This window comes from Pleurodeles waltl, chromosome 3_2 (genome assembly GCF_031143425.1).
Source record: "Pleurodeles waltl isolate 20211129_DDA chromosome 3_2, aPleWal1.hap1.20221129, whole genome shotgun sequence".
NCBI lineage: Eukaryota > Metazoa > Chordata > Amphibia > Caudata > Salamandridae > Pleurodeles > Pleurodeles waltl.
Genome location: NC_090441.1, coordinates 50,690,891 through 50,918,470, shown reverse-complemented (window position 1 = coordinate 50,918,470; position 227,580 = coordinate 50,690,891). Strand labels below are relative to the sequence as shown.

At 45.3% G+C, this 227,580-nt stretch overlaps 1 protein-coding gene across 1 annotated transcript; it reads right to left on the bottom strand.

The window, feature by feature from the left end:
• Nucleotides 1-74,418: 74,418 nt before the first annotated feature.
• GAS2L2 (growth arrest specific 2 like 2) lies at nt 74,419-222,706 on the bottom strand. The gene is made up of 6 exons (XM_069226739.1): nt 221,639-222,706; nt 136,362-136,600; nt 131,529-131,636; nt 127,878-127,974; nt 90,455-90,722; nt 74,419-77,373 (listed from the first exon to the last, which is right to left on the bottom strand). The coding sequence occupies exons 1-6, from the start codon at nt 221,994-221,996 to the stop codon at nt 75,408-75,410; spliced, it is 3,036 nt and encodes a 1,011-aa protein (XP_069082840.1). The 5' UTR covers nt 221,997-222,706; the 3' UTR covers nt 74,419-75,407.
• Nucleotides 222,707-227,580: the final 4,874 nt, after the last annotated feature.

Genomic DNA, 227,580 nt, shown 5'->3' with positions numbered 1-227,580 from the left:
ATACTAGAACTCGTCCCACTGCACACCTAATACCATTACCCCCGTGACTTTTGTGATGAGAAACCTATCTCAATATGTGACTTTGCGTGACATGATAAATAGTTGAAGCATTGGATTACACAGAAGGCCACCATTATACAAACTAGTAGTCCATAACAGCCAACAAAATAACCTAAAAGATATCATGTGGTAGAGATTAACAAGGAAGGTGACATATTTTATTAAGTAAAGAAGACAAATAAGAAAAATCAATGACATTAAGATAGTCATGACACCCGCGTGCATGTCCTCACACGAGATAAATGAAAAACGAGAGAAAATGCGTCCCAAGTAATCAAAAAAGAGAGGTGAAAGAAATCATAACGTTGCCAGCTACCCGAGTGCCAAAAGTAATGCAGTGCTGTAAGAAATAACCTAAAGATTCACAAGGCATACCTTCCATAATAGTTGAAGGGACTTGAATCCCCATAACAATCGACCTATATCTAGGTATCTAAAATAAAAATGATAACCCAAATTAAGCCCTACTTAGTATCATATCTAACATGCAAATGTCAACATTACGAAGAATAATCTCTAAAACATGCAACCAAAAGCCTACATACCCCGTATTGTGCCGTTCCAAATTTATGCCGTACTGCTCAATCTGTTATGTGTAAAGCACACTGAAAATAAGTACATAAAGAACTACAGTTAATCCAGCACCAAACTAAACGTTCTGCTAGATGCTATTTACAATAACATAACCCAGCCCACTCGCTCACCTATAATTCAAAAATATTGGAAAACCGCGTTCCTATCCTCCCGCGGCGCTCCGGTATACAATAAGAAGACGAGCACCGGCACCCGGGGAGACCATTATTTATAGCGTCCTCCCAGATGCTCCGATGCTCAAAAGTGAAAGAGGACTGAAGCCCCCAGCGCGGGCGCCATCTTAGAAGTATAAAGAATGTAAAACTTAACGAATACTCACGACTGTGACCAATCATGGGCTACAGCATCATTGCAGAGTCAATAACCACGTCGTAGAAAGACTACAATTACTACCTTAAAACCCCTCGGGGTATCAATCTAAAAGGAAACCGTAACAGAACATATTTGAAATACCATGATCACACAGCATAAATGCCTGCCAATAATTATGGGCGCCATATTGAAAGTATAACAAATCGACACATAATATGGTTGAAAAAGTGAGTGCCTGGACCAAGACAAAATATTGACAAAGCATAATATTTGAGTCATAAAAGGGACGACAGGGGGAGGAAGAAAAGGGAAAATTAGTACACTATGAGGTAGCTAAAAGGAGGATATTTCACCCATGTGTCATGACTATCATTAAATCCTACATAACAATAAATCTCAATCTACGTGTAATACTAATAGTTGAAATTTACAGTCAGCAAAACACACAATATGTACATATGAAATATCGAAGGAATTAATAATCTATCCACTTCTAGTCAATGTCTGTAGGCAAATCCCATATATCACAGTCATAGTAAACATTTGGTATATATGATTCCCCTATTCATAGAATCTGTCCAAAACATTTAGTCAATGACCCTTTGATAATCATTCAATGATCACCTCCGTAAACCTATAATGTATCATGGTAACTGAATAATGTAGATGTCACATTAATCCCCTAGGTAGTATTCCATTTCAAAGTTTGTGTTGAGACCCTCCTCAACCGCTCTAAGTTTTAGGATCCAATAGCACTCACGTTTCCTAAGGGCCAGCTCTCTATTCCCTCCTCTGGGATCCTTAGTTACATGGTCAAATCCGAAAAATTCAAGCCCTCGTGTCTGACCTTGTTTGGAACAATGTCTCATGTGACTCACTATGGGGTATCGATCATCATCTTGTCTTAGGGCCCTAAAGTGTTCACTCGCTCTTATCCTGAGTGACCTAATGGTGCTGCCTACATAGTAAAGACTGCATTTACAGGTGATCATGTAAATGACAAAATTACTGTCACATGTGATGTTATGTCTGATATCAAACTGGTCGCCAGTAGAACTCGTAAACGTTGAAATGCCTGATTTAGCCCATCTGCACATACCGCAGTGTCAACATTTGTAAAAACCTTTATTACGACTCGTAAGCCAATTATCCTGTTGGTGTCTAGTGCGATAGCTGGGGCACAACATGTTCTTGAGGGTCCTACCTCTACGAAATGTAAAGACCGGGGTGTCAGGGATCACTTCCTTAAGAGTAGGATCTGCTGTTAGTACATGCCAGTGTTTATTCATACATTTACGCAGTAGTGCAGCTGTTCTCGTGTAATTCACTATGCAACGGATATTATTGTCTACTGGTCTAGATTTCTGATTTAAAGTGTCAGTCCTTTTCAAGCGCATTACCCTACCATGTGTTTTGTCAATGACATGAGGAGGATAACCTTGTGATTTAAATCTAGTTCCCATGTCCTCTATGCATCGTACAAAGTCCATCTCTAGACTGCAGTTCCTTCTCGCCCGTACCATTTTGCCATATGGTATCAAGTTTATCTGATGTATTGGATATGCACTCCGCGCATGTAGAATGGAATTACATGCCGTGCTTTTTCTATAAAGACGGCTCTCCACTTTATTGTCATGGATAAAAAGTTCCACATCTAAAATTGCAATGCTGGTCGTGCTGTGTTCAGAGGTGAATCGAATATTAAAATCATTAGTGTTCAAATAGGTTATGAAATCATTAAGTTTCTGTGTGTCACGCATCCAGATCATTAGATAATCATCTATGTATCTGCCCCAAAAAAGTATATCAGTGTTCCATGTGTTTCCCTCCTTGCTCCAAATAACATTCTGTTCAAAGAATCCCATAAAGAGGTTAGCATAGGCTGGTGAGAATCTGGATCCCATGGCCACGCCCTGTTTCTGGTGGTACCAATCATTCTTGAATAAAAAAACATTGTTATTCAAAATTAACTTCACCATTTTCAGTGACATGTCAGTATGACCATACAGACTCGCTGGTCTCCTATGAAGGAAATGACGCAAGGCTATCATTCCCAACTCATGATTGATACTCGTATAGAGGGAAGTAACATCCAATGTCACTAACGTCATCCCTGATTCCCAAGTAATGTCTGCCAATATACTTAATATGTGCTTGGTGTCCTTAATATAGGAAGGCAGATTAACCACAAATGGCTGTAAAAAGATATCCACATATTCCGAAAGTCTCTCTGTGGGGCCACCCATACCTGAGACAATAGGCCTACCCGGTGGAGAAATAGGGTTTTTGTGTATTTTTGGTAATATATAAATGCAGGGGTTTCTAGGCCTGAGGACACGAAGGTACATGTACTCATCCTCTCTTAATAATGATTGATCCAAGCATTCCTGCAAAAATTTGTTGATCCTATTTGCAAGTGCAGGAATAGGGTCAACAAAAATCTTCTCATAGCATGTGGCATCATCAAGTTGTCTATAAATCTCTTGTTCGTAGTCTGGGGTATTCATGATCACGATATTGCCACATTAATCAGCCTCCCTGATCATTGTCTGTCTGTGTTTGCAATTGCTTTAAATTAGTACGCTCCTCATAGCTCAAATTGTGATACCTAATGTATTGCTGAGTACTTTTCTTAGACTCTAATACATTCAAGTCACGGCAGACTAATTTAAAGAATGTATCAATGCAATTACCACTAACGAGGGTAGGTGTCCACCTCGATTTAGTCCTTAAGCCACTATACAGTGTATCTGATGGAACATCAAGGTCTGCTAGAATCTGAGATATAGTAGTGGGATCTTGCTCGCAGTCTGTGATCGACAATAAGGTAGCTGTATCATAAATATCCTTAATGGACAGAGAGTGGTAATCCTTACTGCTGTCAGAGAGGATATTGATTTCCCTATTATCAGTATGATGAGCAAAATGCTTTTTCAGTTTTAAGCGTCTGATAAATTTAAAGAAATCAATCTTTGTCTTTTGAAAATCACCGAAATCACCTGGACAGAATCCAAGACCTCTGCTTAGTAATGTAAAGTCCTTAGTTGTAAGTTCCATACTAGAAAGGTTGATAATGTTAATCGAACCATTGCTAATATTACCTATTTCTCCTTGTTCCATGACCTGGTCTTCATTCCCTTTCTTCCCTCTGTGTATTCCTCCTCTCCTGCCCCTCCTTGTTTTCCGGGGTCTACCTTGCGTCGATTTGTTTCCCATTGTCCCTGTCTTATCCTTTGGACCTCCGCTAAAAAAGGAGTACCCTGTTGTGTTGTGACATCCTGTCTGGATATGTTAGATATCCCACTCATTTCACTATTACTAGTCGAAACGCTATTTAAAGAGGATGAGGAACCAACAACCTGGGTTTGTACATGCCTACTCCTTTTAACTAGATGATCATATTTATGAGAAAATGTGAATATCCTGCCGTTCTTGTAGTCTAATTCATCACGTCTGAGCTTACGCGTTTTTCTTTGTGTGATATCATTCTGATGTTGGTCAATAATCTCATTTAGGATCTTATAGTTCTTAGCAGTTTAATCTTCTAAAATCATACTCTTAATTTCTGTCTCTAAAGCAGATATTTCCGTTTGTAATCTAGTAACTTTTCTCTCTGAATTTTCTATCAGGAAATTCATTAGTCTTAACGAACTTGAAATTAGTTCTTGTTCCCAGCTATCCAATAAATCCGGATCCAGTTCATCAAAAGTAGGGAAAATATGCGATCTTAGTAGCAAAGGGTTTTTCCCATTCTGTGTCAATGGGAAAATATGTTCGTACATATGGCCCTTAGTCCCCTAGGTATCCTGTTCAATTTCACATATTGTTTTAACGTGGCTCCATCCCACCACTTGGAGACCGCCTGTTTTTTCAATTTCTCCAATCTAAAGAATTTATCTCGTAATCTAGGACTGTATCTACCCCATGCTCTACTGCAGTCAGCCTGAATCTGTCCAGCATGACCAGATAGCCATAGATGGCTCTTTAATGCTTTAAGACACGATATTGCAATTTATTGTTTAAAAATTAATAACTCCAGTTCTGCTTTTCGGAGGTTTGTCATTTTGGTCTTGTTTCATGCATTAAATGAAGCTCTATTCTAATTTGGTGTGGGATCTTTTTTGTGTGGTGTGCTACACTGTTTTACTGTTTGCAAACGTACTTTATACATTGCCTCTAAGTCAAGCCTGGCTTCTCTATGTCAAGCTACAAGGTGGTTGAGCACAGGTTAATTTGGGGTTTGCTTGTGCCTTACCCTGACTAGGATTATGGTTGCTGCTTGACCAGGACTCACCCATTCAATCAATAACCCAATGTCGAAATAACAACTGGTAAAATAACTAAGCACTCCAGTGAAGAAGTGTTTCAGAGACATAGGCAGTAATTTTGAACACAGCAGGATTTCCTGCTGTGTTCAGGCTGGCGGTCTTTTCATCGACCGCCAGCCTCCTGGAAAACCTGCCGGCCATATAATGTTTTCCCCGGCCGCAACATTGAGGGCGGCTCCATGAGGAGCCGCCGCCAATGTTGGTCTGCGGCGGGTGCAGCAGCACCCGTCGCGCATATCACTGCCCGTAAATCGGGCAGTGACATGCGCGACGGGGGCCCCTGCACTGCCCATGCAAAATGCATGGCCAGTGCAGGGGCACCCCCTCCGCCAGCCTTTTCCTAGCGGGATATCCCTCAGGAAAAGGCTGGCAGCATATGAAACATTATCCGCAGGGTAGCGCAGCTACCCTGGCGGATGGTGTTTCATCCCACCGCCAGGCTGCCTGGCGGCGGGTGACGGCTGCCGCTGGTGGCCGTCAACCATTTCATTATGTGGCGGTTCGGCCCGCCATGTTCATAATGACCGCCATAATGGATCTGAATCTGCATTTGTAGTTTTATTTTTAAACCATTTACCTTTTGACTGGATTAATGGATAGTGAGCCAGGAATATGTTCATTGGAATCTCCATCAAACATAGGGCCTATGCCAAACCAGGAGCCACTAAGGGCTGGCATAAGGAATCTGGAACAAGGTCTGCAAAACCACGGTGGGCTTATGCAGTGGTAAATCTTCTGCTACGTTGAACCTTGTGGAATATCCATTGGTGAGATTTAGGACAAAGGCAAATTAGGTGTTCTCTCTGACCATATACTCCTATCTGGGGCATCACTGGCAGTAGTACAAGGATGAGAAAGATATCCGAGAAGAGAAGGAAGAGGAGGCAGGTCATCTGCCTTGAGGTTTTTGTCCTGGACTTTCTCTTGGAAGGAAATGCTTCTGATTCTTAAGGGAAAACCTTGGTTATGATACTTCTTGCCTGGGCTTACCTTTGAATGACTTCATGTGTAGTGTTCCTTCACATGTTTCTACCTCTGGGGTCATCCCACCCATTTACCCCATGTGTCTTTTACCTTTTGTGAGACTTGTCATCTCTTTTTCTAGTAGAGGAGAAGTTGGAGCAGGTATAGGCAACTGTAAAAGAGTTACTGGAAGAAAAGAAGCCTCTGTTAAGGTTGTCGTGCTTTCAGGGTGAATGGGCCCTCTGGTTATTGCAGAAGCTGGTAATCATCTTCTGGTGTGAGTGAAAGTCCTAGACTGAGGGTTCTGACAGGCCTGGAGAAGAGCATATGGCCCTAATTACCTTTCAGGAATAGACACACTATGTCAGGTTATTACCCCTTAATGCCAAAATTGTACAAAGAAACCTCAGTGGAATACTAGGGTTCTTGACGTCAAGATGAATCTCAAAGCTGAATTAAGCCATTATGTAGAATGAGAAAGCTCTAACATGGTAGACCCAAAAGGCACTTAATTCACCTTTCCATGTTTTACTATATTACAGACTCCTTGCTTATCACTCAGCGCCTATAAGAATCTTCAGACAATGTGTGCCTTTCTGAACCTGGAAGGCAAACAACACGCGTTTTGTTTGATCATCAGTCTATCATGCATCTAAACCAAGTTATTGTGAAAACATCCAGAGAAACCAAAAAGTTTAGTTTTCAGTCAAGAAAACCCTGAAACAAAAGCTGCCCTGGGGATGCCACAAGAGGAAAGAGTACAAAACTGCCTGACTGGTCTTCTACATCATTTGGGAAATTGTGGCTTCAACAATTTTTAAATATGCAGTGCCAAATGTATACTCCAGTCTCCCTTAAAGGCTATATTTTCCCTTTACATTTTCAGGTTTAAAAATTGTAAATACTCCAGTGTTTTCAATCAAATGTTCCTAATGGCTGGTTTTATTAATTGTCTGCATTGTTGCAAAATAAAACGAATATAAAATGCTGCATCATAAAAACGTTTTTCTTGATTTTTACTGCATTCATTTAATAAATCAATTGTAAGAAGTAGTCTAGGTATCTCACACTGCTGCTGAGATATTCTACTACTTATGGATATCGGATAGAATCCAGTGAAGGAGAACTGGCTGTGTTTGAATGGCGCCAAGAGCGAGGTCCCTTTTTGGCTTCCATTGACCAAGCATCAGTTCCATTCCACTTGGCACTTCTCAAAGATTCACAACCTGAAAGTCATCTTTTATTTAAATTTGTCATACATCGAAGATTGCTTGGGTGTTCAACTTCACCAAAATTACTTGTATCATCTTTGTGTCTGTTTAAATATCCTGCAGCGTCTGCTTTAAAGGATTGCTTTTGTCCTTAAAGTGGATATTTCCAGAATTGACTATTATGGCAAAATGTATGGAGACTCTCCTGCTAAGACACTATCTAAAATAGAAAGTAAAAACGGATGCCTCTTGTTGCGACGGGAATATCCCACTGCATGGCAAAAGACCTTCTCATGAGTGATCCAGCAGGTATTTTGACTTTTTTCAGCCTCAGCACACATACAGTTCTGCTCTTTTGGTTCAATCCTAAGCCAGAAATTGACAGAGAGGCCCATAGTGTGGCTTTGAGGTCATGACGTGACTCCAAATTTGTAAACTAGGGTGGCCATGAGAATACCATCCATGTTCTTTGCCCTCGACAGTGATGGGGTGGCCGCGTACCATGTTTTAGTTATTAGTAGTTAAAGAGGTATTTTTATCTGATCAAGAATTGGTCTGCGTTGCCTACGGGCTCGCTCAACTAAAGTTCTACGCATATGTTGTTGGGATGGGAATGTCCCCTACCTTGTGTACAGTTGAAACCATGCCCAACTGCGAGCATCAGATATCCCAGTTTTTAGATTTTTGGCCCAGGCTAATACTAACCATGCATATGCGTGAAAGCCTAGGCCTGTCATTGTTCTGGAAATGGTCTTTGGTCTGTCCTGGATGTAGAAAAGCACACCAAGCAAGCTCTCAGTAGTGACAGAGACTGCTGTCCTTGTCATAGGTTTAAATCTGTGGCACAGTGTTGGCATCATATTGTGTTATGTAGAAAGGCTAGTGTAATCAGGCTGTTATAATCTGCTATGCTTGCAATGCATTTTGTGCACACCTCCATTGTTCTCTGCTCGACCAGTGTGTGATGTTTGGAATGTTGGTGAGTGACTGCAGGAGTGTGACTGAGTGGGCTAAACAGAGAGGATGCTGCACCCTGGTGGAGTTTCCTTATTAAGTAACTTGTAACTTATCCTGTAACCTTTTAAATAATTCTACAACGTCTATTCTACATGAACTTGGTACTTGACTCCTACTTACCAAGAAGGAATCTTTGAATACAGCACTAGTGATGATCTGGAAATGAACCTACATGTAAGGAAACTCATGAAACAAAAAAGTGAAGGAACATTGAATACACAGTGTTGGACTTTTTTGCTTATGCAGGGTCATCCCCAATCTTTTTGCCTCCTGCCTCCTATTTTTTCTGACCTGTTGCTGTTGGCTTTTGAACTCTGAGCACTTTACCACTGCTAACCAGTGCTAAAGTGCTTATGCTCTCTGTGTAAATTGTAAGGTTAATTGGTTTATCCATGATTGGCATATTTGATTTACTGGTATGTCCCTAGTAAAATGCTCTAGAGGTGCCAGGGCCCGTAAATCAAATGCTACTAGTGGGCCTTCAGCACTGGTTGTGCCACCCACATAAGTAGCTCTGTAATTATGTCTCAGACCTGCCATTGCAGTGTCTGTGTGTGCAGTTTTAACTGTAAATTCGACTTGGCAAGTGTACCCACTTGCCAGGCCTAAACCTTCCCTTTTCTTACATGTAAGACACCCCTAAGGTAGGCCCTAGGTAGCCCCAAGCGCAGGGTGCAGTGTATGGTTAAGGTAGGACATATAGTAATGGGTTTTATATGTCCTGACATTGGTCGATTCACTGTTGCAAGGCCTGTCCCTCTCATAGGTTAACATGGGGGATACCTTTAAATCTGATTAAAGTGTAGATTCCCTTTGGGAGCGGATGGACATGTGGAGTTTGGGGTCTCTGAGCTCACAATTTAAAAATACATCTTTTAGTAAAGTTGATTTTGAGATTGTGTGTTTGAAAATGCCACTTTTAGAAAGTGGGCATTTTCTTGCTTATACCATTTCTGTGCCTGCTTGTGGATTCCCTGTCTGGGTCAGTTTTACAGTTGGGCTGGTTGCACCTCACACTAGACAGTGACACAAAGGGAGCTGGGGTGTAGCCTGCATATCCTGATGAGGCTAGGAGGGAAGGGAGGAGTGGTCACTTACACCTGAAAGGGCTGTGCCTGTCCTCACACAGTGCAGTCTCCAACCCCCTGGTGAGTGTCTCTGGCCTGGCCTGGGCAAGGCAGGATTTCACATTCAAGAGAGACTTTGCTTTGAAGTAGACCTACTTCAAATGAGAAATAGGGTATAAGAAGGGCACCCAAAACCACAGACTTTAGCTCACTTCTGGACATCAAGAGGAACCTCTGCCTGGAGAAGAACTGAGGAGAAGTGCTGCCCTGCCTGTGGCTGCTTTGTGGAGCTATCCTGCAGTTGCTGCTTCTGCCTGTGCAAGGGGACAAAGACTGGACTTTGTGGTATATTCCTGCTTTAGAAGGATTCTCCAAGGGCTTGGACTGAGCTTGCCCCCTGTTCTGAAGTCTCGGGGCCATCAAAGACTTCCCTTACCAGCACCTGGACTCTGTGCTGAGACTTCTGTTCTCACAAGTGGTGCCCTATGCAGTCCCTGGGCCCTTGAAAGGAAAAGCTGGTGAAAACTCAAGGAAACCGACTTTGGATGACTCTGGAACAACGCCGCTGCTGAATCCGGTGACGCTGCCTGCACCCGACTCCGTGATGTTCGCTGGAACGCGACGACCTTCGCAGGCCTGACACTGCTGCAGCCCCGCCGAAGTCCGCAACTCTGTGGAAGTCGCCGCACCACGCCGTGAGAGACGCTGCTCAAAGTACGCAGATTGAACATTTCGCACAGACGCCACGATCCCTGACTTCGCGCATCAGCTTGTTTCCATTCTTCACCAAGGTACTGTACCTGGGGGTCTACGTGACTCCGTGGCCGGCGCCGGTGGTGTCAGATTGTTGGGAACGACTCCGTCACGACGCCGTGTTAACACCTCATCGAAGCATTTTGTGTTTCTAAGCGCTATTTTTGGATTTATCTTTAAAAATTCATAACTTGACTTGTGTATGGTGGATTTTTGTTGTTTTGGTCTTGTTTTGTTTAAATAAATATTTCCTATTTTTCTAAACCTGTGTTGTGTCATTTTGTAGTGTTGTCATTAAGTTACTGTGTGTGTTGGTACAAATACTTTACACCTAGCACTCTGAAGTTAAGCCTACTGCTCTGCCAAGCTACCAAGAGGGTAAGCAGGGGTTAGCTGACTGTGATTCTCTTTTACCCTGACTAGAGTGAGGGTCCTTGCTTGAACAGGGGGTAACCTGACTGTCAACCAAAGACCCCATTTCTAACACACAGGAGCAGAAAAGAGATGCAGGAAGAGGAAATGTAGATGCCCTGAACCCCCACCAGTGTCTTTCCCATCGGACAGCCTGCAGACTGAGAGGGTGGGCTATTTAACTGTACACAGATGAACAACAACGCTGTCAAGCAGTCACTGTTTTTGAGCCAGGCCTTCTGTGCCAGGAACTGTGTCAGCTGCAGATTTAATTGGCTTGATGTTAAAAAGACTACGAATACCAAAGAAGTGGCCTGCTGAACTTTGCATTGCAAAATACAGAGTTGATCTAATCTGTGGAGCAGGGTGGTTTGCAGTCAGCATTTCTGGTGGTGAGTGAACTGGCAGCAAGTATAACAGAGAAGGCCAGTGCATGTCACCTAATTTGGGAGGCTGACTTGTGCAGTGTGTTGTTGTTAGTGCTAAGTGCTCACAATTAATATACTGTGAGCCCAGCATGCAAGTGACTTAACGTACCAATATCTGGAGGTGCGGACCGTTGCCTATATCATTACAAGCGTTGCCTTGGAAAGGTGGTTGCCCACACGTACACGAAGAAAGAACGTTGACCCCGTGCTCAGCTAGTAAGGGAGATTTACCTCATGCTGTCATAGAGGAGGTGTGAGTACTTGCATATTAACTGTAATCCTTCCGTCATCTGTGGATTCCAAGCGGGTGCTCCTTGGCGCGAGGGAACAGAATCCTGAGCGTGCCTACATTGTGATCAGCTTTGCCTGGGAACACGTCAGAGCAATGCACTATGTAACGACTATAGACTAGACCACATTTTAACTGCAAGTCAATGCGATGCAGGGACCATTGGCATCAGCATCATAATTTTTGGAAACGTGCAGAGTTGTTATTTGAAGCCAAAACGCACTGCAGGAGCAATCTAACTGCACCAGTAGCTATGCCACTGGGACCTAGATTGTCAGAGTGGGGAGGGCAGTAGAGTGCATAGATGTGCATCTTGAAGCATATTGGACCTGCACCCGTACATCAGTCATCTGAAACATTTCTGTGATTCGTGTGGTATTATGTTTTAGAATAAAGTGCTTTTATTTTCTAAAACAGAAGCATTGGGCTGAACTTTATGGCGCTGCTGGGTGCGTTGTTGAGTTCCAAGCCTTCCGTAGATCCTACCCCACTAACTTCCCTGAGAAACCTGTGACTATTTTCCATTACTTCCCATGAGTCAAATGCTGAACCGGTTGCACCTGGCCCAGTAGGACAGACTCTGGGGCAGCAGATAAAAACGACCTCAGGCCTTGTGGCTGTGGCCTAGTAATTCCTGCTGCCCCAGGGCCTCCAAAACTGGATCAGACACTTGCCATGACCAGACCCTGTTGTGACACCACTGTGTGCATATCTAGTGAATGTTCAGGTGTGCTGTATGGACTCCATATTGTTTGCAAATTTGTATGCAAGCTGTTACCATTGGGATCCATTTTGGATTGCGCCTGGTCTAAAATGGCAAGAGAAAGGTTGTAAAACAGCCTCTGACAGTGGAGGTGCATTGCTTGCTTTCCTGAGGAAACTCTAGACACAGCAGTGTGAAAGAATTGAGACAGAAAGTCTGTCTGATTGTTTTAGCAAGGGATTGCTGATTAGTCCTTCTTGAGCACTGCCATTTGGTTTTTGATGGCTGAATGAGGTTGAGTCAGCAGAGGCAGTTGCTAGTAGAAGAGAGGTATCTGGAGCGAAACGGGGTCCTTTGTTTTCCTTTGAGTATCCCATCCTGGAAGGCAGGTGAAAATCAGATGCAGTGCTTTACAGCTATCCTGCCCATGTTGTGGATAACCCTGCTTGTAATCAGCATTGTCTTTGCCTGCGGCGAGGAGCCATCACTTTACACAAAGAACCTGTCCGCATTGCAGAGGAAAAGTGGACTATGACAAGAAATAAGGCCAAGTTATTTCTAAACCTAAACAGTCTACTTTATGAAAATACTTTACAAAACTGTGCCACAGACATTTCCACTTTGGTCAAATTCAAGATGCTTCACTGCCAGAGGAGCGCCTGGTTTCTGCAAACTATTTTGGAAGAAGCTGTGACCAGTGACCCTGGGTGCTGCCTGTCTACTTAGAAGGGATGCTTTCCCCACAGGAGTCTGCCTGCCCATGAAAGAGAACCCAGCTGCTGAGCCTTGTGTGATGCACGGCCCAGAGGGAATAGAAGAAACATGGGAGAGTGTCAAGAAGACTGGCAAAGTGCCAAGGGTCCCCAACCTTCCTTCTTGACTGTTGATTCAGGTACAACTAAGGAAAGGTTGAGTGTTGATTCAACTTGCCAGTGTTAACCGCAAAGTAAAGACTACCTGATTCAGAGGCTGCAGCAGAGAAACATGCAGTGGTTTTGTGATGACCTTCATTGCACTGCAGCAATTCACCAGCAGCCTGAACCTATAAAGGAGGACCACTAGAGGAGACTACTGGAGGAGCCTGCAGAGCTGCTGCCCTGCCAGCAGGATGATAGTGGTATGAAGGAGGCAGGGATGCGTGAATGGACCCCGATCAGGTCCTAATGTGCCCTGTCCATTGGCACACCCATGCTTAGTAATCCTGACTGAACACCACCACATCAAGTAATGTCATATGCCTGAGAGACATATACTGGGAACTTTTAGTTAATAGAGTCTGGTGGGTCAGTTTATCGAGCATTGCTATCCCTGCACAAGAACAGTATAGTCATTTGCTACGGACTGACCTAAAAGTTACATAGAGCCTGATTCAGAGTTCTGCAGATAGGTTACTCATTCACCAACGCGATGGAGATCCAGTCTGCTGTACTACAAGTGCCATAGGATATAATTAATTAGTTATACGCCAAACGGGATATCCATCACTGTTTGTGACGGATTAACCCCATCCGCCAAACTCTAGATAAGCTTTTCTGTTGTCCAAGCACAGAAAGATTTCTTCCTCCAGGGGCCATTCTCTGCATTTCCTCGGTATCCTTTCTGACCTTAGGGGTGGTTAGATCTCCGACAAGGACTTTCCAGCACTCATCCACTAAAGGATTTGTTGTGGCTGCACTACTTTGTCACTTTGAGAGTTGATGCCATCTTGTTTCTTGAAACTAGAGGCATTATACTGCAGTAGTCTTCTAAAAGAACATTTTGTGTTGGGGGACTTGGTGAGGGATTTCTAGAGTTTTCATGGTACTCTGTAAAGTTAGTGGCTCAAGTGGTGCAGGCTGCATAATTCTGCCCTGTAAGGGAAAGTAGTTTCTGTTTGGAATCGGACAGTCTCTGTAATGTATGTCAGTGATTTGCTGCCACATAGTTTGGCAAATCTCTCCATGCGGCTACTTTTGTCAGTTGCTTGAAACAGCCTTCGGTTACCCTCAATACTGTATAAAAAACATTTGTAAATAAGCCAAGAAAATGACAGGGTGAAGTAAGAAGAGCTGGAAGAAAAACGAAGATGTGTCTGACATTCCACTGTATACAGCACAATATAGAAATCACTGCGACCCAATGGTAATTACTTACTGAACATTCTATACCATTGTTTTTTAGGATGCCTGTGCTAAGTACCCAATTGTCCTGAAGACAAATAAGGTGAATCTTTCAGAGATGCATCAGTTGTGGAATTCTTTGGTGCCCCTTGCAAAACGGTAGAGTATCAACAAAGGAAGTTTACCAAGAAAGCAACTTTATGTAACTAGATGCCATTGATTCAAAAGACTTGAAATTTAGATAAGGAAGTACGCAGTATTGGTTCCTCCTCAGCCTGGGAACATGCACAAGAACACCCCACACACAGAGCTCGTAGTTAACGTCTTTATTCATCAGCGTACAACATTCACCCGACTCAATATCTCAACCATTAAAGACCCCACCTTAACACCTCCCAGATTGATTGCGTAATCCCTACATTAAGTCTTCCCCGGGCTGCGGGGTCCTAGTGCTCACATTCTTAAAACACTACACCTCCCCACTTGTTAAACAAAAAGGCATAATAAACATGAACAATTAGCAGCATTACATTGTCTCAGTCAGCTGTCTGGGCGCTCGCACAGTTCAACCAGACTGCATGATATGAAGTAGTTGAGCTGTATCCGGGGTGGACCCCAAGGGTACAGGGTCTGATTAGGGCTTTCAGGTGGAACAGCGTCCTCTGGGCTTGCAGGGACCGATGCTCAGCAACACAGATGCTTGAAATGTAACAAGTCCCTTGTGATGGCTTTGGGGGGATGGTACGCTGGTAATGAGTATCCCTTGGGCTTCACAGCTTTCAAAGGTTCAACATCAAATGGAGGATCTGTCTTTCGCTTCAGTTTTTGTTTGACAAGAACCCAGTCACCCTTGTCGAACACGATTTCCTAAGTCCAACAACATTGATCAGCATATGTCTTCATCTGACATATCCGACCAGTGTCAGTAACACGAACCTTGCCATCGTTCAGGGTTCACTCAGGGGTCTATTGTGGTCATTTGGTTCTAATAGTTCTCCCGAACATTAGTGACGGGACTCTCAGCAGTGGTAGAGTAAGGAGTCAAGGGATAGGCACGGAGGGCTTGATGTAAAGCCTGACTTAGCTCAATTTCCTCCAGCGATGCACATTGAATCACTTGTTTCAGGGTCCCCATATACACCATTGGTTTGAGGGCACATGGTGTACTTTTCTGATGCTTGATATTTAGTTTAGTTAGAAACTCTTTAAACTCCTTGCTGTTGAACGGTGGAGTATTGTAAGACTTGAGAGTATTTGGTATGCCCCACACAGCAAATATGTTGTTTAGCCGCTGATGACATGTCCTCCACCAGAAGAAACAGGAATGCTCGTCAATGACCAATATAAGAGGGTGCTCATTTACTAGGTGCCCAAAGAAGTCTACAGCTATTATTTTTCCATGCGTGTGCAGGAAGATAGGACATGGTTAGTGGATGCTGAGCCACTCTAGGAGACAGGAAATTGCATAAATGACACACCTTTAACTCCCTCTCAACCTTCTCGTCCAAACAAGAAAACCACACTCAAGGCCTTCATGGTGGCTACAGTGCCACAATGTCTTTCATGAGCATGTTTAATGATTTGCTGTCTCAGACTCTAAGGTATGACAATCCGGGATCCTCTTAGTACAATACCTTCTTTAGTGTCTGACTGCTCATCTTGGACATTTCGATATTTTTTAAATTCAACATGTTACTTAGAGGTCAAACGCTCTCTCTCCATGATTGTGTTGAAATGATTCTTTTAAGGGCAAGCATGTCTTTGTAGCAGCGATAATCTGTTGGATGGACAGAGCCGCAGGTGTGATAGACTTTACAATTAAGTTCATGTATTCCTTAGCAGTTTTTGATGTTGGGGTGTCCTGGTGTAGGGGTACTCCTGAGAAATAATCTCCAGGGTTTTGATTCTTGCCTGGCTTGTGCTCAATTGTATAGTCGTACTCTTGCAACCCCCACCATCCAATAGGAGGACACATTTCGGTTTTCCGAAAATGGTGAGCAGCGCCTGGTGATCCGTGGGGATTATGAAATGCTTTCCATTGAAACACATGAAAATGTTCACAGGCCAGTACCACAACTAGACTTTCAATTTTCTGGCTGGGAAAAGGCATGTTCTGTGTCAGACAAGCTTTGACTGGCATATGCCACAATGTGTCTCCAATCATTTGGACGTCCATTATCCTGAGCAAGGATTGTCCCAGCCTCACCGGGCTCGCATCAACAGTGATCTCAGTATGCAGTTTAGGATCAAAGTAAGCCATCTCAGTCATATTTCTAATCACTTTTTATACTTTTGAAGCTGTGGTCACATTGAGCAGACCATCGGAACTGGACATTTAGGGGGTCATTCTGACCCTGACGGGCGGCGGAGGCCGCCCGCCAGAGTTCCCCCACCAAAATACCGCTCCGCGGTCGAAAGACCGCTGAGGGTATTTTGGGATTTGCCCTGGGCTGGCGGGCGACCGCCAAAAGGCCGCCCGCCAGCCCAGAGCAAATCATCCTTCCCACGAGGACGCCGGCTCAGAATTGAGCCAGCGGAGTGGGAAGGTGCGACGGGTGCAGTGGCACCCGTCGCGTATTTCAGTGTCTGCATAGCAGACACTGAAATACTAAGTGGGGCCCTCTTACGGGGGCCCCTGCAGTGCCCATGCCATTGGCATGGGCACTGCAGGGGCCCCCAGGGGCCCCGCGGCACCCCCTACCGCCATCCTGTTCCTGGCGGGAGACCCGCCAGGAACAGGATGGCGGTAGGGGGTGTCAGAATCCCCATGGCGGCGGAGCGCGCTCCGCCGCCATGGAGGATTCACATGGGCAGCGGAAAACCGGCGGGAGACCGCCGGTTTTCCGCATCTGACCGCGGCCGAACCGCCGCGGTCAGAATGCCCTGCGGGGCACCGCCGGCCTGTCGGCGGTGCTCCCGCCGACCCTGGCCCCGGCGGTCTCTGACCGCCGGGGTCAGAATCACCCCCTTAGTTTTGTCAGGTCTTGCACAATGGTGCTCACTATGGCAAAGCCGCGAATGTACCTTGAACAATAGCTGGCCATGCCCACAAAGGACTGTACCATGGTTACATCTTGTGGAGGAATGGTAGCTGATAGTGCTTGCACTTTATCAGAATCAGGAGTTATCCCTTCATCAGAAAATATGTGCCCAGAGAACTTCAGATTTGTTTTGTGGAATTCACACTTTTTGGCATTAATGTGAGGCCTGCATCTGTAAATAACTGACACACTTGTTTGACAGCCTTATCATGCTCCTTCCATGTTGTGCCAAATACCAGTATATCATCAGTGTAATTGAAGCCATGTGTAACAGGCTGAATAATTCTACGCAAAACACCTTGAGATACTTCTGTAGCAGATGGCACTCCAAAGCGCAGTCTTTAGTATATGAGCAAACCAACATGAGTCCAAAAAGTGATAATGTACCTGGAGTTTTCTTCCACTTCGAGATGATGGTATACCTTATTCAGGTCAAGACGGGAGAAGAATTTGGCTCCATTGAACTGAATAATCATATCAGCATTGTGAGGACCAGGATGTCTTTCTCTCTCGTTTGCTTAGCGCATATCCATACAGATGCGCACTGCACCTCCGCTGTCCTTTTTTGGCACTACCACAATGGCCATTACAAGTAGTGTGGGACCCGTAGATCGCTCAATGTCAGGTTTCAGCAAGGCTTCTAGTTTCTTGTCGACTGCTTCATGTAAATTAAATGCTACTCGGCTGTGTCGCTGTGCAACAGGTCGGATGTCTTCATTAAGGGGAAGTTGCAACTTCATTGTTTTAAGCTTTGCTAGGCCATGAAACAGTGATGGGAACTGACTCACAATTTCAGATGGTGTATTTAGGTTGTAATTTATAGATATCAGTCCCATGTCAACAGCAATTGCAAAATTAAGTGGATGTACTAGAGGGAGTATCTTAAAATCTTAAAGAACGTTGATTGGGGCCTGAACAGCCTTCCCATACCGCAAGGTCACTGTGAATGATCCTTGACTCTGCAACCTTTTGGAAGCAGCCCATGTGTACACCTTCTTATTTGATGCTTTGAGTAACGGTACAGGTGACAAACTTAAATTGTTCGACAGGCATGATGTTGATTGATTGCACCACTATCGATTACAAAGGTTATGGGACAACCTTGACTTTTAGTTTGATTTTGGGGCAACGTCATATGAGTTTTTTTTGCTTTTTCAACTCACTTGTTATTATCATTTGTTAGTCTTCTTAGCAAGCGGCAAGGCCCACTTGTGCATGTTGCTCCCTTTTATCTGTGATCATTGCATATTCACCGTCATAATTGCATAATCACCGTCTTCACTGTCGCGTAGCTCGATGGTGACATCGATGAGCTCTTGCAGGTGGAATTTGATGACGATCAGCTTCGTTTAGTTTCCAACTGTCGCAGCTGAGGTTGCTTTTTTTGTCTTTGTAGGTGTGGCAAGAATACTACTGGAACCTTCTGGTGTCCATTTTCTCATCTCGCCGTGACACAATTAGTTTCTCTTTTGCTTTGCAAATCATTATGAAGTAATTCTTCTTTTATCACCCTTCACACATTTGTCCAATGGCTGGACAATTATTTCCATGTGGAAATGAAAATCCACATCTGAGACGCAGTCTATTGTTCTGTGAAGAGCATGATAAGGCTGTCAAACAAGTGTGTCGACTTACGGGCTTCTGCTCGGTGTTTGAGTTTACTCATCATGATCAGTGCTGAGTCACCTCCTGTAGTTCCCGCCTCCAGGTCGGCGGCTTACTGATCTCTTTGCCTGAAGGATGGTGCAAAATTGTGGCACAACACCATATTCTGTTAGCATGGACAGCAAGTTTTGGTGGGCTTTTCCAATGATGCTCCCTTGATAGGCCTTCAACGTCTTCACTAGGCCTCGTACAGGCTGGAGTGGAGATTGCACTCCACAATTAGCAACTGCAGGCTTCTTTGCTCAAGCTTTAGGTGCATGTGGCACGCACAAGCAGTTTGATGTTTCCTTGCAAACTCTCAGGGGGAGCAGTTCTGTTTCTTCAAGGCACGTATCGCCTACTCGTCGCCAGTTGTTGCGTCCTTCCCAGCCTAGGGGATACCCAAGAAGACGCCACACACGGAGCACGTAGTTAACATATTTATTTACCAATGTAAAACATTCAACTGACTTCTCAATATATCATAACTATTAAAGACCACACCTTAACACCTCTCCGATTCATTGCGTAATCCCTTCATTGAGTCTGCCCTGGGCTGTGGGGTCCTAGTGCTCACAGTCCTAGAAGTCAAAGAAGTGTTGGCCCTACTCATCTTAAAGGCCATACCATAGATCGTCTTAGACCATGAGTGTTATTTTATTAGATTTTCTGTATGGTCATCCAATCCAGCAGTCATAACTCAAAGGGAGATTATGAACAGCCAAATTTGAGCCAGAGCTGATACAAACACATATTGACTTACCCTTCAGGTTGATGCTATAACCACTGATTCAGTTTGTGATAACTGCTCAGCATACCAAAGCTTTGTGACGAAAGCTGCAGAAATATGTACACCTACAAAGGCCTTGATTATTTAGAGTAGGAACCCTGCTGCTTTGATTAATGAACAAATTGTGAAAGCAACAACATCTGTAAAACAGGCTGAGTGCCTTAGGTTGTATGGCAATTCGTCTCTACTACAGTATAATAACAATAGATGGAGTTATACATTATTTAGCCAAAAAGGAAGCAATTGCTTCACTCTTAACAAAATCACTACTGCTCATAATCTGCAAACACTGGTGCTGTAGAATAACCAATAACTTACCTACAACTCTTCTATTCTGCCTGCTTTGGACGTTTCTCAGGACTTGTGAAACACTCTTAGTGACCACACTGTAGAAAATAACAGATATTAGACCAGAGCTGGAACACGTTACCTATCCCACGTTCAGTAATGATGCAGACTCTTCTACAAGTAAACTGTCTTAGTTTACTATTTTTCTACTGAAGACTGCCACCAGGTAAACTTAAAGCCCATAGGGCCCCTGTCCAATATTTATTCCCAGACAAAGCATCAAGACAGAGATGCGAAAGAGAGACCTCATGGGAGTGAACAGTAATCGTGTGGCAAAGTGTACCATGGAATCTATCAGCAACCCAGCCAAGATGATGGTATGCTATCAAAGACAAAAAGTATGTCATTACATCAGACTCTGTCAAAGCCTTCCAGGAGACAATACCCATACTGATTACTGGATGATTATATTGTGAAGTGCTAAGGCTGTTCTGCCTGCAGAATTGTTTGAGAGGTTTGCATGGGGTGAGTGGATTCTGGCCCAAGAGACATCCACAGGGCGGTGTATTTTGCTGGAAGAATCTGCAATTTAGTTACTATTGCAATGTCCATCTCTTATTTCCATGGTTTATATCTTTGCTTTACTCTTTCCTACTTTTTTGTTCCGAATATGCTGGCTGTGTTTAAATGTGGAGCATAAGCAGTGTATAGTTTAACACCTAAATTCGTGATCAGTGAAGTGTTCTTTTCTTACAGAAATGGGATTTGAAGGAGAATGGGATATTGCATGTGTGAGCCTTGTTCCTTCGAGTTATAGCTCTCTTTGGAATGAACAATAACAATAAACTGGTTTAAATTCATATCATGAAGGGGCATGGCCAGTGAGACGATGGAGTAAACTTGAGCTCACAAAGTCCTACTCCACGCTGTGAATAAAAGCAACCACTTGGCCTGCAAAAGAGGTGAAAAGCTGTGGTGGCCCTTCAGACTCTTTGGTCGGACCCTCAATTGAGAATTCTTCTAGGACACTGATAAGAGGAAGAGTGTGTACTGGGTTGGGCCAGGTATCGCGGGCACATTTGTTGAAATTACAAAGGGCATATGTTACTCGAATCACAGAATAGCCTGTGCATGAATAGGTGCAGGACCTATCCCCTGAAGAAGGACAAGCCTAATATAAATACTCTTATCATAGTTCGTCTCAATATATGAGGACTAAACTCCCATCAAAAAAGATTAGCTGTGTTAAAGTTGCTATGGCTGACAGAGGCTGATCGATGTATGCTTGTTAAAGTATGCCCAGCTCCTGAAGAGAGATCAGCATAGTTAGAAAACTAAGGACCTCATTTATGAGGCCCTAGCCGCACAGTGCCCCACAGGAGCATAATTTTTTTTTAATGCTCCAGTGGCGCGATGTGCCAGCCCATATTTACAAGGCTACACAAAGCCACCTTGCGTGGCTTTTCGTGGCCTTGTAAATATGGACCTCTTTCACGCATAACACTGCATGAAAAGGGCGTTCCATGGGTGTTGCTTGCGGTCTTCCCACGCAACACCCATGGAACCCAAAGGAATCTGACGCATTCTCAGATTTACTAGTCTGGCAATGGGCAAGATGCTTATGCCACCTCCGAGTGACACAACGGGGAAAAATTTCTTTATTTTTCACAGTTTTTTCCTCTTTTTGTGTGTGCTGCATTCTGCAGGACACATATAAAGAGGAAAACACCTCTTCTGGTTGTTTTTGTGCAGGAAGGTGTCCCTTCCTGCACAAAAACAATCATCCCCATAACGCAGGCATCCTTGCTCCATAGTGCAAGGGTGTCTGCATTGGTGCTAGGCAGCAGTTTGTGCACAAGTGCTGGGGAGAGGACAGAAATGTGCCATATCCTCTAGATACAGATTCATTTCTTCCCTTTCTCGGTGGCGCAGGGCGGAGCCACAGGCCTCATAAATGAAGCCCTGAGTTATTTCCAAGTGCGCATATCTGTACTTGGGGGCAGGTCGAGTGGGGGTCACCATTTTGAATCTGGCTGTGGCTGACAGGAGGATAGAACACTAGCTGACTACAGCAACCACCGGCAGACATTTGCCTTCATTGGACAAGTTCACCGGTTGCTGTAAAAAGGGGCGTGCAGGAAGAGGTGGGGGGGGGGAGTCAATTGTTGAGTAGACTCAAGTGACGGGTTTGAAGGCACCTGCTGTCTCCGCAGCTTTTGGGGCCAGGGCCAGAGGAGATTACTCTCTGGCCTAGGGTGCCTGTCGGCGAGAAAGTCAAAGACAGCAGAAAGACACACCGCTGTCCCACATGGCTGAACTCACCCTCAGCCATCAGGAATGAGCAAGCGAACAATGGCGGACTGGTGGTGAGGCCTACCATCTCCAACCTATATAAGCGACCACTGAATACAGGGACATTGTCTGGAACGGACCCAGAAACAATTCAGAGGTGGTGGATCACTCTGGACTCTGGAGGGGGGTACTGGCAGATCTGCTGTAAATACTTGTGCATCATTTGGAGCGAAATGCAGTAAATTTTAAATGTATTTATATAGCACTTATGACCCCTGCTGAAGCACTTTTTCGACAAGTAGCAAACTGCTCTGAAACCCAAGATTAGGCTAGTACATTTTGTTTTATTTGTTTTTTTCTTGTGCATTAGTGTTAGGTTTGTGCTGTTGGTTTCATGTACAGTATTTATTAGAGTTTGGAGTAAGGATAGATTACTAGTAGTGGATTTGAAAAGGGGAAGTTTAGATTGACATAACACATCATTTTTGGGTAAGTGCAACATTTCGGCGACTGAACGGTGTTAGTCTTATGATCGTAATCAGATCTTTTGTGGATTATTGAACCATTCAAGTATCACTTCTGAATGAGATATTTAAAGGATAAGCAAATATTTAATATTCAAGGTATGTCAATATGTTAAGGGCTATTCTCCCGGGGTCTATATTTAACCTTGGTCCCACTGATTGAGGTGGGTTATAAAGTTAATATGATTTATATTGTCTTTTCAGCGTTTTGTACTTAAATACTGGACCCAGGTTTGCTGATTGACATTGGGTGTGCCAGTGATTCTTTATTTGTATACAAATTTGATCTGCGTTGAGGTAACATTCTGCATTCCCTCTTTTTCCTCAGTCCAAACATCTATCGCTATTTCCGTCCTCGAGCTCTGGGCTTTTTGATTTTGTCCCCAAAGGGGACTTGTAATTAATCTTATGTAACATAGGAACTTTCTCTTCAAACTCTTGGTGCCATTCGAAATTCTGTCTATGTCTTCATTTTTTTCTTCATTTCTTCTCAAAATCTTTTCTTATATCTCAATACATGGTGTGTTTCGGGTGTCGGTGGTTGTTATGTTTAGTTTTTCACTTTCACAGTGGTGTTGTAATTAGGAGTGTACACAATGGTTAAATAACCATTATGTTTCCTTGAGAATATTGATCTTAAATTGTTTTTGGTAATAAAGAGGTTTTTACATTTTTTTCTGATTATAATCTAGCAAGTGGGTTATATAAGTTTTAATGTTTTGCTTTTATCAGCCTTCAAGGGTCCCCAGGGAGGGACGAAACACATGTCGACTGAATTCTCCAGTTGATCAAGATCATCAATGAATTTGGAAATTTGTCTTTATTGTTGAGAATTTTGTTTTTTTGATGTACATATTAACAATTATAAGTAAAGGATCACTTTCTGTGTACAAGATTTGAACTTTTCTTAACCTTAACAATCATGACAATGATGTATATCATTCTTTAGTTGAATTTGCATAACTGATTCAGAAAAAGTTTTTGGGATCTCAATCCACTAATTATGAGTTCTCTGCTCCATTTTCTGATAATACAGGGAGTGCAGAATTATTAGGCAAATGAGTATTTTGGCTACATCATCCTCTTTATGCATGTTGTCTTACTCCAAGCTGTATAGGCTCGAAAGCCTACTACCAATTAAGCATATTAGGTGATGTGCATCTCTGTAATGAGAAGGGGTGTGGTCTAATGACATCAACACCCTGTATCAGGTGTGCATAATTATTAGGCAACTTCCTTTCCTTTGGCAAAATGGGTCAAAAGAAGGACTTGACAGGCTCAGAAAAGTCAAAAATAGTGAGATATCTTGCAGAGGGATGCAGCACTCTTAAAATTGCAAAGCTTCTGAAGCGTGATCATCGAACAATCAAGCGTTTCATTCAAAATAGTCAACAGGGTCGCAAGAAGCGTGTGGAAAAACCAAGGCGCAAAATAACTGCCCATGAACTGAGAAAAGTCAAGCGTGCAGCTGCCACGATGCCACTTGCCACCAGTTTGGCCATATTTCAGAGCTGCAACATCACTGGAGTGCCCAAAAGCACAAGGTGTGCAATACTCAGAGACATGGCCAAGGTAAGAAAGGCTGAAAGACGACCACCACTGAACAAGACACACAAGCTGAAACGTCAAGACTGGGCCAATAAATATCTCAAGACTGATTTTTATAAGGTTTTATGGACTGATGAAATGAGAGTGAGTCTTGATGGGCCAGATGGATGGGCCCGTGGCTGGATTGGTAAAGGGCAGAGAGCTCCAGTCCGACTCAGACGCCAGCAAGGTGGAGGTGGAGTACTGGTTTGGGCTGGTATCATCAAAGATGAGCTTGTGGGGCCTTTTCGGGTTGAGGATGGAGTCAAGCTCAACTCCCAGTCCTACTGCCAGTTCCTGGAAGACACCTTCTTCAAGCAGTGGTACAGGAAGAAGTCTGCATCCTTCAAGAAAAACATGATTTTCATGCAGGACAATGCTCCATCACACGCGTCCAAGTACTCCACAGAGTGGCTGGCAAGAAAGGGTATAAAAGAAGGAAATCTAATGACATGGCCTCCTTGTTCACCTGATCTGAACCCCATTGAGAACCTGTGGTCCATCATCAAATGTGAGATTTACAAGGAGGGAAAACAGTACACCTCTCTGAACAGTGTCTGGGAGGCTGTGGTTGCTGCTGCACGCAATGTTGATGGTGAACAGATCAAAACACTGACAGAATCCATGGATGGCAGGCTTTTGAGTGTCCTTGCAAAGAAAGGTGGCTATATTGGTCACTGATTTGTTTTTGTTTTGTTTTTGAATGTCAGAAATGTATATTTGTGAATGTTGAGATGTTATATTGGTTTCACTGGTAATAATAAATAATTGAAATGGGTATATATATTTTTTTTGTTAAGTTGCCTAATAATTATGCACAGTAATAGTCACCTGCACACACAGATATCCCCCTAACATAGCAAAAACTAAAAACAAACTTAAAACTACTTCCAAAAATATTCAGCTTTGATATTAATGAGTTTTTTGGGTTCATTGAGAACATGGTTGTTGTTCAATAATAAAATTAATCCTCAAAAATACAACTTGCCTAATAATTCTGCACTCCCTGTATAGTCTTGGTAGGGTTTTCTCTGATCAAAACATACACATCTTGGCAACATGTGTGTTGTAGTGTGTGAGCACCAATGAATATGAAATTGTTCAAACTAAAAGATGTGCAACAACTGTGCCATTGTTACCTGACTCTCCAAGTTCAAGTTTAGATTGAGGATATAATGATAAGAATGGATTTGAAAAGGGGGAAGTAGTAGGTTTTTTGTAAGTAGTGGTAGTGTGTGCTTGGTTGGCATTGCTAAAAAGAAGGGGTAAACGTTTGAGAAGGATGTTGGGAGTTCATAGCAGTCAGAAAAGTTTAGGATGTGAGAGGGAGGAGGGATGTGAATGAAAAAATAGATTTTTTTTAAATAACAAAATATAAATAATTTTTACATATGTCTACACATGATGCTTGGTAAAGATACATTTGTTTGATTAAACCTCGCTATATGAATATCCATATGTACATTGAAGAACAGTATTTACGTGGATCTTGCTCTTAAACAAGAGGACGCTCTAGATGGTTCACAGCGAAACAATGTAAGAGTGAGGGGCTAGGCTACCTAGAGGGACAGAAGGAGAGGATGCCAAAGCCTGTGTGCAATAGCTGTTATATTTCAGTTGAAATTGTCTGAAAGATCCCCTTATAAAAATAGGCAGAACCCACAGGATAGCAACCATGGGTGCTCGGACAGTGTCCCCTGTGGACCTCATTACACGCATTCACCTCTATGCTGGGAAAGAGGAAATAATGGAAATTATGAGCAATCAATTTGAATACCTGGCTAATAAGTTCTAATTGTATAACGGCATGGTGTCCAGTACAACACAAAACAACGGTGGGAATTCATAGAGATCACTGAATACCTATGTAAGAATAATGTTCCATATCAATGTGGGCCACACTTTTTGACTAATATTTACATGTAACTCCGAGAACTACATGCTCAAATCTACTAAAGAGATACTACAAATTCCTGAAGATAAAAACTCTCAGCAGCATACAGCAACAATTTCAAATAAAAGAAGACCCAGGAGAACCTGGTAGGTGGTCAGATTCAGAGGACAAAATGTGCCCCTGACACCATGAAAAACAGAGAAAGTTAAACAAGAGGCGATCAAAGAAGCGAGCAGACTCCAAATGCGCTCCAACACTAAACCAACCAGGGGAGTCAAAGACTATAAGCACTGGAGATGTCCTCTCTGATGACAATGATTGATTCCACAGTTTAAGTGACAAAAGGTTTGGGACTGGTAAATATGACCGATGCTGAAAACAAGAAGAAAAGCTGATATAATATTTCTAGTTTTTTATTGCTAGAGGGACATGTTATTTTACCATTAATGTTTACTATGTTTGCATTTCAAGAGGAATACATTGGGAGAATGGGACGGGTTGGACCCAGCATCTGAGGCACATTTGTTGAAATTATACAGGGCATTTGCCACTCAAATCACAGAATAGCATGTGCATGAATAGGTGCGGGCCTATCCTCTTAACCCCTCGAGTGCCCTGGACGTAACTGGTACGTCCTGGGCAGCACTGCTCGGGAGGACCGTAACTGTTACGTCCAGACAGGGGCCCTCGGGGGAAGCGCTAGTGCTCCCCCTGGGGGCCTCGCACCCCCTCCACTGGGCAGGGATTGAAGGGGAATCGCTTCCCCTTCCACCCCACCCCCATGGCGTCTGATGACCTCATCAGAGGCCTACCCTTCCGCGGATCGGAGGAGAAATGCAAAAGCATTTCTCCTCCGATCACGTGGAGGGGCCGAGAGAGGCATCAAAGGAAAGGCCTTTCCTTTCCTTTGATGTCGCTCTCTGCATTTCTGCTGCCCGATCGTGATGCGATCGGGCAGCAGAAATGCCCACTAGACACCAGGGAGTTTTTTTGTTGTTGTTACTGAATAAGGGGGGAGTGTCCCCTTGGGCAAGGGCCGCTCCCAAGGGGGGCAATTTATTTATAGGCCATTTCTGCACCCGGGGTGGGGGCAGAACCCGATAGACACCAGGGCTAATTCTTTTTTTTGTTTCTTTTTTTTTCATATATATGTGGGGAGCGACCCCTTACGCAAAGGTCGCTCCCTTGGGGGAAAATTTACTTTTAGGCCATTTCTGCCTGGGGGCCGCACGGCCTATTTTTATTAGGCCCATCGGGGGGAGAAACCACTAGACACCAGGGAGTTTTGTTTTTTATTTATATTTATACATAAGGGGAGCCGCCCCTTGGACAAGGGCCGCTCCCCAGGGGGGCAAAATATTTTTAGGGCTTTTCTGGCCCCCTCCCCGGGGTAGATCGGCCTATTATAATTAGCCCGATCTGCCCCCAGGGAGGGCAGAAACCCCTAGACATCAGGGATTTATTTTTTTAATGTTTACTTTATTTTTATATATATGGGGAGCGACACCTCAGGCAAGGGTCGCTTCCCTGGGGGGCAAATTGTATTTAGGCCACTTATGCCCCCCTTGGGGGCAGATCAGCCTATTTTTATTGGGCCCAAACCATTAGACACCAGGGATTGTTTTTGTCAGTTTCAAGTGAGGGGAGCGACCCCTTAGGCAAGGGTCACTCCCCTGGGGGGGGGGGGAAATTTGTTGTAGGCCATTTCTGCACCCCTTGGGGGCAGATCAGCCTATTTTGATTAGGCCGATCTGCCCCCAAGGGGGGCAGAAACCACTAGGCCCCAGGGATTTCTTTTTTTGCACCAATTTCAAGCAAGGGGAGCGACCCCTTAGGCAATGTTCGCTCCCCTGGGGGGGGAATTTATTTTAGACCATTTCTGCTCCCCTTGGGTGCAGATCGGCCTATTTCTATTAGGCTGACCTGCCCCCAGGGGGGGGGGGGGCAGAAACCACTTAGGCACCAGGATCTGGTGTGTGTGTATGTGTGTGTTTTGTTCGGCGCAGCCCCTTGGTCAAGGGTCGCACCCCATGGGGGCACATTACTGTTGGCCATATCTGCCCCCTTTGGGGGCAGATCGGACTATTTTTGGAAGGCCCATCTGCCCGAAAGCCCACCTGAGACCAGGGAAGATTTTTTTTTCAAAATATGAGGTTGTGGCCATACCCCCACCCCAAATAAATGGGGCCAAAGTTGTTCTGCCCACCAGTGGGCAGATGGGGCAATTACCCCCGATCCACACCCCTGAGAGGGCAGAAAGTCTACTAGATGCCAGGGAATTTTTTTAAAATGAAAAATAGTGTGTTGTTGGCTACCAACCAGTATGGGCCTCGTTATGCCCCACCCCAACTGAAGGGGGTAACAGTCTTTCAGCTCCCCCCCTGCACACTAAAACATCTTATCCCACGGCAAGAAAGAGGACATTTGATTATTTTGGGTTTTGGTTTTACATTTGGGCCATGAGAGCTTGGCTAACTCTCAAAATTGTCCCACTTGGAATGGTGAGGGCTGCACTTTTTAGACTTTGGGACGCTGCCATGTAGAAGAATCCACAAGACTTAGACACATCTGAAAACTAAACATCTGGGTGATTCCAGGGTGGTGTGCTTCACATGCACGCTGCACCATTTTCTTATCCACAATGCCCTGCAACCCTCCAACTTTGCTGGAAATCACACATTTTTCACATGTTTGTGATGGAAACTTCCTTAATCTGCAGGAATCCACAAAATTCCTACCACCCAGCATTGTCTCATCTATACTGATAAAAATTCTGCAGCACTTGTCTGCCTAAAAATGTTTTTTTTTCCAAACTGCCCTTTTGGACCAGCTTTGGTTCCCCCTCAATTTTGACATGTTTTTGGCTCTTCCCTGTCAAAGGCATTTGGCCCACCTACACAAGTGAGATCATTTTTACCGGGAGACTGAGAGGAACGTTGGGTGGTAGGAAAATTGTCCCGATGCGGTGATCCCACACAGAAATGTGGGGGAAACATGATTTTGTTTAGCTAAATTTGAGGTTTGCTGAGGATTTTGGGTAAGAAACCTTTGGGGGATCCACGCAAGTCATACCTCCCTGGATTCCCTTGGGTGTCTGGTTTTCAGAAATGTTTGGGTTTGGTAGGTTTCCCTATGTGACTGCTGAGCCCAAGACCAAAAACGCAGGTCCCCACCCCCGCAAAAACAGGTAGTTTTGTATTTGATCATTTTGATGTGTCCACATAGTGTTATTGGGCATTTCCTTTTGCAGGCACTAGGCCTACCACCCACAAGTGAGGTACCATTTTTATCAGGAGACTTTGGGAAACGCTGAGTGGAAGGAAATTTGTGGCTCCTCTCAGATTCCAGAACTTTCTGTCACCGAAATATGAGGAAAAAGTGTTTTTTTGGCCACAATTTGAGGTTTGCAAAGTATTCTGGGTGACAGAACCTGGTGAGGGCCCCACAAGTCACCCCATCCTGGATTTCCCTAGGTGTCTAGTTTTCAAGAATGCACAAGTTTCGTAGGTTTCCCTAGATGCTGGCTGAGCTAGAGGCCAAAATCTACAGCTTGGCACTTTGAAAAATACAGCTCTGTTTTCTTTGGGAAAATGTGATGTGTCCACATAGTGTTTTGGGGCATTTCCTTTCGCGAGCACTAGGCCTACCCACACAAGTGAGGTACCATTTTTATTGGGAGATTTAGGGGAACACTGGGTGGAAGGAAATTTGTGGCTCCTCTCAGATTCCAGAACTTCCTGTCACCGAAATGGGAGGAAAAAGTTTTTTTGGGCCAGATTTTGAGGTTTGCAAAGGATTCTGGGTAACAGAACCTGGTGAGAGCCCCACAAGTAACCCGATCCTGGATTCCCCTAGGTGTCTAGTTTTCAAGAATACACAGGTTTGGTAGGTTTCCCTAGGTGCCGGCTGAGCTAGAGGCCAAAATCCACAGCTTGGCACTTTGCAAAAAACAGCGCTGTTTTCTTTGCGAAAATTTGATGTGTCCAAGTTGTGTTTTGGGGCATTTCCTGTCACGAGCATTAGGCCAACCCACACAAGTGAGGTACCATTTTTATCGGGAGGCTTGGGGAACACTGGGTGGAAGGAAATTTGTAGCTCCTCTCAGATTCCAGAACTTTCTGTCACCGAAATGTGAGTAAGAAGTATTTTTTGGGTCAAATTTTTAGGTTTGCAAATGATAATGGGTAACAGAACCTGGTGAGAGCCCCACACGTCACCCCATCTTGGGAGACTTTGGGGAACACAGAATAGCAGAAAAAGTGTTATTGCCTGTTGTGTTTCTCTACATTTTTCCTTCCAAATGTAAGACAGTGTGTAAAAAAGACGTCTATTTGAGAAATGCCCTGTAATTCACCTGCTAGTGTGGGGACCCCAGAATTCAGAGATGTGCAAATAACCACTGCTTCTCAACACCTTATCTTGTGCCCATTTTGGAAATACAAAGATTTTCTTGATAACTATTTTTCACTCTTTATATTTCACCAAATGAATTGCTGTATACCCGGTATAGCATGAAAACCCATTGCAAGGTGCAGCTCATTTATTGGCTCTGGGTACCTAAGGTTCTTGATGAACCTACAAGCCCTACATATCCCTACAACCAGAAGAGTTCAGCAGATGTAATGGTATATTGCTTTAAAAAAATCACAGGAAAAAGTTACAGAGTAAAACATGGAGAAAAATGGTTGTTTTTTTTCATCTCAATTTCAATATCTTTTTATTTCAGCTGTTATTTTCTGTAGGAAAACCTTGTAGGATATACACAAATTACCCCTTGCTGCAAAAACTGTGCTCCATATAACAGATAGCATCCAGAGGAAGGGTGAGAACTATATTTTTTGTCATTAGATGCAGAAAAGGCATTCAACAATGTTGACTGGGCCTGGATGCAGAGTAGGCTTTGGTGGCCACTTTTTGAACTGGTCTGTGCTGGGATATAAATCTCCCAAAGCAGATGTACATGTCGATGAAATTGTGTAAGAATCTTGTAACATTGAGAGAGGTGGGATGCAGGGCTGCAGGCTTTCACACTGGAGCCTTTAGCCAATTCTACTGAAAAGCAGACTGAAATATAGGAAACTGTTGGAAGACAGAATGAATTTAAGATGGTGTTTGCAGACGACATTATGGTGATAGTGTGTAATCCAATGTGTTCAATAGGTCCCTTAGTGGAGGAATTGGCTACATACCGACAACTAAGTGGATTAAAAATTGATATAGATAAATCAGAGGTGCTCCTTCTGTAGCCGCCACCCACCCTCAAATTACCTGCAGAAACTCCTAAATATTCTCCTGATTACATTAGCGGTGACAGTCATTACATATTTGGAGATCAAATTAAGCAAATCCACTGGCCAAGGGATAAAGATAAATTATTCTGCTGGTGTTAGAGAAATAAATACCAGTCTGATGAGATGGAGACTACAATATTTCTTGTGGATGGCCAGAGCAGCTATCATCAAGATGAACACTGAACCACGTATTTTAGATCTCTTCCGAACTCCCTATCAGATTACTGGAAGAGACCATTTTCCAACAACAATCACTAATCAACAACTATATTTAGGCACACGCATAACATACAAATTTGCACACAAGGCAGGCTTAGCTATACCACATATACAAACATATCACTATGCTGCATTGAAATATTTAGTAAACTGGGAAAAGTGGGGACTGATGAGCAGTGGTGCACAATAGATAATTTAATAGCTACAGTGCTGCACTTGAGAAAATCCTTGGATGTGACGGAAACATATAAGTGGTGAGACAATTGATGTGTGATTATAGTTCTTTCTTTACTAATGGGCAAATTAAACAGAGAAACTCAAAAGCCAATATCAGCTCCCAGAAACGAACACTATGGGTACCTACAAGTCTGACATTGGGTTCTCTAACCTGGTATGAAGAACAGGGCATCTAAACCACTAACGAATTTTGAGAAGTGGCTTAAAAACACCCAACATAATAAACACACAATATCAGCCAACAGTGTATGGAAATCCATGTCATAGGTCGGACACCTGTGCAGAAGAGATGGGAAAGTGTTAGAACCCTGTCTGATTAAATAAAATGGAGAATGTTCTATAATAGAGTACAAATTTCGCCTAGGAGCTTCCACATAAGAGAAACACAGTGTAACATTGGTACATCACGCCTCAGACGATAGCGTAATAGGAAAAAATTGAAAATGTTCAAGGGGATGTGGGGTTCCAGGCACATTAACACATCTGTTGTGGCATTGTCCCAACTTAGAGAGATACTTGAAGGGTGTCTAAAAGAGTTAAAGGTGGCAATTGACTTAACCACTGAGGGACATGGGAGCGGTGCTGCTGGGATATCCAATACTAGGCAAGAGTTTGCGTGAATCTATTACAGGCAAGCAACTCACCATAGCCTTATCAGGGACAATACAGGCTATATTACTGAAGTGGAGAATGGAGTCCTGACAGTTAAGGGAGAAGAATGTTGCTTATATTTGCTAAGGAGAAACAAAAGACATATATAGATTGGACACCGTATTACTATCTTGTCCAAGAAATATTGAGAATTTAGAGAACCTAAGAGTCCTTCAAGTTAACCACGACTCTTATTCGATGGTTGCTATGAGTGAACACTCATTCCACCATACACAGGACGAGCACCCATAAAGATCTCAACTTGTTAATAGAAGACACCACAGCAAAACAATTTGGAGGACAGATTAAATCACATGTATGAGGAAGATAACTGAAATCTGATTAATAGAGATACTAAACAGTGGTCGGGGGAAAACACTAAGAGAAGTTATTTTGTATATGATAAAAAGGAAACATAGCACTTCATCAGCCAGTGGTTGTAGAAGTAAACATCTGTACTAAAATGTTCATAAAAATGTGTGAAATTAAAAAAAACTCATATCCTTTCTCTTTGTGCAGAATCGGGTGGTATAGATTTATTGGCCAAGGCTCTATCACTAAGTGGCGGAGTGCCCCTGCGTTCAACCCTCTCCTCTCACTTTTATAACCTGTAAGTTGACCCTTTTGGCCAATCTCGTACTCTGCATGGGAGTTACTTTGTACATATACACCCATGATATTTTGCTAACTCTGCATCTGGAGAAGCTATTTCATTTAGTGTACAATTTAAATAAGGTAGGAGTGGATGGAAAGTAATTTGCTCAATAGTGGCAAAACTTTAGTAATAAACAGCAGGGCGGATCTGTGTTTGGACTTTTAGTGGCCATCAGAGATAGTACCATCCGAGTACCAGAAGACTGTACAGAGCATGAATGTCAAAACCTCCCTCCCTATACAGATCGTAGCTCAGATATCCAATAGCTGCTATATGAGGAACTTGAAGAAAAGCATGCCATTTCTAAACAATTGTAAACGATGGGCTGTATTTGCAATTGTAGGATGTAGGTTGGATTGTGGATTGTGCCAACTCTCTCTGCCTGTGCCTTTCTGAATTTCTGTTAACTCAGATCCAAATCCAAATCCTTCAGAATCAGGCAGCAAGTTTCGAAACACTCTCATGCACGTCGTCTTGTGCATTCATTATACTGGCTACACACTAAAACACATTGTTTTCGAAATACATTATTTTGTTTATGAGGCTATCTATGGTGAGACATCGTTCTTCAAGCACAAACTTCTCTCTCCATTTCAGCCTTGTAGACCCTTGCATTCTTCCTCCACCAACATACTCTCTAAGCTTAGATTCCCTAAACCTGGGATGGATGGTTGCACCTTTTCAATTTTCTCAGCTAAAATCTGAAATGTTCTTCCTGATAAGGGGAGATTCATTGCTTGTCTGAGTAAGTTCAGATATCTCCTTAAAACATAGCTCTGTCCTAAGGCTTATCAGTAGGCCGTGTACATTTTTGTTGCTAATCTTATCAGATGGACTGTTGACAGTTTCTAGTGCAGTGAATTCCCTTGTGTACGAGCACTTTATGTGTTGATATAATCCAAAAACTGCCCAAGCAGAAAACACTTATTTAGATTTGGTGTAAATAAGTCTGTAATCAGCATAGATGAATTCACACTGAGCCTGGCCTCGGAATTCTTCATACAGAGAGCCTGTATATTTATCTGGTGGTCCTCCACAGCGTTTCATTCTGTTGCATCTTGTGGCTGGAGGAAGGCTGTTCCAAAACATGCAGAGGACAAATCTGTGTATTTTTCAATGTCAACGGGGATGCTATCACGGGTGGTAAAAGGAGGCGAATAGTAGACCGAATGAGCGATCCTTGCAATGTTTGTGAACTCATCATAGAAACTCATCAACAAGAGCATTGTCACCAAGGACGTAGTTGTTTGATCAAGCGCTCTGTCAGTATGATGGGTGGCACGGATATTCTCTTCATTTTCGACAGATAGTGGCTTATTCGTCAGAAATGTAATTGACTAGAAATTCATTGACAAAGGTAATCTGCAGAGGAGATTGTGATGCGGTTTAAATTTATAAGAGATATGTCTTTAATTTCTGCACTGGGCTCGTATTTGATAGCACTTTAGGCTCCAGTGCTGAAGTCTGAGTCCTAGAGGTAGCAGCATAGCATTTAGAAGCCAACTTCTGTCGAAGACGATTTTAGTAGTTTTTTCCTCAGATGACTGAGATTCCAAATGCTTCTTTTTCATGATGCGTTTAAATGGACCAGTAAACGCGGGCCCTTCTCCCAGTAATATTACCTGTAGTGTAAACACTGCTTGAGGTTTTCAGTGGAAAATATTTTACATATGTCACAGTTTTGTAGTGCATGGTAAGAGTGCAGACAATACCATCTTTGCTCATCTAGTCTGGCAGAGTTTGAGAGGAAATTTAATTTGATGGCATCTTATAATTCTACAAGGTAGATGTAGGCACAGGTTTCCATGGAAGCAGCCTCTGAGAGACAAGAAAGGATAACAAATTACCCTCACTTCAGCTTGGGGTGGGAGTGGTAATCTCATGAGCATAGACAAATCCCATGGAGTTGAAAGACCACTATGTAATGTCTTCTTGGAATTCTTATCTGAATATTTCTTCTGAGCAAGCAGGAGAATTCCCCTTTAACTAGGTGTGCAGTAGCAAATGTGAAGTTTTGAATCCTCAGGGACAAGTCAAGTTCAAAGTCTGTCCATTTCATTGGATGGATTTTTGGGTCTTACAATGAGGTGAAAAGACTGCACTATTTGCAATGTAAAACTGAATGTTTCTATATGTATATGCAATTTAACATTTACAACCTAGGATTCCCAGTATGATGATTAGAAATATTTCAGCCTTTTGACTCAATGAAAAATTCTATACTGGGGAATACTGCTTTTGCTCAGACATTTTGAGGCTTTGCTGTGTTTTATTTTCAAACTGTTGCCAATCCCTGATCAGGGTGCCTTAGCGAAGGTGGGGCTACACTGCTCCAACTGTGGTGCTTAAGGTAGTTTGCCACTGGTGTCCATCCTACTATGGCGGCGTAAACAGAGCCAAGTACACCCCCTTCTGTACTTAACTCTCAGGTTAATGAAAGTGAGCAGTCACAGGCTGGCCATAGTGGCAGTGAGGGTGTGGAGAAGCTCAGAACAGGAACAGGAACTTCATTGTCCAGCCCAGTGCTTATCTTTTAGGGGGAAAAAGTACTTTGAATCACACTGTGGTACTAAACACTACAACATTCAATTTAAGGTACAAGTCAGTGACACTGGTGACTCCATCCCTTTGTACGGTCACACTCACTGATTCCCCCCACAGAGGCAGCCATTGGTGAGCCATCTTTATCCCACAGCCAATGCAGCCCCAAGAAAAACAATGTGGACAATGCAACCCTGATCAGGGCAGTATTGTGGTCTGTCAGCTGCAGCCCTGTTAAAGACAAACGTGTTTACAAAGAGCAGTTCCCACCAGGAACTGGATATGAGAGATCAGGGGAAGGTGCGTTGCTCTTGGCTCACTCAGCAGCCCCTTTTCTCTGGATGACGTACAGCCCTGGGCGCACACTGTGGCTCTCATCTGGACGGTCTCTCCTCCTGCAGGGCCAGTCAGACACCTTCCCTCTCTCCAAATGCGGACAGGCTTTTAGTCACTTAGGCAGACTTTCAGCTCCTCCAGCAGAAAGGGGAGACTTCCGGTCATTTCCCTTCACTCCTGGGTGACTGGCTGTATGTCACACACCAGCCCTGGATGCACAGCAGCCCTTCAAGTACTCTGCGAAGCACTCCTTTGCTTGGTTTTAAAGTGCTCAGAACTAGAACATAGTAGGGTGATTTGGGTCCCAATTGTTACACACTTTCTAGACAAAGAATGTGGATCCACTGTCTCAAACTTCAGAACCGGTTTGGGGTGGTTCTCTTTTCAAGTTTCCGTCTGCAGACAGAGTCTTTGTGTAGAGTGATGCTTCTCACAGCAGGTAGCACAGGAGCTGTCTCCGCATTGGAGCACCCATAACACAGACACAAGAAGTGTGAGGTTTCTGCATTTGGCGGTCATCAACCCAACTGAAGCAATAACCAGAGATAGACAAAAGGTAGGCCACACCTACAAAACACCTCACCTTAACAACAGAAACTGCAGCCTCACCCAATACCCCTATATTCAATCAAATGGTAATGCCCAGGAAGAACTAATCAGTGTCCACTTGCTAACAAAAGTCCTCATGAAATTCCTAAAGGTAGCTCGTTCTCAATCCTTCTCACTTCAATGTCTGGATCTCTATGCTCCAGCCCCAGGAATGCAGGCAGTACACTTCCACTGTCAGCACTCAGTCTCACTACATGCATATCACTACTACCATACATGTGCTAAAGAGTGCACAAAATCAACAAATATACAGGATGCCAGCACAAGGTTCTGGGCATACTCTAGAGTGGCGGATAGGCTCCACTTTTCGTGACACATGTGAAGAAGTCTGATCACATTATTTATTTTCAGAACAAGGTATTTTACCACCAGTGCTTTAAATGTTATACCCAGGACAGGGACTGTAGTCCTCTGCCCACTATGATGGTACTCTTGGAGTGTCCCTCCCAAGGCTGCCAAGTTTTCGGTTCGCTTATGTGTGCCATGTCTGTGTTTGAGATGTGCTTATGTGGGACATTATGAATGATAGTTATCACTTCCATCCACTAAATGTTCTTCGACACACCCTTCATTTGTCTTTCAGTAGAAGATGCAACTCATACCCCTACGCCTCTTAAAGTTGCTCCCAACAATACTGTACTAGTCCTGTTGAGACTCTACAGTACCAAGCCCCAAGATCCTCCAGCAAAACCCAGAAGCATAAATGCAAAGTGCATTGATAGAGATAGGCTTCCTGTGTTCTGTTCAGCCCACTGTACACACCACAGCTCATGAAACATACTACATGCATGTAACCCCAGCCAATATAAGCATCAGTGACAGCAGGCTGCTATATTCTTAATAGACACATGGACTTAGACAGTACACGCATAAATGGTCCCATGCTGTAATGTGCATGCATGGACCCACACAATACATGCATTAATTTACTCCGGCTGTAGTACACATTTACAGTGGTACACAGATTGGCATGATGGGCAAGAAACCTGCTGCCTTCTCACTCTCCCAGTTCCTAGTCAATGAGCTTGCTCAACAATGCAGTAGAGGTGTTGTAGTGTCATCTACCAAGTGACGATCATCTCAGGGAGGTGCATGTTCTCAGGGTAATGCACGTCTCAGGTAGCGCCTCTACCACTGTTCTTCCCTGAGCCCCACGGCGCATGGGGTCCGTTGTGGTGCAGCGCATTCCCTCTGACCCTACTCTGTTTCATGCCTGCTATATCCCTCTACGTTACCCCCTGATCATACCTCTACGCATCACTTTGGCCTTAATTCACTACTTTTCTGACCCCTCATGCAGCCTGGCACTCTGTCACAACTCCACTCTTCTATTGTTTTGCCTTCAATGTGTACCCCCCCCCATTATACCTCTCCCCTCCCCTTGCATCTTTCCTTAATATCATAAAGGCCTCTCACACTGTTCCTTCCCACCCCCGCTCTCTATTACTGTCGTCTCAACCTGCTCCCAGTACCTCCTTGTTCAGCTCATCAGTGTCCTCTGCTTGACCCCCAACCTCATTACGCCACGCCTCTTCACTGCTTATACTCACCCCCTGGTCCTTTTATCTCACTCTGCTCATAGCTGTCATTCTGCACCTACTCTGGCCCAATTTCTTAAACTGCATTCACTCTCTCCACACCTTGGCTTTTTGATGATGTTCCTGCTCTCCCCCCATCGCCCTCTACCCCTGTCCGGTCACACCATTTTGGTGCCACACCTCTCTATTGTGTTCGGTATTATTTCTCCCACTCTCCTCATACCCTATCAAACTGCCTGACGTCACACTGTGCCCCACCACATCACTCTGCCTCTCGCTGTGCCCTACTGCCTCTCTCCACGCCTCCCCTCATGTTGGTGTAGTAATGCAGACACCGCACTGAAATCTGCGCGTCTGACCCTTGCAGAGCCGCCCTCCAGGTGACTGACGGGTCCAGGTCTCTGCACGCGCTAAGATCAGCATGATGCCCGGCCAAACTAAGCCAGGATATCAGCTATTCACAGAGACGGACATTACGGGCACATCCATATATCATTCACGGGGCATTCCTGTCCCAGAAAATAAATATTGATGAAGTTGTGTTTTTTTAAATCCTACTAAATGTTGCGTGCTAAATCATTGTATGGGCGCTGTGAACCCCTCTTTGATGGTATTTGTTGAGCATTGTAAATAATACACCAAACCTATTCTATGCGCCTCCCTCCTAATAGTGTTTTCTTAAGAACCTCTTAACTTTATTCATTTAAGCACACCTAGTACAAAATGGGTATTAGTGTATAAAATACAAACATAATACAGTCTTTGTTTAACGATTGCACTAAACTCTATAAAATGACATTATCATAATTGAGACTAATGTACTGACAAATAAAAAAATTAATAGAGATGCACACAAACAAACTTCCGGTGTGTTCTATACATCGCGCCATCATAGCCTGTAGATTTAACCCTATTACACTTACCACTGCTCATACTTAATTACTTTCAAGGTGAAGAGAGATAACTTCCATTAAGTAAATGGCAGACTACATGAATCCCAGCAAAGCTGAACTCAGCTTTTCATCCTTCAGAAGCTGCCAAAATGGGCACCGTTAGGTAATAGTAACATCTATAATTTACAGCACCATGAAACATCAAAAACATGGAGGCAAAGACTAAATCAAGGCATATGTATTCTAGATATTTAGGGATATTGGTTCTTGGGGTGGGTTTTGAGACGTTTCATCTCTGGAAAGTGATGGCCATATTAATGATTACTAGATGAATAAAGCAACAACAGGTGGCCATTTTAAGCATTTAGCCGCGCTCACAGGTTGCTTAAAAGCTGCCACAGTGCCATGGGATGGGACTAGAGGTGAGCCCAAGGGGCTGCTTGCTGGTCTCTCCTCACACAGAATAGCACAAGCACTAAAGAGAAGTAGGCAGAGCATCTGCAAATGCACTTGTCTCATGGCTAACTCAGCTGCTCAGTACATAGTGGGAGCAGTGCTTAATTTGTAAATAAAAACGTGCCGGTGCCCAAAGCCTTCCTCTTAAGCACGCGGCTGCTGCAATTAAATGTATGAGCACGGAATCCTGAGGCGGCGTAATCCTGAAGCCATCTTCCCACGACCGGCAGTGTCGTCAGCGTGCACCAAACCACCGCTGGTGCCGATAATAGCGTGCCCGCCTGGGTGTGGGTGAGAGTCATTGATGATCTTTTCCTAATTTGGCAAGGGGATGAGAATCAGGCACGCATGTTCATCAATGATCTTAATATGAATGAGTTGAATCTCACCCTTACTAGTCACATAAGTGCTTAGAAATTTGTATTTTTGGATGTGGAAGTTGAAGTTATTGAAGGAGTAAGTACTACAAAAGTGCGCAGGAAAGTGAAGGCATGTAACAACACCTTGCATGCCACTAGTTGCCATCCTGAAAAAAAGTATCCCCTATGGGGAGTATATAAGAGCAAGACACATTTGTAATACTGATAGTAAGTTCAAGACCATTATCACTGATATGAACCATAGGTTCAGACAGAGAGGTTACAGCAAGGCGATTTTGGATACAGCTTGCCAGAGGGCACAGAGGCTCACTCACGAAGAGGTGTTGTTTAAAAAAAAAAAAAAAACTCAGCTTAAACAAGATTGTAATGTGGTGAGATATATAACGTATACCAAAGATTATCAACAAGTACGGAAAATCATGTCCAAGCACTGGCACTTATTAACTAGTGACGCAGTGATAGCAGGAACAAAAAACACTTATCACTTACAGGAAAGCCAGATCACCAAGGGACAGGTTGGTGTTAGATGAGAACAGAAGTGACAGCAGGACATGGTTGAAACCCTTCCGGGGTTTTACAAGTGCAGTAAATGTAAGACGTGCAAATTTGGTGTAAATATTACTTCAATTTCCACACCACTTGGGCAAGAACTTAAAATTATGAAGCACTTGACATGTAAAAGTGAATTTACAGTATCCATGTTAAAATGTGGCTGTGACAAGGTCTATATTGGAAGTACAATATTGCCAGCACCTAAAATATTTTTACAACATTTGAGAGCAATAAGGAACAAGGACAACAGCTATCCACTGGCTAGGCATTTCTGGAAAACACATGATGATAATACTGATTCATTGCAATTTTTGGTAATTGATATGATCCCCAAGAATTTGAGGGGGGTGAAATAGAGAGAAACTTCTCCGTAGACTAGAGGCCAGATACATTTTGAAATTAGATGCACAGGAACCTAATGGTTTGACTGTAGACTCTGAATTGCATGTATTTATTTAGGCTTACGCTCCTCACACAGGGAGCCTAGGTTAGAAAAGTAAAGGGATTTTAACTGTGGAATTTGTTTTGTGTATTTTTTAGGATCTATGGATGTGTTATGCCTGAGTTTAAAATAAAGGATTACATTCTGCCATGCTGTGAGTGCCGTATTTCCATATGGAGCAGTTGTCTTCACAACAAACACCCTGTCCTGTAACACCCGGCCACTTCCACCCGAGCAGAAAATATGTTTGGTAGTTTGTTTCTGTTACCAATAAGGAATTCGTACTCCCAGATGCACTTTGCAAAATGGCTGTGACGAAGACCTGTTAGTTGTAACGGGCTGCCAAATAAAATTTCCTTTTAAAGTGCATCTGGGAGTGCAAATTCCTTTTTGGTATTAGAAACAAACTACCAAATATATATATATATATATATACATATATATATATATATATACATATATATATAGATTTAGAAATTTCCATACAAATTGCGGCCTGGAGGTGACACGTAAGGGACTACAAGAAGTGCCTCCTTTTTCACCCCTTCTTCAATTGCTGACCCCCCCTCCTCCGGACGCCAGGCACCCTTACCCGCTTTACAAGGGAGAAGTCCCAGGACCACACCAAAACGCCACCAAGTTGAGGGTCACAAGAGGAGACAATAACAAAACGGAACAGTAAATTGAAATAGACCCTGCAACACCGTGTTCCTCCAAATACCCCCGGAACTATCGAATAAACTCACAAACTAAGATATACCACAAAGGGAACCAAACTAGACCCCTAGAGATCTCCCATCAGGCCCTACAATAGGGCAGAATGAAATTGACAGACCACTACAACACTAGAGAGGCTAGAACCATACCCATCATCATGGGCAAAGATAAAGCGACCAAACAAACAACGGCGCAAACCCGGATGGACCAATTTACCACAGGTACAGTGGGATCACGGTCGGAAGATCTAACCACAAATGGCGGTAACAACCCACAAACAATGTCCAGCGACCTGGCGGTGATCCTACAGGCGATTCAGGCCTCCCAGACAGCAGTCGAATCAAAAATAGGGGAGGTGGGAGTGGATGTCGTCCTGATCCGGCAAGATCTCCGCAATGCAGTATCCCGAATCACAGAGGCCGAGTCCAGAATCTCCACGGCAGAAGATGAAATAACAACTCTAAAAACCCAAATTTCAATGCTGACCAAACGCACCTCAGATCTACACAGGAGGGCTGAAGATGCCGAAAATAGATCTCGTCGTAACAATCTTCGTCAGTTGGGTCTTCCCGAGACCACTGCAGAATCATCGTTGGATACGTTCCTAGAGGAGTGGTTCAGGTCCTGGCTGCCGGCGGAGCACCTCACGCCATGGTTCACAATCGAATGAGCCCATAGATCGCTGCGCGCGAGGCCTCCAGCCTGGCTCCCCACCCAGACCAGTAATAATCCGCCTCTTCAATTTCAAGGACAGAGACCTGGTTCTGAGAGAAGCTCGCTCCAAGGGAAGCCTCCTATGCAATGGAACAAAAGTACTCCTTTTCCCGGACTACACACTGGAAGTACAGCAACAACGCCGCTTGTTCATGGAAGTGAAACAAAAACTTAGATCAATGGACATCCAGTATCGTTTCTTGTTCCCAGCAAGACTCCGGGTGATCTATAATAACAAAACGTACTTCTTTGAGCAGCCGGCCACGGCGTGGACCTGGCTAACTAAAGAAATCCCGCTGGACATGCATGGCGCAGGACCATGGCCAGCGCTTAAGACAATGCCGGCTCACCCAGGGGGACAACAACCGATGCGCAGTCAGCGCACACGCTCTCGGAAACGAAGAGGAAGACACAGATCCGGCTCCGACTCCCCTACGGGGACCCATTGATCGGAACCCGGACACCCACATTCGAAAGAGAATCCCAGAGCCACCCTGACAGGCCTAAAGCCACAAGACATAACTGGGGTCCAGTTGGAGACACAAGATGACTCTGACCTGTCCCGTAGTCCAATTCTGTGACTGCATGGGTGGTACTCATTCTGAGAAAGACTCAAGATAATGAACTCAGGAACAAAGCGTTGTCTAACGTGAACAGACGTCGAATATTATACACTTATGCATGATCCGATACTATGGAGGGGTCCACCGCCACCAATACCACAGCCTCATCACTCGAAAGCCACCTCACCAGTTTTAGAAGTGAGGGGTTATGTATATGGGCGACAGATGCTTCTGGGGGGAAGTATGGAGTTGGGGGACAAAGGGGTTTCGGCCTCGTTCTAAAGGCCAATGTTAGAATTTGTATGCAAAGGCAAGGTTCATATTTCCTTTAAATCAAGACACAGGACAGGATGCTTAAGGATTTGACAGATATGATAAGAGTCTGGGGACCGGCAACGGGAAGATTGAGAGATAAGTCCCTCAGAGTCACACAAGTTAGTAGCTAAAGGCTGGCTCAACAACCACACACCCCCCATGAATCAAGTGCAAATTATGTTATGGAACATCAACGGGCTCCTAGACAAAATTAAACGTATCGCAGTATTCACCTTTATACATAGACACCATCCAGAAATACTTATGCTGCAGGAAACCCACCTTCTGGGGGACAAATGCCCATTCCTGACTCGTAGCGGATTTGATAGAGTGTACCATGCGGGATACACACGTGGATCGCGAGGAGTAGCCATTTTACTACATCGTACTTTCCCTATGACAGATATTCAAGTACGGAGAGACCAACAGGGGCGGTTTGTAGCCATTACTGGTAAAGTAGAAGGGATGATATTTAACATAATAAGTATCTATGCCCCACCCTCCCTAGTTTGTTCAACCCTCCAGGCACTCACAAAACTTCTTTCTGACTTACCCCCTGGACACACTATACTGGGTGGCGACTTCAACGCAACCCCGGACCCGACCTTAGACGTAGATGGCCCAATTACCACATCTAGACATACACTTGCAACCAAAATTAAGGGGTGGTTATCTGCCACAGGATTATGTGACGCATGGCGGATTTGGCATCCGAGGCAGAGACAATTCACCCACACCTCAGCAGCCCATGGCTCCCAATCCAGAATAGACCTGATGCTTCTTCCGAGCACAGACTGTACAACCCTCTCGCACATCGAGATTCTTGCCAGAGGAATCTCTGACCATGCCCCTCTCCGGCTCATACTAGGCCCGGCCGCCCCCGGCGTCGCCCCATGTGGCGGCTAAACGCATGGTACCTTCAAGATGAACACTTTAAAGAACAAGTACGCCAGGCACAAGCAGAATACTTCCACCTAAACAAAGGTTCGGTAACCTCGGAGGGCACTCTATGGGCGGCAGGGAAGGCGGTACTACGAGGTATGGCCAAAAATCTGATACGTAATCAGGAACGTGCCAAAACGCTACATATCTCACAGTTAGAGCTCCGAGCAATAAACCTCGAAAGAGACAATATAATAAACCCAAGCGAGAAACTGACGCAACAACTCCTCTTAATCCGTGAGGAGATAAGGGGCCAATCCCAGGAAGCCACAAAACTTCTATGGAGGGCCAGCACTGGAAGGATATATGGCTGGGGGACAAGACTGGTTGGTCTCCCGTGATCAGGCCTCCAGGATCATCCCTGAAATTTATGACGGGGGTGGGGCCCTGGTTACGGGTCACACCGAAATTGCGAATGCTTTCGCCAACTACTATCATACACTGTACCAAGCATCTACACAAATAGACTTACTTCAAACATGTCAACTACTCGATGAGATCCCCCTCCCACAGTTACCTACGGTAGAGGCACAGCTTTTAGAGGAACCCATTAGAGAGGAAGAAATTGGGACGGCGATCCCGACATTAAACACTGACAAGACGCCTGGTCCCGATGGTTTCCCCCCAGAATATTATTAGGCGTTTAAGGAGGACTTGACCCCACGTCTCCTACACCTTTTTGCAGAAATAGGAGAGGGTGGATCCTTTCCTCCTGAACTAGACACAGCCATGATCGTGGTGCCCCCCAAAACCCAGCCTCCTTCACCCCACTGCACGGATTACAGACCACTATCATTGATTAACACAGAAATTAAACTTTTCGCCTCTATCCTTGCCACTCGCATTAAAAAGGTCCTGCCGCAGCTAATCTATCCTGACCAATGTGGGTTTATGGCAACCCGCAGCACACAACACTGTATCCGCCGGTTACATGTAGCCTTGGCGGAGAGGCGCCGGTTGCCCCGAAGCCTGGCCCTCCTGCTCATGACTTTGAAAAGGCCTTTGATTCGGTGGACTGGGGATTCCTCCTACTGGTGCTCCGACGGGCGGGAATAGGAAAACAATTTTGCCACCTAATTAAAGCACTATACACTAACCCTACTGCCTGTGTACAGGTCAATGGGACCATATCCCACAGGTTCGACATCCGTAGAGGTAATCGACAGGGATGTCCCTTATCCCCTCTATTGTTTACCCTGGCCATTGAGCCTCTAGCCCAGATGATTAGAACAGACCCAGTATACCGAGGATGGAAATGGGGTCCATCTCACGAAGACAGGATAGCCCTATACGCAGATGACATTCTGCTATATATGGAGGAACCCAGTATAACTGGTCCAAGGAGCCTTTGCCTCCTAAAGATATATGAATTAATCTCAGGTCTCAGGATGAACTCCACCAAATCAATCCTGATCCCGCTAGCAAACACACGTGATTGCTTCGATTGGCAGAGTACCATACCCATACGCAAACTAAGTTTCAGATACCTAGGGATTTGGGTAACTCTTCTGCCTGAATTAACATGGGCCAATAATCTATCCCCACTGCTAACCAAAATCAAAACGGACATGCAGAGATGGCAAAACCTCCCCTTGAATGTGATGGGGTGGGTGGCCCTATACAAAATGATGATCTTGCCAAGACTCCTATACATATTCCAAAATGTTCCCATCCCCATTCCCCACTCTTGGTTCAAAAATCTTGAAAGCATCACTGGAAGATTTCTATGGAGAGGCAATAGACATCGAGTAGCGGTACAATATTGCCGGAGAGGAATGTACGACGGAGGTCTGGGTGTGTCAGACCCCTATCTAGATTACCTGGCTACCCAATTGATAGTGGTTCATGACTGGTTTAATGGGGGATGGGATGACCCGGCGTATAAGACAGAACTGACGCTCCTGGGGTTTCCGCAGGTTCCAGACATTCTGTACGGAGTATCACTCCCTCGTGACATGGAGGAAACAACCAAAGTGGTCTTCCTGGCTTGGCGAGCTGCGCGACACCACACTCACTGGAATACCGTTATAACCCTCCAGACTCCGCTATGGAGAGGGAAATGGATGTATGCCTCGGCCACGCTGGAGGGATTTGCAACATGGGACCTAATAGGCATTTCCCTAGTTGGAGACATATGGAAAGGGAGGCCCATGAAATCATTCCAAGACCTACAAATAGAATTTCAACTAAACCAGACACAGTTCTTTAGATATCTTCAACTAAGACACGCACTGCGAACCCACCTGCCCACTACAGGCCCCATACCGGACTTTAACCCACTGGAAGCCAAAATACTCATGGGAAAGATGGAGGGGAAAGGCATTTCCCAACTTTACAAAACTTTAATCAACAACACTCCTGATAACTTGGCCATTTTTAGGACTAGGTGGGAATCATGGGTCGGACTCCTAGAGGAAACGGAATGGAGGGAAGCCTTGATGGCACCCAAGGTATTGGCAATCTCGGCAGGGTTCCGCATGATACAATTCTACTATTTATATGGGGCCTATTTAACACCATCCAAACTACATAAAATGGGAGCCCGCCCGTCCGCCAAATGCCCTAGATGCCCGTATAAACCAGCAGATTTCTTTCACATGGTATGGATCTGTCAAAAACTACAAAAACACTGGGGAGGGGTGATCCGAGATATAGGAAGGGCTCTGGGTCAAGAAATACAAAAATCAGCTTAGCTAATCCTACTGGGGGTAATGGAAGAAATTGGAGGAACACATGCTAAACGAGCACTGACAGCAACAGCATTGTTGGTCGCTAAGAGAGACATTGCCGCAGCATGGACGTCAGCGGAAGGCCCGTTGATCCAGAAATGGAGAAAGGGGGTGGACTGGTGTGCCAGTCAGGAGAAACTGGTATTTGAATCTAGAGGGTGCCCACACAAATTCAAAAAGATATGGGGACAATGGCTAGAATCAATGACATAAACTAGATACGTAACAAGACACATAGGGGGTTATTCCAACTTTGGAGGAGGTGTTAATCAGTCCCAAAAGTGACGGAGATACCACCAGCCGTATTACGAGTTCCATAGGATATAATGGACTCATAATACGGCTGGTGGTATGTCCGTCACTTTACCGCCACTTTTGGGACGGATTAACACCTCCTCCAAAGTTGGAATAACCCCCATAATGTTTTACAGTAACACTGTGGGGGCAAGATCTGCAAAAAATACCACAACCCACTATTGCTGATGGCTAACAATTATATCATAGTAATGATAAGATGTACAAATTCCATGCGTCCTTGTCTTGTACTTGAACCTGTATTTCCTTTTGTTTTCTGTATATGTTCGAAAAACAATACAAATTTGTTTATAAAAAACATGACTCCTCAGTGCCTCCAGCAATACGAACAACTCTCCACTCAACAATATATACCATACAATGGACAACTCTGTGCTTAAATTCCAGATAGACTCCACACTATCTGATGTCCTTCCTTTGGCTGGCCACACAGCTGATATGTACTTCATGACCTCCTGCGATGTATCATCTTCTCTAACCAATTGTACCCATTCCTCATGTGATATACGCCCTTCAGGAAGCACACACATATTTTCTCACAAGCCATTCCCACTCACCATCACCACCTTCTTCATGGGTATTCACTGGCAACCTTGACAAACAGCCACCACATTTTTCCTGCTGGGAAAATACTCCATCTTATAGGAAAACTAAAGCATTCTTAGAACCCAGCTGAAGCTTGTTGGGTGTCCTTACTGGTGAAAACGTCCACCAAAGGACGATAGACAGTGCAAATCACAAAGTCAGTCCCTCACACAAACTGTCTCAAATGATTCACACCCCACCAACATGCCAAAGCCCCACTCTCACTCTACACCCCTCAGTGGTCTTGAAGTGTAAGCAATGGTAGCTTCCTTACCATCCCTGAGTTTCAGCAACACCGCACTCATTTCACACCACTCGCATCTGTGCACACAATGCTCTTATCCTACGTATCAAAAGGTTTAGGAGCTGAGCAGATGCTATATCCTTCTTTAATTGCACAAATTATTTTTCACATTCTGTACAGCACTCAAACGTTTTCGTCATTAATTTGCGCATAACTTGTTTTGTCTGCCAACATATGAATTAATTGTGAATAATATTCTGCCAGTCCTAAAGATGATCTCAACTGATCCTTACTTTGTGGGGATGTAGCATCCACAATGGCTTTTACTAGCTTCAGTTTTGGTCACACCCCATTTTCATCCAGCCAGTGCCTGAGATACTCAACACCCCTCACACCAATTCTACACCTCTCCAATTTGATTGTCAACCCACTTTCTTGCAAAAGACTTAACATTACGTATAAAACTTCATCATGTTCCTCTTCACTCTCAATAAAAGCAAAATATCATCTTGGAAATATGTCACATAATTTTGCTCTCTGAACAGTTGGTGCATTGTCCCCTGAATACAGCTGAAACTGAGGCCAACCCGGATGACATACATCTGAACCTTTAGGCCCCTTCAGGGGTGATGAAAGAAGTTAGATGTCTAGACTCAGGATGCAAAGCAATTTGATGATATGCTGACAACAAATCTAAAGTTAAAAAAATGTATCTCCTTTGATCGTCATTAGCATATCACTTATGTTGGGCAGTGGATGTCTGTCATCCCAAATAGCTTTGTAAAGATCACGCAGATCCACACACAACCGTTAATCCCCATTAGACTTTTTGACAGCACCATTGGAGCTGACGACTCAGAAGCCTCGATTTCTTTGATGATATTCTCCTCATTTAGTTTCTGCAGTTCCCTCTGCAAAGGCTCCTTCATGACTAAAGGCACACTGCATAGTTTGGGCACCTTGGGACAAATTCCTTCCTTCAACACAATCCTGTGCACAAACCCTTTGAGCAAACCCAAATCATCTGTAAACACATTTAGCAATTTATCCTGCCAAACATTATTGCACAGCACATGTACATTAGATGATGCTCTGAATACCTCATAGGGATGATTGGGGTCTAATTTTATTAGCAGATCTCTTTGCTGTGGCCATTCCAGCAAACATGATCCATCCTTGGCGATGCATATTTTAGAATTATTTTTAACACCTTGGAATTCCAAGGAACCCTCAAAATACCCTACAAACTCAATTGATGTGTTTTATTTGGCCACTAGTTTAATATCAGGATCACTCAATTTATGACAAGAGAAATTTATCAAGGTACTATTCGCCTATTAATGTGTATTGAGCTCTCAGATCTGCCATCACTTGCACCTCTACTCCATCAATCATGATTGTACAAAAAGGGTGATCTTTATCCATGCAGACCCCAACTTCACTGATTTGTTTAAAAAAAAAGAAAGATCCTCAGCAGGACCCTCTGCATTACTTTCACCAACCACATTGACAGACTCCCTTAACCTTAAAAATGTCCACTCTTCCCTTTACAGACCCTAGGAAAGTGTCAGTTAATTTTACAGCTTCTACATAATTGACCGATGGCAGGACAACTGGGAACAGTGGCCATGCACGCCTTAAACCCAGATTTATCACAAGAGAAACTCATCTCATTCACAAGACAGTTTTTCTGTACAGAAACTGACGTTTCCTTTTTACCAGAAAACATTTTATACTAGTCCTGTTGCACAAAATCTACTCTTCCTAAATTGCTAATGCCATTTCTTTTAGTCTTTCATCAGTATATTCTGCCCTTTTTGCAAAGTCTGTAGCTTTTTCCCAAATAAATATTTTCCATGTTTAAAAGTGTTTCCTGCCTGTGTTTGTCCCACATTTTTAGTGCAAGCTGATCACATAACATTTTATATACAAAACCTTTATATTTGGAGGTGGATGCCGACAGCCGCAGTGCGCAATAAAATTGTCTGTCTATAGATTCTCCAGGTAGGTGAGCTCTTTTTAAGGATTTGAATCTTTCCACCACCTCATTCCTTTTTTTACCTTAGTTCAAATCCAACTTTTTCATCTATATTTTATAATTATAATTCTCTGACTCTCTGGCAAAAACAGACGATGTTTAAAAACTGGACGTCCTTCAGCCCCTAAACAATGCTTCAGCAAGGCCAGCTTGTGGAAAGCAGTAAATATATCTCCCCCTTCCAGTCGTCCCACGCTGTGATGGTCTTTCTAGGAGCATTTAGAAAAAGTACTGGCAACATCAGACCTTCCATGACCAGGTTGTATAAGTATAAATGTTTCATAACTGAGGATATTAATGCCTCCAGTGTGTTTTCCTTATTATTGCATATGAATAACAAAACAGCCAAGATAAGATTGCTCCAAAAATAGCTGCTTCCCTGCGACACTGCCTTTTCTTACTGATATTTTAAACTTATGAGTAACAAATGAATCAAGTTTTTTTTAAAGTTCAGATTTCAATTTCAACCTCAATGGGACTAGGCAGCAGCCTTTCTGCCTATGCAGTGTAGTCATCAGGGCGTTTGCTGCGTTGCTAGGCAACGCTTCTCAGCCAACACCTCCTGCTGCACATGATGTGTCATGTGACTTCCAGGCATCAGTTCGGGAGCCACGTTGCTGAATTAACTGTGCCCACATGTGCACACCCAAACTTTATACTTGCCAACACAATGTTTCTTCAGGTTGCATGGAGTCCTCACCGTTACTTCACTCTGCATCCAGGAGTACAGCAGCGCAACTAGTGCAGTGACAACAGCAGCAATGCATTCCTTCGCATAGGCAACACTGTTCAATTGTGGGACGGCTCCCAGCTTCAAACAGATGCTGTCTTCTTTGCTTCCTGCTTGTCACCAGTGAAATGATCCCCATGAATGGTGGGTGAAAATAAGTTTATTCACAGATTATGTTGCATCGAACAAAGAGTGAGCTGTCAGCCCAACGGTCTTCAATATCTCCCCACCATGAGCCTTAGAATCCCCACAACATTCCCTGAGAGATGTTGCATAGGCTTCTCTAAAAACAAAATGCAACACCTTTGTTTCAGCTTTGGTTCAACAAGTATGTCTTGAGCTAATTCATGGCTAGTACGTGCCTTTGTTCTCTTAAAATCTACAATAGCGAGATGCTACTCATTTTATCCTGCTCACTCTAAGTTCTCATTCAGGAGAGGGGGCAGTATCAATGAGACACACAGGCGTAGTGGACGATTACAAAGCACAGCATCTGAACAAAGTTTTGGTTTTGCTCTTTGAAAACAGGGATGCCAGAGTAATTCCAAGCTAGATGTGGGTGAGCCACTAAAAGCTTGACCCTGAAGTCTGGCTCTAACTCAGCTTGAGGTCCTGTTGGAACCTCGAGCCCATGAGACAAGCTTTCATGTGGCTTCTGCCTGCCACACTGTCTCTACCCAGGATTTGGAGTTACAGTCGTAGGTGCAAGCTTTAGAATTAGAGAACCAGGTTTATGTCTCGGCATCGGCTCACCATCCTGTGATTCCAGGCAAATCACTTAATTTTCCTGTGCCTATTAAAAACTGAGGCCCATATTTATACTGTTTGACGCAAAACTGTGCAAACGCAGTTTTGCGTCAAAAAGTATAGTGCCGGCTAGTGGCATTCCAGAGAGCCATCAGGTAGTCAAATTTATGGAATCTCGCAAGCCGGCGCAAAGGGCGGGCTAGCGTCTGGGAAAATGACAGCTGGGTGGGAGTGGCGGTATGAGGGAAGGGGATTTTGCACCAAAAAATGACGTTAGGCTTGATAGAGGCAAAAAAGTGCCTTTAACCAGCCTAGCGTCATTTCCTGATGCACAACCATCCATACAACATGACTCCTGTCTTATAAAAGACAGGAGTCATGCCCACCAACCCAATGGCTAGCACAGGGGACAAGAGTCCCCTGGGCATGGCCATTGCACCCAGTCCCATGTAGGGGGGGGCCCATTTCAGGGTCCCCAATGGCACTTTAAAAAACTTTTTTAAATACTTACCTTTACTTACCCTACTTACCTGGGATGGGGTCCCCCATCCTGTGGTGTCCCTCTGGTGTGGGAGGGGGTGTTCCTGGGCCTTGGGGTGGGCACCTGTGGGCTCTTTCCAGGGTGTTTGACCATGGAAATGGGTCCACAGGTCCCCTGACGCCTGCTCTGACCCAGGCGTTAAATAATGGCGCTATGTAGGCTTAGCGGCATTATTTAGGCCCGCCTTCCCCTGTGCACCTTTTTTGCACGGGAGGATAAATAAGGCTCTAGGGGTTTCGAGTCATTTTTTGGACAGGGAACGCCTACCTTGCATCTCATTGACACAAGGTGATTTCCAGCATCAAAAATTGACCTTAACTCCAATATTTTTAAAAATATAAATATGGTGTTAAGTTTGCGCTGATTTAGTGTAAAAAATGATGCTAATTCAGTGCAAAGAAAGTATAAATATGCCCCTGAATATGATCTTGTGTAATGTAACTGATGCTCATTCTAAGTGCTCCAATACCGTCGGGTTGAGTTCGCGCTACATAAAAAAAGTTGAAAAATGCACAAAGAGGTAAAAAGAAAGTGCTACTATCAAAAAGAAAAGACCAATAGATACCCATTTAATGGCTGATTTAACCAAAAAAAACTGGAAAAATTGTGGCTCCCTCACCTAAATTGTGTGATCGTAGGCAAATATTTTAAAACTCCTTTTTCGTCATTATTAAGTATGAAGGTGCTCTTCAAAAGTGATTTCAGAATACCAGTTGTTCAAAAACCTATTGTGTTTGATTTAATAGACCATAATGTTGCTGTATAATAATTTGGGCCACATACAGGACAACTGTCTTGCCTCTTAGTTCACTGATGGTTCATGTTTAGAAACTGTCACTTTTAATACGTATTTCTCAGTGCAGTGCCACATAATGTGACGTATTAAAGTCAAAGCTTCCATGTGTTAAAGCAATACTTTTTTGAAGCTTGAAGAGGCCTTATCATATTTAACATGTTTGTTGTATGATTTACATGGCAAACATTTTCAGTAACTCGTGTACGGGCCCTAGAGCCAAGCCAGACCCTTGGCTCGGCTCTCCCTGTTAATTTCTTGGCTTAAGGGTTTGTTCAATAAGCATCTTTCCTTATATGTTAATTCAGGCACAGTGAAACACACAAAGAAGCCCTTGGTGTTTTCAGACTCTCGTTTTCTGTCGATCACAAAAGTGCCCCTTAAGTTGAGACGCCTTTTTGAGACAGTGCCAGCTTTATAAGGGACGGTTACCCCATCTCCTGCTTCTCATCTTGCTGATCTACTAATGAATGAATCAGGGACTGAGAACTTGTGACTTTCAAAAGGAGTTACTCACAAATGCATCACCAAAGATCTCGTACTTGCTATTTTGGTGCATGTCTGTAAAAACGTGTGTCCGAGCTTCTGAAGTTCTGGGAACGTCAAGAGACACTCTGATCAGACAATTTCAGAGACCTCCTCATAAGACTTTAGCCATACACCTGCATGTGATGGACTATGTTCACCATGAATGAAAGGACCCAGGTCACACTAGTCTTCCTTACTTTATGACCCATCTGTACCAAATAGGACAGGGGTTCCCAAACTGTGGTCCGCGGACCCCCAGGTGTCCGTGACACATTCCAAGGGGGTCCGCAGGTCCTGGCCGGCAGGAAGGCACTTCTTCAGCTGGAGCCTCTGGCTGCGTGTTTTTATAGTTACTTCATTTGTGCTGCAGTTTGAAAAGCACAGCAAAGTTCCATGTACATCTAGCAGCTTTCAGGGAAAAATAAAAGCATCAAGATAACTCTGATGATTAAAGTACCTGCTGGAGAGAGATGGGAGTTTGGCCTAGTGGCAGTTTTGACTCATTCTAAGGTAGTGCAGATGGTTAAAATGCCTGCTGCAATGAAAGTGTATCATGCAAAGAACAGTGGGTTACTGCCTTTGTCTCAGAGATGATTTTGTTGCTGTCCAGTTCATAAGTTACAATCGTAATCTAGCACAGTAAGCTATGAACTGCAATCAAGAGCTGCATGCAACCTGCATGGCATAAATTAGAAAGATATGTTTTTCCTCAGTCTTTCATTATCCTTATACTACTAAAGTCACTGTGTTATGTTCTGAATCCTGGGTTTGTGCTTCTCCAGACTAAGCACTCTTAGAAAATGCCTACCAGTATGGATGATATGTGAAACCTACACCTTGTAGTCCCCTGTAACGTTCTTTAACACCCTACACAGGTATGAGAGGTGCTATAAAACAAATGAATTACATGTGACAGAGAGGCTATGGAGAGATGAGAGGCCCTTATGGTTTTAACTCCTTTCCCCACCACATATTTATGTGAAAAAGCTTTCTCAGATTTTATGTACCTAAAAAATAAAAACAGAAATCGCTTGAGAAATATAGAATCTTACCTGAGAATACAGCTTTCCTAAATAAAACTACACATAGAAACGTTAGTTGCTGAGATGCAGCGCCAACCTTCCCATTAAAATGTTTCTATTTTTAAATATTATTTCAATATAAAATAATTATATCTTTAGTCATTTGAGTATTTGTTTGGTGTGTACTTGTTTGTGTATTTTTTGTGATTTACTGTTTTAATGTTTGAAATTTAAATCATACAAATTGCTTGGGGGTCCCCGGCTTCCAGTAGTGATTCAGTGGGGGTCCTCAAGAGTCAAAATGTTGGGAACTACTGAAATAGTTGTGCTCTGTCTTTCATCTGTCATCTACGTGACACACACCGCTTGCTCTTTGCTCTTCAAATTCAAAGCCTTGTTTGAATCAGTGGAAGAAGGAGACGAATGTCCAGCTCTCTTGGAAGGAAAAGAGTGTCAAACTGAATTTATATCAGAGGTTTCTTTTGTTGTTGCCCGTGCCTCTGCATTGGCTGGATGAGCATTGGTGGCAGCTTCACATGACTTCTGTCTATAGGAGCCCTTCATATGCCTTCTTGATGGTTTTTAGGGTCGAGCGCAAATCGCTCTGTCCCTGGTTTAATCTCTCTGTGGGCTTTTAACAACGCCCACTACACACCCATCAGTTTGGTTGGGTTGTGGGCTTGCCTTTTAAAATTCTCTTCATTTAATTAGTGAAAGGCATGCATACGTCATGCCTTTTCCGGTGCTTAGCCCGCCTCAAGCACATCGACCAGCTACTGAAAGCATGCAAGGCTCCATGTTTTCGGTATGGTTTCTGGACTACTTTTTCTTTTTATTTCGTAGGCAGCGCGATCTCGCTGGGCAGTAGTCAAGCACTTTGCATGACATCGACCCTTTTACATGGATATTTGCACTTTTGCCGGTTACATGGATAATTGCACTTTTGCCGATAAGTTTCCCTGCGAGCAATCTTCTGTTTCCTTTTGTGTGTGTTTGCTTTGTGCTCATGGCTGCTGTCGGATCGCTTACGTAAAACTGTTCTACTTTTTCATTTTTAGTTTATGTGGCAAGAAAAGTCCGGTTACTTATGTGAAACTGTTTCACTTTTCATTTTCAGTTTATGTGGCAAAACAGATCCGGTTAGGAGTTAACAACGCTAAACTCGAGGAAATGTGAGATCCATTGCATTGAAAATGCTTGTTTTAATTAAAGACAAATCTAGAGGAGAAACTGAATAGGCTTTTAAAGAAAAGAAACCTTCTTCCTCTTCTTTCAGTCAATAGCAGCAGTCTTCATATGTTACATCGGGGTTATTTCATGAGCTGTCTAGAAAGCCTTCCCAAACCAAATGGCAGGAGAACCAATTTTCTGTGTGTTACCTTCAGAGCAGAAATAAAATTCACCTTGGAATCAGTAATGCTGAGACTGGTGCTGACTATCTAGTAGGAGGGCACTCTACGTCTTTATGAATGGGTGGAAGAAATCTACTTTAGGCGCCTTTCATTTCTAGATATTCAGAAGAGGTTACAAGATTAATAAATTCTCTTCTACTCTCATCCAGGGGACTTCTTGGCCAAAACCCACATCAAAGAGATTAGCATTCTTTTACGTTCTTCAATTCCTGTTGCCAAAGAAGGCTGTGGTTCGAGTTCCTGTCCTATAAATGGGATAGTAGCATATTCCATGTTTTTTCTTGAAGGGCTACAGGATTGTGTTAGATTTGAAGGCAGTTAATCGTTGGGTGAAATACATTTCCTTCAAAAGGGAGGCTCTACAGATGATTATCTCTCTAATAATGTCAATTAATTTTATGATAACATTGGTTTAGATGGGTGTCTTCTTCTGTCTCTCAATAGCACCTTGCTATCAGAAATTTATGAGGGTTCCATATGGTCTAGTGAAAAGCATTAGCCGCCTTACATAGAATGCAATAGTTTTTACCTATGTTTTCTCCATCTCTTCAATTGCTCAGACAGTTACTCTGGCTCTGTTGATTTACCTTGGCAGATCTTGTTTTCTCCAGCAGCCAGATGAATAAATACATTTAGGGCCGCACGTAATGGCCAGAAAGTTACTACAATTGATGTGGCCTACTCTCTGACTTAGGTGCCCCCTCCAGAAGGTACTCAAGACTAATTTCTGTATAATTCACTCCAATCTATCCAAAATGTATGTGTTCATCTTCTTTTTTCTCTTACTTTGTACTCAGCATCCCAACACTTGTCTCAAATCTTTTGGGTACCCTTCTATTTTCATTGTAAATTTAGTTTACTGTGTATCAATCAATCAATCAGGAATTTGTAAAGTGCACTACTCACCCGGCGCTGATGGGGGGTGTTGCTACTGCTCGAACAGCCAGGTCTTGAGAAGTTTCCTGAAGGTGTTCCACGTTTTGGCGACGAGGTGCAAGAATGATCTACCACCGGTTGTAGTTCTGTGGACGTGTGGGACGTTTGCGAGGGCAAGGTCGGCAGAGTGGAGATGTAGGATTGGGGTGTAGAAGGAGAGCCGTCTGTTGAGGTATTCTGGTCTGGTGTTGTGCAGTGGTTTGTGAGCGTGGTGAGGAGTTTGAATGTGATTCTCTTGGTGACTGCGAGCCAGTGCAGGTTTCTCAGGTGGTCTGTGATGTGGCAGTGGTGGGGGATGTCCAGAATGAGGCGTACAAAGGCGTTATGGATGTGTTGCAGCCTCTTCTGGAGTTTGGTTGTGGTTCCTGCGTAGAGGGCATTGTCGTAGTCCAGTTTGCTGTTTACGAGGGCTTGGGTGACTGTTCTTCTGGTTTCGGTGGATATCCATTTGTAGATCTTTCAGAGCATGCAGGGGTGTTGAAGAGGAGGAGATGGCGTTGACTTGCTGGGTCATGGATAATGAGGAGTCCAAGATGAATCCTAGGTTGCGTACGTGGTCGGTGGGTGTCGGAGCGGCTCCGAGAGTGGCAGGCCACCAGGAGTCATCCCATGCAGAGGGGGTGGAGCCAAAGATGAGGACTTCCGTCTTATCGGAATTGAGTTTGAGGCAGCTGCTCTTCATCCATTCGGCGATGGCTTTCATTCCTTCATGGAGGTAGATCTTGGTGGAGTCCTGGAGGGGGAGAGGATCAACTGGGTGTCGTCAGTGTATGAGATTATGTTGAGGTTGTGGGATCGGGCGATGTTAGCGAGCGGGGCCATGTAGACGTTGAAGAGGGTCGGGCCGAGGGACGAACCTGGGGGAGACCGCAGATAATTTTGGTGGCCTCCAAGCAGAATGGGGGAGGCGGACTCTCTGGGTCCAGCAAGTGAGAGTGGAGGTGACCCAGTCAAGGGCTCTGTTGCGGATTCCTGCATTGCTGAGGCGTGAGCGTAAGGTGTGGTGGCAGACGGTGTCGAGCGTGGCTGAGAGGTCCAGGAGGATGAGGTCCGCAGTTTCGCTGTTGTCCAGTATGGTTCTGATGTCGTCGGTGGCAGCGATGAGGGCAGTTTCAGTACTGTGGTTGCTGCGGAATCCGGATTGGGAAGGGTCCAGGGAGCAGTTCTCCTCAAGGAAGCGGGTTAGTTGTCTGTTGACAGCCTTCTTGATGACTTTTGCCAGGAAGGGGAGCAGGGAGATAGGCCAGAAGTTCTTGAGGTCCTTTGGGTCTGCCATGGGTTTTTTGAGGAGGGCGTTGATCTCGGCATGTTTCAATCTCTCCAGGAAGGTGGCGGACTCAATGGCGCTGTTGATGATCTTCCGTAGCTGGGGTGCGATGACAGAGCTTGCTTTGTTGAGGATGTGGTGAGGGCAGGGGTCAGATGTAGCTGGAGTGAATAGTGTTCATGATTTCGATGATGTTGTTGTCGTTGACGGGGGTCCAGGGGAACAGGAGGTTGGTCAGAGGTGAATCTGTGGTGTTGGTGGTTGCTGGGGGGGTCTGGGTCCTGAAGCTGTTGTGGATGTCTGTAATCTTGCGGTGGAAGTAGTAGGCTAGGGAGTCGCAGAAGTCTTGGGATGGCAGGATGTCATTAGCGTTGGAGCTGGGATTGGAGAGTTCCTCCACGACGTTGAAGAGCTCCTTGTGGCTGTGTGCGTTGTTGTTGATTCGGTCTTTGAATGCGGTTCTCTTGGCGGCTCGTGTGAGTTGGTGGTGTCTGCGGGTGGCGTTTTTGAAGGCTTGTTCAGAGTCTGATCTTGGCGCCACCTTCTTTCAAATCTTCGGCAGGTTTGCTTGGACTCGTGGAGGTCGGCAGTAAACCAGGAGGCCTTTTTGTCGGTGCGTCTGTTGGAGGGATTCCTGATTGGGGCGAGAGTATTGGCACAGGTGTCGACCTATTGCCTGAAGTTGCAGGCAGCTGCATCAGTGTTGGTGGTGTCAATGGATGGGTTCCATTGGAATTTGGTGATGTGGCTGAAGGAGACGTAATTGCTGGCGTAGAAAATAGGGTTGAGTGTGTGTCCTGCGGAGTGGGTCGGTGTCGTGACAAGCTGTTTAAGGCCGAGGTTGGAGAGGTTGTCGAGCAGGTTGGCGGTGTTGTTGTCGTTTGTGTTCTTGAGGTGGAAGTTTAAGTCCCCGAGGAGTATGTAGTCAGTGGATGCGAGAGCGTGCATTCTGATGACTTCGGTGATGGAGTTGCTGAACTGCTGTCGGGGCCTTGGGGCCTGTAGATGAGGGTCGCTCGGAGGGTGGTGTTTGGGTCCGTGTGGATCTGGAAGTGCAGGTGTTTGGCGGTGCTGAGGGTGTCTTCGGCGCTGGTCGTGATCCTGAGGGAGTTCTTGTGGGCGATAGCTATGCCTCCTGCTGGTTTGTTGGAGCGATCCCTGCGGGTGATCTTGTAGCCGTCCAAGATGGCTATGGCGATGTCAGGCGCTGAGGAGGGGTTCATCCAGGTGTCGGCCAGGAAGGCGACGTCTGGGACGGCTGAGTTGAGTAGATTCCATAGCTCTACTGCGTCCTTGTGTACGGAGCGGGTGTTGAGGAGGATACATCTGAGATGGTTGCATCCTGCCTTGGTGGGTGTGTCGTTGGCGTGGAGGTTGGTGAAGGTGCAGTTCTGGCAGGAGAAGGGTCCGTGGGTGGTCTGCGGGGAGGCTTGAAGGCAGGCAGTAGAGCAGAAGGTGTTGAGGGCGTGGAGGGAGGCGTCGTCGTAGTGAAGACATGCATGGCGGCGGTGAGGGTGACGGGAGTCAGAGGTTCTGATGCTGGGCGCAGTCCAGGCGTAGACTGGCACAGACGGGCTCGCCTTTGGCGCACCTTTGGCGCATGACTGCCATTAAGTAGAGAGGTGGGGAGAGGAGAGGACAGCTGGGGGGAGGGAGCGGGGGGGGCGAAAAACGGTGCGAAAAAGGGGGAGAGCCATTGGGGCAGCAGCAGCGGGAGAGAGAGAGGCGGGTGGAGAGCGAAAGTGAGAGAGAGAGAGCGGAGTTAGAGAAAAACGAGGAAGAGAGTAGGGAAGCAAAAGGAGCACAAAGGGACAGAAGAGCAGAGAGCAAAGCAGAAAAAGGAGGAGAAAAGGGGGAGAGAGGCAGAAAGTAGCCTAGTAGGAAAGCAGAGGTCTCGCACTAGACACCAGGGATGAGGCGCAAGCAGAAGCCTGTGGGTGGAGGAGGGCCTCGAACTCCTGACAGGGGTCAGGGGACAGAGGTCAGGAGTTCAGAGGAGCCAGGGAAAGGGCTCTACTTGCAAGGTGGAGCCACGGGAGGCAGAGCAGTGCACTGACCATTGTGTTTAAATGTTAGCAGTTTGTAGCTCCCCCTTATTCATGTTCTTCCCCTCTGGCGTTATGTTGAGCCCACATGTGCTAACTAACTGCACATCGTACTCCTCGTGCTTTTTCTTGGTTTGTTCTTTACAATATCTACCGCCTTTGTTATGGACTGAATTTCCTTTGTTGGTGAGATCTGCTCACAGTCAGCAGTGCATAATTTTCAAATGTCACTGCATTGTGTTTAAAGGTCTCGAGGGTGGTGGCCCTATGGTGTTAAGAAATGAGCTAAAAAAATACCCCCGGGGAGGTGCTTTCGGTCAGCCTCCGCCAACCCTTTGTGTATTCCAAAAATAAGGAAATCTAGATATGGAGGCCCAAATATGGAACCAGCTTCCTGGCTCCATCAGATCTCTGACAGTTTTCTTGCATTTTAGAAAGCTTTGAAAATTAGGCTGTTTCCGCTGTAATGATTTCTTCATCCTAAAGCTGCAGCTCTTTTACTCTCCTCTTAATTCTGTCTTGTGATCAGTGCCGGATTACCAAATAGGCAAAGTAGGCACCGGCCTATGGGCCCCACTCCTTTAAGGGGCCTGCGACAATGAATCAATATAATATTGATATCAGCATGAAATAAAATTACAATTTAGCTTCCTTAAATTGTTTCCAAAAGATAGAAAAAATTAATCAACTCAAAGAAACAAAAACTTTACATTAAAGACTCTGTAGAGAAAATACTGTATTAATGTACTGTACCCATGAACAACTTAAAAGAACATAAGCCATAATAATCAGATTCACATAACAGTTTGTCTTTTAAAAGTCTTTCTGTCAGCTGTCAGTTTATAAAAAAAAATGCCATTGCAAACTTGTACTTGTAATGTTTAGCTTTGTGTAGTAAAAGTGGTTTATTAAAATTGTTAGTTGTTAAGTTAAAAACGTTTTAAGAGATAATTTGGGAGGGGGGCCCCAAAATGTTAACTGCCTAGGGGCCTGCACAGGGTTTGATCTGTGTTCTTCGGTTATGTTCTTTCTTCACCTCCTCCTCTCTCTCTCTCTGCTGTTTGTGTGGGGCACCACCAGCACCAGGATACCAGCATTGGTCACAGACCACTTTATAAATGTTTAAATACATAAATAAAATCTACTTGGGTGCCAAGGACGTAACAGTTACGTCCTTGGCTGTACCGCACGGGTGCCGAGGACATAACCATTGAGTTCTGGACCCGGCCCATGAGGGGAGCGCTAGCACTCTCCCTATGGGCCTCCCACCCACCTCCCCTGGGCAGAGATGGAAGTGGAATCGCTTCCCCTTCTATCCCTGACACCCCCTCCCCACCCATTTAATGACGTCCGCGTGCGATCGCGCGTTGACATCATTAGAGGCCGCCATAGTGCTGGAAGCAAATGGCTGGTGAGTTTCTCCTGCAGCCTGGGGGGGGAATTTTCTGTAAAAGAGGCATCTGATGTCTCAATCAGCATTTCTGCTGCCCGATCGCACCACGATCGGGCAGCAGGAATGCCCACTAGACACCAGGGATTTGTTATTAGTCAGTTTTATTTGGTTGGGAGCGGCCCCTTGGGCAAGGGTCACTCCCCTTTGGCAAACAATATGTTTTATGCCATTTCTGCCCCTCTTGCGGGCAGATTGGTCTATTATTTTTAGGCCGATCTGCCCCGAAAGGGGGCAGAAGCCACGGTGATGCCAGGGATTGTTTACTTTTGTTTTTTTGTTTGGGGGGTGGCCCCTTGGGCAAGGGATTCCCCCAAGGTGGGCACTCAACTGTTGGCCATTTCTGCCTCCCTTGGGGGGCAGAATGGCCTATTTATTTTTTAGGCCCATCTGCCCCCAAGAGGGGCAGAAGCCACAAAGACACCTGGGATTATTTTGTTTTATTTTTTTTGTGTGGGGACTGCCTTGTGGGCAAGGGTTGCCCCCCCAAAGGGGGCACTTGACTGTTGGCCATTTCTGCCCCCCTGGGAGGCGGATCAGCCTATTATTTTCAGGCCACTCTGCCCCAAGGGGGACAGAACCACTAAGGCACCTGGGATTTTTTTAGTTTGTTTTTTTGTGTGGGGGTGGCCCCATGGGCAAGGGTCGGCCCCCAAAGGGGGCACACAACTGTTAGCCATTTCTGTCCCCCTTGGGGGCAGATCGGTCTATTTTTTTAGGTCTATCAGCCCCCCTTTGTTTTTTTGTGTGGGGGGCAGCCCCTTGGGCAAGGGTCATACCCCCCCAAAGGGGGGCAGAAATCACTAGACACCAGGGAAATTTTCTAAATGTTTGGTGGCGGGGGGTGTTTGTCAACTGGCAAAGTATTTGCTTTTGCTTCCTTTGCTGTGACTCCTTGCGGTTTTGGCAGGGGTTGACCTGCAGTTGCATATTTTAGGTAATAAAAAACGATTTACCTGAAATGAGTATTTTTGCCATGCATGAATGACATTTTTGTAAGTGGTTTACTAAACGCAGGATTGTGTGTGAAATTGTCCTTTGATTTGTGCACAATGATATTTGTGTTGTTTTATGTCTAATTTTCTTTTCTTTTTTCTTTCTATATCATTGATGATTGCTGTGTCTGTGCAGAGTAGTTGCTGGTGAGTCTGGCTTTTTCAGGCAAGTGAGTGGTATAGTTTTTGAGTACATAACACTTTGTGATAAATCCACACTTTGTTTATTACTTATTTTAGACAGTGCTGGTGGTTGTTGGCGCATTTGTCAAGTTACTTTTCTTAGAAAGAATCATGGCTAGCGGCAAGGTGACCGCTCAGCAGGTTGTTGGTATGCATTTTGAGTCGTCTTCTGGCCATGATTATGAGACTGACTCTGCATCTGATGCAGAGGAGGAAGTGCAAGATTCTGCCAGCGAATTTTCTGTCCGGGAGGAATCTTCTGATGAGGAAGCCACTCTCAGTGCGGATGAAGGGCCTGTTTTAGAGGAGGACACTGATATGCCAATAGTGCAGCAGCCTGGGGCTGAAAGGTTTCCCGTTGGAAGACCTGAACTCTGGGTTGTGCCAAACATGGAGCAGCCACAGTTGCCTGCCATTACTGGTCTCCTGGGGTGTAGAGTCAATACGAAAACTTTTTGCCTATGAATTTCTTTCAGTTGTTTATGGACGATGTATTTTTGGAAGAGATTGTTGAGCAGACTATGCTGAGCTGTATTTGAGGGACAGAGCTGCCAGACTTAGGCCACACTCTAGAGCTACCCAGTGGATTCCCACAAATCTGGAAGAGATAAAAAAAGTTCTTGTGTTTGACTTTTTTGATGGGGTTGATAAGGAAGCCGTCACTGGCTTCTTATTGGTCTACTAGTCCCTTGATGGCAACAGCTATATTTCCTGCAACCATGACTCATAATCGGTATGTGCTTCTTCTTCAGATGCTGCATTTTGTTCACAATGCTTTAGCCGTGCCACGAGATCACCCTGATCCTGACCGTCTTTTTAAGATTAGGCCTGTCCTCGATCATTTTGTAGATCGGTTTTCAGAGGTCTATGTTCCAGGGAAAGAAATATCTGTAGATGAGTCTTTGGTCCTGTTCAAGGGCTGTTTGGTTTTTATGCAGTACATTCCTAGCAAGAGGGCACAGTATGGAATTAAGATGTATATGCTGTCTGAAAGTAGTACAGGATATGTTTATAATTTCCGGGTCTACACTGGTAGGGATTCCAGTATTGACCCCCCTGGTTGTCCGCCCAGTTTTGGAGTTAGTGAGAAAATTGTGTGGTAACTTGGTAGACGACTTTTTAGCAAGGGTCACCATTAGTACCTAGATAACTTCTACACTGCAGTGCAATTGTTCAGGGAATTTTTTAGAGTGGGCACTGTTGCTTGTGGCACAATCCGCTGTAACTGGAAAGGCTATCCAAGTGATCTTGTGTGTAAAAACCTTGAGAAGGACAGTGCAGTGCCTTGTGTAATGATGAGCTGCTAGCTGTGAAATTTGCAGACAGGAGGGATGTCTACATGCTGACTACCATCCATGATGAGCGTACTTCTCCTGTGACTGTTTGGGGTCAGGTTGCCAAAGTGCGCAAATCTGCGTACATTTTGGACTACAATAAGCACATGGGTGAAGTTGATAGAGTAGATCAGAGGTTGGAACCTTACACTGCTGTCTGAAAGTCTTACGTTTATATAAAAAGTTAGCTATACATTTGTTCCATTTAGCAACTTTTAATGTTTTTTTTTGTGTTCAAGGATTGTTCCCCTGTGTCAAGGATGAAATTTGTTAAATTTCAGGAGTCAGTGATAGAGAGCTTTGTTGTGGTGGATCATGCAAGAGTTCCTAGAGTAGCAGTGGTGGAGGATGTGGCTAGATTGAAAGATTGCCACTTTCCTGATCAGATTCCTCCCACTCCCAAAAAAGACTTTCCAGCTAAGAAATGTAGAGTCTGTGCCCGAAGAGGTATCTGGAGGGAGACTCATATGTACTGCCCAGATTGACCTTCTAAGCCTGGGCTTTGTGTGGCTGGCTGTTTTCAGAAGTTACCACACCCAAAAGAATTAGTGGTAACTACCAGGAGTGTGAACTGCCTGTTCTATATTGTTTTTTATTTTTTTGTTTCACGGTTGGCATTACTCCCATGTATTTACGTAGAGCTTTTGTGTTTGTAGTTTTGTACTTATAATTAGTTCGTGTTTTCTTTTTTGTTGAAGAAAAAAAAGTGATGGCGGTGTGCGTGGAATGACGTTTGCCTGGTGGTGTAAATAGTGACACGCCACTCTACAGACTTCGTCAGCTTGTGTGGTTGCTGTGTCAAGCATGTGGGCAGATGGAAGTGATGGTACCTTAAATGGCGCTGTCTTTTGATGCGAGTTTTGTAATGTGCTGGGCCCGTACCTGGCAGCGTGAATGGTATTGTGAATGTCATGTATGAAAGGTGTGTGAATGGACTGTAAAGCGGTTGGTGCCTTGTCGTAACTCCATGCAAACCTCTAAATTTACTTGAAAAAGCATATTTTCCTCACTTTTCTTTGTAGGATCACAAGTTTCCTACCACCCAATGTTCCCCTCAATCTGCTGATAAAAATGATACCTTACTTGTGTGGGTGGCCCAGGTGCCTGCAACAGGAAAGGGCCAAAAATCTGTAGAGATTGAGGGGAAATCACAGTGAGTTGATAAGCACAATTCTTTTTAAATACATTTTTAGGCTGACTCTGCTTTGGGGACCCACACAAGTGATGTATCATTTTGAGGGGAATGCAAGGTGGTAGGAAATTTGTGCCAGCGCGGTGATCCTACAAGTGAAAAAAAGTGAGGAAAATAGGCTTTTTCAAGTAAATGTTGAGGTTTGCATGGAGTCTGGGTTAGAAAATGTTGGGAGATCCATGCAAGCCACACCTCCCTGGAATCCACCGGGTGTCTAGTTCAAAATGTCTAGGTTTGGTAGGTTTTTTTCTAGATGCCTGCCGCACCCTGGGCCAAAAACGAAGGTGCCCCCCCCTTTGCAAAAACAGGTTGTTTTGTAATAGATCATTTTGATGTGTCCACATTGTTTTTTGGGGAATTTACTGTTGTGGATAGAAGGAAGTTTGTGGCTCCCCTCAGATTCCAGAACTTTGCAGCACCGAAATGTGAGGAAAAAGTGTTTTTTGACACATTTTGAGGTTTGCAAATTATTTCTGGGTAATAGAACTGGTGAGAGACCCACAAGTCACACTATTCTGAAATCCCCTAGATGTCTAGTTTTCAGAAATGTCCAAGTTTGCTAGGTTTTCCTAGGTGCCGGATGAGCTAGAGGCCAAAATCCAACGCTAGGCACTTCCCAAAAAACAGGTCAGTTTTTATAAGAAAGGTTTGATGTGTCCATGTTGTGTTTTAGGGCCTTCCCTTGTTGCGGACACTAGGCCCACCCACACATGTGAGGTACTATTTTTATCAGGTGATGTGGGGAAATGCTTGGTAGAAGGAAGTTTGTGGGTCCCCTCAGATTCCATAACTTTGCAGCACCGAAATGTGAGGAAAATGTGTTGTTTTTGCCAAATTTGAGGCTTGCAAAGGATTCTGGGTAACAGAAGCTGGTGAGAATGCCACAAGCCTCCCCATTCTGGATTGCCCTAGTTGTTTAGTTGTGCTAAACGCCTGGGTTCGGTAGGTTTCCTGAAGTGCCGGTTGAGCTAGAGGCCAGAATCCACAGCTAGGCAAAACAAGTCTGATTTCAATGTAAAACTGTGATGTGTCCATGTTGCGTTTTGGGGCGTTTCCTGTCGGGGGTACTACGCCTATCCACACAAGTGAGGTACCATTTTTATCAGGAGACTTGGGGGAACATAGAATAGAAAAACAAGTGTTATTGCCCCTTGTCTTTCTCTACATTTTTTCCTTTCAAATGTTAGACAGTGTGTAAGAAAGAAGTCTATATGAGAACTGCCCTATCATTCACATGCTTGTATGGGGACCCCGTAATTCAGAGATGTGCAAATAACCACTGCTTTTTCAACACCTTATCTTGTGCCCATTTTGGAAATACAAAGGTTTCCTTGAAACCTATTTTTCACTCTTTATATTTTACCAAATGAATTACTGTATACCCGATATATACAATGAAAACCCATTGCACAATGCAGCTCATTAATGGGTTCTGGGTACCTAGGGTTTTTGATGAATCTACAAGCCCTATATATCCTCACAACCAGAAGAGTCCAGGAGACGTAACAGTATATTGCTCTCAAAATTCTGCCATCGCTGGAAAAAGTTATAGAAAAAAACGGGGACAGAAATGGCTCTTTTTTTCACCTCAATTTCAATATTTTTTTAATTTTAGCTGTTACTTTCTGTTGGAAAACCTTGAAGGATCTACACAAATACCCCTTGCTGAATTCAGAATTTTTCAGAAATGTTTACCTGTCCCGGATCCAGCATTGGTTTCACACCCATTTCTGTCACTAACTGGAAGGAGACTAAAAGCACAAAAAATAGTAAAAATGGGGTATGTCCAAATAAAATGCCTAAATTGTGTTGGAAAATGTGGTTTTCTGATTCAAGTCTGCCTGTTCCTGAAAGCTGGGAAGATGGTGATTTTAGCACCACAAACCCTTTGTTGAGGCCATTTTCAGGGAAAAACCACATGTTTTCTTCTGCAGCCCTTTTTCCCTTTTTTTCTGAAAAAAAACCCCGAAATTTTAGCTGTATTTTTGCTAATTTCTTGGTCTCCTCCAGGGGAACCCACACCGTCCGGGTTCCTTTACAATCCCTAGAATGTTGGTAAAAAGGACGCAAATTTGGCGTGGATAGCTTATGTAGACAAAAAGTTATGAGGGCCTAAGCGCGAACTACCCCAAATAGCCAAAAAAAGGCTCAGCAGGGAGAAGGCCTGGCAGCAAAGGGGTTAATAAATTGTTAACGAAGCTTATTTTGTCATTTGATTACTGGGATTGATCTCTGGCTGCTGCTAAATTTTGTATTTTACATTGTTTTGTACAAGACATTTGGTGATTATACAGCGTTTTGGACGAAAGTGGTATAATAAAATAATTTATTTTATGGATCTGAATTGGAATGTTATGTGTCACTGAGTGACAAAATTAAATTGCGTAAATAGACAGTATCATGCATTATTGATAGTTACTTCTGCGCTGTAATCATGGTCATTGTTATGTAGCACCTGTGGGATTATTTTTTTGCACCTGATGAACAGCCCAACTGTTGGACCTGGCTTTTTGACAGGGACATCCCCAAACTTTTTGCCTCCTTCCTCCTATTTTTTCTGACCTGTTGTTGTTGGCTTTTGACCTCTGGGCACTTTACCACTGCTAACCAGTGCTAAAGTGCATATGCTCTCTGGGTAAATTGTACTACTGATTGGTTTATCCATGATTGACTATTTAATTTACTTGTAAGTCCCTGGTAGAGTGCACTACATGTGCCTAGGGCCCCTTAACCCTGTCTCAGGCCTCCCATTGCAAGGCCTGTGTGTGCAGTTTCACTGCCACTTCGACTTGGCATTTAAAAGTACTTGCCAAGCCTAGAACTCCCCTTTTACTACATATAAGTCATCCCTAATGTGTGCCCTAGGTAACCCCTAGAGCAGGGTGCTGTGTAGGTAAAAGGCAGGACATGTACCTGTGTAGTTATATGTCCTGGTAGTGTGAAACTCCTAAATTCGTTTTTACACTACTGTGAGGCCTGCTCCTTTCATAGCCTAACATTGGGGCTGCCCTCATACACTGTTGAAGTGGCAGCTGCTGATCTGAAAGGAGCAGGAAGGTCATATTTAGTATGGCCAGAATGGTAATACAAAATCCTGCTGACTGGTGAAGTCGGATTTAATATTACTATTCTAGAAATGCCACTTTTAGAAAGTGAGCATTTCTTTGCACTAAAATCTTGTTGTGCCCTTCAATCCACGTCTGGCTAGGTTTAGTTGACAGCTCCTTGTGCATTCACTCAGACACACCCCAAACACAGGGTACTCAGCCTCACTTGCATACATCTGCATTTTGAATGGGTCTTCCTGGGCTGGGAGGGTGGAGGGCCTGCCCTCACACAAAGGACTGCCACACCCCCTACTGGGACTCTGGCAGACAGGATTGAGCTGAAAGGGAATTTGGTGCATTTCTTAGAGACTCTTTGAAGTCACCCCCACTTCAAAGGCACAACTTAGTATAAAACAGGGCCTCTGCCCTACCTCATCAGACACTTGCTGGAGAAGAAACCTGAACCAGAAACTACATCCTGCCAAGAAGAACTGCCTGGCTGCTCAAAGGACTCACCTGTCTGCTTTTCTACAAAGGACTGCTGCCTTGCTGTTGGCCTGCTGCCTTGCTGAACTCTTGCCTGGCTGTAAAAGTGCTCTCCAAGGGCTTGGATAGAGCTTGCCTCCTGTTCCCTGAAGTCTCAGGACCAAAAAGACTTCACTCTTCCTCTTGGACGGTCCGTGCGCCGAACTTTTCGACGCACAGCTTGTTCCGCGGCAAGAAAAACGCCGCACACCGACGCTGATCAACGCGACGCCTTCGGGACGACCGAAGCTTTGACGCACGGCCTCGCAAGGACAACGCCGCCCGACTTCCCGGGAGAAATCGACGCGACGCCTGCCGTGAGATCAAAACTTTGACGCACGGCCTCGCAAGGACAACGCCGCCCGACTCCGCAGGAGAAATCGACGCGACGCCTGCCGTGAGATCAAAACTTTGACGCACGGGCTCGCAAGGACAACGCCGCCCGACTCCGCAGGAGAAATCGACGCGACGCCTGCCGTGAGATCAAAACTTTGACGCACGGGCTCGCAAGGACAACGCCGCCCGACTCCGCAGGAGAAATCGGCGCGACGCCTGCCGTGAGATCAAAACTTTGACGCACGGCCTCGCAAGGACAATGCCGCCCGACTCCGCAGGAGAAATCGACACGACGCCTGCCGTGAGATCGAAACTTCGACGCGCAGCCCCGCAGAACGACGCGCAGCCGGAAAACAAGCAGGAAAATCCACGCACAGACCCGGGACATCTGGTAATCCCCGCGACCCACAGAAAGAGACTGTCCGCGCGCCGGAAAACGACGCCCGACTTCCCCACGTGGAAAATAACGACGCAAGTCCGTGTGTGCGGGGGAGAAATCGACGCACACACCCTTTTTCCACGCACCTCTTCCTTTGTGGCCCTCTGAGGAGATTTTCCACCAGAAACCAGGTACTTTGTGTTTGAAAGAGACTCTGTTTACTTTCCAAAGACTTAAGACACTTTATATCACTTTTCAGTGATATCTTTACAAATTCATATTGCAACTTTGATCGTTTTGACCTGAAGATACCCAGATAAATATTATATATTTTTCTAAATACTGTGTGGTGTATTTTTGTGGTGTTATGCTATGGTGTTGTATGATTTATTGCACAAATGCTTTACACATTGCCTTCTAAGTTAAGCCTGACTGCTCGTGCCAAGCTACCGGAGGGTGAGCACAGGCTGATTTTGGATTGTGTGTGACTTACTCTGACTAGAGTGAGGGTTCTTGCTTGGACAGAGGGCAACCTAACTGCCAACCAACAACCCCATTTCTAACATATTAAAGGGCAATAAATGATATACAATATTATCTGGAATCTTGAAGAGGTAATTTTCTGGTAGATGATTTGCTTTCTAATGCTTCTGAAACAGTCCCATGCCGCCCTCACAGATTACATGAATTAACTGATGAAGGCTGGGGATCATACAAATTGTTGGGACCTGTCTTCCATTCTCGCTCCTGGAATGTTTTGAAATTCTTGGCCAAAGTTAGGCCCTGATTTAAGAGGGCCTAGTGCCACTTTAGTGCCACCTGAGCGTCTTTTTTATGCTAAGGTGGCCTTTTTCCCGTGCCACATTTACAAAGTGGCGCAATGCATGCATTGCACCACTTTGTAACACTTGGCGCTACATTATGCCTTTTCCAGGCATAATGTATGCAAAGGGGAATTCCCCCGATCAGGGGGCCAAAAAAAAGGCGCAAAGAATTCTAAGAAAATTTATTTGAGTCATTTATTTCAACGCTTTTAACACCTGGTCAGAGCAGGCGTTAAAATGGGGCACACCACTGTTTACAATGGGCCCCTATGTATTGTTCAGGGTTAGCACCAACATTTTGGCGCTAACCCTGAACAGTACATCAATAGCGTCAGAAATTCTGGCGCTATTGACCCCCACCCTGCACCATATTTTAAATACGGCGCACACATGGTGGCGGTAGGGGGGCGCAACGGGGCACTTTCCATAAATCTGGAACCTAGTGCTTGGAGGCAACTGAAAATCCTTCAAATTCTGGAGAAAACTCCAATATACAAATTGAATTTGCTCCACCTTTGGGATAGCATTGTGTAGGAAATTCAGCTAGTGGAGTCTACTCTTCATTTAGAATTTCCTTCAGAAATTGGACGATTGTCATGTCCCTCCAAACTCTGAGTTCTTTTGTCATGTGCACTTTTGGTGGGGAGATGCTCTGTAGGTCCTTTGTCGTTCCTAAAAATGTAAATGGGGCACATCCCCAAAGTTCCATCTTCAAGATCATGGTGGGTCAAGTTTGAAGCAAAAGCACACCCCAAAATGTCAGCCTACAAGCAAGTCCATGACATGACAACTCCATGGCAACTAGGAGGGTAGCGGAGATATTGTTAGAATTCTAAGATTAGAGACGGAACAGGTTGTAATAAACACATCAAATAATTTACTTTTGAGAACAATAAATGAACAGAATCAGTACATGGGAATACACAATTACATCTCAAATGATACTATGAAAAGAGTAATGCACAACGCCATAACATGCATCATATAAATAGAAGCTGTACAATGTTGGGCCATACACTTTTTTACAGGAACTCAGTGCCAACATGATGCCCGGGCTTTCCATGTGTGCCCTGCTCTGCCGCTCCTACACCTGAACAGGTTCGTGGACTGTTTGAAGTCACCTATCCCAGACCATGATGTGGTCTGGGGCGGTCATGTTATTATGTTACAGAGGATTATGAAACAACCATTGGCAAAGCTAAAAGGTCTGCCTAACATTTTGCGTCCTGACGTAATCATTAAGGAAAAGGCTGAGACTGTGGAAAAAAAGCAAACAAACATTGTTTCCTGTATAGAGTTCATCCAGGTGGTACTAAACGTAATAATATCTGATGAGCCAGTGTACTTGCGAGATGTTAAATAGTCCCTCATGAAGTACAACGCATTAGAAGCGGGTTACAAGGCGTGCACTGCATTGGGAGCAGGGCGGTGCTCCCAGCAAACAAGAGCCCGTGGTAAGAGAGTAAACTCTAGGGTTACACTGGGTCAGGAGACGACTGTGCCGTCAGAGTACAGCTAACACAAAAGACTCAAGTGGAAGCTTTAATGTTGTTTTAAACCTGAACACGAGGGGCCACATTATATAGATTTTGCAATGGTGCAGAACAACTGGCATCTTTTCTGTTTGTGTAAATAGGAATGTGGCAAACAGATTTTACTCTAAAGAGCTGTACTATTTGTACCGTATTTTCTGCTTGTGGAATAAGGAACGGGACAAACAGATTTTGCTTCAGTCCATCTTATAATAGGGTTTTTCTACCGGGGCAAAAATGAATGCCACAGGGTGTGAAACAATATGCAATACTGCTATTGTTTATAATGGTTTTAAAATACGTAAAATACATTTTAACAAATACATCTCCATCCGTGAATAATATTTTAAATTAAATAGAGTAATTTGATTGTGCACTATTTGTGCAACTTGTGTAATAGAGATAATGACGATTTTGGCTGAAATATAGGTCCTGACCTTCTCGCACATTTAAAAAGCAGAAATTGATGTTTTTCTGATTCTTATTCTGCACACACAGCAAATAAGGGGACTTAGTGACAAAGGATTTGCATGGGTGTTTTCGTGCCACGATGCAAGGTAAAGTGATGCAAAGCGCTGCAACAATTTACCTAGAGGTATAAAAGCCTCAGTTTTGCCCCGCCGTTGGCCACGCAACCCTATTAAATAACCTCCATAGTCTAAGGCCAGTCTTTGTCTTGGTGGAAATGTTGTTTGCTTCATTTACTCTTACATAAAGGGTGTGTGCGCCATGTGTTTTTTCTGGCACCTTTGCAAAGTTTCTACAATACAGGAACAAAATTCCGCTTTTTTTATTAGAAATGCCTGGTGTTGAACTGAAAGTAAGAAAACAGGAAGACAGAGCACATAGCAAACCTGGACATCACGTTCTCGCAGCACTATCTTTCATCAGACTGTAGAATTGCAGCCAATTATTCTAGACCCCTTCATATTGTCATTTAAAGGAACCATCGAGTGAATGATGCCTGTGTCTCTCAACGCAGAGCTGACATTAAACAACGCAGCATCTAGAATACCTGCTGTTGCAGGGCTGTGCAAAGGGAGCTGTTTTTGTGTACTCCAAATGTCCCTTTAAGCGACTTCTTCTATTTGTATGTAACCTGCATGGCATTTTAATCACATCTGCGTATTGGTCATGATACAACAGCTCATCCCCGCTCCCACACTCCAAAAAGGAAAAAAAAAAAAAAAACGTCAGGTAATTGATGGCTTGGCACAGGTGGATTTTTCACCGTGTTACATTTTTCTTTCAGTTTCGTTTTATGCACGTTCCATTGCACCTGAAACAAACATTGTACTTGCCATAGACATGAAGAAAGGCGCGCCTGGCGTTAGTTACCACTTGAGAGCATGGCTCGTTCTCACATTGGTTTATTATCATGTCACCATTACCATTCCTCGTTGCCTTGCACTTCACGCTACTTAGGAGTGCCTGGTCGAGCAGCAGTGGCACTGAAAACGCGCTCGTGGCGATAGGAACATATGCCCCTTCCTATGGTATAGCCAAATGGTGCAGGAAGGATCTAGCAGAGGTCGAGAAAGGGGGCTGTTACCGTATGGCTTCTAGCAGCTTAGCCCGACTGTCTCGAGCATAAAACATGATATTAAAGGAAGGATAAGGATACCCGGTGATAAAAGGTGGTCTTGCAAAAGGACAGCGAACTTGGGTAGATACAGTCAAGAGAAGTGTGAATCTAACAAATCAAAATGCCTGTTTATAGGAACATCTAAGTTAATGGGTCTGCTGCTACGTCATCATCTGTTTAAAGGGATTTGTAGGAGAATTTTATGGAAGGAATTATGGAAGCTAGACCTGTTTGAGTTCCCAGATCTTTCTGGAAAATAAGTCAGAGGTCTGAAAAAGATGTCATGCCTGAATTCAGATAAGTCACTATATCTTGACAGCAGCACAATTTAAATGGAAGACACTTTGGGGGTCATTCCAACTTCGGCGGGCGGCGGAGGCCGCCCGCCAAAGTTCCCCCGCCAGAAGACCGCATCGCGGTCAAATGACCGCGGCGGTCATTCTGACTTTCCCGCTGGGCGGGCGGGCGACCGCCAAAAGGCCGCCCGCCCAGCAGGAAAGACCCAGCAACGATGAAGCCGGCTCCGAATGGAGCCGGTGGAGTTGCTGGGGTGCGACGGGTGCAGTGGCACCCGTCGCGATTTTCAGTGTCTGCTAAGCAGACACTAAAAATCATTATGGGGCCCTGTTAGGGGGCCCCTGCACTGCCCATGCCAGTGGCATGGGCAGTGCAGGGGCCCCCAGGGGCCCCACGACACCCGTTCCCGCCATCCTGTTCCTGGCGGTAAGAACCGCCAGGAACAGGATGGCGGGAAGGGGGTCGGAATCCCCATGCGCCGCCATGGAGGATTCCTATGGCCAGGGGAAAACCGGCGGAAAACTGCCGGTTTCCCTTTTCTGACCGCGGCTTTACCGCCGCGGTCAGAATTGGCCAGGAAGCACCGCCAGCCTGTTGGCGGTGCTTCCGCTGTCGTTGGCCCTGGCGGTCCATGACCGCCAGGGTCAGAATGACCCCCTTTGTCTTGAGCCCGAACCTTTGAAGAGATTGATGAGGCCAATGAGTTTTTGCATAACTACAGCCAAGAACCATCACAGCCACATTTGGCTCAACCATCAAAACATAATTTACCTGTAGAAAGAATTACATATTCTACAGGTAAACTGACTATCTTTGCACTGGAGGCTAGCCAGTGAGCAGAGACTCTGCAAAAAAGCCTTTTCACCCACTGTGGCTAGCAAGAAGCAATAATGCCTGTGTATTACGAAGTGCTTGTTATGGAAGATCTCTTGCAACAGTCATACTTAGATCAAACAGCCAAGCTTTTTGTAGGTGAGGCAGAACTTCAGTTTCATGTTATTAGAAATGCTATGTAGCTAGCTTATCTCTCCATCTCTTTGATTTGCTTTCAGTGATAGACAGATAAATTAAGACTGCTAGGATATACTGTGGCCTCTCAGCATAGGAAACTGCTGGTACCTTTAAGACGGAAGAACATGCTATGAGGTGTGTCTAGTTGTGTCTTATGTTTCTATTACTGTCATATAAGGGTTTTGTGAATTTGTAGTTGTCATGCTTTCCCTGAGAATGCTGTACGTTAAAATATACTAAAGTGAAATAGGTTGAAACAGGATTGGCCCTGCCTGTCAATGCATAAGACCTGTGGGTGGCATGTTTGTGGGAGGTGTGTATACATGTCAGCAAACCAAGCTGAAGGATGTGCTTGGGCCGAGTGACCTCTAGCTCCATGGGGCCTCCTCTTTCACAGAGATTCATTTGTATCCTCCAATTGCAGAACAACTCCTGCCATTCACACCCATGATTCCTCATCTTCTTCTGTCCTTTCAGGTTGGCTTCGTCCTTGTTCACTTTTACTTTCAGAAGTCTTGGACTGGGGCGAGTTGCTGTGATCAGACATCCAGGCTTCATCATCAGAACCAAGGTTTTCTGTGGTTTGTGCTGTATTTCTCACTAAAGAAGATCTTTGAGAATCCTGAGACTGCCTACTTGAAGCTTGGCAGGGCAGAGTTGTCTTTATGTCTTTGGCACTATCTGCAGTAGTTTCCTGCCTGTACTTGACTGGGGTTGGGATTTTTGATGGCTGCTTTTCTGGCCTATTATCCCGCCGTGGGCGAATTTTAGGGCGCAGCTTTAGCTTATAGATAGATGGCACTCTCTCTGGCTTCTTTAAGGACCTTCTAGGCTTTGTTCCTTGAACAGGTGTATATTTGTCTAAATCATCAGCCTGTGGGACAGAAGTTGTTGAAGACCCTTGGTCATCGCATGTTGCCTGAGGACTTTGCGTAATTCTTTTGAACTCCTTGGACACTCTACGAGTTCGCTGAGAAGGCACCCTCCTTAGCTTTAATCCTTTGGTTTCAATGGTGGCTGTTTTCCTCCTTGTATAAGGTTGTTCTGTTTGTAAACGCTCTGTTTCTCCCTGTGTTCCATTTGAGATGGGTAAGCTTGATTCTGTAAGGAAATCTCCTTCGACTTTCTGTGGAATTTTGGCAATCCAGTTCTCCACATCCACTCTGTTGAGCTTTTTCTGACCTTTAGATAGTTCTGAGATCACATTGTCATAGTTTACATGTGGTTGCCATTTTGTGTTAATATATACTCCACTTCGGGGCACTACAACACCTTCTCCTCCAATCTTTAGCGTGCTTGGAAAGGAAGACACAGAGGACAGTGTGCTGAAGTCGTGAACTGCTGTGTCACTCGAAATACTGCAATCCGGGGTAAAGTCACAAAGCCTGTTCAGTGACTGATTGTTCTCATCTGAGTCTTCTTTCAGCTCCTTAATGTTGGATAAAATCTCATCCTCCAGGCTCCTGTAGAGTTGCTGTTCTTCCTCCTGGTTAATGGGTAATGGTGTGTATGCTTGCTCTCTTTCCACATCATCTGAAAGATCTTTATTGTTTGTGTTATTTCTCTCCATAGATTCATCTTCCCACACTGTATCACACCGCCCAGTGCCTCCACCGATCTCTAGGTGAGGTCGACTCACCCTCTTTGTTTTTGTGTTCAGACTGCGGTCTTCGATGTGATCCTGAATACTGCTCCCAACACTGCGTGTTCTTAACATTTGATGAGGTGGAGATTTGGTAGTATCGCCAAAAAGGACTGATCCGCCATTTTTTAACTGGGACTCTCCCTTTGCACCTATTCTCGGAGTGGGGGGTCTGATGGACATAGAGTTTTCTGGAAGTTGATTCTTGAGACTGGGATCCTTTTTTGATGAACTGGTTATTGATTTTGTTGGAGAAGGAGACTGTAATGACATAGGCCTGCAAGAAACTACGGCAGCACTGGCTGATTGAGAATTCAAGGTCTGCTCTTTTCCTTTAGCCTGCTGTCTGGTAGCTTGTTGTAGATGTTTAGTGGGGCTCAAAGGGCGTGTTCTTCCAGCAGAATCTCTGATGTTTTGCTCTTGAACTGTGGACTGTTTTTGAGCACCTCTGAGTGACAGTGGGGTGGCGTCTTTTGACGTGTTGGGCTGGGGCAGGGTCTGTGCATGGCGGTTGCCCTTTACAGAGGACTCATTCTGGCTAGTTACTTTGGTCCTCGCAGCCTTTCTCCCGAATTGTTTCTGTGAAATGACTTCTGATGCCCTACTGTAATCCTCCTCGCTTTCAGTGAGCTGGGACGCCAGTGATGACGTAGAGCTGCTGAAATGATCTCGCCCTGAACGGGGGGAAGTAATCTGCTTGGCTTTAACTCTCTCTTCTGGAAAGGATTTTCTGTGAGAAGGAGTACCTGGGCGCTGCGGTAATCTGCAAAAGAGGGAAACAAAAAACATAATAACATTACACTCTTCTTGACTGAGACACATAGAAGAAGCGAGCAGCTCTTTGTAAGAATGTGGTCTTGACAAACATTAATCATGGAGGGTCTTGCTTATAAACCCGAAAAGCAAATGTTTATTCTGGATGAGTTTCTCTTACATTTAGAGCAGATTTCTGAATTTTCTTTTTACTTCCGGGAAGTACTCCTGGGAATCTACAACTGTTTCCGGGAATTTCCCTTCTCCATATTTACTCATGCAGGATTTCCACATCAGAAAATCCTGCATGAGAAGGTGTGGGGAACATTCCTACCCCATTTACACAACAAGAGATGATTTTGTATGTTGGGTGTTAATCTCCTTTGTTGGGTGGAAAACCTATTAGCAATATTTGAGTATATTCACAAAGTTGCACCTTTGTGTGTATTTAAACTTTTTGTAGTACCAGCCCCTCTGCCCTATCCCTGCTCTTCCATTTCTAAACCTGCCATGATGGTATTTTTTTCTGACTTCTAAATGCAATATCCAGCATTCTCCCCCACTAACCAGCATGCTGTTCAGGCATGACGCAATGAGGATTTAGTCTTAATACATTTGCTAACAGATTTCGCAACCCTATATTGTGTTTTGTGTGGTCGAATTATATGCTCTGAGCAATTGTTTGCTGAAAGTTTAATTGCATAAAAGCTTCTTGCTCCTAGGAGGCCCAAACAGTCTGTCACACAGAATTAACTTAGTTTTAGGGATGATTGTATCACCCTTGGTAGCATGATTGAGCAGCACAGGTTTCTCAGAGAAAGTGCCTATGATATGGGTACAACAACTGAGCAGATGACTATACACATAAAAAGCTTAAAGGATCAAAGAAAGGAAAAAAGAAGAACAATGTGTTATTTTAAGTCAAGTAATCGAGTCTCACATTATTAAAAATTGTGAATACTACACAAAGGGGATGTAGTAGAAGCATTAAGAAGTGGTAAGGCTGAGTAGAATGGCGGTAAGTCTTAGGAAAATTGAAGAAAGAAGCTAGTTTGTGGTTGTACAGGCTCTGACTTGAAGCAACTCCAAAGGCAATGAAGCTCTGGCAAGGTGTTTTTGAATGAGATTCAACCCACAGCGGGTCAGCTAATCAAGATGTGATCTAACCCAGCTAGGGTGCTTAAGGTATTGGGCTACAGATAGTGCTATGTAGGTACCTATGGTTGCCGTTGTTCAATGCTCGTTTGGGAAGCTTGGCTTGGGTTTGAATGTTGACTCAACACTAAGAATCAACATTAAAATGCAAGAATTTTTAATTAATTTTTTATTCAGTGTTTCATAAATCTTCAGTGGTATTCCTTGCTGTTGCTGGAATCGATCCCCTTTGTCGCTGTGCTGATCGCCTCCAAGTGCCCCCGACGAACATGACACAGTCGTCCTTCTATTTGACATGATGGTCCTTGTGGTGCCCTCTCGGCTGTTCCTGGGAGTTGCTCCTCGACCCATCTTTCCCCTAGAAAATGGCCCAGAGTTTAGCTGGGTAGAGTAACATGTACTTCACACATGCATAGCTTGCAGTTTCGCTTCACCTGTTTGAATGATTTAAATTGCTACTGTACCAATCTGGTATAGTCTGGGACAATTTGAATTTTCTGGGAGCCAGGGAGTAAGTACCCCTTCCCTGCCTCTGACTGTGTGTTGAATTAGGCCCCTGTTCCTATGGTTCATAAATCGAGCTATGATTGCCCTGGGTGTCGCTTCCAGCGGAGACTTATGATGTGTCCGCTTGAAATCCAACAAAGTACAAATTGTTGTGCATGGAACGACCTTTGGCGTCTTCTGCCCCGGCTGTTAGTTCAATTGATGTACCTTTTAGTTTCTGGCCTATCTGGCGGACCTCCTGAATCAACCCCTCCAGTGTGGCTATGCGGCCCTCTGCATCCGTTACTTGGCTGGTTGTCTCACACAGATCCTTCCGAAGCAGGGGCCACATCGGTCCCACCTCCCGAATTGTAGTTTCCAAAGCTCTCCACCAGGACTTTATGGCCCGAAGGATGGCATCTGTCCTGAGATGGGCCGACCCTTCACTCCCTTCTTCTCCTGGCTCTGTGGCTCACCCAGGTGCCGCCATCATGGTGGGTAGCTTCAGCGGTTTAGAGAATGTACCCATTTGTCTTTGTTTGGGAGGAATCTTGTCATGTGCCATCACTTTCTGACCGCCAGACTTCCATTGCTATTCCCTCAGGGTAAGCAGCATGACCACCCTGTCTTTCATCCGGGGCTTCTCATCGGGTTGCATAGGAAGTTACTGGTGTTGCCGGTGAGATGTTAGGGGAACACCCTTGATCTCTCTGTAAAGCCACCACTGAAGGGGCTGGAGGGCTGTTGTCACTGTTCCTGTTTGCCAGTCCCAGCAGCATCCAGGGCCGCACACCTTTGTGGGCCAGGCCATTCCAGTCTTCTCTCTTTTTAGGGTCCCTGGGGCCAGCTCAGTACACTTAATGGGCCTCTACCCTACACGGCCCTAGTGACCGTCAGTCCCCGCGGGATCGCCCGGCTGCGGCTTCTTTCGCTCCGATTACTCTCTTAGGCCGCCTGTGCGCCCTCAGCCAAGGGACTCCACCCCTCTCCCCGGGCCTGGACCTCTCCTCGCGCCCGGGCCTTCCCCGCCCCGACCTCTTCTCTCCTCAGGCCCAGGGCAGCTGCAGGGCCCCCAGGAGGCCGCTGCTCAATGGGACCGCAGCAGGCACTGGGGGAGCAATCCCGCCTCTCTGCTATCATCTATGATGGTCTTTTTTTATGTTTACAAGAGTTTCGCTGCCTTTAAATACCGGCCCGATTTACAGTCTTGGAGTACATCGCTAAAAAGTTGGATTGCTTTATCCGTTGGAGGAATGCCATCTGGGATGAAAGCTGGATGGGAAACTAATGTAACTTCAGTTTTCCACAGCTGATCGTGAACCCTAAGGTGCGGCTGAGAAGTGTTTAATCTGAGGTGAGTTGCAGGTGAGAAGGAGCGCAGTCGTGACTGCCTCACGCATCTTTGTGAGTCGTTCAACATAGAATGATGCAGATCCCGGGGTTATAGTAACTCTTCCAATGGTGAGTACCGAAGATCCTGAAGTTGCTACGTCTGTTTTGCGTTTGCCATGAATCAAACTTCATGTTTTGCTACGTGCACTATATACGACCCGCTTTGTTATGACATCTGCTATCTGCGTTGGTTTTTTTTCTTCTTTGATGTAGTGGCCTGAGTCCAGGCGCTTTGCGACCAAGATTAGTTATCATAAAACCGCAAATAAAATCAAAGTAGCTCGAGGCTGGGAGGGCTGCAGATTAAAAAGCCCGAATTCCTTGTAAGAAAACACAATTGGGTGGAACAGGCTTCTTTTGTGTCCTGTATTTTTAGGAAAGCTTGCATGGAAGAAATGTTCTACTTATCGCTCTGGACCTGCCCTGAAGTGGGAGGGCAGCAAGAAAAGGTTAGTAGACCGGACTGTGAAGGAAAGAAGTAAATACTCTGACCTAACCAGAGCCTTTACCCCTCCACTCCTCTCAGGCGGGTGGATGGCAGCGCTGGTATCCGTGTTATGCCGTTCCTGCCACTATATAATCAGGAATTTGGCTCCCACAAAATAAGTTTGTTCTTTTCTTTTTTTGTCACTGAGGGGGCCTTGCGAGGTTTCCATGGAAACGCGGCCTGGATGTGTGCTTGCACAAAGGACCCTGTCAGCTGGAGTGGGCACCGAGCAATTGGTGTGAAGCAATTTATAGATTGCTTGGGCCTGGCGTATTCATTTCTTGCCTTCAGAATTACTGCTCAGCTCCCGCCCACAGGGAGGGAAAGAGACAGGAGGTACCAGCGAGCAGTGGGGGAGAGATGTGCGGATGTCAGAGGAGCTCATTGTGAGGGGCGCGTCAGGAAGGCAGTAAACAGAGGATCGAGTTGCGTGATGTCACTTTTAGTCACTAGTCATGAGTCCCACAGGACTATAGAAACTGTAAATATCACCAGGGAAAATACCATTATCTCAAAGTAGCGGTATACAGCTTAATTTCAAGTGCTCCCGCCCCACCGCCCCCCTCCCCGCGTGAATGAATGATAATGACTCGGGCGAGGACGAGTGACGTAGAGGTCACGGCTCTCTGCCTGCAACCATGTAACCACATTCATGTGATAAATGAAACAACAGAAATACAAAAATCTCCCCGCTATCTGTAAGGGAATTGGGGTCGGTTTGGGGGTCGACTCACCCTCACCGCTCAGTTTCTTTCTTCAAAGAACTCTACCGATGGTCAGGTCGGGAGGGGAGCTTGGGATGTAACTAAAAAAATAGGTCTCGGTGTACTAGACCCCAGGTCAGAACTACTAGGAACCATTAAAGAACAGCTGGCCGCTTGAGTTAGTGGTAGGAGTTTGACTTTTTTCTGTTCCTCTGTCTCCCTCGCTGCGGCCTTGACATCATCTGTGGAAAAAACCCGCACCAGTGATCCATCCGCCACGTGGAGCACGGCAGGCTCGCCACCGGGAGCGCGGCACTCATCTGACTGCTTGCAGCAGGTAAGGCCAACTTAACCCAGTGACTTAAGGTTATCATCGACTGACTGATTTGTAAATAACAAAAAGAGAGGAAAACATTCATCTCATACCTGAGTCAAATAAATCAAAGGGGTTCACCATAGTAAAGCAATTTAAACTAACATTTCACCTGAAATTTGGATTTTCTCAAATGAGGCAAAATACACCCTGGGGTAAAAACTTTAGACCTGGCCTCAGAACAAGTCACCCGAAAGAACACTTTCAGAATGGCTCAGGAGGGCAGAGATTGCCCAAAGTCATTGCTCCAGTCCATTCCAAACCTCAAACTCACATATGCTCCTTTAACCATATGTTCTACTCCTAGGCCAATGACTTCCAAATCGAAGTTAAGATGGACAATACCCCAGCAACCTTCCTATAACCTCAATGATGGGAATTCACAGTTGGGTGCAAGATAACGGGCTGAGCACAATGCTAACCTACAATACTGCCCTTTCTTTGGCTGCATCTCTTGTCCACTGTCCCACTCATGTCACTCCATCAAATAACTGGGCATCTCTCTTGACTACGAACTTGATCTAATTCTCCAAGTCAACTTTGTAATTAGCGCCTGCTTCCTTAAATCAGGATGCTCAGGTGAATTCTTCCCTTTTAATGTTGCCTCATTCTTTCTGATAGAGACTTCTAGCCACATATTCCTCACCCTCTGAATATTCGCCAGGCGTCAGACTGGATCCAGAAACATTTCAGCCATACCTCTGTGCGTCTGTAGGTGGCATGGGTGGCTCTGCACTGATGCCACTCTGCTTTGGAAATGACCTGCATAGCCTACAAAAATGCCACTCCTGCACGCGGATGTCAGTTCCCTTCTTTCCGTGCCACCAGATGCAGATCCAGAGCTCCCTCTCATCTTTGAGACTCCTATTATGTCAACAGATTTTAAACCCATTGTGCAAGGGAAATGTCACTACCCAAAATGACAGGTTGTTAACCTCGTAGGGAGAGTTTCAAGCTTATGTCTGTGACAGACCGTCATCAGGTGCTTGTGGGGCCTCCGGTCGAGTCATGATTCTAAGGCCTGCAGTGATTGCACGTCAATGACCCCGGAGGCCAAACAAGATTACGAGGCAAAACTCTATATCGTCAAGCATCAGAAGACTCTGTGATGGGACCGCTCCAAATCAAAAGTTGGATGTTGTTCCAGATCTGGAAGACGCAGGAGTCTTTCCAGAGGTCGGTCATCATCTCGATTAAAGTCGTCGGGTGAGCTGAAGAAAAGACAAGAGAAATCTAAGACGGACTCTGCCCCTTCCCACCACTCTCACTCTCCCAAGACTGCACAAGGGTGATGCCATAATTCTCAATCTCGCTCCTGAAGTTGATCAGTGTCGAGGCCTATCCTGCAACTTTTTCCAGCTGAACCAGAGTTTCTGGGGCCATCCGCCTCCCCAAAACAGATCGAGGAGTTCCACTAGACTGTACTCCGACTCTTCAAATCCTTGCCAGCTCCCTCTGGCATGCTTCCAGTCACCATGGAGCTGACAGGCCCTCCATCTGGAATACTGTCAGTGTGTTCCCCCTCAGTGCCGGTTGGACCCTCCGAGCCCAGTACAGGGCTGTCTTCAGCTCCAGTTCCAACTCCATCTTCGGTGCCACGGCTCACGCTAGTTCCCAAAACTTTGACTCTGATGGCAACGCCACTGATGCCAGAAGACGTGGTACCTATTGTACTCTGCAACTGAGTTGGTGCCGGTTCAACCTCGACTGAGGCCACGTCTGACCATTGTTGAGGCACCGCTTCCTCGACCCGAGCCTTCACAAGGGAGAACACATATTCTGCATTTCCTCTTTGGACAAATAGTAAGATGCATGTGATTAGACTGGCGAGCCATACCACAAAGAGGATTGGTACGACATGTTACAAGTGGCTAGAGGCCTTATTACCTACACAGAGTCAGGCCTACTCTCACCCCTGGGCCTGCCACTGGCGAGAGAGCTTCCTATGGCATGGTAAAGCCTAGGGCTGCCACAGCCCTTGACCTCCAGCTCCCCAACTTGTAAGTCAACACCAATGTTCTTACAGAAGTCTTTCGGCTGGAGCGAATATCCACTGAACTCATTTTATAATTTAATGAGGTCCTTATGGATACTTTGTTGGGGGCATGACCTAAACCTTGCTCTAGGCCCACATTCAACCTCCAGATTGCACGCCCTGCTCCAAGCAACCCTCAGTTACCTCAGCACTCCTCTCCTGAAAGCTTGGTGGTGTAGGTGTCTGTAAGCAAGACAAACTCCAACACATTTCCAAGTCTAAATGGGTGGAGACGTTTGGAAAGAAAGTCTTCTTGTCCACCAGCTTGGCGATTTGTTCTCTAAATGATAGCTGCTTCCGGGGTGCTATTTCCATGCCTTTTGGGATTTGGTGGCTCAAGTCCTTCTAGGTGTTCCTGAAGATCTCCCATCTCCCCTCGCCCAAGCTATGCAGGAGGGTCGTGATGTGGCCAAATTCACAATCCGTTGTGGCTATGACACCACCAATTCCATGGGGTGGGTCACTGGCACCAGTGTTACCATTTGCTGTCATGCTTGGCCAATTTTTCAAGCAATGTCCAGTTGTCTTTAATGAACATGCTGGTTGACTGGAGTGGCCTGTTTCTGAACAAGGTGGACTCCACTCTTGAGCAGTTCAAGGAGAGCAGGATTATGGCTTGCACCCTGGGCTTGGCTGCTCTACATCATCAGCCCTACTGCTCCTTTTGTGGTTTCGGCAGGGGTGCCCCAAACTGGCACCAGTCCAACCTCCACAAGGCACCCAGCAGTTTTTCAGTAGAGGCTATAGTGCCCACAGCCCCATGATCTAGGTCAACGGGCCATCCAGTCCATTACTCCCCCTGCAGCCCCTACTGCCAAACCTATTTAGTATGCCGTTAGCAGAGCATGCCATCCATTAGGAGGGAGGATCTGACGATTCTTGCCAAGTTAGTAGGCCATATAATCAGACAGGTGGGACCTGATATTTGTTCAGCAGGGACTGCCCTACCTTTCATTCTCCATCGCGACTGATGGAGTACTGTTTGTCTATTTTGCGGCTGGAAATGCAAGGCCTTTTGGCCAAAGGGGTCATTGAGTGGGTGCCTATGTCAGAAGGAGGGTGTGGTTGTTATTCCCGCTACTTTGTGGGACCCAAGAAAGATGGAGGCCTTCATCCTGTTTCATACCTGTGCCCTCACCATGGTTTCTTTTGGAAGGAGAAATTCAAAACGGTCTTGTACCATCCATACATGACTATGATAATTGCATTTACATAGGCCTTTTACATTTATTATCTGCAGACAACACAGAGTACAGAATGCAGAAGTCCACCTCCTCCTGTGGTTAAAAAGGTCAGCCCACTTATCTGCCTCCTCTTCTCTGCACTGGTTGCCTGTATCAAGAATGATTAAGTATAAATTCCTCTGTACTTCCTATTGGGACTTCTACCACCAAGACCCTCTTTCATGGCAAATTTGTTCATCCGCTATAATCCTACTACAATACAACATCGCTAAGGTCCTCCGTTTCTTCCACACTTCCTCAAATTTTGAGCAGGCAACCGGGCCTTCATCACACAAGCACTGACTCTGTCGGACCTTCTGCCTTTTTAGTTGTGGAAGACTCTAGATCACTTATACTTTCACAGGTTTCTCTTGGCTCCAGCTGTATTGTATATCTACCTCCAGCAGCCATTACCTATTCACTTATCAATAATATTTATTTTCCTTCTCATCTTGGATCGGCATCAAGAGACTTCCTTGTTGGTATACCTTGTACTTAAAAATGTTAGTGTTGACCATTACCTGTTTGTACCGCTATGCTGATGAAACTATCATGAAACTGAAAGTGTTATTTACCCATACCTCTAGTAAGAATTCTTTCAAGGGATCAAAAGGTGGAGTCAGAAGAGCTAAAGGAAAGTCACACTTTAAAGCATGCAAGGTACCAAGGCTTTGAATCTCTGATGTGACCTGCCAAAAAATGGACTGTTGCACATTAAAGGAGAAAGTAATGTCTAAGAAGCGTACCACTTGAAGAAGAACAAGAGTTTTCAAGAGTTCACCATGATTTAACCCCCAGCTGTTGGTACTTCCACATTGGCATGGGCACCAAGGTCCAGATATACTAACGCATTTTCTTGTAGCAAAACCCGTAATTCAGTAAATAACAGTGTTTGCAACAAGAAAATGGGTTCTTTGAATTAACTAAACCCTCTTAGCCAATTGGTAACATGTTACCAAATTGCTAAATGGGCTTAGTAAATCTTAAGGAATCGCTCTATAGATGGGGCGTGTTTAGGGCGTCCCATCCAAATAGTGATTCCTTATGGAATGTATTAATGATTGGCGGCCAAAATGCAGTCGAAAATCATTAATATTTTACTGACTCCTCAAAGGAGGTGGTAACTGGTTCGCAAACTGGAATAGATCACCAGGGGACTCGTTCCCTGTTGGGAATGGTCCAAAACATGTTTGTAGGTAGTGGTGCATGGGGCCAAAGTCTATTCTTAAAAAATAGTTTTACAAACTTTTTTCTTTTTTTTTAAATGCATCGCGTTTTTCCTCTAAGGAAAACAGGGATGCGTTTAAAAAACAAAAAATACTGCTTTATTGAAAAATTATTACAGAGATGGTGGTCTGTGCATCGTAGTGGGACCCAGTTTGCAACCTACCTCATTAATATTCATCAGGTAGGTCCAATTGGGACCCCCTGTGATTCAGTATTTTGTGAACTGACCGATTAGTACATAGTACAAATACTGCTGGATTCGCTGAAAGTCCAATGCAAATTGCAATCACTTTGTACCTACACCTGGCCCTTAGAATCAAATCACTCCCATTGAAGAAAGTGACAACTATATGCTGACAATGACTGGTGAATGCAAACCACCATAGCAGTAGAATAATCCAGTATAAATCATACTTGTGTGGTGAGCATCACTTCAGGATTTTGATACATCAGAAGATAAAACCTTGGAATGTCCCTTCATTTGAAGTTATTCTTCCCATCATTCAGTGATGTACCTGCTGACCTGGAGGACAGTCCTGATGTGAGGGTTTTCAGGAGACTGTTTTGGATTATTTCACACACAACTCGGGCACAGCTTCAGAATGCCTTGTGGAATGGGAGTCCTTCAAGGTGGTCATCCGGGGACACTGCATGGGGGCATCAGTGTAGGTTAATCGGGAACTTGACCAGAAACACCTGAGTGTCCTCAGATGTAAAAGTGCTCTTGAGGATGTAGACTTCTGCCACATGACCTAGCAAAGTCTCATTCAACTCTGTGCCACTGTGGCCCAGAACACTTGCACATTAGCACATGACCAGGTCATGTGGCAGAAGTCTGCTTCCTCAAGAGCCCAGTGGGGGCAGTGCATGGGGGTCCCTTCGTGGACTGCAGTCAATTTCTTCGGGTAGGATAAGTCCACAGTAGTCCAGGACACGTGTCCAAAACTGTATGATCCGGTGTGGTTCACTTCCGGATGTGGTGTTGCTAGTATTGGTGATGACAAGCTGAGCTGATGAAGCTGGGCTCGGATGATCGTGTGCGTTCAGTGCAGCCCAGACACGGGGCTTCTTTGGATGCCCACTAGCAGCGAAGGCAAAACAGTGTCCAGTGCTGAGATGTCAATGGGCCCTGAGGCTCACTGTGGTTCCCGGACTTCTCCTTGGACCTCCCATCTCTCTATCCCTGGCCGGTGGGCCTCAAAGCTGCGTGCTGTGCTGCCAGGTACAGGAAGTCATGGTGCTAGGTCTGCTTCCGATCCACCACCAAGGATGCAGGTGCTCTGCGAGCAGACGTACTGTGCCATGTGCCGGGTGGAGCTGCACATGGTAAGAGAGCGACATGAGTGGGCAGAGGCAGCTGTCAAAACGGCATTCTAGGGGAGATGGGCGCGGGTGGAATACCCTACCACCTTGAAAGACCAAACTTACATCAATGCGCTATACTTCACTATACCAGTAAAGATAATCTTAGTGTTTATTATGCATTTGTATAGAAGTTTATATCTCAATTCGCAGTATGACACAGTGTCCATTCTCCCAGTCACAGCTTGACCTTTAACTCGCCAGTGTGACATATCTTACATTCTCCAAGCGTGCCATATGTCATCCTGTTGATCACACAGCCTTCACTCTATCAGTCCCAGTGTGACAGAGCAGCGTTCCTTCAAAATGACTATTTTCAGTCTGACAAATCGACTTTCGCTGATTGTGCCGCTTCCGGTAAAAGTTCAGACTTTCCACAGCTGACTTTGTTAACAATTTGCTATTATCAGCAAGTCACTCCACAGTGCGAAAGATGGGTCCTTCTCCAGACCTTACAGCCAATATTCTTTCTGATTTTCAGTTATCAGTGAGGAGTCGGTCTTGGAATCTGTCCATAAATGTTTCCTGAGTCAATGTTTCCTGAATCAGACTGCATGACCCATTGTGTAGCAATTGTATAGGTCTTCAATCCCTTGCGGCACAGCACCCAGGATAATGTCCTGCATGGTTAAACACTTATAAGGTCCCAAAGGCGAGACCTACTGGCTATGCCAATGATTGTTGTTCTTGATCTTGCTGTTCTCTTGTTCCTACTATACACTGCCTACATGATGGCCGCCCCACCGTATTCCCCTGCAAACAGTGTACTGACAGGAGAGGTGGGGTAAGCACGATGTTCTCCCTGATGTCAGCAAGACTATGTTACTGAGGGTGGTATTCTAGACTTGGAGATGCCACTTTCGTTCGAGACATGATGACAACATCTAAGGCATTGTAATGTACTGTCTATGTTTGCATGTGTTTTTGGGAATGCTAATAAAAAATAATGTAAGAAATCATTCAGTTGTGCACACTCCTGTACCTTTTATCTTCAGGTCAGATTTATTTTGTTCAATAGAAAATGTATTAGTCATGTTGTGTTAGTGGTCGTACATTGTCTTTTTTCTGCACACATGTCTCCTACCAACCTGCACAATCCATATAGGCTGTCCACTTGGCACAATCCACATAGGTTGTCCACCATGATGTGGCATGGCCCTGCGTTGTGTTTCTATTTCTGTGTCCCACACTACCTCACCCCTCATCATCTGCCACTGCTAATCTATACCCTCTGAAGAGAGGGTTTCAGCCCATTAGTGAACACTATGGCTGGTATGATGCATTTGTAGTCGTAGTTTTTTTGGGGGGTACTCCTTTGTCCTCATTTTCCTTCACCTCCAGCCTTCATGCTCCTCACACCATCTTATTACCTGTCCTTCATGCCTGTCTCATTACACACTTCAAGGCAGTAAATCAGGCTGGCAGTTTCTGGGTTTGTGGGCTCCTCTGTTGCTGCATATTTTATCTCCCTCCGGACAATAGTCAGATGCTGTTGATAATGATTTTTATCTCCTATGTTTTCTCCCACAGTCTGTGTTCCTCAGTTGTCTCTTTTTATTCTTCCATTTCTATGATTGACCAATGTCTCTTTTCATTATTCTCAATCTCGTTCCACCACTCTTCTCTATTATTAGTCTCTATTATTTCTTTCACTTCCTGCGTCCTCCGCTGCTTCTTTTCACCATTCCCCTTTTGATTCTCTTTTCATTCTTCCCTCTTCCCTCATTTCTATTTTTATTTTTCTCCTTCTCTCTCTTTGTAATGAGTTCTCACACCCATGAAGCATGACACTAGAAGAAGGTTTGGTTATGCAAACTTTCTCAGCAGAAGCCTCGCCTTTTTTCCTTTTTGCATTGATCACTTTGAGCAAAAGTGTCCTGAAATCCTGTCCTTGGCTTTTCAACGTATTTACTCCACAGGTAAGACCACGGCCACTTGTCCTCTAGGCACGTCCCTAGGAGACAGCACATGGTCACTGGTCCACAGACGTGAAATTTGAGTGGTTCTTTAACAAAATCCCCGGTGCATTACTTTGTCAACTTCAGCGGAACCACTGAGGATACAAAGAGTGTGCCCCATGAAGTGTGACTCTTGCTAACGACTGAGACTGTACCCCAAGATCTGGGACTGATAATACCTGGTTGAGACCACACCGAGTTATTGAAGCTGGACTTGCTCCCCTCCGGTGCCCCTCTGTCCCCTGCGACCCTTCCCCAGTGTGATCCCTAAAGGTGTATTCTGTTTGCTGTGTGCTCCCGTGCCCTCCAGCCCATGCCCTCCTTGATGTCCAGTGCCAGCAGCTTCAGCATCTGGCAGACCTCTGCTTTTGAACCAAACACTCTGCAGCAAGCGAAGCATGTGTAAAAAACACAAAATAAACCTAACGTGATGATATAATGATGCACCACGCATTCGCACCTTGCTAGTCTTGATAGCAACATGAAGGCCCCACTCATTTCTATGTCTCTGGTCTAACTGACTTTTAATCAAAGTGATTTGTTGTGAGGAGTTGGACAATACAGTGGCGACTGGGAGTGTGCCAGGCTGACGAGTTGTAGAACAGCGTATTGGGCATCAGCGGATACCACCCTGACGGTGACCTATTATGGACAATGAACATAGAGCGGCTCCCCTTTGGATTTGTTACCTGAGTGTCACACCTCTCTTGAGGTCAGATGATTCCGGGGTGTTCCAGGAGGCTGGAGTCCTCTCACCTCCATCCACGGAGGAGGAGGTCTGGCTCCTAGCACTGGGCATGCCAGGGGTGTAAGTCCTCCAGTCTACTGCCGGCAGCGGGCTCTGGGATCTGCTCACAATCAGTGACGTCTGGTGCTTGGGAGTCAAGCCTGATCGGATCTCATGAACTGGCGCCGTCTGCTTCTGGGAACCTCCCGCTTTCACAGCCTGCTTGTGAGCTAGGAGGCAAAAAACAGCGAGGTGTCACCCACAGGATTCACGTTCCATCAGCGACAGTCACATTATTAAGCATTTATCCTGCTGCCTTATTACTTATTGCTAAGAGCTGCTGTCTAATGTACCACCTCGCAGAGGACATCCTGCAAGCATTAACACATGCTCAGCAACACAACACGTGGCTTATAGTTGACTTCTATATAACTCTCGATGTCTAAGTGAATCTTAAGCACGTATTGCATTATATTATATAATATTGGGCCTGAGTGTATGTTAATGCTCACAAGGGGCGGTGGCTCAGCAGACTAGGGCATCATCACCAGGGTATGTGTTGACCTCGTGACCACATGCTGAAATCCAGGCAAGCCCACTCAGTCTTTCATCCTACCGAGGCTGGCAAAAAGAGTTACAATATACATATGGTATTGAGTCCAGAGTGGTGAACCTTAGCTTTACAAATCCACATGATATTTTATTATAATCACTGTTCAATAACGCGTATATAGAAGTGTTGGTACTTATAAAGTGAGACATACGTAGGGACCAACAAAGCACTGTACATAGTAGGACACGTGGACAAGATCAGTGTAAACGATTACAAATGAATAGTGCAAAATCAAAGATTCGATGATAAAGGGAACAGAGATGAAAGGAAAGACAACAGGGAGGAAAGATCACAGGATGAAAAAGGGACAAAAAACAAGACTTAAGAGAAAATAACCAAAGTATAACAGCAGAAATATAATCAAGCTCTGTATGCTGCAAGCTACAATGGGACCGCGATATCACAGGAGTCTGAAGTATCCACTGCAGTGTTCTATGCAGAATCTCCAGCCCAGTGGAATTGGCTTTTGTGTGGGAGTTCAGTGGGTTATGAAACTTACTGCAGGGATATGTTGGCCTGCAGGGCACAGGTTCTAGTCCCAATGAGAATGCTGCGGGTACGTGCACCTGGTGTAGATATCTATGTATATCAGTCAGGCCAGAAACTGTGAAAGCTCTTTGGGTTAATGCATGTTCGACACAGGCTCTAACCACAGTGCGATGTATCAGCGGGTTAAAGTACCTTCTGCTGAGATCTTTCTGTAACCAGTATGCCACGGATTACAATCCTAGAGGGATAACTCATTTCTAACAGTGAGAGCTCTGCATCAACGAAGTCCTGCTATTTAAAAATTGAAACAAGACATTGAAATTTACTCCTAAAACGCATCAATTTTGGAGCAAAGGCTAGCTCAAACTTCGACCACCATAAAACCCTGCTTCTACTCCATACCAGGTCTGCACCTGAATTTGTTGGTTTATCTTACACTAGAGACACTTTCCTTTAAATGTGTTGGTCGTGAAGCAGCATGTTCTGACAGATAGACCTGCACAGTCGCTCTGCTTCCTATCCGATAGGAAAAACTCACCTGTGCGTGTCACTTACAAAAACATAAAATGATGGTTAGAATTAATCTCTGCCACTGGAATACCTCAGGATGCATTCCTGAAGTTACAGACTCCATATTTTAATGTGTGTTCGGGGTTTAGTGGTTTGTGGTCTGTTGGTTCTCGACTGCCATATAGGCAAAGCTGAAAGTGTCTGCACCCCTAGTGAATGACGGTGTCTTCTTCCTCAATTTACGAATATCTTTGTCCAGTGGACATGAGTGCCTCACTTACACAGGGTATTGGAGCTCATTCTCCACGTTTTCTTTTAAAGATGAACACCACCATATTCTGTATGGCTGGCATCTAGGCCGCATTTCTGTGGTGGTATTATTGTGTTTGAGTGAGATATCTTTTACGGAAAGTGCACCTTTAGTTGGATTAAAAGCTTGTTGGTACATACTCATCAACTGCCAGGCTGATGCCAATTTTGGGGAGAGATCTAAGGTAAAGATTGGCTTACAGTATGTAACAATGCCCAGTACACTGTGTACTTCAGACCGAAGGATGATGGCGCAACAGAATCAATATCTTGTACTTCAGATGTATCTGGTGGTACCAGCCCCACTTTCCGCCACCTCCCCCGCCGAGAAGTGGTAACCAAAATGTCTATGTTGGGATTACAAAATGTAAACTTTTTTGTTTAATGGGAGGTTATGGACTTGGAGTTCTGCAGGATAGGCTTGAGACATGATTTGTTTTCCTTGATGGTCTACCGTGTATCAGAATATCATTGTCTAATTTGTTGAACCCACTCAGCCCTAAAAGGATCTCAGTGACGCAGTTCTGGAAAACCTCAGCAGCACTGGAAATGCTAAAGTTCAGTCTGTAATAGGTTTGAATTACAACACGTGTCAAAAAGGTGATGATGTATCTCGACTCGGGCTTAAGGAGCAGTTGATGATATCACGATTGATAAAGAGTCCCAGTCATGGTCCATGCTTGAGGACAACGAGGCTTCAGTGACTTCAAAAACCAGGCCAATAAATGTAGGTGTTAGTGGTATTCAAATTTGGTATTGGTGTTAGAAAGACGCGTGTCCATGCAGATGCAGTGCTCGTCGGTTGCTTTGGTTTTTAGAGCACTACAAGCAGAAAGCCATGGGGTAGGGCCTTCAACTTTCCTGATGGTACCAGATTAACCTAGCCAATGACTAATGTGTGCTGTGCAGTCACACCAATTTGTCCATCAGACACCCTAAATCTTTGAAAAGTGTAAGAATGTTACTTATTTGACAGATACTGACATTCAGGGAAAATTGGATGAGGGGACCTTTCTCAGTGGTGTGACAGCTAATTAGAGTATCTGATCTAGACTTCATACAAAGACTTTGATATTGATGATCTGACCTTAGTGTACAGCTTATGTAAAAAAACAGACTGCAGAATGTTAGGGATGCGGTTTTCCCATATGTGATGAAGGGAACTGTGTTTAAATTGAGGGTTGATGGTGGCTCAAGCAAGAGGCATGGTGATTTCTGCATTGTGTTGATGGATGTCCCTGTTAATAAGAGAGGTTACAGGCTGGTCACAGATTTACACCTGACATCTAGGCTGGCTCCTTCGATACAGTGCCATGTGTGTGCACGATATGCACAGCACTATCTTTCAATACTTAATCCCCTTTCATGTGTCTGATTCTGGCAATGGGCATTTTGGGAGTAATTTCCTGAAACTTTTGAGTTAGAGCAATAGTTTGTGATGGCAGGGGCGTAGCTAGCAATAGTGCAGCAGGTGTAGTAGCACCAAGGTCTAGGAGTGAAAGGGGCCCACTTGTATGCACTTAATTACAGATTTTTACTAGAGTGGCAACCTAAAGCACTTTAACTCCTTCGACTTGTTTCAGGCAATTCTCTTTGTACAAATATATCATGAAGACACAAACATTAATATTTTTCATTTGATTTATCTAGTTGATTCTGGGCACTTCAAACGTTAGTAAGGACCCGCTTTCTGGACGAGCTATTTGTTATTCACTGACACTCTTTGTTAACTAATTCTGTTCTAGGAGACCGTTTCAGCCATGTTACAGCCCCTTAAAAGCAGTGTTAATTGCCGCCCTGACTCCTTGTGGCATTCCCGGCTAGGTCGCTGATAGTCAAAGTATGACGCGCATGCGGCCCTCCTGACCTTTACATGCGGCCCTCATGACCTTTACATGCGGCCCTCCTGACCTTTACATGCGGCCCTCCTGACCTTTACATGCGGCCCTCATGACCTTTACATGCGGCCCTCCTGACCTTTACATGCGGCCCTCATGACCTTTACATGCGGCCCTCATGACCTTTACATGCGGCCCTCCTGACCTTTACATGCGGCCCTCATGACCTTTACATGCGGCCCACTGGTCCACTGTGGCACCGATCTGCTGTTTACTCGACTCAGCACTAAACCTTAAAAAATGTTCAACAAACAGGAAAGTATTTATTTAGAGATTAGTTGATGTTAAAGAAACGAAATAACTATGGAGTCCTGCACTGCTAAAGTTTAGGAACACCATCAAGACATCTTGCAGCAAAACTGTAAAAATACGATAACATTTCTTCACAATTCAAAAAGTGTATTTCATTAACATGCAAGACCATTTCACTTTAGTACATCCGATTATATCAGTGTTTTGAGATTTTTTTTTAAAGTGATAGTTTCCAAACATGATTTTAGAAACATTAATCCGTTGTCCACCCCCCTCCCCCCCCCAACCCACCAATAGTGAAATGAAGGGCAAGTCAGTCATGTGCACTCTGTGGGTGGCCTGGGTTATTACTACACATGAACAAAATGATACTTCATTAAATCAAACACAGGAAAGGTTTTATACAGCACACATCCCGAAGACATGTATTTTGAGGTGCTCCTATATATGATAATGAAGAAAAGGGTGGGAAAGTGAAATAAAACAACGCCTAGGATCACACAATTTGGTAAAGTGGAGAAGGCAGGTTAATCCCAGGTTTTCTGGTTTCTCATTGTGCAATTCAGCCAGTATATGTATATGCCCTACACCCACATTACTGCCAACACCACCCCTACCCCTCTCCCGCACCTCCAACCGCCACTGCTGGAATCAGTGTGGCCCTCGGTCACATCACAGACCAAACGTTTTGGCCCCCAGGAAAATGTTGGCGAGTACCTATGGGCGAGTACCTATGGGCTAGGTCATCCGTGGACTCCTTAACTACTACACAACCACAGGACAGTTGCTGTACAAGACAGCTCCTAATTGATCACCTCCTGCTGAGGACCCTGTGTTTACCCCAATTAGTCTCCTGTCTCATACACATTTAATTTCAGATTGACTTTCTGCCTCATCCGGTCAGTAAGTACGCCTCTAATGTCATATAGCCACACTATTTTCCAATCTATCGCTCCTTCCATTGCCTCTCCCGTCTCTTCACACACATTTTATTGCACAGACTGATCTTTTCTCTGAAATGCTTTGTCCTGGTCATTACCCTCCCAGGTTTGCATTGACGTAAACAGCAAATAGCACGAAGCTGAATCAACTCCTCATCTTTATTATGTATGATTTTAATTACTCGAACAATGATGGACTGTACTGCACTACTGCTGCCTTTAGTACTCACCCTTTCTTTCCTATGCTGATCTTTACATTTGTTCCATCACCGGAGCACCTGATCCCGGTCAAGATGCATTAAATGTTACTTCTACATAACAGCTGCATGGTGCCGTGTAACTTTTTTATTGTTTCCTGTAACTGACCTATTGCACTGTTAGGGGAACGGGATCACTTAAGGGAAGTGGTGTCCAGCGTGTTAGGGGTTGTATTCCTTGTGTCTGCATGCCTCGTCATGTAAAAAACATGTAATGCTAATGTGTTTTATTGTTTTGATGCTACATCGCTTTTATACCGTGGGGGTGCAATCAGAAATGCTCGGAAACCTTTAAAATACCAAACAGAGACTATACTTGCCTAAATGATTGCAAATAAACTACCTGCTAGAAGCTGGCGAGTAAAACAGTGGACATAACACAGCCTCATGTGTTCTTTGTGAAATTGCATTATAAGTGGGGGAGCATATGAGGGAAACATGGCATTGCTTTGCATGAGTCCCTCGTACTTTTACCGTTGTGCTGGAATGTGGGAAGGACGATGGCCCATATTTATACTTTTTGACGCAAAACTGCACCAACGCAGTTTTGCGTCAACAAAAATTAGCGCCGGCTAACGCCATTCTGAAGCGCCGTATTTATTGAATGACGTTAGCCGGCGTTAGCTGCCGGCGCTGTCTGGTGTGCGTTAAAAAAAACGACGTACACCAGGCAGCGCCGGCGTAGGGGGAAAATGGCGTATGGGCGTCCAAAAATGGTGAAAGTCAGGCTGAGGCAAAAAAATCGCCACAACCCGATTTGCGCCATTTTTTTACGACGCCCATCCCCCATTGAAATGACTCCTGTCTTAGCAAAGACAGGAGTCATGCCCCCTTGCCCAATGGCCATGCCCAGGGGACTTCTGTCCCCTGGGCATGGCCATTGGGCATAGTGGCATGTAGGGGGGCACAAATCAGGCCCCCCTATGCCACAAAAAAAAAAAAAAAAATACTTACCTGGACTTACCTTAATGTCCCTGGGGTGGGTCCCTCCATCCTTGGGTGTCCTCCTGGGGTGGGCAAGGGTGGCAGGGGGTGTCCCCGGGGGCAGGGGAGGGCACCTCTGGACTCATTCTGAGCCCACAGGTCCCTTAACGCCTGCCCTGACCCAGGCGCTAAAATCCGGCGCAAATGCGGGTTTTTAGTCCCGCCCACTCCCGGGCGTCATTTTTGCCCGGGAGTATAAATACGACGCATATGCATTGCAGTCATTTTTTAAGACGGGAACGCCTACCTTGCATATCATTAACGCAAGGAAGGTGTTCACGCAAAAAAATGACGCTAACTCCATGAACTTTGGCGCTAGACACGTCTAACGCCAAAGTATAAATATGGAGTTAGTTTTGCGTCGAATTTGCGTCGAAAAAAACGACGCAAATTCGGCGCAAACGGAGTATAAATATGCCCCGATGTGTTTTAGCTTAAAGTGGCGTACATCACAAGTGCCACAAGAGGGCACTAATGCTCTTTCCCTGCGCAGCATTCACCCGAGGCAACCCCACGTTCTACTATAACCACGCACCGAGTAAGGTGCGTGACTGTTTCTGAAGGCAAGATTTGAGGCAGAGCAGACACGGGCCGTTTTCTGCTTAGGTTTCAGATCCATGTATATGTTAATAGCGATACGTTTATTTTATTTCTTTTTTTTTTACAGATGCGTTGCCAGGAGGTTCTTTACCTTACTTCTGGGTTACTCTTTTATGTCATTGCTGAGGGTGCCGCCTGAGGTGTCACTACGGAAATACAGCCAGCAGTTCGGCAGCAGACCTAAATTCCAGAAGAGTTCGTGTATTGTGCATCAGGAATGTGGCACGTGATCCTACACTGGCGACCAAGCCCTGACGGCCTGTGGTTCTGACTGGATGACAGCGAGTCCACGGAAGTATGCAACTTCTGTAGACTCAGCATGAAGTGTACCAGCATCAACACACGACTGCAGGGCCCACCACCACGTGTGTAGTATCTGGCTGGGCTACATGTTGGATCAGGTAGGAGATTAGACAATGAAGAATAAAGCACCAGTGTTCCTCAAGTTTCCAAATTAATTGATATCCACCTGGCTATTAAAAAGTCGACCTCGTCAGTGGTAGTAAACGCCATACAAATAGAATTTACTTTAAACCATTCGCCGCTTAAAAATCAAGTGACCCATTTAACGTGAAGATGTCAGTTTCATAAAATTACTGCTGTGACATATCGCCACGGAGGCAATTAACGTACGTGTGCAAAATCCGTCTGCGCCCAAAACGTATAGCTGCTCTGTGGAGCATCACTGCAACGCACAGACGCTGAATCAGCTATCAAAGGGCAGGCGATGAGCAACGCGTTTAAGAGTGGGCCGGTCTGCAAGGCACACCAGATAGGGGCCGGCACACGACACCTTCCTAAGGCAGGGACGGAAGCCTGGGGAGGGCGAGAAGCCCGCAAAAAACAAGTGCGCCCAGGATGGCGGGAAACTTTTGAAAGAGCCAATCAGGGTGTACCATGGAGGGATAAAAGGGGGTGGCGGCAGGCACACCATGGGAGCATGACGGTGGAGCTGCTTTGTGAGTTGGGCAGAGCTGCTGGGTAAATAGGGCGGAGCAGGCAAAGACAAACTTGATTGGCCAGAAGCACAAAGCCTAAAAGAGGCCTGCTCCAACATGGTCCTTGGGAAGCCTTACAGCACGGACAAGAGAGAGCAGGCAAGGGGGCCACATAGGATCAGTAGCGGGCAGCTATGGCACTTGAAGCCCGGGAGGTCATAGGGACCCATCAGTAACAAGTGGGGGAAGCCTAGTAGCCACCAAATGCTGGGTATCTGACCCTGAAGGCCATCATGAAAGGAGGCAGTGCTTGATCAGGGGTCACAAAGCAAATTAACAGACAGACGGAGGTACACAAGATGTTCATGAGTTTTGGGGGGTACATGGGACATTCTGTGACCACCAGATGCAATGTTGATGCACCATGTAATGCCTCCATAAATGTGTTGTAATAAAACCGTGACCAATCCCAACGGAGGCTTCCTTGCATTGATGAAGCAAATGGTACCTGGGGAACCAAGAATGGGAAGTTGTGTGGGTGTGTGCTGGGAGTCCTTCGCATGAATGCGAGAGATTTCCCACCAAACTAATTTGATCCTGAGCCGAGGGTGTCGGTCCTAGGTAGCAAGTAATGTTCCTGGATACATCACTGCAGGCAAGAAGCTACTGTCGGTAGACGAAGGCTCCCTTTCTGGAGTAGTTTTCTTTCTACCGGTCTGATGCCGCAGAGCGAGGTGACATGGCCTAGTCTGGTAAATAAAGGGCCGTGCATGCTGGATGGCAGTTTGGCATGTGCGACGATGTGAGCAAAAGCATGGCAGTGCCCGTGTCCCTGTGACATGCGGGACGCTAACAACCTGGGGAGAGGAGAGTCACAACAACTTGGCAGTGGCATGACAAAACTTTAGGACGGCCCCTGCAAAAACCTCAGGGTGGCCCCTGTGTATGGCGGGAGGGTGATGCTGCTCCGGACTGAGTCAGGAGCACTCTTAGCCAGGGGCCCACTGCCTGTGCATCGTGCCGAAGGGGCCCCCGGCACCACAGGGGCTACGGGGGCTTTTATTACACAAACGTGATCGCGAGGCCGACCTGTGACCACTGATGCTCAGCACTCGACATTGTTCCTGCTGAAGCTGCCGACAACCACGCAGTGCTGTCAGCCAGCACACGCACCGTTACCTTACAGAGGCCCAGGGTAAGTGTGGCTGCAAAACTGCCCCATGACAACAAACACAACTACTCCTTGTGTCTCCACCGAATGCCAGCAGCAATTCTTTCAGGGCTAACCACAGGAGACTCGACCCAACGCTACACAGAGGTCCCACGGGTCCACAGCCGCCACGCTTTCAGACTGCTTACGTGTGACTTCTCCATCTTTCTGGTGTGCTTATGTGTGACATGTCAGTGCTTACGTGTGACACCTTCCCATGAGTATACCAAAGAAGATGTGGTCGTGTTGTGAAATAAATTCACACTTTTAACCCTTTGTGTGAAATGCGAGGCTCTAGAAATGGCTGCAAAGCTTATCAAAAGCTTTTGCCTCCATTGCAAGACATGCAAATTATGCCTTGCACTGTAAGGCTCCTGCCTTGTAACTACATCACATCGTGCCATGGCATTTCCTGTGCTGTGGTAAGCTACTGTCCCTGGCCAAATAAGACCCATTTACCACCCTGAAGCGTGATCATTTTAGCCATTACTGGCTTTTTTATGTGATATTAATTGAATTCTGGTATTTGTAGTTGTGTTTTATATCGGTTATTGGCTACAAAGCCACAACTGCTAAAAATGTGTTGCAGGACAGCAGCCTCATCCACAGCTGCCAAATTTTCAGGTCCATTCGTGACTAGTTAGTCCAGCCTTTTATTTTTTGTCTTAAAATTCTGGGACTTGTAGTCCTTTTTTAATACTGGATTAAATAACACTACAAGCATTCTAATTAAACAAGCATTTGCAATGTAATGGGTCTCGAGTTTGCCTGAGTCAGAACTATTAGTGTTTTAAATTCCTAACTAGGCTTTTCTTGCTATATAAATTGAAAATGAAAAGTAAAACAGTTGACATAAGCGAGCCGATTCAAAATGCCATGGCCACCATGAGCATGAGTACGAAGCAGAGACACAAAAGGAAAAAGAAGTTTGCTCGCAGTCAAACATATCAGCAAACGTGCAATTATTCATGTAACAGGGTCGATGGCCAAGGTGGTAACAAAACTGCTCCAAGGAGGGACAACGTAAAGCATTTACCAATGATAACAAAGTATTTTTGAAAGGCAAGCCCATGAACGAGTGATGGGCGTGCAGTGGGAGTGGTTAAAAGCCCACAGATAGATTACAACATGTCAGAGCGCTTGTGCGCTTGACTTAACAACAGGACTGGACTAAGTTGTCACGCATGGACCGGAGAAACGTAGCAGCTACGTGACACTTTAAGGTCAGCTAAACAAAGGAATTATGTATATGTAATGAGATTAATTTCACACAAGGGTATGCTTTAGAAGGGGCTTTAAAACGCTTGCAACCTTCCTGCAAGGTGATTAGTTTATCCTGGCTGAGCCCTTTCCTCGGAGGAGCGTTGTCCGCCTGCTTTCCTCCCCGTCTCAGTGGGGGTTCTGAGTGGATATTTGTAAGAGTGCTTTTTTACTTGCTGTCTGTACATTTTAAAGCTCCTACTTAGGTAATACTGGAGGTGGAAATGGATCTATAAACGTGTACATCAAACGACATTGATGAACCTAACTTGAAAGAACATGCATTTGAAATAGCACTATAACTGGTGCAGTTGTCCAGAACCCTTCACACTGCTCCAACCAGGGGTGCAACTAGACTCCTAGTTTGGGGATGGGGGGCTACTGCTTTGATCAATGGGGGTATATCCATTTTCAGAAGCTGGGTCACAATGACTAGTTGAAGCTCCAGTTACTGTTGTGGTATGCTATATAATCTGGACAACACTATAACACACAGATTGTTGAAGCTGTATTCAGTTGTACTACACGGTAACCTTGAATTCCAGCTCCCATCAAGTATTCATGCTTTTGATATTCTTGACAAGTACTACAGCCTCCTGAAAACAACTCGTATTTGGAGGGATGTTGGTGCTAACAGCACATGTTGAAGCACAGAAACGGAGCAGAAAGTATGACCATCCAGGATACACCTAGAGCACACAAATTAGAATTATCCAGAGGTATCAGCTGCTAGGGCTATCAGGACATTTGCTAACCCTGGCAGTCTCTTTCATATTGCTGCTTCTGGGGTCCGTCGAGGCAGCTGCGGGGATCAGAAACTAAACATAGCTCTAAAAGTCCTCCACTGATCAATCCATGAAGCGCTAAGAGGCTCCCAGTGGGTCAAATGATCAACCATGTATTGTCATTTATGGTGAAAGGGCGTGTAATGTCAGGTCCGCTTTGGTACTTTAGTCATTTGAAGTACATGACTGCACAGAACCAACACCCAAGCATGCATCACATATATGAACATTAATAGCAGAAGAGTAATAAATAGTGGATTTCTGAAAATAGTAACAATGCAAGAAGAGAAAATTCTACGGGCTTAAGTTTGTGGAATTTCTACACAATGTTTTTTTTACACATGGGGTGTGTATATATTTAATTGAAATCCATTTGTGGGAGCAAAAGGATTATAAAATATGACTTCTTGTGGTAATGCTTATTAAAAGGATAATAATGTACTTTTAAAAACAAGGGTAGATTGGCTTCTTACAGCAGTGATGCAGTTAAATCAGAACAACTATAAAAAAAAGGTTTTGCAATAATTTGCACGGCCCCTCTTGCAAACCTAACCTGCTTCCTCCCACCTCACAAACAACTGTTAAAGACCTGAAATCTCCAAAGCTAATGTCCTATGTCCAGGGCCGGACTGGGAACCGAAGGCAGCCCTGGCAAATTTTGTCAGACCAGCCCGCATAGGGTGCATATCAAGCGAGTCTGACCACTAAAATGGGGTTTGGGTTGTTCCAACCCCCCTCCCCAAGAAACTTTGGGGAAAAAAACTGTGAAAGCTGTGCATTCTACAACACATTTTTAATTATATATTGAATTGTATTAGTTTTTAAGGCATAGTAAATGATGAGCTTAGAGCGCACCAGATTACAGCAATCTTCGTCGGGGGCTCTTCAATGATTCCCTCACCATCACCCTCTAACAGTCTCTCCATAGACCTTCTCTCACATGTATTTCATTTGTTTTATAGCGCCTCTCTTACCAGCGTACGATGTTGGAACACTTTACATCACACACACATACACAGACAATGAATCATACCTGGGTAATTCAGTGTATAGAAAATGGTACATAAGACAAAGGGACTACAAGGTGTAGGATGCCCCTCATCCATACTGGTAGGCATTTTTTAAGAGTGCCTGGTCGTGGGAAGCATAAACCTATGATTCAGAACATAACACAGTGGTTAGGGTTGACTTTACTAATAGCAATGTATTTCTACCCAAAAAAAACATTTTTAGCAAAATAAGGATAATCAAAGACTGGTAAAGAAACATAACTTTCTAACCTGTACCATGCAGTTTTCATGCAGCTCTTTGATGGCAGTTCATAGCTCACTGTGCTAGATTATGATTGTAACTTATGAACTGCACAGTAACAAAAGGTGCTCTGTGACAAAAGCAGTATCTCACTGAGCACTGCACATAAAATACTGGTCTAAGATCGGCATTGCCACGTTCTTTGCAGCAGGCATATTACCTCTCTGCACTACCTTAGATGAGTCAAAACTGCCATCAGACAAAACTCTGATCTCTCTCCAGCAGGTACATTATCCACCAGAATCATCTTGGCACTTTTATTGTTGCCTGAAAACCGTTGGGTATACAAGGAACTCTGTAGTGCTTTTAAAACTGCTGCACTGCTACAAAACCGGCCCCTAGACACAAAACCACCCCTCAACCTTTCCAGCTTCCTGGGAAACGCCCAATGCCGGCACAGCCAGTTCCTCAGATCTTTCTCCAGTGGGGACATAGTGAAATGTAACTATTAGTAGGAATCTCATGAGAGGTTGGACTTTAGATATTGTGGAGCAGCTGGACAGTTTCCTGACTCAGTTGAATGATATCTGAACTACCTTTTGTATCTCTTTTAAACTAAAAAAGAGCATCTGATTCTTCTCACTGTCACCCCAACAACCCAACAACGTCCTTCATGTTGCTGATCCCCCCTATCACTTGTTATTTCTAGTTTTCTGCACTGCATAGCTGTTAGTCAGATGCCGGTTACTCAAGAGCACTGCTGCCTGTCTGGTGAGAGACCAATGTCTGAGAGAATACCCACTTCATATACAAACTCATTCTCTCTGCCTTGTGTTCTTTCTTTCGCTCTCCTTGACCATATTTTCTCTCTCTCACTCCCTTTGTGCTTGGAGGTGATTGTATGATGGCTTATAAAGCTATAGAGAAAATCAATATCATGTTGAGACAATCTGAGACAAATAAGCAAAATAACATAAAGGCAACCAGAGACAAGAACTAAAGTCTCTTTGCGCTAACATTCTAAGTTAACCTTTTTATTTTACAATTAAAGCACACACACTCTCTCTTTCCCTCTCTCTATCCCCCTCTCTCTGTCCCTCTCTCTCTCTCTCTCTCTTTTTCAGTATCTACTTATCCATGGGCCTACTCAGTCTTAGTGATTTTCATCCCATCACAATCTACATCCTTACAAACTTCATCACTTTTCCTCCCTCCACCACAGTTCCTTGTACTCATCTCCCCTCTTACTTTTCTCCGCCCCTCTTCTCCACTGCAAAAATCATGTTTCTCTCTTCATCAAATTCTCTCTCAGACCTCCAGCACATTGGCATAGTGGGCCTGCTACTAAACATCCTGTGGGAAGGTTTTCCTCAGATGAGTTGCATATTTGCATCTAACAGACATCCCACAAAGGCAGAATTTTGGACAACCCAGCTGGAGGGAATGCATGTTGCCAGGTACACCATGCCTCCTGCTAGCAGGTGGGTCTAAAATCAAAGGTAGTAGTACAACCACAATACTATGTGGTACATTACCCCCTCCACCTTCCACCCATAAAATGTTACTTCAAAGGCAGTCACAGCATCACACCTTCTAAAACAAACACAGCATAAGTTACCGTTTATGCATGTTTTTCTCCCACACAACAGCAATTCACACTTACCACACAGACAGAACGGGTACAGCATGGGCAGCAGAAAGAGGAGCCTAGGGGCCTCCTGACACCAACAGTGTATGAAGGCTGGTTTAAGGGACAGCGTTATGCTATAGGGATCATCCCTGCATTAAAGTCCGTATTTGAAGATAGGGTAAATGCAAAAGTCTGCATCAAGGTCCCCAGCAATATATGCAGAAGGGGGAGTTGGGGTAGATGCCAGCTCAGATTATCAGGGGACTTCTGCTGACACATCTCATCTCCCATAACTCCTCTTTCTTCCCTCAGTGCTGATCTGCAAACCACCTAGCCCGTTACATTTCTTTATTTTGGACTCTAGGGGACCATCAGACAGCGGAGAGTTGTGGTGGCAAATCCCATTATGTGTAAACAAAGGAAGCTTGTGAGATGGTAGATAGTCACAGTGGTAAAGAGAGCCAGGGTGTGAAGGTAACAAGGCTCAGACAAAGCAAAAAGGTAGGAGCTTAAACACCAAGCCCATTGCAGATCGCAAATATTCTACAATTAGCACCCTTTTCTCACTGTGCCTTAGGACTAGAACAGAGGCCAGAACATATAAAAGGCCAGGATCTCATGATAGTCTTACGTGCACACGGAAGGCCAGGGTACAGACTCCAGCATAATCCATGGAACCTTTGTTTGTCAGTTAACAAATATATAAGTTTGTGTTCTGCATAATTATTTCTATAGCAGATTTTGCAAAAAGCAAAATTTTGCAGTGTGGAATGTTTGTATTAATCTCAACCAGTGGTAAATTATTCAAGGGCACATTCCAGTGCATGAATGTTTTGCCCACCATATCACCCCAGACAGAAACAAGCAAATCAGCCTAGACCCTGCTCCACTAGGAATAGTCCAGCTGAGACTGCCAGGCCAGGGCCCCTCTGAACAAGAGCACAAGTGGCTGTGGCTCAGTTGGCCAGATCAGTCAGCTGATTGAGTCCTATAATGTAGTGAGTAAAGGACCCAGGTCTGGACTCTTAGAACATGGTGCTGAAGAAAGCAAAAAAACAATGGGTTGAAATCTTGAATTATTCGCTACACTGGCACTGCTTGAGGCTGTAGTCCAGTCCATAATTTTTTTGTCCACCATGCCACCTCTGTCAGGAACCGGCCATTTGCAAATCAGCCTTAATCCTGCTCCAGTTTTTGCATCGCTGTGAATAACGTGTTCTATCCTTAATTTAGTGCTATTGTCACATCAGCCTAATGGTCATTGTAAGCCTGGCTCCAACCCCGGCACATAGAAGCTAGCCAGGGCCTTCTTTAGGGCAGTGTGACTGATGCAGCCACACCTGGCACCGATCTCGGGCGGAAAGGGTGACAGGGGGCTGTCAAAGCAGCTGCTGAACTTACCTCTGCTGTGAAAATTGGAGAGAGTGGGAAATCCCTAGATCTGACTATGGCTGAGTGTTTGAGCATGGGCATGTCTACTGCACTCATCACAGCTCAGAGTGGGTCAGAGTGTCTCTCTTCCTACCATGAGTGATCTGTAGCATTGAGTTTGTTAGGCCTTCTAGTGTGCTGAGCAGCAGTACAGACGAGGCTTTGGAGGCAGACATCCAGCCTGAGAAGATGGCATGAATCAGAGTGAAGGGGAGGGGGCCAAGTTTTTCTGGGATCCGATTGGAATCTCAGGCACTGACTCAGGAGATAGGCCATGCTGTGGCCAAAATAATACTCCCCGTTGCCTGTTGGAATGTGGCAGGAGGAGCCGTACCTGGTCTGGGGTTTCCGCACAAACTACCTTTCAATCTGTAAGAATGGCAAACTAAAAATACATGCTGTTAGCTGATTTGTGTAAACATTCTGGGACCTTGCGGTAATGCCAGAATAAATCCAGAATGTGTTATTCTAACCCCTGATGTACGACACGTGGCAGGACTGCCAGGATTGTCAACAGAAAAGGGCTAATAGGTGGAAAAGAACACCTTTCACTGCAGCATGGTGCAGGATGCAGACGCTATATATATATGTGTGTGTGTGTGTGTTAGACCTGGCATCCTTGGCATGGTTTTCTCTGTCTTTTTGCCTGTGCTTCCTGTATTTTGACTGTGTGCTTGACTATGTATTTGCTGTTTTTTGGTACCTGTGTAAATTGTGATTATGATTGGTTATCCCAGATTGGCATATTTGATTTACCAGTATGTCCCTAGTAAAGTGCACTAGAGGGTACCCAGGGCCTGTAAATCAAATGCTACTAGTGGGCCTGCAGCGCCGATTGTGCCACCCACAAGTGTAGCCCTGTAAACATGTCTCAGACCTGCCTCTGCAGTGTCTGTGTGTGCAGATTTGTGCAGCCAGTTCGACCTGGCAGTTGTACCCATTTGCCAGGCCCAAACCTTCCCTTTTACTACGTGTAAATCACTCCTAAGGTAGGCCCTAGGTAGCCCCATGGGCAGTGGCTGTGTATTTAAAAGGTAAGACATGTACTGGTGTGTTTTACATGTCCTGATACTGAAATACTGCCAAATTCGTTTTTCACTATTGCAAGGCCTATCTCTCCCATGGGTTAACATGGGGACTTCCTTTAAATATATTTTAAGAGCAGTTTCCCATTGGGAGTAGATAGAGATAGGTTGTATTTTTAAACTCACAATTCAAAAATACATCTTTTGGTAGAGTTGTCTGTTTGAAAATGCCACTTTTTGAAAGTGGGCATTTTCTTCCTTAACCAGTCTGTGCCTCTGCCCGCCTGTGGAATCTGTGTCAGACTGGCAGTTGGGCTGTTTGTGGATTTCCTCTAGACAGCGACACAAAGGGAGCTGAGGAGTGTCCTGCATATCCTGATGAGTCTCCTGGGCTAGAGTGGGGCGGGAGGAGCTGACACACCTGAAAGGGCTATGCCTGTCCTAACAAAATGCAGTATCCAACCACCTGGTGTGTGTCTGGGGCCAGGCCTGGGCAAGGCAGGATCTTGTGAACAACAAAGACTTTCCTTTGAAGTTTGCCTACTTCAAAGGCAGACATGAGTATAAGTAGTGGACCCAAAACCCCAGACTTTTGGAATACTTCTGGATTAAGAGGAACCTCTGCCAAGGAGAAGAGCTGGAGGAGGAGTACTGCCCCTCTGTTGTGTGTCCTTTGCTGGGTTGGCCTGCAGTTACTGCATCTGCCTTAAAGAGAACAAAGACTGGACTTTGCTGTGTGTCCTGATTGTTCTGAAGTCTCAGGGCCATAGAAAGACTTTGGGGCTCATTATGAACCCGGTGGTTCAGACCGCCATGCCGGCGCCGGCGGAAAAGACCGCCACCGGCATGGCGGTCTGAACCGCCATATAATAAACACAGGTAGGGCCGTATGTGGCGGCCCTCCACCACTGCCAGGCTACCGCCGACAGGCAGCCTGACGATGGCGGATTACATTATCTGACAGGGCAGCGCTGCAAGCAGCGCTGCTCTCCGGATAATGTACACTGTTTCCCCCAGCCTTTCCCTGGCAGGTTCCCCCGCCAGAGAAAGTCTGGCAGAAGCGGGGCCCCTCTGAGGACCCCTGCACCACCCATGCACTTGGCATGGGTAGTGCAGGAGCCCCCGTGCAGTGCCCTGTTGCGCAGGTCACTGATCTGCGTGACGGGTGCTGCTGCACACGCCGCACTGAGGCCTTAACGACAGCTGCATGTGGAGCCGTCGGCAATGTCCCGGCCCAGCAGAATGTTCGTAATGCGGCCGGTGGGATCTCAAGGGGGCTGGCGGTCTATGGAAAGACCGCCAGCATGAACACAGCTGTGTTTACCGCCATGTTCATAATGACTCCCTTCATCTGCCAGCACCTGGGATCTATTGCTGAGACCCCTACCCTGCCAAGTGGTGCCACATCCAGTCCCTGGGCCCTTGAAAGGAGAAGTTGGTGAACCTAAGGTGAAAATCCACGCACCGCAGCCGAGCGGCTGAAAAATCGGTGCAATACTGGTTATATTGACGCATCGTCAGCTCAGTGCGGATTAATCGTTGTTGTGCATCTGGATTTTCCAGACATCATCCCTGGGTCTCAAAACCCGCAGCATCACCGCTCAGACCTGAGGCTACTTTTCCGTAAATCGATGCATCTCTTTCCTGCGAAGAAAGAATCGATGCATCGCTTGCCCAGTGGAGAAAGAATCGGCGCACAGCCTCACTTGCAAGTAAGAAATCGATGCATCTCTTGTTTTTTCGATACACGCTCGCCAGTACGGCTTTATTTTTGACGCATACCAGCTACTTTGGGCTAAAACAACACATCAATTGAATTCTATTAATTAAGACTCGTTTTACTTTAAAAAATCATATCTCTGCTTGTGTATGTTGGATTTTTGTCGTTTTGGTCTTGTTTGACTTAGATAAATATTGACTATTTGTCTAAACTGGGGTGGAGTCCTTTTGTGGTGTTTCACTTTGTTACTGTGTGTGTTGGTATAAATACTTTACACATTACCTCTAAGATAAGCCTGACTACTTGTGCCAAGCTACTAAGGAGGTGAGCAGGGGTTATCCTAGGTGTGTATCTCCCTTACTCTGACTAGAGTGAGGGTCCCTGCTTGGACAGAGTGCAAACTGACTGCCACCCAGAGAATGAATCTCTCTCTCTCTCTCTCTCTCTCTCTCTCTATATATATATATATATATATACCAAACAGTAATGTTCATTGTCAGAAGGTGGGGCATATTTGTAAGATACATACACACTTTACATTATCAGTTATCTTCCAAGAGACTGAGTGATTGCATGGTCACAAGGTGCATGCAGACTCAACACAACTGCTGCATAGCCTCTTCTAGGCACAGTGGAACTGTGCTACCTCACCAACCATGCAGTGCCCTAACGCAAAATGATGACCCCCCCCCCTGCAAAATGTGATAGGGGGCACCTGAGTTACCCATATCTCACAGATAGTATTTGGCTTTGAGCTGAATGGGGTCCCCTGAAGGACTGGGGAGCCCGGCGCTGCAGAAGCCTGTGCTATGTCCCTGCACCCGTGTTTACTAAAGTGGCTGCCCTCTTTCAGCCCCTCAACATGCTTTCTGCCCCCTCACTCGAAGCTGCTAGGTGGAAGCGCTGGGTCACAAGATTTGAGAACGACATTGCAACAACAAAAGAAACTGGCACAACTACTAAGCGTGCCATACTTCTACACCTTGCTGGTGATGACAGCCACAAAATGTTCCAAACCGTGGTTGCCACAGGTCTACCTAATGACTATGAAATTAACTCAAGGCACTCCATGTGCAATTCAACTCTCACGCCAATACAGACTATAAGCATTTAGGGGCATATTTATACTCCGTTTGCGCCGAATTAGCGTTGTTTTTTTCGACGCAAATTCAGCGCAAAACTAACGCCATATTTATACTTTGGCGTTAGACGCGTCTAGCGCCAAAGTAGGAGTAAAGAGCGTCATTTTTTTGTGTGAACGTCTTCCTTGCGTTAATGAGATGCAAGGTAGGCGTTCCCGTCCAAAAAAATGTCTGCGACGCAAATGCGTCGTATTTATACTCCCGGGCAAAAATCACGCCCGGGAGTGGTCGGGTCAAAACCCCCCGCATTTGCGCCTCTTTTTAACGCGTGGGTCAGGGCAGGCGTTAAGGGACCTGTGGGCTCAAAATGAGCCCACAGCTGCCCTCCCATGCCCCCAGGGACCCCCCCTGCCACCCTTGCCCACCCCAGGAAGACACCCAAGGATGGAGGGACCCACCCCAGGGACATTCAGGTAAGTTCAGGTAAGTATAATTTTTTTTTTTTTAATATCTTTTTTTTGGCATAGGGGGGCCTGATTTGTGCCCCCCTATATGCCACAATGCCCAATGACCATGCCCAGGGGACATAAGTCCCCTGGGCATGGCCATTGGCCATTGGGCAAGGGGGCATGACTCCTTTACCAAGACAGGAGTCATGTAAATGGCGTCTAGGCGTCGTTTAAAATGGCGCAAATCGGGTTAAGATGATTTTTTAGCATCAACCTGACTTGCGCCATTTTTAAGACGCCCTAACGCCATTTTTCCCTACGCCGGCGCTGCCTGGTGTACGTGTTTTTTTTCCACGCACACCAGGCAGCGCCGGTCTGCTTGCGCCGGCTAACGCCATTCAATAAATACGGCGCCCGCATGGCGCTTTAGAATGGCGTTAGCCGGCGCAATTTTTTTTTACGCTAAACTGCGTTAGCGCAGTTTAGCGTCAAAAAGTATAAATACGGGCCTTAATCTTGCTCCAAACGAAGCAGAGACCCTGAGGAATCCATTGACATCTTCTATGCCTGCCTCCAAGGCTTGCCAAGCATGTGTGGTTTTACCAGCTCAGAGGAGGATTTTATTCAGGGGTGACACTCCAACCACCTCAGGAGAGACATTCTGAGGCAAGACAAGATGCCACCGTTAGCAGTGCTGGCGCTAGCCACATAACACCTGTTGTCTGGTTCTCATGCAGTGCACAGCAAAGCATCTCTGGCTCCCAAGTCAAGCAAAGCTGAACCTCTGGATCGAGTAACAGAAGCCAGTAGGGCAGTGATAAAGCTCCTGCTTTAGAAAACCAGCAGAGCCTGTGGCTACTGTGGAAGCCCACCCTCATGAAGACAGTCCACTTCCTGCCAAAGGAAAAATGTGCTCTGTGTGTGAAAAAGTTTATTATTTTGCCAAAGTTTGCCAGTTGTCCAAGGAAAACAAAGGTTCCAAATGCCCACGGAGCCGACGTCAAAAGAAAGCAGTGAAATACCTTGAACAGATGAAGGTGCAACTCGCATAGAAACCACAAAGACAGTGGGTCAGAGCTAGAAGAAGACATTCACCTCATGTCCGCCTTTCAGAAGGATGGTAAGCCAGAGCCACTCACACTCAGAGTCGCTCATACCCATTGTTACCATCTCAATATTCAGAAGTCAGCTGCCTCACTGACACAGGTGCGGCCTTGTGCGTCGTGGTCAGGCATGTCTGCAAAGAGCTAAGCCACCAGCTTTTTCTTACTGCTATCACCGCCAGCATGTAAGAAACTGCTAAAACTGATGGGGATGTTTCACACAACTATCTTCCATGATACCTGTTCCGGCAGAGAATAGAATACCAACCAGCAGTTATTAGTTGTGCTCAGAGTAATAAGAATTAGGAGAGGAGAAAGTTATTTTGCTTTTTTAGCTCCGAAACTTTGGAATACACTTCCCAAGTACATCAGGAAAATGGAGTCTGAACTCAAATTAAGGAAACTGCTTAAAACTCACCTTTTGAACTAATGTTTTCCTTCAGCCTCATCTGTTGCTAAACTACAAATGGGAGGCCCTTCTTAGGTAGCTACAAGATCTATAAATCTCGATGGATAGACTAGAGGCCATTTCTTCATGACCACCTCAGGTGGGACTACATAAATCAGCTGCAAGACCCAGAAGCCCGGTGACATATTGCATTCACATTTCATCTGCAACAGGACATGGTGAGGACATGTTAAAAGAGTTTCCAGGAGAAAAAATCCCAAGCAACTAGGGACTGACCGCAGCCCGCTAATACCACTATTCAAAGGGCCATTGTCAAAGCCGCTGCTACATATTGGAAAGTGGATTCTCCAGCTGCAGGAAGATTTGTTTAAGGTGGGACGTTGGCTTGGTCATGGAAACCTCGCAGACTAATGTCCCCAGTGTCTGAGGAAGTTCATAAGGGAAGACGCAAATCAAGCAGTAGACATAGAGGAATTTGTCTGCTTAGTGGTTGATGAATCAAGGCCTGGTGGCATGACAATCAAAGAAATAGTGGCTTCTTCTCAGGGAGACAAATGTTACATCTGGTCTGACACACTGTAGAGTCCAATGGGTGGAAGTTGGTCACGGACACTATCCTGTACTGAACACCAACTGCTCAAACGTGGTTGTGAGATTCGCACCAATTACAGAAAGAACTGCCACTTGCAGAGAATGGTTTACTCCTAAAGGGAAGGAGGCTTATGACACCCAGGACACTAGTCAATGACATTCTTGACTTTGCTCATCGAGGGCATTAGGGGATTGTTCAAATCAAAATGAGTATGTAACAGAAAGTATGGTTCTCAGAAATCGACTTCCAGGTGTAATAAATGGTTGCATCCTGCCTATCATGCCAAGTGATATGGCCACCCAATTCTCCAACCTTGATCATCTCGGAAGATTCACCGAGTAGGCTGTGGCTCCACACTAGTATGGACTATGCCAGATTGCCAGAAGGGCAGCACCTGGTAGTTGCTGTGGAAGAGTACAGCAAGTATCCAAAGTTGGAGTTTGTGTCGTCCATCGCTGCTGAAGCTGTGTTACTAAAGATTGAAACAATGTTTGCAACTCGTGGACTTCCCCATGTGGTCTATACTGATAATGAGAGTCAAGAAAGTAGTCACTACCTAAAGTCTGCAAATGTGAAACATCAGAAGGTAAAACCATAATGGCCCCAAGCAAATGGTGTGCTCAGAAGATTTATGTGACCGCTACACAACATGATGCGCATCGCACAGCTTGAAAAGTATAATCTTGAGAGAGCCTGTACATGCTCCTGGAGGAGTACTGCAATACACCACAATCTCTCACAAGGTGCACATTGGCACATCTTCTATTTGGGCCATCCCTAGATTCATTATCCTGCAATCCTTCATGGTCTCCACCAGCACTAGATGAAGCCAGGGTCCAGGTGAAAAAAGCTGAACAGAGACACCAGGTCAGTCACAGGCAAAGGGCAAGACGCAAAGGCATGAGGGTAGGAGATGTGGTGCTGATGAGGGACAAGACATAAGGGAGCAAATGCAAGCCCCTGTTTCATCTGCTGCCATGGACAGAAACAAGAGCTAAAAGAACACTGTTGTCAGCGATGCAAGGAAACGCAGGGATTAATCGAAATATATCATGATACAAGAAACTTCGAGGACATCTGCCACCAGCACAGCTGTCAGCGTCCAAACTTTAGGGATTTGGTTGATGAAAAGGTTTAAAAGTCAGTGACCATAACTCTGATGGGGATCTTGAACCTCGTTTAGGAAACATTATACCTGAGTCTCCCCAGAGTCAAAACTTCAGTGACTCCATCCACCAGTGCCTCAAACTGATTTGGACAGTCATGATTAAGCCTTAAGGCCAGACCATGGCCCTTCCAGAGGATTTGGAAGACTAGCCACAGTATACCAGACCAGCAGTGACTAAATTGCAGGACTGAGTGGGGGGTCAGTTTGCGGTTCATTATTTAATGGATTAGTAACACTTTTGTTTGTGTTGACGATGCTGTTTTGCATGCTAATTTAAAGGTTTTGGAGGAATGTTATGTAGTTTCTACATGTCTGATGCTGCACATAGCACTAGAACCATCAGAGCTGCTAAAAGGTAGACTAAGGTTGGTTTAAAGTAAATACATACATACATACATTTTTAACTTCTATTAAGTTGAAATGCACTATATTAGTCACAGTGGGTGGAAAATCAATCAAAGCATTTGTAAAGTGCACTACTCACCCGTGAGGGTCTCAATGCACTATAAGGGTTGGCCTCTCCAAAAACATAGTTTAATCAAATGTTGACAAATTGTTTCCAGGTTAGTTCATTATGTGTGTATTTAGTACTTATATAATGCAAACCAGTTTCCTAAATTCCAGCTTGGTTGGGGCTGTAGGGATATTGATGCATAGATAGGGAAAGGCTTTTGCCTTTTTTTTGCCCTTTTTCATCTCATATCTGAAGGTGTCCTTGCTGCAGGTGTGCGGAGAGCCTATGGAGATGTTCAGCTTATGAGGTAGGTAGGGGTGCTTGTTGTGTGTGTGTGTGGTATCCATATTGTATGACTCTTGTCAAAAGTTAGTGGAGCACTGTATAGGGCCAAAAACAAGCATGAAGTCAACAACTGTTAGGAGATGTTGCTGTGTTTGTACTAGGAATGCATTGTGATAGCTAGTTATGATGTCTTTGTAGATGATGCAGTTGGTTTTGAAGCTTTTGCAGGCTCACAAGGGGAGCCTGCAGAGTTGCAGTAGGGAGATGTTGTATGGTCATATTTCTTCAGGCTACAATGTGGTGTGCTTACAGCTTATGGGATACCCTAAGGCAGGGCCAGTGTGGATTAAAGTTTAAAGGTGGTCTCCCAGATACCCAGTGTAAGATAAGGTGTGTAGCACAAAAGAAATGTGAGCAAGAAAGACATGAAAGTAACCAAAACCGTTGAAAATAGCTTGACTTCTGTTGAAGGTATTACTAGAGTTACTGTACAACAGCATAAACTACCAGAATACATGTATTATGTAGATTAAAACGTTTTAATGACATGGACACCTAGCCCTGGCTACAAGACTCATAGCAACACGCTGTGCACCCTTTAAAAGTTTTGATGCTAATTATTAGCATACAATTAGGTGGTTGTAGAATGCATTTCATTTTGTAAATGAGTATGATGCAGATTCAATTAACAGATTTTAGGTATATTTTCTTGTACCTGCACATGATTTACTCATTTTTGCAGTACACCCAGTTAGGCGCATGTCTCAATGAAATTAAATGATGCTGTGAGCCTGACTTACCAAGTAGCCCTTTTCCTTGGGCCTTACAATACTGGGCTATGGCTGAAGACCTGGGCCTATATTCTCAAAGATTTTGCACTGCTGCATGCATGAGGTAAAGGATCTCAAAAGCTCGCAGGAATTAACTTTGGGACGCAAATAACATTTAGTGCCAGATTCAAATGCATGGCACAGGAGGAATTTTGCACTGGTCTGCACTGAAAAATAAATGATGTTTGCATTGTGGGCATGGTGGGGTGGAACACATGCAAGTAGTGATGAAAAGTGGTGCTAAAAGCATTTACAAAACCCACGTAAAGGGACGTGAAACAGCACCAAAGAGAAGTGCGTGAACAAATAGCAGATCTGAAAAGCAGGGGACAAGCAGGGCTATTCAGTGAACCATCCACCCAAGGAGACCAGAACTTTGCTGCCTTCCAGAGCTCCATGGATATAGCAATAATGATACACTGGCAGCATCTACTTCATGTGGCAAGAAGCCATAAACAATGGAAAGAAAAAAATTACAAGCAGAGGGTTACACTCTTTGAGCAGAGTGAAGAACAAACAGTGAAGAGATATCCCCTCAGTAGGCAAATGAAAATGTCTCTCCTACAGCAAATTAGACCAGCACTTGAGTCAAGCACTAGAGGTCACATGCCTGACCACCACATGTAAAGGTCATGGCAGTACTACATCTTCTAGCATCAGGGACCTGCATTTATTTTTTAGACTATGGCATTCCACATGGCTAATTTCCTGGACTGAGGAAGTTTAGAGTATACAAAAAGCTAATGTTCCTGCTTTGTCACTTCTGTTATTAAAATTTCAACCTCCACCTCATATAATTTGGACTTTCTTTTTCCACTTTCATCCTGTGATCCTTCAAGGGAGACATTATGGGCAGGATCCCAGGTCACTTGATGTGTGGGAGAGGTCTCCTCAGAAGGTTGATTCACTGGCATTCTGGGCTATAGCTGTGTTCAAAATGTGTTGCTCTGTTTAGTGCCATTTTGCCTGCATTTTTGTAGTTAGCATGACGCATTGACATTTTGCGCTGCATTGCAACTTTTTTTGTGTTTGCATACCTTGGCGTTGCCTCGCGTTGTGAATATGGTGTTACTCTATATTTCCTGATGCACACAGTGCAACACAAAAATATGTTGGTGCAGCGCATGGCCAAGAAAGCTTTGTGAATCTGGGCCCAGGCCTCTAGGGTTGCACCTGGCCAGGGCCACTATTTTACCGCCATGGCCAGTATTTTCATGTGTAAACCCGTTTTGTATCAGAACTATAATCCCCTGCAGTTTCCTCAGCTACCTTACAAGACTACACAAATATGTGATAATCTTTCTCAATACTTCTACAACAAGATTAACATAATACATGACAACATCCAGGCAAAAAAAATATCCTACACCTGATAACATTTTTGTGACAACTCACAAAATTCAAACTGTGATTACTTTAAACTCTTTCACACCAATTAATGGGGCCAGTCTTGATACCGGTTTTACACTTTGTTGCCTGACTGGCTTATACCCAGCTAAATTAATTAAACTTTTCTCAAAACCTATCTATCAGACTGTTTAACTGTCCTTTAGGGCAAAGTATTTCCCCATCGTGTGGAAAAATGCCACAGTGAAATACATTTAAAAAAATCCACCCTTAACCTATAAGATCTCAACAACTTTTGGCCAATTTCCCTTCCACCATTCATTCACAAATGTTTGGAAAATGCTTTCTTTCAACAGCTTCAGCAATTTGTTGAAAACAATAATCTTCCAAGCCGAATTCATGACAGGTCATAGTTTAGAGCTGGTGATCCTGTTGGTTTTGGATGATCTTGACGCCTGGTCCACAGTGCTGATGTTGGGAAACTGGCACGTTTAGACATTTCAGCAGCCCTCAATACCATAAATCATTCTACCTTGAAAACCCCACAGATGAAATGGGACTGGGCTACCAAGTCATCAAATGGATTACATCATTTCTTTCTGACCCATCAGCAGATTACAAAGGTACCTCCCTTTTATTGCATACCTAAGCCATGGAATTGTGGTGCCCTGTGTGGGTGAATCCAGTTCCTAGAGCTTTTTAATCCACCCTCCTACAACAGACAGAGGTCAGTTTCTATATGTATGTGGACAACACTCAGAGCATATTTAACCTGTCTCTTTGAGTGCAAATATGATGGGCCTTGTCGACGGATTATTGACTGGCGTGCGGACAGAGAGTTTGGTGGACTGGGTACTCCGTTACGTTTGCGCTGGAGTACCCTGTCCCCCAAACACTAAATCAACCCCCACGGTGTGTTTGAGGTTTCACCAGGATGATGTTCATATGGGGGTTTCCAAAAATCACAGAGTTCATTTTGAGGTTTTCATCCCGTTACTCCCTGTCATGATGTTTTTAACAGATAAAGCAGGTGGGATAGTAGGAAAGTTGAATGTCTTGAATTTAATAGTCCTGTGTAGCAATCTTGCTTCTCCTACTTGACCAAATTGTTTGATCCTGGACTATTTTCATTATCTCATGGGCTTACTGACCCTTATCTTAAAGTAAATATTTTAGGGTGGGTGCCTGGTTATTGAAGGTTATTTAATTTTCCTCTTTTGCATTTCTCCTTTCCTTGGCCTCTCAGGCCTGGACCATGGCTGTTCGGTGCTTGAAAGAATAGGCCAGTGGCATAATAATGGCACAATGGGCTCTGATGCAAGCACATTATACTGGAAAGTAAAACAGCTATAATTTGTGTGCATTGGGTCCCTAATATCCCTGAGTCCACTACAATGGTACCATGGGCCCTGGTGCCAAGTAAAAGTGCTCCCTCCCCCACTGGACGCACAGTAAAATATAAACATAATTTGGGTGCATTGGACACCTATGCCCTGATTTATACTTTTTGGAGCAAAACTGCACTAACGCAGTTTTGCATCAAAAGGTTTAGCACCGGCTTGCACCATTTCTGTGCACCAGCCGGGCACCATATTTATGGAATGGTGCAAGCCGGTGCAAAGGGTAGGCTAGTGTAAAAAGAAATGACGTTGGCCGGGTGGGGCTGGCAGTATGGAAGAAGGGGGTTTTGCACCAAAAAATGACGTTAGGCAGGTTAGAGTAAAAAAAATGACTCTAACTTGCCTAGAGTCATTTTCTGATGCAAAACCATCCATACCACATTACTCCCGTCTTAGAAAAGACAGGGGTCATGCCCACCACCGCAATGTCCAACACAGGGGACCAGGGTCCCCTGAGCATGGCCATTGCTCCCTGTGCCATGTATGGGGGCCCCTTTCAGGGCCCCCTATGGCACTTTAAAAAATGAAATAAAATACTTACTTGTACTTACCTGGGATGGGGTCCCTCATCCTCCGCTGTCCCTCTGGTGTGGGTGGGGGTGGCCCTGGGGCCTTGGGAGGGCACCTGTGGGCTTATTCCATGGTGTTCCACCATGGAAATAGGCCCACAGGTCCCCTAACGCCTGCCCTGACCCAGTCGTTAAAAAATGGGGTGAAGCAAGCTTTGCACCATTTTTTGACCCCTCCTCCCTCCCGTGCACCATTTTTGCACGGGAGTATAAATATGGCGTTAAGGCCACAGAGTCATTTTTTGCACGTGAACGCCTACCTTGCATCTCATTAAGGCAAGGTAGGTTTCCACATCCAAAAAATGACTTTAACTCCATAAATTTGGCGCTAGACAGGTCAAAGTATAAATATGGAGTTAGTTTTGCACCGAATTAGAGTTTAAAAAATGACACTAATTTGGTGCAAATAGAGTATAAATATGCCCCCTAATGCCCTCAAGCTCGGTGCCACTCTGCCTGCTACAAAACTGATGGCTATGTTCCTGACATAGACCCACTGACATGGCCATATTACAGCACTATGAGGCAATAGCAATTGGGGGCCCCCCTTCTCCTGGACATCAAAGTCATAGTGTAGCACTGCGAGGAATGGGGGAGAGGGCCCACCTCCCTTGGGCCTCGCAGCACTGAAGCATGGCTGCAAGGTCTACGGGAGGGGACTGCTCCCCTAGGCCTTGCATTGCTACTCCATAACTATGAGGCCTAGGGTAGGATCCCCCATTCACCTAGGTCTGGCAACCATGAGTTAAGGATGTGAGGCCCAGGGGAGTGGGTTGCTTTCTCCTAGGCCTCACATCTATGATCTAGCACTGCTGTGCCAAGGTGAGCGGGCCTGATCCCCTGCGTCCCCAGACACTGTATAGCACTGTGAGGCCCAGGTGTGGGCGGTTTCATCCACTGGGCCTCACAGCCATTGCATAGTGTTACAAGCCTCATGGGAGGGACCACAACTGCCCTGGACTTCACAGCCAGGTGCTCTAGTTCTACAACGCCCATTTAAAGTGGACAACTTTCCATTGTCACTGCACAGGACACGTTGTGCCTATGGGGACACTTTGCACATGCAGAGATATATTGCATCTGTGGAGATGTCTGTCGGGGAGCAGGGGGACTGAGCAGCAGTTTGAGTTTATCAAGTGTGATTACTATTTATCTATATATGCATTCTGATCCTTTTGCCATCTTATGGAGTAATTCTTTACTGCTCACTATTGTAAATTTTGAGATACAAGTTTGGAAAATGAAAAACCCCAGCATGCAAATGAAATGAAATAGTTATATCCTCGACATACCCCGCCACAGCCACATCTCTGCCCACCTGAGACACCTGCACTGGCTACCCGTCAACAAAAGGATCACCTTCAGGCTCCTCACCCACGCACACAAAGCCCTCCACAACAAGGGACCCGAATACCTCAACCGTCGCCTCAGTTTCTACACGCCCACCCGTCAACTTCGCTCCGCCAGCCTCGCACTCGCCACCGTCCCTCGCATCCGCCGCACCATGGCAGGTGGGAAATCCTTCTCCTACCTGGCGGCCAAGACATGGAACTCCCTCCCCGCCAACCTCAGGACCACCCAGGACCACCTCGCATTCCGGAGGCAGCTCAAGACCTGGCTCTTCGAGCAGCAGTAACCCCCTGCCCCTAGCGCCTTGAGACCCTCACGGGTGAGTAGCACGCTTTATAAATATTATTGATTGATTGATTGATTGATTTATGCTTTGCAACACCAGTGGTAAGTACCAGTATTTACTGTGCATACTGCCCAGTAACTACCCCTGCAACACGACTTGGTCCAATGGGTATGTTATAGCCATTGAACTATGATATTTAACAACTAATCCCAGCTTTACCACTTCACCTAAATGTGACAAATATAAACACTGTATTCTAAAGCTAGGCATGACCCACAACAGAGTGACATTTCCCGGGGAAGGGCAACCCTCTCACCTTGCCATTGGAATCACTGTCACCCAAGCTGTGGGTTAGCGAACTGGTTGGAACCGTGGAATCAAAAGGCACCATTTTTAATGTCGGCCACAGATTTGGCCCAGTTGTGTGCTCTTGGGCAATGAGTTTTCTGAACTTATTTCTCTGCTCTCTTTTAAGCAAGATTGGGAGTATTTAAATTCATTGTAAAAAAATGGTAGTAAGCACACAGCTAAAAAAAATGGGCTGGGGTGGAGGTGCAGAGGTTGGAAGAAGTGTATGTGACAGTTGTTGAAGTATAGGGAGTGTGAAAGGAACGGATGTAGGATATCAATTTGATTTGAAGCACAAAATAAACTTAAACATCTGTAAATAAACTGTATGCACTCAGTTATGGAAACAAAATTAAGCACTTTTTTGTAATTCTGAAGTGTGCTGAAAACAGAGATTTTAATAGGATCAAAACAAATCAAGAGACTTGGTGATGCACAAATGATAAATATTCACTGAAACCATATTTATACACATTATAATGTGTGTGCTGTTTAGTTCTATCAGTAAAACCTCATGTCTGCAAATGTAGTGGCCATTTCTATGGAAAATATTCTGTCTGTAAATGAGAATGCACTACCACACAATGCTTTAGTTATATTCAAAAATTGCCCTGACTCATGTCCATTAAAAGTAGCACTGATCTAAGGTGAAAGAAACAGAGGAAGGGAGGAGACTGCCTGCATGCTGGATAAATAGGACAGCAAAGGTTGAGTCATCCAAGTGGAGTATCAGTAATCCTTTGATCGCATGAGGGTTATATAGGCGTGTACTACGGTCTGCTGGTGTCACTTCCCAGTATAGATGTGGGGGCTGAGAGTTTCAAAAAGATCCACAATGCAGGGCAGCTAAAGGTTCTTCTTTGCTTGAAAGGCAGAAAGAAGAGCAATGCCACATGCATTAAGATATGGAGTTGTTCTCCTATGTCCTGTGCTGGTGCACTCTAGGCTGCCATGCACCATCACACACAACCTTGCAACCTAGGACACCAAATAGACTTCGAGAGCAAAGCTAAGGTCGAGTTGTGTATGAAGTTGCTTGGAACACCAAGGTGAAAAACATCCCCATAATTCTCATTTTACCCATCTAAAGTTTTATGTTAAGCATAGTCCACCCATACCCTCTGCCCCTGATTCCCAGGAGTAATTGGGCAGTCATACATAACATGACCTCTCCTCTCTATGTCAAATCCAAATGTAAAAAATGTAAATACCTGGTCTCCTGCCAACCACCCCCACCAACCCTTGCACCTTCCCTTGTCTCATCTCCAGAAACTGTGCTCCCTTCTCTCCAGTGCTGCTTTGACAAGCTGTCACGCGCCCAGCCCAAGCAGCCTGTAATTCCTTTATGATGTGGCAACAGGGGTTAACAAGTTCTGTTACCCTTCGTTGCTACATCATAGCAGTGATTTAGAATCCAGGTATTCACCCTGATGGTGTCCAGCACAGGCATGCCTCCTCGGCCAGTGTCGGACTGTAAGTGAAGTCTGCAAATAAAAGTGGTAGGACAGATATTTAAAGCCATTCATGCACAGTGCACTCCTCTGTTTGCATTGTGATTGGTTTGACCTCAGATGTGACATGCCAGAACTTGCTGAAACAAGTGTGAGCCAAGGCAGGCAGCCACACAAGCAACTGTTGTTTGTACTGGAAGTTCTGGGAGACGTCTATAGATGGCTCTATGGTCCTGGTAGACAGAGCAGTGATAGAGTTGCAGCAGTGTCTAGTGTAAGGATGGCTTGGTGTGCCGCAGTCTGCACTTGGGCACAGGGGATCAGTGTGGTATCATTCTCAAGTAAAGAAAGGAAGGAAGGGCAACGTGACATGGCAAGAGCATGGCTGGCCTGGGTAAGGTGCCCACCTGGAATCGCAGACCTCTGTAAACGACTTTAGAAACAGCTGAAAGCAGTAAAATAGCCTTGGCAAAACCAATAGGTCACATCTTTGCAAACTACTGGCTTTGGCAATGCTTTGTGGCAGTGCTATACAGCACCGGTAAAAAGCCAAATGCTTTGGTTGATGCTGTGCAGCATAGAAAAAAAGAAAAAGTAGTCAAGAGTGTGAGTCCGCTGATAGTCCCAATCCATTGGTGCCAGTACAGATGACCCCGGGGCAGGATCCTACGGTTGGACTAGACGGGGTAAACACTCTCACACTGTGAGCGGAGGGTTGACTCCTTCATAGCACACCTACATACAATACAACTGTCCAGATAAGCTACCAGTACCATCACTGGGGGGTGGGGCACTGTTGGGGAGGTTGAGGGATGGGGGGGTAGGGTAGTTGTTGCAACATCAGATTGCTGTTAGTGCAGAGATGTGTAGATTGAAAAAGCTCTTGATCTCAGAGTCTATGTAGGTCACTGTATATTCTCTTATACTATGTTTACCTAATCATTGGTTGATCGAAATTGCAATAAACTTTGTTTACAAAAAAAAAAAAGAGTGTGAGTCCGCTGTTGGCAATGTTGTCATTCTGTAGGCACAGAGTATGCATGCATGTTTCGCCACGCAGTCGCACACCTGCAGAAAGATGTGAGTGCCATTCTCTTTTCATTGACCAGTTTATGATGCGGAACACCACATAGATTGGTAAATATAAAAAAACAACATTTTAAGTGCACTATTGTTTGAGCGGAGCGCCTGGAAACAAGTGGCAGCTTCCAGGCCTTTACTTTTTTTCAGGTAAATTTTTTTTAAATGCCCGCAAAGGAATTGGGAGCAACAGAGGAGCTGGTGGTGGAAGAAACGAGGATCGGAGGCAGGAGGGAAAAATGAAAATAGTCATTTTCAAACCCAGTATGTTTCTCCTTTCTGACCTATTGGCTTTGCCAATGTTGTTTTCTCACGCTGCACAGCATCCGCGCAGATACTGTGCAGCACAGCAAAAGTCATCCAGTCTACAAATTGACGCAGTCATTTTGTTTTAGTTACCGATCCAAGTTGGATTGGTAACTAAAAAGATAATACAATGCTTTAAAGCGTTTTTTTGAAAGCAGGCAGGTGGGGCGGGGGGGGAGGTGGAAACCTCTTGGGGAGGGCTGGGGGAATGGCGAATCTACACGGAGTGTGTAGGGGCAAACGGTGAAGCAACACGGGGGAGGCTGGTGGGAATGCTAAAGCAACACGGGATGGGATAGGCAAGCAACAGAGGGTCGGGTTGGAGGAAGGCACAGTGACAACAGGGCAGAGAGGACGGGAGCGAATGCAACAGAGGGGTGGGGGTAAGCAACATGACGGACGCGAGGGGGGAAGCAAGAAGGAGGAGTGTGGGTGGATGCAGTCTGCAACAGAGACCAACTCAGAGTGCCTGGTGACTGTCCTACACGAGGGAGGAGGCTCAAGAACACACACTAATGTCGTGCTTCATACAAAAGAAACAAGTAGTGCTTGAAACGCAAGCAGTAGAAGCAGCAATGCCAGCCAATCAAGGACGGACAAACACAAGACAAAAGACAGTGACAGCTAAGCCAACCGATGCAAGCAGTGGGTGGACTGTAAATCCAGTGTAAATTCTTAATATAGCCCACAAAAGGTCTTTTGCAGCCAAGCAGCTGTTGGTGTTGAGTGGGCGAGCCTTAAAAAGAAGCTAAAAGGTCCCAGGCCTGCACAGACTGTTCAAGACATCACTTCCTGCCTAGGAGACTCCGAAGTGTTCTTAATCTTGTTTTCATGAATTGCCTCCTCCTGACCCCTTTCTGACACTTTCTGCGGACCAGGCTCACACTGATGTCCTCACTACTCCATTTGGCTGATTTTCCTTCTGACTTGTTTTCGGGCTTGTTGAAAAAGTAAAGCAGAATTAATCCACCTGGCACCTCATTAGCTTGTCTGTATTTTCTGCCATGAAATTAATTTACATTTAAAAATGAGAGTATTTAGAATACAAAATATTGAGGGGCATACTTATACTCCGTTTGCGCCGGATTTGCGTCGTTTATTTTTACGCAAATTCGACGCAAAACGAACTCCATATTTATACTCTGGCGTTAGACGCGTCTAGCGCCAAAGTTCATGGAGTTTGCGTCATTTTTTAGCGTGGACACCTACTTTGCGTTAATGATATGCAAGGTAGGCGTTCCCGTCTAAAAAATGACTCCGAGGCATGTGTACCGTATTTACACTCCCGGGCAAAAATGACGCCCGGGAGTGGGCGGGTCAAAAAAAATGACGTCCAGCCGCTTTTGCGTCGTTTTTAGCGCCTGGTCAGGGCAGGCGTTAAGGGACCTGTGGGCACGGAAGGAGCCCAGAGGTGCCCTCCCATGCCCCCAAGGACACCCCCTGTCACCCTTGCCCACCCCAGGAGGACACCCAAGGATGGAGGGACCCATCCCAGGGAACTTAAGGTAAGTTCAGGTAAGTATATTTTTTAATATTTTTTTGTGGCATAGGGGGGCCTGATTTGTGCCCCCCTACATGCCACAATGCCCAATGGCCATGCCCAGGGGACATAAGTCCCCTGGGCATGGCCATTGGGCAAGGGGGCATGACTCCTGTCTTTGCTAAGACAGGAGTCATTTTAATGGGGGTTGGGAGTAAAAAAAAATGGCGCAAATCGGGTTGAGGCGAAAATTTTGCCTCAGCCTGACTTGCCCCATTTTTTGGCGCCCAAGCTCCATATTCCCCTACGCCGGCGCTGCCTGGTGTACATCATTTTTTTTTTACGCACACCAGGCAGCTCCGCCGGCTAACGCCGGCTAACGTCATTGAATAAATACGGCGCCCGCATGGCGCTTCAGAATGGCGTTAGCCGGCGTTAGATTTTTTGACACACAACTGCGTTGGCGCAGTTGTGCGTCGAAAAGTATAAATATGGCCCTGAATGCTTTGCACAGGGCCATACAGAGAGAGGGGCAGCGGGTGCTCTACACACACACACACACACTTGCAAAGTAAGGTGCAGTGGGGTGATCTCATTTAATACACAGGCCTACATAGTCGGGTCTTGTAGCAGGCTTTGCGTTTGCTGTACATTCTCACAGAGTAAGTTGCCACAGCAGTGATTCTGTTTGGAATTAAGATTTAACGAGGCGTAGCATAAAGATTATTTTTTGGTATACAGACTCTTTACAGATGCACAGTACTCTGGATGTTAGATACCGGGCCTGAGTTAATGACTCGGACAGGTATCCGCAATTCCCCAATTACCAGGCATCACAAGTTTTCAGCCCTAAATGGGGTATACCATGTGGTACCGCTGGTGATTAATCAGATCCCGCACTGCATGTGGTGCATTATTTCGGGGCCTTTTCGTGAGCATTTACCACCTGCTCAAGCATGTGGAAAAGGTTTGTGGAAACATATTTTGTTTCACTATGTGCATTCCCACACATGGTAATACCGCTGCACCAACACATAATGGGGCCCTTAAGCAGCTGCAGTGTCAGGGGCGGTGAGAGTGCTGCAGCATCATGAGCCATGTCTGAGTAGGGTGGAGTGCACCAAAAGTGCCCCGGTTCACATTTAGGCCCATATTTATACTTTTTTAGCACCGCATTTGCGGCATTTATTGACCAAAAGCGGCGCAAACTTAAAAAATACAATTGTATTTTGTAAGTTTGTGCTGCTTTTGCGTCAAAAAGTGGCTCAAATGCGGCGCTAAAAAAGTATAAATATGGGCCTTAGTCTACAGATTTACAAAGTGGTAAAGTTCTCACCTGCCACGCGGGAGGCCCCGGTTCTGTTCCCAGCCAATGCAACATCTAATTTTGGGAAAGGATGTGGAGTAATGGCCAGGGCTGCCGACCCTGGAACTGGGGAACCAGGTTCAAGTCTCAGTGTTAGCTCAACATTCTGTGATTCTGAGCAAATCACGTAGGGCCAGATGTATCAAAATATTTTGCACTCGCAAACGGCAAAATCGTCCGTTTGCGAGTGCAAAATCGTGGTCTGCAATGCATCAAAGGCATTCGCAGACCACAAAATAGAAATTGCAAAAATTGCGATTTTTTGCGTTGCGACCTGGATTTTGCGAATCGCATTTTGCGATTCGCAAAATCCAGGTCGCAAGGCAATTCTGCAAAAAATCGCAAATTGCGATTTTTCGCAGAATGGTATTTTGCACATGCAAAATACCATTGTCTGCAACCAGGTGGTAACCTGGTGCAAAATTTAAAAATGCAGTAAAACTGCATTTTTAAATGTAATATGTAAAGCACACATGCCCTTTTGGCATGTGTGTACTTTACATGGTGAAAAAAAAAAAATTGGGGTGCAGGAGAGGGGGCCTTAGGCCCCCAGCACCCTGGCCTTTTGCATTTCCCAAATTGTGATTTCTGGTTCAGAAATTGCAATTTAGGAAATGCAAAAAATTCGCAGCTATGGGCCAACAGGCCCATAGCTGCGAATGGGGCCAGTATCGCAATTTGCGATTCGGTAATTGCATTTGCGATTTTTAAGAAATCGCTATAACCGATTCGCAAATGTGATACATGGCACTTTGCGATTCGGTAATTGCGATTTCTTAAAAATCGCAATTACCGAATCGCAATGGGCCAGAATCATACATCTGGCCCGTAATCTCCTCGTTCCTACATAAATGAATGTGTCCTTGTGTAATGAAACAAGTGCTCATGTAAAGCGCTCCAATACCTCCGGGTCGAGTTTGCACTATATAAAAAACTGCAAAAAAAAAGTGGCCAGCAGTGCCACAGTCCGCATACAGAGCAAGGTGCAACAAGAGGGTTCCCGGTCACAAACACATTTTCAGAGAAGTACCAGAGATCTTGTCTGGTATACACACATAGTAAATGAGGTGCAGTAAGTAGTGTATTCTGCATACAGATCTACAGAGTGTGGTGCAGTCACAAGGCTTGTGCTGTAACACTCACAAAGTGAGAGGTGCAGTGACAAGGATTGTGTTTGGGACAATGAGCTACAGAGTGCAGATGTTAGGCTTGGCATACAGACTTTAAGATTGAGGTGCAGAGACGTGTCAAGTTCAGTGTCTAAATTTACACAGTGAGATGCAGAGACGTGTCAAGCGGAGTGTTTAAACTTACAGAGTGAGAAGCACAGATGTGTCAAGCTCAGTGTTTAAACTTACAGAGTGAGGTGCAGCGACCAGTGTCACTGACCTGTGTCAGGCTCAGTGTTTAGACTTACAGATTCAGGTGCAGTAACCGGTACCTACCAGCTCATGTTTGGACTTAGAGAGTGAGGTGCAGCGACCGGTGTGAGGCTCATGTTTGGACTTAGAGAGTGAGGTGCAGCGACCGGTGTCAGGCTCAGTGTTTAGACTTACAGAGTGAGGTGCTAGCTATCTTCAAAAAGGACCTTGAGCTCTTCCTATTTGACAGACATCCTGGTTAATTCACCCTCGACCAGACCTATTTACTTTCTCCACCGTGCCCTGATCTGCCTTCATTTAACTGTTTATCTCCTTTGCCCTATTGTTGTAAATGTCTCTTGAGGTGACTCCTGTATACATACACTGATGTAAACGTCCAAGTTTAACTACTTTTAATGTAACCCAGTGTAGCCCTGTATCCTGTGTGTTGTAAAGCGCTCTGATGCCTTCGGGCATGTCCGTGCTATATAAAATTGCAAAAATAAATAAATAAATAGATAAAATAAGGTGCAGCAGCCGCTGCCAGGCTCAGTGTTTAGACTTACAGAGTGAGGTGCAGCGGCACGGGTCGTGCTTGTCCAGGTAGTGCTCCAAGGTGTCCCAGCCACCTCCTACTCTCACCATGACGTGGTTTCGAAGAATCTGCAACAAGCACAGTCACCAAAGACTAGTAAATCAGTTAAGAAAAAGTAATACCCATTACCTTTAGCCTGCAGTGCAGCACACCTCACAAACAGAAAGCCATGTTCAGTGTTACATAGCAATTGCACCTTACAGTCTAAAAGCAGACTTGCACAATCCATTCAACACAATGCATTCTTCTGTAAGTACACACCAGTAGCTTCGTAAAAAACACAACAGAGCGCTTTGTAAACACTTGGGTCTCCGTGACTCAAAGCCTTTCCGAAGCCATTACTTCCCTGTCCATAGGCTTGCTTCATTCAGTATTGCAAACTCCAATATTCTAAAGTATGGCCTTCCTTGTACACAAAACCCTCTCGTATGTGAGAGGTTTATCAACACTACTTGAAGTGCACTATGTGCTTACTGAACCCACAGCCTCCAGGCCTTAAAATATCCTGTATCTGTGATTCTTCTGAGCAGTGTCCTCTGATCCCTGCCCTCATGAAAGCCTGAGGACCATCCTGACAGTCACTATCTTTCAATCTTTGGCACGAGGCCCTCTGACATGTTCCAGTCACCTGGGCAGTATCTTGTTGTCTTTCACTTCGGCACTCTGTGGGCATCCCCTTCAGGAGTGGATGTCCTGTGCATTATCCCTTCGTCTTTGGCATTACAGCTTATTCTCAGTGGGCGAGTATGCTGGGCATTACACTTGAATAACTGCCCTTGGCCCCTTTGTGTGGCTATCCTGAATCTCTGCATTTTGTGGGGTTGTCCCAACCATGTGTCTGCGTTGAAGTTTCCTCCAGACCTCACCTTAACCTCCCCCCTCTCTACGGGCTCTTCCTGAAACCAGGGATGCCACAAGGCAAAGACAGCTGGGGGTGTTTGTCTCAGGCCCTGCTTTTTTCAGGGCCTCGCGCTGCAGTTGCAATATGTTTCATATCTCACAAAAGCAGACTTTGGCTGGCGTGCAGGGAGTTAATTGTAACAGCCACTAGGTGGCGCCAGCATAACTTGCTGCCTCCAATGCCTCCCGGGCATTCTTTCTGTTCTCAAGTGAGCTTTTGTGAGGCCCCACATGGTTGTTGACCGGGGCCCAATGTTGGCTTTTGGCCCACCCAGGACACACATGTTTTGCTGTGGCACCTGATCGCTCCAGAAGAAGCATTCTTTAGACTGGTGAGGTGGCAACTGTGAAGTACTCTCACTCTCTCTAATTGAAGCAGCCAGTAGAGACTAAGGCCCAGATTTATACTTTTTTAGCACTGCATTTGCGTCATTTTTTGACGCAAAAGCGGCACAATTGTATTTTGTATTTTGTAATTATATTTTGTAATTTTGTAAGTTTGCGCCGTTTTTGCGTCAAAAAACAGCACAAATGCGGTGCTAAAAATGTATAAATATGGGACTGAGTGCCTCATTATGGGTTTGGCGGGAGCGGCGAGGCTGTCCACCAAACTCATGCGTCCAGAAGACCGCCAGTTCGGTATTCTGCTCGCTGGCCCTACTATGAGTTTCCGGCTGGGTCAGTGGGCGGAAACAGCGGGAAACTACCCACAACATTGTCGCCGGCTCGTAATAGAGCCGGTGGAAATGTTGCGGAGCGCCAGGTGCTATAGCACCCGTCGCGCTTTTCACCGCCTGTAAATCAGGCAGTGAAAAGTGCCACTGGGCTGCCCATGGGGGACCCTGCCCATGCCAACTGCATGGGCAGTGCATGGGCCTCCATGGGGCCCCCGGCACTCCGTTTCCGCCAGCCTTTGCTTGGCGGTGGAAGCTCCATGCAAAATCTGGAGGACATGGGGTTCGTAATCCCCAGGGCAGCACTACTAGCAGCGCTGCCCTGGCAGATTCAGACCGGACCGCTGGCACCCCCACATTTGCGCCGGCCAATGGCCTGGCGGTGCCCGCGGTCCGACCGTGGCACTTTCACCACAGTCGTAATGTGGAGGACGGACCGCTGCATTGGCAGCGGTCCAACTGCCACCGCGAGTCTGGCAGTACTAGGACCGCCAGACTCGTAATGAGGGCCTGAGTCTCTGAACAATTATCTCAGTGTAATCCGAGACTTCCATATCCTCTTTGAGCCTTCCCTGCCCTGAGACCTTTACTATACTCTGTTGACAACTCTTGATCTGGGAGTGAAAATGGTTGGCACCACTCCCTACTATTAGGTCATGTAGACCCTGGTGGGGAGCCTGCCAACTCAACAGAGGCACTGGACTCATCTCTCCAGGCGTAAGCCCACCTGCCACATCTAGAGATCCCCACTGTCTGGCAGGGTCCTCTTTGCTTACAGTGTATTCATTGCTGCAATGAATGTGCTGAAGGCACAAGGGAATGAACACCGACTCCGCATCCATCATCTGTATTTCTCAAATACGTTTCCAAAACAGGAGTGTTCTCTCTGTGCATCAGGGTCTTTGATTCTTTTTCCCGCTCTGGCAGGGAATTCCAGTGATGGTTGTCATGCCCTAGAGAGGGTGGTTTGACTACTATGGTGATTTTGGTAGTCCTGAGACAGAGGGGCTAAGGGTTTACTTTGCTGCTAGCAGAGGCTCCATTCTAGATGGGGTTTGGGACCCGTGAAACTGGAGCTTGGAGAATTCCCTAATTTTTTAGAGCTGTCCAGCACCCACGAACCTCTAAATGATTCTATTAGTGTTGTAGGTCTATATATTCCATCACTTGACCATGAATCAAGGACTATGATCTGAGCTAGTTATCACCCTCGGTCCTGGTGGTCTTGTGCTTTCGTTTTATATATATTTCTATGCGAACAGACTCAACCCTGAGACATGATGGAATGGCCATGGCTCTCTCACAAGCTCAGTGTTCACACCCCAGGTTCAGTAGGAAAAGGATCCTAACATTTCGCCTGCTGGTTGCTGTTTACTACATGGGCTCTGGGATGTACAACTGCTCTGCAATGATGTCCAATGTTTCAGATGATGTCAGGTAATGGGTAAATGATAAACTTTGAGGGCAAAAGTTGTATTTTCAGCTGAACACTATTCAACAGATTACTTTCTAGGCACCAGGTTTAGATCTTTTGAAAACTTGCTTCATTCCTGTGAGCGGTGAAACATGTCTTTGGCTGTCTCACTGCATGTGGGCCTCACTGCTTGGCCTGAACACAGGTGTTCAGAGCACTACTGAGTACTCCAGCGTGTTTCACAAATTAAACCAATCTTAACTTTCGGTACCACTATCAATAGAAGAGCTGTGCCTGGTAATAGAGTAAGACACAGATATCTAACCCAAAGACCTAATGCCCCGCTGCCTAGCCTTAATGGCAGCTATCTGTAGAAAGCGAGCAATGATGGGCTAGCTTTAAAAGACACAAGATGCTTCAGAGTTACAGAAAGACCGCACGGCTAGACTGAGTCTTTCCTATATTAGGAACGTTGGGTCTGCTCCAGGCCGCTTACCAAACTTTCAGATTGATCTTTGAACATGGTTGAGGAGCTGAGTCCGCAAATAACCAACGTGGGCCTGTTGAGATGGCAAAGACCTGGACCAGCTGAGCTGACCTTTTGGTGGCTGCGAACATCGTTGGTAAATCTTACCCTGACAAAGATGAGAGTGTTGGAGTCCCCCACACGGTACTTGCCCTCGGAGACCTTGATCATGGAGAACTGCACCGGGCAGGTACATCGGCTCACAAGGTGTTGAACCTGTGGGATTTAAATGGGACAACCTGAGCACAGAAATCAAGTACACATTTCTAGGACCTAAGCCCAGGCAGGGCAATCAGGACAGACTGCACTACCTAGGATCTTTCAGCCAATCGGATTAGAAGACAAGAAAAACTAACATATTACGTCATTTGTTTGCACATGTGCCACACAAAAGAGGAAATGAAGAAATTAAGAATAATCAAAGAAAAGAGCAAGGGGAGATCTAAAGGTCATTAACAGGTCTACAGCAGTGGCGTGAATAACCTTGCCCCAAATGCTATGGCTAAAAAAGTTGTTCTCTTCTTTTGTGACTACTTTTCCCCAAATGTCTCGCGGTTAATTGCAGGAGCCACCTTGGAGTTACAAAAACATGTATTCGTACCTCTGCCATATGATGCCGCCATGGGAGGCCTATCATCGCTTCTACTATTTAAGGCATGGTTAGTCAACAGATAGTACTGCTTCACAATGTACCGGTGAACTGTCTCAAGAATTCTTTCTTTTAGCACAAAAAGATATTCTCAGGAGAATGAACACTAGCTTGTATATGTGTGTTACTGAAGTGTAGGAAGGTTCATGGATGGGGTTTTAAGGTGATTATGTCTTTTATGCTGTAACTGTCAATCAGAAGTACCAAAAAATCACTTTTGCACCTTTCTCAAGCAACTCGACCCTTCTTCGTCAAGGATTCAAGATGTAGGCAGAGGATGTTTCTTTTATTTATTTTACACTTATTAAAAAAGCACCACAAGCTCTTGTCTCAGTAGAACAACCGCCCCTTTTCATACATTAACAGGGAGCAGGGGGGTGTTTCCGAGCAAGCCAGAAGCTTGTCAGAAACCCTGGGACAGATTCAGTCATTGTGTTGGGTAAGTAGGTGACCACTGGCCTGCTTGAAAATACCTGATTGCCCACAGTACCAGGCCCTCTCTAGTCATAAAGAGAATGATGCCCACTTGGAAGAAAATACATGGGATGCATAATGCTGTCCAGCCCAGCGAGGAAAGTAAGAGGGCTGTGTGCAGACTGCCGGTGAGTGGAAAGGAGGGTTGATTGGCAGCAGAGATCTATGTATGCATTATTTGATCACTGCATGCTCAATATAATTTTTCGTTGATGATGGTTAACCGGATCTTTACAGAGCACAGCTTTGTGCATGGCTGGAAGCAAAGCTTAGGCAGTACTAGATGTGCCAGATGGAGGAGGCCAATCTTTCTGACCCAACGTGGTGGTCTAGAGCAGCACACCAGTGCGTGTCTCACCTGGTCCTACCCACTAGAGGTAGACGCAGCTGGGAGTGAAGACCACTTTCACTGCATCTATAACTATTTCGGTCATTGGGGTAGATAGCTATAATCAGGTAATGAGACAGAACTTCAGGGGCATCCACCAAAGTCGCTCCTTGGATAGTCGCTGCCATCTTGACAAAGAGATGGCGAGTGTGATCAATCGGTCTTGCCAACTTTAAAATCAGTTCTTTCTGAAACCTTATTCCAACCCTATCGCTGGCTCTCCAGTTAGGTCTTCCCACCAAAAGAGAGTTGTATCTAACACAATGAAATAATTGGTCTGGTGGAAAAAGCTAGTTTGCAGTGACACTCTGAAGTTATTCAGCCGTTTTGACCTACACCTGGGTGGAAAAGTATCCATCAGAAGTTTCTGGGCACAGTAGCATTCGTGCCACCTCAGCCTTTTACTTTGCACCCCAGCACCTACATAAACAAGCATTTTCAATGCAACGGGGCTCGCATTTGCTCGAGTTAGAGCTATTTGCGTTGTAAACTCCTAACCGGACTTTTCTTGACACAAATAAAAAGAAAAAAAAACACAGCGCGATTGGGCTATGTAAAATGCAGCGCGATCGCGCTGAAATTGAAAACGTAAAAACTGAGCGCGATCGCGCTATGTAAACCCCAGCGCGATCGCGCTGCCGGGAAAATAAACAGATAAAGTGGTTTCAGTACTTTACCGGTGGTGTGTAGGTGAGCAAAACACCAGAAAAGGCCTGACGTATGCATGCCTTTAGCAAGCAGATTTTAAAGAGCAAGCCCAGGAACCAATGAAAGTGACTGATGTGACCTGGGCGTGGTTTCAAGCCCAAAGAGAGATTACATCATGGACGGAGCGCTTTGCACTCGCCCATAAAAAGGGAGCCAGAAGCAAATATCTGTGCTCCATAGTTCATCAGATCAAAGTTCAAAATGTCATCTGTAAATCACATATGTCCTGTAGGTTATCAGTCACCTTTAGTTCGCCGTATACCTAGGCTATTTATTCAAGGCGACCCCAATTTAACAAGAGTCATTGCTATCTTGCAAATGTTCAGGATAATATGTGAAATTACTTTTTCTGTCTTTCCTAATGCCATCAATATAGCTCTGAACTAATGGACATATTACCTGGCTGTCTCACCTTATTGGACAAGTCCTGGATGTTTTAGTGATGGGTGTCCTCAAATCAGGGAGTTTGAATTCAAGAGTAGTGTGTACTACGGTATGGATTTCAACAAGTGCGCACATACATGTCACATTACTGTTCAGGAAAGCTGTAGATTCCTGAATTTAAAGGTTAAACAGTCATTGGGTGCTTAAGACTTGCTATCCGTAACTTTGATATTACAGGCTCGGAGAAAGGCTTCTTCCAATTCTACTGAGCTTGCTTAAGAACCAGGATTCTGTAGCTAGGTCTGGTATTAGTAGCAGAATTGTTGAGATTACCAATGCAGAAATGCCCTCATTCTCAAGTGGGAGTGCCGGTGTCGTAATGGACATCATCTCCAGTGTCTTGTGTATGACGGATTCATAGCATCAGATTTGATGCCTGTCCATGCGGTCACCAGTACTGCTTCTTGATCACTTTGCAGGTCTGCATCTGGCTCTTCAAGGCAGGCCCTCATCTGGCAAGAAGGTCTAGCATGCACATCCCCAGAGGTTTTTATCCACCTGGAGAGCCAGCTAGAGCAACTGGACTCGATGTCCGGGTCATTTCCTGGAGAGTCAGCAGTGCCACCTTAGCCAGGGAATTTGGTGCTGACCCTCTTGACGTAGCGAGATCTGCACTGGTAAAGCTAGGAACAGCGCAGGAATAGGTGAGAGCAGCAAAATGATAAGAGGGAATCTGCCCTTAATCCTTGCACTCAAAGCATCCAGGACGGTGCATGAGAAGAGAATGGAGGTAGATCATGCAGATGGATCTACAACAGGCTGGGAGTAGTGGCATTGCCTCCACCTACTCCTTTTCTGAAGGGCTGAAAAAGTCTGACATTTCCTCCAGGGTGTCCACAACCCTTGAGGCAAGGAACACCCATAGGAAGAGATCATTGGGTGTTCTGAAGAAATCACCATCAGTAGAGTATTCGAATCATGGGAGCTAATTGGCTGCACCAGTGAATCTAGTGACACTGGTGCGGGACCTTCTCCTAAAGAAAATGGACAGTCAGAACAGGTGCCAGCGTCACGTATCCCTGGGTATGGTGCATGATCGGCTTGGGGGTGGCTTTCAAAATGGGCTGGAATGTATGGACATCCAGGTCTGCATCTCAATGGGGGTCAGCGCTTCTGCTTCTTTTAGGATATCTTGTGCTTCAGAATAGTCAGGGAATATCTGAACACTAGGAGAGTTCTGCCTACTGTGCTTCCTCCTGCACTAGGATTTCTCAATGACTAGGTGGCACACCCCTTGGTCCCTTCTGGAACTGAAGAAGTCAAGAGAGGGTTCTACTGTTTTAGACTGACAGAGACTCGTCAAGGAAGGAGCAAGGCTCCACTTCCTGGTGCAAGTCTCAGAAGCCACTGAAGTGATAGATGCCAGGCTTCAGCCCCGCACCCAACCAGGGAGATAGACTCAAAACATCATCACTTGAGAATTTTGTACCTAGATGAGGAGCACCCTCAACTTGATGGCGTAACGAGCCTCCAGAGTAGACATCCTCTGCTATTCATTACTTCACACAGTTACCATACACTAACGGGCAATAGCGTGTGGCTGGTACAAGTTGTCAGGTAGCAGAGAAGGTCCCTTCAGGGATACCTCACTTCCTCACTGGCAAGAACAATGACCGGTACTGCTCCTGCGGGCCAGGAATCTGCACTTACCTCCTAACTCTTCCTGGTCATGGAATCCAGTGTCCTTTTTAAGACTGATGCACTCTTCCCTTCCACAGAAACCATACAGTTCCATAACAGTGGCAGCACACAGAGCCAGGCATGCATCGGGTGACTATTCCCCAAACACAAGGCACAGAAGATGCGCATGCCAGCTGCTGCAAATGTTTCATGAAATGATACACAGGGTTTAAAATGAGAGTGCCCTGGCATCAGTTAGCTGACTGGAAGGAAGAAGACTACAGAGGTAAAAAAAAACAGCAAAATAACCAGACCCTTCAAGGGGCGGAAAAGGTGGAATGCATAGGCAGGGGTAAGGGATCATGATGTATGCATGTGAAAGCAGTACCGGTGTGCAAAGCTCAGTAATTCAAACCGTTACAGAAGCAGTTTCTGGTTCCCTCCGGACCCTTCTCCAGCTATGAGGTAGAGGAACCCATTTATTGAGAATAGGAAATAGTATTCTTGGCTATCTTTGGAGTTTCATCTCTGTCCTGGACCTCAGTGAACAATGTCCCTAGTGAAACTTGTCCCTCGTTACCTGGAAGAGGACTAGGAATCTGGACTAGGGATGCATGTGCCAGAGCTTGGAAAGTCACAATTGCAATGGCTTACGCACCATCTGGTCTAGATTCTTGAAGTCGCAGGGCCTTCTTTGGGGCTTAAGGATGGGCGTTTCCTCCGGGGGCAGCTCCATCTCCTCTCGGATCTCCTCCTCGATCTGCTCCTCCATCTGGATCAGAACCGGGGCGCTCATTCCGAAGCGGGAGGCGCGGCGGGCCAGCTCCAGCAGACACAGGACAAAGTTCTTCTCGTTCTTCCTCAGCACCAGGTCATCAGTCTCAAACATCAGCACATCTGCAAAAGAGGAAGAGTGTGAGACAATAAAGGGGAAGTGACAGAGAGAGGGATGGACAAAGAAGTGTGAGAGTGTGAAGGAAGAAGGCAGTTAGTGACAGAGTAAAATAGAGAAAGAAGGGAAAGAATGAGAGGAGAGTGGGTAATGATAGAGAGCGAAATGGACAAATAAAATAAAGAGCGTGAGGGAATAAAGGGGGAAGTGACAGAGAAATGGGCCCAGAAGAAGAAGAAGAGCGTGAGGGAGTAAAGTGGGTAGTGATAGACCGAGAAATCAACAAAGAAGATAAAGTGTGAGAGAATAAGGCAGGAAGACTTAACAATTGGAAAATAAAAAAAGGAGTGGCCGCATGGGAGCGGGCAGGATCGAGAGAAATGGACAATGATGAAGAGTGTGAGACAATAAATGGGGAAGTGACAGCAAGAGGAATAGACAAAGAAGATTGAGCGTGTGAGGAGGAAAGAAGGTAGTGACAGAGAAAATAGACAAAGAAAAGGAAGAGTAGAGAAGAAAGTGGGAAGTGAAAGAAAGAGAAGCAGACAAAGAAGATGAAGAGTGTGAGAGAATAAGGAAAGCAGTGACATGGAAAAATAGAGAAAGAAGAGGCTGCCTGGGAGAGCAGGAGTTGTGACAATGGACAAAAAGGAAGTATGTGAGGCAATAAAGGTGGAAGTGACAGAGAAATGGAAAAAGACGAGGAAGAGAGAAAACATAGCAGTGAAAGGGGCGACAGAGGGAGAAATGGACAAGGAGAAGAGAACGACGAAGAGAATAAAGGGTGCAGTGACAGCTGGAAATAAGGGAGTGTGAGAAAGGAAAGCGGGTGATGGCAGAGAAAAATGAATGAGGTGGAAGAGCAAGAGATGAGTGGGTGGTGCAGAGCGAGAGGGAATAGAGGGGGTAGTGACAAAGAGAGGAATGAGCACAGAGGGAGGGACAGGGCAGCAACAGCAAGAGACAAAGAGGCCGGCTGTGAGAGAGGAAGGCATGTAGCGACAGAGAAAAATAGAAAAAATATGAGGACGAGCGAGAGACGATAGTGGGTAGTGACAGAGAAATGGACGAATAAGGAGAATGTGAGGGAGGAAAGGTGTAGTTACAGAAAATAATAGACAAAGGGGAGGGAGAGAGAAGAGAGGATGGTGACAAATTGACAAAGAAGAGAGATTAAGGGAGGAAAGTGGGTATTGACAGAAAGAGAAATAGACAAAGAATATGAAGTGTACGGACGAAAATGCAGTAGGGATAGAGAGAAATTGAAAAGAAGAGAGGAAACATGTGAGATGAAAGGGGCACTGAGAGACAGAAACGGGAAAAGAAGGGGAAGAGTGAGAGAGGAATGGGGTTTGTGACAGCGAGAGAAATGGGCAAGGAAGAGAGAGGGCGTGTGACAGGAAAGCAGTGGTAACAGATTACTGGGCAAAGAAAAGGAAGAGCTTGAGAGAAGGAAAGGGTGGTGGCAAATGTACTAGTAGGAGGAAGGGTATGAGGATGGAAAAGGGTAGTTAGAGAAAAACATGGACAAGCAAGAGGAAGTGTGCGAGAAAGGAAAGGGGGTAGTGACAGAGACACGAGGAAGAAAGCAGATAAGTAACGTGTGAAAAATAAAAGGTATGCATCAACAAAGTAAATGAACAGGGGAGGGGCAGAGATTAGGCACATAGAAATAGGCACAAAGATAGTGTGAGGGAGAAAGGAACGTTGATAGAGAAAGAACTAGGGAACAAGGGCTATAAAGAAGCAGCCAACATCTGAGAAAGGAATGAGCAGGGGCGGCTCCTCCATTAGGGCGGAGGTGCATTGCCTCCTTCCCCCGCCAGCAGCAGCAGTTGCAATCCTTTTACCAAAAAACAATAATAAACTATGTTTATTATTGTTTTTTGGTAAAAGGAGTGGGGCCAGAGGCTATGACATGCACATCACTCTCCCTCAATTTGCATGTATGTTTGGCCGCCCGTCTCGGGCCAGCCAAACACACATTCGCAGTAGGGTCTCTCTAGCCTGGCATCACAGTTGACAGGCTGGAAAGAGCCTGCACAGGCTCCCAGTCTAAGTTGACAGAAGTTTATTCTTGTTGAGAGATGATGAATCCAATACACAGCCTATACAGCCAACACGTGTTTCGTCACATTGACTTTATCAAGGCCGAATTTTGTTTTTAATGATGGTGTCCAGTGTTCATGGGCGATAAGCGTGCCCACAATTATAATGTAGACGAGTGCCTGTACAGTTTTCACTCTTCCACTTGGATGTACTTTTTTGAACTACATTAGTGTGCCCTGGTATATAGTATTCAAATTCTATTTCTGATTGGCCTTCCAGTCACTAATTTTGACAGCCATGGTAGTTGGGTGTCACATCAGGTTGGCACCCACGCTGTATGTCTCTTCAAAGACCTAAGATCTTCCCCATAACTAATCATATATACACGCTGGATTGGGTGTGCGAACTTTATGGCATTAACCACCATTTCAGTTGTATTACAGGCTCCCAGTCTGCCTGGGAGCGCCCTGACTGGGCACTCCCAGCCAATCCTGATGCTGCTCTGAGCAGCGTCAGGATTGGCTGCGGGGAAGGCTGGGAGTCTGTGCCTGCAGGCTGTCGTCAGAGGAGAGGAAAGGAGCAGCACGTTCGTGAAGGCGGCAATAACACAGTTTAAAAAAAAAAATTAATTACCCCCCACCTGTGCGCGCACCACCCCGCCCCTTTTCAGTACCCTGAGCCACTCCTGGGAATAAGTATGCTGGTCTCAGGGTGTGGGAGGCGGGGGTCAGAATGCCCTACCCTCCTGAGAGTCTCGGGCAGGTGGTAGGGTCCAAGGGCGTGGTAGCCCCTGATTGGTTGTACAGTGCGTGAGAGGGGGTTTGGGAGCAATCAAGAGATAACGGTCCTCTGCATGAGGTGCCATTTTAGATACCAGCACCGGCTGTTCAGGGACAGTATAATCTGGTAGGTAGGTTTTTTGTGTTTTTTGTCAGGCTATTTCTCAGCTTGTTTTGTTTTTCCCCAAGTGAGGCTGGGATAGTGTGGCGGTTTCTCAGGAGGATTTGGTCCGGCAGACGCTGCAGACTTTGCGTGCTCCCAGGAGATCGGGCTTGATAGCAGATGGGGGCCTTGGAAAGTCAGAGCACGCAAAGTTTGGAGAGGTCCCAGAGACTCCAGGCTAGGGGTGCTGCATAAGGCGATGGGCCGGCCGTCACAGGTCGATGTGCACGCTGTGGGAATGGTAGAGGGATTCAACATGTGGGCAGCGGTCCTGGCACACTGCCTTGCGCCAGGACGGACGACAAAGGTGGGTCGGGCAACCAAGAAGGAAAAGACAGGGCCTCTGGTTGCTGTATGGTAGGCTGCAAGGGGGCAACAAATGGTATGAAGAGGGGATTGGGAGGGCTTGGACAAAGGGGGCCACACAGGTTTTGCAGGAGCACTGGCCTGGACAGCGGGAGGAGGCAATAGAGGCAGTAATGCAGGTGCCGGCCCCAGCTCGCGCTGAACAGTGCAGCGGGCCTGCCCTCATGTCGCCTGAGAGTGGCCACGTGGGGGTGGCAATGCACTCGTCAGGAGTGAGAGGAGCATCTGATATGCTTGGCCATTTACATTTATCCAGCCTCAGGAGGCAGGCCCTGGGGCAGCTGACAAGAGGAGGGAGCAATTCAGGAGCAGCTGCGAGTCTGGGAGGGAATACCTGCAGCGAGAGAGTGGGAGGGAAGGGGGCAGGGGGCCTTACAAGTACAGTGCAGGGGTGACTCTGGCATGGGGGGTATGAGACTGGCATTCACGAGGAGGGGTTGATAAACATGCCCCAAGCTGGGGCACATGGGCGAGCGGCATATTTGGAGGCAGTAGTTTGTCAGGTAGTGTGGCAGCATAAATTGATCAAGGTGGCAGCGGGGAGGTCAGTTACCTGGGGGAGGGGAAAAGGGTATGGGTCTCAAGTGGAGAGTGTGTGCTAGGTAGCCTGGGTGAGTGGTGAGGTTTTTGGGGATTATGGTCCAGGGAGGTGGGTGTGGTGTCACGACCCACTGCCTATGGTGTCCAGCCCAGCAGGTCAGGGACAGTTTTATGGCAGCCAGGTGTTTCAGCAGGAAATGTGACTAATCTGACGGCACTGAAGCTGGGAAGGTCTGGTACGGCCTGGCAACCCCAGCCCAAAGGCAGAGCGCAAGTCTGTGCGGCCGGCTCTGGGACAACGATGGACCAGGTGGTAACTCAGCAAGTTAGAGGATTTATGTCCGCCTTGCAGGATTTCGACCCTTCACAGGATCTTTACGAGATGCAGTTTGGAGATGGTGGAGTTGGTGATGGTGAAATGCCTAGCACCATTGTGGGTTGCTTGATGGGTGATGCAAAGGATAATGAGTGGGATTTGGACTATGGAGAGGATGAGCATGAGGAGGAAGAGATTGTAGAGGAATAACAGGAGAATGAATGGTGGGGGGGGGGGGGGGGCATCGCCAGCAGTGCCTAAGGGAAGGGTGAATCTCACTCTTGGAGGAGCATTAGTGTTTTGCAGCATGTTACTGCAGCAACAGAGGTTTTGGTGGTGTCGAGGATGATGGAACCAAGACCTGTGCTGAGGCTGATGGCTTTAATGCGGGTTGACTTTGAGGCCAGGTAAGAGTCTGGGGTCAAGGGTGGGGAGGGAATAGGGGTTCAGGGAGAAGTAGAGGAAGGGCAGGGGAGTGCGACTATCAGCTTGCAGCTGTCCAGGAGTAACGATATGCAGGACCAAGGCACAGGTGTGGAGGTTGGAAATGAACTAGAGGGGAGTGGTGGGGGCGCAGATTGTAGGCTTACAGACAGAATTGGCAGGGGACACCAATAGGAGGGGGACAAGAAAGAAAGCAAGGATTTGAAGCGAAATAAGCTGCCGTATTTGAGGATCATGAAGCTTTCGGGGCACATTTAATGACAAGAACTAAGGAGCACATATGGAAAGGGGAATATGTTGAGCTATTCAAGTTGCTGCATAGCGAGGTGAAAGCAAAAGAAGGCTTAAAGGAGGAGGAATATGAGCTCTCCCACAGGCCAAAAGTCCCAGTTAATATTGAAAACTGAACAGCAGCGTTCCTCATATATGAAAGATTTTACTGCAAAAAAAGCCAGAGAGGTGCAATGCGGTTTTCAAATAGCTTAATGTGGTTCACAAGGCACAGGGGACTTTCGGAGGGATGATGTAGGTACGATACAATGAGAAATTGTAGGCACGCCTCGCGGAAGATGCAGATGGGATATGAGGGCAGCTAGATAATGAGCTGTTCCTACGAACTATGATACAGGAATGGCCAGCCCCTTTGACTTATACAGTGAATGGCTGGTCAGTTATTTATAAACCCATTTGGGGCACCCCACCTCTGTGGGGGTGGGAGCAGTAGATAGAGGGCAGTCAGGGGCATCAGGAGCATGCTGGTCCTACAACAGGGGTCAGTGCTTGTTGGGAATTTGCAATGACTGACACAAATGCTTAAAGTGTGGTGCAAAACACATCCGCACACAATGCAGACTGCAGGGTGACAGTTTTTTTGCCAAGGGGGGCAGTGGCAGGATAACAGCGAGCACGGCAGGGGATGTGGGAGACAAAATCATATGGGAAAACGCTCGTACACCAGTTAAACTGGACCGCCTACCGCACTGGCTCGGGGTTGTGGGAGCAGAGGAGGAATGGAACTTACTGGGGACTGGTTTTCAGGTCTGTTTTCAGTTATGTTATGAAGGTCTGAGAGTACAACAGTGGAAAGACATTTTTTTAATTGGCCTCTGTGCAAGTTGAGAATCTCCCCAATTGGGGTAGTTCCCAAGAAGGAACCTGGGGAATTTAGATTGATTTACCACCTGTCTTGGCCAGCCAGTCAATGATTTCATCCCTGAGGCATGCAGCAGCATCCATTATGCATCAGTGGACACAGCAGTTGAATTGTTGAATGCTGGTGGATGTGGGGCATTGATGGCAAAATGCAATACAAAGTCAGCATTTCGGCTGTTGCTTGTGCATCATAACGATTTTGAGTTGCTGGGGATTCAGTCTGGGGGAAAAGTCTTCGTCGGCACAGCCTTGCCCTTGGGTTGTTCCATTTCTTGGTCCTTGCTTGAAGCTTTCAGTTCTTTTCTGCAAAACATGTCTGTGCATAAGGCAGGGAGAGATATCATGACCCACTATTTGGATGACTTCTTTAAAGTGGGAGCAAAAGACTACAGATTATCAGAGGAGTTTGAAATTGTTTCAGGAGTTAATGCAGGATGTGGGGGTCCCTCTGGTGCTCGAAAAGACTGTGGGGTTGGTGCAGGTGATTACCTTTTTGGGAATGGAGTTACACTTCACTCGGATGGAGATCAGGATGCCAGAGGACAAGATGGAGTGTTGTTTGAAGCTGTTGGCAGGATTTTTGGAAAAAAGGAAGGTACTAGTGAAGGACATTCAAATTCTGTTGGGCCACTTGAATTTCACTTGTAGACTGATTTGGGTGGGTAGGACTTTCTGTAGATGGCAGGGATGGGCTTTTTCAGGGGCAGGTCTCCTTCATTACCGGCTACGACTGACAGTGGGGGGAAGGAGGATTTGCGGTTCTGGCAACCTTTCTTGACAGAGAGTAATGGGGTTCCCGTGACAGGCTTGGGAGAAGAAATGGAGTGGCCCATACAGTTGTTCATGGATGCAGCTGGAGGACATGGTTTCAGAATTTTCTGGCAAGGCCGATGGTGTGCGGAGGAGTGACCAGGGCAACAACACAGAAAGGGACAATAAGTGAATAAGCATTGGCAAAGACAATTTGTCTTGCATTTTGGGACCTATGGGATCTGTCTATGCTTTTTGCCGAAATTGCACAAGCTCAGTAAAAAGCACACTACTACTTAGCATCATCAAAAAAGTAAAAAACAAAAGGTTCAATGAAGCAGCCGCTGTTGGCAGTTGCTTTGTTCTGTAGACATGTGCACAGGCCACCACACCTGCACATACCTACAAATTGACCCAGGTGCTGTTTTGTTTTACTTTTTATTTACTGAGCTATGATGGCAGATGCCACTTAGATCGGTCAATAAAAAAGTACATTTTAAGTGTGCTAAAGTGCTTTTGTGGATGGCTGGCAGCAAAACAAATATGTTTAAAATAAGAACCGCAGGTGTATGGGGGATAAGGTGGAGCCGGTGGGGGGAGGAAGTGGAGGTAGACACAATGGTGAGTGGGCAGGTGAAAAAGGAGGGGGAAGGCAAAAGAGAACTAGAAACCACATGCACTCTGATGGAGTGCCACACCAAAAAGAAACAAGCATTGGCAAAGCCAATAGGTCTCACCTATGTAAAAGCGATTGGCTTTGCCAATGTGTTTTTGCCGTTTTCATACCAGCATGGCTGCTGTTCAGCACTGATAAAAGTTAGTAGTGTAGAGAAGAGTGGTGTGGAGTGTTGTAGGGTGGAAAGGTGAAGAGATGTGGTAGAGTGCCATAGGGTGGAGTGTTGTGTATTGAAATGGCATAGTGTAGAATGGCATACCTGGAGTGGCATAGAGTGGACTGCTGCAGAGTGCATTGGCTTAGAGAGTTGCAGAGTATAGTGTAATAGAGTGCAGTGGCTTTGAGTATAGTGGCATTGAATTAAGCAGCGTACAGTGCAGTGTTGTAAAATGCGGTGCTACAGATTAGTGTGGGGAGCATAGTAGAGTGCAGTAGCGCAGAGTGGAGTGGCACAGAGTAGAGTAGAGTGGCGTAGAGTGCAGTGGCATAGAGTAGAGTGGTGCAGAGTGGGGTACAGATGAGTGATGCAGAGGGCAGTGGCACAGAGTAGAGTCGAGTGAGATAGAGTGTATTGGCATAGAATGCAGAGTAGAGTTGAGTGGCATAGAGTGCAGTGGCATAGAGCCGTGGAGAGCAGAGTAGCATAGATTGGTGCAGAGTATAGTGGCATAGAGTGAACGGCGTACAATGGAGTAGTGTAGAGTGGAATAGTGCAGAGTACAATGGCATTGGGTTCAGTTGCAGAGAATACAGTGTTGCAGAGCAGAATGAGAGGTGCAGTTGTGTAGAGTGCATTGGCGTAGAGAGCAGTGGTCAGAGTAGAGTAGCATAGAGTGCAATCGCATAGAGTGGAGTGGCACAAAGTGGCGTAGGTTATATTGGTGTAGAGTATACTGTTTCAGAGTAGAGTAGAGCGGAGTGGTGCAGGGTAGAGTGCAGTTGTGTAGAGTGGCGAAGAGCATAATGGTGTAGAGTAAAATGGTGTAGAGTGCAGTGGCATAGTGTGCAGAGTAGATCAGAGTGGTATACAGTGGATTGGCATAGAGTGCAGGAACATAGAGCTGAGTATAGCAGAGTAAAGTGCATTGGCGTTGAGTGTATTGGCACAGAGTGCAGTGTTGCAGAGTGACGCAGAGTACAGTGGCATAGAGTGGAGATGTACAGAGTAGATCGGTGTAACCTAGATTGAAATAGTGTAGAGTGTAGTGGAAAAGAGTGCAGTGGTGTAGAGTGGTGAAAAGTGCATTGGCGTAGAGTGGTACAGGGTAGGGGAGAGAGGTGGAGTGTGAAGTGGCATAGAGTAAAATGGCATAGAGTGGAGTGGTGCAGAGTGCAGTGGCGGAAGTGATGTAAAGTGTTGTGCAGAGTACAGTGCAGTGGTGTGCAGAGTAGAGTAGTGTGGCATAGATTGGAGTATTCATGGTGTGGTGGCACACTACAATTACATACAACACTTTCTCTATTGAGATGACCATTACATTTGCGCAGACATACAGTTTTACTAATAAACCTATAGAGTGCACAGATGAAAATGTGTGGCCATTGGATCACAGTGTAATGATTTGTTGTAATCATATTATAGTATTTGTTTCCAACACACTTCAGAAATAACAAAGATCATACTTCATCTATGTTCCTAATTATGATATATTCTGAAATACACAGTTCATTTAAATGTTGTCATTTATTAGAACAAAACTCTTTCCTACCCCCAGAATTCAGCAAGATTGTCACATAAATCCTCTCACTTTGAAGTCAGAGAAAGAAAAGTTAACTAGTGCTCTCGGAAGACAGCGCCTGACATCTGACCTCGGACTTTGAAAGTACAGCAAATGTGACGAGACAAGAACAAGATGTACAGGCCTGATTACAGAAAGGGAGCATTTAGAAAGATACTGTAAATACGGCTTGCGCAAGGGAAGGTGACAACTCAAGCTGGACAGACTAAAACAAATAAAGCCAGCAAATGGAAAGTAAGAAAATGTGAGTTACAAACCACATAGCCAAATGCAAGCAATGGGCGGAATGCATTCCTAGGTCAGCTTTTTGAATGTCCCCAAGATGTCTTTAGCAAACCAGACAGCTGTACTGTGTTGTAGGCTGCGGCCTAAACAACAAGGTTCCCGAAGGTGAGCAGTGGAAGGACACAAGTCAAGCTGTCAAGAAGATGATTAAGATGCTATGCTCCAAGGAAGCTCTGAGCCCTAGGAAGCAGTGGCAGCTGGCAGCTTTAGGAGGGAGAGGGGCTGGAGGAAAACACACACACTCATTCTTTCACACACACACACGCACATCCATTAACAACACTCACAATATTCAAACATGCACGCACGCACCAAACATTCATTTTAAAAGATCACACACACTTACCTTCAGCTTTGGAGGTCCCAGCAGTCCCAGCCTCGCCACAGAGTGGGATGGGGGTCAGTGAGACTGCTGACCCCGCCCCACTCTGTGACGAGGTGTCACTGATTGACACTCGCCCTGGGCGCTTCAGGCTTTAAACCTGAAGTGCCCAGGTCGAGGTCAATGGGTGACACTTTCCTCGTCACCCAGGGGAGGGCCTCGAGGCACCTTTGCTGAGCCGAGGAGGTCACGCCCATAGGAGCTGTGACCTCCTTAGCCCAGCAAAGTTCATCTCAGGCAGCCAGGAGTCTGCGCAAATCGCGCATGTCTGCTCCTGGCTGCCCGATCTGAACATGAAGAGTGTCTGTCAGGCTGACCTTTGTTCAGCCTGACAGACACTCTTCATAAGGGGCAAAAGGTAAGGGGGTGTGGCCCCTCCGCCCTAAAGGACGGGCCGCGGCTGCCAGGGAGTTCTTGGTAAGTGTTCAAAAGGTCTTTTGCAACCAGACACTTTGTTCTGTCTGGTAGGCTAGCCCTTACAAAGGGGAAAGCACCAAGAGAGCGGGAAATGGAGTGTAAGACAGCAAAAGAAGAGTACTTGAGAAAGAAAGGGTTATCAACAGTGAGAACTAGTGAGGAAGACAAAGGGAGGGAGAGACCAGCATTTTTGAAGCTATAAATGGGTGAAAAAGCAGTGTGAGAGCAATGAAGGATTAATAACATAGGAGAGAAAGTAAAACAGGAGGGATACTCAGTGATCCTGCCAGCCGGACGGACGACGTGGAGGGGTGGGGAATGGAGAGGAGGGGAAATGGCAGTCAGTGAATGAATACATGCTGTTTTTTTAAAAGTTCATTTCGTACTGAATTTCTAATAAGAAAAAACAGATAATACTATTTCCCAGTTTAATATTACCCACTTTACTGGAGTCTGCATTGCCAGGATAGGAGCTCTTGACTTCCAGTTCGCAACACTTATCTCAGGCGTGCAATAACCCGCTGAGCTGTCTTGCCACCACACATCAATCCAATGAGTGCTGGTGCTTATTTTTCTGCCTCAAGCATTTACTGGAGCATAAGACACATATGGGAAAGACGAAGGAGGAGAAAAACGAAAACGCGTCACAATGGGAGGAAGCAGAAAGCTGCAGGGGTGAGCTGAGGGGGCAGGGAGTGGCTGTAAATGGATTGAAGAGGTCCGAGATAGCTTCAGGGTTACTCTGCCTCGGTATTCCGTGTTCACACATTGAATTGCAACAGCCGCGTTTTTCAGGGGAGAGCTTTGGGCACCGGCACGTTTTTATTTACAAATTAAGCACTGGGGGCTTGTAATACAGGTGATGGAGGACGTCGGAAGGCTGAACCTAAGAAAGGAGTGCGGTCTGGCTAGGGGGAGAGAGTGAGAAAGAACCAATATGATGCTGAGAGGGAAAGAAACAGAGAGCGTCCAAAAGAGACCAGGTGTTAGAGGCAGGAAAAAAGAGACTGAATGGAAAGAAGAGAGCTTGAAAAATAAGCAACTCACTGTTGGCGCATCCCCTGCCATTCTGCTTCCAAGCCTGACGAGTGAGGAGTGACGGGCTCATCTTTATTCTAATATCGGATTGCACGGACCAGGTAGAACTGGGCGCGCTGCATAGCTGCGAGGGCGTAGGAACAAAGGGAGCAAGGTAGGCGAGGCGTCAGTGGCTGCGCCAGGAATGTGTGGACTGCAATTCCTTTATGATTTATGAGCAAGTTCATCTGGGCTGTGCATTGTCAGTGAGTAGCTAACATGAGACATTTGAATGAGATAGCCACGATGATGACTAACGGACATATTTAGAGTTTGGTTGATAAGGGGATACTCAGTCGCAAACATGATTGAGTATCCTGCCCACCAAACCCTGACCCGGAAGCCTAATTTTGAGACAGGTGGACTTTAGTATCGTGTGATGGAGCCCCATTGGCTCCCCGATGGGATTTTTCCTCGACGGTGTAATGCCTGATTTGTTTCCTGTCCGTCACCACCAGGAAGAACCAGGTGGTGAGGGACCGGAGAAGAAAAATAATGATGCCCACATCCTGGGACAAAGCTCCCCAGGCGTAAAGGTCATTATTTTTTTGTTATTTGTTTTTCAAAAACAAACTCCCACTTTGGAAGTATGTTTTTTTGAGAAAAAAAAAGTCAAACGTTTGGTGTACAGCTGTTAAAACCGATGACGGCCGTACACCAAGAGTTTAGTACATGGAAAGAAACTGCCTGAAGGTGGCTCCTTCCAATGTACAGAGATGACCTTAGGCCCAGTGGCCATCTCCAAATTTGGTGGGTGGAGTAGCTTCAGAATCACAGAAGTAAAGTCCTCGACTTCATCCGCTACCTCTAAATGAGGCCCTCAGTGTCTCTCTGGCAAATGCCCCAGTTACTCAGGCCCCTCTGCTGTAGTGACCCAAGGAATCCCCTCAGGCCTCCAGCCTGCCTTGTAGAGGACCAGGGATAACCAACAAATACCAGAGCCTAATCCTATCGCCCAACCAGAGCATGATCAAATCCTCCAACCACGCCAGGCAAGGGCTGGAGCGGACCAAAACCTGCCACGCAAACATTTTCACACCAGACACAGACTTCACCAAAGAGCAAAAGACCCAGCCCTACCCTGGGGGATAGTATGAAGGAGCGAGGAGGAGTGGGGGGCAGTTCTTCCCCATGAGGAAACTATTAAAACTTTGAACTTCGAAAGCTGCAGTTTACAATACAGTTTTAGAACGCCATAGATGTTACAGGCAGTCCTGAAATAGAACGCACATTGTTTTTATACGTTAGGGCCTGCTCTAGCTTCGAGAAGCATCACTTCTAGCAGCACCTTGCAGAAAAATGGTCATTATTCTATTCTGAATCCTCTTCTAAATGACTCCTTGCACCAGGCCATTGTCCCTAGTTGTTGGAAAAAGGCCAAGCTGATTCTGCTGTTAAAAAAACCCTTTGGTGGATCAGTCTACCTGAGCCAACTATCGGACTATTTCTTTGTTGCCGGCATTTGCAAAGATTCTTGAGAAATTGATCAATGTCCAACTATCTAGATATTTGGATTCCACTCATTTGCTACATCCAACACAATCACGTTTTTGCCCAGGACACAGCACTGAATCCACTCTGGTAGAGGTCTTACATGCTATCATACTGCCCGTGGATAGTGGGAAGAAAACTGCCCATTTGCTATTGGACCTATCCGTTGTTTGATTTGATAGTTTCCCATCTTATGCAACACTTGTGGAACGTCAGGATATGCGGGCTGCACTGACCTGGTTGGACTCCTTTTTCCCGAGCAGATGCCAATCTGTTTGGATGCCACCATTTGCCTAAGATTCCAAACCTCTAAAGTTTGGGGTTCCCCAGGTCTCTGCCTTAAGTCAAAAATTGTTTAATGTTTATGTGTCCTCTCTGGCAGTCATGGTGGAATCTTTTGGTGTGCAGGTCGCCTCCTACGCTGACCAGACGCAGATTCTCTTAACCTGGGACGGTGACATCTTTATTGCTCAGAACAGGTTTGAAGCATGTTTGTCAGTGGTGTTTCAGTGGATGTGCTGGATTAATCTCCACTGCAACACTAGTAAAACAGAAATCTTGTTTGTTGGTTCCCCTCCCAATTCCTGAGGTTGTGAATTTTGGCCTAGCTTTTTTCCATCCCCTCCAACTCGTGCCACAGTAGTCGGGAATCTCAGTGTAGACTTCAACAATAAATTGTACCTCAAATCACAGATGGAGGGTGTAGTTGGGACTTGCTTCGAACTTCTCTGGTTTCTGAGGAAACTTTTGTTCCTGCTTCGCTTTCAATGTCAGGAGATGGTAGTCCATGCCTTTTTAACATCTGGGCTAGACTATGCCAATGCTTTATCTTGTGATCTCCCACTCTACCAACTGAAGAGACTCCAATTGGTGCAGAAGCCTCAGCCTGGTTTCCGCTTGACATCCCAAAAAGCAACTCTATACACGTCCATCTCAATGAATTGCATTGGCTGCCAGTCGGGGAGAGAGTGAAGTTTAAGGGCTTTGTGTTGCCCCATAGAGCCCCCTATGGTTCAGGTCCCATCTATTTAACCAAGACACTCGCACATTAATTATAATCCATCAAGAACTTTGTGCTCTTTGAATGCACTGTTGGCGGTAGTACCATGGACTAACAGGAAGAAATGGGGACGTACCTCGTTCTCTGTGCTGCCCGCGTCAGACTGCAATGCCCTTCCTCTGTATCTGCTTGCCACGAAGGATGAAGGTTCCTTTAAGCATGGCTTAAAAACTTGGCTGTTTAATTGTGCCTTTAGTTTATGATGTTCTGTTGGAACATTGGTCGACAAAACTTTAGTGCTGGGAGACTCTATAGAGTAGCACATGCGCTTTACAAATACAACTTTGGTTGACTGATTGACAGAAATATCTTGCTATTCAGTCAAATCTGTTCAGTAGTTTTTGAGAAATTAGCATTTTAAAAAGTGCTTGGATCTGTATGACGGGGTTAACCTCCAGAAAAGGTAGTGATACCTGTACTGATGGTGTCCATATATGTTCTGACTGGGCAATTTGAAGAGGATTGGTCAGTCCTGTTTGACTGACCACAACTTGTTGTGGCAGCAATTATAGGACTTAGGAAGGTGGTCCCCTTTGAAATGCATTGTAGTGAATGGCAGGTTTTGAGGGTCACAAAAAGAAACATGTATGAAGGGTGATAACAGATTTTAGCCACAATATAAATTGTTTGGAGGTGGTACCATACTCACTCTAGGAATTTTGGTCCGTTCTGAAGTGATTTTACCCTGCGAAAAAGGCTGATCTTCTTCTGGCATTTGATGAACCGTGTTTGAAAGACAATAGGTTTCTTTATTGCAGGTTATGGAAGGTTCTCTAAAAGTTAAAATGAGAGCATGTTTTCTATAATTTGAGACTATCTTCCTTAGCCATATGAGAACAAAGTCTGATAGTCTGAGTAAAACATGTACTTCTAACAGCTGCTGCATCTTGTCAGCTGATTCCCTGGTGTTTTACTGCAGCGTCATCACAGTGTGCTAATAAACTGCTATAGCACTAACATTCTGTATTTAAGACAAAAGTGTGGCATACTTGAATGCAATCTTGATGGAATCAAAGCTGTAAAACTGAAAGCATTCCCTATTAATCAATCAGTCACTTGTAAAGCGTGGCAATTCACCTGTGAGGGTCTCAAGACACAAGAGTTTCTAGCAGCTGCATGGTGATCAGAATAACCAGGTCTTGAGTTCTTTACTGAATCACTGGAGCGATGAGGTGGTAAGAATAGGAGCATTGCTATCACAATTAAATGAAGAGGGCCAGGATCAACCTGTGGCTTTTATTAGAAGGTAGACCCCCAGAGATAAGCACTGGTCAGCCATTGAGAGGGAGGCCTTTGCTGTGGTCTGGGCCTTGAAGAATTTGTGATCATATCTGCTTGGCAGTCACTTCCTTTTTTAAACAGAACACAAGCCCCTCCTCTGGCTTAAACAGATGAAATGTGAGAACCCCAAACTTTTGAGGCGGTCAATTTCCCTACAGGGGGTGGACTTTACAGTGGACCATAGACCTGGGAGTAACCATGCCAATGCAGATGGACTCTCCACATATGTCCACTTAGATAATGAAGACGCAAATGGGCAAAGTTAGGCTCATTAGTGTTCGTTTGGGAGGGGGTTATGTAGGAAAGTGCCATCTTTCTAGCATAGTTACCCCCACTTTTTGCCTGATGTTAGTGTGTTTAGACTGTAGTTCACTGGGATCCTGCTAACCAGGGCTCCAGTGACTGTGCTCTCTCCTCTAAATTTGGTTGCTGTTAACCTCCTTACCCCCCACAATTGGCATACTGGTGCACCACTGTAAGTCCCTAGTATATGGTACTTAGATACCCAGGGCATTGGTACACCAGAAATCTCCCATGGGCTGCAGCATGTTTTGTGCCACCAATGGGAGCCCATGCAAACTGTGTCTGCTGGCCTGCCATTGCAGCCTGTGTGAAATGGTGCATGCACCCTTTCACCACCGAACCTGATCCCTGCACTTAGACATTATAAGTCACACATCTGGTAGGCCCTTCAGCCCAAGGGCAGGGTGCATGTCTTTAAGTCTGAGGGTGCCCCTGCATGAACAGGGTACCCCTACAGATCCCAGGCCAATTCCTGGACTCTGTAAGTGTGGGGAAGCCATCTTAAGGTATGTAGTGGACACTGATCAACACGAGTAGTCCAACTACATAATGGCTTCTCCGAACCTATGCATGTTTGGTATCAAACATGTTGGAATCATGCAACCACACCAATTCCAGTGTTAGTTGCATGATAGCATGTACTCTGGGGGTTCCTTGGAGGATCCCCTGGTTCTACCTGTGTAGCCTTATGAGGTCTAGCTGCCAGCCCACACTGCTGCTGACCCCAGACACTGTTCTGCCCTCCTGCTGGCGAGCCTGGCTCAGGCCGGAGAAGCAGAACAAAAGATTTCCTGCAAGGGAGAGGTATGATCATCTTCCCCTGTGTATTAGGTGTCTAAGGGCTGGGGTGGGGTGGCCTCTGAGCGCCACCAGACTGCGTTGAAGGGCACATTTGGTGCCCTCCTTGCATAATCCGGTTTGCACCAGTTTAGAAGCCCCCGGTTCCTGCTCTGGTGCAAAACAGAAGAAAGGACAGGGGAGTGACCACCCCCCCAACCAGCTCCTCCCCTAGAAAGGTGGACAAAGCTCTCCCAGGTGGCTACTTGATTCTGCCATCATGGAAATAAGATGTGCAGGGGCCCCTGCGAGCATCTGACTAGTTAGGCCAGGTAGATGATGCCCCTGACCCCCTCTGATAGGTGGGTCACTACAGTGAGTGACCAACCCCCTTTTAGAGTTACTTAAGGGCTCCCCCGTGGGTGGGTCCTCAGATTCATCAAGCAAGACTCTCCAAGGAACTCTCTGCAAGACATTCCTCTGCTCCTGGCCTCTGGAACCACTGCTGGTCTGCTTTGGAACCAAACAAGTCTGCTTGCAGGGGAAAGGCTCCCACTGCAAGATTGTTTCTCCGGATCCTACAAAAATTCTGCAACATCCAAGGCTGTGCATCCTCCAGGGTCAGAAGGACTCATCTGGAAGCACAAAGGAATCTCCCTTGGAGTGAAGAAGTCACTCCCTTGCAACTGCAGGCACCTCAAGACAATGTCGGGGTCTGCTGTTCCACGGACATCTGAAGACTCTGCTTCACAGGTGGTGAGTCTGTGGTTTCCTCTGGATCCTGCTTGTCTTCTAAACAATTTGGGAGACTGTGGACCCCTGCTCCTGCCACCGGAGTGAAACCCCTGTGCGCCACAACAGTTGCACTTCCCAAGGCTTGTTGACTCTTCCTCCAGGAGATTTTCAGGCGCCAAGAAGCCCCAGCCTCCAGCACTCTGCAACTCAAAGATCACCCCCTGTCCTGCAACTCCTGCAACATGGGACTTCTGTTTTGTCGTGCTGGTGAGGCCTCCTTGTGACTCCCTGTGTTCATCGCCTGTGAATCCGTCGTGGGGGCTCCATTGACTTCTGCTGGTGTTCCTGCATGCTGAAGGTCAGCCCTGACTCCACCTCAAGGGTAAAGTCTCCTGGGCCTTGCTGGTCCCCAAAAATTTGCAAATATTATTCAGCTCCAGCTTGCATTTGCCAGTGCTTGTTGGTGACCTGGCTGATCCTCCTGAAATCTGGTGACCGTCGAGGGACAGCTCGTAGATGACTCCTGGGATCTTCGTAGCTCCTGGACTCCACAGCTGTACTTTTTCTTCCATGAGTTGGAGAAACTTTACCTCCCGGAGGGTGTGCAATGTCACCTGCACCACATGGGCATCTCCAAGAGTGCTGGACTCTGTCCCCTTCCTTTGCAGGTCCTTCACATCTGGAATCCGTCCCTAGGTTCCACCGGCCTGGTCCAAGGGTCGTGATAGCAGCTGGACAATCCGAGCCATCCACTGACTTGAGAGAGAGTCCCTTCTCCCCTCTGCATCTGGGTCCCTGGTGTAGGTACTCCAGCCTTCTGGGTATCCAGGGGTGGGGGCACTCCCTAACCTTCCTCTTGTCTGCTGCTTTTCTCGGGGTCCACTAGGAAGGGTCCTGAATCCCACGAACTCCAACCACAACTTTCTGTGTTAGCCTATGGGAACACTGGGTGGGTAACTGCCCTGTATCTGGTCGCTGGGAATACTCACCATACTTACCTCTACTGTTTCTATCTACCCCCAACCCCTAGCTAACTACCACACTTTCCTTGGTTGGGTTCACTATTTCATATTCCACTTTTTTAGTATATGGTTTGGCTTTCCCATAGGGCCCTGCATATTTTTATGCTATTTCTTCAGATCATTTTGAGCATATATTGTAGGTAAATATCTCCAATATACCAATGCTAGTTTAGTAGGAGTGCTGTAATAAAATATCCTTTATTTGTCCAACACTTGTGTGGTTCTTTCTTGTGAGTGAGTTACTGTATGATTACTGTGCTTTACATTGCTCCAAGATAAGCTTCAGATGCACGCCTCAGCTACTTCTAGAGAGCTTTTGCTATCTGGACACCTATTCACTATCACTGAGGGTTGCCTGGACTCAGTATAGGTGCCACACCTTAGGTGTACACCATAAACTAAGCCAGCCTCCTACAGAGGAAAACGCTGTTCCAAGCTTTGGTCACCAAATTAGAAAAAGGGTATCCTTTGCTGATGGCTCACCTGATCCGGGGGGCACCTGCGAGGAAGAGGGAGGTGGATCGTAGGTGTATGGTTTGTTGGTGGAAGTCATGTGCTTGTTGATGTATGTTGGTCTTATGTTGTGCATGGCTTTGTATGCCTGGGTTAACATCATGACCTAGCATTTCTTCTGGATTGGGAGCCAGTGTAGCTTTTTAAGGTGGGGTGTAATGTGGGTCTGTCTCGGGAGGTCAAGGATGAGTCTTGCCATTGAGTTTTGTATTGGCTGTAGTCTGTTCTGCAGGCATGTGGTGATTCCTGAGTAGAGAGTGTCCCCATTGTCCAATCTGCTGGTGATGAAGGCCTGTGTGGCGTCTTTTTTTAAGTGTCATCTGGGAGCCACCTGAAGATCTTGCAGAACATGCGTAGGGTGTGGAAGCAGGCGAAAGAGACTGTGTTTACCTGTTGCTTTATAGATAGCTTGCTGTCCAAGATGATGCTGAGGCTGCCGTCTAAGTCAGTCAAAGCAGGGGGTGGGGGTGAGTTCCGCAGGCCACCATGTGTTGTTCCATGGTGAGGTGTTGTTCCCAAAATGAGGACTTCTGTCTTGTCCGTGTTCAGCTTGTGGCAGTTGTCCTTCATCCAGTCTGTGACATTCATCACACGGCTCTGGTGGTGGCGAGGTCTTCTGACAGCGAGAGGATGAGCTGGGTGTCATCAGCGTAGGAAATGATGTTGAGTCCGAACAATCTGATGATGTTGGCCAAGGAGTTCATGTATGTGTTGAAGATGGTGAGGCTATAGGATGATCCTTGAGAAACTCCGCAGATGATCTTCTTGGGTACAGTGGAAGACGGATTCTTTTGGTCTTCCAGTGAGGCATGAGGCGATCCATTTGAGGGTGTGTCCCTGAATTCCGATGTGGTGGAGTCTGTTGATCAAGCTGTGATGGGAGACGGTGTTGAAGGTGCCCGATAGGTCCAGGAGGGTGAAGGCTGCAGTTTTGCTGTGGTCTAGGAGGGCCCTGAAGTAGTTGGTGGCTGAGATCAGGGCTGTCTCAGTGCTGTGGTTGGCTCAAAATCCAGACTGAGAGAGGTCCAGGTGTTTTTTTTGTTCTAGGTGTTTTGTGAGTCGCTGGTTGATTGCCTTCTCGAGAACCTTCACTGGAAGGAGAGCAGGGATATGGGTTGGTAGTTCTTAGGGTCTGCTGGGTCAGCTAATGTTTTTTTGTTTTCCAGGAGGGGCCTTACTTCAGCATGATTCCAGTCCTTAGGGAAGTAGGCAGAGCTGATGGAGGTGTTCAGGACTTTTTGAGCTCAATGCCAATTGCCTTGCTCCCGAGGTTGAAGATGTGGGGGATAGGGTCCGTGGGTGCACATGAGTGCAAAGAGTTCATGATGCCGATTGTGGTTTGGGTTGTGAGAGGATCTCAGTGAGTGAGCAGGTGTTTGGGTTTTGTGTTTGTGGGTGGAAGTGTGCTGATGCTACCGGCGGCGGGAGGGCCGGGGGGTTGCAGTTTGAAGTTTTTGTAGATCATTAAGATCTTGTCATGAAAGAAGTCCACCTGGGTGTCACACAATTCTTGGGAGTGGGTGATGTCGTTCTTGGCTGCTGCAAAGTTGGAGAAATTCTTCGTGATGGCAAAAAAGCTCCTTTTAGCAGTTTGTGCTGGCTTCTATGTGCTCTGTGAGTGCTTTCTTTTTTTCTTTCACTAGGCGGTGATACTGGTTGAGTGCTGTCTTGAAAGTGGTGAAGTCTCCTGTTTGTTTGCTGGTGAACCACTTCCTTTCAAGTTGCCAGCAGTTTCATTTGGTGGATTTCAGTTCCGCTGTGAACCACCTGCCTCTTATGGTGGGTTCTTTGGATCTGGCTGGCTTGGCGGGGGCGATTCTGTCAGCGTATTCTGAGATCCACTGGGAAAAAGTATTCGCTGCTTGATCTGGATCAGATGCTGTGTCTGGGAGGTGGGAGTTGAAAGCATTGTTCCACTGGTCTTCTGAAACCTTTTTCCAGTCTCTGCATGTGAATTGGGGGGGCACGCTGCCTGTGTTGGGGTAGGCCCTGAGATGGTGAAGTGGACATTGTAGTAGTCAGTCAGGTGAGCTGTGTGATGTGGTTGTACTTACCTCGGTTGCTGGGCAGAAACATGAGGTTGAGCATGTGTCCTGTGATGTAGGTAGGGTCAGTGACCAGTTACTTGAGTCTGATGTTGTTCATGCTTTTTAGGAGGCCAATTGTGCTGGTGTCATTGGGGTCATCGAGGTGGAAGTTGAAATCCCCCAGGACGATGTAGTGCTCAGAGTCAATGGCAATCAGCATGATTCTGGTCTGGTGCAAGGTCTGGTGATGATGTAGCAGAAGCTAGGGCATGGTCCTGATGGTCTGTAGGCGAGGGTGCATCTGATGGTGCTTTTTCTGTCTGTGTGGAGTTGGAAGTCGAAGTGCTCCATTATTAGGGTCAATTCATCTAGGGAGGTTGAGCAGCAGATGATCTCCTTGTAGATGATGGCAATTCCACCTCCTTGTTTGTTTGCTCGGTCTCAGTGTAATATCTTGTAGCCCTCTGGGGTGGCAATGACGATGTTTGACGCGGAGGTGGGGTTCAGCAAGGTCTCTGAGAGTAAGATGATATCTGAGGTGAGGGATGAGATCATCTCCCAGATCTCTCTCGTGTTTTTGCTGAGAGATCATGCATTGAGTAGAATGCGCTGGAGTTGTGGAGTGAGAGTCTCGTTTGGCGTGGTGGATGCGGTCATGTATGCAGTGTCTCTGGTGTTGTATGTTTTTTTGCTGCTGCAAGGGAAGCAGCAGTGCTGGCAGGAGAACGGCCCTCTGATGGTATGTGGAGATGTGCGACAGCAGTGGTTGTTGTTGATGCATCCGCTCCGTGTCTGTGCTGTGGCCTCCGTAACAGAGGTTACTGCAATAAAGCAGTAAGTGAAGAAATGAGGGGTTTCTTTTTCTCAGAGAAATTATAGTTAGTGCTCTAGAAAGCTAAAATCAGGACACAATTTCCGTGAGTTTGCAAATATCTACAGTAAAACAGTCTGACTTGCACAGGGAAAATGTACTTCCTACACCACACCAGCAGCAGTCTGTCATTTAACCCCCTAGACATGCAAACATTTTCTATTCAAGACAAAAGTGAGGCACTCCTGAATGACATTTTGTTATAATAGGAGCTGCCAAATGTAAACCCTTTCCTGAGGAGCAGGCTGAAGCAAATAAGCATTGAAATGTTAATTCTGGAATGAAACCAGTGGATGAAAGATGTGAGGAGTGGTATGGGTTTTTAGTAAATTATTTATAATGTATTTTTAAAGGGGCTAAAAATAGCTAACAAGGGAGTCATCTTCATATGTACAGAATCCCATTTCCACAGCTATTTACTCATCCTACCCATCTTCTAAGTTGCCTCTACAGTTCCCTAATTTAAACATAATAAACATTTTGGTAGATAAACGTTGTGTGCAGTTGATGTTGACCACCCACCCTGGGTTGACTGTAGGGCCTGACCCTGAGGCCGAGCTCTGCTGGCAACACTTGCTACCCTCTTTGTGTGTAGTGGTGATTGCGCACCTCCAGAGGGATACCCGGGAGGACTGAGTGCAGGCTCAGCACGCAACCCCCACTGCTCGTGGCTTAAGGCCATGCACAGTGAGCTTGGACTCCCGCCGAGGGTTGGGCACTGGGCCAATTAAGAATATGATAAAACAAATAACTGAAAAAAGCAAAGGTTAAAGTGACATAGTTAGGTGTTGCAATGATAGAAGAACTAATGTTAAAAAATACTAAAAACACTGTTTAGTTTAACTATAACTAATGCCTCCATTATTCACTGCTTATGATTTCACATATTACATCACTCATGATGTAGTCAATGACATCACTGATGAAATGACTCATTAGAATTAAAGAACAAAATTGTTCAAATTGCTAATGAGTCCTGCGCCCCCCAAGGTAAAACCTGAGGTCTTAAGCAGTGCATGATTGGTGGGGGGGAGGGGGCATAAGTATATTTAAATGGCTAAACTATAACTGATGTATTTCAGTGTTTTGGAGAGTTTATAGCATTAATTCTTGCATTATTTCAACACCTAACTGTAGCATCACATTTATACACATATATATACAGATATGCAGAGTATAATATGCTGCTCATTATCATTGTTGAGTGTGGGGAAGGGCCATGACTCTATAGAGGCTCAGACTTTCATGGTGGACATTATCTAATATGGAACATTTTGAGGAACGATTGGCATTTAGATACCGACGAGGTAGAACATTCAGGATAAAATATTATATTTGTAATATACATTATGTTCTTCCTCTCCCACCTCTAATACATGAGCACTAAATGGGCTCTAAACACACACATAGGAACATTACAGAAACATCAATAGGAATGACTAGAAGTTCCCACTGATTTAATAGTTCTACACAGATCACAAACATTGTACACATTTTATATTCTTCATAATTGACTGAATTCCAAAGAAGTGCTGTTAAATGAACTGCAAACTAGTCCTCAAACAGAGGAAGTGTTCTTGGATTTTGTGACTTGACACGGTCAAAGCCCACGTGAATAAGAGAGGCTGTACTGCACTACTGGCTGGAAAAGAAATGTAGCTGAAATCAGAATGTACCTAAATCAGCCTACGGTGTCTTTCCGTCCTTCTTTTCAGATCAAAACTCCAGGACTTTGGGTTTTAATTTTCCAGATTTTAATACATGATGATGATGGAATACAATGTATATAATCAACAACCACTGAATCAATGGTCTTACGCTGGTTTTATTCACCTCCATTTGTTATCTTTTAATATGACTGACATGGCATTATGGGTGTTTAAGATGATTTGAGACTTTGGCGATACACGTTATCTGTAACGATTTATCTTCGATATGCCAGTCATTTAATCTTCCTACCACTACATAATATCACTGTGTGAAAGGACATATACAATATGCATTGCTTTGTACATGTATACATGTATACTTAAGCTTGCTTTGATCAAAAGTGTCTGCAAATCTACCCTTTGTTTAAAACCTGTATTCCCGGCTTGTTACTCTGTGTAGGAAGCTGGCTATCTGTGCAGTGTACTAAGTGTAAGGGTACATTATGCGAATAATAAAGACGCCCCTTATTGGTTTACAGGGGTAAACGTAATAATCCCAAAAGCTCTCTTTTGTGGTAGTGTGGGCAAGCAATTATGTTTATCAGAGGGTAAGGCTAAGCATTTGTTGAACATACAGTCAATAAATGAGACACACACTCAAGAAGGAACTCAAGGCCAATGTTTAGAAAAATAGTTACTTTGTTTATATTGTGTTTCAACACAAGAATGTTGCAAAGAAAACAAGTACTGAACAATGTATCAACGTTACTGCAAGTAAGTAACACTTTTATTCAAATGTGCTTTTATACAGTAAAGGTTTTAAAGTACTTTTACTGCAAGAGGGTCCTTACAGACAGCTCTCAGGGGTCCCCTGTAGGTTGGAGAGCGCTGGGTGGGGCAAGGTCTCTAGGAACACCAGCCGTACAGTTTTATCTGCCCTGGTACTTCCAGTGCAGTGGTGCTGGTCGAGTCTGGTGCCTTGCGCACTGCACGATTGGCGACGAAGGAGCTACCTAGAAAAGGACTTCAACGGGGGGACTTCAGGACAAGTCCGGGAACTCCCAACTGAGGGCTTGATTGATGGGGATCCTGGGAGCATGGGAACACCATCATTGGTCATGGACCTGAGCTCTGAGGCTCGGGTGCAGCAGGGTTAGGTTGTTGGGTGCTCCTGCGTCGATGCCCATGGTTCTTGGGGGGGAGGCACCTACAAGAGAGGAACCGAACAGGGCACCTGGGTCACTCTCACTGATGTCCTCTGTGTTACTGATGTCCCTTGATGACTGGTCCTCGGTTTTGGGGTTGGAATCCAGATTGGACTACAAACATGCTTTGGTTGTTGCAAGTGGTCCGGTACCCCAGGATGGCTCCAGTAGGTCCTGGTGTCTTTTCACTTAGTGGGGAGACAGGTTCGACTTCTGGGGAGCTCAGTGACCTCCTCCTGGAAGGCTGCTGCATCGATGACTCTGGTGGTCAGCAGGTCAATGTGCTGGATGTTGCAGTTGGTGCCTGCAGGCTGCAGGGAAGTGGCTACTCTACTCCAAGGGAGATGTTGGCTGGTTTATGAAGTGTTGGCAACCCAGCTCATTCAGAGCTGCACAGCTGCAGGACGAGTCAGGTCTGGGCAATTGCCGGGACAGCAGCAGGTAGGCAGGGTTTGGCACCAAAGTCCAGACTGGTCCACAGTTCTTGTGTTGGTCATCTCATCTTTTGTCTTCCTTCTGTTTCAGTCAGACAAATCTGTTCTTCTGGTGTCAGGGGGCCACCTAAATAGTCAATTAATGGGCATTTAGGGGAGTGTAGGGTAGTAGCAAGTGAGCTACTTACCCTAGGGGTGTGTCTAGCCCAAAGGTGGAACATGCCTATAACTAATTTTACAGCCTTTCCTGGTGCCAAGTGGGCCTCAAGGCTGGAGGCAGGAGGCAGGAGGCAGCAACTCCTAGGTCTGGGGGAAGCTGGGGTCACACACCAAAGGTGGAAGGGTCTTTGAAGTCCCTGGCCAAGGTATGCAGATTCACTAACCATCCTGCTGGAGTAGGAGATAACATCTTCCTCTGAAGCAGACATTGTTCTCTGTTCACATGCAATATCTAGTAATCGAGAACTAGACAACACAGGGGCAATATCTGCTCATACAGCTATGTCATCACATAAAATATAGTACACCCTGTCTTAAGACTCAAAGGCCTGCTGTAGGGGTGACTTACACCTATTTAGATGCAGTGAGTGGGGCATGGCACACAATATTTGTGACATGTCGTGTTTTCACCTGGTTTGCACCAGGATATGCTGTCTGCAATGTCAGCTGTGTGCAGCTCTTTTAGGGGGGTCCCTGAGAATGCCACAATACATGCTGCAGCCTTTAGGGACCCTGTCCAGTGCCCAGGCCATAGGTACAATTTACTAGGGACTTTCAGAGGTACAAGTGTGTGTGCCAATTGCACACATTTTACCTTGTTTTAAGGTAAGAGCACTGGTGAGCTGTTTGGCAGGGACCCAATGCAACTCAGTCGAAAAACCTAAGTACCAGTGAGCAAAAAGTGGGGGTGACCATGTCCAAAAAGGGTACTTTCCTACACTCTGTATACACCTCAACCCTCCTGGGGTTTGATCTTCATGAGAAGCTATTGATTAAACCCTTGTGCCTTCATGTCTTCCATGGATATTCTGCAGCAACTGATTTATGAAAAGTTAGCGCCGCCTGTGCATCATTTTTTGACACAAAAGTGGCGCAAACTTACAAAATAAAATTATATTTTATGAGTTTATGCCGCTTTTGCGTGAAAAACTGATGCACAGGCGGTGCTAACGTTTCATAAATCAGGCCCTAAGTTTACACCTAGACCCATCCCTTAATCCTACTAGCCCTATAACTGTTATAACAACATGGCGGCACATACCTTAGCTCTGTCTACATGCATACAGACCGTTAAAGAACTTTGGTGTTACTTATCCACTTTCAGGACATTCCTTGATACATAGACAATTTGCTCGAAACATTACAGAATACAATTTATCAATATGACAGCTGCAAATGGTTCTCTACTGGAAAGGGAAACCCAAAATGTTTTGTGCCACTGTCCATCCATGCATTGTGAAAATACATCTCTCTGTTACAGACCCTACACCACAATATAATTATGACTTATAAAAACACCTGCCACCTGAAGTACTCCTATAATATAAAGGTCTTGGTGTTCCTACATTAAAAGGAGATGCTATTGGCATGACAGAATTTCATGATAATAGAAGAAAAATAAAACTCTATTTACAACAACCATCTGTCTCCATCACGTCTTTTTAATGAAAAGAAGACAGAAGCTACTTCAAAGAAGAAACTGGGTCTTTACAGCAAAATATAGAAAGACCAGCAAACAGAGTAGTGTCTTGCACTGCAGTGAAAGGTTTTTAAAATATGACTGGCATGAGTATATTATATCTAAGTCAATGTGCCACCTTTAAATTCATTGACATATTACTCTAAGGCTCTCGTTACAAGTGCCCTGGCAAAACAGATGGGACAGGCCTATCAGAACTGTAATGTTTCACATGGAGAATTCTTTTTTTCTGAAAGCTGAAATCTTCATGTGAAACACCTGTTAAAGAACAAGTGGGAATCTGCACATACATATCTATTCCTGCATGTTCTGCCACAAAAATGTGTAATCCCTTGTATTTCCCTGCCCTAGGAATTACTGAGATCCCCGGTTCTGGTAATTCAAGGGCGGGAAATTAATGGGGATCACTCCAGTCGACTTGTAATGATAGCCTCCCTGATTTCAGCACATCGCTGATTGTATTCTACTTTTAGAAACAGAGACTGCGGCTCATCTTCTTTACCAGTGTTTGGGAGCCATCTGCGCAAAGGAGAAGCTGACCATGCCCGCTACTCTACGCTTGAAACCTTGGTGCTATCTCTAGGCAGTTGATAATAGATTTGCCATCCTCCTGTGTCGCAATCTAGATGCTGGGCGACCGTTCTTTCGCTCAGATAAAAAAAGCTCTATGCAGTAGTGGAGAAGTAAAAAATTGACACACACCCGCCAACACAAGCGTTTCACATGTAAAATGCACATTATTTACATCACCTCAGTCTTCTACTACTTGATCTCTGAGAAATGAGGAACCAAATTTACTAACGCTTTGTGCCAGGTCTGTGTTACTTTTGTTAGGCAAACCGTGCGCAAAGTGTGGTAGTAGAAGTTGCATTGGAAAGTTGGCCAAAGTAATGCAAAGTAGCTCCATGCACTACTTTGTGTTGTTTTTCATCAAGAGGGCATTGCATGGGTGGTCCATGGGCATTCCCAGCAACCACTCGTATTGTGATGTCAATCCTTATCTACTTAAAACTGTAGACGGATTTGCAGATTTGCACCAAAACCTTGCGTCTCCTCAACTCAAGCGTAATGGAGGAGAAATGTGTTAATTGTTCCATACTTTACAAACTTTGCATGTGTGCTGCATTGTACAGAACACATCCAAAGTGGGAACAGCCTTAAAGCATAGTTCTTGTACTTGAAGTCTTCCCTTCCAGTGTAAAAACTATCCCTGACAGAATGCACACATCCTTGGACTTTAATGCAAGGGTGTGTGTGTTGGTGCATAGCAGCCTAAAGTGCAGCAGTGCTGGGGGAGTCAAAAACAGCGGCATATCTTAGTAGATATGCTATTAATTCTTTTTTTTTTGTTGCTTTTAACACAAGGCAGCGCTTGCCACTTTCTGCTTCTACTCCACTAATGTAAGAGAAAGTAATCCAATAATTTTTCTGATCTGAGCATCCACTTAAAAAAACCCTCTAATGTCTTTTGAACAGTGTTTCAGTCTGAAAAATAATTCTGATTGAAATCACAGCCAGGAACTTCTTCCCAGGAACACCCACAGGGTTACCATTATAAGCACTCTGGGCGAGCGCCAGCCCAACCATCGTAAGGGTGGAGACCAGTCTTTCCCCCTTTTACAGGATCAGTCGGGGAAAGAACGCTAACCCCCCCCCTTCCCCCCCCCCCCCAGCCTTTGCCGTGCAACAAAGACAGAGATTGCGCAGGTTAGAAAGCATATGTTGGCGCACTGCACTTGGTGTTTGTCGGATCAATATTTTTTTAATTGCTCGGATATCTAAACTTCGGTTCACCGGCCCGGTGGTGAAATGGTCACAAACAATGGTACATGCCTTTAAATTACTCTTTCATGTCTCTCTTCTACGCCTGTTGGGATAGGGTGACCAGGTGTCCCGTTTTTTCCGGGACTGTCCCGTGTTTTTTTTACCAGCTGTCCTGGCAGATTTCGAGAACTTTACCTCATGTCCCAGTTTTTAGAGAGGGTCGATTGAAAATGGTGGGATAAGCCTTTTTATGTTTTCCAAAGCAGGAATAGTTAGCAGCACTTATAAGCAAGCAATTTAATTAGCAGGGATAATACTGGCATTACAAATTGCATTTCATTTATGTTCTTAGTGCCTCTTTTGTAATTCTATGCTGATGAGCGCTGTCATTAAGTGCGATCAGTTGAAGTAAAATTGCAGTCCTTCTTTTATTTCTGTGAAATGACCCGTTTTTTGGCTTTAAAATTATGGCCACCCTATGTCGATCTTAACCATTTTTCAGAAATATATGTCACACTGAGGCGCCAGGCAAGATTTCGAAGTCGGAGTTTTTCTTGCCTTCTTTTGAAAGTTGGCAGTTAAATGGAAGTTAAAAATGTGTAAATTAATCTGGCTCTCGTGTAAAACTCCCCTAAGCCCTCGGGCGAAGTTTGCGCTTTATAAAGCTGAAAAGAATAGCTTTTGAGGGGAGTGGATTTTAAATAAAGCATGGCTATTTTTATGTTCCATACTTTTCAGGTCAGACAGTAACAACTCTCCAAAAGCAAATCTTCTCTTTTTATCAACTTGATTGTTCCAGGGCTTGTTTGTTGCTGGAGTGAAGGAGACCATCATTCATTCTCGTCCAAAGCCATTGTCAACCAATGCCACTCTCAGGGTGGCCACTGGATGTCACTACTCTACTAAAGTTCGCCCATTCCTTCCTGATTGGAGCTGTGAACATATGTACGGTAACATATGGTAGGATGTCACTTATTTGCGCATCAGTTTCACAAGTGTATCACTGCATTCGGTAACTAATACTTCAAGGTCCAAATGAGGAAATCTGGGGTTGGAACAAACATGCTGGGCTAAATACGACTGGTATAGTGAGACCAAAGCTTTAATAATAATGTTGTATTTGCTTACTGATCTATCAGTAGTCGAAGTGGGCGGGATCTAAGGGGCACGACGTCCCATACTTTTCTAACTTAAGAACAACTGTTCTACTTTTTGTGAAAAGAGAACCGTGTTAATTGCTTCTGCTGTGAAATTGAGGGAGGAACAAACAGAAAAACAAGCCTTCTTGGGAGGGTACCTGCTTGTCTTAAAGAAATGTAAATGTGCACAGCTGGTTAATTTGCAATGTAAAGGGTGCCTGCAAGCGGTATTGGCTTTACTGCTTTTATTGATGGAATCACTTGAAGTTTCCTGATGACATTGTTATTCTTTTTGATTGGTATTGCAAGGGAGTTGTGAACTGAGCTGCGAAGTGTGTGATTTGATAATGGACAGTTACAAAAAAAATTGCACTGTGTACTGTCTGGATATTACTAAAATCTATATTTTGGAGGAACGTTATCTTGATCCTTTTGCACATTTTGTAGCAGTCTATCTTATAGTGTGTGTAATGCAAGTTTAAAATAATGACTTACATATTTATCATGGGTTCCTGTCACAGACTGGGACCTCGTAGCACTCAACATAACAGGGATGTGGAATTTATTAAAATATCTACTTGTCCGTGGGACAGTTTGCTTTACAAATCTGCTTGTTCTGTAAAAAAAAAAAATCTACTTGTCTCTTTGGTGCCATGTAGTGCAGCAACAAATTATCGAAGCAATCTCATTATATGAGCTCTGATAATGGCATCTCCGATTATGCCAAGGCTCAAAGTATAGTAGGGTTTGAAAACATGCAGCGCAGGACAGCAAGTTACCATGCTTCGCTGCGTAACAGGGAAAGAGCAGGAATGTACCATATTTAAAATATGCAAGGCGTAGTCCTGTCTTTTTCCTGCGCTGGTGCACAATGTGCTGCCTAGTGCCTTGGTGCAAGGGTGCTTGTGTAGTAAGTAGGATTGTTTTTGTGCAGGAAAGAACACTTTCCTACACAAAAACAATCCTGAGAGGCATTTTCCTCTTTCAATGTGTGCTGCTTTCTGCAGCACACAAAGAATAAGTAAGTAACAAGGAAAAAAATAATATTTCTCTTGGTTACGCCTTACCTGTAGAGGCGTACGAATTTGATGCATTCCCAGGTCTACCAGGTCTGGGAATGCGCCAAAATCATGGGTGGATGCAGGGAAACACCCACGCTTCAACCATGGAACGCCCTCCCAGGGCAGAGCAATGCAGCGATTTGCGTTGCGTTGCATTACTCTTGATTTACCAGCCAAGTAAGGCCACGCAAGGTGGCTTTGCGTTGCTTGATAAATATAACATAAGAGTTCTATCTCTCTTGCACCCCATTTTGTGGTGCAAGGGCGACGCAACTTTTTCATAAATATGCCCATTATTTTGCCACCTTTCTGCAGGTCTACATACTGGGGCTGGGAGTAGCAGTAACCAATAATTCCACGGTTGGAATGCCCTTTTGAGTCTGTGCAAACCTACTAACTGCATGTTTTAGAAGTTTTAATTGGTTCTTCTCTTATCTTTTCCCATACCTAGAAAGTTTGGAAATTTACTCTTGAAAACAGAAGTAAAATTTCTTTCAGGATTGAGAGGAAAAAATGGTTGGGGGGGGGGAGTGAAGTTGTAAAGTCTCAACAGATTTTCACATGAGCAAATCTACATAAGCATATCAGCTTTTGCTAAAATGCAGTTCACAAACATTTTCTAGGAGTACGATTTTGTGGCTTACTTCTGTAAATTCTTGTGAATCTATGAAAGCCGAAAATCTGTACTAATGCAGCGACATATAACATAGGTGCACGTTTGTGAGGTTCTTTTAAGGGTCGGGTGTCCCTAATTAGAACTGGTGTTTAGCAAGACCTTTTGTTTTTATTAAATTCTGTCTCTATCTATCTGTTGGCTGGATTCACTGTGAGTAGCAGCAGTCTGCTCTTTCACAAGGATCATATCAGCACACACACTCAAAGTAGTTTTGGTCAGTGCCAGGGGCTACTGTGGCAATGTGTGCTTTTTGAGACCAACAAATATTTATTTCAATATTAGATCTATTGGCTTTGCCAATGTTTGATTATTTTCATGTTTCCCATAATCTTGTTGAAACTGGTTACTCAGATTTTCCATTATAAATATTTTCTGGAAATACTAACATGCCTTAACACATTTTACTAGAAATGGGATCTAAAATTTAACAGGGGTTTGTTTAGGAAAATATATATTTTTTTAGTTGCATATTTTTGTGAACATTTTATTTTGAAACCAAAGAATCGTCAATCTTGCTTTCATGCTGCTGCAAATATTTGCATCTTATCAGAGAACAATCTGGAAGCATTATAATTAGCCTTATAGTGGTAAACTTTGCAAATGCGCATACAGATATTTATGTTGAAACCTCTGTCAGTGGTGCTGTCCGAGCTTACATTTCCTTAGTGCGCTCTCCCTAATAAATAAAGACTTTGCGTTAATGAACCATAAATACAAGTTCGAACAGCATTAACATATGAGCACAAATATCACCTAAACTGCAGACAATGCCCTTCCCTGATCCATAATGTGGTACTGTAAAGTGGCAGCCAAAGGGTTTGTGCTGCAGGGGGTTGGCCTACTTGTCCCAAAGACAAAATACGCATGAAAACATGTTGTCCTTGACCCCAAACAACATGTCCTAGCTGTCAGGCCATAGGAATTCCACACCCCTAAACATACACAAGTCACTATTCTCCACTGTACCATTCAGGGTTCAATTCTGTGTCTCCCTTGTTACAGACACTATAGTGCATTAACTAAAAGCAGTTTCATCATGTCTAATAATGCATTTCCCAGTGATTAACTTTCTTTTCATTTAACCTGTACCTTATTTTATATGAAGATACCTGAAGGTGGAAAAAAGTTACAGAATACTTTGTTTTTAGCCACATCTTTGACCTCGCTCACTCACCTTGCCCCATTTGGGCACATCATCTCAGTTCCCATATCTTTTTTAATGCAGTTCGACAAGTGTAATTAGCTAACAATTAACCTCTAATCCTGGGTTCTGGAGTAGCATGCTACTCACCATAAAGAGCTTCAATACCTTGTCAGGGATAGTAAGCTCTATATAAAATAAAATTTACAATTACAATTCAGCAATCGTACCACTTATGAGCAGAAATGAGGGGTGAGGGTGGGGTATGGTGGGGAGAAGGAGGAGGTATAAGGGCAGAATCTCAGATTCCAGTCAGTATGCCCTCACTGATATCTAGGGATTGCAAGTTATATTCCCAAAAGGGAATTAATCAGTGTTTAATTTGTAAAATAATGAGTGCCGGTTCCTAAAAGCTCTGCTCAGACACCGGCGCCCAGAGCTATTAAATGTCAGCTTGCCGAATAACAAGGCTGCATAGTCGTCAATCCATCTCATACCTCTTTAATTCACCACCAGACACCTCATTTCCATTTACCCCACTCTTGCAGGTTCATGCTTCTCACTTTGTGATGGTTTTCCAGCCTTTCTCTTTCTCCCTTTTTTCCCCTGTGTGTTTTTCTCTCTCTTGGTCTCTGGAAATGTCCAATCAGGGAAAATAAATGCTCTTCCCCAAAAGTGAGTGCTGGTGCCCCCCTACCGGGAACCTATGACTCAAATTAAGCACTGAAATTACCACAGACTATAAACCCAGTGGGAAACACTGGGCTTGCTTCTCAGACGGCCCGTGCTGACTCAGAACTATCAATGTGAATTGACTAAAACAAGGACAATTTTACTAGATAAAAAAAGCCAAAATAAACTAATAAATGCCATTAGACACAAATAATCAGTTATATCTTGCAACTGTAATCAGCCAGATATTTGTTTCTCAGGATTTACTGCATATGTCCACAGAACCATGTGCTATCAACAGATCTGAATGCAGACCACCTGTAACTGGTCAGCTGTAATTTCCACAAGCTCTCACCAGATCTAACTCAGTGGATTTGAAACGATGTATGGCAAAATCACAATCCACCATGAAATAGACACTGTCTTCCATTAAATTTTCGACAGCAATGGAATCACTTGAAGCACAAAGGCCTATAGGAGTGTCCATTAAAAATCCCAGTTATTTCTTTCCACCGGATTTACCACTAGTTCGGGAACAGTAATTTCAGAGGGTGAGAAGTAAGAGGGATTATGAGATTTTGAATACAAATTTGTGAATATTGCACTTTGAGTTCAGATGTGCACATTTTTTATGGTATTCCACCAAAAGACTTTGCCTGCTTCCTGATGTTCCTACTAAGCTCAAAGGTTCCAATGGCCCCAGTAACTCCCATAACATCATCCATTGCAAGTAACAGGCCATTCATAATGAGGGCCAAAAGGAGGAACAATCTTCCTGAGAAATGTCTGTATGCAGATGAGATGTTTCCCAATGTCAAAGAGGTCAGGGGTCATCTTCAGCTTCTAATGGTTGAGACAGGCAGGTGCAGGATATACTCTTGTAGAAGTTAGATCAATATCAGCTGACTGAAGACAGTATATATTCTCAGGGAAGAGGTAAGTGGCTGTTCTTTAAGCTCTTTCAAAGATGACAATAGTATTTATTTATTTGTGGTTTCTTGTATAGCACTTCTCAACTCAATGTAGGGTGCCAGAGTGCTTTACAATATACAAGTGATCCAAGTATGCAGTAAAAGGCTATTGGAAAGGTACAGATAACTGAACCATATAAAAGACAAAACGAGGTAAACGTGCAATACAGGGCATTATGTAGGAGAGATAGCATACAGCATAGATACAAAAAAACAGGAACACATGGTGAGTTTAAGGGATATGAAATTGGATAGGAGAGTTTTTTTTAAATGCGTTTATTGAGAGTTTTCATCAAAAGATACAGAGACAGAAACATAAGAATAACAATAAAAAAACAAAGTTACAATCGATGACTTAGCCTGGATTTGTCCTTAAAGAAGGTACATGGTACATCCATCAGTATAAACAAGAGGATAGGAATAGTGATGTACATTCTGAATGGGAAAAAAGGGGAGGCACTGAGCAACAGATAAAGAAAGTTGGCAGGTGGGAAGAAAGGAAGGATGATATACAGACCAAGGGAGGCCGTGTAGGAACCTGCATGTATATCATGTGACAGAGTCTCCTACATCTATGCGAGAGGTGGGACTATCAGGTGTGCCTGCGGGGGGGATGCAGGGGATTTAGAGAGGAGATAAGTGCAAAGTGGTTGCCATATGTCTTTGGGTCTAGAGGATGGGGGTTGTAGAGATGCGTAAAGCTTGCTAGTAGTGTCACAATATGTGAGGTCTCACATCCAGGAAGCTATGGTGGGACGGACGCTGCTGCTCCAGTGTAGGGCAATTTGCCGCTTGGCCAACAACAATGCTAGTGCGGCAAAGCGGCGTGTGCTAGGGGCAAGGGGCTCAACATATCCCAGAAAGGCTGTGAGAGGGTCTGGGGTGAGTTCCCACTCAATCATGTGGGATACTATAGAAAAAAATGGTTGTCCAAAATGCGGATACGTCTGGGCAAGACCAGGCCAGAGAAGCTCTGCGGCACACTTCGGGCAGTGGTGCGATCTTGTTGAGTCTAATTTAATGATGGACCGAGGGGTAGTGTAGGTGCTGTGTAAATCTTTGTAATGGAGAATTTTATGTCGGTAATTATTGGAGACCAGCTTTGTCTGAGCACAGCAGTAGTACCACATCACATCAGCAAGGAGGTATCCGAGGTCTGTTTCCCAGGCAGCTCTAGAGCGATCTGCGCCTCTGGAGGCGTATTTGGAGTGAGCAGTGGTACAGTTGGGAGATGAGGTGCGTGTTGTGCTGGGTAGTTATCAGTAAAGTAAGGGGGGGGATCTTTGGGTTCAGTAGGAAAGGTAGGCAAAGTAGCCCGCAGGGTACTATGAAGACAGTGCAACAAGAACTGGTCCATGTGAGAAGTAGAACGATCTGCTATTAAGTCAGTCACTATGTGGCCCACGAAATCAGAGAACAGGTCACCAACATTTCAAAGCACATGGGCTTCGAGCGTACGCTGAGTTAAACGATCTCAGGTCAGGGGTAACCATGTGTTGTCGGAGAGAGGAATATGCGGGGAGTATAAGCGGTCATATCCCAGGTATCGTAGCAGTTTGGTCCAGGCCCAACATGTGGTGGGAGGAGTCTGGATCGCAATTGGGTTCCGGGGGAGGCCCTCGGTAACACAGCAGAGAGTGGCATGGGTGTGATAAGTGAGCTTTCCGGTTTTAAACATTGTATTCTGGTGCCAGGATGGTACCACAAGTACATGTAGTTGACCTGGGCGACCAAGTAGTAGAGGTAAAGGTCAGGAACCCCAAAATCACCCTGCTCAAACTGGAGTGTCATCGTATTCCAGTTTATGCGGGGTCAGTGCCCCAACCATATCAAGCGTGTGAGGAGGGGTCAGTGCCCAGCCCATATCAGGTGTGTGAGGAGGCTAGCAAGTGTGTTGACATTTTTTGTTGTTAAAGCAATGGAGATGTTCAGGAATACATATAAAAAAACGTGGATGGACCACCATCTTAATGATGGCTACGCGGCCGGCGATTGACAGAGGGAGAGAGATCCATTGTTCAATTTGGGTTGATAGTTTGTCCACCACTGGACCGTAATTGTGACGTATTACTTCAGCACTGTCTCTAGGTAAATGTATGCCCAGATATTTTGTAGAATCCGCACTCCGGAGTACTGGATAGGGGAGCTTACAGGGCGTGGTAGCTGCAGTGTGTGGAAAAATCTCCAACTTGTTAAAATTAATGGAAAGATCTGAGAAGGAGCCGAAGTGGATCACCTCCTCAATCAGCCAGTGTAGGTTAGTACCAGGGTCCCGGACGAACATTAAAATGTCATCCACATACAGTGAGACCAGTACCGGTCCACGTGAAAAGCGGATAGTGCAATGAATATGGCACTCCTGGAGGTGACGTACAAGCGGGTCCATACAAATAATAAATAATAAGGGGGAAAGTGGGCACGCCTGTCTGGTGCTGCGAGATAGAGTAAACAAGTCAGACAGAGTCCCGTTGACTCTCAGTCACGCTAGGGGGTCGGTGTATAATAACTTGATTAAGTCCCGAAAGCCACGGGGATACCAAGCTTTGGTAGTACAGCATGCAGAAAAGACCATTCCAAGGAATCAAATGCCTTCTCGGCGTCAAGGAACACCGCTGCAGCAGGGATCTCAGGAGAGATATGATTGAGGACTGCAAATATTGTGCAAAAATTAATGGATGTAGAGTGGTGTGGAACAAACACAGATTGCATAGGGGCAATCATACTATCTACCAGTAAGGATAGCCGTGTGGCAAGCACTTTTGCCAATATCCTATTGTCGTGGTTGAAAAGCGAAATAGGCCGATAGGAGGTGCAAAGAGAGGGGAGCTTGCCGAGTTTAAGGAGCAGCATGATCATAGCCTTGCGTATTGTGACAGGAAGGGTGCAGCGCTCTAGGGATTCAGCATAGACCTCAGACAAGTGAGGAACAAGGATATCTTAATAAGCTTTATGGAAATCACCAGAAAAACCATCAGGCCTGGGAGCCAGAGAGCCGCTCAAGGCGTCAATGGCTTGAGAGACTTCCTCGCAGGTGATGGGGGAGGACAGAAACTGTTGATGGCTACTGTCCAACTATATCATCGCAATCTCTGCCAGATATTCGGGAGGTCATCCATAGCGACAGTGGTATGTAAAAAGTAAAGGGTATTATAATATGCCACCAAGGTTTACAGCACTGCGGGGTTTCCGAGACTATGCCATTGTCTTGTAGTATAGTGAAATATGAGGTTTGGTATTGTTGTATAGCCATTTTAGTGCTGTCTCTGGACAGTTATTTTAGCAACTAGGCCTGCTGTTTGTGCCCTTTAGCCCAGTTACATTTCATTCTGCTTCATTTTTATTATTTCAGAAAAAGCCACATTTGTGGTGTTGTTTTATTTTCTTTATCTAGTTGTTCTTTCGCCTAGGAAAGCATTGCGTTTCTTAGCAAGACATTCTTTTCACATTGTGCTTTCCTCAAGGCTGCAGCAACCTAGGGTTGCCGGCACAAGTGGTACACTGCGTCTCCTATTTTCACAGAAACACACACATCCTTACTTGGGGGCATCTTCTCAGACTATCAGCTGTTTTATTATAAAAACATTTCTCTGTCTCATGCACGTTAGAGGGAGATTCCAGCCAGATGACCACAACTGAATGCTGATTGACTTTGCTACAGCTGCTTTCTCAGACTACCAGTTCCATGGCCTACATGGGGATTGTGCCTTTATAGACAACAGGCTTCCCTGCTCAGGTATGGGGGATGATGTCTTCCCAGAAGGGAATCCTGAAGGGCCGATTAGGGCTTATCCTGCTGTGCTCTAACATAGCTTAAGTAGGAATTGCATATATTACACATAGTGACAGTATGGTGGGACTTTTCCCATGTTTCACTTTTATTGTCACCATTTTGCTATTATGTTTCATCATTTTAATTATTGCAATTCATGCCATTCTATCTAAGATGCAGTTGTTTCAATAAATCTTATTGAACCATTTCCTGCCTCTGTTTGTCTGTGCATGTGTGAGACTAATTTAACTGAGAGAAAAGGATAAGATCTGATACACCACAAGTTCCCTGAGAAGTCATCTTGTAATGCTCCCTGTTCCCACAAATCATCCCTTCTCTTGGACAAAGATGAGGCGCTGTTAGCTGGCCGGAAACGGATTAGGCTGACAGTTGTCACATGGTGTGGGACTGGACTCAGTTCCTCACAATTCAGGTGATGCTGCCACCTGAATCCAGCAGCCTCATTAGGAAAATGGGAGCCCACACAACAGTATGAGGGTCGGAGCAGCCAGGTCGCTCCCCATCACTGTAGTGCCACATATGTAGAGGTGATGATTGGCATGGGTTCTGGAGTAAGATTACCACTGGGGAGTGGTCCGATAGTTTGCATGGATGACTTGCTATATCTGAAAGACACAGCAGGAGTGTGGGGGACAGGTACCAGTGATCAATGCGGGACCAAACATGCTGGCCCGAAAACTAGGTGTAACCTGGAAGGGAGGGGTGGAAAGCGTCCAAAATAGTCATTAAGTTTCGTAATGATTGTCGTTTGATAATTCCAGTGGTGCTTGTAATGTCCAGCTGGGGGCAGCGTGTTAAGTTTAAGTCACCCCCAAACAGGATGTGTTCAGCCTAGAACTTGTCTATGTGGGTTAAAAGACTGTGAAAAAAATGTGGTGCCTCTATATTTGGGGCATACACATTGATCAAAAGGAGAGTGACACCCGCCAAATGCATCAGAGAGCATGCTGTGGCAAACAAAAGAAAGGCTTTTGTGTCTGAGCATACATTCCCCACAGGAGTATGTACTATAATGTGAGAAAAAACGGTTTGCGCCCCATTGGATCGCAGAATTGCAGTGGGCATGGGGTGCTACGTGCGGTTCTTGTTAAAAGGTTAACTTGATATCATGTCTATGCAGGTAAGAAAGAACTTGTTTTCCTTTCTTGGGATTGTTAAGGCCGCTTATGTTCCACGTGGCACAGGAAACCCTGAGAGTGTGTAGGTTAGATGATCGCATAGCCATGCAGGGTGTTAAAGATGTGGAGTACCCGGATAGAATGTAAATAGCAGGGTATTGAGTGAGCGATAAAATGTACAGTCTTCCAATACAAACAAAACAATTCAAACATTCCCAAACCCCCCACCCACACCAGAGGACAATGACCTCGGTGAATTCTCATCTCTCCAAACTGAACAGAAAAAACAGAAACCAACAGAGTGTATACAGCACATGGATGTAGCAATGCTCCATCTAAGTGGACCTCGCCAGTTGAAACATAGGGGATGAAAACCATGTGGACCTATCAGTGTTTCTCGTATAGTGGCACTTGTAAGAGTGTCCTGACTCCATCATGGCAGTCCGGTAGACAATCGCCAGTTCAACAGGGGAAAAGTAGTTGCCACCATGAGGAAAGGGCCTCCTGTGAGTCCAGTTGTGCAAGGTTTGGTAAGTAGCTGAGAGAATGCTGGCCATTTCTATCCGGACCCACGCTATGTTGTTTACAGAAAAGCACAGCCTTGGGGGGAAAATTAAATCATTTATCTTGACCCTCAGATGTGCTGGGTATAACATACTGTAACAGAGGCCAGCCTTCTGTAATAGTTACTTAACATCTGTGTATTTGTGGCGCTCTTCTTGTACCATGGGAGTGGAATCGGGGAAGAGCAACAGGGACATTCCCTGATGTTGTAACAGGGCTCTGTCGCAGGCCAGACAGAGTGCAGTATCACGGACCCTACAATTGAGCTACCTGGCTATTCTGAATGTGGGGGGACAGGTACAGGCCGGGCGCCCATGGAACGATGTGCTCTCTCAACTACAAAGGAGGGTGTGAAAGCATCTCTCTCAAAGAGGGCAGTCAGGAGTTGCTCCACAAAAGTGTCCATTCATCTGGTGTTGGTGGTCTCGGGTACCCCAGTGATGCAGATATTGTTACATTAAGAACACACCTCTAAATCTTCGTTCTTGGCAGCAACCGTCTTTAACAGGCACTTTAACCTCGACTCACTTGGTGAGGGCAGCGTTGGCATCTTCTGAATCGGATATACGGCGTTCGGCGCCATCCAACCTGGTGGAATGTTTATCCAAACACACGTGCATGCTGTCACAGCATGCCGTCAGCGTATCAAAACTGAGTCAATAGCCTTAAAGCCATCCCTGAGCTCCACCATTATCGCTACGATCCTGTCAAAGTGTGAGGGAGAGGATGAGCTGGCAGCAGTCCCTGAGTCCAGGGGATCATTTGACATCCGCCGTCTGAGGGTATTGGACGCTTCAAATGACAGTTGTTTCTGTCGAGGATCTCTGCGCCCCATGATACCCAATGGAGACGTCCAGAGTGGTCCAGGACTGTAATTAGGCATACTCGGCCAGGGATAGTCGCAGCAGGCTGTCATCGCGGTGGAGCGCTGTGTCCGGGGCCAGGAATATATGGTGCTGGCTGGCGGCGCTCAAAGTGCAGAGGTAGTGCCAATACCTGAAGGGTAGATACCAGCAGGGTGTTATGATGAAGGCCGCTTATGGTTGTAGCACAATGCGGAAACGGCAACTACAGCAAGATACCACTCATGGGCTGGAATATAGGGCGACGAACTGCACACAGGGCAATCCAGAAGAGCCAGCAAGTAGTGGGGCCAGTGTGATGTCTGTGCAGATAGAGCACTTTGCAAGGGAAACCACCTTGCAGGGCAGCATGTATACAAGGTGTGCTCTGTGTAACACATTAGGCCGCCCGGCGATTTCAGGATGGCTGGCCAAGTCTATGTTTGTAGTAGGGCCATAGCAGTGGATGTGCGTGTAGTCCGCACCAGCTCCGAGGCGCCACCAGAACTCATCCACTGCAATGAACGATCGGGACCAGCACGCCGCAGGTCCGCTTCCATAGCAGGAGGCCCAGGAGGCAGGATACACTGGCCACCGAAGCAGCGCCCGATCCTCTGGGCCGGGTGGCGGGCGAAGGCACGGGGTAGACACCCCGCACCCAGAGCGCCACCAGGAGAGAGGATGGAGAGAGGACGAGCGTTGGCAGCACCCAACAGCCGCCCCAGGTGCAGCCAAGCACATCTAGGCTGTGCACATTGCGGCTCCGCCCTCAGACTCACCTGTCGCCCCTGTCGCCACGGGGCCTCCGAGGGCCGTGTTAGGCTGCAACCACCAGCAAGTCAGCCAAGGGACCCTGCTGCCACTGAGGCACCACCCTCGCATCTCCGCAAGGTCCACCACAGCATGGGGGGTGTGAGAGGCAGTAGGATGGGGCTGATGGGCCGCAGAAGGTGGCAAAGTCCCATGGAGCTTCAAAGCTGCGCGGCTTTCTTGGTCGACAGCTAGGCCACACCCTCGGATAGCAGAGTTACTTTATGCAGGTAGAAGAGAGCTACTCCCAGCATCTTGCATGGGTAAAGTTTAAATAGGTTTTGTGTCAGAATAGTTACCAGAATTTGGTAGGAGTCTGTAAGAATAAGATGGACCTTTTTGTAGGCTGGTGAGAAGGGCATTCCCTGAGAAGGCATGTTTCAATGTGGATCACCTAGGCATAACTTGCCCATTTAAAAATTTTTTTTTTTACAAAACCGTCAGCCTATGTTAGGTGTAATATAAATACATTGCACAGGTACAGGTAGGTTAGGCATAGTAGATTAGGATTCCCCTGAAGGAAAAATATTTCTCATGTAGAGAAAAAAAAGGATTTAAAAAACAATAAAACTTACTTTAACCATTTAGCCCTAAATTGTTCTTCCAGTTGTAGGCATAAGGAAGTAGGTTTGCACCAGCACTTCTGTGACAATCATAGATTCACTTGCTTGCATAACCTTCAAGGTTTTGTGAACTTTAAAATATTAGTAAATCTAGGATACATTTACAGTTTTTAACACTTCTAGATTTGCTCTTAGTGTCTCCTACTCACGCTGGGGTATTGGAGGTCCAATTATTGACCCACTAAACATAGAACACTATAACCATGTGTAATCTTAGTTCAGTGACTCTCTAAAAAAAGGGCTATGACTCCTACCAGAGGCACGTGTCACTGAGAGGTGTGAAGGTTACCAGTGAGTGTCCACTGACAGTTTGATTTCATGATCTCCTCAGTACCGAACAGCCTTTGTGATGGAAGGTCTGAATATCTTTCATTGGGCTACTTGAGGAGTATTATTGCCAGGTTCTCTTTGGAAAACTGTGAGAACTACCATTGACTCTGGTTTGATCCATTCTTGTTGCAGTCGCTAGGCACAGCCACACAAGTTGGATAGTGTTTTTGATTGGGACAAGTGAGAGAATGCTGGGTGGTAGGAATTTTCTGGATCCCGGTGGACTCCGTCAGTTTACGTCACAGAAATGCAAGGAAAATGTATGATTTTAGACAAAGTTTGAGGTTTTCAGGGCATTGTGGGTACAAAAAACATCATTACCACATAAAGTACACCACCCTGAAATCCCATGGGTATCTAGTTTTCAAAAATGTCTGTGCTTGGTGGGTTTCCATGGTTGGCGGCCTACCGAAGCCCAAAAATGGCAGCTATTCACCATGGCAAGTGGAACGATATTGGGATTTAGCCTTACTCTCCTGGCCCATATGTAAAAACATCACCCATAAGAATCAAATGCCCTCTTGCTTGCCATTGGGATGGGATGTTTTAGTCTGCAGGGGAGCTGAAAGACAGTTGAGGCTTTAGGACTGAAGGTGGGGCCTAATGTCAGGATGAACCAGACTCAAACCGTTATTTCATGTACAAAAATATTCCTGCCATAAAGTGGGCTTTCTGCCCCTCCGGGGCAAATTGAGGGCAAACCCCGTCTGCCCTTGGAGGGCAGAAAGATGGGTTTGTCCTTTTTAGGGTGGGAGTGTGGCCAATGCTAGAGTGCATAACCCTCACTCCTTTCTTTTGCCCTAAACGCAAACTCCCTGGTATCTAAGGGGCTTTCTACCCCCTTGCTCCAAGGAAGCAACCTCCCCAATTGGGACAAGCCTCCTATCTGCCTCCAGGTGGGCAAAAAGACTATTGCCCTTTTTGGGGTGGCGGTATGGCTCGATGCCAGGGTAGGCTATCCCCTCTTTTTCTTTGTTTTGGAATAATTTTGAATTTGCTGGCATCTAGTGGACTATCTGCTTCCCCATGATCAAATTGGGGGTAAAAACAGTCTACCTCTGGGAGGGCAGAAAGACTATTTTTACCTTTTTGGGGTGGGGGTGTGTCATATGCCAGAGTGCATCACCCCCACCCCGTTCTTCCCTGGTGTCTAGTGGGCTTTCTACCACCCCTGGGGGTGGCAGATTTGGGGCAACTTCCCCAATTGGAACAAACCTCCTATCTGCTTCCAAGGTGGCAGAAAGACACTATTGTCCCTTCTAGGGCAGGGGTATGGCTCCATGCTAGGGTAGGCTGCCCCCTCCTTTTGTTTGTTTTTGCGTCATATTGAATTCCCTGGCGTCTCCTGGGCTTTCTGTCCCATCAGGGGCAAATTGAGGGCAAACCTCCTGGGGGCAGAAAGACTTGTTTGTTCGTTTTGGGGAGGGGGTGTGGCCATTGCCAGAGTGCACTGCCCACACTCCTATCTTATGCAGCAAACGCAAAATCCCTGGTGTCTAGTGGCCATTCTTCCCCCTCCCACCTCCCCAGCGGCAGACTTGGGGCAACCTCCCAAATTGGGACAAACCTCAGATTTGCACCTGAGCGGGGGGAGGTGTGGGGGCAGGGAGACAGTATTACCCCTTCTGGGGTAGGGTATTGCTCAATGCCAGAGTTGGCTGGCACCTCCTTTTGTTTGTTTTGCTGCCATTTTTAATCTCCTGGTGTCTAGTGGGCTTTCTGCCTCCCTGCCACTGGGAGGAAGACTGTGGCAAACCTCCAATCAGAAAGACACTTGCACCCTTTTTTGGGTGGGTATAGCCATGGTGGACAACACCCACTCCAGTGTTTTTTACTTCGGTTTACCTGGTTTCTAGTGGGCTTTCTGTGCACCCCTGACCCCCCCGGGAAGGCTGATAGGGGCAAACCTCCAATCTGCCCCCAGGGGGGACAGAAAGACTTTTAGGGGTGGGGGCTCAGTCATGTCTTTGGTGGGCAGCCCTCTCCCTGACTTTTTCTACTTATTTTTTCTATCCCTGGTGTCTTGTGTGCTTTCTACCCACTTCTCTCTGGGAGGGCAGATTGATTGATAATTGTCCCCATCTGTCCTCTGGGGAGGGGGGCACAAAGACAGTACTGAACGATCTGATTGCTTTACTTTCATTGTGTGGTCATTAGCCCTGTGTGCTGACCATCATTAACAACAACAACAAAAACTCAGGCTGCTGGGGAAGCTCTTCTTGAGCAAACTGCATAGAAAATAGGACCAATGTCCGTCAGGGGAGCTGCGGAGGTGGTGTGGGTGTCCACCATTGTACAACGCTCACACTAAAAAACCTAAAGCCCTCTCCTGAGTTATAGCCTCAACAGGGAAGTTAAGCACTGATATAGCCAGAGGTATAAATGTTATAAAGTTGTGTGCACATTCCACCCACTGAGAGTGGAATTAACAGAAAGACAAAGATTGGCATCCTGAAGCATACGGTTGATTTCATCCATTAGTGGTCCCCTCCCACTCCATTCTTTTCAATGGAGCTCCCAACATTCCAATAGTCTTCTGATGGAAACACATAGGAACATATATATCAATTGTTTCCAAGAAGGCTTTCAGAGTATGCTTAGATGCTCTTGGTTTATACCTGTTCAGTAAGACTCGGGCAAGTGCTGCTTTTATGATCTCTTTGGGCCTAAGAACTTTCCTTTGCTTCCCGAGGGTGTAAAATGCTTTAAGAGCCTGATCAGCTTCCTCCTTTTCAGAATGGACTCTAGAAAGAACACCCTTTGGGATGATGGAAAGGGTCTGGAGAATCCCACCTTCATTTTTACTAGGTTATTAGCAAAGAGGCAGGCAGGAGGTTTCTCACATGGTTTGCTGGTTCCCTCTACAACAGTGGACCCCAGCCTTTTAACTTCTGTGGACCCCAACTTTATCATTACTGGAAGTCAGGGGACCCCCACTGAATCATTATTGGAAGTCAGGGACCCTGGCCTAAACATTGTCGATGACTTTAAAACGCAAAACAATACACAAAAACTACAGAAACCAGCATCCATCAAACATGCACAAATGAAAACAAATTTTATTTAATTTGGAAATATAAATAAATAAAAAAAAAAATCGGATGGTTGGAGCATTTCTAAATACAATTGAAGCCACACATTGTCAATACCATATTCTGTTTGATGCACCGGCACTGCTCCCACGAATCAACCTGAGGATACTAATTTAATTTGTACCCTCCAATTTCAAATTCCTTGACATTTGCAGTATGTTTTAAAATGTTCAATTGCGCATTTAGACACTTTATTTATATACACTTCATGAATCTGTTAATAATATTTAATTTTGTAAGCAGTCGCAGACCTCCTGTGGAGGCTTTGCGAATCCACAGCAGACCCCGGACCACAGGTTGGGAACCACTGCTATACAACAATGATATTTGTGGACTGGGTGTAGTAATATTTTCTATGTGCTACACTCTTGGCCCTTCATTTGCCAGTCACTCTTTTCATCATGCCTTGCATTTCTGCTCTATATAAACTATGAGGGGAAGCCCATTAACCCTGCTGTATCAGGGCCGAAAACACAAACTGAATACAAATATACAGTGGGGATGAATATAAAACAAAATACCACAGTGAAAACATAAATTAATCACTGGAAAATTTATTCTTTATTCACAATTAAATATATTAAATTATGCTTAGTGTCTCCAAGTCCCACTCTCATGGGCTGTGTACCAAACTAACAAATAGCAATGCTACCGAGTGTATTAAAGACCATTATACAGACATAAAACGAAAAAGCTATTAACAAATGATAAAAATACTCTACACATACAAAACAATACAAATTGAAAAAACATTGACAAAACAGTAACCAAGTAGTTCCTTTATGCACTGTTGTGCTTTAATCTGTAAGATGCTTAGCCATTCATTGGCGAGCAGTATTACATTGAGGTAATGTAAGTAATGTATTGTCCATCAGCCAAACTTCTATCGCTGATGTAAACATCCAATACAGTCCAATTGATATCATCCAGTTCTTTCAAAAATTCAAGTGTACATTCCTCCACAGATATAGTCGACGCGTTTCGGCCTTTATAAATCTGGCCTCCTCAGGACATCAGGAACAGTGCCTATATATACAATATGTACAAATTATTGCTACAGTAATGGTACTTGTTTTATAAACACAGACCACCAGGGGTGAACTACATCCCTGTTCACCCTTAGATCCTCAGTGCACATAGATTTAAGTGAATACTTGTGACTGACCTTAAAAGCGACTAAACAGAGTGTCATAGCTAGTAAAGAACAACAGATGTCCATATCACATCTAGAGATTGACTATTAGCCAGTATTGTAAAATTAAAAAGAAAAGAAAAGAAAAAGCGCCCCAGAAGTGATTTATTCCAGCTCTAAAACAGTGTGTCAATTAGACTAGTACCCATGCAAGCTGCCACTAAAAACGGACCTTATCAAAAACGATTTTATATTTCTTAATGCCCAACTGTAATCAGGGAAAGGACATCTTAAGGATCACAGTCGATGAAAATCTATTGCAAAAAACATTATTGTGCGAGTTATCATTAGTCAACTGTGAAGATACTCCCAGAAAAACACATAGCTGTTTATATACACTTACCCAAGGTCTTAGAAAAGCAAATCCATTTGGGAAAATGCACCGCGCGTGTCAGGCATTCCAGCGTTTCAGAGAATTTGCGGTGTCGAAATTTATCCAATATTTTAGATTTTCTGCACTGGCAAATTTAATTGTAGGGACTGATTTAACATAGAACATAGAAGTTTACCAACACATTGGAGTACTTTCCAAATCCAAAAATACTTGCAAATATACTCCTGTGCAGGGCGTTTCTATGGTAGTAAGATGGAGTGAACATACCCACGATTAATAGAGAAGGAGTTTCTTCATGAGAAGATTATTTACAATGCTAATACCTTTCTGTGTTTTGTTTCTGTATGAGGAAGCTGGACTAGGTGGAAGTCTGCATGTATTTATACATTTAACACATGGAATGCATCTTATCCCAGAAAAGGGTGACAGAGGGCTGTATATGGCGTTTAGAACAGGTGAGAAAAATCAACGGTTTACAATAAGCACTATACAATAAAACTTATAACATGTAATATCAAATAGGTAATAATCAAGAGATGTGGAATAGTATAAAGGTAAATTATAACAACAACTTTGTAGAATATCAGAGCAGGCTTGTTGCAGTGAGCTATCTAAAGGTGCAAGCGTGTATACAAAACATACCAATAAAAATACAGTCCTACTGGGAAAAGGTGGTACTAGCTCAAATGCAGTATTTTACCACTGACCATGGCCTACTAAATCCAGTCCAGGCAGGATTTTGTGTTGGACATAGCACAGAGCTAGATGTGCTTCTGCAACTGGACGATTTATGTAAAGTAGTGAATGGTAGTGATGTTGTGGCCCTGACTATACAAGATCCATCAGCGGCCTTTGACACCATCGACCACAATTTGCTGAGAACCAGGCTGATTGTCTTTTTTCTGAATAGTGATTTCCTTGTTAAAATCTTTCTTAGAGAAAGGACTTTAGACAGTCACAATGCCTCCAGTTCTAGGTAAAGCAGCTGTGGGGTCCCACGAGGGCTGACATCCCCTTCCTTTTCATTTTATAAATGAGATCCCTTGCAAAGTTGGCTGGGGCAAAGCTTTACATGTATGCTGATGACACACAGCTCATTATGCACATATCGAAACCAGGTCTGTAAGCACAAAGATACCTATTCAAATCCAGCTGAACAAACATACTGACTGGCATAGTGGTGGACATCAAAAACATTTTAAAACTCAAGCCTACCAACATATAGGATCTTCTGCCCACCAGTGACACAAAGATCTGGGAGAATGCTGTTTGGTCTGAGATAATGGCTCCTGCTATTGTTCCTACAAAAGTCTTACCTAACCTTGCAATTCACCTCAAAGCTGATCTGTTTGCAAATTACCAGGGCTTGTAAAATATCCACTTTTTGCACCCGAGGGCACTTTGGTACTACAGAAGAAGCCATTAATTATACAGCATATTTAAAGCAAGGGGGATTTCCCTATTTTACTTGTGTGTGTGGCCCCTTGCAAATGGCGGAATCCTTTGCACCTGCAAGGCATTACAAGGTATAACAGAGGCAGATATTACAGAGATGGGTGCAGAGGCAAAGGAGTCATCAGGAGCTGCGCTGTGCTCGACATGGAAGTGGCACATACTCAGTATGCCTCTGAGTGTGCCCCATGAACTGGAGAAAGGAGGTTCCAGGGCACCCCCTACAGGCTGGTGCAGTCACTCACTACATCCACCTGAAGGGGGATCTCTGTTCTCCTTTTTGAAATGCGCACCGGGTTGGTGCCTGCACTAAGAAGGGTGGACTGGCAACTTTAAACATCCGGTTAACCTTTCACTAATACACTACTCCTAGTGCAGACATATATTCTTGACTAGGAAATGCACATTTGCTGTGAAATGGTATACTGTCCCAGTCTATGCCTGGAGCGCACACTTAGGAGTGCACAGTGTCACAGAGTGTGACCGTGCACTGTATCTATAATATGGGCTCAGAAATCCAAAGTTGCTAATGTTACTTCTTCTGAATGAAGATACTTTTATTGATCCAGAATGGCATGTGCCACTAGTCTGCACTTTAATTCAATTATATTGGCATGTGCCAGTAGTTTACACTTTAATTCAATCATGTCTAGTTGAAATGATGAGATCCAACAGTTCTATCTGGCTGTACACAGTGGACCACTGTCCAAATGGGCAGTGACACCTCGACAGTAATTCCTGCTTTAAAGAGATTACATAAACAAAAATCCCCTGAGTTCACCCCAACTATAAAATAGTTGGGTTGTGATTCCTGCACAATAGGAACAATGACAGGGTTCAGTCACCTTGGTCAAAGGGAGGTAGATTGGTACCTGACTTGGAATTGCAGAACTTTCAGATCTGCACAACCCTCTTCTCCACAGAGAAACACCAATTTATCCCAGGCTCTTGTTTCATGAAGTTGTTTATTTGATGAGTGCATCAACCATGGTTCACAACTATTACTCCTCAACCTGGTCTTAAAGGGCCATGATCGGCTGTTAAAGATATTGGTTCTTAACTGGAGTTCGTCCATTAGCATATGTGTGATTGATTAGCTCAGATTCATTGTGTTTTGAATTGGAAAATGTAGGATCCCCAGCCAGTGATCAGACTAAGGATAAAGTGTAGTTGGGTATCTTCAATGTGCTCATCCAGGATTACAGTCTTTTTGATGGACAAGTGGCAGGTTGTACTGCACAAGGTTTTAACTGCATGACTAATCAGATCCAGCAATAGTAGGCTTTGTCTGAGGGTTGGATTGCTTCTATTTGCCCCGGAAATCTAAAGGACACTGTGGTGCATCTGTGGGAAGTCATTGTAAACCATCCCTACCGTCTTCTTTGGTTGCCATCAGTTGAACATGCACCAGCAGTTGTGGTCACCGTTCTATCCAGGCTTGGAGGGTAACAAAAAAGGGAACATTGAAAAATATGAGTAATGGTCTGGAACAGGATACATCTCCCTCATTCTCTCATCACTTCATAAGAAGATTGTGCTTTAACAACCATAGCATATCCACGTTCAAAGTGAAGTTATTGGCATCAATAACAGCAACCACTATTACAATTGTGATTGCTCCCTCCAACAAACTACAGACAATTTCCCCATTGTGTGTGGATTATAGGACTAGTATTTTGTGCGTATCCGTCCATTAACTGGTCAGATATGGATATTTCCTTGAGTCAGAAAAGGGCATTGAGGGAAGCCAAGGCCTGAACTTTGACAGGGGAGGTGGTTTTAAATATCAATAGTATCTCAAGGTAGGGAAAAGGAGCACAGGGTTCCAGAATACAGGTGTGGGTGTGGGTAACAGGTAACACCCTATAAAGAACCTTCCAGAGCACATACCCTTACTGAGGTTAGAGTCTATTGTCTCTTCTAAGAAATTTTTATTTTACAGCCTTCCCATTTCCTTCCTGCCAGCACTATAGCACACGTTCTTTTTTCAGCACCAACCATGGATTTCTCCAAGCTACATAGGTTCAAGCTCAGAAGAACTGATTACCAGGTCACAGGAGTAATGTAATACTCCTTGATCCAAAATCTTTCTTCTTGCAGCTCTTCATGCTGTTGTTCTGTTTGGAGGAAAAAGAAATCAAATTGACTATGGCTGATGGTCGTCTTACAATAGGAATGTAGTGTCACTTCTTCTTTAAAGTCCAACAGTACACTGTTACCGATATTTCTAGATTGCAATGAGTCTATGAGGCTTGCTTCAAATGAGAGCTCTTTCTCAATAAATCTCAGGACGCTTATTTCATCTAAATAGATTACTTATGCACAGTTCTCTTGCACAGGGTCTTACTGAAGTGTCTTGTGATTGATGTAGATGTTTGCAAGACAAATTGTTTCATCAATATCATTTTTACTTTGAATTTACCTCTGTGTATAAGTGAGGTGGTTCATGAAGTGATAGAGACACCAGGAGAAACCACTCTGGTAATTCCATGGGTCTCCAAACTGTTTTGTGGGCAGAGACATAAGCAATACTTGGGTCTCTACACCTAAGGACTCTCGCATTTAAGATGAATGTCTATAAGGGGCATGAAGGGAGTCTGAACCAGGAGGGATGACCAGCTGGAACAGGTCTGGTAACAGGCTGTGGCGCTACTGTACACCAATCAGGTAAGGAGGAGTGAGGTGGTAATGCATGCTTGCATGTGGAGAGTACCATCCCAAGATACAGCTTCCAGCACAATATGGAGCTGCCCCTGTCTGCAGCTTTTGCTATTTCTCTCTCCCTTTCTCCATGCCGCACAAGACTTAACTAAACGTCTTCATAATCCGTCAGGTACAGCAGGTCACAAACGTAGTTGCTGAACAGCACAGCAGCCAAACAGCCCTAGGAGATTCACTTTATTTTAGGGAAACAGACAGACAGTGCCTTGGGGGTGTGGACATATCATATAACCAATACAAATAGAGATTCAAGTCTGTAGATACTTATCACTTAGGATGTCACTCACAAAACTTAAAAGGAGGATGTCATTCACAAACAAAGAAGTTCAGAATAGTAACAGCCCCAAAGCAAAAGGCCTCCAAACTTTATTTGTCTAAGTAAACATGTAAGATAACTGCAGCCACAAGGTATCAAGAATGAGAATAGAAACGAACAAGAAAGGAAAAAACGAAGTAAAAAAGTATATACCACATTCCAGCTTCCCTTTCCTCGATAACTTGTTACAGCCACTTCCTTGTCTACACCAGTGTTGGAACGTATTCCTAAGATTGGATGCTTCACAGTTTGTGTGACAATAATCCACTTAAACTTACATTCCCACATACTATCCTGCTCCAACATCCCTTTTCAAGTCAGGGTTTGGATCAGGCTTGACTCTCTCACACTTTCTATTCAGTCTAACTGTCCTATTTAAGGTAACATATATTAAAATTGAAGGCAAGTGTCTCATCTTCATCATCTCTTACTTTCAAAAGAACCTATCCTGCTGACACCACCCGCTCTTCCGCTTACTTCCTACACTTTAGTTGGAGCTTCGTTTTTTTTCCATGCATGTGGTCACAATGATGATGATGATGATGATGATGATGATGATGATGATGATGGTGAAATGTCAATTGTGGAGCAGGCAGCGGGTCTGCGCTGAGGCACGGGAATAGGCAATTAACTTTAGGGAAAAAACAGGTTTATAGCTCCTTCTGAAACCACTGTGCGGATTCAGTTTGACGAACGTCAAGGGGGAGTTTGTTCCAGGCTGAGGGGCCCAAATAAGAGAGAGAACGACGCCTACTCTGGCCGGCGAATCCTGGGTGCTAGGGCCGGAGCTGTTAGAGGAGCGCAACTTCCTGTTTGGAGATAAGAGTGTATCCTAGACCAGAGGTAACTGGGACCAGTGAGGTGCAAATCTCTGCGGGTAAGTACTGGAGTTCTAAACAGATCTGTTTCCTCACTGGAAGCCGGTGTAAGGAGTAGAGATGAGAGAACATCTGAGCTATCAGTAGAAGATGAAGAAGCAGGTGAGAAGCTGCATTCTGTACTGTCTGTGCTAAGTGGGACAAGGAGTAGCCCAGAGAGTTCAAGAAGAGGCTTCTGGTTTGTATATAAAGACCCCGCCTACAGATTGTTGTGGGTTATGTGAGAGGCAACAGCCAAATGCCTCAGCATCTACTAAATTATTAGTAGGGAATATCGAACAATTATAATCATGTTTAAACACGATGGCGATGCCATTGGGGCAGTCTAGATTATATATTTTGTATCCCGTAGGAATAGCCATTTCAATCACGGTGCAGGTCGTATACGAAAGCCAAGTTTCAGTAATAAATAAAACGTCAGGTAATTAGTCGTAGAGACAGTCAAGAATAGGGACAGCATGTTTCTGCATGGAGCGCGCATTGATCAAAAGGACTTTAAACGTCTCACCTCACGCAGTAACGCCTGAGTGGAGTAAAGAGCCTTCTGTATCAAGAGTTGGGTTGACTTGAAAGCCACATGTGGGACAATGAAGAACATCCATAGTTTTTTATAAGGTTTGCCCCTAAAGAAACACTGATTGGTGGCCTTTAGCTTGAGGAGCTCGGAAACCGAGTAGTATATCCGCACCATATGATCTACTTTATTTTGGCCACAATGGCTGGTGCTAGAGGCTCACAGGCGCAGACGGGCTTGCCTTTGGCGCACCAGCAGCACGTCCGCGCACAGGTCCTGGTTTTATGCATCCAGGACATCCTGGGCCACAAATTCCTTGGACAACTACAGTGCCTACTAACAACAAAATGGCACCGCTAGTTGTCTTAAAGGAGTAAAGCCCAACCCCAGCACAGAAAGTAGCTGCTATGCGGTTACCCTTCTGCTTTCCCAATAGCAGTGAAAAAAGTGCAACAACCGTTAAAATATTTTAAATATTTTAAAATTGATTTGGGCAAACAGACAAGTAAAATCAGCGTAAAAAGCAAGGTATTTTATAAAGCAATCTCCCTCTACCAAATGCTGCACATCCACACCCCAGTCACGGTTTCATGCATCCGGGCCACAAAGTTCTCCAGAATATTCTTCAGCCAGCTGAGTCAAAACAGCATTGGATACACCTTATTTAGAATTAACATTTAAATTCGTAATCTGAGTTTGTTGCATCCTTCTTGGTTTATGATCCAGAAAGTGTCGTATGGTTTGAGGTTGGATACAGTTGAAACTGCGCATCAAGGCTGGTTATGAGGAAAGCAGGGTCCCAGGAAGCTGGAAATATCTTCTGCTTTTTAAAGAAAATTGGAAGCGACAAAGGCCTAACAGAGCTAGGAATGTAGGAGGGGAGATCAAGGCTGGTAATAAGATCATATACTGGCTGAGAGCAATATTTTCCCAGTTTATATTTTTACCCCATGCCTTCCTGATAAAATTTAGCAAGTTCTTAACAAGGGATTATACAAGACAAGACATTTCGACTAAATGTGAATGTGGTACAAAAATTCAATAAAAATGGAAAAGCGTAACCAATCTTTCTGAAAAAGGTGGAAAATATCTTGCGTCTCACTGAGCTCAAACCAGTCTTTCTAATTCAGTTGTTGGCCTATTAAAATTGATAGAACTGCAGCAAATACACCATATATTCAGCTGACAAACCCCAAGTCTCATTCTATCTGTGGGAGAGGGCAGCTCTCTGACTTCCTTGATGGCGAGACAGTGCCCGAAGACACTGAAGATGTTGGAGTTGGACAAGAACTGAGGCAGAGTGAGCAGGCAGCTACCCTGCTAAGGGCTAACACTTCATAGCATGGATGCCTGATGTATGAGAGAATGCTTTAGTGCAACTGCTCATTTAACTTGGCTGTCACTCGTACAGTCACTCAACCACAGTACTGCTGGCTGACGTTCAAGAACAAAGAGGTACTATGAGTGACAGGTAGACAATAATATGCACTTTGTACTTCTTTTAGATAGCACAGCCGGTGGAATTTTGACATTCTTTCCAACAGAGAGCCAAGTCTACTCTGAGGGATCTAAGTTATTTCTTGGGTTATATAGTATTTAAAATAGGCTATAATACTATGTATGCACACTGCGTTTGTTTCACGCAAATTAACATTACACTATAACCAATGCAATATAAATATAGGTGCCAAACGACGTTTAGATGCAAAATTATGAGCAAGATGATATTTATGTGCAAAATCACATTTAGGTGAAAAGTCAACCTTGACCCAAAATTAGCAGGAGTGTGGCACTACTTTGATGGTCAAAACGTAACACTATGGAACATCACCATGGATGGAAAATTAAAAGAATATGTAAACACTTTTAGTTGCAAAACATATAAATGAATAAAAATTACATTTAGGTGCACAACATCCATAAAGTGTAAAGTTGCTCTTCAGTGCAAAATCAGCAGACGTGCAGTACTGTAGTTAGTTGCATACAAAACAAGGAAGTGTTGACAACATAAAAAAGACATAACCCATCTATATAATCTTTTGTTTCTTTTTTGTGCTCTGGTTTCACTTTGATGTAAATTGCAAAGTACCAGAAAGAAACTGTTGCCATGACAAAAAGCTAGTTTGCTTGGATCAAATGTGTGATGCTGGGCAGTGGCGTAACGAAACTTGAGGGGGCCCCCTGCAACGTACATGGAGGGGTCCCCCTCCGGACTCACTCAGGAGCTTCCAGGCCACGGTGCTGTGCTAAGTGGGTCCACTGGAACTCAGATCCCCCTCACACACCGCGCCGCAGGGACCTTTGTTACACCACTGACGCTGGAGACACGTTATTTTTCCGTTCACCCCCAGCAAAATGTATAACTGCACAATATTACATCGGCCTAATACAAAATGTAAAAGACAATTTAAATAAGCAATGGCTGAAGATGTCACAAGTCAGTGGTCGAAAGGGGCTGAACCACACACCATTCTGTGTAGTTGTACAAGTTGAAGATATGCGCTCTAACTAACAGCTTAACTGTCTCTAGCCAGACCTAACAGTTTCCTCTTCATACTCGGTTAAATCAACACGGTGGGAGAATTGATGGCATCCTCCCACATGGACACCGACGTATACTCTGTAGAATCAGGGGATTTCCTGCGCTATAACGATAACTTTGTATATAAAACATTTGAAATAGAATACACTCACACACGCTATACTGTGGCCACTATAAAAATATATCATTGGATGTGCAAGTGTAACTAAGCCATATAAATAAGAAAGCTTCCTTCGCGTAGGTTCAGGTTCTGCTGCTTCTGCAGTTCATGGGTAGAGGTATGTTTGCTTCCGGGTGATGGCTTCCCTCTCCCGTTCCGGTCTGTGAATACTGACGCCACTTGAAGCACTGTCACTTCTGCATGGGACACTCACAACCCTGGTCAGAGCGTTAGCACAGCCCATGCACCTGAACTAACCATCTGCAGCCTTGGCCCCCGCACTTGTACAACCTACACCTGTGAAGAATGTTTGAGTACCGGAGTAGCACATTGGCGACCTCCTTTTTGGCCTTAAGTACCAGTTTTTTAGGGTTACAATCCACATTTCTCAGGGCAGATGAGAACAGCACATGGTTTCCTAACATGGTGGTTGCCTTTAGGAAGTTACTCTTTACCCCACAAGGCAGTGGCCATGAAACTTTCCGTTATGGAAACTGGTCTCTTTCCTGAATAGACTTATGTTCAGTCTAGCTGCCTTACAGGCCGTCCCTTCCTGTCACTTTAGGGATCTTTAAGGTCCAGTTCTTGTTGGCAGTCTTCCATCTAGCTCTGGCCACAGAGTTTCAAAGCACCATTTCCTGAGGTTTCAGTCCTGAAAAAACTCTATCCTGCAACTTCAGTCCAGTATTTGAAAGCATGAAGACTGCCTCCATTTTGTAAGTTCCTTTTTTTAAAACTCTTGTTTATTGACTGGTCAGTAAAAGACAAATACATAGCATAGTGGTGCACTGACATTTCGGTAGGTTGAATAAACATCACAACCCTCTGTATACCCGACAGTCCTTCCACCATTTACCAACTCAGCCGACATCTGTGAGGGACACAGATGGACCTGACAGCGTCCCCACCAGACCAGGAGACACGAAATCATTACAAAAATTGCCCATGTAAGCACTCCATGTTCCCCAAATTTTCATCCACTTTCGGGGGCAACCCCCTCCTTGATATACCACCCTCACAGCCAACATACACCAGTCCATGTCACGTTTCCAGTCCCCGACTGGGGCAGCTGCTCTGCCACCCACAATCAGGCAATATTGTATTTAGCAACTATTAGTCCCAAGGACCACCATATTTGTTCCATGCAATTCAGGTCCATAGTGCTCCAGATGTTGAGGAGACAACATTTTGCAGAGGTGGTCATCGTGCCCAGTTACTTCGCATATACATGCCACGACTCCTGCCCCAAACATTTGTAGTACAGGGCATTCCGACACAATATGGTAAAACATACTTATTTGCCAACAACTCTGTCCACGCTCTACCCTTCTTGACCAACATTTTATTACTTCAAACCAACATTTGCAGCCTCACGATTGGGTTTGTAACAGGATCCTTTTATTTCTGGTGTCACTTGTACAACCTTTTCATTCCCTGTTACTGCAGGAGCAGATATTGTGGGTTCTATCAGGGTCGCCCTTACTTGACCATCACAAAAGATCGACCCCCTGTGCCCAGCCTTAAGAGTTGTTGGTCCCACTGGTCTCATGGCTCAATTTCAAAGCTTTTACTCAACCGCACGGTGGTAGAGTCAGAGACTGGCACCTTGCAAAGTGAGAGTGCTGAGTGCTGCTCTTAGACAATACATAGCCCAATACCCTCCTCTGATCCCACCTCGCACTGGTTCTGGAAATTCCAAGTAATAGGAATTCACTAAAAGTGGTATCATTATTGGATGACTTTGTTAAATTTACATTTCATTCACTAAATTCTTTCTTATCTTGAGACACTGGCTGGTTTGATTGTTCTGATATTGCATGAATATATACACAATTCTGGGAAGGAAGGACATTAAAGAGGGAAAGAAGGACTTCAAAGGGAAAAAGGACAGAAACAATAACACCTCCCCATGCTTTGCTCCACAAACTGCAGTTGGTAGCTGCTCTGGTGCACCCTCTACGTCTGAGGTATGTGGGAGTCACCTTTCGGATCCAAAGAGCTAGAGGCATCAGTCAGATGATGCCTCTTTTTTGGGCTAAAATGGGGGGATATTACTCCACCTTGTCCAATAAGCTCTACTAAGCCCCCACAAGGTTGTGATATTCTGAATTACAGTAAGGTTGACAGCACTGTGATATGTACAGGGCATGGATGGAACTGGACCAGTTAATATCCTGGTTTAATCTCTACACCTCATTATTGCTCTGTTGTCACTACTTCCTTTGAAGCACCATCCTTTTGCTGATCTCTTTAGGCAACAGAATCCACATACTCTTACCACCTCATTGAGAATATGTTTCTGCTATTCAGGATTACCATGGGCTATTGTTCCATTTCGCACTATTGATTCTTTGACTAAATTGGAAAACGTTTTAGAGACCAATGGGCCAGGTGTAATAAGTGATTTAGAAGTCTCAACCCCTAGTAATCACTAAATTACAGGGTCTCTGATTACTAAATGATTTTTTCTTATACTCCAAACCAATTTTGTGATTCAGAAAGGATGCTTGAGAATTGGAAAACAGGTCCAGAAATGATTACTGATTCACATTTTGGAAGGGGCATGTTTTGGGTGTTTCTTCCAAATTTTGAATCTGTAACATGTAGCAAACCACTGATCACTTACTGACTCCCAAGGTGGGGTGACAACTGATTCGCAAAGTGGAAAGGATATTCTTTGAACCCCTTGCTGTTTGGAAACCTGGGTTGAGAACTTAGGGGGAGTAGGATACTCTCACTGAAGATTTGCAAAATGGGACACTTCTTTTAAAAAACAGTAGATCAGTTTCCTTTAAAAAATTAGTCTGCTTTCAAAAATAAAAATTTTACTTTTTGAAATCCATTCACAGGGATGGTGGTCTGTTGTCCCTTGCAGGCTACCATCCCCCTGATTGTAGCCAACTGGATGGGGTCGCAAATTGCACCTCCTTACCAATTTTTGGTTATAGGTCTCCCAGATAGAATACCTTGGAGGAGATGGTAGCATTAAGGGTCAGGAGATAAGCATGCATGTTGAAAATCATCATAGTTAAATAGATTGCTATGCTGAAAAATAACCTGCAACCTAGTGGTGGCAATAGGCATTAAAAGTAGACCCACTACAGCCCTACATATATTCAAAAGGGGCCATGCCTTTTCCAAGCCAGGGTTTTTGCTTCGCTCTAAAAGGAATGGGTGTGAAAAACAAGAAGAGCACAGATTTGGTGATGGGGCAATATACATCAAGACCAGCACCCGTTATCTTGCACACAAACTCACCATCTCTGGTGGCTCTCATCAGACCGTAAACCAAGAACAGTAAGAAAGACAAATCAAGACAGCAGGTAATTTCCAGCTATGCACCAAGGAGTTTGAACAGCATCCCCATATCCATCAACACCACCCCAACATTGCTCCAATTTAGGAAAGAGTTGAAGACTCATCTTGTTTACATTAACTGTCCACAACCAAGCTTCCTCTCCTGTTAGTCACTGACTTTATGCTCCAGTGCATTTTGGCTAGATTTGCACTATAACAATACCACGTACATGCATACATGCAAATTATCCATCTACAATGGTAACTTTGATGGTGTTTGTAATATGGTTAGGTCTGTCATAGATGGCAAAAAACATTTTCTGGAGATAAAATAATGGCATTGAGATCTCTAGTAATTTATTTAATCAAGTCGAACAAATGTGGACCCTACTTACTAACAAAGACTCTTGAAATACATGAACAGTGTTTTTTTTGGGCCAACCACTCAAAGACAACTCTAAACGTGTGGTAAAGAAACGGGTTACATATACATGTGGGCACCTAATTAGACATTGCTTTTCGCCTGAGCCTTGAACTGCAGTATTGGTGGTGAGGTGTGAGAGAATCGATGGTGTGTACTATTGGTACACCAAGACAATACATTGCAAAGGTTTTCCAATTAATCAGTTAAAACAGCAACCACCTGGGACTCCTGACACCTAACCATCCAACAATCATACAGACTGCCTTTGAACTAGTATCTGTTAGGAAGGAAGGTGGCATAGGGAAGCCATGGATGTACGATTCACACTGAAGGGTTTCTGGGTAATTTCTCATTAATTTTAGGTGTAGTTGATTCTGCCAGGTTTGCTAACGTCTCCATTCCATGATGGAAATTCTCACCCTCCCCAACATATCACCCGTACACATTCGGTCTTGGAGACGGTTAACTTAGTATCAGACCAAAATGTGTCCTTGCGCATTACCAAGTAAAAAGCAATGATGACTAATTCAGGGGCTATGAATTGTATCTTAACATTGTTAGTTTCCAGAAAGTGAAATGTCACAAGGACAATGTCGTCTATTCAAGGAGTTCTGTTCCTTCCTGAACCAAAACACTACTGCCTGTAACACAGGCCCCCCTGCACTATAGTGCAAGGGTGCCTGTGCAGGCGCTATGCGATATGGTGCGCTATGTAGCACACCGTATCTTTGTAAATATGGAACATTTCTGCCCCCTCCCGTTTACACAACACAGTGCAGCTAGTTCCCTTGCTGTGCTGCGTTACGTCAAACAATAGTACATATGCCCCTACGTTCTTTAAGGTAGCAGATGGTGGCAGTGTCTACATAAATGTGAACTTTCTTTCTCTTCCTGTGTGGAAAAGAGAGAAGGTATTTTAGTGATGATGCAATCAGCTTTAGCTCAACAAGTTGATATGCGACCTGTGTCAGCATATGTGTCCTTGTGCCACCACTGCCCAGTAGGGGCGCTGGAACATTATTCATGGTGGGGACTCAGAAATTATGTTTTACACTGGAAAATATGAAACACCCAACAGACTTCTCAAGATAGTGAGACTGAAATTGTTGTGGCATTACACTGCCTTTGGTTTCAGTACCAATGTCAAACACAGCCTGTCTGGCACAGGTGCAGTTGGTGCACCAGACCTTTAATGGTTCGGTGGTAATGGAGATCAAATGTGAAGAACATTCTTGAAAAAGAATGTGCTCTTCCACCTGCCCAACTGAAGATGTGTAAATATATTGCTTTGCATCTCCTAATAATATACCACTAAGATAATTGGACCTGTGGTTGTCTCATCCACAGTCCAGAACTGGAAACCATCTGACAGATGTCTTTGATCTCATTGTGAAATGAGTTACTCCACCGAGGCCAAACCGATATCTGGGGGCGGGGATGCCTTAGCCAGGAAGGAGGTTAACACACCACTTATGAGGGGGAACTAGAATGCATTTAAGTCACTTGATAGAGAATATTAGATTCAACGGTTGTTCTTAAGCACACATCTTCTATCAAAAAGTAATTGTGTGTTAAATACATGGATCATAGAAGCATGCATTTTGTGAAGCAATTATCGGGATTATTTTCTTTGTTGAACAAATGTACGTTAGTATTCTGAACAGCTAGCTAGTAAATGTGGACTTCTGTAGCAAACCTTAGAAACCTCCTGTGATAGGGAAGTGTAAGCATGCACCCTGTAGGCCAACAGCACAGTCATTATTTGGGCTAGATTCACCACACTTAAGTATTTAAGAATCAAGAGTTCACTGAGTTATTATAAATGCATAATCTTATCTGAGAATTAAAACTTTGCATTGTCTATGATGCCCGAGTAAAGGAGATTCTGTAATTTCCAAGAGCAGTCTGTTGTGCTTCTTTGAAATCAAGAAAGGGTCCCTGATAACCACGTACAGTCGCAAGGAGGAATTCAGCAAAGGCCATTCCCATTTCGTAGTGTTGCGGTTTTCATTAGCACAGTGAGAGAGTACGTAAACTGACCATGATGTAGATCAATCACTCGGGGGCTCATTAAGAGGTGGGAAGTACCTGGTGTCTAGTCTGCCCTTCTCTCAGTTCCCAAGACTCGGCGAAACATGATTTGCTGGACCGTGAAGCTGCCACTGACTCAGCCAGGATGAAAGCTGTTGCACAGACTTAACAATGTTGGATATGGAATTGAAGGGGCTGCCCTAGGGCAATACGTTAGAGACCATTCTTGTTGGTGTCTTTCCTAAATGGGTCCACTGTATCAACCACCGTAGTCTCATACAGAAAGCCCGCAAAAGTCACCATGTACTGGAAGAAAATTTCCAGCATATTTAATTTTGCTTTTTTTCGAACAGACTTGCAGAAAAACCAAAAGTATTAATAGGTGAACGTATCATCACATTTGTTAGAAATGGGGTTTTTGGTTGGCAGTCAGGTTACCCTCTGTCCAAGCAAAAGCCCTCACTCTAGTCAGGGTAAGTCACACACTATCCAAGATTATCCTGTGCCCACCCTCTGGTAGCTTGGCACGAGCAGTCAGGCTTAACTTAGAAGGCAATGTGTAAAGTATTTGTGCAATAAGTCATACAATACCACCATATAACACCACAAAAGTACACCACACAGTGTTTAGAAAAATATATAATATTTATCAGGATAATTGTAGGTCAAAAAGAATAAAGATGCAATGGAAAATTGTAGAACTATCACAGGAAAGTGATATAAAGTGTCTTAAGTCTTTAGAATGCAATACAGTGTCTTTCAAGCACAAAGTACCTGGTTTCTGGTGGAAAATCTCCTCAGAGGGCCACAGGAAAAGGGATGCGTGGAAAAAGGGTGTGTGCGTCGATTTCTCCTCAGCACACAAAGACTTGCGTCGTTCTTTTCCACGCGGGGAAGTCGGGCGTCGTTTTCCGGCGCGCAGACAGTCTCTTTTCGTGGATCGCGGGGATTACCAGATGTCCCGGGTCTGTGCGTGGATTTGTTGCCCCGCACCCATCCATTCAGTGCCTTACTAGAGAAATCAAAGAAATCTACCCATGTTTGTGTGGTTTGTTTGGTGCTGTCCCTGAACCTCTGACGGTATCCCTCAGGGGTCAGCCCAAACTTGGCAAGTAAAGTGGCTTTCTGGAGTGGGTATGTGTTTTGATCCGGTGGATCCAATGTGAGAAGTGTGTCCCTCCCCAATGGCGGCACATAACCCCACATAGCTACCCCCCATTGCCCTTCAGGAACCTCATGAGCCCTTAGTGCAACTTCATAAGCAGCTAACCATTTATCTATGTCATCTCCCACCACAAAACTGGGCACCACATTTTTGGGTATACGAACCTTCTTTTCTCCAGCAGGTCCTGTCTGTATGCTGCCACCATTATTGCTGGATTCAGACTGTCTTGCCTTGATCTCCAGCTCCTTGAGACTCAGTTCATGAGCCAACAATAGTTTCTTTTCAGCCAAAGCTCTTTCAGCTTCCACTTGTTTGGCTGTTCTTTCAGCTTCTGCTTGTTTGGCTGTTCTTTCAGCTTCAATCTGTTTGGCTGCTCTTTCAGCCTCAGCTTGTTTGGCTTCTCTTAGGGAGGGAGGCAGGCAAAAAGTTAGGGGTGACTACCCTAAGGCTGTCAGGTCTAACATGTGTCCCCCCCAGCTGAAAGTGGGGAGAGCTACCCGACCTCTTGGGAGCTCTCATCGCTAAGGCGGAAGTACCTGGAGAGACCATCAGCATTGGCGTGGTCAACCCCTGGGCGATGTTCCACCGTAAAGTCCATCCCCTGTAGGGAAATGGACCACCTCAAGAGTTTTGGATTCTCACCCCTCATCTGCATGAGCCATCTGAGGGGCCTGTGGTCTGTCTGAACTAGGAAGTGAGTCCCAAACAGGTAGGGTCTCAGCTTCTTCAGTGCCCAGACCACAGCAAAAGCTTCTCTTTCAATAGCACTCCACCTCTGTTCCCGTGGTAATAGTCTTCTGCTAATAAAGACTACCGGTTGATCTCTGCCCTCCTCATTCAGCTGTGCTAGAACTGCCCCTATGCCATGCTCTGAAGCGTCTGTCTGCACGATAAATTCCTGGGAGTAGTCAGGGGCCTTGAGCACGGGGGCCGTGCACATGGCTTCCTTCAGGGCGTCAAAGGCTTTCTGACAAGCCTCTGTCCAATTCACCAACCTAGGTTGCTTCTTGGACGTGAGTTCTGTCAAGGGGGACACAATGGTACCATAGCCCTTGACAAACCTGCGGTAGTATCCGGTGAGGCCTAAAAAGGCTCTCACCTCAGTCTGGGTTCGAGGTGGTTGCCAGGCCTTGATAGTTTCGATCTTGGCCTGGAGTGGCTGCACCTTGCCACCACCTACTAGGTGTCCCAAGTACACCACGGAACCCTGCCCAATCTGGCACTTACTAGCCTTGATGGTCAGGCCTGCCTGTTGCAGGGCCTGAAGCACCTCCTTGAGGTGGAGCAGGTGTTCCTCCCAGCTGGAACTGTAGACAGCTATGTCATCCAGGTAGGCTGCACAGAAGGCATCCTTGCCAGCCAGGACCCCGTTAACCAACCGTTGGAAGGTAGCGGGGGCATTTTTCAATCCAAACGGCATCACCCGGAACTGGTAATGGCCGTCAGGGGTGGAAAAGGCGGACCTTTCCTTAGCCCCCTCAGTCAGGGCGATCTGCCAGTACCCTGAAGTAAGATCAAACGTACTCAGGAACTGGGCAGCGCCTAGCCTGTCCACGAGCTCATCAGCTCGGGGGATGGGGTGAGCATCAGTCCGTGTGACTGAGTTGAGACCCCGGTAGTCCACGCAGAACCGGAGTTCTGGCTTCGCGCCTGGGGCAGTAGCCTTAGGGACCAACACCACTGGGCTGGCCCAGGGACTACTGGACTTCTCAATAACCCCTAGCGTCAACATCTTGGAGACCTCCTCCTTGATGCTGGCCTTCACCTTATCTGACAACCTGTAAATTTTGTTCTTCACAGGGAGACTGTCACCGGTGTCAATATCATGAACACAGAGGTGGGTCAGTCCAGGAGTAAGGGAGAAGAGGGGGGAGAACTGCTCCAACAGCTCATAGCAGTCTCCTTTCTGGTTTAGAGTCAGGGAGTCAGACAGAATGACCCCGCTTACGGACCCATCACCTTCTTGGGCAGAGAGGAGGTCAGGGAGAGGTTCACTCTCCTCTTCCATTCCTTCATCTGTGACCAGAAGCATGTTGATCTCCGACCTCTCAAAATGAGCTTTTAGTCGGTTCACGTGGAGCACCCTTAGGGGGTTCCTAGGGGTTTGGAGGTCCACTAGGTAAGTGGCCTCCCCTTTCCGCTCCTTTATTTCAAATGGGCCAGACCAGCGGTCCTGGAGAGCTCTGGGCTCTACTGGCTCCATTACCCACACTTTGTCTCCAGGTTGAAACTCTACCAGAGTGGCCTTCTGGTCATACCATTGTTTCATCACCTCTTGACTGGCCTCCAGGTTACTTTGGGCCTCTTTCCAGAAGCGGGTCATCTGATTGCGGAGGGCCAACATGTAGCTGACCACGTCCTGAGGGGGTGTCTTTGGAGCGTTCTCCAATCCCTCCTTGACAATGCTTAAGGGTCCCCTGACGGGGTACCCATAGAGAAGCTCAAAGGGACTGAACCCTACCCCCCTCTGGGGGACCTCTCTGTAAGCAAAGAGAAGGCATGGTAAGAGGACGTCCCATTTACGCCTCATGGCCTCAGGGAGGCCACCAATCATGCCTTTCAGGGTCTTGTTGAATCTCTCCACAAGCCCATTAGACTGGGGGTGATAGGGTGTGGTGAACTTGTAGGTTACACCACACGCATCCCACAGATGCTTCATGTACGCGGACATGAAGTTAGTGCCTCTGTCAGACACTATCTCCTTGGGGAATCCCACACGGGTAAATATCCCCATCAGGGTTCTGGCTACCACCGATGCAGTTACGGTCCTCAGAGGGATTGCCTCTGGGTACCGGGTGGCATGGTCCACCAAAACCAGGATAAACCTGTTGCCTAAGGCAGTTTTGGGGTCCAAGGGGCCAACAATGTCGACGCCCACCCTTTCAAAGGGGGTGCCAACGACAGGAAGTGGAATCAGGGGGGTTTTAACCCTCTTTCCTGCTTTACCACTAGCCTGGCAGGTAGGACAAGCCCTGCAGAATTTGTCTGAGTGTGTCCTCATTTTGGGCCAGTGAAAGTGGGTGACAAGCCTGTTGAAGGTCTTGTCTTGTCCCAAATGTCCTGCCAGGGGAATGTCGTGAGCCAGACCCAGTAGGAAGGCTCGGTAACATTGGGGGACCACCAGCACACATGCTGCCCCAAAGACCGGAACCCTAGGCTCACTGTAGAGGAGATCATTCTCCCAATATAGGTGGTGATTGCCAGAGGCGTCACCTGCTGCCTGGTTTAAGGCTTGTTTCCTCAACCCTTCTAGAGTGGGACACTCTTTCTGCGCCTTGCAGAATTCCTCCCTGGTGGGTCCACCCTCAACTTGCCAGCCAGCAAGCTCAGGTAAGTCACCTAGGGTGGCAATGTCTTCCCCAGTTGGCTCGGGAGTCTCCTCCTCAGGAGCCCCGTCAGCCACTGTGGGAACTTCTGGGGCCGGTTTCCCGCGCCCCTCGTCCCTCCTCTTGGCAGCTCTCTGGGCCATCGTTCCAGGCTCCAGATGCCCTTGACTTCCCTCTCGGTCAGCCATGGACCGGGTGGTCATGCAGACCCACTCAGGTAACCCTAACATCTCCAGGTGAGATCTGAGCTCTACTTCTTTCCAAGCAGTATGCTCTAGATCATTGCCTAACAGACAATCTACAGGCATGGCAGGACTCACAGCTACTTTCAGAGTACCAGAGACCCCCCCCCACTCAAAGGGAACCCGAGCCACCGGTAGGTGACTCTCGCGATTGTCAGCGACTATGACCTGGTGGAATGTATTAGGGATTATCTGCTCTGTGGACACCAGCTGACTCTTGATAGTAGTCATACTGGCTCCTGTGTCACGCAGAGCCTCCACCTTCTGCCCATCAATGAGGACCCACTGCCGGTACTTGGAAGTATTTTTAGGCATGTGGACCTTGGACATCATTTCTCCTTCTCCCAGGGACACTAGGGAAATCTCTACCTGTCCCCCACAGCTATCTGGGTCCATCTCCCCCCCGAGCGCTACACTAGTCAACCCAGGGACCTGTCCAGTAGTGGACGGTGCCCTCTTGGGGCACTGGGGATCGCCTTTATAGTGACCATACTGGTAACACTCCATGCATTTGGGGCTAGATTTTCCTGACCTGTCAAATGTCCCTGGCTTTTTCCCAAATTTGGAAAAGGAAGGGTTGCCACCCCCTCCCTGGGAATTCTTTTGGGGGCCTTTAGAGAGTTCCTTATCTGTAAGTTTATCTCCCCCCTCTTTCTTCTGTTGGGAACCCTGACCACCTTTGTGGGAGTCCCCCTCAGGTACCTTTTTGGACACTCTGGTGCTAGCCCAGAGGTCCGCCTCCTCAGCAAGCTTCCTGGGATCAGTCCGCTTACTATCCACTAGGTGCTGGCGCAAATCGGTATAAGTAACATTAAGCATATGCTCTCTCAGGATCAAGTCATATAAACCTTTATAATCTGCTACTTTGTTGCCCCGCACCCATCCATTCAGTGCCTTACTAGAGAAATCAAAGAAATCTACCCATGTTTGTGTGGTTTGTTTGGTGCTGTCCCTGAACCTCTGACGGTATCCCTCAGGGGTCAGCCCAAACTTGGCAAGTAAAGTGGCTTTCTGGAGTGGGTATGTGTTTTGATCCGGTGGATCCAATGTGAGAAGTGTGTCCCTCCCCAATGGCGGCACATAACCCCACATAGCTACCCCCCATTGCCCTTCAGGAACCTCATGAGCCCTTAGTGCAACTTCATAAGCAGCTAACCATTTATCTATGTCATCTCCCACCACAAAACTGGGCACCACATTTTTGGGTATACGAACCTTCTTTTCTCCAGCAGGTCCTGTCTGTATGCTGCCACCATTATTGCTGGATTCAGACTGTCTTGCCTTGATCTCCAGCTCCTTGAGACTCAGTTCATGAGCCAACAATAGTTTCTTTTCAGCCAAAGCTCTTTCAGCTTCCACTTGTTTGGCTGTTCTTTCAGCTTCTGCTTGTTTGGCTGTTCTTTCAGCTTCAATCTGTTTGGCTGCTCTTTCAGCCTCAGCTTGTTTGGCTTCTCTTTCTGCCCTCCTCTCCTCCTGTTGTGCCTCAATTTTCAGTTTTGCCATTTGCAATTGGAACTCCCTTTCCTCTCTCCTTTCCTCTGCGGTCAGGCTTTGCATGGAGACACTGCTCCCTGGTCTGGAAGGGTGCACAATTGCAGTGGTAACACCATCCATAGATAGTGAAAATCCTTCTGAGGGGCCATTTTCTGGCTCCTCTTCCTCGTCATCCTCTAAATGGGCTTCTGCCCAGGCCCTCAGCGCCACTTGAAAGTCCTCCTTTCTGGAGGCCCCTTGGGTGGGTACCCTTAATGCCCTGCAGAATCCTCTTAGTTGTTTGACCGTGTATGTATCCAACTGGACTAGGTCAAAGTCCCCTGTCTGAGACCCAGTCAGAGACATGTTGAGTAGTTTTTGAAAATTGTCAGGAAAAAAACGGATTTTCAAAAAGAGATAAAAACCAAGTTGACCTTCAACTGTGGGTAGGTAGTGAAATACTTAGCTACTGTATGTCACTGCACAAATACAAGTCCTATCCTCACCGCTGATCACCAATGTTAGAAATGGGGTTTTTGGTTGGCAGTCAGGTTACCCTCTGTCCAAGCAAAAGCCCTCACTCTAGTCAGGGTAAGTCACACACTATCCAAGATTATCCTGTGCCCACCCTCTGGTAGCTTGGCACGAGCAGTCAGGCTTAACTTAGAAGGCAATGTGTAAAGTATTTGTGCAATAAGTCATACAATACCACCATATAACACCACAAAAGTACACCACACAGTGTTTAGAAAAATATATAATATTTATCAGGATAATTGTAGGTCAAAAAGAATAAAGATGCAATGGAAAATTGTAGAACTATCACAGGAAAGTGATATAAAGTGTCTTAAGTCTTTAGAATGCAATACAGTGTCTTTCAAGCACAAAGTACCTGGTTTCTGGTGGAAAATCTCCTCAGAGGGCCACAGGAAAAGGGATGCGTGGAAAAAGGGTGTGTGCGTCGATTTCTCCTCAGCACACAAAGACTTGCGTCGTTCTTTTCCACGCGGGGAAGTCGGGCGTCGTTTTCCGGCGCGCAGACAGTCTCTTTTCGTGGATCGCGGGGATTACCAGATGTCCCGGGTCTGTGCGTGGATTTGTTGCCCCGCACCCATCCATTCAGTGCCTTACTAGAGAAATCAAAGAAATCTACCCATGTTTGTGTGGTTTGTTTGGTGCTGTCCCTGAACCTCTGACGGTATCCCTCAGGGGTCAGCCCAAACTTGGCAAGTAAAGTGGCTTTCTGGAGTGGGTATGTGTTTTGATCCGGTGGATCCAATGTGAGAAGTGTGTCCCTCCCCAATGGCGGCACATAACCCCACATAGCTACCCCCCATTGCCCTTCAGGAACCTCATGAGCCCAGGAAGACCCATTCAAAATGCAGATGTATGCAAGTGAGGCTGAGTACCCTGTGTTTGGGGTGTGTCTGAGTGAATGCACAAGGAGCTGTCAACTAAACCTAGCCAGACGTGGATTGTAAGGCACAGAAGGATTTAAGTGCAAAGAAATGCTCACTTTCTAAAAGTGGCATTTCTAGAATAGTAATATTAAATCCGACTTCACCAGTCAGTAGGATTTTGTATTACCATTCTGGCCATACTAAATATGACCTCCCTGCTCCTTTCAGATCAGCAGCTGCCACTTCAACAGTGTATGAGGGCAGCCCCAATGTTAGCCTATGAAGGGAGCAGGTCTCACAGCAGTGCAAAAATGAATTGAGGGTTTTTTACACTACCAGGACATATAACTACACAGGTACATGTCCTGCCTTTTACCTACACAGCACCCTGCTCTAGGGGATACCCAGGGCACACATTAAGGGTGACTTATATGTAGAAAAAGGGGAGCTCTATGCTTGGCAGGTACTTTTAAATGCCAAGTCGAGGTGGCAGTGAAACTGCCCACACAGGCCTAGCAATGGTAGGCCTGAGACAAGGAAAAGGGGCTACTTAAGTGGGTGGCACAATCCGTGCTGCAGGTCCACTAGTAGCATTTAATCTATAGGCCCTAGGCACCTGGAGTGCACATTACTGGGGACTTATAAGTAGATTAAATAGTTCAATCAGGTATGATCCAAAGTTACCATGTTTACAGAGAGAGAGCATATGCACTTTAGCACTGGTTAGCAGTGGTAAAGTGCGCAGAGTCTAAAAACCAGCAAAAACAGTATCCACAAAGTGGAGGGAGGCAGGCAAAAAGTTAGGGGTGACTACCCTAAGGCTGTCAGGTCTAACAACATTTTTAACCCTAAACCAAATCCCGTCATATCTGCAAATGGCACTTTTGGGGGAAATAAGATGACAGCTGGAACACCAAACTGTAAATGAGTCCCTCCATCTTGCAGATCCTGGTGCGGACTGAGAATCCTGGGACGTGCGTTATCTCCCTAGAACATGCCTTACGTCTAGCATTGTCTTGTCAGACGCATATCATTTACTTGGAAACGTTCATGGTCAACATGTTTGCATAATCCCTTGTCCGGTTGAATTCTCTCTCAAGGACAGCTTTAATGCCACAGTGAGCATACCTGAAGTTTGCAAGACCACTCACATTGACGTTCTAGGTGATCTCAAAAACACACCACAGAAAAGGTCAATGAAACAGGTAGGTCTTAACATACTTTTAGATATATTTCCCACTCTGAATTTTTTATTTTCTTTAGGTATTCAAGCGTGCTACCTTGAAATAATTTACCAGAATTACGGTGGAATATAAGACTATCATGGTAGCTATGTCCGGCTTTCACATTTTTCATAATGAAGATTTACTATCCGTATCTCCTAACAACAGAAGAGTGAACAGTACCCCCTGCTCTTGAAGTTTATTCGCCCATCACACTGATCTCTTCGGGCTGGTTTATTAAATGACCGAGTGGTTACTTAGACACACTATAACACCAACAATCAAACCTTTTTAATATGCCAGGTTAATTTTACATTTACAGTGGTTGCAGAGATAATCCTTCCATTGTGCTTCATGTAGTGAAGATGATCATACACGTGCCCCTTTCAACCTGTTATCAAACATTGTTGTGCATAATTGTAATTTCATAGTAGGTGAGAAAATTCCAGAGTTCTGCTGCTCACACAGGTAAAAGAGAGCCCACCAGACCTTTCTCTCGGTAGGGAGAGCTAGTCAGCTGCTGTGCCAGTCTAGAGTGAATATTCTGCAGCTTTACGTGGAAGGAGGACGCGTGGGTGACGCAGAAAATGATGACAGCTGAACATCTGGCAAACTGTAGGTAGCTCCCTTTAACCAAAAACATGTTAATCCAGCAACGAACCTGTTACTGTCCCAAGAACCTTCACTGTGCAGTATGTACTAGTTACCACATGAGCCTTTACATGCCCATATCTGCTGCATGTTACTTAATTCTAAGTGGAGACACCTATTTCATTCCAGCCTCAAATGAGAAGAATCTCTCAGAGGTTCACGGACGTGAACCTTCACTTAATCCTGAGGCTGCAAGTCATGCGACCACTTTATCCCAATACCAACCTCCGCTTCAAGATAAAAACTTCACACAGACTCCAAATGTTTCCAAATTGCTTTGAACAAATATCAATTAATATGCAGTTATTCTGTGAGTTTGTCTAAAGCCTATCTAATAAAAGGGTCATTAACGAAGTATCTGACCGGTTAGGAGGCAGTTAAGGAGTTATTCTAGCACCATACACACAGAGGCAACACATGAATAAACCTTTCCTGTTCTCCAGCTCTCCATATCCTCAGCAGAAAATTGGTTAGGGGGTACCGCAGCCTGTATAGTGGGCTGGATTATAAGAAGAGGACAGCTGGGTGGTCCCAATGATACTTTGGTGGAAATAATAAGCGGAAGAGAAGCAGGCACGATAGCTGGAGACTTCTAAAGTTGCAGATTCCTTTCAATGTTGAAAATCAGAGCCAACGTTTTAGGAAAATAAGGCCAAGACTTGACAGAAGTGGGAAAAAAAGATCCTGTTCCAAAGGTTAAAGTTGAGATGATGGGTTCTTAGGTCACACAAAGGACTGCCAAAGAACACTGCAAGTAAATGTCTAATTATCTCAAGAAGTCAAATCGCCCCTGAAGTCCTTTATGCTCCACTGAATCTGAGATAATAGCAGATTGTGCAGGTTGTTCTTGTACCAACTGTGGGCAAAATGTACAAAGCCTTTTGTGACGTGTTGCAGGCACTTATTTCAAATAGCAATTCCTATACACATGGTTCAATGGTTTCTGACCGAAATTGCAGTTGTAAACCATTGAAAAGTTAACGACCACTAAGTGGGTATGGTAACCCATTCTCTAAAAGGGATGGGGCCCTCTTGGGCCTCTTCCCCTTTGTGAATGTCAAAAAAGGTTCCTTGGGGGGAGGGAGGTCCAGGGGACCACTATCTAATATCAAAAAAACTTTTAAAAAGTTGAAACATTTTTTAACACAGCCCATTTCCTTTAAGAACAGGCAGAATTAAACACAAAATACATATATAAAACGCTATCATTGACATAGTAGTCTTATGACCCCAGCAAGCCAACATCCGTGATGTCCACCAATCATAGTTAGTCACAATTTGCACCTTAGCTCATTAATATTGATGAGGGAGTTTGGATTGTGACCCACTATGAGTCAGAACTTTATCATTCTATTGATTCTAATGATATATAGGTTGGTTTGCAAAATTCCACACTCGTCACAAACATTTGGTTGTAATCATTTATTGGTTTTTAAAGAAGTGTTGCATGTCAGCTGAATGCATTAGTAAGCACCTTTGCACCTAGCCTGCCACTTGCCAGTGGCCTCTATTTCCTGCTTGCTGCAGCCTGATCCAGTTGCCGCAGGCGTTTGACCAAATGACACAGCCGCTGCCCAGGTTTTCTGCCCAGGTTTTCCTGCTCACCGTTCTGCTCCTGTATGCTCCTGAACAGCGTCCAGTGCCAGGAACCCTGGCCCCACGACCATCCAACACAACCTCACAGTCACAGCCATCACCAAAGGCAAGGAACACCACCACTACTCCTCCTCCGCAAATTCAACACCACACACCGGCAAACACACTGCTGCTGAGCATCCCACAACACCAAGGTAGGTCATTTCTCATGCACCCATTGTGATTTCACTTGTGACCCCTCAGACGCAGACACCACTACCTCTAAACAACCGAACCATGCTACCACCACCATCCCACCAGTGGCGGCCGGTAATTTTAGGAGGGGGGGGGCGGAAAGCACAATCACACTCATTTATTCACACACGCACGCACATCCATTCACAACACTCATCAACATTCAAACATAAACACATGCACCAAACATTCATTTGAAAACACACACACACTTACCTTCAGCCTCGGAGGTCCCAGGAGGGTTGGGACTGCTGCCTTCCCTCACCGGCTGACCTTAGGTCAGCCAACGAGGGAAGGCAGAAGTTCCAACATCGCCACAGAGTGTGATGGGGTCAGTGAGACTTCTGAACCCACCCCACTCTGTGACGGGGTGTCACTGATTGACACTCACCCTGGGCGCTTCAGGGCCTACACCTGAAGAGCCCAGGTCAGAGTCAATGGGTGACGCTTCCCCTCATCACCGAGGGGGCGGGCCTCGAGGCACCTTTGCTGAGCCGAGGAGGTCACACCCATAGGAGCTGTGATCTCTTCAGCCGAGCAAAGTTCAGCTCAGGCAGCCGGGAGCATGCACAAATCGCACATGTCTCACTCCTGGCTGCCTGAGCTGAACATGAAGAGTGTCTGTCAGGCTGACCTTTGCTCAGCCTGACAGGCACTCTTCATGAGGGGCAAAGCGGGGGGGGGGGGGAGTGGCCCCTCCGCCCTAAAGGACGGGCCGCGGCTGCTGTCCACCATGCTGCTCAACATCTGATCCCTCCGGAAACAATCCACCGAAATCAAGAACCTCCTCAACAGCAACACACTCAACCTTTTCTTCCTGACCGAAACATGGCTCAACACTGCCTCCAACCCAGAAATCACAGCAGCCATCCCTCCCACCTACAAAATCATACACCAGGACTGAACCCACAAACCAGGCAGAGGAATTGTGATCATCTACAAAAATATGATTGACTGCACTACCTACTCGTACTTGGATACCAACCTCATGGAACATCTCCAATTCAAAATACAAACGGACTACAAAATCATCATGTAAGGGAACTCTCGCCTACTGTTTGTCGGACCCCCAAGCGAAATTCTTTAACCACATTGCAGACTTTGTTGATCCCCTCTCCATCAGATTAACCAAATACATCATCCTCAGGGACCTCAATTTCCACCTGAAAGAAACCACAGACCCCCAACTCCAGGGCCCTCTTCGACAGCGTTAGCAACATCAGACTCACCCAGCTAGTCCAAGGATCAACCCACACAGCAGGCCACATCCTCAAACCTATTTTCTTCCCCAGCAACCGGATCACCACGACCCACACGATCAGACTCATATGGTCCAAACACTAAATCATACATTTCAAGATACCCACCTAACAAGCCCCCCCACCAGATAAACCCAAAGCACCATCAAGATGCTGGGGTAAAATATCTGAAGAAAACTAGACCGAGACCCTAAAGGAACACCCATCCAACCACACCAGTAACCTCAATGTCGACATTAAGCTCTTTAATAAATTGCTCACGGACTTCGTCAACTGCACCACGCCCACCATAAAACAAGACCTCAAAAAACAACAAACTACCAAGCTGGTACACAAACGACCTTAGGGAGTCCAAGTGCCACTGCCAACAACTTTAGAGAAAATGGAAACGTGACAAAAACACCATCGCAAGATTCACATCTAAAGTCGCCCACAACCTCTACCACCAACAACTACAAGACACAAAGGAAAAGGCCCTAACTCTCAGACTCAAAGCCAACCCCAATGCCAAAGATCTCTTTACTGCTGTCAAGGAGCTCTCCAACCTTGCAGCTGCTAACAATTACATCATGGCATCCCAAGCACTCTGCAACAACCTCTCAAACTTCTTCAGACAGAAGATTGCCAAGATATGCAACACATTCGACCCACAGCATACCGATACAAATGCCCAGAAGAACACCTCCCTTATTGCCAAACAGAAGATAAGCAACTGCAAACCGCTCTCTAATGAAGACATTACTCCCTGATAAATACCATCTACTCAGAAGCCCTCTCAGACCCATGCCCCCACTTCATAAGAAACCTTGGAAGAACCATAATCTACCCTGCAATCATCACTATCATCAACATAATCACTGCCACCTTCCTGTATCCTGCCCTACTGAAGAAACCAACAGCAGACCCCAAAATCATGATCTACACACCCATCACACTCCTGCCTTTTTACAACTAAAGTCATGTAGAAAGCCAACAATACCCAACTCGCAGACCACTTAGAACTTCATCAACTCCTAGACATCTCTTGATCTAGCTTTCCCACCAACCACAGAACAGAAACAGCCCTCATTGCAGTCACCAATGACATCGTAAAGATCCTCGACCCAGGAGAAACAGCTGCACTTATCCTCCTCAAACTCTTTGCAGCTTTTAATATGGTCTCCCACAACTCACTCATCACAAAGCTTCAGCACTTGGGTATCTGAGGACAGACCCTCAAGTAAATTTACCCCTTCCTCACGGACAGAACTCAACAAGTTAGATTTACCCAGTACACCTCAGAACCCAAGAAACGTATCTGTGGAGTCCCTCAAGGATTGTCGCTCAGCCTAACACTCTTCTATGTCTACATGACGCCCTTGCGGATATCATCAGAGCCCAAAGCATCAACTTAGTATCCTACACTGACGACACACAGCTCATCCATTCCCTTACTGACTCAAGCAGTACCACCAAAGCAAACTTTGCCAACTGCATGAGCAACGCCCCTGCTTGGATGAAAAACAACTCCCTCCAGCTCAACGCAGACAAAACTGAAGTCCTTATGTTCGGCAAAAACCACTCCCCTTGAGACCTCTCTTGGTGGCACTCCGAACTTGGCACCCCAACCACCCATATGGATCATGCCAAGAACCTCAGGATCATCCTGGACACCAACCTCCTCAGGAGCAGACAGATCAAGACCGTTGCCTCATCATGCGTCCACATCCTGTGAAAGGTATGCAAGATTTTCAAGTGGATCCCAGTTAACACCAGACGGACAGTCACCTAGGCTCTTATCACAAGTAGATTTGACTATGGAAACACCCTCTACTTCGGAATCTATGCTAAGGAACTAAACAATTGCAAACCTGGGTCCCCACTAGATCCCTGCTCTCCTTGCATTTCATATTCAATATCTGTGTCAAATAACACATTTTTAAATGATATTCTGAATAATTTCTGAGAACTGCCATAGTACCAAAGAACATTACTACTACCCTGTTGAGTCTAAAGCAGATCCGACCCTACAGAGTAATTTTAGACCATTTTCACTTCTACCTGCAATTTCCAAGATTTTGGTAAAATGGGATAACCAGAAATTGTCTGATTACCTTGAATCAAATAATCTTCTGCGTGATTCACAGCTAGGTTTCCACCCCAGAATTAGCACACACTCAGCCCTACTTGAAGTAGCTGAATTAAATGAAAAGTTTATTATAGCAGAGTACTTCAGCATTTCATGAAGACAATTGTGAAGTTTTTACAACTTTTAAACAGTGTTTGTGAGGGGTATCCGAATGGATGGACAACCATTGACTTAAGCTAAATTAAGCTAAAACCAAAATTCTTCTTTTTGGCCGTAAGGGCTGCCCAGCAGCAATCAAGTGGTGCCTGAAGAACTATGGTCTGAACACACACCCACTACTTTAGCAAGAAATCTTGGCATCAAATTTGATACCTCATTGATACCCCAAACTCAAAATATTTCATCAGTAAGTTTTATAGAACTCAAGGCTTAACAAAAATGCTCAATCTGGTCCTGCATAACACTCGGAAGACCATTGTCCATGCTGTAGTTACATTGCGATTGGAAGATTGGACTATACATATTTTCTGTACCTGGGACTTCCTGCTTATTTGATTCACAGGCTCCAGATTGTCCAGAACGCAGCAGCCTGACTGATCCTTGGAATTCCTTCTCAGCAGTCAGCAACCCCACATATGAAATGGCTGCACTGATTACCAGTGCCTAAATGCATTATATGTAAAGCATTCGTTTTTTGCATGAACAGCCTTTTTTCAGAAAGGTCCTGTCTATATTAGGAAAAAACTCAAGTCTTACGAACAATCCAGATGTCTTAGATTCAACAACCTTATGCAGCTCCGGGTCCCCAAAATGTTCAAGGTGGCAGATCCGTTGCTTACCTTTTTTCCAAACTTTGAAATGACCTTCCTGTGGCCTGCAGAGGGCTTCTACTGTATCTATTTTTAAAAGCTAATAAAGACTTTATTTTCCATTAGTTTTCTAGTGATATTAAATACAGGTGCCATAGGGTTTCTAATTCTGCTGAGTGCTGGAACGCTTCTCTGAAGCAGCTATGTGCTACATAAATTGCATTATTATTGTTATTATTATTAGCAATGTATGGTCTTAGAAACAGCAAGGATTCTGGATCCTTGACCGAAAAAGAGAGAGGGGACCAATGACTGGATGAGAGTGATGCTGCGTGAGGGATCCAGCGGGTACGTTGCATCTTCGGTTGCATCTGTCACTTTGACAATGACAGGGACAAATGGAAGATAGCAGCTAAAGTATCGAAAGAATGTGATGACGGAGCTTACCCAGAACTACACAAAGAAGTGATTGTTATTTTAACAGTTGCTCTATAGCAACAATTTTACCATAAACTGAAATAATATATATTTGCTTACTTGTTCCATCAGAGGTTCGTTGTACTTCTCCCATTCTAGTTCTGAGCTGTCTGAGGATTTTCCTTCCAAGAGTGGTTTGACTGTTCTGTGAAAGTAAGACTTTTCCTCACTCGTAGGCTTTCTTGTTGTCCCACCTCATGTCCTCTTAGCAGAGAGTGTGAGGGGACCCTGGAGAAGAGGATTCTATTACCCTGTACCCCATCCTTTCTCTCCTAGCTGCGTGGGCTAGAAGTGCCAATCACAGGCCATCCAGAGAAAAATACAAAAATGCGGGTTGAGTTTAATCTCCAGGATACCATTATATGTAGATCGGCCTCACTGTCCATCACTAACTCTACCACAGGCTCGGTTCCCAAGCCCAAAATCAAAAGTAGAAAGCACATGAGTAGACATTCAACGAAAATCATCAGTGACAAAAAACGCCATGCTAGCCTCTCACAGTAAAAGGCCTAGATTACAATGGGGTTATAGGGACATACATGGGTCAGGCAGCCATTCCAGGTGTGAAAGCAGCCCTGAGCCTGCAGCCTGCTGGGAAAATGTCAGAGTGGCGGACTGGTCAGTCCGGCCACGGTCACTATGATGGTACTGTGCTTAGCTCAAACCACTGGGAGAATGCATGGATTGGTCCATCATAGAAAACAAAGCCAGTCTAAGGCGGCACACAGTACACTTCACTTTCAATGTGGCTGTGATAAGGAAACAGAACACACAGCACATGCCCCTAACTTTCACACTTGTAGGGCTATCAGGCTGCCCAGGAAGCGGAGATACCATCAATTTCTTGCTCACAACTTTGCACCAAACACGCTCAATGCTGTAGGGGTCGCAGAAAAAAATGTCAGTAATGTCTTGTGGTAGCTTTACCAATGCAGGAATCCAGAACCATGATGTCCTTGAATCAATTACCCACATCACACCCGAAAGGAAGGAATTCAAAATAGTCTATTGAAAAAATAAAAATCCTTCAATGGTCTTTAAATGAAGATCCACTCTCTGTCTGGACACTGGAAAAATACATAAAGTTGTTGGATATGCCTACTGTTTTTGTAGGTCACATATTGGGACTGATATTCTGGCATTACAAAAAATTAGATTTTCTGTATCTTAAATGGGACACATCTCATTAGCATAGATTGTGACTAAGAAGCGGGACCTGAGTTAATCATGTTAGGTTCTAAATCTGACCGACAAATCACATACAGATACAAGCAGTGAGTGCTTAACCTATTGCAGTTAATTAATATATTAATATATATATATATATGTATATATATATATATATATATATATTCGAATTGCGAGCTCTAAAAAATAAGAGTTATGAAGAAGAAAAATGGCATGACACTATATATGAGGGGCAAAGACATGCAGAAATACAGTATATTTTAACTAGGGGCCAAAGATACATAGACAGGTCACAAAAAGTAGCCCCAAATTGCACACAAATGTATGCAACTTTTCTATGGTTGTGCGATGCCACCAATCACACTAATAGGTCGCACTGCAAAATCTCCAGTCGCAGAAGGTCACAGAATTACCTGCCTATAGAGCATTAATTAAGCAGATTGATATTTGCAACCCCTTGTGGTGGCTAAAAAAACACAGGGGTCGTGGCCTGCAAGCAACAACAGACCACCATGCATGTGTTCACATTTCCAAATGGGATTATTTGTAAAGCATCCTGTGTTCATTAAAGGAACGGGTGCAGACATTAAAACAAAAAAACACGATTTTTCCTGTTTGGGAATCTTTGGAGAGGGGTAGGTGGCTGGAAATTAACAGGCAGTGGTCCCCCGAATATCGCCCCCAGGTCACCTAACACCATTCAAAAATGGGAAAGTGCCTTAAGAGGACACCTTTCCCTTTGCAAATCAATTATCACCTCCATTGAGCTGTAAGTAAGTACTCAAAGGTTTGCAAACACAACCCACTGATACATGTCATACCGAATTGTAGTTAGGAGAGAACACGTCTTTCACACAACTTCCTTTTTCAACTCACAAAATGGCTTTAAAACATACCTAAGAACCCTTTGATTTTGCGAACTGCCGAGTATGGAATTGCAAAATGGCTCTGCATATCAGGACCTTGGTGATTAAGAATGTCCCCCAAGCAAATACAGGGAACATTAAAGCGTATTTGCTCCTTTACTAACAAAGCCAAAAATATAGTAGGATTCAATAGGATGAAGACATGAGTTGCACACTGCCATCGCTAATTAGTCCCACCATTTATTATTTTTTGCCAATTGTGTACTGTATGTTAGAGATTTACAGTTCAGCTGCCTTTGATGTACCTGTTCTGAACATAAGATAAGCACATGTAGATGAATTTGTAAGCAAAGCTTGCACTGATGTAGTGTGCATGTGTGTAATTTGCACTGCTGTTGCCCATGCTGTACCTGCTCTGAGTGAAGTGTAGTTGACAGTGCTTTCATGCTGTGTGTGCACTGATTCTGCTTGTGCTGCATGTGTTCTTAATTCTGTGGAAACTTTGCGGAATAACTCCTGTGTGCAAGCTGAACTGGCATGGCTGCCTTCTACTTGCACCTATTAAATGTGCAAGGGATGTATAGATTAAAATGACTCATTCCATATCCGTTGTGTGTGGCACGAGTGTGCAGTGTTGCTGCCTGCACTGTAAATGCTCGACATGCAGAGCACAAGGTGGGGTGGACACAAGTGAATGGAGTACCCCCACTAATCTTAGATAGGGGAAGCCGTCTGTCCCTTCCTGGGGTCGAGGGGGGCGCAGAGGTGCTGCTTTCTCTTTCAACTCAAACTTGTGGCATCAGCTTCCATGTGACCCACTACCACACCTGTCCCATCGCACGCACATCACATGTAGCTTTACAGGGTGTTTTAAATCCTCGCGTCTGCCATCATCCTTAGCTTTAAGAGTGGCCCGGGAGAAGGGAATTGCCTATCATTGACTTTTACATCCCTCACCAGTGTGGGAATGTGTCGTTTTTTATGCTGGTTAAAGCCACCAGTATAAATCAAGCACATGAACATCAAACAGGTAACAAAAATACACCTTATATTTGCTCCATGAAATCTGTAGATTTTCAAAATAACTACATATAACTACCAAGTACCACGCCTGTTGAAAAATTTTGACGCTTCGAATCCTTTCTAACTGGTCGTAATAACACCTTAATATGTGGAAAACATATAAACGAAATAAATTAAACTTAAATAAAAAAAAATCATGTTTCTTTGAAAATGTTCAGTTGTTTTTATGAAGCCACTTCATAGTGATCATAAAACATTATCTTGATTAGTTAAAAATATAAATTTAAGAGTAGACAGATTCTTGAGAAATGTCTGCATTCCTTAGTTAACATTTATTTCCATGGCTGGTATATTCAGCAACACATTGTAACTTACACCTATTAAAATTGCAAAACATATCTGCTATGTGGGTTGTCCATCACCAGCACTGTGCAGCCAAAAAAAACAAACACCACCAAATAAACAGGCATGGAATAACTGAAGAGATCTGTCACACATTACTGGATAATTTTTGAGGTCTTTAATATGGTTCATTCACTGCAGGTCCCAATATCTACACAACCTGACTGCTTCTTTACATCTCACACACACAGATATGGGATGATAATAAAAAAGCCCATCCCAAGAAATCTCTCCACTTCTCTCTCCCTCCAACCATGCCAGCCCAGGACCAAAACTATAGACCAAGTCATAGATTGGACAACCCAGTGAAGTTACCAGCTAAGTAGACTACATTATACGAAATACCATAAAGTGACCTCCTGTGCTGTTCAAAGCTACCAGCATGCTGAAAACCATAAAACTGTGCATCTGTCTCTTACACATCCTCAGTCAACACACTGCTATGTGATGTGCCCCATAACATGCCACACCTAGGTGGTCATCATAAACGACACGGAAACACTTCCCAGATAGGATATGTTAGACCCGCTCCATTTTTCTGATGTCGTTTTTGCTGGTTTTAGGACTCTGCACACTTTACCACTGTTGACCAATGCGGAAGTGCTTGTGCTCTCTCCCCTAAAAATGATAGCATTGTCTCCTAGCCAACTGGCATATTTAATTTACTTATAAGTCCCTAATTAAGTGCACTATTTGTGTCCAGGCCTGTAAGGTAAATGCTGCTAGTGCGCCTGCAGCACTGATTGTGGCACTCAGAGAAGGAGCCCCTTAACCATGTCTCAGGCCTGTCGTTGCAAAGCATGTCTGTGCAGCCACCTCGACTTGGCATTTAAAACCCCTTGCCAAGCCTTAAACTTATTTTTTATTGCACAGAAGTCACCCCCTTACTGTAGGCCCTATGTGAAACACAGGGCAGGGTCAAGTGCAGTGTATTTAAAAGGCAGGACATGTACTTTTAAGTTTTACTTATCCTGGTAGCGAAAGACTCCCAAAGTTGTGTTCGCTCTTGTGAGACCTACTCCTCTCATAAGCCAGCATTGGGAATTCCCTAATATACTTGTAAGCTGTAATTCATGATCAGAAAGGAACAGCTACATCATGTTTCATATCTTTGGAATGGTAGTGATAGGTCCTCTGTACTGGTAAAGTCAAATTTAACATTACAGTTTTAGAAATGCCACTTTAAAAAGTAGCCATTTATCTGCTCTTACTGCTCTGTATGCCTTATAGCCTATCTCCATTACAGGTCTGGACTAGGCTGGGTGACGGCTACATTTGTGCATTTCATCCAGACAGCCACAAACAAAGGACAACCAACTGCATCTGCATAATGATGGGCCTTCATGGGCAGGAGGATGGGAGTGGCTCTCATACTTCAAAGGGTAATGGCCTGACCCCACACAAAAGACTGATTAGCCCCACCCTACAGACAACCTGGCAGACAGGAATGGGCTGAAATGGAACTGGTGCATTTCAAATCCACTCTTGGAAGTCTCCCCCATTTCAAAGGCACTTTTGAGTATAAGTAGTGGGCCTCTAACCCCCTAAAATCAGACACTTCTGGAACTGAACCTCTGTTAGAAGAACTGTTGTGCTGTTGATAGGACTGGACTGGACTTTCTGGAAGGACTGCTTTTCTGCTGGTTGCCCTGCTGCCTGCGGCTCTCTGACCCTGCTGGAAGGGCTCTTCCCTCCCAGAGTGATCTCCAATGGCTTGCAGGCTTCCCCCCTGTTCTCCTGCAATCTCAGGAACATCAACACTGCCTATAACTCCCATGGTACAGCTGGACTCTGCTCTCTGTGATTCTCACCCTTGCCTGAGGTGCCCCCTCCAAGTTCTGGGCCTCAGGAGAGGGTTCCGCAGCTGCTTTCTGCAAAAAGTGACATAACGCCTCCAGTGCGGGAGAAAAATCGGCACATCGCTCCCAGATGGCGACGCAGTGGCTGCCCGACGACAGCAGATTCACATCCTGCGTGGCTTGCAGACTATGCTCTACACAGCCCGACAACAAAGCATTGCATTCACTTCCATGGAGCCTGATGACAACAAAGTGGTGCGACTGCATGGTAAATATTAAGGCATTGTGCCCTCAGCGTCTACACTTTACTCCATCTAAGGTACTGTTCAGCAGACCCTGTGTGGTTTCTCTAGCTCAGCCTACCCTCCATTGCGGTTGGCCTGGATTTTGAATTTTGCACTGGTCCCTCATGACCTCAAGTAACCTTTTGACCGCTGGGGACTTCTAAGCACTGTTTTCACATTTAATCTTTAAAAATTCATATCTCGAATTCCACTGGATGGATGTTTGTCATTTTGGTCTTGTTTTACTTCGATAAATATTCTCTAGTTTTCTAACTTGGTGTAGAGTCTTTTTGTGAACTGTGTTACTGTATGAGGTATTGCACAAATACTTTACACATTGCTTTCTAAGTTAAGCTTGCCTGTTCTGTGCCAAGCTACCAGAGGGCGACCACAGGATAATTTAGGTTGTGTTGCGACTTACCCTGACTAGGATTGTGGTCCCTACTTGGACAGGGTACATACCTCTGCCAGCAAAAGACCCAGTTTCTAACAGGATAAAAGAAACACCATCCTTCCCTTCACACACCCTACATGGTGTAGCATGCTACTCATATAAGCAAGCAATTCAGCACCCCACTTAGGAGTAGTTAGCACTACATAACAATAATCCTTGTTCATTATTTAGAAAACGCAAATTATTGAATGTCTTTAAATTCACGCATGACTCTTTAAGTTTAAGTCTTTGAGTTTGTGTACTGCCAAAAATATCCACTGCTTTGCATTCATGGACAACATGCAGATGTATGTGTGTGGGTTAGATATGAATATATGTTTTATTCATACTTTCATACATATGCTCTACAAGAAAACATTGTACCTCAGCTTTCAATGTAAAACAGGACCAATGACTTTAAAGTGAAGCTGTGGTAAGACTGTGACATCACTTCCACTGACATCAATCAATATTTCTTATGCTAGATAGCCCCCTCTACTACTGTTTTCGAAGCACGCCCGTTCAACTTCTATAGTTTGTTGCAAGGCCAGCTTTAGAGTTAGAAGCGCCTGGTGCGACAGTCTTTTTTTGTGCACGCTGAGATGACCTACTTCTCCACAGATTCCCGCATTACTGCTTCCAACAGTGCCACTCATCTCATACCAACCCCAGGGTGTCGGAGCACTTTACACCACACACACATTATACAGACAAAGAATCTTACGTGTGCAAATCAGCCTATCGGAAATGTTACACAAAGTGATGAGGAATACCGTTCTGTGTTCTGCATGGTACATGTTCTTTTACAGCAGGCATATTAACCCTCTGGGCTACTTTATGCTGAGTCAAAACTGCCTCCAGGCAAAACTTTGATCTCTCTCCATCAGGAAAATTAATCAGCTGCCTTATCTTGACATTTTTATTGTTGCCTGAAAACTGCTGGATACAAGAAAACAGCAGGTGCTTCTCAAAACAAAAGTTATTTCTGAAAACAGCGCCTTTCCCTGAGGTCAGCGTCAGGTGCAGCTGCACCAGTCGCATCACCCTAAAGCCGACCCTGGTTTGTTGTGTGTTCATGCATGTGATGTAAGTGTACGCTGTTTTTGTTTTGTATGCTCCACATCTAAATGATGTCTGCATGCTTTTGTGTGTGTGGTATTGCTCCTACCTAAGTTGTATATTTTCTGTGAGTGAGGGAGCTTTCACTTATGGTGTCTGTGCAGTGGCTGTGCGATGGCTGACGGAAGCCTGAACTGCTGCAACTAGCAGCTTACCAAAGCTGAGGGTCACATACAGCACAGATGTCTATGCTGTACAGTTCTGAGTAATGGAAGCTTGCCCTGCTTCTACCTGTGGCTTACCTGTTCTTAGGGAAGCATGCATCATTTGGGTCTGTGCAGTACCTACCCCGTGAGTGAAGGAAGCTTGCACTGCTGCAACCCACGGCCTGCCTTTTCTGAGGGAAGCATGCAGCACTGATGTCTGCTGTACCTGCTCTGAGTGAGTGATGGAAGATTGCACTGCTGCAACCCACAGCCTGCCTGTTCTGAGGGAAGCATGCAGCACTGATGTTTGCTGTACCTGCTCTGAGTGAGTGATGGAAGATTGCACTGCTGCAACACACGGCCTGCCTGTTCTGAGGGAAGCATGCAGCACTGTCTGCTGTACCTGCTCTGTAAGAGACTGAAGCTTGGACTCTTTTTTTTTTTTTCTTTGTCCGGAAATTGAGTTTCGTTCTGAAACAGACAATCAGATAGCAAGAAGCTTGGACTTCTATACCCTTTGCTTACCTGCTCTAAGCTGTGGCGCTGGAACAATTTTTAGAATGGGTGTGCTGCCATTAATGTTATAACACTGAACTTATCTGGTGTGTGAAACATACAAGAGTCGTACAAAAACAGCAGAAAAGGCATTATGTGGGGAAATCGGGTTTCAGTGTATATTTGTCATTTATGTATCACCAAGTAAAGCATCTTGGTTTCTTTTTACCCTATTAAAATTCCTGTTTCCATCACACTTCAGAATTACAAAAAAGTGCTTTATTTGTATTTTCTTAATCATGGATATAATTTCAAATAAGTGTATAGTTTATTTCCCTATATTTAAATGTTGTTGTGTGTCTGAAAACACCTGGCATGCTTTCCTTTCGTTTCTTGTGCCCCAGGAGGATTGCCACCTAGACCACTTATAGAAAACCCTCGCACTTTGCTCTCAGAGAAGTACACGTATACTCCAGTTTCCGAATAAGAAGATATAGCCTGGTATATGACATTTATCTTTTATCGTGCAGCAAATGTGACGAAAGAAAAACATTTACATTTGCTCCATCACCTTCTGAACTCCGGCGTGATTATTTCTGGGGTAATGCAGCACCCCCGGCACCTTACTACCAGCGCCTATGACCCTAATCCTATGGGTTCTCAGGCGCGTAATGCACATACAACAGACGCCCCGGGAGTGACCCCTCACCTGTGATGTCCATCTCCTTCCGGCACCACTGGATGAAGTTGGAGACGTTGTCACGCGCCTGGAAGGTTCCTGGCTGGGCCATTCTGTTGACCCTCAGCCGGGCTCGCGGCAGGTGCACCTTGCCTGCCAGGGCCGGGTACTCGGCGCTGAACTCTGCCGCCACCCGCGTGATGTTGTTGGCATGCTGGCAGAGTACGGATCCCGTCTCCAGCACCTCCAGGAAGGTGTCCACGCTAATGTCCAGCTCGTAGAGGTCCTTCAGCCACTCCGCCATGTCCTCCTTCATGGCGAAGAGGTACTGTTCGCTCGACTGAAAGGTCCGGATGCTGCGCACCCCGGCACCCTGCACCCCCGACATGGTGCCAGTAATGTCTTTACCCAGCAGGTGAAGCTCCTGAAATACCTAGCGCACCCCCGATTTATGTTAAATAGTCTCAGTGCGCTACTGTTTTGGATGAGTAAAAACACGGTCACTTCATCAAATGTGTTGAGATTTTTTGGCTACAGTGTGGCTGTACCAAGGGATGCGCCTTGGTCCACGGACTGCAAAACGTCTTCCTTGCGAGCTGCAAAATGCAAGGGAGATGCCTTGGTTGCCATTTGGCAATGTCGAGAAGTTATTCGGCCTGCACAAGCAGCTTCCCAAAAGGTTGCACTGGGCTCATAATTACTCAAGCAGCGCCGACATCCCCCCAAAGGCCAGGATCTCATCGGCAGATGATGGACCCTTCCCTTGCTGCACGGGGCTGTCTCGTCGCCTGGCTCCGCTGCAAACCTCAGACACCATTCTCAATGGCGAACAAAGCACCTGCTACACCAGTCTTCCCCTGCAGCGACCACCAGCACCAGACACATTCCAGCACCCGGACCTGCCGCTCTCCTGCACTTTGAAAACTTGCTCATAACTTTTTTTTTTCGCCAGCTCCTCCTCCCGTCTTCGGCACATTCATTCTCCGGGGAGCATCGCCCCCTTGCAGGTTTCTGCAGGGTGGTCTTTCGCCGTGCCAGCCCTAGCCCCCTGAGCGCAGCAGGTCGTGCGCCCCTCGCGCACGCACACTGGGGGTTGGTTTGTTTCCCTGGCACAAGCGTCCTTCCCTGTTCTCCTTGGCGACGCGGGCTTGTTTGAAACACGCCCTGTTAACCCTGGCTGGTGGCGACCGCTGCCCTCACCACACCTCACTGTGCTGCTCGCCTCGGACCTGCCCCAAACCCCGTCGCAAAAGGAATGTCGCTGCATCCATGTGACGCTGTCTGTGGTTTGTCACCAAAGTTACCCTTTGTGACTTCAGGCTCGAGGGACCACACGTGGGAGCAATATCTGAGACCGTCCGAGGGAACGATTTAGAGAGAGGTGTATACCTAACACGCAGAGATTGGCATCTGACTTTTTTTTTTTGCCAAGTCACAAAATAAGTAGGTATGGATCTGTTGTTTACCTACTGTAGACTTTTCCTGCGTTTCCTCAGAAGAAAAACAAGCACTAGCAAAGCCAATAGATATGTTGTTGTCCACCAGCTGTTTGGTTTTGTCATGCTTGTTTTGGAATGCAGTTTTGTCAACAACAAAAAAAGATCCTCACTATGTAAAGAGGGCATCGGTATTTTGGGGAAGGCTGAGAACTAGCTAAAAGGCACCTCCCCCCCAAACCCCCAACCAAACCCGCTCTTCAAAAAGACAAAAATTATTGTCTAAGCCAATAGGTCTCACATATGCAAGGGCTATTGGCTTTGCCAATGTGTTATAGCAAAGTTGTACATCAGCCTGTCTGCTGTTCAGCATGGCTAAACGTACCAAAGAAGAGAGTGGCGTGGAGTGGACTGTTGTGGAGTAGAGTGGCGTGTCGTAGAATGGAGTGGGGAAGAGAGGAGTGGCGTGGAGTAGCGTAGAGTGGAGTGACGTAGAGTAGTGGTATCGCGTGGCAGAGTGGCGGACTAGAATGAAGTACAGTGGCAGAGAGTGGAGTATCATATAGTGTTGCAGAGAACATTGTCACTGAGTGGAGTGTTGAGGAGTGGCGTAGACTGGAATAGAGTGTTGTGGAGTGACATACAGTAGAGTGTTGTGGAGCGACACAGTGGAGTAGTGAGTGGAGTGACAGAGTATTGTCCTAGTGTGAAGTACAATGTTATGGAATGACAGAGTGGTGGAGTATCATTAAGAAGTGTGTTGTGGAGTAGAATAGTGTTGTAGAGTGTCAGAGTGGAGTAGAGTGCCATAGTGTGCAGTGGTGTGGTGTAGTGGCATACAGCAGAGTGGTGTGGCTTAGAATAGAGTGTCATGGAGTGGCGTCCAGTAGAGTGGCGTAGAATGGAGTAAAGTGGCATACAGTGGAGTAGAGTGTTGTAGAGTGGAGTGTTGTGGAGTGACGTAGAGTAGTGGTGTGGAGTGGGGTAGAGTCTGGAAGAGTGGCGTGGCAAGGAGTAAAGTGGCATGGAGTGGCGTAGAGTATCACAGAAAGGAGTGGTGTAGAGTGGAGTAGTATAGAGTGGCGTGTTACAGAGGTGAATAGCGTGTTGTAGAATGGAGTGGCGTAGAGTAGAGTAAAGCGCAATAGCATGTAGCACAGGGTCAGCTGGTACCCTTTGAAAGTGGTGGGGCGAGTGAAGTGCCCCATCACTTCCCCAAAAAACAAATTAAAACACCCTCTCCCTCCAAAAACCCCAAAGTGAAGCATCCTTCCTTCCAAGAGCCCAAAATAAAATACCACCTCCCTCCAAAAGCCCAAATAAAAACATAACACTAACTACAAAATAAAATACAACCACTACACTTACATGCATTACACATTTCAAATAATAAAAAATAAAATAGTAGGGCACTCACCCACAGGCTGCACGTCTTCCTCAGTGTTCTTTCCTTCTCTGATGCATGAAGAGCTCCTCTAACCAATCCAGACCCCGCTCTCATGCTGTTAATAAACATGAGAGAAGCACTTGGATTTGATAGAGTGGGGTGGCTAGACGCTCCTTCAAACCATGGAGGCCTGTGCTTGGTCTCCAGCCAGCTGTCTTAAGACAGCTGGGTGGAGAGCTTCAAAGTGCACTTGTCACTTTGGCCGGTGCAAATCAGCCTGCCAAAGTGACATGCGCACTTTGGAGTGTCCAGTCAGCCCTGCTTCAGTTCTCTGCTGCCAATCAGCAGCAGAGGACATCCCCGGCATGTCTCTGGGCTGGCACTAATGCAGTGTGCGCTGCGCACACCGGTAAAAATAAAATGGCAAAGAAATCTTTTCATTGCCATTTTATTTTTTCCTGTGCGTCTCACAGCAGGTGGGGGTGACGCTCCCATGCCCTTGAGAAGAAACCGCCACTGGTGGAGTAGCAAACAGTGGAGTAAAGTGGCTTGGATTAAAGTGGAGTGGAGTGTTGTAGAGTGGAGTCGTGTCATAGAGTGGTACAGAGTAGAATGGTATAGAATTGAGTAGTGTCAGAGTGGTGCTGAGTGGAGTAAAGTGGTGCGGAATGCCATAGGGCAGAAAGGTGTACAAATGGATTAGAGTGGAATGTCATGGTGTGGAGTGGCGTAGTGTGTTATATAGTAGAGTAGGGTCTTGTAGTGTGGGGTGGCTTGAGTGTCAGAATGATGTTTCGTGGAGTGTTGTAGAAAACAGTGGAGTACACGGTGGAATGGTGTTGTAGATGGGAGTAGAGGAGTATAGAGTTGTAGAGTGGAGTGAGAGTGGAGTGGCATAGAGTGGCGCAGTGTAGAGTGGAGTAAAGTGGCGTGGAATGTCGTAGAGTAGAATGGTGTACAAATGGATAAGAGTGGAATGTCATGGTGTGGCGTGGCATAGTGTGTTATATAGTAGAGAAGGGTCTTGTAGTGTAGGGTGGCTTGAGTGTCAGAGTGATGTTTCGTGGAGAAGAGTGGAGTACAGAGTGGAATGGTGCTGTAGACGGGAGTGCAGTAGAGGAGTATAATGTTGTAGAGTGAGAGTGAAGTGGCATAGAGTGGCGCCGTGTAGAGTGGAGTAAAGGGGCATACAGAGTGGAGTGGTGTAGATTGGAGTGGCATTAAGTTAAGTGGCACAGAGTAGAGTGGCGTAGAGTAGAAGGGCACAGATTGGTGGTGCGTAGAGTGTAGTATGCATGGTGTGGTAGCGCACTGCTATTATAGACAACACATTTTCAATTAAAATTACCATTACATTTACACGGACATACAGTTTTACTGATAAAAACAATACAGCACACAAACAATAATGTGCTGGAGTCTGCATCACCTACTGTATTGCTTTGTTTTGATCAAATTAAAATATTTGTTTCTACTACACTTCAGAATTGCAACAAAAATGTGCTTCATTTGTGATTTCAGTATTCTGAAACATTTGTATAATTCATTTACTGGCATTTAAACTTAGCCGTTTGCTAGATAAGAATAACATCCTACAGCATTTCCCACCCTCAGTACCCAACACGATTGTCACATAAATCCTCTCACTTTGTAGTCAGAGAAAGAAAATTTGAACACCAACCACCCCTGGAAGACACAGCCTAAAATTTGACTTCTGTCTTTGGATGCACAGCAAATGTTGTAAGATAAAAACAAAATTTAAAGGCCTGTTTATTGCTCATTTACTTCTGAAATCCAATATTGTTATTTTGGGGGTGTTCCAGCCACCCCCATTCACCTACTTCCAGCGCCTATGGCCTGGATGTGAAATTGTGGAAGATGATTAAGTTATGCTATTTGTAAAGGGCACTGACCAAAATAAACAAGCCTGTAGATAGAACAGTGTTTCTCACAAGCTTGCCAGATTGATGAACTGGTTTTGACAAAGAAAAGCAGAATCAGGCAAGAAGAAAGATAGGAGGCAGGAAACCTCTTAAAAAATACATCATGTTTACTGCTCCCAGAACTAGCTTTTAAGGGTGACAACTGAAAAGACATGTAGTCTCGTGGAATGACTCATGTAAGAGAACAAAAGAGTTCTTAAAAGCAGGCACTTATGGAGGAATGCAGGAAGCCAGTCAGAGAGGTTGTAAACAGGATCTGCTCCACCAGTGGGTCAAAGACATGCTATACAGCCTAAAACACATAAAGCAAGCAAATGTGAGTTAGAAAAATACAAAGCTAATTTTAAGCAATAGGCACAATGTATCCATAGGGATGATTTTAGAATGTGCCCAATATGCCTTTGCAACCAGCCAGCTGCACTGTCTGCTAGGCTTCAACCTAAAAAGCTTGCTGAAGCTGGTGCTGTCTTGGGGTGTTTTCACACCACTTAATGGCAGTGGTTTCCAGCTTGTTTTCCCTTCCACTGTGTAATATCTGCTCTTCACTGATTGACTGTGTGAAGGGACCTAATACCATGTGACACACAGTGGCACTGTTTGAGTTGCCATTTGTGGTCATGGCTTTTGCGTGCATGGTTTTTGGGTAATTGCTGAGCCTGCATAGATCTAACAAACATTGGCTGAAAGCAAACATTTTTTAATCCTAAAAATCACACTTTGCCATAGTAGCCTCTGACACTTAATGGATCACCTTTGAGTGTGGATGCGCTCCTTGTGAAAGGGCGGAATGCTGTCACTCACAGTGAAGTTAGCCTATGGCTGAAGTGGGCCGAGCCATTCTCCTATGTTGTGGTGGGCACAAATATGTCAAGGATTTACTAACAGACCAATGGATGAAGATGGCTGGCTGAAAGCTCCTATAATTAAGTATATGATTTTACTAAAATTCTGGCTATAAAAAGTTTTTGGCTAATACCAGACTTAAAAACTAAAAACACTGACTAAAAGAAAAATATATTTTGGTGTCAGAAAGCTTGCATTGCCTTAGGAGTCCCAGACACTGAAGGAAACCTGCTTGTGAGCAGATGTGCTCCTTGTGAAAGGACAAACTGCCATCACCCACAGTGAAGTTATCCAACGGCGAATGTGGGCTGGTCTTTAACCCATACTGTAGCAGGCATTAAATTAAAATGTAACACATATAAT

What these genes read in the sequence shown, in the direction of transcription:
- GAS2L2 (XM_069226739.1), bottom strand. Translation starts at nt 221,996, where the DNA reads ATGTCGGGGGTGCAGGGTGCCGGGGTGCGCAGCATCCGGACCTTTCAG. An exon ending in GAAGGAGATGGACATCACAG is followed by an intron (nt 136,601 to 221,638) that starts GTGAGGGGTCAC and finishes CCTCTTTTGCAG; the next exon opens with ATGTGCTGATGTTTGAGACT. An exon ending in ACACTCTCATCTTTGTCAGG is followed by an intron (nt 127,975 to 131,528) that starts GTAAGATTTACC and finishes TGCTTGTTGCAG; the next exon opens with ATTCTTCGAAACCACGTCAT.